General features: G+C 40.9%; 2 protein-coding genes and 1 long non-coding RNA gene across 21 annotated transcripts in view; all 3 read left to right on the top strand.

Annotated features, from left to right (window-relative positions):
* ARHGAP24 (Rho GTPase activating protein 24) overlaps window positions 1-147803 on the top strand; it is a 199959-nt gene extending 52156 nt beyond the window's left edge. For 4 of the 13 annotated variants that reach the window (XM_090138997.1, XM_090139000.1, XM_031596669.2 and 1 more), the window contains exons 2-10: window positions 22721-22920; window positions 48907-48994; window positions 118715-118837; window positions 130261-130468; window positions 140991-141123; window positions 142065-142138; window positions 142889-143010; window positions 145490-146558; window positions 147300-147803. In XM_090138997.1, coding sequence (XP_089995123.1) covers window positions 22741-22920; window positions 48907-48994; window positions 118715-118837; window positions 130261-130468; window positions 140991-141123; window positions 142065-142138; window positions 142889-143010; window positions 145490-146558; window positions 147300-147543 — 2241 coding nt within the window. In that variant the 5' untranslated portion in view covers window positions 22721-22740 and the 3' untranslated portion in view covers window positions 147544-147803. Of the gene's footprint in view, window positions 1298-2929; window positions 3962-21919; window positions 21943-22720; window positions 22921-48906; window positions 48995-84368; window positions 84676-84697; window positions 84989-85259; window positions 85392-111925; window positions 112426-118714; window positions 118838-121088; window positions 122302-130260; window positions 130469-140990; window positions 141124-142064; window positions 142139-142888; window positions 143011-145489; window positions 146559-147299 lie in introns of those variants that run through there. The other 9 variants (XM_090138998.1, XM_090138996.1, XM_090138999.1 and 6 more) reach the window with 9 other exon arrangements.
* A 16744-nt stretch (window positions 147804-164547) lies between these two features.
* Window positions 164548-275100, top strand: MAPK10 (mitogen-activated protein kinase 10). 6 transcript variants are annotated; one of them, XM_090138981.1, is made up of 16 exons: window positions 164548-164633; window positions 167692-167780; window positions 182201-182320; window positions 213431-213546; window positions 231969-232040; window positions 244019-244236; window positions 251020-251149; window positions 252412-252470; window positions 253621-253759; window positions 254744-254909; window positions 257589-257660; window positions 269241-269423; window positions 270585-270709; window positions 272018-272081; window positions 272785-272862; window positions 273767-275100. In XM_090138981.1, exons 3-16 carry the CDS (start codon window positions 182299-182301, stop codon window positions 273907-273909), a joined length of 1587 nt encoding a protein of 528 aa, XP_089995107.1. In that variant the 5' UTR covers window positions 164548-164633; window positions 167692-167780; window positions 182201-182298; the 3' UTR covers window positions 273910-275100. The 6 variants fall into 6 exon arrangements, with proteins under 6 accessions (XP_089995107.1, XP_089995109.1, XP_089995111.1 ...); XM_090138982.1 differs by having other exon boundaries at window positions 164605-164633; window positions 167670-167780; XM_090138983.1 differs by lacking the exon at window positions 213431-213546.
* A 3749-nt stretch (window positions 275101-278849) lies between these two features.
* LOC149918143 (uncharacterized) lies at window positions 278850-283703 on the top strand. 2 transcript variants are annotated; one of them, XR_016466408.1, is made up of 3 exons: window positions 278850-279562; window positions 281565-281724; window positions 283497-283703. It is a non-coding gene; the product is annotated as an uncharacterized LOC149918143 (long non-coding RNA). The 2 variants fall into 2 exon arrangements; XR_016466407.1 differs by lacking the exon at window positions 283497-283703 and adding an exon at window positions 282837-283052.
* The last annotated feature ends 4655 nt before the right edge of the window (window positions 283704-288358 follow it).

Raw genomic sequence — 288358 nt, 5'->3', positions numbered from 1 at the left:
AATAGTGTCTCATCTGCAGTCATGGTCTGCAATTTACCTGTTAACTGTTTGAACTCATTCTGTTTGTTCAGCCCAGCTCTGGTTTTGTTGGGCCTTTCTGATCAAAATGCCACTCTTTACCAGGCTGGGGGTATTGAAGGAGCATGGTGCTGTTAACTTTAATCAACTTGTTCTGATCACTGCAGTGCAGTTTTGTTTAGAGGGGCTTCTGTGTGTTGTGGCCCAACAAGACCAAATTTCAACAACTTGTGTTGAATTCCTTTGGCAGTGTTTATATAGCTTCTTGCGATGAAATACTTTTCTTTTTTCCTATGTTTAGTTCTGTGCAGTTAAATGTCACGTCACTTAAGAAAAGTACATCTTTAGGAGAGATGTCTTTTGTGTCTTTTGCTTCTAAGAATTAACTGGTTCATTCCTGTCCTTTTTCTACCTTTGCTGTCTCTTCTAGAGCAGTTGGAAGTATGACTGGATTGCTGATCTTTGTCTGCCAAATGGAGCAGGCATGAAGTTCTGCAGAAGCTAAAAAGCTTGATTGGCATTGGGAGGGTGATCAGGCAATTTTATAGAATAGCAATCATAAAATCATCAGGGTTGAAAATGTTCATCCAGTCCAACCAATCCCCCAAATCCCCACCATGCCCAGTAACCATCCCCTTACTGCCACATCTCCACAGTTCCTGAACACCTCCAGGGATGGTGACTCTACCACCTCCCTAGGCAGCCTGTGCCACTGCCTCACCACTCCTTCTAAAAAGAAATGTTTCCTAATATCCAACCTGAATCTCTCCTGCTGCAGCTTAAGGCCATTCCCTCTGGCCCTATTGCTGCTTACCTGAGAGAAGAGGTAACATTTCTACTAGTACAGGAGCCCTAAGAGGGGTATATCTAAGAGCAGGAGTGGTGGGTTTGCAAGAAATGGAAGGAGGTAGGACTGTGTCCACGTAATATTTAAATGAGGTATAATTCAGATGCACAAATACTTGCTGGAAAAAGTTGTGGTTAGTAAGGGGAAAACCTAGAGTTAAGGCGGTAGCAAGTTGAGACTGACATCCTGTGCTTGTGTTAGTTCTGCTTGTTACTGAGACCTAAGCTTCAGCCCAAGGTAGCGTGCTGGGCTGCTGTTTGTTGTCACAATTCTGTTTTGTTTGGAAGTTCATTAACAGGGAGAAAAATAACCTGATATTTTTGCTGCTTGTTCGAAGAATCTGAACGATTGCAGCAGACAGCTTGGCATAGACCCTTGCTGTCCTGGAATGCTTGCTGTTCTTCAATGGGAACTGCGTGGGCATTAGGACAGGTAGGAGCTTTTATTGATTTGAAGCATGTTGAGAAAAAAGTTCATGTAAATCTTTGTACCATAAGGAACTTTGCTTTCTATGATAGTTTCAAGGTGTTTGTCCACGTAGTCACAACAAGCAGTATATCTGTTCCATAACCTTTATGTCTGGGAGTTTCCCCTAGGCCTCTGGATGCCCCGCTACTCTCTAAGCACACAGACCTGAGCGTGTTGTCTTCTGGTGGCTGTGCATGGAGCTTTTTTTCTCACAGCCACAACTGAGATTAAAACCCTGCGTCACGTGCATGCGAGTCACTGTGGTTATCCACTGCAAAGTGTATTGCACAACACAAAACATGAAATCTGGATGCTGGAGAGTAGCTCTGTCTCTGGCAGCTGCAATATTTGTGCAGCTGCTCCCACAGACTTTTCTTTTTTTCCCCTTCTCTAGTTTCTTTTAAGCATTAAGATAAATAAAGGTGTCAGAAGACCTATTTTGGGGCTTAGAGACAGTGATGCAACTGTTTTTTTTTTTTTTTAAGGACTGGGAGTTTTTAGGCTTGTGAGTAAAAAGCCTGCTTAGGTTTTGCATTTAGTGGAGCTGGAAGGAATTTCTTAGAATGTGAAATTTGCAGATGAGCTTGGTGTTGTGATGCTCCCTGTAGTACTGGGGACCTTAATCATCAGCACTGCTGGAGCGCATGGTGTTTTGAGTTGAGTAACTTTGATGTGATATATAATCTGTTGAGTATAGAAGTGAATGGGAGAAGTCCTGCTGAAGAAGCTTAATTCAATAATAGGTCTGAAGTTTGGCTGAAAATCAAGTTTTGGAAAGAAAATATAGTACAACACTGCCTTGCAAATTAATAACTGTTGTAAGGCTAGGAACTAATTTTCTTTGTTTATATGGGAAAATACCCTTTAGTATTTGCAGTAAGACAGGTTTACTTGCAGTGCCATTCATTCTATTATTCTAAAAATAGTAAAAGCACACAGTTTTGTTGTATGGCACTCCAAAGACTCGATAGCTGCATTTAAAATACAGTTTAGGTAAAAGTCAATGAATTAATCTGCAATTAAGCAATTATTAACGTGAAGAAGGACTTTCAACTGTTATGAAATGTGTCCTCATTACCACAGGGTTTGAGAAGCTTGAAGCCCAAATTTCTGAAATAATTTAATGCAAGAAATGTCAGCTTGCTTTAGTTTGTAGCGGTTATGGACTTAGATGCTCAACTCTGAATGTTAAAAAAGAAAAGGGGGGAAAAAGTAAATGGAGAGTGGTAATCAAAACCATGTGATTTCAAGTGAGTTTAATGGCTCACATGCATGTGCTCTGGGCAGTAGCATGGTTCAGGGGAGATAGCTGTAAAATATGAAGCAAACTAGTTTTACACTTGAATGTATTGTTCAGTTGTACTGTCATGGGGTGAAGAGTTTCAGGTACAGCACTCAAAATGGAGTCACTCCATCAATGTGTGAAAAATAGTATTTTAAATAGCACATATTTATACAATAGAGATCAAGGACTTATGCCAGCAGGCTTTCCTAGCTTGAGTTTTTCTGTCAAGGGATACCCGAATGAACAGCAAGAAGCTGTAAGAAGGCACTGCCACAAGTCAAGGCTTCAAATACTGAAAGCTGAAGGGAAAAAAAAACCACATTTATCTGTAAGCAAAAGGACTAGGTGCTTTTGGGTTGCTCCATTATCTGTTTAAGCTTGTCTGTATGAAGGAATCAGAACTGGCTTTATATAAGCTAGTGAAAGTGGGAAGGCACTGTTAGTTTAGACGGTAATGCAGGAGTAAATGGGTATAGGCTGTCCATGAGTGAACTGGGATGTGAAACAAAGGTTTCTTGCAGTCAGGAATTCCTGACTGGGGACTGTGGAGGGTGCAGTGTGGGGAAACATTACAGCAGCTTTTGACAGTGCTTTTTCATTCTGGAAGTAACCATGGGGCTGGCTTCAGAAGCTGTGTTTAATGATTTGGAAGGTCGTGCTCTGTGTGCATGAACTGTTGCGAAAGAGCAGAGTTGTCCCTTACTGCAGGAATGCTTCATATGTGTTACGTGGTGTGCCAGGATGAAAATACAGCCAGCAGCAAACCCCCATCTTGCTTGTAGCAAGATCTTTTTCATTATTTTCCTCCTGAGGGTTCTGTTTGTAGCAAATCAACCATGAGTTTGCATCTGGGGAACCTGACTAATTCTGAAGAATTTACGATATCACAACATTGATGTTGCAAGCAATTCTGCTTGCTTGCTGTGGCAATTCAACTCTGGTCTGGTCAGCTGTTACTTAGGATTTACTACATGCAGCATCAGCTGTGGTGCTGCCCTTTGCAGTGCAGGACTCACACGGGGAAGGGACTAAAGCAGCCAGTTGAGTGTGCGCCACATGGCACGTTCAGTGTCAAGACTATTTATCACATAACGAGATTAAGCTTTCACGCAGCAGAGCTGTACAATGCAGGCTCACAGCACCCGATACCTGCCCTTGGCAACTGGAGAACTGCAGAACAGGAGTTTAACATCAGGAGTTTAACATCATCTGCTCGCATCAGAAGGAAGAATTCTAAATGCCGAGGCTCCCGTCAGATGTCTGTACCTTATTTGATGTTGTCACTCCTGGGACACTGCTTCGGAGGTATTCATCGCCCGGTGTGAGCAGAAAGGCTTTGAGACGTGAGTTTTTCTTCTCTTCCTTTTCTTAGGGAGTAATAGAAAATGGTGTCATTTCTAGCCACAAGGACACGTTCATTATTGTTGCTCCATAAGTGTCCAGTAAGTAGTGATGAAATAGTGTACAATACCTAATGGAAATAACCAGTAAAGGAAATAATTGCTAGTCTTTGCCATTATACCAAGCACTGAATGAGTCCAGGGCAAGGAAACAATAATGAAAAGGTCATGCTGTTACAGTGGCAGGAGGAAAACTGGAAGAATAAGCTGCAAGCAGTGCTGCTGAGGGATGTCAGCAAGACTGAGTGGCATTTCAGTTGCTTTTCTGAGGATCTGAAAAATGGGCAGGTGTCAGAGAGGCATTGCCGTGCATAGGTAGGACAAGCAGGGAACCAGTCTGATTGTGCTCACAGGCTGATAGTGCTGCTGGACTTGGGCAGAGCAATTGGGTTGTGCTGATACGTGCAGAAGTTGAGGTCTGAGAAGCTCTTAGCTGAAATGTGTTCTGTGAGATCTGGTAGCTCTGCTTGCCTTTGTGGCAGTGCAGGATGTCATTAAGAAGCAGAATTCTCTTGGGTTTACAGCTTGGTTCCTGGTCAGGCTGATGGTACTCGGTATGGATGAAATGAAACTTTGCCTTCGCTCAGTCATACCTCTCCTTTATGAAGGTACTTGAAGCTTGGCAATACTTCTCTTAAACCAGAAATTATGCAACATATCTTTGTACAATGTGGCTCTTAGGGCAGAATAGAGGCCAAGTGTGATATTTATGATAACATCTTACTGTGGAGTGGTTTGATTTCATTTATTTGAATTTTTTGTACTTGCTGAAAAAGTCCAGTATGTTAAAAGCTTCATTTGTTATGAACCTTGGAGGTGCCACATGATAGACTGCTCTGTCTGACAGACCAGTGGGCTGTTCAGTTTCTTCTGCCATGTTGCCTTAAATAGCATTCTAATGTGAATATGAAGTTGCGTACCTTACTGATTCATGGCCTTGTTGCTCCTTTCATCCCTACTGGGGTCAGAGGTTCCTTGAGAGGTATGGTTTGTGTGCATCTCATAACGTAGCTTTGAAGTACTCAAAGTGCTGCGATAATTCCCATTAAATGTAAATCTTTGCATCCTGAAGAACTTCTATTTGCATGTTACCAAACTCTATGAAGTCCTATTCTGTAGCATGCCTGGCACACACCTCCTCTTCATCTCGAGAGATGATTTCTGTTTTCCACTGTTGGTTTTTTAAGTGATTAATTCTGCGGATGAAGAGGTAGATGAGATGGCGTAGAAAAAAAGCAATACAACAACTTTGCTTAAAGAATGGTCCCTTTTGGCCCATTCTAACTGTGGCATGGTCACAGAAAAAAACCAGGATATGTTAACTACATCTACTGATGAAGGAATTTCTAGGCTAGTCAGACAATTACCTGTATAAGTTTAGTTGGTTTGGGATTCCCAGCAAGAATTACTTTTTCGACTATCAGTGAAACCTCCTCGCCTGATACAGTGGAACTTCAGGATGCTGTAGGTAAACTTGTCCTGTCTGTTGTTCCTCTCCTGTCTATGTAGAAATTATGCTGTTCAGAAATTATGACACGCAGCTAGAGTTGAAAGGCCTGCATTTACCCACCCAATGCTCTTGAGGGTAGATCAGTAGGTAAGAGAGTAGGTATTGGTTTATGTCAGTACATAAGGTTGTTCTCACTTGTGATCCACCTTCTTATGATTGCAGGGAATGAAGTGTTGCACACACTTGCGAGTAACTGATGGTATTGTGGAATTGCTTAGAAGGATGGAAGCCAAATAGCAAGCATGTCTAAAACCCTTCTTTGAGGAAATTGCTGACAGCTACAGCCAGCACTTCTTGAATGCTGGCTGGGGTGCAACAGTGCAAGTAAAAGGATTTGTGCAGACTAAGGGATGTGAGCTCAGAAACGGAGTTGTCACAAGGTCCTTTTAGGTCAGTGTTAAGTTCATGGGTAGGCTTAAACATAGGATGTAGAGGGGCTCAGAAACAAGCTGAGAGTGCTTCTGGGCACCTGGAAAATATAGTTTGCTGTGGGTTTAGAAGCAGGCAGGAGCACAGTTTCTTTGGCATCTAGTGTAGAGGACTAACAATGACTGGGTAGAGGTCTTATAAAAAAAATTGAGAAGATGACTTATTGGGAAAAAAAGAAATCAGTGCTAAATAGGCTTGTTAAACAAGCTTTCTGGATGTATTTAAAAGCCAGAAGACATGAATGGCTCTCCTAGCTGTGCAGCCTGGATGCCTAGACACATCACTTGGAAACTGATAGGAGCAAACTGCCTGCTCTGGAACTCGCTGACAGCAGAACAAAAAGATGATATTTTTTGGCTAGTTGGTCATTTGTATGATCTTTCAAGGCTCTTAAGGTAGGAAAAAGTAAAATACTGTGGAAATCATGACATGATCCTGCAATTTCTTCCCCTTTTAACCAGCCTATTAAAATTTTACAGAGCTCTTTGAGAGTATCTTTAAACTGCAACTTGTGATATTTTTGGTGGTGCTGAAAGATCTCTCAAGAAAGAGACCGTGTTTTTGCTGGAAGTTGATATGAGAAGGGACTGGTTCTACCCAGGTTTCTGTCAGAAGGGTATTGGTTTCCAGCAGAATGGAAGGTAATTATTCCCTGTCCTGGGACAGCAGCACACGTGAAGGGGCTTGGCAATCCATTGTAATGTTAGGATGACTGGTTGGTTTAGCTGTGAGTTTTGTGAAGCAGGAAATGGAGGTGGAGGAGTTGGAAAAGTTTCATGAAATAGCCTGCTGAATAGTCTTGTGGCCTCTGAAGTTGCAATGGACAGTAGGAAGTGTGTGTGTGGGGGGGTTGAAGCCTCAGTCTTACCACAGAGGTTAGCATTGAATTCACTTGTTAAATAGGTTTTTCTCAGCCAAGGAGCCCACCGAAAGGAAACAGTGATTTTTTTTTTTGTGCACTGTTTGTTTGTTTGTGGAGAAGTCAGAGCTACTTTGGCTTGGAGATCCTGAAGCTGTTGCCCAGGACCTGTTGCTATTCAGTTTCTGCTGGTAGCATCTAGGCTTAACTTTTGCCATGTGAATTTCATACTACTTTATTAACATTTTCACAGCTAACAAATGGAATCTTCAGATGTTGGGTTGATGTATGATGTTGTGTTGCTGTGTGTTTAGCAACAGGTACTTCTTGATAGAGAACATTACTAGAAACTATAGCTTTAGCATTTTTGTGCCCAGGTATCTTCTGTCACCTTCTGGTCTGTCCCATGTTGCTGAGAAAACCCCATGGATTTGCTCTGGTTGGAAGGGGATCATAGAATCATATAATGGTCTGGGTTGAAAAGGACCACAATGATCATCTAGTTTCAACCCCCTGCTATATGCAGGGTCGCCAGCCACTAGACCAGGCTGCCCAGAGCCACATTCACCCTGGCCTTGAGCAGAAATAATTGTGCAAGATGTACAGAGTAGGGATCTACCAACATGGTCATTGCCAATTGGCTGTGGGATGTGAGAGGTGTTACAGGAAGAGCAGGGTGTTGAATCAGTGCCTCTTGGAGCAGTGCTGCTGAACTGTGTTTAGACGTACCTTATTCTGTGTCTGTACAGATGAGATGTATGAATAGGATGATGTCATTGGTAGGGCTGGGGGAAAAATAAGTCTCTGTGGAAGAAAAATGAGTAATTGCCATGGTTCTCCAGGCTTTCATACCCCTTCAGTTTACCCAAGCTGCATGTCTTCAGTGTGTTTGCTTGCTGCTAACAGCCATGCTTTGTTGTTGGGCAGCACAAATGCCCGTATCTGTGCAGCTGTTCAACTTTGTAAGGCATTTGTGGGAATGAGGTGATAAATGTGAACAGTCTGCAAGTGAACGATTGCAGGAAAATTAATTCTATCAGTCAGGGAACAGACACAGGATCACGTTATTGATCACAAACATCAAGCAAGAGATTTTATCTGACTGCTGAATTCAAGAAAACTTTGAATGGTTTAGGGTGGCACTTCACAAAAATGCTGTGTTGGGTGGGGGAACAAAGAAGTGAAATGAATTAAGTGATTACAGATGCTCTCCACTGCAGTGCTTTGTGAATTGTCTTCAGTGTAACGGCAAGCTGCTGAACTTGAAGCTGCCAGCTCTTCTGAGCTGTGCCTAAAATGAAACCCTCTTTTCAGTGGGTAGTCCTTAATTTCCTGTTCTCATTTCGTGTATGTTGCAACATTTTAAGAGCCATGCAAATAGGCTTAAGCATAGCAAGTTGTGAAATATGTTGTGAATGTCTCAGTCCTTATTCGGTAGTAATTAAATCAGAGCTAAGGTCTACAGGATAACTTCATGCTTTTTTTGCATAGTTATGCTAGTGCTGCTGTTTTCTATAGCTAATGCAGAGAAGCTGTTCTTCAGAAATGTTTTATTGTTGTTGAGACAATAGACTTTTGCAAACTTTTGTGATGGCTAAATACGAATGCTATTATAAGAGTTAATTTCTCATTCTTCTGGAGGGCCAGATTTTCATTGGCCCTTCTGTGGCTGTGCAGGGTTGGCAAATTTTGAGTAAATAAGTAAAAAGTTATCTTGTGATATCAGAAGGTAATGAAGGTTTCAAGTGTACGTGTCTTCATAGGCTACCTACAAGCTAGTGCTCACTGCAGCCCGTGCCAGAATAAATTGTGTGTATGTATTTGGTGAGCACACCTGTGCATCAAGAGGTTTGGGATGAGCTCCATGATCAACAGCACTTTGCTGCAACTGTTGAATATCCCTTTCCCTCACAGCAGCTCTTAGCAAGGGGCTTGGAGTGTTTGCCCCAGGTGCAGCTGGTGATGTCTTGGCAGCTTGCTTGCAACAGGGATTGGGTTCAGTGCTCAAAGATGTTTTAGCCTGTGCAGATTTGCTGTTGTCTTTGTACAAAACATTGTAAAAATAAGAAAAAACACAAGTCAAAATAGAAATAATTAGCAGTGAGGAGTACTAAGATGCTTTGACCTAAACTGCTGTGCTTTTGTAACACTGGAACCACACTTAAAACTGTGATCTTGATGAGAAACCATGCAGATCTCAAACCTCTGGGAAACTTAAAAAAAAAAAAAAAAAAAAAAAAAAAAAAATTGGCTGTAGAAATACTGGGAAATTGTTTGGTAAACAGTAAAGGAATCCTATTTTCAGAATATAGATGTGTTAATGTATGGAATCATCACAAAAGCTTTCGGTTTATGGTATTGTAGTTGTCAGGATCATGAAGTTGTCTGAATATGATCCAGAGCATTTTTTTTCTTAGTCTGTATATGGATGAAGGTGAAGCATGGAAAAAGTAACCACGCTTGTGCCCACAGTGCCTGTGTTTCTTGCTCTGAAGCAGTGGAGAGATGCAGGAGGGCTTTTGCTGAGACATGGAGCATGGTTTTTATTCCTGCTACCTAAATGAGGCAGCGTTTGCTTGCTTGCACATGCTGTGGGAAGATGACTACACTGATTTATAGAGCTGCCAATGGACATAGCTGATGTACTTCACGAGCCACTGCCTTTCCTGCCTCAGTGCATAGATGTTTGTCATCTTTCCCTTTAAGTTGTTTTCTTCTTGCTATTTGCACCCTCTAAACATCTGTGGAATGTTTTGTATTCTTTTCTTGGCTGTCATGGCGTCAGTACAACCAAATGCTCATCTTCATTCCTCTGCCCTGAGTGCCTTCCAAGCTGTCTCTGTCTCCAGTGAGAAAAATCAAACACCCAAAATAAGCTGCTAATATGTTGGTATGATTTATTATTTTTCAGATTGAATTGGAGAGCAAGTTTGGAAATAATTTGTTACATATTACTGCTGTTAGGAAACAGCAATGGAGAGAGATCTATGTCTACTTTATATTCCTTTCAGACTATTTTAATTAGAGAAGACAAAATGTGTTTTCAAAATGTGGATTTCATGCAAGAAATAGGCTGAAATAAATGTGTCCTTTGTTCTTTCACTATCAAAAGTGATTCCTCTGCTTCTCTTGAGGATCAAATAATCTTTTACATCTTGAAGTTGCACTTCTATCCAAGAGCAACCATTTCCTTAGGATCGAAAGGAAAACTCTGGAGTAGCTTGGACTAAATCTGAGTTGTGTAAAATGTTTCATTGCTTCCAAATGACCATATTCTTTAGGGATGCCAAAACAGCTTATGAAGGCTTTGCTTTGCAGACTGAAGCTTTAAATGTTTGTATGGAATAACCTTTACTGCAGGGCTGCTTGAGTAAAAATCAGGTTCCTGGGGTGCATTCTGGATGGATGCTCCTCCAAAACCCAGATGAGATCTCTGCTGGGGTACCCCAGGCTCTGCAGCAGTGTCTCAGGAGGTGTTATACTGCTGCAAGAGCTGCTTGTGCCCTTTCTTCTTCTGCAAAAGTATAACTGTACACTGAACTGCATAGATGATACTAGACAGCTTTGTTTTGGAATAATGTATTGAAATCTATTCCTTTTAAAACATTTTTTTATCTTGTGCTATGCTGTTTGTCATGGGCCTTTTGTTTTCACCAGCAAAGGTTGTGTGTTCTTCTGGGGTATTTTGTATTTCTGAACTGTAATTCAAAAAACCCGGGGTTAGGTTTTAGCACATACAATACACGTTTGCCAGATAGAAGAATAGAAAGTCATGTTGAAAATACGTTGCTTTCATAACATCCAGCTGTGTCTAGATTGCCTTTGGTCTGTCCACTATGGTCACATCTCCTCAGTTTCCTTCTATTTCTCTTTTGCTTTGTGTGGTTCTCAATTGAGTAATAAAAGGGATAAACCGTGACTTAGTCCTTCATATTAAGCATGACACGGGTACAGGGTCAGATTTCTGCCTGCATGTTCCAAGTGTAAGGGTAGTGCTCTGTCTGCATAGACGATGCGTTACTGATACTGTTTGCCACCATTTAATGCTGTTGGTTTCCTATTTCTAGGAGCTGTGCAATATTCCTTTGGGTGTTATATGCAACAGGGCTGGTCAACCACTTTCCTGAAGACCCACCAGAAAATGCTCATTTGCGTAATTGTGACCATTACTGGGATATATATATATATCCCAGTGTGTGTATATATGTGTGTATATATATACATACATACACATATATATGTATGTATATATATATATCTTTAGTTTTAAAATAAAATGAAGTTGCTTGTTTTTCAGTATGTAAGTAATAATACTCTGCATTGAATTTTCATGTAGTAGAATGTTTCTGAAATGACCGATTTTAATGGAAAGTAGGACTTGAAATCAAATTTGAAAACAGAAGATATTCAGAAAGGTATGGGGTTTGGAATGTGAAGCTGAAACTTTGGTATGGATTGGTTGGAGTTTGATCATAATTGTGCTCTAACAACTTTAAAATGATGCTATTCATCTTAGAAACTGTTGTGTGTAGTTGAGCTTATACATGAATTTGGCAGTAAATCACACATACAAAGATTTATTGCCAAGTATCAGCATCAAGTAATCAACATGATAAATATCTACTTTGCTTATATTGTTACTCATTTAAAATCATATGTAAAAATTGCCTCTATAATACTATGGAAGAGCTATCTGTTATTTTTCTTTTTCCTACTGCTGTCTCATTCTCTTCTAGGCTGAAAGAGCTGGCTGTGATGTTTTCTCTATGTTTTGAGTCACCTCTTGTGATTTGTGTGATGATGCACTGGTGGTAAACTCTGAATATGTAGGGTCAATTTTAGATTGGTTGTTATACTCATTTTGCTCTCCTGGCAAAAGTAGATTTCTTCAGAGAGGACTTGATCCTTGCTCTGCGATGGCTTTCGGGTTGAACAGACGATAGAGTTGATCAACTCTAAAATTGATGTGTTTTATTCCTTACTTCTTTTGTTGTATTTGTGGTTCCATCTTGCAGAATTTGTTATCTGTAGCAAATATCACAGGGAAAGATAATTGTTTCTCTTAACTTTTTTCACTTTTTTTGTTCACTTTTTTCAGATTCCTACTAAATGGTTCATAAGTGTTTCAGGGTTGGAAAAACAATTTAAAACGGGGAGGCTGTACACCTTTGTGTTCAGTTTTGTTCTGTTCATGATTTTTCAGTGACAGATCCGTGGGAAAAATTCTCTGAATTTGAACCCACTTATTACATCTGCTTCTTCAAAGATCTGTGCAACTGTGACAGTGGTAATAATGTCTATATTGCTATAGGGTTGCAAATCAAAACGCCTTCTGGGTATAGCAGACAAATCTTAGATTGTGAGACAGGTTCATTTTTAGCTCATTTAGTGTCTTCCTTGAGAAAAACAATCAATTTTAGTGTGGATGGGAGGACTCTATTACACTGTCCTTTGTGGTGCCAGTTCTGTCTGAACCTGATAGTTGAAAGGTAGCTGTTTGTCTGCAGGTGAAAATTCCACCTGTGGTAAGACTACTGAGAAGTGTACTTTGAAAACTGCTTGTAGAAACTCAATTTAAGCACTCTTCTCCGTCCAGCATAAAAAGGTTTAAACTTCCTGTGCAAAGGACCTTGCAGACAGGCCATCTGCTTACAGTGTGTGGTTTTTTTAATAGTATGTGCACCAGCAGTGCTAGAACAGGAAGACTTGCTAACACCCAACATCTTTGGGGTGTCTGTATATACATAAATCATGTCATTGTGTGAAGAGCTCTGCATCGCTAGCTCAGTAGCTCTCTGGTCCTAGTCCTACTTATCATACTCTGGTCAATAGTCCTAGTGAAATATTTAATACTATTTGAATGCTAGAGTTCTTGGTTGCATGGAAATCTTGTGGTTAACTGTTCATCTTTAAGCCCATTCACAAATCTTCTGTGACTCTCGAGCCAGAAATGAGTGCTCCTTTGAGAATGTTTCAGGCATTTCCTGTGAAACACCATCTTGTTGTGTTCATAGGAAATTTTGAAACAAGCAGAAAGTAGCAGAGAAAGATATCACATGCAGAATTTACATTCTACTTCAGAAGATCCCAAGTGTTGAAACTGCTGACTGCAGCAATCAGAAGTTATATTACAATGTATGTGCAGAATTCATGTTTCTATGTGATTATTCAAATAATTAAATGAGCAAAGATTATAAACTGGTGGCAGAGATGGAGGAGTGCAAGAGCTTGGGCCTTCAGTTGCTCTTGGTTAAGTATTTTGTAGTCTTTGGTATGTCTTGAGAGTGTTGGGAAATTGATGGATATGGCCCTTTGGTCTTGAGTTTCCCGGGGCTGCCAGCACTTAGGTGTACATTCTTTCCCTTTTTGCCTAACTTCCTCTCTTTGAAGTAGAGATCAGGCTTCCATTGAAAACAGAAGTTGCCCAGATACATGACACACAGACATCTGACTTTGAGGGCACTTGAAAGGCTTCTATTACTTTCTTTTAACATTTCAGTCTCATAATATCATCCTAAATCACAGTACAGAATGAAAGCACAGTAGTAGCCTTCTAGATCCCCTTTGTGCTGTAGAAAGCTTAGTGCTGTATGTACAGGATCTCTCAAGGTCTGGCTGAGACTTCAGCTGCATTGTCTTCCATATGTTTGGAAAAAAATCTCCATCATCTGTGTCTAATTTAGCAGAGAGCTGGAATGCCGGAAACATATTTTCGTTCCTGATGAAATATAGCTGCATGTTCACTGCAAATGAAAGCATTGCATTGGAGTTGTTCCTCTGTGTGCACAACAGAGGATTTCCACACTGTAGCTTTTTATCTATTTATAGGCTATGGTCCACATCTCTGCAGCATGGGCTGAGCCTCGGGGTGCAGTGGGCTGATATTAGAGCTAATAGTTGTGGTTCTAGTCAACCTATGTAGTATGGAGGAGCTATTGCCCTGCCCTTGCTCTCTCTGTATGCACCTGCATGATGACCTGATGTCCACGATCTCTCATGTCCAGTGAAAAAGCATTTGATAGAGTTTGATAACTTTATGTTGTGTGTTTGGACTCTTAGGCTGGCCTTGGAGTAGATTAGAATCATAAATCACAGAATCACAGAATGGCCTAGGTTGAAAAGGACCACAGTGATCATCTAGTTTCAACCCCCCTGCTATGTGCAGGGTCACCAGCCACTAGACCAGGCTGCCCAAAGCCACATCCAACCTGGCAACCTAGATGAGACAGCTGTGTTTGAATCCTAGTCACAAATAGCAATTCAGTTAATTTCATTGTCATTTCACTGAAGCATGTGACAAATTTCACCATTCTAAGAGGCAAACTTCTCCAATAAGAACTTTTAAGATTAAGATTTCAGAAGAGTTGGTGCTGTTAAGCACTGCTGTAATTTTGTATGCATTTTTCCAGATATCTTTACCAGCTTATTGCCAGGGAAGCTGAATGCTGTCAACAGAATAAATCTAACATCTGTCAACTATGCTCGACTCTTTCTCAGCTTGCTGAATCTGGGTATTTTATGTCTAAAGCTATTTTTGAAATTTTTGAAACTTTGGGAACTTTCTAGGTACTTGAATGTTTTGTTCAGAAATGCAGTGTCTAGGATGTGTTGATGCTTACTCTTAGTATTGAAATGGCACCAGTGATCTTAAGTCTTCAAAGCGACCAAGACTGTAAAATAACAAAAATAGAAATGTGAAGAAAAAGTAAAGGACACCTGTTCTGCAGCCTCACGAGTACCAGTGTCTGTTTTCCTGGAAAAATGCAATTGATGAAGTGCTTTTCACTGTTTTTTACCAGCTGTCTTAGCTTCAGAAAAAGTCAGTTTACATTTTTGCATTCATAAAAGGCTAAGTACAGTCTTGAACCACTGTGTCTATTGGGAGATGTACTGAAAAATCTTACTCAAGCTTGTATCTGTTCTGATCAAATTGGTTTTTAAATTTACGTAAGGGATAACTCAAGCTGGTATAATCAAGACAGTTTTCATAAGCAGAATTGTTACTGTTCATAAGCAGGCTTGCTACTAGGATATTTTGCTTTCTAACTTAGAGGAACAGCAGAATGAAAAAGTAATGAAGTATTCAGAGGATAAAAAATGGTAGCAAACAATCTATCAGTGAGACTGTATTGCTTTGTAATATGTAGTGTTTTTTCATTAGTGCAAGTTTTCACTGAAGTATAAGATGCATTCCAGACACTCAGTACTTGAAGCCATTGCTAATCTAGAGAGTTTAGGACCCCCTGAAATGACTGTGTGCCCACGTGTGCACAATCAGTGTGCCTTCCCTCTTTCCTTCTTTGGTGTTCTCTCTGAAATCATGAGCTTACCACAGTCCAGTGCCCGCAGAGTGCTGCTCAGGATGAAGGTATTTGAGTTAAAATCCCTTACGTTGGCATTTCTGCTTTCTGTTCTAAAGGTTGGTTATACAGTTTCATGGGAAAACTTGCACATAACGTACAGTTATAAAACAGAGGAAGTCGCACCTGAAACTTTTACCCAACTCCACTGCACTAGATTGATTGATGGAATGATCTGTGGTGCTGACAACGGCACTTAGAAGTCACCTTACAGAATTCATACTTTTCAAAATGCATTGTGTTTTACAAAAACAAATTATTTATGTGTTTAGGCAAGTAAGGGAGCTGCTTGAATTTGTTGGGTACTGATTTGAATGTCTGGTGGTATCCTGCACTGATAAACACATTGCTTTTGAAGTGCAGGATGGTATTAGTACATGTTACAGGTAGCATAAAGGTTACTGGTGTGGAAAAAATGTGATCTTCCAAAAAAATATTTTTGCAATGGCAGTTTTGATATTTGTAATAGATGAGAGACAGAAAACCTCATTTATTCTGTGAAAGGAATTTGACTTGGTTCTGTTTTTCTTCAACAGTGACCACCAAAGAGATGGAAAAGATGAGATAGCAGCTCTCACCAGTATGTACATGGCACTAAAAATCCTAGAGTGCAATGGCTCTGCAGCGAGAGCTAGGATGTAGGTTCTTGGTTGCTTTGACTACAGCACTGTAAAATAGCAAGGCCCTCTGAATATGCTTGGTAACGTCCTTCCCCTTGGGCATGCTGATACCCTGCTGTATGGATCAAGACATAAAGCACAGGTTCTCCCTGCTGTGAAGGGAGTTGGTAGGAGAAGGTAGATTATGCTACTAAGCTTTATGTTGTTTTATGCTGTTAATGAGCTGTCATTCACAGTAGGGGGGACCTCATGTTCTCCAGATAGCTCACCACTCTTAAAGGAGGTGCTGAACACATTAAACTACAAAAACATGGATGTTCTCAGTCCATTCCTGGAAATTCAGGACCTGCTGTGGTGTTCCTTTGTGTCTGTCTTGGGGGGCTAATGCAACCACTTTTCTTTTTGCAGCATACTTGACTTTGAGAGTCAAGGCTATGTGTCCTGAGGCTGGCTTAGGGCTTATGGAATCAGTCAGGTTGGAAGAGATCTCTAAGATCATTGTCCAAATGTTAATGAAGATGGGGATATTGTGAGCAGGGAGCTTTACTAGAAGGGGCAGTGCCACAGTGGTTTCATTAGCAGTAGCACTGCAGCATCTTTTTTTTAACTGAAACAGTTTAGAGGGTATGAGAGTTGGTACTACTTTCTGCAATATATAAAGGATTTTGGACTCTGTTTCTATTGCAAATTTGGTTTTAAAGAAGTGAAACGTTAACTTTGTAAGTACACATTAATACTTTCCCGGGCTGAAGGTGGAAATACCAACTAGAAAGTAATGGTGCTTATTTTGTGTTGGCTCTCTCCATGGAAAGACAGACATAGGCTTTTAAAAATGTTGACTGTATTATCTCAGTTCTGTAGTGTGGAAATTCATCAGTATGGTTAATGTTTTCAAGTGACAGAGGCAATTACCATTTACATAAAACATTTCTGAAAAGCATTAGAGCTGGAGTGATTCCTGCTCAAAAGTAAATCTATGTTAAGTTTAGGTCCTGCTGAGGCTGGCATGAAGGGAAAACATAAATATTCGTTCTGCTGGTGCAGTGAGTATGAATGGAAGGGGCTGCACACCTGAGAGTGCCAAACCTGAGCCTTTGAATCTGACTTGACAATCTGTGGTCCTGAGACTGTGCTGCAAAAGAGGGTGGGTGCTTGCTACCTGCATACAGTCCATGGAGGCTTCTCTGCTGTCAGCATGCTTGCTTGCAGGCATGCTGCACGCGATGTACCTGCAGACATGTGCCCTTAGAGCTGTTCTTGGGATGCTGCTGGTGCAGGTGCAAAGGGGACCTGGTGATTACAGGGGATTTTTCTCTACCTAGTTGTGGAGCATGCTTCGTGCAAAAGGGGAGTAATGTTTACTTGACCTCCAGGTTTTTGCTAAGGAGCAAGTGAGTTGAAAGCATTGAGGAAGCAGTCAATTGCAGCAGATCTGGGAGGAGGTTGCTGCTGCTGCTAACAAACTAAACCCTGTTTTTTTTCCCCCCTGCTTGCACACTTAGCAAATGTAATTGCAACATCTTAATTATTTTGGTCAGTTTTACAAGAAACAAAGGAAGCTCCAACTGCTGTGAGAGTAGAAGGACAGCATGGAAAGTTGTGTTGGATTTCCTACCAGGGCATGCAGCTGCGTTGCTGTCTGAGAGCTTGCTGACTTCCATACCCGGATGCTTTTGGCTGTCAGTCTTTGAGAACAAAGAGTAGTGCCAGAGATTTTTTTTTATACTTCAAGGATTATGTACTGAAATCATGTTTGGACCGATCTCTTAATCAATTCCCTTTTGTAAGACGATGCTGTAAATGCTGAAGTATTCACCAGTGGCATGTGTGAATTATGTTGTTTTTAAGTTGTCCTTGTGATCACTCTCTCTATGTAAAGTATGAAGCTGTAAACAGGATTTGGGGTTTTTCAGTGTCAGATGCTTGGAGGCAGTGTACTCATTAGTTGGGAGTGACATCTGGGAGCTGGAAGATCTTTTTGCTCTTCCAGATGCTGCCTTTGACTTGCTCTTTGACCTTTTAGCTGCTCAGCATTTCAGCCTGACTTGCCAACTGTTCTGCAGTTCTCTGCCCGTCTTACATCACTTGACCCTTCAGCTGCCAGTGGTTCTTCTTTATCTATTCTGTTTTGTCTGCTTTTTCAGATTGTAACAGATGATATCTTGCAGTGTGAATTTCTCTGTAGTATCACCACTTATACAGAACAAGCCTGAAGCGGAAGCCTGGGTAGAAACCTGGAAGATGTGTGACCACTCTGCTTCCTTCATACCTTCACTTCCTCTGTCACACTGGCAGCATCAGCCTTGTCTTGCAGCTCTATGATCCAAAGTGAGGAAAAGCCTGACAGTATGCATAATAAGTAACCTGCAGAAACATGACAGAGATGGTGTTATCCTTACAACTTCCTCTGTATGCTTTCAAAACTCTTCTTAGTGGTGTGCAATTGCTGCTAAATCAGACTATTTCAGGCCGTCTGCACTTGGGAAGAGATAGCTAGACCAACTATATTGCCAGTATGTGACAGTTTTCCAAGTCTTTTATAGATGGAGTCCATCTTAACTCGGAAATCCTCAGCCGGATGAGGAGGTGTGGTGGAAAGAACAGAGTTGCTTACAGTTGTCAGAGAAGTGTAACAGACAAAGGGCTCCTAGTTGTACAGCTTTGTTATACCTCCTGCTACTGCAAAAGTGATGGAAGGATAAATATTGTCTATCTGAAGATTGTATTAAAACAGTAGGAACAACCTTGGAACAACTGCCCAAAGTATGTTATGGAACTAAGCTGTAGTCACTGAGCTGCAGCAATTGCTTTGCTGTATGTAGCAGGAACTGACAGATTCTGAGGACACCTGGAAAGAAATAATCAAGTCACCTAAGTACACTCTCTAGCAAGGAAACCAATATGACTTTGCTCTGTGGAGAGAAAATATATTTTGGCAAGTAGAGAAATTATGCGTTTAGGAGTGATTCAGAGCTCCCTTCAATGCTGGCTGCAGAAAGGACATAAAATGAGTGGCAAGATGTTCTACAAATTTACCAGAATTTTGTATCAAAGGCCATGCTTAATACCCAGGCACTACCGTTATTTTGTTATTTCAGCAGTAACTGTAGAGCATCTGGCATACTAGAGCTTCCTTCCCACCAGTTTTGGATGTGTGCTGTCCCAAATATATTGTGGTGTGTGTTTCTTGATATTCTGATCATTACGTGATTCCTGTAACGTGAGTTTATTTGATGTCCCTCAGTGACTAGATTCATACAAGAATGGATACTGCTGGCACCATAAATGGTGATAGAGGCTTGCTGGTGTCCACATCTCATTTACGTGGCTTATACTGTGTGTATCTGAGCCAACACCCACCATAACCACAGAAGCTATATATGCATACACAGAAATTGATGTGTTCAGGTACTATTCCCCTAAGAATCCTAAGAGAATTTGGTAACTGATATTAATTGTAACTTGGTAAGATTCGAATGCGTTCAAATAGTCTTTTAAAATTCTCTTTTATTTGTGCTTTTTATAGTTATGCTTGGATCTGTGTAAGTAAACTGCATACTTAGAAAAGTTTGTATGCTGAATTCAACCTAGGTACTGAAGTGTTATATTTGACCATGAACTCAACATCTTGGCAAAAGTATTGGCTCCTTCTTTTTGGGACCAATCCCCAAATGCACTGAGAAATGTCTTTCCGTTGGCTTCACTGGACTATGGATCAGACCTTCTCTAATCTGACACAGCTTTTATGATTTTTGTCTTGCTGAAGAATTATGTAGGCTTTGGAAGTGAATTATTTCAAGCAAAATATCTTCAGCCTATTCCTGATAAGACAAACATAAGAATGGGGAATTCAGAGTGGCCAGATGTCTGTGATTAGGGCTGCTACTGCCAGTAGCACGAAAGGCTCTCAGATGTCTCAGGCAGCCTACTGGATGAAAGTATAACGTGCGTTCCAAAGGTGTTTGGAGAGCCACTGGCAAGTGCATGGCCACAGCTTTTGAATTAAGTATAAGGCAGGAATACTTCAAAATCTGTCCTTGCTGTAATAGAACTTGAGAGACTCTCCTTGCAGTGTAAAAATGGTTGCTAAGCAGTAGCAGAATGTCAACTCTTCTCTTTGAGTACTTTTTAACCTCTTTGGCATGTGTTTTCCTTTCGTATACACAACTGATGAATAGTGCCTGGCTTGAAGTGCCCTGATAGGGAGAAGTAGGACAATCTTTTGCTGCCTGCAGCAGCTGCTCACAAATGTGTCCCACGTTGCCTCAGAGATACAGGTGTCTTCAGATGTAGTGCAGGATAACTGCTGACAATGTCTTCACTCAACAGTATTAAAAAGTTTTTATTCAGGCAGACCAAACAAGGAAGAATCAAAAGGAAATTCTGTGCTTGGAGGCAGTGCTCTGTACCTGAAAGAAGCTGAGAACCTTAAACTTAGACACTTTGCTTACGCAGCTCAGGGAAAATAAGCAGAAAGGAACCCAAAATTAGACATTGCTTGGAAAATTAGCTGTATCTCATTAAAGTGTTGAAATATTGAAACCTAGTTGTATATAGCACCCTTGTGATGTAAAGACTTGTGATTTTGGCACACAAATGTGTGTATATTTAGATGGCAGATATTATTCATCGAAAAACTGAGACTGCTGCTGATGGAAAATCTGAGCCTTTTGCAGGTTATCTCTCAATGCCCCCGGTGCAGAGAAGTAACTTCTGTGCAGACTTGTGGTGTTTGCCAACAGGGGAGAAAGGAGAGCAGAATTGTTGGGCCAGAGGAGGTGGTTGGGGCCAGTGCTCTCAGGCTTCTCACCTTGATTCATTTGGGTCCAGATTGGCCTTGGCCTGCAAAGAAACAGTGTGTGGTTGGATGGCAAGAGTGGAGATGGGTTACTGGAAGGGAAAGCTGGTGCAACTTTGCGTGCTGTAAATGTGTTCTCTAGGCCATGAGAAATTTCAGAGAGAATAAGATCATACAGCAAACCAGGGTTTCCTGCCAAATGTATCTTGTTACAGTCCTGTGACTATTCAGTGTAACTGGATTTGTTGTGTTTTAATGACTTTTCCAACAATTTCCTGGCAAAGGGCTGAGATTTGGTGGGAGCTGCCCGGTTCCATGTTTCAAGTATCAAGTGAGCAGTAGCTGAGAAGAAATGCTTCCCTGCTCTTTGTGCACGGCACCAGCACAGCCCTTCTGCTTGGAGCATGGAGAATGTTGGTACTGATATTGATCTTTGAGCCAGTCCAGTGAGAAGGGCTGAGGAATGTTCCTTGTATTTTAATTTCTCTCTTAATGTTTAGGCAACCCTGAGAATGTTGCTCACAGCCAGCCACGAGTGAATGGATTGTGTAGGATTTCTTTGACTCTGGTCATTACTTAGGCTGGAGGCTGGCCAAGTCTATAGAGTTTACTCTGGCAGAAAGTGCAAGTTGCATTTCCTGCTCAGAAGATGAGCATGAGGAATATGCTCAATTCAGTGCTTGAAAATGTATGACTTTCTACCTCATCTCCTGAGAGTGAGAGGGCTTGGAGTACGTTGGTATAATTCCACACTTTGTCATATGTTATTTACATACTGTTTGCACCTTGTTCTCTGCGTTGGTGCCAGCACCCTGATATTACTGCAATTTATTTTTATGATCTTGCTGTTGAAGCAGCTGTAAAAACAACTAGTGAAAGTGAGCCAGCTGCTGGAATTTCTGATTCAGCCTGGTCAGTAGTAGGCAGATTCTGAAAGGAAAGGAGAGATGGAAAACAACAAATAAACTTAGTCTCATGTCTGACTATAATAATGTGTAACAAAAATGTGTTGGGTGGCTGGAACTAGATACTGCAGAGAATCATTTCACTGATAAAAGAAATAATATGGCCGTTTGTACGGGAAGTGTCGAAGTATAGAATATCACATTAGTTTAACGGAAATCTTACTCCCACATGTGAGAACTTAGTGCTCGTGGAAAGTTGTCTGTCCTGCACCTCGTTTGTTTTAGTACTACAGAAATACTTTGGTATATTTTATCAACAAGGAGATATAAGTCAATTAACACTTTGCTTGTCTAGTTAAATAGAAATACTTAGCTCAAGGACTGATGTCAGTACTAGTGCAGTGTGTTTGTGGAATGAAACAGAAATACCTTTCACCCAAGTAGTAAGTTGGTTGTAACTCTGGTGGTCAGATTCCTGTTTGTGGTCTGGGGGGACCTGGTTTCCTTAAGACTGCACTAAGACAAGTAATTACCTAAGATTTTCTTTTGGTTTTGCATGGAGGCTGGCCTAAGTGGCAGCAATAGATCAAGCTGGCTTGGGTTTTCTGCAGGGATGCAGCAAGGAGCAACATGTAGTCCAAGATAATCATTTTGGTAATGCTACGATAATGATTGCGCTTTGTGATCTTAGAGGTCTTTTCCATTCTAAATGATTCTATGATTCTAATCTGTGATAAATTCCAGTTAGGGGATCGGTTATGTGATGGGATATCTAATTATTTACTGTCCATCATACCGGGAGATTAACTTCATTACTTTATTAAAAAAAAAAAAGCTGGATTATCTGGTAGAGATATGTCAGATAATGCTGAATGAGGTGTGAGTAGTAGGAAGCATCCTGCCTTCTTCAGTATGAAGATGTACTGTCAATTCATTGCTGCTTACTGCCCATAATCCAGCAGTACTAACCTTGAGAAAAAAGCTGATGTCTTCCTCAGTGCCAATGACGATATCTTGCACTAGCTGAAAAAAATCTTTTGCCTCTTTTCTGTTTTTTGCGACAACTAATTTCATCACTATTGCAGTCTCTTGTAGCTGAGTAGTACTTGCTCAGCTGGTGGGTGCCAGTCAGGGCTTGATTGTTTTCTAGTTTTGTTGAAAATGAACAGGTTACAGCTTGGCTTGTGATCTGACTTTTTTCCCTTTTCCTCTTCTGGGCAGGAGAGTTGCTCAGACCCAGTATGGACGAACACAATGGCTCTGTGGAGATGCCCCCTGCAAGCCAAGGGCGGCATGGCACAATCAAGTGTGGATGGCTGCGAAAGCAAGGAGGCTTCGTCAAGACCTGGCACACACGCTGGTTTGTTCTCAAAGGGGACCAGCTTTATTATTTCAAAGATGAAGATGAAGTCAAGCCTCTGGTAAGCGACAGTCCTAAGTTAACATAAGTGGAGTTATCACATTTTAAGAAACCTCTCCCTCTCTGTCTTGGATTCTGTAAAACTTGAGGTTTTGTTTACTGTGAATGCAGAATCGAGTCAGGCCTTGGCAGTTGCATGGTTCCCCATACGATCTCTAAAGTTTCTTTTTCCCAGTCAGGTTTTCTCATTACAGTGTTTTTAAAGGGAAGTAGTCCAAACAAAGCTCAAGTGGCAAAAATCAGTGTGATATACTTACCTGAGGCGTATGGATAAGCTGTCTTTTAAAAGGTACTGGGTATTTTTTTTTTGCTATTTAAAATATTGGAGTATTTCTACTTTGTGTCTTTACAGATAGGAAATCCCCTAAGACTGTAGCCTAGATACCTTGCCATCTGTAGTGTAGATTAGACTTCTGTTTGCTGCCTGGTTCTGGTATGGTAATTTACTGCTCCTTAATGTTCATCTACTTTCTTACTTATTTAACTTTTTGACAGGCATGCTTTAGGGTGTCTATCTCTAGAGTGCCATGAGAACAGAGTAAATAACTTTTTTGCCTTTTAGCTCAGGGCAAGTCTGAGCCCCTCTGATAATAAGTTGAGAAATCTTGTGCTAGCACCTTCAGCAGTGTGGTAGTTGTTGATCATCCCCATCTGCGACTTTAGAAAATGCTCTGTGAATTGTCTGTGCAGATGTTTGAATACATATCACACTCATATCTTTGTCTATTACATTTCTGATGGTTTATGTTTATGTGGATTTTCTCAGTGACTTGAGAGATGTAGAACTTGTTAATCCAGCTTCCTATATAGTAAAGGCCACAGCTTACAGTGTGCAATTATGGTGCATGTGTTAAGAAAGTATTCAGTCTTGAGGTCCTGTTCCCAAAGAAAGTACTTGTTTATGCTGCTTTCAAAGCATCATTTTCACGTGACAGCCTTGGTAACTGTTTCCTCTTAAAACACTGTCAGACAGCATAGGTTAACTAAATAATCTATGGTGTTTTTACATTACTTGTTATACATCAGTGTGAGTGTTTTATGAAGTAATAATTTTGGGGAAGTAAATGTATCTCTAATAATTTTGATAATCAAGAGTTGGAAAAGCAGCCATCAAAACAAAAGTGTTTATGAGCCAGCCCAGATTTTGGGAAGTACAGCTTTTCTTCCTAGCACTTGACATCTGGCAGCATGTTTGCATAGGAGGATGTTGTTGCTTTTTGAGAGGTGACGCTACTGTATTGCATGGAGCATTTTACAGCACTATGGAGCACAATTTTTTAATTTCTTTGCCATTACTTCAGGAGATGTTATCACTTGCTGCATCCCTTTTGCGAGATAGAGGTGGATATTCTGATCTTCTAATTTCGATGATAAGCTTGGTAGTGGTTGATGTCATTAGGTAAGAGTTTGCTTGAGTTTACAATGTAAGTCTGAAATAGTTGATGAAGATGCCCGCAGATAAAAAGGTTTCTTTCTGTTAGGCTTGGAAAATGAATGGGCCAACTCAAATAGTGTTTAGTCAGTGTCTCAAATTGTACAAGTATTGGTTGCTGAAATACATCCCAAGCTTAATACCATGTATGGAAGTGCTTTTTCTATGTACATAGAAGGATCTGCTGCATTCAATTCAGTAAGAAAATTACTGTGACCTTCTAGGAGCCCTGGTGTGCTTTTAGTGGAGACGTAAAGAGAAAAAGTCAAGTGATAGGATCAATTTCCAGTGTACGAAGATATTGTCAGGAGGTAGAGAACAGCATTATGTCAATATTATACTAGCAGCGTACTATTGGATTTGTGTTCAGGACAAGTAATAGTTTCTTACTAGATATGATTCATTTAGACAATAATGTAATAGAAAATGGAAGAGAGTTAATGGGGTATATGGGTATTTTATTTTCCCTCAAACTGAATTGAAATTAGTATTTTGCTTTTTGGTTGGTTGTGCTTGGAAGCAGACACAGAGCTATGGTTCCTCATCTTGAGAAATACTCTGCATTTATAGAAGGGAGGAGAACTTGAGCAGGAGTAGATAGACAGTGAGCCAGTGAGTTTATCTTCCTAGCCCTAATGTGAATTTGGGAAATGCGGATTACAGCTTATGGTACTTGAGCATCTACTGAATTCACACCAGTCTGCTCTGTGTTTGGGATTTGGGTTTTGTCCAGTCTGGACTAAAAATTACACAGTGATGTTTGTATGTTTGGAAGTGTTGGAGATGTGAATGGAACTGAATTTGAGGAAAAATGAGATTTTAATCTAAGAGTGACTGTATGACAGGAGTCAACAGAAGAAATACAATCAGTAAATACCCTAGACTTTCTGTAACATGCTGTTCGTACTACAAACAGCTACAACTTTTACTGAAGTATGTGTGTACACTGACAAGCATTTTGGTATCAGTCTGTTACAGGCTTCAATTTAACTCTGTGTAAGTGTGAGGTAAGCTCTCTGCCGACCTGTATCAGCTGCCTACAGGCACACAGTGCTTGTACAAAAAAGCAGAGGGAAAAGAATATGCAGCTATCATAGTCAAAGTCAGTGACTTTTCACTCATTCCCTATTATCATCAAACATAATCTCACAGTTGAAGTATTTTAGTGATAAGAACAGCAATTGTCTTTTGCTCTGATATCCATGAAATATTTCGGAGGATCTGACTAAGATGGCAGAACTTTACAGAACATGCAGGTGTGAATAGTAATAGATATAGTTATAGGAAACAAAGAAGTGAGCAAGCCCATAACATATGAAGACGTCATATTTCTGATTATTCCATGTAATTTTTGCCTCCTGAAGAGGATACAGGATTTTACCTTGTTGATTTTTACCTGCTTCCTCTGGTAGTCACCTTATTCCTGACTGCCTGTTATGTTTTAGAAAGCCAATATTAAACTGGATCTAAAGGTCAGCTGTCCAGCTTGATGTGGGTGGCTGAAAAAAAATCAGCATTTAGTATCCTCCATAGTACAGCTGTTTACGTGCAGCTAGTGAAAACTTGTATCTTGCTTTCCCCTCTGCCCATGGTTAACTTCTGTGGTTTGTGAGTAGCAGTAGGGAGCTTCCAAGTGTTACCTTCTTGTTGTAGCTCTCAGTCTTACTTAAGGAAGTGAGTTTCTGGAAGCAAACCTGTCTGGATGGAGCATCACTGATATGTGTCTAAATGAATAAGAATAGGCAAGTTTTCCTGGGCTAGTCTGCGTTTGTGGCTTAGGCACCTGTTTAGTTGCCAGTATACAGCAGTGGCCTGCATGTTTATGGACTTGAATTTGAGGTGTGAAGAGATCTTAAAGATCTGCAAAATGACTTCCAGGAAGAACTTGGTGTATGCCTGATAATTGATGTTAATCTTACTCAGCTTATATACCATCTTGAACTTCTTGGCTTGTTGTTTTTGTCCACTAGTTAAAAAGAAATGGAGTCACTGTCCCTGGAGGTGTTCAAGAGCCATGGGGATGTGGCACTGAGGGACATGGTTACTGGGCATGGTGGGATGGGTTGGGGTTGGAATTGGTGATCTTAGCAGTCTTTTCCAACCTTCATGATTCTGTGATTTTTGTGAGTCAGTCTTTAATTGAAACTGAATAGCTGTCTGCTGGAATCTTAAGCACAGGTAACCACCATCTATAAGGGAAAGATTCTCTCTGATGTACAAACAGAATACTTTAAAGTACTGCTTTCCAGCGAAGTATGTGCTTTTCATCTAATCCAATTTGTGTGGAGGAAAGAAAAATTGGCAGCATATTTCATTTAATGGCATTAATAGGAAGCAGCCAACAAATTTCAGTTGCATTTTTTTAAAGCTTCCAGTGAATGTATTAAGTAGAAATTAATATGATAATTACAGGAATCTAAAATGAGTCTGCCCATAAGGGAAACCTGTGAGTACTGGATATGATGAAAGATTGAACATCATGCTTTTTTACAAGTAAAAAAGGAATGGATAACATTTCTAAGCACATGGGAAAACTTAACTGTACATGCATTTTAGAATTGCATTGCGAGAAATGACTGTGCTTGTTATCTAGAAGATTTCTAGTAAGGAAAGGGGAGTTTTATTTTTCATGATCATCCTTGTCAGTGAAAATCAGGAACCAGCTTTTGTGTGACTATGAAGAGCAGCACAACAGGCAGAACAATTCTCCATAGATACTGCTTGAAGCACAGCTGCAGCTTCTTTGGTTGTGACTGGGGAGGATGATGTGGAGCAACACCTGCATGCTTGGTTGGCTTTGTGTGCCTTGCTCAAAGACCTCCTGCCATCTCTTAAGGAGAAACTAAATGCATGGATGGAATGCAAGGAGATCCAGTTGAATCCTACATGAGGCTTTTAAAAAAGCCAGGTGACCTGGTGTTCTGCAAGAGTATGGTCAGCTGTCAACATGCCTGTAACATGCTTTGAAGCAGTCCTGACCGAAGACTGCCAGCTGGTTTTGCTGAGTTTTACCTAAAATACAAAGTAAAGAACAGGCAAGGGGCTCCACTTTCAGATGTCTGAGTAGGTCTTATTTTATCTGGCTCTGCCCCTACTCCAGTGTGCTCTGCCCATGAACAACTTGCTTCTGGGTATGTCTGCGCTGCAGGTTGCAGCAGAGCAGCTGTTAGTTTTGGGCTCTGTGCAGCCCCCACCTGGTGGTTCTTCCTCTGCCATCGCCATTCTGTTGGCTGGAACGTGAACTCTCTCATATTTCCTTTTCCTTCACTGCTTTCAACTTTGCAGAAAGGTGCTGCTCATTTTAGTTTTGTATGCGTCATGCAAACTTGAAACAGATTTTTGGGTTAGCCATGTGTTCCTGATGATTTTTCCTTTGAAACACTTAGCTGAAGGAAGAGAAGCCTCTATATAACACATCTTTCTATTTAGGGCAAGTGCATTTTTTTCCTTTCTCGTCATTCTTGGTCTCCATTCAGTGGTCATATGATCCCTCAAGTTTTAAATCAAGAAATTAACTTCTTAACACTATGACTGAATGAGTTTCAGATTAGATGAGGAGAGTTGCATTCTATGTGATCTGAGTGGCAGAATCTCCTGTATTCCTGTGCTTGTTTTCTGCTTAGGAAAACCAGGTCTTACCTGGCATGGTAGCTAGTAAAACTATCTGAACAGTTGTCCCTTTCATACTGCAAATGGACGTATTGGCTGTTTAATGTTGAAGTGAGAACTCCAAAACTGCTTGGGGTCTTTTTCTTTTAATGTGTTTTCTGGGAATGGCTTCACAGGTTTATTACTATAGCAGGCTCTTGGAACTTTGGCAGTGAAACTTTTGGAATGCAGAGGTGGCTATTGAAGGAGAAGTCTTAGCAGAGAGTATAGAGTTCTGCTATTTCTAATACCTGTCTGCCTTGAAGTTTATAGGTCTCTTATTGTTGCAGATTTCAGCAATTTATTTGGCCACATGCTTCTTTTTACCACAGTGACTTGAATCAGTGCAATTAAAGGTGTAATGTATTCTTGTCAGTAGATACTCATGGGAATTTTGTACAAAAGAGTTTAGTGTAGTAAGATTGTATTTTGAAACCAGGGCATTTCTGATGCCATGACTGTTATTTGGGAAAGGTTTTTCTCACATCTGCAAGATTGAATTTCTGTACTTGGCCTGAGACAAATATCCACAAACCCATTCATTGAGGTGCTCAGCTTGGAGGTGATCAGATTCCAGCTTTAATCCCTTCTTCTGCTTATTTCAGACCAAAAATGTGGAGCTAAACTTTCAGTAGTTGTTCTTTGTTCTATTTTATTACTTTGAAAATCTCCGGAGGCCTTGGGTTTGGCCCAGTAGGAGTCTTAAAAACTTTAACAGGGAGAAAAAGGTGTCTCATTCAGCAGTAAGCCCTGTGTTAATTAGAGGAGTGTCACTAATAAGTGTTGTACAGAGGTACATATTCTTTGCCAAATTCAGACAGTTCTTACTCAGTGCTTTGCCCTAGATGATGCTGATAGATATGTTTCCTTGAAGATGTTTTATTAGAGTTGAGTGTAACGCAAGGAGCATTCAGACCTGTACTTTGTACAAAGCTGTTGTTTACTCTGTTACCTAAAAGCTGGTGAATGCTTCTCCTTCATCAGCCTTCTCTGTGTATTTTAGCTTTTAGCATATTTTTGCTGTTCCAATAAAATTCTGAAAGTCAGGAGAATAATGAAAAGATGAGTCTGCCTGCTTGTGTGAGCACTGCAGCTTCAGTTCCTTTTCCACAGCCATTTGGGGAACCAACTACATGTTTCCAAACTGACATACCTTTACTCAGTCCAAGCTGGGAAATTAGTTTTTAGAAAATACTTTTAGGATAGAAAAAAACTAATGCTTTCATGGCAATAATTGGAGAATGATAGCACCATTGACCTACGTGTGCATTCAGAGCTAAAGCTCCCAAGTGTGCTACCATGTGTTGTACAAACTGTGCAGTTAGACTTAGCTGGCAGCTGTTGCTAGATTGGAAAAGAGAGGCACTTGAATAATATGTAAGCTAGCCGACTGCCTCATTTCAGTTCTTAGTGGCCAGTGTGTCTGTTTATCCCAATTTTTCACTGCGCTGCCCCCAACTATTCTTTCTTGCAAAAGGGTGCGAAATCCTATGAGTTCTGAATCAAAATTAAACCTTTGTGCTTCAGTACGGTTTCACAGGCAAGTTGGGGCAAAGCTGCTCTTCCCTACCGGGGTCAGGTTTGGGGGAGCTGGCCTGTCTGTAAATACTTCTCAAGTCTTGCATGTACCATCTTGGCCTCTCTGCTTTTTTAGCCTCTGCCAAGTGGCAGGGTCTGCAGCAGAAGGAGAAGGGAGTTTTTCTTTTCACTTCACTCTGTTTCCTGCTGGGCGACAAGTGCTCTTCTGGTGAATGCTAAGGAGTGTGTATTTAACAGGTTAATGGGTTGCATGGAGAGGAGTAAGGAGGGCTCATGACTTCTGCTGGTTAAAAGTGCACCTGAGCTTATGCTGTGGTCATTGTTGCTGATTATCTTAACACCAACTTCTCTTCTGAAAGACGGCTGGTCTAAATTGCTAATTGTGCCAGTGGTTATTGCAAGCTCCCATACAGTGCATGCCTTCTGTCGCTCATTAGGACACCAGTGATCTGCTCTAGAAGTTTCAGCTGCTAGGAGGAGAGAAGCAGAAGAAGCTATGTGATCTTGAGTAAGGAGGTCACTTAAGATAATGACTCATAATGTGCTTTGAAGTCTGCCTGATCAGATTCAGGGAATTTGGTCAGCTCCAAACCTGGAGCTGGTGTAGTTAGCTTCTAACTTAGTGAGCTCAAGATGTGCACAAGTTTAATTTGTGCTATTATCTAATGCAGATCATATTTCAAGGAATTCTAGGTGCTTGCTCATTTTCTCACAGCTGTTGCTGTATAGCCAAAGACTAATTCTAGACAACTTTTTAGTAGTATTTTTTCATATCCTCTGATCTCAGACTTGTGCAGCTGGGATGTGTAAATGCTCTTCTGTGTGTATGTGATGAAAAGTGAGCTGGATCATATGCAAACTCAGAGACATTAAAACAGTGGATCAAGGCACACTGTATAACATCCGTGCTGTGGGGGGAAAAAGTGCCTCCTGAATGTGTTGCTTCTTAGGACCTTTAGGTTGCCACATGCTACCCTTACTTGCTGAGACATTTCCAATCCCTTCACACAGAACAAATTCCTGAGAATGGCCATTGCAGGTGGTATTTGTGTTGGCAGCCTCAGAGCAGGGGCTGAGGGCTGAATGCTAACAGAAGCAGCTAAAATTAATGTCCAGTGCTGGAGGGACATCCTTTTTAGCAGACTAAGAGCACAAAAGTTGAACTAACAAAAGTGCTCTCTGTTACTGCTTGGGCTGCAGAATAAAACTCATTAAAATCCTTCATTGCCTCTGCAACTGCCCACAAAGGGCTCCTGCTCTGAGTAATTGCAGCGTCTCCAAGAAAAAGCAAATGTTTCTAACTTCTGAATAATGACCACAAGTGATTAAGTAGTACTGAGGACATCCATAGACACAGGCATGAATTTTGGAAGCCCACCAACGTGAACTGAGCATTACTGCAGTGTGTTTGTCAGGCAGGTGATGGAAAACAGACTTAAGTCTGTGATTTAAGTAACAGGCTGATGTTTCATTAGGCTGATGCGTGGGCATTTACTAGAGCAGGCTGTGGATCTCAGGAGACTCATCTATGACCACTCAGCTGTGTTGGCTTTCATCTGTAGGTTGTGATTCAGCCCTATGTCTTCTCAACTGCCCCTTCAGCAAGGTGCAGAAGAAGTGAGGGGAGAAGTGAGATTCCTCTAAAGCTCTCAATTTCCTTTAAATGGAGGTGTATGAATTTCTGTATGCTACCAAAACTCTTCTGTTCTCAACTCCGTTGCCAGCAATGGGTAGCTATGTGGGAGTGAGCCTTAGCAAGATGCATGTGATAGTGAACTGCTGAAGTGAACTCTCATACCAACAACCATACCAAGTTATTCTGGAGAAGTCGAGCATTAGATTTCATTCACAGTCTAAGCAATAAAACATTTGTCATTTAACTAGTTTCATATCAACAGATCTTTTTCCTTTTGCTTCCTGGGTTTGATTGTTATTCCAGGTGTGTCTTAATTTTCTTTCTGTATTTATACAATGTCATTTATATAACTGGTGCTATCTGAGAAAGAGGTACTACCATGACTGAAAAATAAAACATACAGAGCCTCTGTGTGTGTCAGCCTTTTTGATTTACTGAAGTTTTTGGGTTATTTTCTGGTCAGTTGCCTCACTTTTGCCTAAGTTATCCTGAACTGGAGTGAGGGCTACAAGGTACATTAAATCTTCAGCACTTTATAATGCGACACTAAGAAGAAATGTTTACAGTGTGTTATCTTCCTGCTGGCTTGTACCAGGGCAAGAGTAAGTCCCACCTTTTTGTAAGGTGAGGAATTGGGATGCTCTCAGCTGGATGCAGCTGGGATTCACATAACTTGTGCTGAGATGTGGACTTTTTCCCCCTCAGAGCAGTTCCAAAACTTATTATGCAACATTTCTTCCAATGAGGACAGTTAGGAGGTAGGGTTTTAGGATCGGTGCGTTGTGGTCCTTTGAGTTAGGTGATGTTTCTCATGGATGTGTTGGATTGCAAGGAATGGATTTTACCTGATTTTGAAAACATCTGTGCAGGGCAGCAATTGTTTTAACCTATTTAGCATAATGACTGAATAGTGACTATTTTGATGTCCCTTTGCTTCACTGGGAAGATGTAACCTGTTGACTGAGCGAAGAGAACATCTACTGCTCTGAGCTCCCCAATGGCTGGTTTTGTGTCTAAATCAGAATTCAGTATTGTGAGGTAATTAAGCTATTCAGATGGCATCAAGCAAACACACAGTAGGAAAACAAAGATACTCACTCTTGGCTTATGCTAACAACACTGCTGTATTCTTGTACTGTGTTGATATGATGATATACTAAGTAAATGATGATACTAAATAAAGTAGTATTTCCTGTGAAGTGTTAAATTGAGCAGAATGAAGGTCTTCTAGGTTAAATTGTTGCAGCTTTTCATGTTTTGACAGCATTGTGACTTTTCTCTGTTACTTCTGTCCTGTACTTCTGAGAATACTGATGAGATGTTCAAAGTATTTGTTTACTGCTGTTCTTTGGAGAAGGTACAAGCAGGGAGAATTTGGAGAAGGGTTATGTGTGCCTGCAGAGCTGTACTGTCTCATTCCAATGTGGAGCCTGAATGTTTTGCTGTGGGCGTTTGGAGGCAAGTGTAAGCACTGGGGCAATGGGAAGGAGGGTGAAGTGGTAGAGAGGCTGGAATTAGAAACATTAGTATTGTCGAGTTTAAAAAAAAAAAAAAAAGGTGGGGGGAGGAAGAGCACAAAACAAGTGGCTGGGGAGTAGGATAGGGATTTCACAGAGGTGGGAAGAAGCAGAGCTGAACTTGGAGGACCTAAGGAACTGTGAAGATGTTTGTTAATCTGTTAACTATCATGCATCACATCCTCTGTTTTCTTCAAAGGCAAATTATTTTCTTGTGTTATTCTGTCTTGCTCAGCTTGCGAGACATAACCTACATCTGCAAGCGGCATTAAATTTAGTGTTTGGCTTGCAGAACTTCTTTTCATAAAAGACTGTAGCTGCTATTGTTTTTTAAACCTTAGGCAGTTTGCAGTGGAGCTCAGGAAGATCTGCTTTGCGGATAGTACAAGGACAAATGGATTTTTTGCAGAGTGCTCTCCAAGCCTCTGTGTGTAGATGTTTTTAGATTGGTGTTGGACAATAGAACAAAAACATTAAACCAGGCAACAAAATGCCAAAGGATTTCTGAGATGTTAAAACAGTACATATGATTCTTATCCATCAGTGGTGCCAGCAACAGAACAAGAAGCTGCTGGAGAATGAAAATAGCTAAAGGCAAATAATAAATAAAAAAAAAAATCAACTATTCTTCTGTGAACTGTGTCCAGCAGATCCCCTGTGTGCCACAAACATTTAGGAAGAGCATAATGGCTTTTTGTATAGGGTGGATGCTATCTAAAGAAGAATTATTGCACATGAAGTTCCTCTGTGTGTGCAGTCAGTGAGAAGGTGGAGTAGCAGATGTGGCTGCTGACTGTCTGCACAGATGATTTGGGAGCTGTGTGCCCAGCAGCAGTGTGAGGCAATCCTGAACAAAAAGCTGTGGCCATCTGCTTTGCAAGAGTTGACTGCAAGAACGTGTACAGATGACCTCCTTGTCTCACCTGACCCAAAGGTGACATTGCATCGAGGAAGCGTTTAGTGACCTAAACATTTCAGGAGGAGATCTCCTAATGGGTGCAGTTATCTCTGAAATTTGGAAACCCTGCCCATGAGGACTGCTGATGCAGAGCTCTAGGGTTGTAGCTGTGTCACCTGGAGAAGGGAGAGGCATTATTGCCTGCCCTTCTCTTTGTGAGGTTTAGAAGAGAGGGGAAGGAGCTGTTGGGAAGAGATGCAGAGATGGCTTTGGTGTGCTTGGGATTGGGGCAGCAGTGAAGCTGACCTGGAGGTGGGACAAGAAAAGAAACTGTTTTTTGTCAGGCCTCTCAAAAAGAAGAACTAACACTTAAAAAAAAATTCTCTAAAAAGAAAATGTTGAAGGTGAAGATGATGTATTTTAATGCAACTAAGTTCAAGATGAGTCTTTTCACATCCTATGTGAAATGTAGAACTGCAGGATACTTTGAAGCCCCTAGTGGACACCTTGCTTTCCAGATGAATTCAGTGCATTTCTGTGGGCTCTTGCCAAGAAAACCAGAATTTCTAGGATAAGCCATTTGAGGTGCAGAACATGGAAGAGATCTGGAAATTTAGTGCAGTTTTGGGTAGCAGGAAGAGAATGGGGGTGAATGCCCCATACTGGGAGGCTTTCAAAGCCTGGGCAGCCTTGTCTGCTGAGTGGCAACTAGCCCACAGCAGGCAGTTGAGACTGAGTGGGATTTAAAGTCATTTTTAACCCAATCCATTCTGTGCTTTTATAATTCTGTGCTTTGGTCTTGCTGGTTTGCATAGAAAGCAAAGGAGATGCCTAAACTGTGAGGTTATTGGATGAGGACATGCACAGGCTTCTCACATGCGTGTCATGACTATTGGGATGAAAATGTGCTTGACAGTGTCTAGGGGATTGTAGACTAAGAAACTGGAGGTGCTGACAGCGCTGTGAATCTGAAGGCAAGCAGGGAAAGGCAACCTGAGGAAGTCTTAGGCCTACTGCTGCTGTGTGCAAATGAGAAACATAAGCACAGCATGGCCCAGAAGTGTTGTGAGAAATATACATAGTTCTTTGCTTTCCCTGAGAGATGACTGACCTTTCATCATTTCACTGACTCTAGGCACAGTTTTCTTAAATGTATTACACTCATTTTCCGAATGAATATAAATACCTTACTCTGTGTCTGCTAGAACAGCTAATGTTTTTAGTTTCTTTCTCTGAGTGGTGGTGAATTGTTTAAAAAAAAAAAAAAAAAAGCTGTAGTCACTTTCATTTTAGGCTACTTCGTTCACAACAGCGATTGTTACATCAGTGAAAAATACCTTAAATTCCCTTACAGGAGCAGACCCTGGGTTTTTAATTTTTTTTAAAAGAAAAAAGTTGGGCACAGGTGGGTAAGTACTTCTCCAGGCTCCTGGCAGCACAGCATGGCTTAGGACAGACCATGACCTTACCAAGTGGGGAACCAGCAGCTTGTCCTCAGGGCTTCCCAGGTGGGTGCATGGGGATGTCTTGCCTGGCACAAAAGCTGGGTAAGTTCTGAACAGCAACTTCAGTTGTTATGTTGGGCGACAGTGGCAAAAAAAAAAAAAAAAGGCTGTAATGACTGAAATCAGTCCCCCAGCAGCAGTGTGTGCCAGGCAGTGGCCGTGATCAAGTAGCAGAAATTTGGGGATTTCTAATACTTTTCCCTTTTTCAAGAAACTTGGGAGCGGAAAGGGCACAGCTTGGGTCGTATCAATGTGGAGATGGAATCTACATGGGGGATGTCAACCTAGCTGGCTCTGTGCCAGTGAAGGGACTGTGCTGAGAGCAGTGGGTGCAGAGCTGAGTGCAGGTGACAACAACTGTGTATGGGGAAGTACAGGTGCTTGTTATTTGCCTTCCCAGCTCATTTTCCTCAGCTGTGCAAGGTCCAGCTCCTTACCCTACCATGGATAAGCAGTGCAGCTACTGTGCAGTTTCCTTCCTGAGGTGTTCTCAAGGCAGAAGGATCTATTTTCCAAAAATATTAGATAATAGGCAGTTATGCACTCCTGAATATGCTTGGTGGTGGAGTAAGACCACAAGTGTGCACGGGATGGAAAAGCTTTGCAATCTTCTGTGGGCAGAGACTGAGTATCCCAAAATGAAAAGCTGATGTTGGCAATTTTGAGATATTTTTCCAATTATCCACAGTTAGTTTTGATGCATGGATAAACACTGAGAAACACAATGTGAATGTAAGGTGGTAGAGATATTGATTTGAATAGAATTTTAAAAAAGATTAAATTATTTTGAAAATACCAATCTGGAAGTTGTGGCAGCAACGGCTCAGGTTGGATCTTCTGTAGAAGTCTGTAGAATGAATTTTGCAATGAAAAAGGGGCATTAAGCTTCCTATGACAGCAGAGAATCAAGGGCAGTGTGTCATACTGGGAGAGACTGCACGCAAACTGCCATTATTCATTGTCGTCTGGCTTTTATCATCCATGCTCACAGCAGTAGAAGTGGCCTTTATAAAAAGCTACTTCCAAACGCAGATCTGAATACAGCTGGAGCCTGGCTGTGCTTTATGGTGTTGTAAAGAAGTATGGGCGTTGCCTTTTGCTGTGGTCAGTAGGTGTGTGAAGGCATGTCAGAAGTGGGAAATGGGGTGCGCTGTGGCTGTGCTTAGGGATAACACTGTTTGCCACAGCAGAGTATCTGGGAGCTGTGCTTTAGATGCTGGATGTGGTATGAGGAGAGCTGTAATCATCTTAAGGACAAGTAAAATGGCATCTATCTTATTCCTAAATTAAGAGTAAATGGAATAATAGGGAGCAGGTAGTATGGGTATGAAGTATTTGCATGTAGGTCATCGTTTAAAGTGTTTCTTAAGACTTGGCTGTGTCCATCCTCTCCTAGTACTAAGTAAGCTAAATAGTTAAGGAAAACTGGTGAAGTAGTGCCAGATCCTTGCCTTTGCCACAAAAGTATTCTTGCCTTCCAGTGTTTGCAGAACCCTTAGAGGTACGTGTGATTGGATGCTTGCAGTAATGAGTTTCTCACAGCCAGTGGGGAAGGCAGGCAGCTTCACAAAGACTTCCCTCTCAATGCAAGGTGAGGGTGACAAGCTGATAACTGGGCCTGGTCCTTGTAATCTCATGTAATCGCTTGATCTTGTCAGGAGGGAGTTCTTGTGCATTAACTAATCATGATATCAGGTCAGCAGTGGGTGGCTGAGGGAAGCAGCACTTGGAGCATAGGATAGAGAACATTTCCTTAAATGATGATAAGGTAATAATACCTAAACTGCTAGGGTTGCTAAGCAGTTAAGTGATAATTGCTTTTGTCTACAGCTTGACCCTTGCACACTGCTCTGTGTTGTGGTGGGCTTTTTAATGATGGCTTTCTTTTCCTGTTTGAAGGGAATTTCAACGCTATAGGTGGTCTGTGTCCGTTAAAAAGACTCATCGTGGTGACTTTTGTCTCCCTTCCCTTTATTTACTTGGATCTGGTACAAGTGCTGCATAGTTCCTCAAGTAACAAATTGAAAAACTCAGAGGAGAGCCTCGTTAGTATTTAAATAACAATAATTGAGTTCTTTTTAGCCTATTAGTGCTTAAGAATAGCCTCCTCTAAGTCCATTACCTCGGGGATGAAAGCAGTATTTGCAGCTGAGCGAGCAGTGTGTACAACACCCTTGCTGCTACGGAGAGGCTTTGCCAGTTCTCTGCCAGGCAGTGGCTTGTGTGGTGGATGCAGGCAGAATGACCTCAAGCTGCGTTCTTGAAATCCTCTTTGCTCCTCAGCTGTCAGTCGGAAAATGTTTCCATAATAGACTCTCCTGCTCAAGCAGTCGGGAATGTGACAGAAATGAGGAATGAAACCCACTGGGGCCCAATTGTTGGAACCAGATCTTTGAGGTCCCTTCCAACCCAAGCCATTCTATGACTTTAAGTCTGCCAGGGCGTGGAGCTATACTTGGCACACCTAGGAGAGATGGCTGTAGCACAGTCGTGTACAGCAAAACTGCATCCTGGAGGAGGGCAGGATTGGCTATTGGACTGGGGCTCTCCCACTTTCATAGCTGCAGCCAAGGGCAGCTGTCAGGCTTTGCTGTCCCAGTGAGCAGTTGGATGCCAGATAGCTCTGTAGTTAGCTACAGGAGCTGGATCTGGTTACCCAGGTCAACGCAGGTAGTAAAGCACATAAATTTGGCTGCACAGAGTTCAATTGACTTCCAAAGTGTTTTGATGTTGCCAGGCCTGGTCCAATCTAAACTTTGAACACTGCCCTATTGTCCTTCTTTGATATCCACTGCCTGCTTGTCATAAAATCACTAAGGTTGGAAAGATCGCTAATATCATCCAATCCAAGCCAATAACCCACCCCTACCTTGCCCACTGACCATGTCTCTCTGTGCATCATTTCCACAGTTCCGAAGTATTTCCAGGGATGGTGACTTCACCACCTCCTTGGGCTGTCTGTGCTGGTGCATCACCACTCTTTCTAAGAATAAATGTTTCATAATATCCAACCTGAACCTCCCCTGATACAATTTGAGGCCGCTAGTGCTCATCCTATCAAATGTCCCTTTGTAAATTCATTGCACTGGATGGTGGTGGCCTGGACAGGCTGAAACTTTACTGATGCTAGCATGGTACCAATAATAGTGGGCAACAAACCTAAAAATCTTGCCAGTGTCTGTATATAAGACTGCGTCCCACCCTTGAGGCAGATATTGTGGCTGTTTCCATTTAATAATAGAGACAAGAATCCCATGAGGTGGATGGTGGCTGTCACTTGTTTGATTGGCAAATTTAAAAGCCTCTTGGCCAGCTATGTCTTGAATATTTGTTACCAAGCAGCTGTGTCAGTTAAAATGCACTGAAACTCAGCCAGCAGGGCTGTGTACCGAGCATCACACAGGAGTGCTTGACACTTTGGTTTTCCTAGATGATAAATTATTTTGTTTGGAAGTCATTTCTTTATTCTTAGCTCTTAGTGCTTTTTAAATCTTTGCATAGATGGGAACACAAGCCTTTATCTTCCATTTGGGGGGGAGGTCATTGAATTGCAGTACAAATGTGCATTTGAAGATGAACATCTACTTGATCTCCTTGAGGAGAATAATATCTTAGCAGTTCATTTTCATCTCTTTCTTAGGGGGAAGAAAGAAAGCTTACAGCAAAGTGATTGTGGACAGAAACTCTTCTTAAGGCTCTCAGCATTGGAATAGTTTCATAATGTGTTCAGTGTGTGTTGAGTCTGGTTGCATTGAGTGAGCTGTCCTGCTGCTTTTCTGGGTTGGCGATGCTGATGTAGAAATTACAATTGTAATAGATAACTAATGAGGAGAGTCCTGAAGTTATAAATATGAGATGACAATTGTCAGAATAGATGCTAACATTTTTACAACATAATTTGATCAATGTAACAGTTATAGCAGCAGCCTTGAATGGGATGCTTTTGTGAACAAGATAATTTAACTCAGCAAATATGTTCACGTAAATGTTTTAAAATGAAAGACAAGATAAATCTGTCTAGAGCCTACATGCTGTAGAGCTGCCAAGCCTGCCACCTGTTTAAGATTTTAACGACCTGTTCTTTATTTAACAGAAAAAGTCAAATTAATGCTGTCATTAACCTTCGCTGAGGCTTCCCTTATCTCAGGAGCTCTGTGATAGCATTCAGCACGTGCCTCTCAGTGGAGCAGCTCTGTTGCTTTAATTAGAATTGCAGCAAGCTGGCAAAGAAGACCGTTAAATGTGAAATGTGTTTGCCTGCAGTTCAGTCATGGGATTCTGCTTTCTGTTTAAATAGGGATGTGGCATTTGTCAGGAGCCCAAGGAGGCCAAAACTCATGTTGTGCTGTGAGACCTATGGGGAATCAGTTCCTTGGTAGTTTCTAATTGGGAGGAGATGCTTTTCTGAGAGTAAACCAAACACCTACTAGGATGATGTATGTGCATGTGAAGAGCCCCTTTGTGTAGGCAGGGACCAGGTAAGCATGTTAAACCCTGTAGGACCCGGAACTTGGGGCTTTGCAGGAGATGGGTTCATTTATGCCTCTACTGTGCATCCGGTGCACAACAGCCAATGTAATAACATTTCTGGGTTTATTTAGCAGGATCCATATTTCCTTTTTAGCTTATCCATGAGGATTGCCTTGCTCAGTGCAAAGCTGTGGGAAGAGCTGACTTTGTCACCTTGTGCTTCCTTGTGTGTGACTCTAAAAATGCAGTGCTGCAGCTTGTGCAGGGAATGGGCATGGTCAATACCAGCTACTGCTGCAGTAGTAGTGCAGGGCTTGTAGGATTAAATACTTTAAAAATAATACTAAAACTTCACTAAGTATCTTCAATGCGTTATTCCATCTTCAGCAGATTTTGAAGCATCTTTTTCCAAAGACTCTAGTGTGAGATGGGAATTGAGCTTTCCCAATTTTCTTCAGTCTGGCCACCAGCCTCCACTAGAGAGATAAAACTGACAGTTTTCATGAGAAACCTCTCCATTTTGAGACATCCTCTGCCCTTTGCATGCTGCCTCCTGATCAGTTTCCCATGCTGATGCCTGTTTCCATTGCAATCAGCAGGCTCAGTAACTCTCAATTTGCCAAAAACCTGGGTGCTGCTGTTGGGGCTCCAGCATAATCATCTTCCCTTGAGAATTTGGTGAACTCTAGATTTGATGCTGTTCTCCTATGCTTTCACTTTGAGGAAAATGAATGTGCAATAAAGTGCATCTAAAAAAGCTTAACACGGGAGCTATCTCTCTTTGAAAAAGAGAGATTCCAGAGCATTGACACCAGATGACTGATTGAAACTGATTTGTTGTCTTTTTAATAACAGCTCCAAGCAGGGAATGCTCCACTGGTTGGAGTGCAATCAGTATGTTCCCCAAAAAGCTGGGGTTTTGTTTCTGCTTGCCCACTGTGGGGGCTTGCTCCCAGTTTCTTTTCTTGCATAAATTGTGGTTCATCTTCCCCTCTGGCAAGGAATACTGCAGTCTCTGCTGTAGACCGTGAAGACCTTCATGCATGTTTATATTTTGGTGGTTTATTAAAATAGCACTGAATCTAAACTATTTATATTAATACTTAATACAGTGTGGAAGGGAGCAGCTGCTGCAGTGCAGTTCATTACACTGGCCTCCAGTCACCCTGCACATATTTTTACCTAAGGCTGGCTGGCACTTGGTGAGATCTCCTGATAGTGCTGCAGAAACCCTGTCATGCATTTATGGGAAAGCAAATCACCGAGGATGTTTTGGCACTTGCATATGCAACTGCCTAAAAAGTTATAGTAAATTCCTGTACAATTGGTTATACTGTACCACCTCCAGTGTTACTCAATGAGAATCCAGATGGTGGAAGTCATTTTTGTTTTCACTCAAATCAATCCTATAATGAGACAGGATAATCTTGAAAAAGATTTCTATTTTCCCCCAAGACATGTTTAATTAAACAGGGTGAGCAGCCCTGCAGCCTTTGGGGAGGGCTGGGCTGAGTTCTTGGGGTGTTAGGGCTTTGAATGGGATCTCCTATTGTGATCTTGTGCCCTAACTGGTGAGATAAGGGCTAGACAAGCCTTTTCCCCAGTTTTCTTTAGTGGAAAATGTGTGTGCTCAAATATCTGAAGCAAACCAGAGCAGTGGGGATGTTCTGTTGGTTTGAAGGGCTCAGGACTGCTGCAGCCCATTGGTGTGCACTGCTTCACACAAACCAGCTTCTGCTCAACTTAGTGCTGGTTTTGAAACTACTGAGATTAGGAGGTATGTCTTGCTTCTTAGGTATCTGGTTGTATAAGCATTCTCTTTGAAAAACATGTGGAGCATTTGTATTAATGAGCTGACATAAATGTGATGGAAAATGTATTCTTAAGCTGAAATTTGCAAAGCCTTGGTCTGTAAAGCTCTTCCTTCCCTTCCTTTCTGAGTAAGAAAGCATTAAGTCAAATTCCACTCCAGCACTGTGCAGTAACTCCCTGATGATATTTACGTGTTTGTTTTACACTGTTTCTTTGTAAAAGCATGTTTCGATTCATAGACACTTCTGTAGTATCTGCTTTGCCTAAGAGTCCAGCCCTTAAGACATCTGTTGTCCTCTTGAAAACACATGCTTTCCAAGAAAAATTCAGAGTTTATATACCACCTCAGTGTTTCATGTAGTGCATTATACAGTATCAAACTGTTTGCTTCACTTTTAATCAGCCAAAATCTCTGCTCAGTATTTAAGTTGCACATTAAAAATGTTTAAGGATACTTTTGAATGCATAATAAAAAAGCTGGGAGGAAGAAACAACTACAGCTCATGCAGAAGCTATAGAAATGCGTGATTCAGATAACTTACAAAGATGAGAAACTTCCTGAGAAGCCCAGTTATAAATAGGAAATAGTGTTGCAGAATAGACAAAGTAGACTACTCCATTCTGAATTCAAAGTAACACCTGAAAAGTAAATAACTCACAAGATACAACTGAGACACGGGAGGTTTAGGTTAGATATTAGGAGGAAGTTTTTCCCCCAGAGGGTGGTGACACACTGGAACAGGTTGCCCAAGGAGGTTGTGGATGCCCCTTCCTTGGAGGCATTCAAGGCCAGGCTGGATGTGGCTCTGGGCAGCCTGGTTTAGTGGCTGGCAAGCCTGCACGTAGCAGGGGGGTTGAAACTGGATGATCATTGTGGTTCTTTTCAACCCAGGCCTTTCTATGATGATACACAGATTGTACTGCATGGGAAGCAAATGGTCGTAAGTGTATCAGGTTGTTTTGTTTGAATAATGTGGAAGACACTACTCCTGGCTCCCTGAGATAGATTTATTGTTAATTTTGTCCTCCCTCAGATAAGGGCCAACTGAGCACGATACACCAGATGCTAGGAACCCAGATAAGATGTGTGAATTGTCTGTGCAGTAGTTGCAGTATCTAGGCCATGCTTATAAAGCATTTATTATATAGACAAAATATAAACAACATACAGATGCTAAAACAACAAGCAATGTAGGCATTAAAATAGAACAACCAAGAAAACTTGAAAGAGAGGAGTACTCTTGCTGTTAAGTCCTAGTATTTTTTCCATGTGAAATTGTAGTTTGTTACTTAATGAAAAACTGAAAAATGATAACTCATATAAGGTAGATAAACTGCATTGGAATGGTCTTGGTAGTCAAAAGGAAACAGATATTTGCAGAGGAGAGAGGAGAAATGGGGTCAGTGGGATCATATTCTCATTTTCAAGTCTCTGCTGCCTTTCTTAACACTGTAAAATTTTAATGAGGTAACCTGTTGCAATTTCAACCCCTATTACTTCCTGACCTGGAAGCACTTCTTCCACAAGCTGGAGGCATGGCAGTACATAGCCTTTTTGGAAGTAAGCTGTGCATGTTGCAATTGTGAACAATTCCACTTCTTGAAGTCAGCATGGACATTCATAAAACAAACAAATCCCAAATGAACTAATTTGAATCATACATGCCTTGCTGTGCATCTAGAGGACCGTGGTGCTGAAGACCTGACAGTTCCCACATTGTGCTTTTGGCTGCTTCCTGTTTCTTGTCCTATTCATTCTGGATAACAGGAGTAGTTTCCATACAGTTAAACTATTTCTCTCATTTGATTTTTCAGTTAGGTATTGCATTCTTGTCTTTTGAGTAGGCTTTACAAGAACAGAGTAGTATGAGTTACCAGAAGGCTGTTAATGTGAGCTTAAGCCAAAAAGGAGCACTGAAGAGCAAAGATGGGAAAAGGATGCTACTGCTAGATGAGAGAATCTTGGAGGTGTTAAATTATTCCTGAGGGCCAGCAGCACTTTGACCTTGCTGCAGGGTGTGCTTAACCATGGTTTTAGTCACTATTTTGTTATAGCTTTCCTGGCAGTATTTGTTAGTGTAAGCGGCATTAAAAGGAGGTTTCTCTTGGTGCTGAACCAGTGTGACTGCATAGCTCCAATGTGTCCCCAAAGTGCTCTTTTGCCTCCCGAGTAGTGTTTTCCCTTGTTAGTGCTCTCCGATTCTCTTCTGGTACCTCTTGCATGAGACAGGTCTTGACGATCTGCTCTGAAAGCCATCTGTAATGATGTGGTGGTTTATTTTTTGTTTTGTTTTCTGATAAGGTATTGCAGTGTTTCTACAGATTCTTAGGTGGTTTTCTCTCTAAATTAATCTTCCCACAGTGTGGTAGTGTAACTCAGTATGAGTCCCACAAAGCACTTGATAATCAATAGCATTTTGGTAATTTTAAATGTTTTGCTTTCCATTGTGGACATGATCCTTTCAGTTAATTGTGGGCATTCAGCCAAGGAGAGAGAATAAATTATCTCCCTGTTACCCTTGCATGCAGTGATGACTGGTTCCCCACCCTTTCAAAATAAGATAAATCAAGATGGCATAGAAAATTCAATTTTAAAGTACCCCCTCCTTTTTTTCTGCCTCTGAGTCCTATCTTGAAAAATAGTTGGCTCAGTATTTAATGGCTGACTTGGTTTTAACCTCCTCAATCACATGTGGTGCATTATCTCTCAGTGCTGCTGTTTCTGTCAAGGCTGTCAATGGAGAGCTTCACGTGTACATGCGAGGCCACACTTGAAAATTTCTCCTGCCAGGTAAGAGCAAATTAGGCAATGAAATCATTTGTTTGGCCTACGTATTCTTAATACTAGAAATCAGTAACTTTTCTTTGCAAATGAGATCTGTATAACGAGCCTTGACCCTCAGTGTTCTGAAGCAAGAGAAGCACGGTGGCTTATTGGCTTTTTTTCTCTGGTGGTAAAACAAACAGTGAGAGAATGGCTCGCTCTAATAATCTAGATTTCTACTAGCAGGAAGGATCTACCAGAGGTAAGACTTTTGCTATAATTGCCTGTCCTCTACAATAGTTCCTTAATGTCCAGTTGCATTTTTGTCTATAGGACAAAATCTAATGTACGTAATGAAACTAAATTTGATTGAAACTCTCATGCATACATCTAATTATGTGCTGGAAAATGAGCTTAGAATGAATTCCTGAGTCCTTAAACTTGGTCCTAATTAACCCTCAGGTGGGAGTGGACCTATTACTTGTGACCTGGGTCACCCCCAGCTCCCTACCCATTGCCTCATACTCCTTGGTGATGAGCCTGGGTAAGAAAAACAAATCACTGCAGGAGGAACTGTGTTTCTCACAGAAGCTGGTGATGTACAATTGAATAAGCTCGTTCGTTAAAGAGAAGCTGGGACAGGGTGGGTAAAGTAGAGGTGCTAAAGCTTATTTAGATGCTGCAGAAAATCTGCTTTGGGTTGGAAAGCTGCTTCATACTAATCCATGATCTGTCTGAAACCACTTAATATAGCAGGTGGAATTTAGAGATGGGAAGACAGCATGTTAAAGTTTGTTTTCAGCAGTAAGGGAGCAGTCATTGCTGAGAAGTAAACGAAGAAAGAGGAGAAAGCTTATGATAATTTCAGATGTTTGTGATATAGTCAGGAAATGGCCACTCATCTCTCTTGCCCTTACAGTAGAAATAAACTCTAGAGGCACACAATGTGCATGAGGCTCTGTTTTTAGGCAAATGTAGTTTTCTGTGGTGTTACAACTCTATTTCATGAGAGCTTTCTTTCTCTTGGGGAACAAAAATGGAGATTTTCTAGTGGTTGCTCAAGGCAAGATTGTTTCATTCTTTAGGAAAAATGTCTCTGAGCACTGAACCATGAAGTGAAATATGTGGTAGGAGAGAAAGGTAGAAATATCTTTGAAAATACCATCACTGCATCCTGGTAGAATTGCTCTCTCCCTCTGTTATGTTAGAATAGGTATTTTGGTGCTCATTTCAAAGCCAACAGTACATGCTATATCACTGCCTTTGGAAGTCAATTTGTTTCTCAATTAGAAAATTAAGCAACAAGCTTAGATTTTTAACTTTGGGTGGAGGAAAGTTCTTTTCAATACTTTTCTTTAGGGCAGTTTCTGGGAACTAAATGGCGATTCTTATTCTTCAACAGAAACTGGAATAATGTATTAACATAGTGGGAGGAGAAAATGTCAAATGCAAGGGAATTTATGCCAGAAGAATGCATGTTGACCACTGACAGAATTTTATTCAACCAACTCTTTTGCACTTTGTCTCTGCCTGTGTTCATTCCTGTTGTGTTACATCCCCCATCTTTGGCATGCTTTTAGTACAACAGCACTTGTGTTTTTCTCTCAGAGCATGTGCAAAACTGCAAATGGCTGCAACAGCTGCAGATCAGTGGCTACATCACCTATGGTAATGGTGCTACTGCCAGATATTGGTTTTCTTACCTGCTGTAAAAACCTATCATGCTCAGAGAACAATCCAGTTCCTTCCTTCTCTTACAGTAACTGTAGCTTGTGACTGTAACTTGCCATTGGTGTCACGTTATGTGTGCAGGAAGTCTGACATTCTGTACCTTTTACAGTGACAGTTCAGAACATTCATATTCAGTAAAACTTTTTTTCATTATGTAGTGTGTGCTAAAGGGACTTGAAACCCATGATGCACATGGAGAATAAGATATCGCCCTAAAGAACTACTTCTCACTTAAATTGGAGAAGAGAACTATGGTAGATTCAGAGTTGTTGGCAGTGAGCAGTAAGGGCATTTGCTTGACTTGAGCTGTTAAATGCTTTGAAGCTTGGTTGCAGCTACTACCCTACTATAGAATTACTACCAAGTAATTGCAACAAATTAACCAATGGATGAGAGCTGTAGGACTGCAACAGGTAAAACAAACAAACAAACAAAAAAACCCCTCAAACTTTGGTGCCGAACCATCACCAGCACTTCTGTGATGTGGTTAACCCACCTCTAGCATCAGGCAACAAGAAATGAGCTTTGTGAAGATCCTCTGTGTTAACAGACAGTGGATAAGGTACCAAAAAATTCCTGGGAGGTTTTCCATGAAAGAAGAAAAACTAAGAAAAATGGGATTAATAAACTCAGCACTTAATTGCAAGATGAAATAGATTTTTATTAATCTTTGATAGAAATTGGGAAGGCAGAGGAACACCTGATATGAATGGCCACTGACAATGTGGTCCTAAAGAACTATAGAGTCTTTAAAGTTGGAAAAGACCTTTGAGATCACCAAGCCTGACACGCTTTCCCCCTCCTGCTCCCCCCAGTCCCACCATGCCACATTTCTGTGGTTCTTCAACATCTCCAGGCATGGTGTCTGCACCACCTCCCTGGGCATCTTGTGCCACTGCATCACCACTCTTTTTGAGATTTTTTTTTTTTTCTGATTATCCAACCTGACTGCTTGAGTAGCTTTTCACATTAGGTGGCAGGAAGCAAATGGAATGGTTAAGCCTTGTAGAACTGGTTTAGAATAAATACAAAAAAACATATTGGGTAGGAAAGCAGTTCTTCATCTACCTATTTGTTTCTTGAATAAAATCCCTTTGGTGGTATTAAAAATCAGTATATGTAGCTGCTATCTTGCATCTTAGCATGGGAGCTCCTTGTCCCATGAGCTTCCCTGAGAAAAATCTGGTGCCTCCTGTATGCTGATGAAGAGTAAATCTGCTATGGGAAATTGAGCTCAAACAGAGAAGTATGGCAATAATAAAATAGCGAAGCACCAGGTTGCTATGCTAGTCTGTGTCATGCAGCATGCAAAGCAGAAATATCACCTGTCCAGCTTGCACAATACACTTGTGGTGACCATTCTGTCCCTTCTTCTATACTTCCATGTGGTGCTCATCTGCTGAGCTGTGCTTGAGCGTTGCAGTCTGTACTGTGAGATGTTCAGCTGATTAGAATGAGAAGCTGAGCTTGATGTGAAGCAATGTGAAACTTAGTAATTTTGAAATGCTTACATGCACTAATACCCAAGTCACAACATTTTTTTTTCCTCTGGAAACCACCTTCATATTTTATGCACAAATGAGCATCTTGCACAATGTCTAAGGCTTTAGAACTGCTTTTCTCTGTATAGGAAGAAGACCTAAAGGAGAAAAAGCAAACTTTAGCTGGCTGAACCTTCACAACTCTGTGCCAGCCTACACTGCTCAGTTTATTGAAGCAGTAAGGTTGGAGCTGATGCTTCACACTGGGGAAGTGCTGCATGGGGAAGGCAGATAGATGGGTGTGAAAGCAGACAGAGAAGTGAAAGAGCACACTTTTCCCCACTGGTCTGTTGCATTCAGGTGCAGGTTGTTCACACAACTATTTTTAATTAAAAAAAAAAAGTACTTATGTGCATATGTGTGTATATATATACATATATTTCACATGGTTTGATTCCGGTAATAGATAGAAAAAGAGTAAAATATATTCAAATGACAATTTGCTTTATGCTTTATATGCTTTCTTTCTAAATCACAATAGTATTTTATATGGCATTGCTATATGGGATCCCTTCATATTAGTTCAGATGTCACGTGGGATTTAGGCTTTACCTTTTAGTAGATGGAATGCTAGAACTGTGAAATGAAGGAGATGAAGTTATAAATGTTATGACTGTTTTCTTCTTGTGTTCTCGAAAATCTGTTCTTGTGACAACTTGCTGTGAAGTAAATATTGAAAAGATTTTGCATCAAAGAATGGCAAAGCATCACATCCCATTGTAATGAGACCACAGCATGTGTGCTGCTAATGAGCGTACAGCAAAGTTAAGTGCAGTTTTCATTTACTGTCTCATAAATTGATTTGTGTTTACAGTGCTGCTGGCTAGGTGTTAATCTCATGTTTTTGTTTAATTGAATAACATAGTGTGTAATTATCCAAAGTGTGTTTTCTGTATTCGTGGACACAAGCTCCTGAGCTGCTGAAAGTTGCTCTTGAGTGAATGTTGGGTGCAGGAATGAGGGAAAATGTCTTTGAGGTGAGCTGCTGGGCCTGGGTGCCTACTGCTTTTAGGACACACAGTGAACAGTGAGTGGGTGCTGCCAACACAGCCTCAGTTTCCCCTGCTCTCAGTAAAAGCTGTTGGTTGTAGGGGGTGCTCTTTGGTGAAAAGAGTGCTATTCTCTCTCTTTATTTTTAATTCAGTCTTCTCATTTCAGCAACTGTAAATATTTTTGCTCTTAGGGAAGGTCATAGCAACGAATGCTAGATATCAGAATATGCCCGCCCTGCAGCATGAATGTAAATAGTAAAAAAATCTTCATAGTATCAAAAACTAAAGAGATGGGGAAACAACCTAACGTCAGTATTGAATGCCTTAGTTGATGAAGATGATCTATGACTGTTGGCTTTATCTCCCCTCAGACTAAGGAAATAAGCTGCCCAGGAGCAGCAGCACATGCACGCATCCCCCAGTCACAGGAAAGAGGAGCGTTTGTCTATCACAAGCAAGGTAGCAGTTCTGACCCTATATGTGATGTTGTTTTCTTCCTTAGGGTGCTATCTTTCTGCCTGGCAACAGAGTAATTGAGCACCCCTGCAATGAAGAGAGTCCAGGAAAGTTCCTTTTTGAAGTTGTTCCAGGTACGATATTCTACTCCTTGTAAAGACTTTGCGGTTGTGTTCTCAGTGACGAATGGCTGCATCTGTTCAGCCAGAACAGAAGCTGAAAGTGATTAATGATTCAATTAAAGGAAAAAAAATTGGTTAATTTGTTAATACTTTCATTCATTTTTTTTTTTCCCCTGCATACCTCTGGGCAATGCAGGAAAACAATGTGGTTTTTATTTGTCGATGTAAATTGTGATTGCTCTGCTGTGGTACTGAGCAGAATACCAGCAGTACAAGTGGGTTCTGTAATTATTTGAAGTAGAACTGGTTGGTATGGAATGGAGCCTCCAGTGGTAACAGAGGGATCAGTAACTTGGCACAAACAGCTTTTTACTACTGTGTATTTGCTGATGGTACTGGTGCCATCACCTGATATTGCTGCCTTGTGCCTATGGGTGGTTAAATTGATTGAACACCACCAAACATTGCTGCTTTGAAACCCTAAACTTGTTTTTAACATGTTGGGTTTTTTTGCATTGTTATGTGTTTTTCTGGGGGTGGATTTGTCTACAGAACATTGTTCTGCCAACTGAGTGGTAATCCTGAGTGTGTATATTATTGGAGCAATTTGTGAGGGGTCTCCACATCTGGTTAGATCACTGTGTTTATTCAATATATTCTCTTAATCCTCATATTATGTACTAGTGTACTTTCCAATTATGGCTATTTAATAGGATAAATTGAGGATAACGTTTATGGAAACAAATCTTTGTGGTCTTAAACTGGAGAATGTCAAGTTACAAGCTTGGCTGTCCTGACCAAAGCATGGCAATTCTTATATATTGTAGAAGCGCAAGTAACGCAAAATAGATTTCCAGAGTGGGGAGAGCATCCACTCAGAAGGTAAGGAGGAGCAGCGCTAAGCTAAGCGGAATCTGCAAACACAGCTCAACACAGAGTGTCTTTATTTTTCTTTTTTTTATATTCGGTGAGGAATTTGTTCATGAAAGCTATGTGCAATGAAGGGTAAGTGTGCCAAGAAAACAAGCATGATATCTGTTTGTGAGGTTTCCTTAGTGCTCGCTCCAGCTTGAGTTGATCATATTTTGAACTGGGTTATCTTTTTCATGTGCTGAATTAAACCTATTGATAAATTTGCAGGTCTGGTGTTGGCTAAAATCTTGTTTCCACTGAGAAGAGTTATTTTCAACAGAAGGAATGCTTTTTCATGTCATGTCTTCAGGTTAAATAATTTGGAACACAGGCTGTCATCAGTATTTGTCTGGTAGGGTTTTTTGGTTTTGTTAGCTTAGTCCTGAGTATGAGATTTTGAATTTGTTTAGGGTAGTACCAGTATATTTATTGTTTGCCCCTTGCTAATAACTGTGCAGCTATAGCAACTGGAGCAGTTCTCCTGATGTCATGAGAAAAAAAGTTTGGTATAGGGGAGTTGAAAATGAAATTGAGACCTGGGCTAACCAGGAAGGCTGATCAGTGCCTGTGAGAATATTGTCAGCAGATGTCAAATGAAGATGAAACGAGTTTTCCTCCCGTCGTTTTCACCATTGCTCCTTAAGGCCAGTAGTGTCAGCATTTTCCAACAGAGCTGTTTGTCACCAGGATGCTTGTACTGACTCCATAAAAGCCAGTTTTTGAGGCAGGCTGTGACAACTGGATGTAGTTTATTGGATGTAATCGAGAGAAATATATTGCAGACAAGGTTTTCCTTAACCTTTGTTCACTTATGTAGGAGAGAACAACTACGCAGCAGCAAGATGTTTGCAGGGTTTTTAATTGTCAGCCTAACTGCACCTTGTGTGTAATGTACAGCACTGAGGCTCACTCTCTTCTTGGAACTATGTTCTATAATCCCTTAGGCAGCAGTGACAAGTCCTCTTCTTGTCTGCTGCATCTGGGGGCGGCCTGAAAGCTTGTGTGTTTGTTTGTTGGCAATACATGCAAATTATTTTGGGAATGTATGTGGGAGTTGGTTTATACTGTGAAACTAGTTCTCTGTACATAGCTGTGTCTGAGGATGAATGAAAGAAACAAATGTGTGGAAACAAACATCTTGCAGTCTTGTTGGTGCTCTAATTACAATGCAGATGCTTTGATTTTGCATTTTCAAAACATTCTGTTCATTCCTTAAGTCATGGCATTGTTTAATGCTTAAAGTTGTTCTTTTTTCTGTACTGATTGTTTTACAGGGGTGAAACTGCCTCCTGTTCTGCCCCAGAGTCCATGTGACCACAAGATGACTAATGACTTATTAACAGCCTCTTGTGCTCAGTGCAGTGGTTCCTTTAGGTTTTGGAGATGACTTCTAAGTAGGAATTCAGTAGTGAGTGACTGCATGGGTTTGAGATGAGAAGTTCCTGTTTTTTCAGAAGGAGGCACTTGTATAACTCAAGTCCATCCTTCAGCAGTGTGTGGGGAGCTTAGCCTTCCCTGTGGGATTTTCACACAAGACTGTGTGTTTGGGGTTCTCTGGGTTTCCAGGTGTTATCAGAAGGCAGATTGGGTGAGAGCAGCACGGAGAGCCTTGTTGTGAGGGCCAGTGGCTTTCTAAGGCTGTGTGTAGGTACCTCTGGGATTTGAATCCTGGTCTCCTGGTGCACATGTGAAGCACCACAGTCTCAACATGATCTGGGACAGAGTAATTGCTTGGAAGTGATGATGTTTGTTGAATGGGGAACATGGTGAGTGTTATAATATTTTGTTAGAGTTGTTTAAACTAAAACATAAATCTCCAAATGTCGTTCTTTATGATCCTTATGGTTCTTTTGCTTTTAAACCTGGTATAATTGTACTGCGACTTTGACAACTGGCAAAGTATGGCAGTTCAATGTGTGGATGCATTTGTACTTTGATAGTACTGAGTTACAAAGTCACTTGACTGGGAACAAATGGGAAAATCAGTTGTCCGAGTAAGACTAACTTCAGAGAAAAATGCTTACATGCTGACATTACTATTACAAAGTGAGGAAGCTAAGTTAAAGCACACTGAAGTGGTGTGATGTTCTCCAGCAATTTTGGTGTGGATAAACTCTTAATGGTTCCTGCACATACAGATTTTCAGAAAGCAGTTTGAGTTTCTCCATAGGCGTGGGGAGCAAGGTGTTAGGTTTGCTTTGTGGTACTAATTGAAAAAAAGGCCTGGCAGATTGCTGCAATGACAACTTCTGCTTCTTTAAGTAGAAGGAAATATTGAATATAAATTGAAACAGGACATGAGTGTAAAATACTTCAGCTACTTTTTCAAATGCTTTAACTGGACAGATTGTTAAACAAAACCAGTTTCAGTAGACTGCTATGTGCAAATCTGCCTCAGTTTTGACAATGGTATTTTTCTTAGTGATACTGTTCAAATGTTTGGCTGCTTTTACATCTCAGCTTCCCCTCTAAGAATTACTTTCAGGTAATTTAGAAATCTGCAGTAGGTTTCACAAATTGGTGTTAGGGAAGTGCTCCCAGCTGCTGCTATGGAGAGTGCCCTGCTAAGTAGTTTGAGATTATCTTGGAAAACTTGAGCTGCTGCTGCTCACAGCATGTTTTTTGTCTCTCTTCTGGCATGAGATTCTCATGCTGCGCTTTCTCAGAGCAGTGAGTGCTATTTCATTGGGCTTCTAGGTGTACATTGTGGACTTGAAGTCTTTTGAATACAGAGCATTTCTCCAAAGCAACGGAGCTTTATGAGAGAATCTCTGCAAGGGAGTGAAATATTAATTCCAGAACTTTGAAATCATTAAAATGATTTTTTTATTAGTCAGAAAAAAGAAGTGTCTACAGGCCTTTTTTCTTCCTTTCTATCATCTTTTTTTAATTGCATACCATCTGGCAAATGAAGTTTTCTACAGACTGAGTGTTCTGGTAGGGAGCGTGAAGTGGTTACAAGTCTTTGATTTTTTTTCTTAGGCTTCCTTTATGTAAAAGATTGGATAATAGACTTTTTTGCTTCTATTGCTGCAGCATGCTTTCATTCCTCAAAGTTAATGGTTGCAGTTCTTCTTTTTTTTTCCAATTCCAAGTGGTTTCATTTATGTAGAATATCTGTTTTCTATTTGACTCATCTTGGACAGTTTAGGTTTGTGTGCTTGTGGCTGACAGTTGGCAAGAGGGAGCTCCATCCCTGAGCAAACTGTTGGTAAACAGGCCCCTTGGCCTCCACCAGTGCATTGGGAGGTACGAAAAGATATACATCTGCTGGTGTGCTGTAAAGTGGTTGAAAACTCTCTGGCTCCTTGTTGATAGTATTTGGCAGGTTAAGCCCTTTGAGGATTTCACCATGAGGTCTTAAGCAGCTGCAGTGGGAAGGCTGCAGAAGATGTTTCTTGCTATCTAGTGTTTTTTTTATCAAGAGTTCAAGGCCTGGAATGTATGGATTTCACAAGTTCACTTGTTTTTGTTTTTCCTAAGGGATGTACAAGAAAGACAAAACAGACGTTGTGTATGAATTTTTTTCTTGAACAAACAAGTGGTTTTCTTTGCAATGCTCTCATGTACCTTAGGTTGGATATTGATTTTGACTGTCTTTATCTGTTGATCTGCAATGTATATATTTTAATGCTTAGAAAGCACTATACAGTTTCCTTCTGTAATGTGTATGAGAAGGATGCAGTTCTTCAAAGGCCAAATGTTGTGTCCAGACCTGATGCTGATGTTTTAAAGACGTGCTGCTGCTAACAAGACACTTCAAAATTTGTTTTAGCTTACTGTATCACAAAAACACTTCCTGCAACCTTTATTTCAATACTATTCTCTACTGATGTAAATATTTGACAGTTCTAGTAAAACAGGATTTTTGTGGGATGACAAAGACTGGACTCTACGTGGAGGTATTAAAGAGGCAAAATTGTTTCAGATTTCATTTAGCCAGTCATGCTGCATCCTCATATCTCAGGGATGGAAGTACTTTAGAGGGTTATGAGTCCTGATGTTTGGAAAGAGAGTTGTTTCTCATAATCATAGAGTCATAAGTTTGGAGAAGACCACTAAGACTGTCAAGTCCAATGCTCAACCCATCCCCACCATGTCCACATGCCCTTCAGTGCCACATCTACATGGTTACTGAACTCCCCAATGGATGGTGACTCCACTACCTCCCTGTGCAGCTTATGTTAGCACCTCACCATTCTTTCTGAGGATTTTTTCCTAATATCCAACCTGAATCTCCCCAGATGCAAAGTAAAGCCATTCCCTCTCCTCCACCCACCTCCACCTCACTAAAGATATATAGCCTTTTGAGAAGTAAGAGGCTAGAATTCCCTATCTCATCTTCTTAGGATTAAATGCTGTGTCCAGTGTGAGGATACGTTCCTATGTACTAAGGGTAACTTTCCTGAAGGCACAGAGAATGTTAGGAACACAATGCACAGAGCAAATTCTCTCCATTTGGCTCCAGGAGAAAACTGTGTACGGAGAGGAACTCTCGCTGCAATTTGTTGCACAGATGATCTGTGTTCTTCACCACAAAAATGGCTAGTGCAGCACTGATTTCCTTCTCTGCAGGATACAAAACTCAGATTGAGTCTAAAAGTGGTCAGCTCTGACTTGTTTCTTGTGCTGGATTCCTGTCTCCTCCAGCTATGACCCTGGTGGATTTAATTGGTGCTGCCAACAAGATGGATGCCTCCCCCTGTGTGCACTGACAGTCAACAGTGCCTCTTCATTAGCTGTCAGGAGCACAGGACCTCAAGGACACTGCTGATGTTGCTGGCTGAACTAATTGTGCCTCTGATATCTTTTTAGAGGGAGCCGGTAGGTAGTTTAATCAAAGGGGTACTAGATATTCACTTCCTAATGAAGATCTGAATGCATTGCTGTCCTTATTAAGAAATTTCTTCAATATGTATTTGGTAGGGAGCCGCCTCTGTGTGTGCAGAAATGTTACCACGCTTTGTCTTGCTGATGACCTTTGAAGGAATCTGTACCACACTCAAGCTGCAGCTTTTTTATCTGACCCTTGGAAATGTGTGGAGTCAGTGAGCCAATGAAGTAAAGCCAGCAAAGGTTAATAGTGTTGGTTCTGGGGCAATATACTCTTAATATGAGCAGCAACTATCGTGATGCACAGACGTCTGACATGCTCACAGTTGAAAACTGAAACAAAAAAAAAACAACACCCAAACCATCCCTGATCCTACAGACCTGTGAAATGAGATGGTGGGTCATGCCATCAGGCTGTTGTGCTGGCATCATAAAATCTGCTAATGTCAAGCTCGGTTACCTGCAGGTCAGTGCATATAATATACCTTTTAGCTATGTTTTTTTCCTGCCTCTGTTGTCATGACTACTGAGCAGTGCTGAGAGAAGGCGCTGAGTTTGTCCCATCTGCTTTTAAAGCCAAAGGAATAAAATCTAGATGATAAGGCTGTTTAAAAGAGGTAAGGAGCCCTTCCTAAATGCCTTCTCTGAAGCACTCAGTGTGTGAAGAATAGGCAAGTTACTGCACTCTTATGGCTTGGGTGCTTAACTCTGAAGCTACTGAAACATAAGCTGTCACAAATCTATGTATATGGAGCCTGCTATCTCAATTCCATTTTATCTTTGCAAGTACAGATTATAAGTTAAAAGCATGTATATTTACAGTAGCAGTGGTTATTGCCTGCTTTCTGAATGCTATTGACTTGCTAAGATCTATTTTGGAAACTTGTGATAGATGAAGCACTTCTGAAGACTTCTGAACACTTGCAGATTTCATGGACTTTCCTGCAAAGTAATACCACTTAATTTTCAATCATCTGTTCTCAGTGGCATTAATTTCATACAGCAGAATACTGCACAATTGCTCTGAATGTGTGCAGATTCTTTACATTGCTATTCTGAACTGAAATGTGGATATATACAATAAAAGTTGGAAAAAAAAAAAAGATTTTGAATTGCTGTTTCTACTTCAGAAGTAGACTGCTTATGTCTGTTGCTGCTCAACACATGATGTGTGTGATCTGATGTGCTTGTTTCATAGATGAAGTTTGCATTAATGTGCATTTGGGCAAGCTCCTATGTGCAGCCCACAGATGTCACTGAAGAGTTTGGGGCATAATGGCATATTTAAAAGTTTGTGGCATAAGAGCAACCTTCAGTGTCAGGTTTGTGGTATATATCTTCACTATCAATACAGCTGTATGCCAGATTTGCATTTAGGGAAGATATAGCCTGTGTCACAAAAGTTACATCTGAGGACATGGCTTATTCCTACCCCATTTTGAAAGGTACAGCAGTGATGAGTTTCTCCACCTCAGCACTATTGCTAGCACACAAGCTTAACCAGGAAGAGCTCTTGATAAGGACTGTGTGGGGGTGAAGGTAAATTAAGCCCTGGGTGCATGGACTGAATGATCTGTGAAGCTGTGAGTAGAAGCTACACTAGATATTCAACAATGTCTACATTATGTGCATTAATGGAAACACATTTTCATTAGCCAAAAGAACCATGTGTTTTGGCAATTCTGTGTTAAGGCAAACATTGTCTCAAAAGAAACATAATTATCTCTGTAACTACAACAGTAGTCTGAACAACTAGTACCTTCATTTGTTTTAAGCTTCAATGTATGTCCCCCTAATACTGACAAACAGTCCACTGTGGTAATATGAGGTAATAGGTACATTACATACAACCCTGTGCAGGGCTTCAATTTTTTCCTTGTTTTGTGTCAGCAACATACTTGACATATTAGAAAGTTCAGCTTAGAACTCAAGTTTCCCAAAAGATGATGGAAGTTGAAGTGAAAAGGTAGTATGACGAAAAACAGTACTAAACTAGTGCTAATTTGGGCACTTTGAGAAAATGTTTTATTAGATCTCCGTGTTGCTGTTTCTCTTGGTGAATTGCAGTAATGATTATTTTGCTGTCTCTCTGCTAAAAGAATAGAGCATCAATCAGCTTAAGTCACCGTGCAAGGTTCTACTCTTGTAAGATAATGTTTTTATTATACTTGTCTGCATGCACCTTCTGTATTTGATTATTAAAAGATGATCTGTACTTAAGGAATGAAAATAGTATAGGAAGGAGTAAGACAGAACTGCTACTGAGGGATACTCTGATGAACAGTTGTGCAAGATGTGGTTATTTGTAGGCTATTGTGCAGATGTTTGAGCTTCTGCAGTGGTGATAATGATGAAATCCTAGTGTTTGCCAGTGTTTTTGGCTAGAACATCTGCAGGTGCAAAAGGTAAATGAAAATGTTGTATCTTCACTATCAAATAGCTGCAAGTACTCCACTTGAGATGTTAGGAAGGAGAGCAGGTCACTTGCCCAAAGATGTGTGGGAAGTTGTGGCTGAGCCTGTAAGCAGATCTTGCCTTTAGTTACTGCGTGGTGTGCTGAGAGTTGGTGCCGTGAATGTTGGAGGGGTAAGGATGCAGGTAGCAAATTCGCCAAAGCCTATTTGTCTCTAGAAGTAGTAAAGTTGAAATAGAGGGGCCTGCATCCTTGAAATATAGTATTATTTCGTACTTAGGCCATCTAAGTGAAAATCTTTCCTGAAGTTTTCGGACCTTCAAGCCATTTCACCTCTTGTTTTTTCATGTGCTTGAGTGTTGCTGCCTGAACTCATCCTCTGCACTATGGCTGTAGGAGGCTTGGAAGTTGTTTCGTCTTCATTCAGCCCCTCTGCAGGCTATTTCATCTTCCCTCTTTTCCACTGCTGGTGCTATGGGAACATTGATCCTTACTTAAAATATTTTTGTTCCTTTTCAGTTATGCATTAGAGAACACAATTTTTAAGCCCTTGGCTTGCTAGTTTTACTTTTTTGACTACAGCAGTCAAATGTAAGGCTAAAAAAGAATTTCTTGGTATCTGTCAATTTCATAGTTACCAAGTAGTGGTAATTGGCGTTGATTTGTTATTCAGCATGGTGAAAGACAGACTACCTGACTTATTCCCTCCAACAGAAAAATGTACCTTTCTTTAGGATGTAAATGTCCCTGCACAGGATGACGCTGCTTCATTTCTCCTTGTGGGGTTACAGCTTGAACTGTTCCCTCTGGGGGTCACTGCTGATTAAAGCGTATCTTCTATAAAGCTAGCAGGTGGGACAGTTGGGAGATCTTGATCTTCTGTGCTGCATTTCAAATCTCTACAATATTCATAGGTTGAGAGAGCGGTTAGTTTTTTCTGTTTTCTGGCAGAAATACCAAGAAGCAGCATGCGATTGATGGACATTTGTGAGGAACACTTCAAACCACAAGCACCAGGCTGTTAGGTCTTAATGAGGCTGGTTTGCGATTTACATGATGATTCATGAAGGAATAATGTCAGGGGGCAGTACTGGATGGCAGTGTGCTGACCAAGCAGGCTTTCTTGGTGTGGGAGGAGATGAGGGCTGTAGCAGGCTGTACCCTGCGGATGATGTTCCTGGTGTACTGTGTAGGCCGTGAGCCCCTGCGCAGCTGAGGCGGCAGAGGGATTTGCTTTGCAAAGGGCTCCTTTCAGGGGCAACGATGGAAAATGTGACAGTGGGGAGGAGGGAGAAGGCGAGCACCCAGGGAAGGCTGATCTTTGCAGCTTGCCAATGTGGGGCCCCAGGGGAAGACTCCATCTGCTGCCATTTGGCATAGCTCAGCCGTCAGAGCACAGAGCGTGCTATTGTCCTCAACCATGGCAGGAGGTGCTGGCACTGAGCCTGCTGGGCTGCTGGCCTTGGGAAGGGAGTGGGAAGGATGGGGTGATGCTGCAGGAGAGGGTTACAAGCTTCTGACACAGTGAGCCAGGAGCAATTGTATCCTACTTGCCCTTGGGAGCTCCCCATGTGTGGTAGGATAAGGTGCACATCAAGGATGGTATGCCATTAGTGCTCTTGGTAATGTTAAAGACTAATAATAGGAAGTTGGTACAGTCTGATGAGAGATAAGTTGGCTCAGTGCAGACCTTGCTGAACTTGAGGAAAGGTCCTCAAATGAGGCTGGCTCCACAGGGACCTGCTGTTCTTCAGGACAGAATACTGAAGTCCAGTTCACATCACTGCTGTCTCTGAGAATGGACTTTGCTTTCTAAGAACAGAGAAGAGGAGTGTGGGCTCAAGGAGAAAACTCGAGTTTAGTGCTTAAGCTGTCAGCTAAATCTTTGCTCAGAAAGCAGAGTGTCAGTGTCTTAGCTATGTGAACAAAATGATGTTCAAGGGGGGAAAGAATATGCAGCAGGCAAGCCAAACCCTAAAATCAAGGCCTGAGAGAGTAATGGCTGGAACTGAGAAGAATGAATAATGGAAATGAACACTGAGCTACTAAAAAGACAAGTAAAATGAGTGTTTACGCTGTAGAAAATGCAATAATTTGGGCCATGTCCTTTTCATTTCCTTATCAATGTGAAGTCAAGTTAAGCCAGACCAGAAGGCAAAAGGATCGTCATAGAATGAAACTCATTTACTAAAGGTACACGTACATCTGTGCGCTGTCTTTTTCGCAGTATTGCAGAGGAGCATTTGAGAAATGGTGAAAGAGAACCAGGCAGGAAGAGCAGCCTACAGTTTATTATAAGCTCGTGATGGATAAAAGCATGTTTAGCTTCCATCTGTTCTGCTTCGGATGATGGCTACAGAAGGGTCATAGCTTTGGCAGTAATGAATATTTGAAATGAAGGCCATTTTTAGCTGTTCCAGTTCTTTTTCCCGTTCTATTTATTGGACATCCATTTCTCTGAATGATATGTACTGCCAGATACGCTGCAGGTGTTTGTGAGCTACAAGCGTTAGATAACATGAGGCACTCCCTGTCTTGCCCTCTTCTACTGCTGAACTTGCTACAGGAAGGACAGAGTGGGAACAGTGGGTTGTTTTGGCACTCTTCAGGTAGTTAATTTTGCTTTCCTGGGAGTATATGCATAATTTTCCTACATTTTATATCTGTGCAGTATTATACAGAAAGTGTAGCTCGAATAATAAAGCAGCTAGCTGTTCAACTACAGTCACATGAAAAATCAATTACTTGCCCAACAGTATGTTTTTTATGATTGCTTAACTGTAAACATCTAATTTTTTGTACATTTCTGCTACTACTTGATCAAAAGTAGACATCCAAGTATTTCCTCTATGGTTCTGTTATAATTAAAAAAGAAAATGGGAAGTATGTAAGACTGTGCCCCATGCATGGCAGCAGTACTCATTAATCCCTGCTGGGCAGCGGGAAGAGGTGAGCAGTGCAGATGGGTAGGGAGAGCCCACGGAGCTACTTTGGGAAGTGGTTCCTGAGGCAGGAGCTGTGGGCAAGTGTGGCTTCCCTCCAATTCTGTGCTCTTTCTGTGCACCTAGAGGCAGCTGTTGTGGATTCAAGAGCAGAATTTTTCCACAAATGCTTGCAAATCCATTTATAGTGGTTCTGTGGATTATGATGGATTTTTTTCTGATTACTGACTCAAACTTTGTTTAAAATGCCGTAATTGCTCTGTTCACTCCAAATGCAGATTTGGGATTGTCTTTTAGAAGCCTTGTCAAAGGCAAGTTAGAATTGCATACAAGGAAATGCATTTAAAGAATCCCCAAAGGCATTTTACTTGTCAGTCCCTGTAAAGCCACGTAGATTTACTGAGGAGTGGGCTCTCATACAGGAGGTGCTGTAATATGTGTACGTGTGTATGTTGAGCTGTTGTGTTCTGGGTACAGCTTTGTCTGCACATGCAGATGGTGGGAGAGGAGAAACGTGCAAGTCATTATCCACCTGACAGTGTTTTTGATCTCGTGGGACTCCTACGTATCTCCATGATAAAACCATGCTTCAAATGGGCTTGGCAGGGAGTGTCAACACTGGAGCTGGGAGAACACAGATTTAATGTCCTCAGAGTACCATTAAGTTCTGTTAGCTTGCAGCTTTTTTTTAATTCATCAGCTCTTTTAATTCCTTTTCTGTTTTGACAGCATCAATTACATATCAACATGTTATTTAAAATAAATCGACAGGGAATACTCCCTTTCAAATACCCTGGAGATTCAGTTGTTTGTAAGATGCACTGCTCTGACGAAGGCCGTCAGATTTAATAAGGCTTTTATCCCACAGTAATTAAATAATGCCTGACCGATGACATCGTAACTCAACAGATTAAATTGCAGTGTGAAAACACATAATCTGTCATGCAGAGATGCACTTTGGCAATTAGCTTAGTTGGATGGCACGTGTGATGCCCTCAGACAGTGGCAGCCCTTGCCTGAGTCACTTGGCTTTGCAATGTCCCCGCATTTGACACAGAGACAGCAAGGTGTGATATGCTTTCTGGGGTGCTACTGAGTTCTGTGAATTTGAACACAAGACCATCATTTTAATTGGCTGCTGTTCTTGTTCCTTAACTTTTTTTATTCTTATATTAAGTTTATTTTCTAGAGCAGGTGCCACACAAATCTTTAAAGAAAACATTTAGACAATTTCTGCCCTGATGCAGGCAAAGATCATCTCTGGAGGTCTCTTGTGCTTAACCTGTTTCTGAAGAGGAAAGGTAAAGATTAATTAGCTCTTCATCTTGCCCTTTCCTCCCTCTGTGGCACAGCCTACTGCAAAGAAAAATATCAAAGTTCTGCACAGCCCTCCTGCTCAGCAGAATTCACGTTCCCTTTACCAATGTGAAAACTGCTTTTTGTGGAGTGGTGGGTAAGGTCTGTGATGGGTGGACTGTGTTGCAGTTCATTTAGTGGCCACTTCTTTAATTTATATATGAAGTTACCCATCTTGACCAGCTCTTAAAATGAGGTTAAAGCCTCGGCTGGACTTCTGTGCATTAGAAAACAATGCCTGATCTCTCAGTGCTCCATAGAAACTTTGTTCTGTGGAGTGACAAAGAGCCCACTTCCTTATTCCGTTGCTAGACCAGCTTATCTAATAGTCTGTCTATACTTGAAAGGCATCTAAGGGTATGAAGAGCTCAGCTTCTCCCAATCCATTTATTTCTTCTCAGATGTAGAGAGCTGGAAAGCAGGCTGCCCTCCTCCTGGATGCAGTGCCAGGCAATGAGCTGAGAGCACCACTTGTTTGCAGCAGCTTCCACCTCCCCATAGATTCTGTATCCTGTGGCAGCAGCTCTGTAACCAGGCCTCTGGCTCTTCCTGTATGCAATGGCTTTTTCCAGCGTTCCTTTGTTCTTTCCATCTGCGATGAGCTTTTGCTTCCCCTCTACATGCCGCCCTGCCCTGCAGCTTAGCTGCGTGTCCGCCCTGGCCACGGTCCCGAGCTTTCCAGTCCACTGGGCTGGGAATGGTGCCGGCACGCGGTCAGACACCGCGCGAGCATCCGTTCTTTTTCAGGGAGGCCTTAAAACCGAGAGTTTCCTCATCCGTGCGACAGTGAGGTTAATGGAGTGAATGCTTCATTTTCATTGCTGTGGCCTGCGCTGGGCAACGCGAGCCAAGAGCAGGGCAGTGCTGCCCTCTGCAGCTTCCCTTTGTGGTGGCCATGGGCGTCACATCAGCAACTTCAAGGGCTTCCTGTCCTCTCCCTTCTAATGGGCTTTTCCACCACAGGCCCTGGTATGCCCTGTCAGCTGTTCCTTTGGTTGAGCTGGCATTGTTGCGGGATGTGCCAAGCTGTAGCTTGCATACTGATGCTTTTGGTGTTGGTGAGTGACCCAACATGCAAGGCAGGCAGGTAACATTGCACACAGCAGCAGAAGGTTTTGTGGGGTGCGGGTCTTCATCTGGAGTAATGTCAACTTGGGAAAACGTACTGAACATCTGCAGCCTGCTTTGCTGCTTTCTCTGGGCTGTTCCTTGGGGTGATATGTTGAAGAAAAGTTCAGATTGCCTTGTATCTTTTGCAGCAGTGACATTACATAGGCTAAAAGCAACTGTTAGATCCTGTGAGATTACTTTAACAAACAAACAAAGCCCTTCCTGCTCTAGTTTTGTTCCCAGATGGGGCTGTCAAGTCTATTTAATCCATTCAGTGTTTCACATGCACAAAGAATGTGATGTTCTGCCATAAAGTATCCTTAGTTTCTCCACCTGTGTTTTCTGGTATTTGTAGCTGTGTGTATTTACGCGGTTTGGTGTGCATCACTCAGATAAAAATGCTTTTCAGAGTCAGAAGTTTTGTTTCAGACTTTTTGCAAAGTTTAGGCAAATTAAAGCCATCCATGTTTTATTCATGGCAAGCAAGGAGGGGTTTGGCCTCAGAGTAATTCAACTTAAACTCATTCCAGCAGGTTACTTCACTTCCTAACAAATTCTGCCAAGTCCTGTGCATGTGTGTATGGTGATTTGTAGGAATGGAGTCGTGCCTCAGCTTTTAAGCTGGGGAATTCTGTTTTAACCCTTCCAGTGGCTCCTTGCATTGTGTTTTCCTGTAGAGCCCTGTTGCCAGCTTTGTCATTTTTTCCTTTGTTACTATTTTATTTGTAGAAGTTAAACACGAGCAGTGATATTCTGTTCAGGAAGCCAGGAGGAAATCTACAGATGTATGTCTGATTTCCTAGTTTTAACTGATCTTCATGAAGCTTGAAGAGCCAGTGTGGGGTGCTGGGTTTGATTTTGCTGCTAGCTTTATTCTATATTCAGAGTGGTGAGCAATGCCTGGCTGACACAGGCAGAGAAATGACGCTTAAGGTAACAGCTCATTCTCTAAATTGTTAGCCAAGATAAAGCCACGCTGCTGCATGTGGAAAGGAAAGGAGGAACCGAATGTTTGATAACAGTGGATTTGCAGCAGGACCTGTCTCCTGGCTGCAATCAATTTCTGTAGTTACCTTTTGCTATTTTTTAGCAGTGATGCTATATACAAAAGCATCTATGGTTCCCTCAGCCCAACCTGGGAGAAGGAAAGATGTCAATCTGTTCCATTTGAACACTAAGGCATAGAGAACCTCTGGAGATTTCATCTAAACTGACAATTAATTTCCGTGACTGGTGTACTGTGAGACTAGAATTGATTCCTTTTAATATTAGTTCTGTAAAATGCAGCATCTCTGCTCCTTCAGCAGGTTGCCTACATAGGTGAATCATCCCCTCTGAGGGGCTGCATGGAGCAGCCTGGAGGGTGATTTGTGAACATCCTTATGTATTGTATCAGGTTCTGGAAGCAAAGCTTGCACGTGCAAGCAGAAGCAAGGTGCTGCACACAGTGGTCCCAGCATTCTGTGACTGTGTACCATGAGCATACAGGTGTGTTACCCAGGGCATGTTTTGACTCATGCAACTATTTTAGAAAAGCCTTCCTTGAATACCGATGCATTGTTTTTATTTAAAGAAAAAAAAAAAAAGTCCCACCTTATTTCTTTATATTAACATATTGCAAAACTAGCTTGTGTCGAAGATGGATGATTCACTCTTCCTAAGCACAGAAGCACCCACACACAGTTACGTGAGGTCTCTGAATGCTGAGCGCTGCTTGTGGCGGTTGACCTTCATCTCTGTGTAACTATGGGAATTCTTGGAACTCTGGCCCCAGATGGCCTCCATCCATTTAGGAAGCAATTGGGATTTTTATTATTTTCCTGTTACAGCATTAAAGGTTTAAACATTCAGTGGTTAGGCTAAAATACTGCAGATGTCAGGACAGCTGGAATCTCACCTGCATGATGCAAGAAAGACAACTACAGTTCTTAACCCGAGGCTATTTAGATTACGCTTTGCAAAAGATTTCCAAAGAGAACATGGAATTATTTTTAGACTTGACTTAATGTTCTGGTTAATAATATTCCACAGAATGGTTTGGGTTGGAAGGGACCTCTAGGATCATCTAGTCCCAACGCCTTTGTTTTGGGCAGGGACACCTTCTAATAGATCAGGCTGCCTAAAGCCCCATCCAGTCTGGCCTTGAGTGTTTCTAGGTAGGGACATTCACAGCTCCTCTGAACAACCTCTTTCAAGGCCTCGCCACCCTCACAGTGAAGAATTTCTTCTTGAAAAACTAGATAATGTTGCAGTCCAGCCTGGGTCTCACCAGCACACTTGCACAGGGGAGTTCAATGCACAACAGAGAATCCAAAATAAGAACACTTCCAGAGGGAACACTTCCCTTTGGGCATTCAGCTTTGGAGTGGGGTAGAGAATACAACTGATGTGTCCCAATGCTTCCCCTGTAATTCTGCAGTGCACTAATGGATTTATGGGGGTTCCTTTGTGGCAGTCAGGATTGGTGCTCTGGGCATCTGCAGCTGTGTTGGTCTGTGCTGCTGTGAAACCTTTTCAAATACTTCCGAATGTTTGGCAAAAGCAACTTCTTTGTGGAAGTGGGTCCAAATCTGTATCACTGCACTGAAGTTTCTACATTGTATTATGGACATTTAAAAAGGAATAAAATGTGTAAGTTTTCTGTTTAAAAAAAAAAAAACAACATGTTTTCTGCTTTTGCACTTTCGGGGAAGGTATATGACATACTCTCTTTTTTTTAGCTGTCAGTGTTTTCTTACTTGCCTGAGAGATGATGACACATAACTAAAACATAATTTCACTAAAGTAAAGGGGAAATAGTCTAGTTAATGTAATTCCTATTTGTTGATCATACTTGTGCCTGATTCACTGATTCCAGTAGTCATTTATAAGAAGCAAGTTCCCAAAGACTTAAAATATTCTGATATATTTTTCTTTTTTTGGATCTATTGGAAACGTTTGACCTCAATCTGGCAAATCACCACTTAGCCAGAAGTTTTCAGCAGTGCATCTGATTCCCAATTCTTGTGGCAAAATTCCCAGCAGTGTCAAGAAACAAACAAAAAAAAGAGATTGAAGCCTAATGATAAGATAGTACAGAAAGTACTGTAATGCATTGAAATTGGAAAGAGGCATTTGAGATTGAAAATTCCTAAGTCTCAGATTGGAATTTAGCTGGAATAGCCATGTTTAAACATCCTCTCTCCCCTGTGTGAATGTTCTCGAGGAGGAGAAAAGTCATCACGAGTACTTGAATAACTGCATGTGGTCAGGAAGTCTGTTCCAAGCTTCATACAAATGCCCTGTATGTAATGAGATATGCTGCAGCTCCGGGAGTATGTTCTCAAGTGGAAAAATCAAACAATAACATTGGCAGTTAGTCTTTTGTTCTTCACAGACCTCACTGTGTTACAGAACTGCATGAAAAGACTAAGAAACCCATGATCGTGTGCTCTCTTAGCATGCTCAAAATAAAACATGAAAAAAGAAAGGACAGTGTGGTTGTATTACCTCTGAAATGTGTTGACCTTTAAGAACAATACCTGCAATTTCACCTTTGCAGATATTCTCTGGATAGTCTCTTAAAGGGACTTATAATGCTTTGTGAAGATCAGATCCTATTTCGATGCTAAGAAACAATGTTTAATATTGAAAATATCTACAGAGCATGTAGATATTTGTAGATTGTAGATTGTGCATCCCTCTGTGGAGAGATGTGTGTATGTTAATGCAAGTATGTTTGTATACTTGGTATTACATATTTTCTTAGACATGGATGAGTTTAAGAAACTTTGCTCTTTGTGAGTCCAAAATTTATGCTTTGTACCAAAGAAAACCATTTACAGAATGATAGTTTTTGGCAACTTCAGACAAACTGTGTACTCTACTACACAAAGATCCTCCTGAGGAAGTCCTTTTGCCTGTCGCGTCCACCTGCTTGACAGTGTATTGCTTTGTATGTGGTGTATTGTACGTGTATTTTTATTCCCTACAAAGGAATGTTTTTTTTCCTTGAAAACACAGATTTTTGAAATAGCTATTAGATAGAAATAACTGTATTTCAAAATAAGCAAGCCAGTGTAGATTAACCCTATGGAAATGCCACCTAAAAGTTTGTGTAGCTGGCTCTTGTTCACTTATGCCTAAATATCTGACATGCTTGGGAAGTACCGGTTACGCTTCTAGAGACTGCAGGTTTTCACTGTAGAGCGTGAGCTGGAATTGCTTGGGGAGGGGGGGTTAATACACAAATGCAGCTGCTCGGTGCTCTGTCTGTATGCTCTGTGCTGTGAAGTCTCATCCTGATCCGCACTGCCAGGGGAAGAAAGATTACTCCAGGTATGGGAGAAAGAAAGCAAGGACATCTTTACCAGAGCACACACCTCTGCCCTTAGCACATGTGAATGTTGGGATGCTCAGCTTTTTTCCCTCTGTGTGAGATCACTATGGAAGGCTCAGTGAAGGCAACTTCCAGTCCAAAGGCTGGCCTTCTTGCCTTGTGTGCCATGGTTGCCCTATGGACTGGAGGCAGCAGGACAGTGGACAGAAACCCAGCAGGTTCTGAGTTATTTTGCTACACGTTATGTAGCGCAGTTTGTTTCTGAAGCAAAATGCAAACAAAGCTCTAGATAATATTGTCTTTGTGACCACAAGCACTGAATTCAAGTCTGCAACAGCCATGGAGAAGCCATTTCAAAGAGTGGCACGTTAGCTGGGTATGGATTCACTCGCTGCACTGTAGAATATACCTTGATGTTCTAGATAACTACTACCACGGACAGACCTGCAAAAATGAGTGACAGCAGCTGAAAGGCTTCCAACTCCAATATATTCATCATGTAGTTGTGGGTGTGGTTGTTATCTGATTGTCAGATGCATTCAACTGCATCTGCTAGTTGTTTTTCCTTAGGAGGCAGGTATGAAAGCATATTTTGCTTCTGGGATAGGAAAATAGGGTAAAGATCTGGTGGGGAGAACATGATTGTCTCAATGCCATGCCTGTGTTAACTCAATCCCTCCTGAGATCAGCGTTTCTTGTCAAATGGAAGCAACAATGCTCTGGTACAGGAAATATTGCTTAGGAAGTTTGGCGTTAAGAGAAAATATCGTGATCTCTGGGAGAAGAATTCCCCATCTGCAAGCTGTGGTAGCAGATGGCTCAGTATTTCCTCAAAGCTGACATTCTTGGAGGCTGTTTGAAAGTTTTTCATTAACTTGGAAAGCAAATAGAAGTGGAATTCAGCTTGTGTCACTAGCTGGAAAATGAATTCCTTCGGAGTTTAAATGTGTGATGACTGTGAGCCCTGTTGCATTTGTGGGATATTTGCACACACCACCGATACATTGGCAGATAGGATTTCACAATGCAATCAGGAACTGTTGTTTGTGACTGGTACTGCAGGCACAAGGGCTCCTTCTTTCAATAGCAATTTCATATCTTTCATGCCCTCAGCTGAATTGTAGATGTGAAGAGCATTATGCTGTTGGGGAGCTTCAGCCCAGCTAAGAGCTGGACTAGAAGGGGAGGAAGGAGAGATCTCCATTCTCTAGTTTGGAAATAGAAACAAATATCTTAAAACAAAACCAGCCTCACACCCCTCTGCTTTAACCCCACTATGCTGCTTCAAAGTTCTGTATTTAACAAGTGAAGAGCTGAAGAAGTGTTGCTTACCTCTGTAATGTTAGTCATGGAAGATCTGATGAGCACATCTCCTTCTCTTTAATGTCAGTTTGGCTGTTATAGCAGCTTAGGTGCTGCTCAAAGACATGCTCCTTGGAGTGCGTTGGAGTAAGCATCTCTATGCTGACACTCTACTGGATTATGTGGATATGTCAATATGTTGAGTGTATGTCTCTGCTGTATGAGAAATATGCTTGCTCTTAGGTCAAGCTGCCTGCTGCTCTCTCCTGCAGAAGCCCTAAGTACATGGGCCTGAGCTCCACGCACCAGGAGAAGACTTAAAATGAATCATAGAATGGTTTGTGTTGGAAGGGATCTCAGAGTTCATCGAATTCCATTAAGCGACAACTATGGTAGAGTTAGTGAGTCTTAAGTCCAATGGAAAAATCTGTGTGAGGAAGGTAAGCACAGAATAGGCACTGCTTCCCAGAAAAAGCTAGGAAATGGGGAAAGCTAGAAAAAGCCCATTGTTGTAATTGTAACACTGGGACCTAAAACCTGGGAGGTAATGTAATTTGTAGCTTGCTGCTGAACTCAAAGTCAATAGAGAGCAAGCCAAGATGGGAGATTGAATTATCTATAACACTGCTTGTGCAAAATGATTTCCTTTCTCCTTTCAAAAATGTAATAAACATATGTTAAAAATACAATTTTTCTTTTATTCTTGAATCATCAGCAACTGAAACAAATCACTTAAAAATCTGTAGTAATGTGCAAACTATTGCTGTGGGTCTGCTGCTTCAATTAGCAGAACTTGTTCTGCTCAAGGAAAACACAAAAGTCAGGAAACTTGGCAAGAAGCATAGTGCCAGAATCTTCTTGGAACCTGCTCAGAGAAGCCATTGCACTTTAAGCTCAGAGAAAAGACCCAGAGCATCAGCTGTGCATTTACCCTCTGAACAGATTGGCAATTAGGATCTTGCAAGCTTGAACTTTGAAGAAGAATGAGATAAAATCCATCTCTGTTGATAGGGTTATTTCTTCAGATTGATGTGTTCACAGTTTATGTTTACTGTAATATACGAGGACTGGAGTTCACATGCACTTGAACAGACATCCAAACATGCACTAGAATGTGGAAGATGATAAAATGTTAGACTTGGCTTCTAACTTTAACTAATTAGTTCAGTCCTCTCTGTATTGTTGAAGCCATCATTGAGATTTATAGGTAGCTTCTAAGAAGATTGGTGGTGAAAATGTTGAGTTTCAAGTAAAAATTAAATATTTAAGTAAATGAACATGTTTTAAAGTCATGATCAGGAACAAGTGTGATGTGCTGCATTTCTTGGAAAGACTGACAGAATGTTTTGTTTTTTAAAATATTTTCATAACGTCTGATATTTTTGTTCTGCTAGCATTCTCAGCGGGGAAGGACAGGAATTTCAAACTGTTCTTCTTTCTCTCCTCTGTTATTTGAGACCCACCAAAACCCGAGAGGTACAGTTGGTCTGAACGTCCTGGATGAAAGACTACAAAAAGTAGTGTCCATCTGTTGTTTGTGAAATGTTTGGATGAGAAAACGCTAGTTTACGCATAGACAATGGATAAAGTTTGTTTTGCAAGGGATTCTAAGGAACAATGTGCCCTTGGGTCTGCAGCTGCCTAGGGAAGGTTTGCATTCAGCTAGTGCTTGCTAAGAGTGTGTCTGTTTTCCTGTCCTGTGGCACGCCCAGATCTGGTGGAGCTGGGCAGGTGTGGGGACTGCACACTCCAAGACAGAAAATCCTTGTCATAAACCTTAGAAGCTGGGCATTACTTCTGTCTTAAATGGTTCCTATTTTTCTCCCCTAATTGAAGTCTCCTTGTAGCCTGCTTGTATTTCTGGAGCGGCAGTGGCAAGCCTGCCCTTACTGAAGGTGGCTGCTCTTCTGTTCCAGTGCTTTCCCCCTGTGCAGTCAACACAGCGTGGTTGTCACAGCTGCTGTTTCAATTCATGACACGCTAAGTTCTGCAGCATGCTGTTAGTGAGCCTCAGACCCATTGCCATGGGATGTTCCAGCCTTATGCCAGAAAGTGGAGGGAGGAAACTCATTTCTGATGCTTGTGCAGAGATGCACTCAAGGTTAAATGGAAGGAAGTTTCCATTTTCAAATTAGGGATGACTTCTGGTTTTTTTTTTTGTTTGTTTCTTTTTGGTGTGGTTTGTGTTTGTTGTTGGTGGTTTTTTTTTTTTTTTTTTTTTTTTTTTGTTTTGTTTCGTCATTAATTTGTCTGTATTTTGACCTCTCCTTTGCTGATTAGGGTGGCCAGGCAGCAGGAGCTCAGCATGCAACCCCATGGCATTCCCCTGTGAGTGATACAGAGAAAGTGTGGAAGTGCCTACAGTCCATCTTGTTGGCACTTTCTCTGAAAGCTGTTAACATTTTTTCTGGGTACACAGCATGGTTATTATGCCCGCCTCGTGCCAGGCAGCAGGAAGAGATATGCAATTCAATGAGTCCCTTCTCTGAAAAGGTCACACAGTCAGCACTAGCCTTTGCTGCATGCTAAGGAAGCAGGAAAACTTGGTGTACCTCTGCTACGTGGTGGTCTCAATGCTGTTCTGAGCTGCTCCCTGTGGGCACTTCTACACAACGTATGGCAATGCCCAAGGTCACTTTTTCTCAAGGACCCCAAGTAGGATGTTTGCTGTTTTTCTGAGCAACTAGAAATCAGTGATCCTGCTTAAGCCTTCTTTGAGAGCAGTAGCGTGCATCTCTTTTCTTTTTTTGAATGAGGATTTAATTTATGTTTAAAAGAGAATATGCCTTGGACTTTCAACTTCAAGTATTTCAAATGCGCTATGGTGTCCTCTGTCTTTATGCTTAGTTGAAGGTGAGAAGCTGAAGTACTATTATAAATATTGAAGGTATATATCGTTTTTGGTAATGAGGAAACAGCAAGACAATGCTGCAAGAGGCAGGAGTAGTGTGGGTTGTGCAGCATGCCACAGCATGGTTCACAACAGCCAGCTCCTTGGGGTTCTCTCATGTTAGTTCCTCACTGAGCAGTGCATTACTTCTTGGGAGTGGATTACTGTCAAATAAACCACTGCTTATTCTACCTGCAGTCAGGAGGAAAGTAGCGTGGCCTTGGTGTTTTCACACACCATAGCTGATTTCCAGAGTTTCTATTGCTGTGGGCTGTTGCAAAGCAAACAGAGCAGTCTGGGAGTTGAGGAACACTGTCTGAAGTGTGGGCATTGTGCTTTGAGTCATGTGGGGAGCTGTGTAGTGCTGGATAGGGAGTGTGTCCAAGAGTGGTGCTCCTCAAGCTCCAGTACTGAGCCTGGAGAATCAGGAAAGCAGTTTTCCAGTAATGAGTGAGTAAATGCAAATATTCCTTGTTTGGGTGTTTCTGTTTTGTACTCAATGGGAAGAAAATAACTCTCACAGGGGATAGTGGCTTTTTGGGAGCACACTGAGCAGTCAGCAAGAGTTATCGTATGCTGTACTGGGACAACCACAGCATAATGCCTCCTTCCTCCTCTTGCTGCCTTCCTTCTGCTCATCTTCCCTCCCTATACCTGGTCTTTCCTGGAGCCTCTTGCTTAACTCCCCTTTGCATCCTGCATTTCCTCGTGAAAAGTATGCAAAAAAAAGTCAGTGTTGGACACCATTAAATAGTTTTTCTAACATGCATAACGCGTCGTTCCAAACGGTGATGTTGATGGTAAGCATATGTTTTTCCCACCCACAAATGGCTCTGTGATCCTCTTATAGAGTGAACTCCACCTATTTTGAGGCTGCCCTTGCCCAGGGAAGTAACTTACTATGTACAGTGTTTAGGAACTTCTTGGCCAGTTCTGTTAAGACTGCATTAGTGCCTGTCAGACAATACCACCTGTCCAACCAACTCCCTGTGGTTCAACACAGAAATTAGATGAATGCTTTTTCCATGAGCTTCTGGAGAACATCTATCAAGTTATTCTTATGCTGTCTGGTTAACTCTTGTGAAGCATTAACAGGAATGGTGGGTTTGGCTTTCTTTTGTGGGTTTTTTGTTAGTTTGTTTTTTGAGGAAACCATTTCTTATTATAATTAGGTAGGAATATATGTTTGTGTAAGAACTTGCTCCCATGGATGCATCCTTGGAGCAAATGTCAGTGTTGATGCTAGTGTCAGTGGCACTGTAAATCACTCATATCTGTCTCTGAGTGCTGGGAGGTGCAGGTGAACCTGCCTTACTACCTAAAATACAGTAAAGGACTGTGTATTTTTGGAAAATGATTGTTGAGTTTGAGCTGCGTTATCATACTGTGGTTGGGGTATAGTTTGAGTCCCACAGATGTCCAGAGACCTGCTGAAGCATCTTTATAGACATCACTCTTGTGCCTGCATCTTCCTCTAGAAATGTGCACATTAACGAAGGCTGCAGGCTTGCGTAGTTGATATGCCTGTGTTGAGATGTGAGAGTCAGATCTGAGAGAGGAACCATTTCTGGGTAGTAGAATGAATGTCTGGTAGTTGATGAATGTCTGGAAATGACAGTGCTCTGCCTTCTTTCGTCTGGGAAATTCTAGGGTTGCCAGTGTGATTGTGGATTTTGAGAGGTAGAATGTGCAGTTTTGAATGGCTGCTGCTTTGGGGAAAATAAGGGGATATTTTGGTCCCTTGGGTATTTTAACTGGATGGTGTGTTATTACAGCTTGGTTGTAACAGTATTAGCACCAAGCATAGGATGGGACTTTCCAAGTACAACAAAAGATCGTGGCTGGGTGGCATGAGTTTTGAAGACAAGGAATCCTAAGGGACAGAGAGCATTCAGTTCTCTATCTGTTCAGAAGCATGTCCCTTGTGACCTGTAGTGCTTTGGGTCGTGGTATTTTGGAAGCCTTGTTTGAGGTCATGATGGTTCCCAAGCACTGTCTTCTCATGATGGTTGGTCTATTCCAGAGTACTGCAGCCATGGCTGTGTGGGATTGCTCTTGTGCCCTTTGTCCAGAAGTATATACGCATCTACGAATCTTATTTTATTTAGTATGTGAGTGTCAAAGCTCGAGTACATCTTGCATGTGCCTGAAACAAGCCATGTAGTTTTCTGGTGCTGATGGCTGTGGGGAGCAGCCCAAAAGGCAGTGGTGTGCTGGCTGATGTGGCACGGCTGTTCCCAGTGCTGCTTCCGCTCTTGACGTGCTGTAGACGCAGCCATGGCTGCCCGTGCTAAACCGACCCAAAAAAGGGGAAGTCATCTACCTCGGGACACAGTTTTCCCATAAGCCCTTGACCTTTAATCCTAATAACTGTAAACAACCCCTGACCTGGAAAAATCTTTTCATTTTCTGTTATTCCCTTCAAGTGTGGGAAGAGAAGACTCATTCCTTAACCTTTGCACAACTGCACATTAATCTAATTTTCTACCCATCGTGACCTACTGTTTCAGAAATTACAACTATACTTAATTTGACTTTTCTTCCTGTGTTTCTAAGTTAGGTTTTTTGCCGTTACCTCATGTGTATTTTTGGTTCAGTGCTGATTCATTAAATTGGAGTCACAGATACCAGCTGGAGGGCATGTAACTCATTGCCATTTTGGCTGATGGGCAGCTGGCTCATGTATGTTGGAAAAAACCCCACAAACCTGAAGTCCAGAGTTTCACCTTCTCCAAAGAGGGAAAAAGCCCAACTTCTTATGTATCTTCTATTTTTTAAGGGCTCTGTCAAAAACATTTGTTTTGAGCATAATCTGAGCAAGACTTGGATTAACACAATACCTCGAACTCCCGAGGTTCCTGAACTGTTGCTGCAGAGTATAACATCTTTTCCCATGCCGACATTTAATTGCTGCAAATCCGGCAGTTCCCATGGCTTGTTATGAATTCTTTCCAGTAAAATTACTGAACCTTGGAATTAAAGCCATCAAAAACTGCATCTGTGAAAGTAATGAATCTTGTCTCATAACAAATCCTACGTGATTTGAGGTTGCTTCCTTAGCTGTTTTCCATTCTCTACCTTGTTTTGTATACTTTTTAAAAATATTTTTGATCTTTTCTGTAGTAGTCTGCAATTCCATCTGCGAAGAATAGTTTTTTTATGGAAACTTATTGTTTACTTTGTAAGGACAGTGTCAGGACAAAACAGAGTCTTGTGTTTGCCCTACAAGTGCGCCCTTCTCTTCAGAAAGCTAGCATGACTCAAGGTATTTCTACAGCTCCTGTCAAAATCCTAGTAGAGAAATTTAAAATCGTGAACGTTTCGTGACAATTGAGTGAGATGCTGGTTTGCCGACACCGTGGTAAAAGCTTTGTTGGCTAAATTTGATGATGGAAATTTTAAATTGTTAACTGGATATTAAAATATATTTTTAATCGCATACGACATAAGGAAAATTTTCCAAAGCATTGGTCTTAATAACATGTTAGGTGTTAATTTTGATGATAACTTATTCAGATGCATTGTTTCAAATAGAATTCTGTACAGAAAACTCTATAACATTGAACTGGCTGCATAAACAGAACACTGCACCACTGAGCAATCTCTAAAACACAGTGTTCTGTACGTGTCTTGCATACATATGAAAGAAAGGAGAAATGTAGGGAACCTGGCTTGAACACCTTCAGAGGAAAACATGGTGTGAAGATATGTTTGTTCTTCCTCTGAAATGCAACACGGCATCCCTCAGAGGTCACTCTGTCACCTCCTGACTTTTTTTCCTTAAAGTAAATAAGATAACTTGCGTTTCCTTCAACTGCTATTGGAAATCTTTTTCCCAGCAGATGCAGAGGTGAAAAAAGGGATTGAATGAGTTTCCCTGGGCTTTAGAGCTCCGGGGGTACGTTGGAGCACTTTCACAAGGTATTGGCTTATCCTAAACAAGATCAAAACAGTACAGTGATGATCTGAGTTCATTTCCAGCTGTTTCAGAATAGCACTGTAACACGTGCTTGTCTCCATTCACATTATCCTTGGTTACTGCCAATTATGTCCTGCATGCATTATCCAAGGAAATTACTGCTTGGCTGTTTCCCAGACAAGGTAATTCCTCTCTTAACAAGAACAGATTCAATTAGATGGTCACCTCGACATAAACCAGCATGTATCAAAGCTGGGACAACTGGACATATCTCCGTAGGAGAATTATGTTTAACTCAGTAATTACGTTAGCAAACAACCAGTGCCTTTAGAACACTGTTGAAAGAACTAACCATACAGGTACCAATACTGGGTATAGTGCTGCTTAGTGCAGATGGATGCCGTTCCAAGTGATCCATCTGTCCTTAATGCAAATACAAATCCCATTAAAATGGAGGTGGATTATGTTTGTAGCTGCTCAACTTTTTTCTGCTCCTTGGAGAACACTTAAGGGTCCTGAGCCATGTTCCTTCATGCTAGGAAGCAAGAAGAAAATAAGTGATTGTGCAGAGCCTTAGTTTTCAGAGTCAATAGGCTTTTTTAAAAGTGTAGAAATAATTTATCAGCTGTCTTAGAGAGATGTAGGTGTCTCAGCACTGCCTCTTATTTTTCTGCAACAGGTCATCTTCCCTAAGAGCCAAGTACAGTTGGATTTTATCATAAAGTAGTTAGGAAAAAGTGCTTAATAAGGAAGGAATAACTGCTAGTGACATTCTGCTTAGAGAATAACTAGTCCCAAATTCATCAAGGAACCTATTCTGTGTTCATTTTCTTTTTATTGGCCCTTAGCATGATATCTTTGAGCAGGAAACGTGACAGTGCATTTAGGGTGCAATTAAGGCATCCAGGATGGTTTCAGTTAGCTTTTTCTCTTCTTTTTGCTCCTTTTCCATTACTGTATGGCGTGACTTTACAGTAAGTGAATCAATTTAGTATCGATCCAGTTTATTTTTCCTTTTCTGCTCTTCTAATCGTCATATAAAATCAAGACGGCCACTTGCTACCTAATTGCTTTCATTTACATACTGGTAAACTAAAGTGATCACTTTGAAAAGCAGCCTAAGCAGTTGAAATGGATGACAGCTAATACCTGTGTCAATGCTACTTTCATAGTATATGGTCATTGTCTTGGAGCATCTCAGATGGAGAGCTTTCCCACAGAGTTGCAAAGATGAGAAGATTTGCTTATTGACTCTGGATGTGTGGTAACAGGGCTGCACTTCTATATGCACTTCTGTCTGCCACTCGCTGGCCCCAGCTGGTTTTTATGAGCCCTGTGCTCTTTCTTGCTGGGGCTAACCCCATAGTACTCCACTTGCCTCTGGAAGCGGTCACGTGAACCAAGATACCCCCCCGGCTTCATTTTCCTCTCTGAAATCATGACTGTAGTTTTTCAGGGGAATCCTGAGCAGATAAGATGAAAGATGACGTAGACAAAGACCTCTTTGAAATGAAGGCACGCTTTTCATCACTGAAGGTTTTTCTCCTGAAATTGTAGAAAAGGCTGTCTGTAATCATGTGGTGTTTTCTGAGTGCGAACAGCTTTCACCAAGAAACTTGGCTTGGGCTGTCCTGTAGAGCAGCCAAAGGAGAGGTAATATTTACCAGATTTGACATGGGAGGTCAGTGGGAATGTAAATAGAGTAGTCCTTCAAACGACACCGAAGTCAGAGCAATCATCCTGCTTGCAGCTTTGACAAATTCACTAACATCTGTTCTGGTGCCATTTCTGCTGCACAGACCTGCCATTAACTGTGAAGAGTAGAGGGTTTTAATTAACCAAGCAGATTGACATGTGAAACTTTGATAAGACGGTACCATCTGGGTGGGTTTTGTTTGCAATTCTCGGCACAGCTTCTTGGGTTGAGGCATGCTTCAGTGATGCCTGGTGAGTCTCAGAAAGATGAACTGACACCAAAGCACTGGGGCACTGAGCCAAATACCTGTGGGTATTTGAAACGAGATGTATTGTAGCATCTTGCTCCTAAACTGCATCTCTTTTCTTTTATGACTGATTTTTCTTTAGGTGTCGCTTTATGACTGCATCACTACTCAGTGTGAGCCACAAGTGCTGGTCGAACTTTTAAGTGTTAGATGAAAATGAAATATGCTAACTAAAGACCAGAAAATGGATCTGTCAGTAGGGCTGCAAAACCCACGCTGTTGACATATTAATTCCCCGCTAGCAGCATGCCACTGGGTTCGTACAAATCCAGCAGCTCAGGAGAAGATCGCTGTTAATTCAGATGGAAATTGATAAATAAAATTTTGCAGTGTTTTAAATGCATAATGTGTGGAACGTATTCAGCTTGTGCCTTGGTATTTGTCGTCTCATCAACTTGAAATAGATTAGAGCACAGTGTTTAATATGGTAAGATGCGGCTATAAATAATAGGCTTTTACAGGTTCAGAGAAAATCTTTATCCACTTTAATTGTGTAGATGGGTTCAATTCCCAGAAAGGCCAAGAGGGAAATGAATTGATAATTTGAATCCAAAATCCATTTTATGTAAGTTTTTGAAATGCTAGGCCAACTATTTCACGTGACGGTCTGTTTGTGCTGAAGGGGCATGAGTGTGGTGGTTGCTATGCTGCTGGGGCAGTGATGAAGCATCTGGTGAAGAGATGGAGCCTTCGTGGCGGCTGGTGGTGCTGTGCTGCCATTTGCTTACAGCAGAGCTGTGAAGCTGTCAGTGATGGCAAGTGAGCTCTGTGTGATCAGCCCAACCCCAGGACCTGTGTGGCTGTATTTGAAGCTCCTTGCCTGCTGGGATAGGACTAGGGCTTAGCATGGCTCGTGTGGCACCAATTTCCCAATTTTGGAAGGAAAGCTCTTCCCTGATAATGGTGATGAGTAAACCCATTGACTTTGCCTTTGCTTTTTGTCTTTCCCATTGCTTCAGAATATAAGAGCAAGGTATGAGTTTGCCTCTTCTTTCTGGATTGGTAGCTGCCTCATCTCAGGTTTCTTGCACCATTCTTTTCTCAATGACTGAGTAATTACTGCAACCACAGGAATTCGGGGAGCTCCTTCTGTTTGTGTAAGGGAGGATGTCAACTAATGCTGGTGTTTGTAAGTCCTAAGACTTACAAACTTAGGTACCTTGATGGTACCTAAGAGCTGCCCATCTAGTGTGCAGAAGGGCATTGCGGTTTAGCAAGTGCTGTTAGTCTGGTGGGAATACCATGTCTGGGTGGGCATGAAGAAGTCACGTGTTACCAAATGTCCCTATAAATCTATGGAGAGTGATAGAGAAGGATACACAGAGTAAGGGAGTCATGCTTCTAAATGTAAGCACACATCTGCACTTTGGAAAATGTTACATTTGTAGTATTAATGAGGAAACCATCTGTGCTTTTAAAATTTTCATGTTCCAGTTGCAAAATTACTTATGTAATTTCAGGGCTTGTGTGTTTAAGTTTGTGTGTGTCCTACACGGAGAATCATTTTTGCATCATTGGCAGAGTTAGCTCAGGCTTTACTTCGTTCTTCTGAATTCCTGTTGTGTTTGGAACAGCTGTAGATTTATATAGGATATTACAGCCTTCAAGGTGCCTCTGCTTCTTGGCTCTTGGTAAGGATTGCTTGTTTCAGAGTGAAAGGGAGAAGAAATTGCTCTTTATCTTCTTGGAAAAGCACATGATTGAGGATCGTATAGGAAAAACATTATCCAAAGAGGTTAAAACTATGCAGAACTTGGAAGTATATCTTATTGGCTTGTGTGAGATAACAGTATAAAAAGTGAAGGTCTGTTTTCTCAGAGGAAGGAGTAAAGTGGTGCTTTGTGTTCCTCTCCATGTGCGAGAGGGCTCTGCTCTTTCGAAGTTGCTCGCCATTTTTCCTACTGGCAGGTCTGACCAAGAATTGGGGGTTATTGAGTAGCTGCTAACAGTCATGCATTGCCTTGAGCCTTTTAATGATGGAGCAGCACTGGGAGTGAGGAGAGACCAGGGAATCCATGTATTAAACTTCTTTTCCTGGAGCAGCCCCTCTCAGGTCTGTGTTAGGTAATCTTGTTGTTGCTCATTACATTTGTTTTGCTCTCTGTGGAAAGGGGAGAAAAATATTTATCTACTTCCTGCAGCCTGGAGGAATAATCTGTTTGTTTATATAACTCTTTTCTCAAAAATATGTTGTTGGCATTAAGTATGGGAATGTATGTTCTCTTGTCTTGGTCCCCTGAAGGAATAAGTCAATACCCAGTTGACCCTCATTATTTTAGGATTTGCCTACAAGGGATATGGAAAATGAGCAACTATTCACTGCTACTTTTCTGTCTCTGCTTATAGACTAAACAAAAGCACTTTTGTGTATGAAGGTGAGATTTCTGCCTTCCTTTCCCATTGTCCTTTCTCAAAGTTAGACCAGTATGAAGGACAGAAATTTGCCTTCTGGCCTGCTGTTGAGCCTGTGCTTTCAGAATACCCTGCTGATGTGAGCTGGCAGGCTGCAGTTGGTGTGAGCTGGGAAATTGTGCTGCAGAGCTAATTCTTGTTTTGTCACTGTTGTGCTTCCCTGGAAGATCTGGAGTACAGAGAAGCTTGCCTTACTCCATTGGCCAGTCTGCCCAGGGAAGTGGTGGAGTCACTGTCCCGGGAGATGTTCAAGAACCATGGAGATGTGGCACTGAGGGACGTGGTCAGTGAGTATGGTGGGGATGGGCTGAGGTTGGACTAGGTCATCTTAGTGGTCTTTTCCAGCCTTAAGGATTCTGTGATTCTATGTCCTACTGGGAATGTAATGGTTATTGGCCTCCTGACAAAGACCCACTTATACAGTGTAGGACAGGTTCCATCTGGTATCAAGTACACTAATGCATCAAAACTGTGCTTAAATATTAGATGAAGAAACAATGTGCTGTTTAAAATACAAAAATAACTTGTGAGATTCAAGGTGATTTCAGTGTTTGGAACTCTTTGTTCATAACGGTGATTCTGCTGCTGGGTCTCATTGACAAACCTTGTAGACAAACTGTACCATCCTGGTGACATGTCCCTGGTCTGCTGGGGGAAAACTGGCTAGGAAACAAGCCTTGTAAATTGAAGGATGTGCTGTCACTGTTCTCTAAAAGCAGGAAAATTGATATGTTATGTTTTCTGTTTGAGAGAGTAACATGCTTTTTCTGGCTCACCTAGAGGGTTATTTTTCATGATCAAATCTCACAGCCATGTCCTTCTTCAGAACTTCTGCTCATTTTCTCCTCTCCTCTTTGGATTTGAAACCTTGATGCTGCTTCCACCGGCATTTCACTGTGGAGCCCAGGAAGACACATGCAGAATGAGCATCTTGGCACTTATGGGCACTCAAAGGTCTTTAGGTTGCCTAATCACCCAACATACCGAAATCCATACCCTGCCAAAAAAGGCACACCTACAGAAAGTGTCTAGCTGCTGCTTTTGAGAATATAATTTTGAGTCCCTCAGCTCTGCTATACTTTCCTTGACTCCAAGTGGATGTGATTGTGTAATAAGTTTTGAATCCACATCTAAGCTTTCTGAATTCCCTATTTAATTAATAATTTTGTGTTTACTCTCAGTTTTTTAAACCAAGCAAATAACAGCTGGCTTTTGCTTATGTCAGGAAGACAAATGCGTCACACAAACACCATACTTCACCAGTATCAAAACTGAAAATGAGTTGCTGTCTGAAGGGCCGTTTGCATACAAATATGTGTTTATAAACCTGTGCATTTCAAAGTTACAGATAAAAGAGGACAAAAGAGAGAGATCTTGTCCTGACAGATTACAGCAGTGAAAAACTTTCTTCCAGACCTGCTATAGCATTTCTCATGTTTCCTGTTTCCCTTAGGAATAAGCTCTTTGAGAAGTAGCATGTTTTGGCAGCTCCTCCTTGTGACCTAGCTCCTGGAGAGGGTTTGTCTAAGCTGCAAGGCAGGAGTCCAGCCAAAAATGTGAATGGCAAGTTAAACGGTTGTGCAGCTGAGAGACCTTCATGTGGTGCAGCTGAGTGAAGCTTCCACAAGAGATGCTGCTATGTCATACTGAGAGGTATTTGGGCATCCCTGCGGGCTGTGAACACAAAATCCCCAAATGCACCCAGGTGCAGAGGCAGATTTATTTCTTACATATCAGCTGGACTAGATTTGGTGTGCGGTGAAGCTGGAAGGAAATGGAGAAAAGAGCTTGGGAAGATTTATTTCTCCGTTAGAATATGCAAAACCAGATGCCGTGTCTGTGTCTCATAGGAAACCATATTTGTGCCTGATTCCCATTTTGTGGAATTGCGATTTCGTCTCCTTCTTGGCATGTCCATTCATTTTCTGTTCTAGTCCTGCATGTGACTGACTTTTCACCCACCCGTGGAATACACATACCATGATTTTATCCAGCACAAGATGAGAAAAACATCTTGGCTTTTTGAGGGAACATCTTTTAGTGTCTGTAATCATCATACCTATGTTTTTCAGTAGTTTTGAGAGCCAAATTGCTAGCCTTACTTTCAAAAGAAATTACTAACAAACGAGAGACTTCCTCGTGATGCAGTGGTCATATCCAAATCTGGCCATGCCCACACTGTCTAGGAGCATTTAACAAAGAACCCAAAGTGTTCTTGTCATGTTAAATTCACATAGCACTTGGGGAGTGCTGGCTGTTTTTAAGATTGCTCCTCAGCATTCGTTTATGAATACCTACACAACTCAGCTGTCTACCTTCGTCCCTCCCTCTTTGATGTGTCTGCACTCATATTATTAAACATATGTTGTAAAGTACAAGGCATCCACTGGACAGCTAAATTTACATTAGTGCATGATCCTTGTGATTCATGTTTCTGGGTGTTGCTGCCTCACACGTGGGTGTAGCCCTGCTGGCACCCCTGAAGATTTGCCTGCCTTAAACTGCTGAAACTGAAGGGGGAAGAGATTTGCATTTCAGCACAGACAATGGAAAAAGAACAGCTTTCTGAGCTTACGTGAAGCATTGCAAATAATCCCAGAGTGCTCATTACTGTCTCTCTGTAATAACGAAGAATCTTTTCATTAGAACGCTGGGGAGTTGAAGCAGAGGCGTTGAGCGGCAGCCCCTGGGCCTGTGAGGCAGAACAGAAATGACCAGTGTAATTTGTGCTGCAGAGATTGAGTGCTTGATTTTCATTGTAGGGCACCTTGTGAGGCTATTGGCATGTGAGGCTGAGTGTAATTCACCATTTGCACACTGAAATGGTGTTTATGCTGTCTGTACTTGAGCTGCCGGGCTGGATCAGGGGCTGTAACACTTTTGCTTCAAAAACTGTTTAAAAAAAAAAGAAAAAGAACAGCAACAACAACAAAAAAATGCCCATTCAGACTGTGCATTGCTCATTGCTGCTTTGAGATGGTGTAAGGATGTTGACGTTGAATAGATTTTGAGCATTAGTTTGGCCAGTTGTTTTTTCTGAATTACCAGAGGTGGCCTTCAGAATGTGGAACTACATTCTGTGTCACATACTGTGTTTCACCAATCATCAGTCTTCATGTTTTGATGTTGTTGCCTTCTGTGAGCTATACTCCTATAGTATCTGCCCTGTTCCCTATCTGTTAAGAGATCCAGGGAGGAGGAGAAGCAGCACTGCTGAGCCACAGCAAACTGCCAATTGCCTACCGAGGGAATATGACTGCAGCACTAGCGCCTCCTTTGGTGCTTTTGAGATCTCTATGGGTGGGTAAACTGAGGCATCATAGCAAATGGGGAGAAGCAGCAGCAATAGGATGTCACGGCTCCTGAGTCTTCTGGGGAGTGGAGATGTATCTGGTAGCGACTGTTTGCAGTGAATCTCCACCAGTGAGCCCTGGGAGAGCCAAACTGTGCAGACTAAGGGACCACTTCCTGACCTCCCTGATGTCCCACCAACAGGGAAGGAGGTGGATGTTCAAAAGGAATTTGCTTAGGGAGCAGGCAAGCAGCTTCAGGGGGTGATGTTTGGAAGGCAACGTTCCCCTCCACTGGTGACAGTACTGTGTGCAGCTGGTCCTCCAGAGTGCTTTCAAGTATTTTCTCATTAGGATCAACTTCTGGGAAGTAGCAGATGGCAAAGTGAGGCTAAATTAGTGAGAGATTTGTGCTCAGTTAATGCTCTTTCCCTGTCTAAACAATAGCTGCAGAGTGGAGCTGGGATGAACTGTTGTTTGTGGCCACCTATGCTGCTGTGTGGATGCAGAAGTCTACAGCATGTTTCCTCAGCAGTAACAAAGAGCAGGAAGAAAATATTGCAGTTCTCTCTTTACAACACAAATAAATTTGAACCTGTGTTCAGAAGCACACGAGGAATACAAATGCGGACACAACTGTACATTTACAGCCAAACTGACCAGATAGCCTCTTATGTTTCATCTTCTTCATATGAAAACCAGTTGAATAACATTAAAAACAGCATCTCTTCTCTGGTACTCCCATAAACTCTCTGACTTTATGGTGTTCTCATCCATCTGAAACTCTTTAACTTTCTCTCTTTCGTATGTGTTCATACATATGTAAATATATATGTGCATGTATGTACAGTATTAATCTGGCAAATTACTTCTGCAAAGTTTCTCTGGCAGTGGGAGTTTCTTTTGGAGGTGAAAAAATAATTTTTCTTACAAATTTATTGTGACTTTTGAAGTTACTGAGTTTAGGACAGAGCGCAGATGCAGAAGCTGACTTTTCACTGCTGTAAATGATGGAATCCAGGATCCTGGATGCTGTCACAGATCATTGTCCATGGTCACTTTTCCACTGATTTGCTATGTCTCTGTGTGTAAATGTGTGTGAGTCTGGTGTATACTGATGGGGAGATTTGCTTCTAAACACCTTTCTGGGCTCCCAGCCTGGACATTGGCAGCAGTGCTGGTGTTGTTGTCTTAAGTGCCATTTTTGCACCCTTTGCTTTCCATGATTCGTAAGAAGTCATAGCAGTGAGAGTCTTTGCAAAGAATTCCCTATGATTTATTTTTTTTCCTGCACATGGCAACTAGTGCCATAAACCTCCATGTGCAGTGTCCTTAAGGTTCCTGTAGGGCAGATGCTTCTGTTAATCCTCCTCCTGATGCTGGTATAAAATCCTGCTCTGGTTCCCTTGCTGATGTTAGCTCTGAGGTGGAAGCAGGTGGTCAGGCTATTGACAAACAAGCGCACAACTGCCGAGCCCAACAATATGAAATGTTGTTTTTCAGCAGGGCACACAGATCCCTGAAGAACTCAGCAAGTACTGACTAAAGAGATATACTTCCTCCAGGGATCTTTTATCATAAAAGCAGCTGAAGTGACTCACTCTTTCCCTGAGGACATTCTTAAAACAACTCTGCTTTTTTAGTCTTAGAGTGGTCAGAAGTGGGATTTATTTTGTGCTGTCCTTCAAAAGAAAAAAACCAAAGTCTGTTTAAAGCCGTCTGTGGCCACGTTTTCAGGCAGATCCGGTCTGTATTTAATGCTAGAGGTCTGCACACAGCCTGCTAACGCATAGGCTGGCTGGCACTATGCTCACTCAAGCAAGTGCTCCAGTGAAAAATTCAGCACTATTTTTAGTCCTCTTACAACCAACCGCTCGATTGTAAGGCCTGGGAGCTGCGGCGCAGTGGCTGCGAGGGGTCTGCGGGACGTGGTGGGGCCAGGCTGGTCGCCGAGGAGCCCACGTTGATGCGGAGGAGCACCCACCAAGAGCAGGTATTGCCCTGTTGTAACCCTCAGCGTGCCCCTGGAGCAGGTCTGCGGGTCAGAGACAGGGCAGGAAAGCGTTAGCTGTCTGCCTCCGTCTGCTCTGGCCCTTAAAGCTCTCGTTCCATGAATTCCTGCCCTGACCGTCAGCTTTCAAATCCTTCCTTCTTCTTTCCGAGCCTTTTCGGGGATTTTGCAGGATCTTGAGCAAGTTAGCAAATGAGAGTAGCGGAAAAGTACATTTCCCAAAGCGAAGGAATTTTGCTTTAAAAAAAAAACAACAACAACAACGCCAAAACAGCAGAGCCCTTTCAGTGCTGGGGTGAGTAGCCTGTAGCCATGTACTGGGATCCCTTCCTCTCTGCTAACTTTATTAACTTGTAAGAGACAATTCTCCGCCTCTCCCTGGCAGTCCGGCTGACGGGGGGTTCTGGCAGACAGACCGTGTCTGCCTCTATGTCCATGCGGTGCCAGCCGCGGGTGTGCTCTGCTCCGGCGCCGTGTTCCCCACCTCTGCCTGTCCCCACGGCGGCTGGCACAGCCCAGCCCCACGCGCCCAAGGCACGGCCCAGGGGATGAGGGGGTGCCATTCCTGGGCGATGGAGTCACAGGAGGGAGCGCCGCCAGCGAGCCGATAGTGGGAGAGGGACTGGCAGCCACCCCAGTGTCGCGCCGGAGGTGCCCGCGCCGTTGCCAGATCTGCTGCAAGTGGGTGTTGGTGCCAGGTGAGAGCTCAGAGCTTTTTTTTCGGGAGGGTTGCTGGGACGTTCCCCATCCTGCTGTGATGCTGCTGAGGGGACAAGCTGTCAGATGTCAACAGCATCCTTCCCACCTCCTCACAGGCTCGCTGGAGGCGATGCTCTTTCAGGTGTACTTTGGAGAGGAGATTCCAGCTCGCTGGTCACTGGGCTTAGGCAAGGACACTTCGGCACATGTGTTATATTGTGGGTTGCTGGCTTGTGTTCTGCTGCTTTGTGTTCTCAGCCTTTTGTCTTAACACAGTTGTGCGATGTTTGCCAACTCCTTGTTCAGTCAGGCTCAGATTCAGGGTGAGCCTTGAAGTTTGTCTGAATTTTAAAACTGCCTGTATTCTATCTTCTGTGATAATATTGTCTTAAAATATCATAGTGTGCCTCTTGTTTGATGCACTTTGTAGAACACTGAGGAATGGGGCATGGCTGAATTCCCATGAACTCTGCATTTAGCAATCTCATCTTGCTATCAGCAGGCTGAGCTGCTGCAGCTCTGTTCACTAAAAACATGCTGCTGCAATGTGCTGGCCAGGACCTCACACTGCTCCTAGGGCTGCCATGGATGCATATGAAGAGAGATGTTGGGGCAGTTTGTCAGCCTGGCTTTGTGTATCCCTTTTAGATGTGTGCATCTGTGTGTATATGGCACAGATGACACCAGCAATAGGATGTATTTGCCTCAAGCTTGTATGAACTGGATCAAGACAAATGGCAAAGATCAGTTGTGTTCCTGTAGGATTCTGCTTTTAATGGTGTTTCAGGGTGCGTTTAGAAAATATTTTCAAATAATAGAAATCCACTGATTTGCTCTTGTTGATGCTGGCAAATCTAGATTTACCTCTTCCAGAAATGGTCTTGAGCACTGACTGCTGAATTGTCAGTCACAACACTGACTTCCCAAATGAAGGCAGAGGGGACGAAGAGTCAAATATTCCATGATCTGAATTTAAAAAGCTGAGTTCCCACAGTCTAGAATTTGTTAGACACTCTGAATAATGAAGATGATAATCCGTTTGGTTAATTCTGGAAAAAGTAGATGAGATTTTACTGCAGTTTCAATGATGAATGTTTCAGTGCTGCTGCAAATAGCACGTCTCTGGGAGGCAGCGTCTGTGTTAAGAAAAGCTGCATGTTTTCTTATAAAGACCTAATGCTTTGAAGGTTAACAACTGTAGGAAAGGTTGACTGGAAATGGCTTAATCAATGCTGTGTGCTGGGCTGCCTCATGCTGTGATCCCGAATTCAAACAACCCAAACTGAGAGGCATCAAGGTTGTTAGCCTCCAGAAATTACCCTCGTGTGTTCCTGGTTGAATCTTCCTATTTCGTCTGATAGATCCTTGCACCCTTTGGGTCTTCTCCCAGCACAATGCAATATGTGGTCGGTTTTGCTATTGTTGCCCAGTCCAAGAGACTGGCTATAGGTGACAGCAGAGGATCAGATTGTTCAATTTCCCATATTAACAGTCTGGATAATGATATCGCATGATAAATGTTTGCGGCTCTGTGGAAAGTGGAAACCATGCTGAAGGAAGTAACACCATCTCTGGTTTGTTGTTACGAAGTCAACATGTGCTTGTACAGCATTTGGATTTTAAATCCCTTCCTCCTCTCACCCCAGAGTCCTAAGCCTCTTACCTGGGGCAGTGGGGGAGACACTGTGCTGCTGGTCATTCACTGAGCACCACTGGAGACAGCAGTACCCTGGGCTGTGTGGGAGCACCCAGATCTGGAGCTGCTTCTGGATGCTGCTCTGCGGCTGGGCTGCTTCCATCTCCTGCCTCTCTTTCCAAAATGGGATTGCGCTCATGCCATATTGTCCGTGCATGCTCAGACTGGGCAGAAATCTTAGTTGATGCAACTTCTTCCTGGCTTTATTGTGCCACTGGGAATGAAAAAGGAGTGGAGTGCACATCAGCTCTGCACTTCTATCTACTACAGGCTATAAATGCAAGTGATACAGTTCAACAGCAAATTGTGAAGCCTGGACTGCGCTTAAATATTTAAACATCAGTTCAAAGAAACATTGGTTCCTGGGCTATTAGTGAAGATGAGCAGTTATCACATGCACTCTTTCCACATGTTTTAATTGCAGAGCTGTAAATCACAGTTGTGTACTTAAAACTGCTTTTTGATTTTTGTCTCTGTACTTCATTAGCTAATTATACCTTGAAGTAGTCCATTAATTAAACTCTATTTTCTAATGAATCCAGCTCATCCTTCTTAAGCCAAGTCTGATACAAAACCAAAGTCATTCTAATCCTTAAATCATTAAATTGAGTTGTTAACTTTTTTCTGTACATGTCAGATGGTAGCAGATTACTGCAGTGCTTAGCTTGACCATTATCCTCAGACACATCCAAGACATATTTTATTGAGTTGTGAACTGCTGTAACAATGTGCATGTAATGAGCTGCAAGTTCTCACCATTCATTCCTGCTGCCAGAAGAAGAGTTGCAGTCCTCTGATGCTTATTTTTCAAGATTCCACCTGCTCTTTGGAAAAGACCTTCTGAAAAATGTATTGTTGATCTGAGCATGACAGTGTCAGGCTTGCAACACCACCAGGAACGGGGTCCATTCAGCTTGTGACAGCAGTTGCTTAGAGTACGATGCTTCTGATAATCTGTACCTTTTCTTAGTTTGCTCTCCTTTATTCTCCTGGTGGGAGACCATCATAGCTACACTTTTAATGAAAAAGAAATAACTTGCCACTACAAAGTGGCCGAAAGCTAAAAATCTTCCCACTCACAAGGACAAGCCACAGTGCCTGTTTGTGAATTTGAACATCCACTTCTTGGGGAGCTGATTGCTGGTGTTGTTACCAATGGAAAGAGATGGCGTGTTGGGGTAACTTTTGCTTGTGTCATAGAATCATTAAAGTTGCAAAAAGACCTAAGATCACCAAGCACAACCCCAACCCACCCCCACCATCTCTCTTAGCCATGTCTCTCAGTGCCACACCTCCAAGGCTCCTGATCACCCTCAGGAATGGGGACTCCTCCACCTCCCTGGGCAGACTGTCCAATGCCTCACCATTCTTTCTGAGAAGAAATTTTTCCTGACATCCAACCTAATATCCAAGCAAGGGAAGGCTGTTCCCTCTCATGCTATCATTGTTACCTGGGAGAAGGGGCCAAACCCCACCTCACCACAGCCTTCTTTCAGGCAGTTGTAGAGAGTCATAAGGTCTCCCCTAAGCCTTCTCTTCTCACTCTGAACAATTGCAGTTCCTTCAGGCTTTCCTCATAAGACTTGTGTTCCAGATCCTTCACAACTTCATTGCCCTTCTCTGGTCCTCCCATCACCTTTCATTGGAATCTTTGCGTTAGTTTAAAAGAAAATGTTGGGTTAGTGACTTGGTTGCTTTGCACTCCTCCTATGAGAACTCATGAAAAGATGAATGAAGGTGTGAAACTAAGACCAGAATGACTTAAAATTTGAGAGATTGCCTTGCAGTCAGAGACTGCAGGAAACGGTGAAAAACAAGAGAGAAAAATCTGTCCTTATTAGAAGCAGCTTGTGCACTGTGTTTATTTGGGCACTTATGAGAGCTGTGGCTGCTTGGAGAATGAAAGGTGTTCTCAGGAAAATAGGTGTGTTGTTTTAAGGAGGCTTGAAAGTAAAATTCATTCTTGTGAGATTGAACTGTGCCTTGACTTTTGTATTTGCCTCTTCCACGTTGCCTTTTCCTCCTCAGGCCTGGAGTTAGGCTTTTCACCCTGGTTGCTGTTAGCAGAAAACTGTAAATCAGATTTCTGGACACTTGTTAGCGCATCAGAAATGCTGTTTGGCAGGTGGAAGTGATCTGTGAGGCAATATCCTCTAAGAAGCCATTCTCTGCAGGCTTTCAGGTGTTATATTGAAAGCAGCTGATTGTTTTCTTTAACCTCAAAAGATTCAAGAGGCTTTTGCTTGAGACAGTGAATTGTGGTAGAAAGGCACTGTTATTGGTGCTTGATGCCTTTTTACAGCTTGCAGCAGTCAGCATACTGATGTATATAGGCAGAAGCTTGAGTCAGGTACCTTTGATTGCAAACTGCCTTTATATACCTTCCTTCCAGTTCCCCAACTAGCATGTGAGCTCACACTGTAATATCTCAGTTAAGGTACAGTGGGAAAGCATGTTGTGCTGGTTTAAATGAAAACTTTTTGTTTAAATCTCAGCAAGATCTCTATTTGACACACTTTACTTTGGAGATGACCTCTTCCTTTCCGCTGGTTCATTTTTTGGTGTATTACACACTTTGCATCCCTATAAAGCCCTTCACTGGGTAATATTAAAGTCTTTAATTAACTGAAGCGATGTGTCTTCTCTGTGAGGTCAATGAATATTCTTAATTGCTTTTTGCAGAAAGAGAAAAATGTGGCAGAGAAATTTTTAAAGAATTCATGAGTGCAGTGCAAAAAAAGCTCTTGAAGAGTCACAGGCAGAAGCCCTAATTGCTGAACCTCCTTTCATGTGCAACACTTTGCTTTATTCCATAAGCAGGCAGAAGAATGATACAATGCTTCTGAGTAGGGCAAGATACAGGTCATGTCTCCTTTGTCAAGGAGCTTTCTGCTTTTTGAGCACTAAGTTGCTAAAAGTGTATGGATGAGGGAATCTTTTCAAAACTGGTTAGGAAAGAAACAAGCAAACCCAGAAAGCCTTATTCTCCTCATAAGTGCTTGTTTTAGGAAGCTAAAGCAAAGAGAAATGCCCTGAGGGTTTGAACATGATTTCCCTATGTTGGGCTCTTGAGGTCTGAGCATCCTTCTGAGGTCATGGTGCTCTGTGAATGGTGACAGCTGGGCCAGGCTGAGCAGACTCCTCTCAAGGCACAGCATCACTGTGCCTTGGGTGAAATGAGAATCAATGAGGAACAAACTCCAGTTTATTACAGCTTTGGTGTTTGCAGCTCACACACAATTGGCTGACAGGTAGTCTGTGATAGATCATCATGGGATGGGCTGAGACAGTACAAACAAGAGCAGGTGATAGCAACATTCATTTTAAACCAGGAAAAAATGGCATGAGAGTGAGGAGAATCAGACCTGCAATTTGGTATGTGAATACCAATTTAAATAAGTAGACAAGTGGAGTAATCTGAACTGAAGGGAAGCTTGAGTGGAGTATGCTCCCTAGCTGTTGGGAAGGTGCTGCAGCTTCAGCCTCTCTATTGCAGACAACAAAAGAGGACATGTGTTTGGTATTGTTCTGTATACCAAGCTGCAGTTCTGACACAGCACTGGGGCTCTTTGGCTTATCTCATGTGGTTGTTGCAGCTAAATTTGGAATGTGAGTGATGCAGTCATTGCCATGAAATTTAAACTTCTGACAGCTTGCCTTCTTTAGAAAGGAAATGAAACTCAAACCCACAAACCCTTCTGTTTCTTCTGTCTTTTTCCTGTTGTCTGCCTGTGTTGTGTCTGCTGTGTTGCAGATGAAATCCATGGTTCTGCATCTCACTATGAACTGGGTAAAGCTCATTTCTCTAAACTGTCAGGAAAGGCTCCAGGAGAACAGAAGGGACCCAACCTTTAATTTTGACAGCCCGAGTTCAGAGTTTGTGGTGGCGTTCCCTATGGTGGAATTCTTCTGCAGGGAAGACTGTAAGGCTTTTCTTCCCGTGCTTTTGTCTGACCAACATGACCAAAGTCCTTTAGGAACACAGTTGAGCCCAGAAAGTGCTTCTTGGCCATAAGTAAGCAAAATGCAACTCTGCAGAGCTGATCAGCTGCTAGATCTGGGAGGTAAAACACTGAGGCATCACCTTTGAGAACTGCCTTTGGTGCACTGTGTGCTTTGGGTTGGGGAGAACCAAACTGACAGTATCCCATAACAGGGTGGATTTAAGCAGGCCCCTCTCTTGCTCTCTCCCTCTCCCTTGGTGGGTTACTTTTAATTCTGGTGAATTAAATCTGAGTTTTCTAAAGGGAAAGCCCCATGCAGCAGCCCTGAGCAAAGCTTCTCCTGCGATGGGTGCAGCCTGCTGTTGTTGGAGCAGCCCTCTGCCTTTCCCCTGCTGCCCACAGCTCACAGGGCTGCATGGAGCAGCCTCACACTGCTGCAGGATGAGGGGTATTCACGGGGAATGGCTCTTCCATGTAGAAAGTGCTGTGGCAGCGTAACCTTTGTCTGGGACTGTGTAGGCAGGAGACAGAGCAGCCCTGATGGAAATACAGCGTACATCGGTGGGGAGCAACACTCATATGACCTGTTATAGTTAGATCGTGTGTCCTGCTGTCCTGCCAGACTACAGGGAGGCCTCAGAAGAACAGCAGCAGTGGGAGCAAAGGTACTGAGGTGTGTTTCCCTTTTTCCCAGGCAAGTGAAAGGAGGCACAGTTGTTGGAGGGATGTTGTGGTGGAGACAGGGCAGACAGGTCTCTTTTTCAGAATGTGCTGAAAGCTACGTGTTTTCCCACTGTAAAGAACTGCACGTTGTCCTGGGGTGAACAGCAGATGAAGCTTTTTGCATTTTGGACTGTGTGTGTTTGCCAACACTGCAATCTGTTGTCGTATAAAGACACGAACGTGGCAGCATATACTGGGATTTGTTGATAAACAGTGGAATCTGTTTGCAAAAACCTGCATCCACTGAAACTTTCCGTTTCAAATTTCCATTTGAAGCTGATCAGAGTGAGCATGGGAGCTGTGGCTGCAGCACACCTCCAGCTGGAGGGCAGAGAAATCCTTCCTGATGAGAAATTTCCATTGTGTCAGTGAGAAAGCCCGTATATGTGCATGTCAGTGTGTGCTGTGAGCAACTCCCAGTGCTCTGACGGAAGAGAGTTCTTGTTTCTAGGGAATGGAAATATGATTGATTTTTCTTTCCTGGACAGAATGGCTTTAGTAAATCCTACACCCAGAAGGCAGGGTTATTTCTGGGTGTGAGGAGTTTTTGCCATTGAAATGACTGGAAACTAAGGGAAAAACCGTATTTCTCAAATAAGATCAGAATTAAATACATATGAAGAGTATGTTAAATTTGTGCTGCAGTCATAACAGTTGTGTAATGCTTGTTCAAACGAATGAAATGAAGTCTCTCTCACTGTGGGCAAATTATAACAGTAAGCTCTAATCTCTAATACTAACATTCCAAATCAGATTAGGATTGAGGTGAAGGCAAAAGAAAAATTGCAAAATATCCGTCCTCATGTAAAAGACACATCATAAAAGTTACTGCTTTTGTTTTATGATGCAAGCTTGCTATGAGCAAGCTTTTTAATACAGCAGAAAGAGAGATGCTTAGATTCAAAATGAATGAGATGATGAATTACAGGGTGAAGTGCTATTCCAGTAAATATGGAGGGAAAATGGCATACTTAAATATGGAAGTTCTCAAGTTCTGAAATACAGGTCTTAGGAAAAAGTTAGCATTGTAACTCAAGAAATAAATTCAGATTTATTGTCATTGTCCCTCAGAATATGACCTATGAAGTACTGGATTTTTGATTTGTGACATCTCTCTCACTGTGCTGTCATTCTTCTCTGAGTAGAGCACTCCAAGAGATTGGAACTGCTGGAGGAAAAGCCTAAGAGAATGGCTGTGTCTGTATCACTGGAGTGTTACACAAAACAAGTGTCCGTGCATTGCGTTTGTTCATGGCTTAAAATTGTTAATGTCTCATTTGTGTTAGCTCAATAGCACAAATCAGAGCTGATAAGGGATGCCTGGGGCACAGAGGAGGTCCCCTATACACCTTCCTACCATACCTTCCTGCCTCTTTCCCTGCACCCTGCAATATATATTCTGTAGTTCATGTCTGTGTGACTTAGGGCAGAGGGTCACAGTATGGATCTTGCTATTCAGTGAGGTTTTGGAGCAGAAATGTCAATTTGACAGGCACCTGTGACCTTTCTGTCTTTGGTCATAAAACCTGCGCACTGCATGTGTCCACATGTATTTAGCATTTGCATCCCTGAAATGTATCAAAGATTTATCTTTTGCAAAAGCAAATTCCAGAAATGAAACTTGCCAGCCAGTGTAGACTGCCCATTGCCAGCCTTCTCCTTCCTGCAGTATGTTTGTCCCTGGTCTGGGACTCTGTGTTGATATTTGGTGGTTAGTTTTTGCAAATAAAAACATCTGCCTTTCACCAATGAAAGGAGTGCTTTAATGAGGTTGTTGGAGACCTTCTGCACTTTCCCTTGAAATCTAAATTTACCCGGGGATGGAGATTATTTTAGAAGAGCAGGAGCAGGAAAATGATGCCTTTGTTCAGCAGACTGAGAGAGCAGTCTGGTGGCTGTGTTTACGTGCCTGTGCCTCTAATTAATACTGACTGACACCACTTTGAGCAGAATGGCTGCATTATGTGCTGTGGCCAAGGGGCTGTTGAAAACCAGGCACTAGTCATCAGGTAGATTTCAGATCCAGCTGTCATCACTGTTGTGTTTCATATGGCTTCTAAATCCTTTCTCTATTTGTTTAAAAAAAAAAAAAAAGCACTTCATAAAATAGCTTTCCTTTAGGAAGCTTGCCTTATAGTCATAAAATCTGGCTATCTGTTCTCAACTGAAGAACTTTGGGAAAATACAAGAGAAGGAAGGCTGCAATAGAAGCCAAGAGTAAATCTGTTGGAAATAAACATTTTGCATTGGGTTAAATACCACCAGTGGACTGGGGACAGCCTCCTTTGTGGACAGTGGCAGATGCAGTCCTGACACAATCAAGGCAAAGGAACCTTGTGGGAACAATGGTTGGAAAACCAGGGGAAGATACGAAGCCAGGAGGACCTGTTATTGCCCAAAAGGACTTCTGGAAGGCAAGTGTGGTCTCAATTGTAATACTTAGTTGGGAATAGATGATCTTTGAGGTTCCTTCCAACCCTAACCATTCTGTGATTCTGTGACTTCCAAATGAATATTTTTGGAGATTCAGAAATAGTTTGCAGTTTTTCATTTTCCACTCTAGAAATAAAGTATTTTTTTTTAAGTATGACTATTCAGTGTAGACTGAGGTGGAAGCTCTGTGGGCAGAAACATTTTTTGCATTACAAGCAAAAATATTTTAAATCATTGCTTGGAAATGTGCAGAATTCAGCTTAGCTTCCATGCTGATGGTTAAACTACTGGCCTGGGTCGAGGAATTGCATGCCAATCTACGGGCTTGAGCCTTGGCAGGATATGTTGGCCAGTGAAGCTACTGTGACCGTTTCCTGCTATAGGGTTTCTTTGGTTAAAACCCAACATCACAGAAATGCCAGTCTGGATCCCTACAGTAGAAAACCAAAGAAACTACTGATGCTCCTTGTGCCTTACGTTTAATTGCCTTTATTACATATTTAATTGCCCATCGTAATGATAAAATTACAAAACACCAGCTTAGCAAATGAGCAAACCAGTGCAGCTGGCAGCTACATCCCAGGTAATGTGTTGCCATGGTGTCGAGCAGAAGTGACAGCAATCAGTGCGATTCTGAGTGTTTAAGTCCTGTGCTTGCAGTGGTTTAACTTAGATCCGTGAGAGTAACTGACCTAGAGGAGAGCATAGAGAGGGACAGATGTTACTGGGGCCATGTGGAGCCATGCCCTTGGTATTCTTAATTCGCTGAAGCTATACCTGCAGTTCACATGAATTCAACAAATTTAGATTGAAGTTTAAAAAAAAAAACAAAAAAAACCCCCACACAACTCAGTCTTTTTTCTTTCTTCCTTTTGAAAGAACCTTATCATTCTTTTAAAATCATCAACGTTGCTATTTGCAATATGGCATAATAACAGGAGTATAATTTCATATTGGATTGCCAGTTCTACTGCTCTGAAAAAAATTCTTCTGTTGTATTCAGGAAGCCAAAAATCTCATCATCTTGAGTCAGTGAGATTACTTCCTTTTTTTCGTTGGCCAGCACTCTACAAACTCACTTATGTTGCTATAAATAAGGATACCTTAATGTTTTCATATCTCCATGCTTTGATTTATAGCAGCAGCTAAAGAAAACAACTGCTTTCCCAGAGCATGGCAAAATGCCGAAAAATATGCTCACGTATGCATCTTGCTTTTCTTAATTGACTTGCACGCATGACAGAAAAATCCTGATGGTATGAAAATGTATATTGTCTTTGGGCCACAGCCCACAGTGGATATTCAAAAAAAGATTTATGTAGGGATCAAAAGCGTTCATTGAGAAAGGTTTTTGTAACAACAATAACAAAGTCAGTGGTGCCTCAGAATCCCCCATGACATGATGCAGATGGAGTCTGGAGCTGTGGAGGGAGCTGAGGAAATACTGATGTTCTCATCCTCATGCTCTTCCCAGCTAAAAGTGAGTTCTGTTTGGAGCAGCACTAGTTGCTACAGCTGTTATGCTGTCTGCTGTTGGTTTCCCTATTTGACTCATCACTTCTCCCATTGTTGCTTGTGCATGAGGGACACAGCTCCTGAGATGGGAGTACACAGCCACTCCTAAAGCCCTCCTGCATTGCTTTGGTAGCCAGTGTGTTGCAGGGGAGTTTGCTAGGGTAGGGTTTGTTGGTTTTCTTTTCTGGAAAGCAGAAGTTTGTTTCTTGACTCTGCTTGAAGCAGCAGGTGAATTGACATGATGAAAATGAGGTGGTGGCATTTCAAGGACAACATGGGTATGATGAGTTCCTTTAATCTCTGTATTCTTACAAGGACGAACAGCTTCCCCAGTAGATGTGTGGCTGCCTAGGCAGGATTGTGTGGGTCACAGGCTTCTGCCACCCAGAAATGGCTGTTGCTGCTCCATCCCCTCCTATTGCTCTAGGGGCTCCGGTGGCATTTTGGCAAGCCCTGGCTCTGGTTTTGTCTTTGTGGCACTAGCAACTTGGCCAGCAGCTGCTGGCCTCCCCTTCTGGTAACTGGCTTTTTTTATCCCTGCAGTTGTAATGGCTTCTGATGAAGGAGAGCTCCATGTGTGTATTGCAAAATGTTGTAGCTGTGAGCTGAGGCTGCAGCAAGGTAGGAATTGTCGCTGTGAGAGCTGAGGATTAGGCCTCACGTCCCATGACACTTCTAACACAAGTCCTTACACTGAGCGCTGCATGAAACACAGCGTGGGCTCCGGGCACAAAGTCAGAGCACAGCTCCACCAGAGCGTCTCCAGGAGAAAGGGCTCAGATACTGTGTTCTGGTCCAGGGCAATTGCTAATGAAAAGCTTCACTTGGGTAGCTGCTGCCTTTCTGTCTCTGCAATTTCGTCCGCCTCAATGCTCTGTTGTCCTTCTTGTTGCGACTGTGCTGGCATGACACCATCTCCCCTGCAGGAAATCATGAAAAGAAGTGGATGCCTTTCTGCTCTGTTATTAAAACATACCAGGGGTGCTCAGCAGCCTGGAAGGCCTGTGTATTTTAATGAATCTACGTCTGTAGTAGCCGGTTGTTTAGGTCTTCTCTGTGTCTTTTCGCTATGGTAATTGTGGTGATTATTAATGCACTCAGTGGGTACTGAGGCCAGAGTAGAGCTGCTGTCAGTCTGCAGAACATCAGCAGGAGTCCCCAAGGTAGCCCTGGCTATTTACCTTGCTTTTGGGGTTCATGTTTAGGAGGCACATCTCCAGTGAAAGCCAATCAAGCCTGCAGAAAGCACTGCTGCTGATGGAAGTGGTGAGCTGCCCACTGGACTTCTTGTGGCTGGGGTATTTCCTTGGGGTTTTGCTGAGAATGCATTGTTAGAGTGCTGATGGCATGGAGGGAGGAGAGAAGCTGCTCCCTACAAAAGCTGTTGCCATAGCAGCTCTGTGCTTTAAGAACAGCTTCAAATACAATTTAGGTATTTAATTTGTGCAGTACAAAACATTTGATTCAAGAGCTGACATACCTGGGTCTAGCACTTGGCCATGAGCTACTAGGTTCAAGCCTATGAGGCCGGGTTTCCTTGTCCAAGCATCTCCATGACATCAGCTGCAAGATGGCATGTCATATTTGGAATTGCTTGTTGTAAGCTGATTTATCTACCTGTGTTAAGAAGAAAAAAACTTCAATGCTACTATTGACTTGCTACAGTCTGGGAGAGTATACAAGTTTGCACTTGTTGTCTATGACTGGGAAGGTTTTGGCCAAAAGTTTGGGAGTTTTAATGATGCAGCTGGACCAAGTTGAAGAATGAGCCACTTGAGTCTTGGAAATTATGGTACTGGAAAGGGGCCTGAGGAAGCCAGTGCAGAGACTGGTTTGCACATTTTTCTCTACACATATGCAAAAGTACGTATGCACAAAGAAAGGTTCAAGCTGCAGATGTCAGGTTGTGGCATGGTTAACTTCCCAAAAGATTTTTCTTCCAATTGTTTCATCTGATAACTAATTTCCATCCATTGAAGGAATTCCAGTTTGAGTTGTTTTCATTCTCTTCTTATCACATTAGAATGGAAAATGGTAAAGTGTCATTTGCTTGAATAAATATTTTACATTCTCATTCTCTGTTCATATTGTCTAAACAAATCAAAAATTCTTAGTAATGTAATAGTCTTTCGTGAATCTGTTATGAGAGGTTAAATGAGCAGGGATGAGGGGAAAAGAGAGTTTTTGCAGAAACTTGCAGCACTTTGCATAAATGGCAAGCTGCAAGCTCAGAGCTTCTATGATGGAGTGACAGCATTGGTGGAAAAAGGAAGGGCAATTGATGTTGTCTACTGGGACCTGTCCAAGGCATTTGACATGGTCCCACACCACGTTCTTATCTCTAAACTGGGAAGATATGGATTTGAAGGCTGGAGTATTTGGGGATAAAGAGTTGGATGGTTACAGCCAGAGGGTTGTTGTCAACAGCTCTATGTTCAGGTAGATGCTGCTGCTCTTCAACATCTTTATCAATGACTTAGATGGTGGGATTGAGTGCACCTTCAGCAAGTTTTCTGTTGACACCAAACTGAGTGGTTCAGTTGACCCACTAGAGAAAAGGGATGCCACCCAGAGGGACCTGGACAGGCTTGAAAAGCAGCCATACGAGAAACAAATGAGGTTCAACAGGGTCAAGTGCAAGGTGTTGCACTTAGGTCAAGGTAATCCCAGATATGAGTACAGGCTGGGAGGTGAGTTTGAGAGCAGCCCTGCAGAGAAGGACCTGGGGGACAAAAAGCTCGATATGAGCCAGCAGTGTGTGCTTGCAGCCCAGAAAGCCAATGGTGTCCTGGGCTGCATGAACAGAGGGGTGACCAGCAGGGTGAGGGAGATAATTGTCCCTCTCTGTTCTGCCCTTGTGAGACTCTATCATACTGTGTCCAGGTCTGGGGTTCTCAGCACAAAAAGAATGCAGAGCTGTTGGAGAAGGTCCAGAAGAGACCACAGAGATGTTCAGGGAGCTGGAGCACAACTTTTATGAAGAAAGGAGCTAGGCTTGTTTAGTTTGGAGAAGAGAAGGCTCAGGTGAGACTTCATTGTTACCTTCCAGTACTTGAGGAATGCTTAGGAGACCAACTTTTTACATGGTCTGATAGAGATAGAACAAGGGGGGGATGGCTTTAAACTAAAAGAGTGAAGGTTTAGGTTAGATGTTAGGAAGAAATTCTTTACTCAGAGAGTGGTGATGCCCTTGCACGTGTTTCCTAGAGAAGCTGTGGATGCCCTATCCCTGGAGGTGCTCAAGGCCAGATTGGATAGGGCCCTGGGCAGCCTTAGCTGGTGGGGGATAATCAGACCACAGCAGGGGCTGAAACTGGGTAGGTTTTTGTGGTGTCTTCCAACTGAAACCATTCTGTGATAAATCCTGTAGTTGCTGGCAGCACATTGAGTCAGACTGGGTGCACTGCTAGGATACGTTACTGGGAAAATCCTTGTCAAGACACACATCATCTGTAGCTGACTACTGGGGCAGAGTGCTCATTGGTGTATCTGGTCTGTTTGGGGCTGAGACTGCATGCACTGTCTCCTGCTAGTTTTAATTGCCAAGAAAATGTGAATTCAGTTCAACTGTGGCTATTGGAGCAGCACAGAGCAGGTGACAAGCCAAGTGTTGCTTTTAGCTCTTGTCCACTGCTTACACAAACCCACGTGGACTTCTGCTTTTTAGACCCACTGCAGCTTTCTACTGCAGTACTTCTGGCTGTGCAGACCACTTGCAGGTTGGAACCACAAGCTGAGGAAGGGTGTACATTGCTTCCTTTCCAGTCTCTACTTCTTTGATCTCACAATTTACCAATCACATTAGCTATGTTTTTTATCAAATATGTCAAAGGAAATTAAATTTGTAATTCCATTTCATTTCTCCTCAGTAATTACACCATTGCATGCTCAAGGTTATGTGTTACTGAGTTCCCCTTCTGAATTACAGGCACAGATGTCAATTTGGAAGGATCAACCTTGATAGGCGTTGTAGTCACTGTGCAATAATGTTAATAAACCTGTCATATTGGTATCTAGTGAAGTCTTTTCATCTGTGTTCTCCCCTCAAGAATTTAGTGTGGCAATTACATTAATTAAAACTATTGGTAAAGGGTCTATTAAAGGTAAAGCCTTGAAAGACAACTACATCCTAACTGCTAATGTCATTTTGTTATGTTTTAACCTGTGCTTTAGGTGGGCTGGAGGCTGAACCTGCATCCAAAAGAATGAGTTCTGAAGGACTGTGAGAAGCCAGTTTCTCTTTAATAAATGATAGCCTACATTCTGCTCCCTTACATTATGAGCTGAGGATGTCAGTGCTGTCTTCATAGCTGGATCCCTGCTGCCCTCTAGGAATTTTCATAATGAAATATCATCAGCAGTACTGCAATACTCGTATCACAAGATGTGCATTCCTTTATTAATGTTCTGTCATAATGTTATTGAAAATCCTTCAGATTTCTGCAGGGACTGCTGAATTACCATATCCTATTTTTATAAAGACCTCTAGGATCTTTGCAAAATCTCTCTATTACTGCAGGGTTCTTTAAGGCATTGACAGGGAAAGCAGAAAGTTTCATGAAAATAAACTAAGAATTAAATGAGCTTTTCATTTGGCTTATCAATGCCTGTCGGAAAAGCAGAGATGGTAACAATGAACGGTGCTCCATTTCAGATTTGCAGTACTGAGATGGTACACAGTAAGTCTAATAAAAACGTAATTTCTATAATTACCAAGGTTTTCTACTCTACATGGCCTTTAACAGCGTATTTAACAGGGGGTCAGCTTTCCTGCTCCATATGATACAGTGAGAGGTAGATACAAAGCAATTCCCAAATCATTCCCAAATGAGAAAGACCACCACAACATTTGCCATGAATTTTGAAGTGAAAGGTTTTTGGAGTGATATTTTTAACTGCAGAATGTTCAGTTGTACATTCTTTTACGAGATGATTAGCACTGATAGCAACAGATGTTTGAGGCTGGAACAGAAGAGGGATTTACATTTTAATCATTAGTTAAAAGATGAGCTGTGAAAGCTGTCTGCCTTTGGGATGGGTTTAACCTTATTGTTTCTTCAAGGAAATATTCTAGACTTGCACCTTGTGTTGGGGTTAATACTGGCAGGTTGAATTTTGGGTAGTGTCATATCACATCTGTCATTGTATGCATTGAACTAGAAGCACGTGTCTGTGTTTATACTTTCTAATCAATGAAACAGTGAAAATGGAGCTTAAGATCACTGTTGTGGGAAGATGAGGGATTCAATTTGCTACAAACTGATTTACGCAAGGGAAAAGATTAGCACCTACCCGGAGTGCTGGTAAAACATGATAAACTTGTGCTGCTGAGGTCCCTGAAAGCTGTTAATTGTGCATTACCCCTGTTGGCTGATTCAGTCTGCATGGGAGATTGTGACAGTGCAAAGCAGCAAAGCTCAGGTACAGCCTGCTGGAGTCCTCCGAGTGTCCTCTGGAAACAGCCAGAGCTTAGTACCAGCGCAGAAGGAGCAGATGCTTATCTCTTTGGTTGGGGCCATACCTGAGGCTTTTGTCCTCAGAGATGATGTGAGTGCTGCTCCTGGTAAGCAGCGTTCCTGCTGTATGGCTGCTCCGGGAGGAGAAAAGAAGCAGGAGCAACACAGTAGCTTGGCTGCTGCTGGCTCAGTAGCAGTCATTCTTCCTGCTGAAACTGGATTCTGGAGCTCTACACAAGACAAAGGTTCCCAGTGGGTAACTGAGCTGAAAATGCCTCCATTGTTAATAATGTTCAGCAGGCTTAGGGAGACATGAAGAACTGCTGAGTCTGTTCCTCGAGTGATTTGCAGTCTTTTTTATGCCTACGACTGCATTTGTTCCTCTACTGGAGGAGAGAAGCTACTCTGTGTGTTTACCTGGGGTGATGGTTGTTGGTTGGCATTTCTTTCCCATTTTAATGAATGTAACATTCAATTTTCAATGCTTAATTTCAAGAGATTATTTGTTCATCATGACAAATGTGGATGGATTCCCAGAGATCTTTTACTTAAATGCTTCTGATTTTATTCTTGACTTCACAGCTATTGAGGTTGTATACAGGAGCAGATAGAAGTCTGCTCCTGTACTGTTGTTGTTAGCCTGTACTGCAAATCCATATAGGACCCTCCTTGCTTTTTCAGTACATTGAACTTCTGGTGATGCCGTGGAGGGTAAACTATTCCAGAGCCATGCAGCAACTTGCTCAGCATGCCAGGTGCAGAAAGGAGAGGATGTCTCTTTGGCAAACGTTCCCGGATGTCATCATCTCATTCACAGGATGGTGATATACTTGCTGTTCATTAGTTACTGTTTCCAAATGCTTTATAATATGAAATGTTATTAATCTGATTTTCTGTGCTTTGATAAGTGTCTCTTAAATTTCTCATGCAACATACCTTCCAGGCCCTGACCTTTACTAGTTAAAAAATAAATTGCTAGTTCCCAGCACCTGGCTCAGACATAGCAATTTCTGCTGTATTTCAGCCAAAAGTGTATATTAGTTTTCTCTGTGGAGTCAGTGGCCAGGATCAGCAACTCCTTTATTCTTAAATTATTAGTTCAAGAACTAATACAGAGGAAGTGGGTGGGGGAATAGAAAATGTGTTTGGCTAATTTTTATTTATTCATTTAATTTTATTTATTTTTAAAATAAAAGCTCTGTGCACTTGCCCAGGTTAGAAAATGTCAGGTTGTCTATTAGGACCTGAGCCAGAATCTGTTCTTTCTCCTTTCCCAACGTGCAGCCTGGGGACAATTTCAACATGGTTTGTTCTCAAATAGCATTTGGCTTTTCCGAATGCTTCACTGCTGTGCAAATCTCATGATTTCTGGTTCCTTTTCACAGTGATGTTTTTGGGTTTAGAGGAGTAAGAAGAGCTGATACTGCATGCACTGAGATAACCAAAATGGATAGGATTTCCTTCCTTTAAACAAAACATAGTGCACAAAATACCTAGCAATGATGTTTTAGATTAAAGCTGCCTTTTTGTTTTCAGACCAGTTTCTTACCTCCAGAATAAATGAAGTTCTTGTTGCTCTCACCTCCCCTTCTTACCACAAAAAAAAAAAACAAAAAAAAAACCTCACTCTGATTGGATTTGCTTTGGATAGCTTGTGGTACAAATGGCACAAACCTTATCATTTCTTTTCTAAGCCTGTATATTGGATTGAATTTGCATTTTTATCCAACCGAACAGCAGATCTTCAGATCTTCCTTAGCAAACTTGTGTGTTGCTAGCCTAGTGCTACAGTCAGTCTTCCCTCTCTACAATCCAGTATACTTCCTGCACTTCTGTGCATCCAACAGAAGTTTCCATTTGGCACTGAGGAATGTTGTCAGCCATTTCATCTTTCCTCAGTCTTCTCTAGGGAATGGTTATGTTTTGCAGGTTAAAAGTACCTTTAAAATAATTTAAATACAAGGACTTTGGTAAGTCTGGAATGACAGCTGACCTAATCCCCAGTGATAGGATGGCATCCAAGCTGTTGAGTCTGAGGACCCTTTCACCTCCTTTCATGAAGTAACTCTTTGGGATTTACTTCTGTGAATTTACTCTTGGGATTGTTTGTTGTGTGCAGGCAAGGTTTTCCTGTGTGTAGTCAGAGTGCTGCTTTCTTGACATGTCAAGTGTCCTTCCAGCTAATCAGATGCCCGTGCTGGGAATGAGATAAGACTTAATTTTGCTTTGACTGCTTCCAAGGTCAGAGCTGTTGTTTGCAGGGCTTTGGGCAGATTTGGTTGGCTCCTGATATCTTTGTCTGTCTTTTGATCCCACGTCTCCCTTGCCCCTTTCAGGGAGAGGCAGACTGAGAAGATAGATGTGTTTTACAAGAAACCACAGGTGGATATCAGAGCAAAAAGTTGTAGAGCTGGCTGGAAGGTTGCTTATAGCTTGAGCTATGATTCTGAGCTGCATTTCCCTGTTCCCACTTGTAGAATAGTCACATTCTCTTTGGGAGCCACACAGCTAGATTTTGTAAAAGCAAGCATCAAGGTGAGCCAGTCTGCAGAGAAGCTACAAGGCTTCTGATGGTGTTCTGCAGTTTTGGTGATGGTGGTGGGAAGTGGTAGGAGCTGTCTGATCGGGACAATCAGGTCAAACATCGAGAGACTCTAGTGGTTTTGCTGTCATCCTCCCACGGACATTTAGTTTTGTGAACAAACTCTTGTTCATGTTTTATTGAGGCAGCCCGAAGCCTTCTTTCTAAGCTTAGTGAAAGAAAATAAAGGGATATGTCATCCAAGAGGTTGGTGTCTTGGCTGTTGCACATGAACAGACAGTGAAATGGAAGATTTTGTGCAGTGTGCATGCAGTGGCCTTTGGATGACTGTGTCTGTGATCCACGCAAAATGGATTCAGAGGTAGTGGGGAAATGAAGCAGTGGGGCCCCTGGATGAAGGACTGACATCATTTGTCCAAAGTGTGGAGAAAGAGCAGCTGGAGTAGGGTGTCTTAGATTATTGTTATATTTCCACCTTTGCTTTCCATCTGCACTTCATTAGAACATAACCTATTTCTATTGTACAATTTGCCAAATTCATCTAACACCTCTTTAGTTTAGGAGTGAATTACTGTAATGAGCTCTGCATGGCGCTGCATCTTAAGACTACTCGTAAACAGAAACTGGTGCATGAGGCCATGACTTGCTTACTAAGTGGAGCTGGATGAAGCTAACTTGAGTGTGATACTTCGGGATGTGCAGCAGCAGCATGCTGGTATTTTACGTGCTAGCATTACACCTTTCCTGGCTAGCCGCAGCAGTTACCTGTTGAGCATATCTCCTCCTGTGCTGACCTGTTTTCTGGAACTGTAAGGAGGGGATTGTTGAGAGAAGATGTTCTTCTCCAGCTGTAATGTGGTGCTTTCTCCTGATGTAGTGTTATGTGAGATCTTAGTCCTTGTGCAAGATGTGTTCTTTGTTGTGTGTTGAGAGGATGAGTGAAGCTCTTCCACATGTGCTGGAGCTGATATCTGAGTTTCAACATGCTTCTTTCAGCCAGGAAAAAGGAATGCAATAGCAAAGTTAAATTAAGTGAACTCATTGTGAAATACTGCTATTGAAGTGCCACAGGGTGGCTGTCTGTCTGCTGTTCTGTATTGCTAAAGCTATTTTTAATTTTTATTTTTACACTTTGTCATCAAAGCCTGCAGTTTCTTCCTGAGCTCTTGGACAGCACAGGGCAGGATTGGGAGCAGAACAACCCCATTTTCTTTCAGCCAACCTCTAGCAGAGAATATCTACATCCTTTTCTGATATTTCCTTCTAAGAGCTGAAACTATCATTATCCTGCCCCTAACGGTCATTCCTGAGATTCTACCTAAGTACAAACAGCCTTCTGTTGGCTTTCTCCAGAGGTGATAGCCTTCCACTTTACAGGTTACTTCTTCAAACCAGTGAGGTCAGGAGCATTAAACACACTTAAGAAAGGTAAAAGAAAAAAAAAAAAATTGGCTGTACGTTGTGGGGGGTTACTAAGTACACGGTTGTGTTTACTTACAGATAAAGCACAAGAGATCAGGAGTCTAACAGCAGGATTCCTACAAGCATTGTTTTTTTGTTTGCTTTGTCTTTCACATGCATACTGCCCATCAGAGCTTTTGCAAAAACAAACAACAAAAAAAAGCCACCAAAGAGAGTGAGCTGTCTCTGTTACTGTCTGAGGCCCTGCAGATGCCACTTTCCCTCTTGACTGGTTTTGTTCCTCTGCATCTGACAGCTCCTCAGACCTTCCTTTGCCACTTGCCCTTGTCTTGTTGCTGTAGTTCTCCCTTCCTCTTCATTTATTCCACATTCCCAAGAAGGAAACACTTCTTTCTTGCTCAAGCAAACATGACATCCGAGGAAAATCCCAAAGCAGCAGCAGCAGCTGAATGTAATGACTCATGATGGATGTAATGGCTCATGATCATTTCTGATCTGGCATGGATGAATCCCAGTCATGTCAGTCTCCAGTGGGTACACAAATGGAGGCATGGAGGCATTTGATGAGAAAAAAGTTTTCATAGTGATTCATGTTCCCAGACTGATTTTGTGAAGTACTCCAGATTGGATAATGGGAAAAATGTCTTCTCAGAAAGACTGGTGAGGAACAGGCTGCTCAGGGAGGTGACGGAGTCCCTGAAGGCGTTCATGAAGATGTGGTGCTGAGGGACATGGTTAGTGGGCATGGTGGGGATTGGCTGGGGTTGGACTGGATAATCTGAGAGGTCTTTTCCAGCCTTAATGATTCTAGGAACAGATTTCACACATCATTATGGGAGAATACATGGTGTGGATCTACACTTGAGAGTTAAAACTAGGTAGGATGATAGTTAAAATGAATGAAAGATCAGCATTACATGCCTTGGGAGACTGAAGTATGCGGAGAAAGTAGGGGGAAAATAGACTTACGTGGTAGGTGAAATGAGAATTGAGTTGCATTTATCTACTGCTGGATTAACATTTGTTGGTAAACCCTAGCTGTTTTCTTAGCTCCTTAGTAAAGCAAGAGTTAATTGTTGAGCCTACTAGAGACTTCAGTTTGCAAATGCAACTGTAGCAAGTTAGTTCTTGACTATGCTCTTTTAGTGTATCATTGTGGGTCTAAGTGCAGAAATACAACAACTTTGAGTACTTCTGCTTTATTTTCTCATCATCTGGCATTCCCCAGCAAAATCTTAGGATTTCCTTCATGCTGTAAACCCAACAGGTTTCTCAGTTGCAAAGAAATAGCTGGATTTATTTTGTAACTGAAAACCTTCTGTGAACATGACAGTGTTGTCCCATCTTAGTGTCATGAATTTGATTCTTTTTCATGAGGACTTGTGCGTCAAGAGCAGCATGCAGTAGGAGAATTTCCCTTATTTCTTGGCATGTTCTTTCCTTTGGAAACCTGAAGTGTGCTGCTAGATTGCTCTGTTAGGATTTCACTCCAGAAACAGGACTTCGTTCCAAAGCCACCCATTTATACACACCTCTTGCTGAACACCACTAGAGCTGCTGGACCTTCCAACTGAGTCTGACTGAGACATGGTAACTAAAAGAACTGACCTGTCCTTCACCCAGCCTCTGGTGGCAAACTTGTCTCCCATCTGCACTGTGGTGTGTTGTAGTACAGTTGTGGAAGTTGCACTTACATGTTGAGAGATCTTTGAGTGTAGTTACGTGACTAAGCATAATCTGTTTTCAGGGAGAAAAGCTATTAAGCTGCAGAAATCTTATTAGCAGTCTTGAATGGTAGACCTTGGTATTAGATTTTAAATTGCAATCTTGGTGTTGTTTCAGTTCATCAGAGTTATTCAAGGCATTCGTGTGAGAATTATGCCTACACGTTAAGAATGCATGGTGACATTTAGTTTAATATACTAATTAATTACATCTGGATGTGTTTACCATTCTGACTGTACCATCACATTTCCACCACCGTTCTGAATTAACCTAGTCCTCCCCTCAGATCCTGCTGCCTTTTTCATTTTCTTTTCCCTGGGATGTTGTCTCCTTGTAATTACTTTATCAGCATTTAAACAGAGTGTTTCCTCTCAGAACAATGAGCACAGGAAGGCATTGGGCAGTTTGTCCCCGTTTTGCTAACAGAGCATCTGAAGCTGCTTTGGGCTGCTTCCTCCCACTGCCAGGTCGACTCTTTCTCCATCCCAGGGTACCACTCCCAACGGATAAGCTGCAGAGTTACGTGGCTTCTTTTTAGCAGGATGTCCTTTGGTCATTGCATTCCTTTTGAATAAGGATTTTCTCCTCGAAATAAGAATAATAACTATAAAATAAATGCAATAACTTGGTGGCTGAGCATTATCGAGCATTGTGGTGCTGTGTAGTCCCAGAGTAATTTGTACTGCTGTACATCAACTGGTAGTCTGTTTAAGATACAAGGAGTGAAGTGATCTTTGTTTCAGTAGCCATAAGCAACTTGGTTGGGGTTTTTTTCCTCTTTGTGAGGTTTTAATTTTGGATAAAGAGTTACTGGATAATTCTTCTAGGAATACTTGTACTCGCTGCTTCAAAAAATCTCAGAAAGCACGTGGTGGTGATGGGTTTGTAGGCTGGTGGTTGCACTAGTTGATCTTAGTCATCTTTTCCAACCTTAATGATTCTTTGATTCAATGAAAATGTAGCGCAATGAATATGTATCAGTGAATGTATTTGCAGTAATGTATTCACAGGGATGCAGAGAACAGTTTTTCCTTTAAAAAAGCTCAACGTTCAAAGTGACTTTGTATCCAGTTACATATTTTCTTAATAGTTGGGAAAGTGGCAGGGGAGGAAGACTCCTGCAAAGGAACCGCAGCCCAAGAGATTAGATCATGCTGCTTTTTCCAAAGCTGTGCAACAGATTTTTCTGTGTAAGGCTTTCAATAAATTATTTGCTTTTTTAGATGCTTTTATTGTTGTATTCATGATTTAAAAGAGTACAGTTCTGCTGGTGCATTGTTTGTCACCTAAAACACCCCACCTCCCGATGGTGCCTCTCTCTCTGCTTGCTGAGTGCTTTGGCATGCTTCAGTGGGGCTCAGCAGTTTGGTTTGGATAAGCATCAGAGAGCTTGTGTCCTCCTCAGGATTTCTAGAAATGATATGGGAAACCTTGTGGGAGGAAGTGCTCTCACGTGCTTTCTGGTATTTGGCAGTTTGAGCTGTGTCACTGATTCTTGGAGAGTGTTCCTGAGATACCAGAGACACCTTTCCAAAATATCCCCTGGAGTTTGGCAACATCTATACACAGCACATTGTGAGATCTTGCAGTTTTCACTTTATTTGGAATGGGAGGTGTTGGTGATACATTTGATCGTCTCACTGGCAAATAGTTTTCTCTCACTGACTTCCCCCTTACAGTATAATTTCTGTTTTTCTTCTTATATAGATTACTTTGATTCTCATACATTCTCATGCCTAATGGTTGTTTGTCATGTATTGTCATGACTTAATTATCATAGACTCGTGGAATTATTAAGGTTGGAAAAAACTGCTATTATAAAAGCTTTCTTTTCTAACAGGAAAAATCAGTTGTTTGAAATAACTTTTTCGTGATTAAGAATTATTTACTTTTTATGGTTAGTGATATTTCTGAAGGAATGAATAGTTTGTAGATACTTCAGGGATATGTTTGCAACCATTAGACATTGAAATCTCTAAATATGTGATATGAAATCACTAATAATGACCTGTGGATGTCTCAGTGTTTTTTATGCAGCCCAGAACAGCCCAAAGAACAAGGAGCCAACATTTGTCTGTACAAGCGGACCCATAAAGCACACATGCAGGCACACTGCCATGTCAGTAACCTTGCACATAAAGCCAACATGAGTATGCCTATGTGGACAGCTTGGGCAGGAATTCTATCTCCACAGTGATTCATCTCATCTCTGAAGACTCTTTTAGGATAGCCTGGATAAATTACTGTGGAAGTTCTTCCTCTTTGCCAGATAAAGAGCTTGTGTTGACTAGTTCAAACCTAAAGGACCAACTGCTTTTTTAAAACTGTTTCATGAGAGCACATTTGCTTGCAAATAGAATGAGGATCTGGCAGGCAAAACCAGTGCTATGAGAAGCTGAAGCTCTGCTGGTCACAATAGCACTGAAATCACTTAAGCCATCACCAGCCAGGCCCAAAATCTTTGCTAGGTGCTTTCTGACTAACTGTGTACTTCTGAGGGGAAGAGGCAGGAAGCAGTAAAAAAGTCTTCTTTAAGCAAAGAAGCCAGCGTTGGAGTTGTGTGAGTTTGAGATGTTGAGCACTGTTTGTGCCCTGCAGATAACTGATGCTTGGTGCCCCTTCTTTGAGGAAAGCTGCACTTGATGTAGAAATCTCAGAAACATTTAAAGGACTGAAGAGTTGAGCTGATAATTCATAAAGTGATGCTGCTTCTGTCTGAGGTCATGCCGAGCCGATAGCCCAAAATGGTGCTAAGAGGCACAGTGTTCCTGGAAAGGTTTGATTACAGAGAACTTATGAAACAAATGTCCTGAACTGATGACTAAAACCTTCTGTTGCTTTAGATAAGCTAGATGGTCATATGCGGAGGCATAATTCTCTATTAACCTTCTTCAGAATAACTTATTCTTGCTTTATTTTCTGAGCAGCTAAAACATGGCTTTGCATTCTCAAACAAGTATAATGAAATGACATGTATACACAATATGTATTTGCTCCGTTAGCATATCGGTATCCTTTGGGTTATGTATCTATGCCCCAAGGAGCTATTATTTTCATCTGTGATCTAATTAGAAGTCAAATATTGGCTGAATTAACAAGTTGCTCTGTGCAGAAATGAAGTATGTTGAGCATAATTCAGTGCAAACTGGAAAGTGCCACGCCAGGAATGTGAGGGAGCTGAGAAGTGAAACTGCTTAGGCACTGATCTCTGCTCTCTGGTGATAGCAGTAGAACCCAAAGGAATGGCATGGAGCTGCAACAAAGACCAGCACATGCACGTGTTCTTTTTTTCTCCTCTGTCTTTAGAAGCAGAAATGGATATTTGTTTTTAGAGTTTTTCTCTGCATTTGGTTTATCTCAATATCTATTTTCAAGTTACATAATGGTCATTTTAGCTGTCCAATTTGAGAACTTCAAAGAAGATAATTATTGTCAAATGATAGGAATGCAGTTAGTTATCTTTAAGATGTGTCACGTAAGTCAGAAAAAGTTGTGAGTTAGCTATCATCTATATTCTCTCAGGATAAATCAGTCATAGCAGATTGCAGCAGAGGGACCTATTAAATCTTGCCTGACCACTGATGCTTGATATTATGACCCCTCAAGACCTCTTCCCAATTACTTGAGTATATTGATGCCATCTCGGCAAGTCCTACTCAAAGCCCTCTTTCTCCACAAATTTTAACAGCTGTAGGAAGTACCAAGTAAAACAGTAATTTTAGGGCAAATCAGAAAAGTTAAATCTGGGAAATTGTCTGTGGACTCTGTAGCAATATTGCAATAATCAGATGGCAACTAATGTGCAGACGAAGCAGTGGAATGTGGAACTGCTTCTGTAGTTTTGTCTGTTGGCTGAATGTGCCCAGGAGCTCAGACCTGGCTGCAGAAAGCCACTCCTCTCTTGGTTATTGGAAATCAGATCTACAAATGACATTGCCCAAGACAAAGGCAGCAGAATTAAATCAGTAAAACATTTCAGCTGCACACATCATTGAAAAACCATGTTCCTCTTCTGATTCTTCTGGGAAGTCACAAATGAGTTCTGCTGTCTGCGAGCATCCAAGGAACAGTCAGAAGGGAAACATCTGTTGTCTGCATCCCCAGAAAACAGTAGACCAAAATCAGAAGGATTTGTGAAAACACTCACAAAGATGGACATACTCTTTCTTTTTTTGTTGTTTAAAAATAAGGCATTGACAATCTGATTTTATATCCTCTGTTTTTCCAAGTTTTCAAAAGTTTTCTAAAAAGCCCCATGTTTTTAATTGTTTATGGAATTTGGCAAGACTCTGCTTTAATCTTTACATTCATGACCTCATGATTTCACAGGAGGGCTCTTCATAGTGTAAATGTGCACATGTGAGTGGGTCCTGCAATTTTTTTTTTTTTACAACAAGATCAATGCTGTGTATTTCTCAAATACTAGTGGTATGGAAGAATGCAGAGGAATGGATTACTTGTGGCTTTTTTTAATATTTTCCACATCTTGATGCAAAAAATACCCACGTCTGGTTCCACTGCAAGAGACAAGGAGTGAGAAGCCTTTTTGAAAAGTGATATTGAGTGCAACTTTTGTACTTTCATCAAACAGTTTCACTCCTTAGCTCCACTAAGTGCTAACAGTTTGCCAAGCCCAGGTAACATTGTAATACACATTTTTTTTAGAAAATTTCTCATTAGTGCCTGGTTCTATATTTGCGTCATCTGCACTGAAAAAGGTTATGCCCTTTGAAAATTTTATTTGTAGCCTGGGCAGCCTGATTTAGTGGTTGGCAACCCTGCCCACAGCAGAGGGTTGGAACTCACTGATCTTCAAAGTCCCCTCTAAGCCAAGCCACTCTATGATTCAATGAAATCTGTCTTTTTTTTTTCCCCCCATCTATCTGCTTCTGTGAGCTCATCTCCAATATATCTCCAATATAGGCAGAAGAGTCTGATTCCATCTCAGTTAACATGGTTGGAAAAGATGTAGAAAAATATTTTTTGTTGCAGCAGTTTCTCAACAATTCAATGTAAATAAGTAGATTCACTAACAGTTGCAGAAAATTCCACCAACAATTCTGAAAACGGCTGAAAGCCACAACAATAGAACTGCAAAGATGACAGTTCAGACTGCATTTTACATGGCAGAGATGCTGACAACACTGGAAAATTCTTTTTGGAAAGCTGGAAACTATTCTCAGCAGGGGAAAACAGGCATGCCTCTTACTTTCACATGGCACTGATTAGCTGGGGAGGCAGTGATGTGTGGTGCTGCTCTGGGCTGGTGGAGCGTAGGGCTGTGAAGAGGCTGACATGATGAGATGGGCTTTTAATGCAGCCTGTAAACAAAATGTTCCGGCTGCTGTGCTCTGAGCAGGAAGAGAGATGACATGTTCAAGTGGGAATGGCATGAGGGCAGGGGGAGAAGTTAGCTGCGCTGGCACCAGCATCTTGGTTAAAAGGAAGGGGGGGAGGAACAGACACAGCAAAGTAGGTACCATGTGGGGCCCATGTCCAAAGATAAGGGAGTGAACTGAGAGACCGACTTGAAGCAGAGGAGAATTTCAAACTGGGAAGAATGGAAGCACAACAAAAGTAAGGGAGAGAGGAATGGTGAGACCCACGTCTGAAAAGAGAAAGTGCTTTGAAAAAAATACATGCATGAGAGATGCTTTGAATTTTCACCTTTTTTTTTCCCTCTGACATTTTTCTAACAAAGCTATGACTGGGGATGTGCAAGAATCACAGCTTGTTACTTAGGTACTTATGCAATAATTACGTTAGGACAAAGGCTTTTAGCAGCTGTGCAATACACAAAATACTCATGTATGTCATGTTTTCATGCTCTTATTGTGTGTGACGTCTTCTGTAAAACCCTTTACAGACACGTACTGCAGTTGTAGCCCTGCAGCAGTGCTGAAATCTCCTGTACAGGCTATTCATCGTTCTACAGATGGTGAATAAATTTCCTGAACTTAATTTCAGGTATCCAACTGCAGCTGATTCATAGCTTCATGCAAACAGTTCCTTCTCTTGAAAACCTCCTGCTGTCTTTCAGGCTTACGCTGTAAGTAGGGAAATTGTGATGGAGCACAATGCCCACCAGGGAATGTACTTCTGTTAGCAGTCTTCTGCCATTTAGCTGCTTAAATTAGCCAGCAGCCTTTACTCTTAAAAGCTAGTATGCACAAAAAAGCCAATACATCTTTACTGCAAAGAACTGCTATTCAAGGTGATTAATGCAAAGATCAGGTTGGATGCTATCAGCAAAAAGTGTGGGTTTTTTTGTACTGAGGTATTTAAAAAGCAGTATCTTCATTATTGACTTGTTTGCAGATTCTTAATTCCTCTCTTAAGCAAAATGGATTAGTTCTTTGTGAAAAGAAAAATTAAATAGTGCCCCTGATATGGCTTGGAAGTAAAACAACAACGAGTTTGATAACTGTGTATTTCAAAGCCAAGGTTCTCAGTGGTGGTAATATTAGTCATTTAAAAGGTATAGGAACAATAGAAGCAAGCCTACAAATCATCTCAATTTCCTTTCAGGCTACTGAACAGAGGATATAACCCAGGGAGGATGTGGGTGCCCCATTCCTGGAGTGCTCAAGATCAGGTTGGATGGGGCCTTGGGCAGCCTGATCTGGTGGATGGCAAGGGCCTAAAGCAGGGGGCTGGAACTGGGTGGGCTTTAAGGTCCCTTCCAACCTAAGCCATTCTATGATATATAATAAGATAGTCCTGAGTAAAACTGTAATGTGTATATCTTTTTCAACCTAGCTTATTTCTAATCATCAAGGCTGTAGAGCAACAGCATGAAGGCATTCACAGTATTGCATTGGGTCTGGTATTTGCTCTGGTTTTAACAGAACAAACAATTGAGTCTATAAAACACGAGCTTTATGGACAACCTTTTGAGAAATGCTTAGAAATTAATGGTGACCACTACTGTGTCATAAAACCCAGCCACAGATAGATTTATCTGTCTAAAGATCAGTGGAATTCCCAATCAATATATGTTGTGGACACTTATAAAGTGTACGGTGTGGTTTTTTTTTTCCTACTGTCTCTTTCATCTTTGCAGTCTGGTTGATCAAATATTATGAAAAATGGCTTTATGTTCCTTATTTCCATTATTGGTATGACACAGTAGATTCAGTGGAAGCAGTATTGAATACATGCAGAATAAGCAAAGTTTAGAGAATTAAAAATAAAAAAATCTGGTTATTGTCTGCAAGTCTAGTGTTATATCTGCATCACCATAAAGATGTCCCCAGCTAATCTGCAGAAATTCCTTGTCTCTTCTTCCTCCCTACTGTAAGAACATACACATGGCTGCTTAGCCAGCATTGTGTGCAGACCAGTAATGCTGCAAGATTCAAGTAGATGTGTCTCTTTCTGCTATTTTTTAAAATCACTCATCTGAGATACAGCCGTTGCTAAGCCTGATGCACTGTAATAGAAGCCTTGAACTTATTTGCACTTGCCTTGAGGAAAGATTTCTCAGCGAATCCCAGAGTCAGTAAGATATTAAAATCCTGTTAAAACACAATTACATCCAGGTGCTTTGCCCCTTCATTTTCCTTTGTAAATTTCAATCCATGTTATAACCAAACTTTTAGCAGTTAGATTTTTCTAATGGACCAGTTGGAATGAGCTCATGGTTCCAGTCAGACTGGGGAAGAACAGGGTATGTGATTATAAGATGTAACAGCTGTGACAGAGTTTCTTGACTTGCTTACAGCTTCAGGATAGATGGATCCTGTAGTTGCTGGTGTCAGTGAATGGAAGATAGATATATGTATGGCTTTGAGCTGTCTTTTAGGAGCTCATTGGGATGTCAAGTCAGACAGCTCTGCTTAAAGCAACAGTGATTAGTTTTGATAACAATGCTGGGTAATCATCATTTCTGTTTTGTTCTCAAACAAGGAATTTCATTAGGGAAAAAAAAAGTCTCAGGCTGTTTTGGTCTGTGCTACTCTGGTATCCTCTACCATTTGAAAAGATGATTACTACTTTGGTTTAAAAAACCTGAATGCAAATTATGTAAAATGAAAGTCAGTGAAGTAAATGCATGGAAGCACCGTAACGTGTCACTTACCACAGTTTGCTCGTCACATGGGGAAGACTTAAGACAACAAAGGTAGGAGAGTGTCATGAATTCTTTGGTAATTATTCCTGTGTTGCTTGTGTGACTACTGTAGTCCTGAGCAGGAAGTACAAGTTAATATCATACATTTGAGTGCAGAAGAGCATCTCTGCATCACTGTACTCCTTTCTATGTGTGGCCAGGCTCAGAAGATTTATGCAGAACACAGACAATGTACATGTTCTGGTTTGCAAACAGTATAGAATGTCAGTTGTGCCAGACTGGGACTTCTACCTTAAAGACTGTTGCAGTTCAGAGGCTTCAGCTGAGACAAGGCGTGGGGGAGAAAAGGAGGGCATTCCTTAGTGCACCACCACAGAAGTAGTGATAGACAGCAGTAGCTGGAAGAGAATTCCAGACCACACAGTGGCCAGAACTATCCAGAAGACAGACAATCTATGAAAAAAAAAAAAAAAAAAAAAATAGGATTCAATGTGGGAAAAAAAAAAAATCACAAAAGGACCTTCAGGCAGGATTTTCAGAAATTTGTCTGAATATCAGCTCCTAAGTCTTTTTGTATGTATATAAGCAGCTTGACTTGTTTTATCTTGCTTTTTGTCAGTTGAAGAGTGGTTAGGATTTTCTATTTGAATATCATAGACAGGTATACTCAGTACATTCATTGAAAACTTTCTAGCAGATCAAAATTTTACAATTCGGCATTTTCCTGAGAAATGAAAAATGTAGACAACGAATGTGAAACATCCAAGCAGAAGGCTGTGTCTGAAGCAAAATCAGCAAATTCTGCTGCAGTGCCAGTCTGCTTTCCACCATCTTTCATTTCTCGTTCTCAGCTTGAGGGTTTCTGAATCTGTGGCTGCAATAAATGCATAAGCAAACAGGGAGCTTGAAAATTGGTCTCCCAGTTTCTTTTTATTGGAATGTGAATATTCGCTTGAGGTTGGCCATGACATTCTCAGCTCAGAAAAATCAGATTAATCCTACTTTTTGATGTTACTCTTGGGAAAAAAACTCTCTTTTAAACAGATGGTATGAATTTAATCCCTTTGCATTCCATTCTCAAGGATGCTGAAACTACTGCTTGTGAGAAATGCAAGATGCTTTCAAAATGACAAGCAAATATTTGATTTTAAGTTGAGCCTCAGTTTATTCAGTTAGGAAAAAAGTGATGGGTTAGAAAGGAAAAGACTCCAAAATACCTTGCTTGACTTTTTTTTTTTTTTTAAGCTGAATGAATTCACATTTGATAAGAAGCAGGTGAGCTGTTGAGCCCAACACCTCAGGAAACAATCACCCTTAAATTTGGTCACCACATCCTTATGCTCTTCCAATTGTGTTCTGGAACTGCATGAGCAAATGCAGGCTGTTCCTGTTCGTTTCCCCTGTGGAGTGGATCCCTGCAGGAGCTGACCTCTTCCTCTTCTAATTGTTTTTTTTCCGGTTGGTAGCAGGAGTTCTTAAAATACCTCCTCTCTTCTATCAGAGCAGTGCTGGCTTTGCACAGAGCTGCACTCAGCATGGGGCTGATCCTGCTCAGGAAGGCAGCAGCAGTCTGTACTTACCGGTTACTGAGCTGCTGGTGGAGGCAGGAGGTGGCATTTGAGAACCTGTACATCACTGCTGGTGCAGAAGGACGGGTAGAGGGAGAAATCCAACCTTTCCTAATTGGAAGCTTCACCATGGCATTGTGTGCTTTCACAGTTTCCACTCTGAATGGATATCCTGGGTGGATTTATTCAGTAAGTGTACTTCATTTCTGATGCTGCCAAGAAAACAGATTAGGGATTGGTAAGGTCTGTAGGAACAAAAACGTGTTATTACATTGTAGTTTTGAGAAGCAGATGGGTTCCATGTATTTTTGGCAACTGCCAGAGGCTGGAAGAAACAGGATGTACACATCAATTGTGTAAACAGCAGCTTTTCATCTTGAATATGTCAGAGTCAACTTCTTTGATCAGGTACACTGGGTTCTGCTCCTTCCAGGCCTGTAACACCTGCAACACAGTGAGTGAAAAAGATGAAAGAAAGCTGAGTTTGTATTCCAGCCCCTTGAATTGGCCGTGAGCAGCCCACAACCCACAGCATTCTGTGTTTCTTGTGCTTGGTCTGACAATGCAGGAAGGGGAACCTGAAAAACAATCTAGAGCTATACAACAACGCAGGTAAAATATATTACAATTTGCATGTCCACAGGAAAGGATGAAGGCTATATACGTACCTCTAATGGGCTTCAACAATAGTGCCTTTTTCAAGCACTTAATGGCAGTATCTACGGTATGAATGGGTGTCTCATTTTTTGAGGTGTTTCTTGCTCATTCTCCATTATAGCAGTAACAGTAATGTTATGTGGAGGAAAAAAAACAAAAGCACAATCACAGAATTGTAGTGGTTGGAAGGGACTGCTGGAGATCCCCCAGCCCAAACCCCTCTAAAGCAGTTCCCTGGAGCAGATAGCACAGGAAAGTGTCCAGGCAGGTCTGGAATATCTCCAGAGAAGCAAACCACAACTTCTCTGGGCAGCCTGTTCCACTGCTCTGTCACCCTCACAGGAAAGGAGTTCTTCCTTGTGTTTGTATAAGTACAAGTTTTATGAACAAAACAAAGAAAAAAACCGACATGGCTGTGATGCAGGCTTTTTTTCTGTACTTTGTTTACTACTATTATATTTAATAGACATGACAATATATTGAGATCTTTTGTTTGTGTATCTATTTTTGGGTCTTTCCAGGATAAAAACTCATCAAATAAGCTGAGTTCAGTAGACTGTGTCACATCTACTCATTGCGTTTGAGTGTGAGATCTGTCCTGGCTTTAGTCAGGTTGCCTATGTAAAAGAGATGGGATGTATATTTCCAGCGCTGTCTGTGACGTATTGCTGCTTGAGATGTTGATGCTTCCTCTTCCTCATATCCTCATCCTCCAGAGCATGGTTGGAGCAGAGCAATCAACCCATGCTTTGCACCAGTTCCTATATTAGTAACTGAATATATTTAAAAAAACAAAACACGTATGCTGTTTTTTCTATAGCATTGGCACTTAAAATAGGTTCATTGCTACCTTTAACAATGACTGAGGAAGAAAAGCAGTGTTTTTCAGACTTTCAGACAGTGGTATTTCTCAAAATATATTGTATTTCAGGTTATTGCATTACTCCTTTGGATGCTGTTTGGGGAAATGCATGCTGTATGAATAGCTGCAATTTGTAGAAAATGAGTGTTTCTCTTTGCCTCCAAGTCCAAGTTTAATCTTCATTAGGCCCATCGAAAGCAGTGGGTTGTGCTGTGCTCACTGCTAGTAACAGCTGCTTTCTTTGGAAAGTCACAGCAACACTTCGGTGTATCAAATGTCATTGCTATGAATGCGACATGCTGCATCCCTGAGAATAAAAACAGAGTCCTTGCTGCTTGCTCAAAGCACACTTAGCTCTCTCTGCATTTATTCTCTCTGTCATAGTATAGTGGCTGCTGCAGCACTTCCAGTATATATATCAAGTTACAGATTAGTGCAGGCCCCATGGCTCTTGGAACAGCGTGGGTTGTTTACCGATGACATTTATCCTCTCATTTCCTTTTGGAAGTACAACAGTTTCTCGCTTTCTGATGGGGAATGTACTTACAGAACCTTCTCTACATGCCATGGCTGACAATAAACGCTCCATTGTACACTGTCTGCTTGCCATGGAGCTGCTGTTACTCCTTCCAGCACTCAGATTGGCAGGAGCTGGCTTGACAGGAAAGCAGAAGGGTTATTCTAAAGTGCTGCAATCTTCTCTTGCAGGAGGAGACCGAGAGCGGATGACAGCTAATCATGAGACGTATCTTCTTATGGCGAGCACGCAGAATGACATGGAGGATTGGGTCAAGTCCATCCGCAGGGTTATATGGGCACCGTTTGGAGGAGGTGAGTCAGTGAGTGAACATGCAAGGCTCTCGGCTGCACAAAGCAATGTAGGAGGCATTTTGTTCTCTCTCAGTCACAGGCAAAGTTGGAAGAAAAGAATGGTATCTTAAAAAAAAAAAAAAAAAAAAAAAAAAGTGGAACAAGCCCATTGGTTTAACTTACAGTGCATCTATCAGGCATTCTCCTGTGCAGAGGGCTCTGCTGAAATGCCAGAGCTGCTGCTACTCTTGGTAGGGATGGCATGTTACCAGTATGAGAGGGATGTTGTCACAGAAAATGGGCCTATGAAATCAGATCTTCTCTGGGAGAACTAGGGCAGTTCTTTTAGTCACCAGGTAGAAGACCACCCATGTTTTTCACAAATGCTTGTTATGAGAATTTGTCAGTGATTCTGTTGCCAGAGACAGCTAAGGCCAATGACAATTGTCCAGGCTTGTGGCCCCCAGCAGTAGAAAGGGTGAAACTGTTGGATTGGGCCCAGAGAAGAGTCATGAGGATGCTCAGAGGGTTGGAACACCTTTCCTGTGGAGAAAAGTTGAATCAGATGGGCTTGTTCAACCTGGAGAAGAGAGTGCTATGAGGAGACCTCATTGCAGCCTTCCAGTACTTGATGGGAGCTTATAAGCAGGAGGAGGACTGACTTTTTACAGTCTGATAGTGATAAGATAAAGGGAGACATCTTTAAACTAAAAGCAGGTAAATTTAGGCTAGTTGTCTAGGGGAATTTTTTACTCAAAAGGTCCTGGCACTGCTGTCTAGAGAAGCTGTAGATGCCCCATCCCTGGAGACACTCAAGACCAGGTTGGATGGGGTCCTGGGCAACCTGAGCTGGTGTGAGCAACCAGCCCACAGCAGGGGGTTGCGGTCAGGTGAGCTTCAGGATCCCTTTTAACCCAACCATTCTATGGTTCTACAGTAGCCAAACAGCAGCATACACTACTGCTATGATATAAACTTGTCGGTACCTAACAGAAGTGCATTTTTCATAGAGGGAAGCTAACTACACGTTGTATGCGGCTTCCACTTGCATAAAACTGCTCTGTGACACACAGTGGGCCAAGGCAGCCCTGCAGCACTGAGTGGAGAGGTGGGGAGCTGAAATCTGGTGAATCTGCACATAGAGGCTGTGACAAAGCTACAAATAGAAACCAAATCTCCCGAGTCCTGACTCCATGCTTTCTTCATCAGCCCCTCATTTGCTTTTATAGGGCAAGAGCTATTTCTGGTTTGCAGCTGGGAATCTTTCCAGCCACCATGGAAACTCATAGGACACCCTCATTGTCATAGGCGCGTGTAATGCCAATTACCCAGTGAAGTACCTGACTGAGATATTTGCACACTGATCTTCATAAAGAAAGGGAAGACTGCAATCCTTAAATTACTATTTAAGGTCATTTGTAGTTAACATGCTTTCCAAAATGTTCTTTGTTTTTCCCTACGGAACATGTTGAGCATATCTGTGATTTCAGAACTAAGTGGACTGGGAAGTAAACAGTTAACTCCTGGAAAACGTGAGAATAGATGGAAAATGATTTTGGGTTTAATGCTTGTGGAGAATGTCTGGCTGTCATTTCATGGAAAAAGCAGTGTCATGGGAGCTGTCACCGCTAGATCTGTGCAGTAGGATGTCTCCCATTTCATTAATCATTGCTTATTTGATATTGTAAGATATCTTAAGTCATAACAAGCCCTATTAATTGTTATGTGTGAGTGGACATGCTGATATTTTGATTATTCCTACCTACATGGTCATGCCTGTAACAGTCTGACCTTGTTATGGAAGGGTTCCTCTGGCTTCAGGTGTTTGGGAGCCGGTCCACCAACAAATACATAAAATTATTTCAGACAGTAAATTAATCAAAATAGTTCTGTAGCTGTTGCCTAAATTTCAGCAATTGTGGCAAAGCATGGTAGTCTGCTGTCATACAAGTCAAGTGCCACTTTCACCTGCAATGTACTTGAATTTCCTGGTTCTTTTAAGTGCTGAAAGCAAATTGTGTATGTGTTCCATGTGTATTTGTGAGCTGTGCTGAGTCCTCAGTACTTAAAGCAGTGGGAAAGGACTCCTAGTATCGGAGCAAGGATTGCTGTAGATGATTAACTGTATCATTACAATGTTATTTGTTAACCTGTGCTAGAAGGGAGGAACGAGCGGAGGGAGGTAGGAGTCTACTAAGGTGTTCAGAAACAGCCTGTTGGTTTTTTTATTTTATTTATTTACTTGTTTATTTTTTATTGAAGAGCACTGGGGGACTATGGAAAAAATTCTGACGGGGAAAAGCAATGTAAATGAGGCAGGGCATGCAATGCCTGTTTGCACTTGAAATTCCTCTCCTGATTAGACGTAGAAAGGCAATTTTTGCAGAAGGGAAAGGCCTGAGCTTGAGCTGCAGAGCCTGCAGCCACGGGGGAGGGAGGAGGCAAGGAGCGCAGCGCTCGGGTCTGGCAGCTCCTGCGGAGCCAGGGCGCAGACTGCTGCTGCCTCGAGTCAGCCCAAAGTCATCTGGCAGAGCAGGGAGCTGCGCTGCAGCACAGCCCTCCTCCCTGCACCTGCTGCACGCAGCGGCACTGGCTGCCATCGCCCGGCGTGGGAGCAGGAGGCAGAGTGGAGCATCCCCGCGTGTTAGCACGTCTTCCTCACAGCAGCACGGGGTCTTGCTGGCAAGGATGTACTCATGCTGCATCTGACGTCCTTCTCCCACGAGAGCTCCTGGTGGTTCGAAGGCGAGCGAGTGAGGAGCCCACGCCGACGTCAGGGATATAAAAGGTGCTTGGAGAGGAATCCGTGATGGACAGAGAGCCTTTAAGGCGAAGGGGCCACTATTTCTGCTCCTCAGCTGCAGGGCTTATAGGAGCCAGCAAGGAGCATCACATCCCAGAGGACCCTTCAGTGGCCTTTCGGGTATTATTCTCCCCTTTCTCCTTCCACACTGCAGAGCACTGACCTTGTCCTGTGAATCTGGAGTCTCTGCCTCCCGTTCTGGCTAGGTGGAAGGAGACTTTCTGCATCTCTCTGCCGGCACTTCAGTCTGAATGGAAGATATATCTTTCTGCTGAAACTCTTTTGTTGTGACATTGTATAAGAGACAGTTGTCTCACCGCAGGAAATAAACGAAAGGAAACAGAGAGACGGAAGGAAATTGTTCCCCCAAGCAAAATTAAAGCGGGGAAGAGAACATTAAAATTACTTCAAGCTCTCTCTGGTAGTGAGAAGACTGTTCATCTCTTGCTCCAGAGGAAAATATACTGCTTCAAAACTCCTCAGCAGTCAGTGAGGATGAGCAGTCGCGCTGTTTCTGGATGCAGCTGCTAAAGGAGATCTCTGCAGGGCCGTGGGGCTCCGGCCTGTATGATGCCTGAAGACAGAAATGCCGGAGTCCGCAGTCCTGGTGCCTTAGCAGCACCTCCTTTCCTCCCTAAAACTACTTACAGGAAAATTAAGCGATGCTTTAGTTTCCGTAAAGGTAGGTCTGCTCTGTCCCTGTGTTCTTATTGCAGGCAATGCCAAAAGTCGGGGGCTGTGTGTGCAGGCAGATGAGAACACTCAAACAAAAGGCATGAAACAGTGCAGATGCTGACATTTCATGAATGATTTATTTTCCTCTTTGTTCGTTTGTTTGTAGTTGGCCAGCTAATGCTGTCTGCTCTACAGAATAACCCATGGATGGGCCGCCTCAGCGAGGTGGCTGGAGACAAGGTTATTGCAGAGCCTGTGAGCAAAAAGCAGGGAGAGGAGCTGAGGCTTTGGAGCTGAGTGTTGCTGAGTGCTACCTCTCTGGCTTGCAAAATTCCAAGAAAAAGAGTATAGGTTTGTATTTTTGTCTGTGTGGGAGGAGTGGTGAAGAAAGGGAGTAAAGGAGCAGGATAAATATGCACATATGTGCAGAACACCAAGTCCTTGGATTTGGAGATTTCTGATGGACAAAAGTGGATCCCTCCAGTGCACTGTCCTGCTGCAGCTGCTGCACTGCCAATTTGCTGTGCTCTCCTGCAGTCTGCACTTGCCTTCCCACCTGCTGCAGAGAGGTTTATAAGGCCATTTTCTGCATTGCACATACACTTGTAGAAGCAGAGCATGGAGGAAGGCAAAGAGGAGGCTGTCTTTCAAAATATGTCAGCTGGAAGGGAAACACACTTTTAGAGAGAGAAAGACACAAGTGATGATAAGGTGCTATGGTGCTGAGGCTGGAGGGGAGGGAACAGAAATTATGCATGGCACTGAAAGCTGTCTGCCCCTATAACCTCCCTCTCTGAGGCCAGAGCTTCCCGTGATTGCTGGAGTTCAGCCCCTCTGGAGGCTGTCCAAGAGGACATGGATATGTCTGTACAAAGTGTGCAGGTGTGTTTCAAGGTGTCAGTGTCAATTAGAGCTGTCTGTGTGCCATTTGTATGCTTGACTATTTGAGAAATGTTTGGAAGTTTAATAAAGGATGGACAGATGATTTTGCAGACAGCTGCTTTTTCACCTGGGGTGCAGTCTTAGCCACTCCAAGCAGAGCTTCAACTGTTTATTATTTCACCATCTGCTTTGACACACAAACTCTTCTTGTCTGAAATCCCAAGTGAAGCTGCAGTGTTTTGGGCAGAGGATTGGATGAGGGGGGTCACGCTGCTAATTTGCTTTCCTCTAAACATCATTTATTTCAATTGCTTTCCTATGTACATGCTCTGTCAAGAGCATTGTCACGTGGCTCCAAGATCAGAGAGTTGCAGAATGCTGGTGTGCATGTTTAACAAGGTCTGTGTCCCACTGGAGACAACAGAAAGATGAATGTTAACTGGACTTTACAGCGTTTTAACAGGCAAATTAGACAAATGACACCACTCTTAGAATTGGCTTCAGGAATTCTTCTAACTTCATTTGCAGACTCTACACCTCAGTGAAAATGCAGGCAGAACCAGCCTTCTGCAAACCAGTATAAAACAGATTGATTGGTTCTAAGCTGTGCAATACAGCGCAGAAAATAAAATGAACAGGAAGAGCCATTGGCTGGTCACTGGGAGAACTGCATGATATTGTGCACTGAGGCAGAGATGCACCACCAAGGTGATGCAAGGTATGGAATCTCAGCTGGAAATTCAGATGAAAGCTGCGTTGTGTTAGTCCCTGAAAAATGAAATGTCAGAGATGTTTGGAGGTCACCTCAGTTATGAGAAATAGCCTCTCACTGGGTGGCATCTGAACAGAGACACAGCCAGGTGTCTCTGAAACCTGTTTCAGGGAAAGTGCTCTTTGTTTAAGTAGCACCATGGGAACCTCCTGTGGGCACATGCAGGATGAGTGCAGAAAGGAATACTAAGGGTGACTTTGCTGTCACATGCAGGGGTGAGAACACTCAGGATGCACCAGAGTGAGCCAAACGCGCGTTGGCCACGACAAGAGAAGGGGGTAGGGGTCCTGATCTGACTGTGATGAGTTCCTGGTGACACTTTACAAATTGCCTTCCTTCCTTTCCAGCACGTAGCTATTTCTGCTCTTTCAGAGTTGTATTTTTTGTAAGCAGTAACATCAGACATGCAACTGTGCTAAGCTCCAGGAGTGGGACCTCATCTACTCCCAGTGTTACATTGACTGTGGGGTGGGAAAAGGCTTGTTGGTAAGAAAAAGAGTCAGGCAGGAACTAAATTCTGCCATCACTGTGTCTTGGTGTTTGTGTTTCCATTGAAAAGCTCTGTAGAGAAGAAGGAAATACTGTTTGCCTTTGATCCATTCAGAGCAGCACTTGATGCTGGAGAACAGCAGAATAGACATCTGGTAAGAAACAGCAATTTAGAACTCTGTACAAAGAGTTACTGTATTCCCTACCTTGCTGTTGAAGTCCCTCCATCTCATCTTTTCTATATTTTCAGTGTCATTTAATTACTAATTTGAAGTTGAGGGATACCTAAAGTACTCTTTCAAATTCCAAGCTGAGATGAGCTCCTTAGACCTTTACTGACCTTTTCTAGTCGCTATGGCCCTTAAACTATGAGCTTGTTTTGGAAAGGAGATTGGTTCTGGTGCACAATGTGTAGAGATAGTGTATGCTGTGATGGAGCTGGAGAGGCAGGTAGGTTTTTTCAAGCAGTTGGCATGGAGTGAGGTGCCAGAACTGCCACTTTTATCTCTTTCTTTTCTTCTTATGGATCAGCAGACTTGAGATGTGGCCTCTTACTTTGTTCAGTAGAAACAAAAATCATTGACTAACAGCTTTCTTGTTTTTAAAAACATGCTCTGAGTAAGTACCGTTGAAAATATCCCCAGTGCTTACACAACTCTTGAGCAGACATAAACAGAATTTGGGTATAGCATTGTAATGTCTTTCATAAGCTTTATGGAAGCTTAGAAATCCAGTTTCTCAGAGGGTTTACAAAACTTCTGCCACGGGAATGTTCTAGTTAATGAATAACCACTCTGTGTGCCCTTTGCTATCATGTGATTTTCCTCTTTGATGTTATGCATGATGTTGGCTTAATTGGATGTAGCTTTAAGACCTACCAGGGCCTCCCTGGAAAAGCAGTTCTGTTGATTAAATCTAAAGACTGGTCAGAACTGGAAACATGTACATTTAACTGCCATATTCCAGCTGTGGGGCAGACAAGCAAGCTGCTGCCATTCCGAATGTCAGGTTTTCTTGACACCCTATCCTTAGGATAGACCGAAACCATGGATCAGCACTTGTGTATCTTTGTGTTTCTGGATTTTGGAGACTCTGAGATTTAGAAACACTTGGATATGGATTGCAACATTGAGGGCTCCTTCATTTTCTTCATGGAAGTTTTGTTCTTTACAGTAGTAGAAACGTTTCAAAAAAAAAAAACATCATGTGAAATTATTTCTGTGGCTTTGGTCATGATGTACTCTCAATAATTTGGACCATCTTTTCACTGCTTCTCTATACAGGAGTTGCCAGTATTACAATGCATAGCTAATAGTGTTCAGCTTTCCTCTGCTAAGCACTATTAACAGTGTGTTGGTAACTACACTTCAGAGCATTGTCTTTGCTTTGTCATCTTAGTCTTCGTGAACTGCCAATCTGCAGTATCTCTGTAGTAGTTACTTCTGATGTAAGAACCTGAGAAAGATGGTGCAAGAAAAGGAACCTTTACAGGGCAATGATCTTGGCTTTTACAGTAAACAGTAAAAAAGCCCAACGTGAAACTGAAAGATAATGAACAAGATAAAAGTTAGGACAAAACCTGTGGGAGCAGCGTTGTCATGTTTCTGCCACTTCTGCCTCTGGCAGCGGAGTGCTTTTTCCATAAGGCATCAGCAAGTCTGCAACTTCGAGTCAATATTTATGCAGGCTTATCACAACCAACTCCTTTCGTGGCTAAGTGCTGCCTGGTGCAGTGTTCTGCATTCAGTAGGTGAGGAAAATATTTCCTTTGGAGAACTTCAGTCTGCACTTAGGAATCAAGCGAAGCCTGCCTGAGAGAAATGCCAGAGCCAAACAAATTGGAGAACACTGAGTAGAGTAAATGGTGATTTTAGGAGTGCTTAAATGCGTAACAGGGTGATTTCCCATTGGTTTTCCATGAGACTGAGATCTTAACTTCAGGTTACTGCATGGTTGTCAAAATCACCAACTAGCTATGGGATTCCCAAAGCAGAGAGTGGAGAACCTCATGCCTCCGAGAAAGTACAGTATTATCTCCATTCATACAGTAAGAGAGCTGAGTTTCTGAGTGTTAATCTGGGATGTGAGGAGTGGGGCGTATGGACCCCTGCGACCCTAATTATGGACATGACCAGATGGGATGCAACTGTGTTCTGAGGGTCATGTAGGATCTGCACCCAATCTGTCAAATCTAGACAACTGCTGTAGTTATTCTGCCTCTACCCCAGGGCATTCTCAGCTATGAGTATTTTAAGTGTCTGAATGAAAAAGTCCCAAAATCTGTAAAGCACATTCCTGCAGGCAGTAGTAGAAACAGTTGTGTTTACACTTTAGGTAGTAAAAGTGGGATTTCAATGACATCACTCATCACTTCTCCATCACACTAAATTGTGTAGATTTTGTTTGTTTTATTTTAAAGTTTTTTTTTCTTCAGTATCCCTGAATTGCTGCTACAATACAGATCCAAGGTAGTCATATTCATTTAAAGTATATCACCTTTAGTATGTGAATCTGTTATTACTTTCTGTGTGTGTTCAAAAATACTGGTTACCTCAACTTACTGGGTGTTTTAATGCTTTGTGGTTGCCAGCTCTTTTAAATATACTGCAGCTTGTGTTGGGGTGCATCAGCAACTTATAACATTGTAGGCTTTTTTTTTATTATTATTCCACAGCACAAAATCCTTTATTCTAATTTTACTCACTGTGCATTAGACATGTTTTGAAAGCCAACACTAGAAAGAAAGAAAAAGAGACAGAATGAAAATGTGTTAATATAAAGTTATGATATTTTGACTCTGGTGTCATTACTGATAGGAGTTTCAAAGCAGTCTGGTAGGTTTGAGAACTTATTCTTTCTCCTACAAATTCTAATCTGGTCTGCAAAATGTATATTATTGAAAGGAATGTTAGCACAAAGAGAAGAAAGTATGGCTAATGAGACAGAGCTTATTCATACTGATTTTACTGTCAGTGGATATGCAATGTAATTGCATTTCATATGTACAATTATGTGTACATCATATAATTGGAATATTTGCATTTTCTGTTGATCAATTTTGTTTGAAAAGAATGGGAAATTCTTGTTTAAAAACAAACAAACAAACAAAAACAAAATAAGAACTCTGAAGGGTTCTTGAAGGGAAGCTCTGACTGTATTTTCATAGGCCAAACTCAGAGGAGGAGGGCCAAGTTCTGCACCGAGGTGTGGGGGAGCTGGAGCACATGCTGTTTTGATACAGGCAAAGGAAATGGCATGTGTTTTGCCGGGGAAAGGGATAGTCTTGCAGGTAGAACAAAATCTCTTTCTCAGGTTGTAAGAGAATATTGTTAGAATAGAGCTAGACTTCTCGTGGTAGTGCAGGGGGGGAAGGATTAGAGACCCTGGGCATGCATTGAAACAGGAATGTTTTTCACAGTGACAGTCAGTTATAGGAACAGGTTGCCCAGAGAGACTGGGAACCATTTTTGAAGCTGTCATGTGCCACTTCTTTCATCTGCCCATTGAACTGTGCCACAGAAGGCTCAAGCAATAAAGAACTGGTGTTCACTGGAGTTTTTCACATCATCCCATTACTGAAAAATGATGTAGGCTTATTTCAGTGGATGTAAATGGTTGCTTATTTTTGGAAGGATGTGTTTCTTTTAACAATATCTCAGAATGTCTAGACTTTAAAATTCAACTTCAGATTTCTCAGGGGTGATTTCTGATCTGATTTCCCTAAAGATGCTACGTCTTTGGATGAAGATCTTGGATGCCATCCCAAATGCAGAAGAGGCTTTGAAATCACCAAGTTCCTGTATTCACACTGATTCCTTAATTAACTTTCAGTGGATCTTATCCTAAATTGTACTTCATTTAGAAAGAGAGTTTAGGAAGTGGAGGGATTGAGGGTTTCCTCTGTGCTGACCAGCAGAAACCCTTAAGTCAGACAGGTACAGGAAGCCCAAATTTATGTAACCCTCCTGCCATGCCCATAGGGAATTTGCAAGAGATTTGGGAGGAATGAAAGAAGTGGGAAAACATGATATCATCTGACAGTGTGAAGAAGCTGAGCTTTAATGGACACTGAATATTTATATCATTCAGCATTCTTCTAAGCTTTTCAATCTGAAATTCAATCTGAAATTTTAAAAATTCATTCTTTAATTGAAAATATCGGGCTTTTGATTTTTGTACAACATGGGGAAAAAAAAGGGAGGCTAATGAAGTGTGACTGTAATATTTTGTTCCCCCTCCACTGCTATTTTTGGCAGCCACACATAGGAGCTGCATGAATATCACAAAATGTGATGCTCTGCATCTCAGCCTAATTTCTGAGCTCTTTTTAGCTGGACATATATATTCTCTCCAGTCATTCTCTGTTATCTTAAAAGTAATTGCACTTAAATACAAATCCCAGACCCTCAGGATGGGTGTCTGACAGTTTGCTGTAACATCTTGGATCACATGCACGATAACTTTCACTTCAAGGGCAGGTGTGAGATATCATTTCTTTTGTTGCAGGAAAATCGTGTGCACTGAAGGTAACTCTGGAGAATGCTTCAGTCTGCATCCTGCCTTAGCTTGTGGTTACTTACTCATGTCTGCTAATTTGGGAGTGAATTAAGTTCTTTGGATGAGAGGCAAATTCTGTGAATGAAATTCTTGGGGTGAAAGCTCAATTCTGTGCTTCCTTTAGAAAAAAAAACAAAACAACTCCATTCCTCATCTTGAATATTTTTAAATTGGTACAAACTGTGTGCTCAGTGAAGGGCAGAATTTGTCTTATCGCTTTTCTTCCTCTCCTCCCCCATTTTATGACATAAGTAATTGCAAAAGGAGTCTTTCAAGTGTAGGTAGTTATTTGGTATTTAGTTTCTTATCATGGCTGCCTTAGAACTGCTCATTGTGCTGCTATATATAGAAAATGAATTGCCATGCTCCAGCCCCAATTCTTGTCAACAAATGGTCTCGAGGGAGAGCTTCCATCACAGATGATATGCCTGAACATTGCTGTGATAATACCAGTGATGGCTGACTCTGCAGCTTGAAATGGAGGGAAAATAATTACCAAACACTAACTGTCTTTCCAGTGCCCACAATAATATTGTCAGATCAGGGTTGAAGTTAATTCTTTCAGTAAAGTTCTGTGTTCTGCTCATGTTAAAGCCAAATGCTAGCTTCCTGTGGTTTGTCTGACGTATTTCACCTTTCATTTCATGATTTATTTTTTTTTCATACGCCATTTATAGTTGCGGAAGTGATAATGCAGCTGGTAAATTATAGGAATGATCTTTGCTTAAGTGGTGAATTGTAATTGATGGTTTGGTTCAGAACAAATGAAATCCCAAGTTATATTTATAAATCTTTTCCCTTCTGCGTGTAAAGATAATGTTTATATGTCATTGAAACTCACATGGAAACTACTTAATTTTATATACGTAATTAGACATGAACCAAAGTAAACGGAGGTATGCATCACTTTTGAATCAGCAGTTTTGTGACAGAGAATCCTATTTATAGTATTTCTATGAATTTTGTCCCTTTGGTGTAAAAAAAAAAATAAAAAAAAAAATAAAAAAATAAAAAAAAAAGTAAATCATTTTCAGGTTATTTTTAATTTTTCTTTTAAAATAATGTTTGATAGCATTGTCGCAAAATGTTTCCATCATATTTCTGTGAGGGGATCAAATGTGCAATGGAACCATTTATCCTTAAGAGAGGGGTGGATTATTGTCCGTGCATTGAAGTGAGCCATAGATCTCATGGGTTGCAGGAGAAGACAAAGGCTCCTCATATCATTTGGTGAATCACAGCTGAGTCCTACCTCTCTTCACACAGGTATTTTTGGCCAGAAGCTAGAAGACACTGTGCGATATGAGAAGCGCTATGGGAACCGCCTGGCTCCCATGCTGGTGGAGCAGTGCGTGGATTTCATCCGACAGCGGGGGCTGAAGGAAGAAGGCCTCTTCCGACTGCCTGGGCAGGCTAATCTTGTCAAGGAGCTGCAGGATGCATTTGACTGTGGAGAGAAGCCTTCTTTTGACAGGTAAATCCTTCTGGCTGTCTCCCATTCCCTGAAGCCTGGACAGAACACAGAGATCTGCTGCTGGATGACCCATGTTACTGGAAAACATGTGGCATGGCAGAGAGAATGAGTGCTTTTACATTTTTCTTCATGTTTCCTATTATAAATGTAAAATTTTCATTTCTTTCTGACTTTGAAGTTTAATTTCAAAGCATTTCTGGAGAAGTTTCATTTAGAAATCGTATCATTAATGTCTTGGATTAATCAAAAAGCTTTTATATTAGTTTCATTTGAAATGCAGAGGTTTAGTCAGTTCAACAAAGGAAGAAGTTGTCTTATCTCCAATTGTGATATGTTCTGTTACTTATAAAACCGAAGATCGCAGTGACCATGCTAGTCAACCTCATTAGTTTTGGGTCCAGGTCCAGCTTGTGTTCTAGTATTCATATAATTTTGCAAAGCTGATAAGAGTTTTATGAGCCAAGAGCCCAATACACTCCTGTAGATGGCTTCAACATGCAAGGTCAACATTTTGTGTAAATTCAGCTCTCCTGCCATGAGCACTGATAGCAATAGTTTGTATATGCAGAGGGTGCAGTCAGAGAAACAGAACCTGGGGATTATGAATGCCCCAATCCCTTTATTAAACTCTGTATTTAGAGTTTATACGATGTTAATAAGATTTCAGTATAAAGGACTGATAAACAACTGTTGTCCTTGATGTGTGCTTTAAGTAACACACAAATATACTTCCTAAATGGAACTGGGATCCTTCATCCCCACTGAAGGCCTGATCTGCATTAGGAGGAAGAAGCAGAACACATTTACTTTATGGGACCTTTGACTGATAGCAGTACAAGTAACAGGAAGAAAAGCACAGCTTGATATTCTAGTGCAAAAATATGCCGTGGTATGAACCTGATGGAAAACATTTACCTCCCTACCTTCCCTGCTGCTCTGAAGTGAGCAAATTTGATATGTATGGAGATATGTGTTTTTCACAGATGCACAGAAGGCAGACATCTGTAGCTCTGTTTTATCTTGAACAGCTTCCTCAGTTTTGACCCTCACTGTGATAAATGGCAAGAACTTATAATGCTGTGGAAAGGAAAAGTGATTGTTTTCATTCAAGATTTATTAATTCCACATCAGTGAATTATCACATCAGAGATCACATCAGATTATCACATCAGAGATCAGGTGAGAGTTAAGATGACTGACTAGCAAACAGTTTTATGCAGGAGGACTCTAGGAAGTCTGAGTACCATGATCAAGCTGTGGATGTCCCCGTTCATTGCAGGTGAGTTGGACCAGATGACCCATAAAGGTCCCTTCCAAGTCAAATGATTCTATGATTCTGAGATGACTTAGCTGGTAACCATTTGGAGTATATTTACTGGCTGTTCAAATACTAACAGTAGAAAATTACAGTAACCAGGCACTATTTGGAGATCTTTTCCTTTCTTTGACGTTAAGCTAAATACTGCTGGTCACATCCTTATATCTCTACTGCAGATGCAAGTGGGCAAATGCCAAGGGATAAAGAAAACCAATAGTTTGGTTTTTTTCAAGCATTTGTAAGCTGTAAGATTGTGGCAGAAATGTTAAGAATAAACTGCTCTCAGACTCCAGGAAGATGATGCACTGAACACCCCACTGAGGGGTTCGAGCTGAGATATAGCTTGAAAGAAATACAGAGGGTCTGTCTGTTCCAAACAAATGAGACCAGGGATCTTGCATAATTATTATTTTTTGCCAACTTATTTAACAGTATCTGTAGCACACACTAATGAGACCTAGGAATAGGCATACCAGTTGAATTTAAGCAGATGAAATGGAGACAAGATTATACGTGTCACTGCTGTGAAGTAGGCACATAATGTCTACTCTGGTAACGAGGAACATGAGCAGGAGTTACTTTTAGATGTCTGGTACTGCGGTTCTTCTGAAGCTGAGGATTTATAGAACACTAGCTTTGTATGCCTGAATGTCCTGGTTTTGAAGAGTTATTTTTCTGATTGTGTTTTCACATTTGAACTTGGAGATGATCTGTGACTGTAGCTAGTGTATCAGAAGTCAGATTTAAATTCTGCTCTCACCTCTGCCATTGGGCACCTTCTTTTATTGTACAATCTTTTGTTACAGTTGTATGCTTTGGAAATGGAGCTGGTTTCACAGTAGAGCGTTGTTTGGATTTGGGTAGCCTTTCTTTTTGTTCTGCTGAACAGCAGCATGATCTTCAGGTTCGGTGGAATTGGTATGGAAAGCTGAGCTCTTGTAGAGTAGCCACAAGCTGAAAAGTTGCTGTACAGAAAAGAAGAATGTATGTTAAGGGGAGTCACTGCTTAGTTCCTCTTATGGAGTTTGAGATCTACTGTGTTTATTTTGTAATTATCTGTAGTTACAAGTGTAGTAGTGCAAGATATACCTGGGTTTTGTTTCTTAATCTCCCTTCTGTTATTCTTATGCATTGATGGTAGTAAAGAGTTAGCATTTAGAGCTTGGATGACAGTTTTGTTTGATGGGACAAAGAACAATGGAATCCAGGTCACGCTTCCATAGCAGTGCTGGGTCACTAGCTCCGACTGGGACAGAGACTAGCTGCTACTGGTACTGGAAGTCATACAAAGAGCTGATGTTTGAGCAATTTGCCATTTTTCATGGTGACATTTTTACTGCATTTAGGTGCACGTAAGTGAAACAAAGGCTTTCTAACAAAGGAAGTCACTGTGAAATGTGTATGTACACGTGTATCAGTTTCTTCATGAAATAAAAATATTAATAACTAATCCTTCTTTTCTTTCTGCTGTGTTAGCTTATTCACTAAAGATAGAAAGCTTTTTTAGAAGCAGGAAGAAAAATGAAGGTAAGGTTTTATGGCTAGAATTAGTGCTTTTTCAAAATTTTGCCTCTCTTTTAAGATACAGCTCTTAAAACACCTTATGGGCACAGGGAGATGAAGTTCAGATGCACAGATATCTTTTTCTGTCCAGTGACCTTGAGGTAACTGCTGTCTGCAGTTCTATGGACATCCTGCCCTTCTTCCCTCCTATGCTCTTGTCTGTGCCCATTTGACTAAGACAAATGAAGCAGAAGGAGTATGGCATGTTTTAAAGAAGTAAAAGTGAAATTTCTAAAACTTGCAGAATGGCAAAATCCAACATCCATCTGAAACATCCAGTGTCCTAGCTCTCTGCAGTGAAAACTAGCACATCAGCATTTCTTGTAGTCCTTGAAAGGGAAGGTATAGTTGCTAAAACAGAAAAATGCTTATGCCTTTTGTATGAGGAAAATAAATAATAGTGAGAAGTGTATATGTTGGTTAAAAAAAATCAATAAATGTGTCACTCTGTATGTATGTGAGTCTATACACATACTGTCTGCTTTCTAGAACTAGTGCTGCAGTGAGGCAATCATTTGTACTCACTGCTGTTTGAAATATTTGCATCTCTATGTAGAATTGTCTCCTTCAGGGAATCCACTTTGCTCATCAGTGGGTTGGAGATTTCCCTCTTTTTGTGTGGCTTATGTTTTAAATTTCAAGTACTTCTCCTGCATTACAAATCAGACATTTGTAAAGATACAAAGTGGATTATAAGTATTTGGTTGGTAAAATTAGCATAGCATCTGCATAAAGAAAATAACAATAAAGGTTTGTTTTGCAGTTTTTACATAGAAAGGAACAAAAATTGGTTTCCTTTTTTATATCATCTCATTTCATCTCCTGTCCAGTTATTACCAGAAGACATGACAGTAATCATTTCTCAGGGAGAAAAAAATATTTGAAATGTCCCCGAAATGGATATTAAGCATGATTAAGATATTGAGGGTATTAATCCATGTTTGTGGCTTGGATTTTCACAACTATCATAATCTATGTACATAGCCCTGTGATTCAGTGGAGTTCAGAATTATTGAGCTTATGTGTCTGCATCTGTGAGCATGCACAGGAGAAAAGGCAAGTACATGCTTGCACATTTAACAAAGCAAAAACCCTGTTACATCCTCTCGTGTATCAGTTCCTTTTGAGAAGAATGCAGTGTATGATAGGATAAAATACTCACTGTTACTCTAGTCGCCATTGCCATTGTCTTGAGAAAGGGATAAGGTGGCAGTATGCAGTGGCTGACAAATATTAGCTGTTGCTCACTGGAATCACATAATCCAGAACATGGAACTGAATGTATCCCTGTGCATTTAATTACTGGGACTGTCAAACAAAAGTAGGTGATTGATAAGGATTGTACGAAGAAGGTCATTCGAACAACATGCACAACTCTATATATAGAGAACTGCACTGCCTACTAATCATTATTTCATCCCCTCACAGTGAGGGCATAGTGAAAGGATACTACTAACTAATTTCAATTCCAAACTTGACCTGACTGAGTGATTTTAGGATAGACTCCTGTAAACTCCATGTGTCTGCATGCATCCTGAAGCTGGTGAACACTGCATGTGTTTTAAGGAAGACAGGGAAGATGCAGTGCATCTGGGAATAGTGGCTAAAGGATAAACTTGGCAAGGACACTAAATTTTATTTTCAACCTGTTGAGCAGATGAGACCAGGGAGAATGAATAAAGTAGAGCTATAAAGAAATACTCTGGTCCCTGCTGGAATAATTATGCTGTGTTTTGTGTATCTTTTCTGAATTAAGGTAAAACAACTGAATATTAGAAAAATCTAGCAAGGCAAATGTTTTGTACCATGGAAGTAACTGTGCTTCCAAAAAAACTCGGCATTTTTTAGCCCTGAGGCAGTCATCTATCAATATCCTTCAAGCTTTTAGGGCTTAGCAGTTCCCCGTAAAGCTGAGTTCTGGGAGGTGAATGTGTGTGACATCTGAAAGCATAATGCTGAAGTATTTTGATCTTTTTGTTCTTTGCAATGTACTACTAGCATTGTTGTAGTACGTGGAAAAATGTTAGGGGAGAAAAGAAAGACACACCTTTGTTTGTGATTCCTTTAATTGCCATTAAGGCTGATTGGTGTTTTTTGAGGAGATATCACCCTCCTCAGAATGGTTCTTCTGGGCACTGCGCAGGCCTTGGTGCTTTGGTAATTTAGCAAGCAGCATAGTTGCCTTTGCAGTCTCATCCTCCAGATACAAAATATGTTTTAAAATTTAGGTGAATGCAAGAAAGTTCTTAATGGGATGCATCTGCACTGGCACTATATGGGCTACAGGTAAATGATGACTTGGAAATCACTAGTTAAATAAAGTTTTCTATTTTCCAAACACAATCCAGTATATAAGAGCTTGTTTAGAAACAGTTTCCTCCAAGGAGAGGCTTTATTCCTTCCCTAGAGGAAAAGCACAGTAATCCCTACACAAAGCACTTACGTAAAATGAAGTCTTTACTAGAAAGCAGGTTCCTGCCAACACAAATGACCTTAAGCTTGTGTAAATTGCCGTCTATTTCTGCCTGTGGCGATCCAGGCTTCCTTTCCTGATCCTCACAAATGACACTCTGCTCATCAGTTATGCGTCTGGAGCTACTTCAATTCTCATCCTGGCCCTCTTTCTATCCAGCTAGCAGAAATAGCCTCTGCATATGACAAGAGTTAAGAGACTTAATCTAGCAATTAAATACACATTAAGAGATGCATTTCTTGTGTGATGCAAAGGGTCATTAAATCAGCTTAATTGGTGTCCTGCTGTAGGAGTGTGTGCTTTTAGTTATTGGCAGAGAACGAGCATTGGGCGTTGCTTTGTGTGAATTTCAGTTTCAGAAATGGAGTTGAAAAGACACTTGCTTCGTGCTTGTTGCTGTGTGGCTGTGATTTAACAAGGAAAAAAGTGTTCTACACTTGCCAGCAAGTCAATTCCTTTACTACACACACAGTCTTTTTAAGAAAGGATGGCATTTGCAAAGTAAGTGGGGTGTTTTTAAACACTCTCAAATGAGGCTTGGGGATAAGGTCTGTCAATTTTAAGTATTTCTTGTGCTCACTCCCCTGAATGGGTCCCTGAAAGGTAGCATGGATCTCAAGATCATGAACACAAGGACAAAGGAGAAGAATAAGTGGGCTGTTTTTTTCCCTCTTAATAGATCAGTAGACTTGATGATCTTTGCAAGTCCCTTCCAATCGAACAATTCTAAATAATCTGTTAAACTGAAACACGAGAGCTTCTGATGATATATCAGGATCATTTCCCTTTTATTTTTCAGTAAGGGTGTGACCAAATAGTGTAAGAGGAACTCAGAGAGGTTTTTACAATCTCCATCCTTGGAGATAATCAAAAATAATTAGATGAGGCACTAAATAACCTGCTCTAAATGGGCTGGTTTTGGGCAGGGTTCTGACTAGGTGACCTCTGGAGGTCCTTTCCTGTCTAAATCATTTGGGTGATTCTATGAAGTTTATTCAAAGTAGAGCCAAGTTTTTGTGGCATCAAGGTAAGGAAAACAAGCAGCTCAGGGCCTGAGATGGTAAAGACTTTGATGCATGTTTCACAAGTTGTGGGCAAGACTTCAGCTGGTACTTAGCTTTTGCACTGTGCTGCTTGTACTGTATGTATGTTATGTAGGAGGATGATTCCTTGAAGGTACCTACACAAGGGGACAGGCATCACATAGGCCATTCCACCAATTATGTTATGCATGTGAGCTGACCTTTGCATTTTTGGACCGAAGCCTGACTCCATAACTCATATACACCTGGTTCACTGTAACACTACCAAACACAGGCTTTGCCCTGCCATCCTTTGAGTACTGGTTTCTCAGCAGTAACTATGCTATCATTCTCTCTATAAAGAGCTATGCATGCCTGTTATATTCCTTGGTGTTGCTCAGTTGTGATGTTTCAGCAGTGGTTGATGGTAGGCTCTGGCATCTCATCCTGCCTGCTGACGAGGAGCAATGTGTACACTAGGCAGCCAGTTGGAAACTCTTCCTCCCAAGTCAGAAGAACATCTGTAGTGGTCTTAGCTTCTCCACAAACTTGAACGCAGCAACACAACTGCCAAGTCATGTGGTGGTTCAGGATGTGCTGGTGATGGAAAGTTTCTGTTTGCAGGATTGTGACGGAGATGCAGTTCCAGTAATTCAGGGATGTACTGACACACCAACTGTTCATACTGTTCTCCTTCATTTTATTACCAGAATTCTTGAATTTAATTATAGCTTCCCAGCTTGTTGTTCCCTGCTGTTTGTTCTTTATGCAAACTGTATATGTCATCATGGTCTAAGCTATTTTTGGCACAGCATTAATCCTTCTGTACAGTGACCCTGCCCTGTTCTGTTTCCTCTCTGAAAGCTGATGAGGAGCTTGTTGGCTTTGTGCTCTGAAGCGCTGACTCCAGCTCTCTGAACACACATGAGTGTGAGGGTTACACGGGGATTTCTGGCGACCTGCTGGGCCTCAGTTATTTTGTTTATGGTGGAGAGGCTGAAAATCTCCAGGCAGTGTAATTGGTCTGACAGCCACTTCCACAGTGTCTGCGTATCACAAAGAAAAGTGCTGTCAAGCAGCACTGCCACGAGGCATATTAATGACAAAGTTTGGATGAATGGGGCTTTGGATATGTGTAGTCTGATGACTAAGGAGAGGCTGTGGTGCATATGCATTTGTAATGCCTTTGCATGGACTGTGGTGGAGTGCTCTATCAGCAGTGAAGCAATATCCGTGTTGTAGTGAGGTAAGCAACAATTCTCCATCTAGCACGAGATGCTGAAATAGATTGGTTCTCAGCTTGCTGCTGCTTGTTGTGTTGCATCCAATTTTCTGCTTTGTGCTTTCTCATTTCACGTTTGTAATTGTTCATTCTGCACCTGGAAAAATCTTGCCTCCATTAATGAGGGTTGTTCCAATGTAGATAACAGGATGTTCTGCTGGAATTTACATTCTCTACTTTCATAGTTCTTAATGAATTCTTTTAATCATGTTAATGACAAATGTCTAATCGTTAAACACTTGGATATTGCAATGTCAGATAGCAAAAGAAGTGTCAAGATAGGTACAATTATTAAGTTGCTGTAGCTGTACTGGCTCTAGGACATATGGAAAGTGTCATTTCTTAAACTGATCGTTTTAGCTGGAAAAAGTCCAAGAGGTAAAAAGCACTCTTCAGGCCTTGAAAAAATCCGTGGATTGATTACAGATCACGCAGATGGCCATCAAGGAAGGCATGCAGATGCTAATGGCTGACCTGGACTATGGATACAACAAAGCAGATAGGAAATGAAAACAAATGCTCTCCATCTCAAGAGAGCTTAGGTTTGATAACTCCTTTGAAACTCACAGCTCTCCTCTGCAGACATTGATTAAACAAAGTCCCCAGCAGTGTTTCAGTACAGTTTAACGGAATTTGTAAGAGAACAATTGAGATCATCTTATTTTGCAATCCCACCATCTTGTGGCAGTCTGTGGCATTGCCTTAGCATTTGGTCAATACTAAGGAGCACATTAATTTAAAAGATAGCAAGCGTGTCCCTGTCTACTAGTAAACGGGTACCTCAGCTCAGAAAACACCTTTCTGTAGACTCAGATACATGTTTCAGGAACTTAGTTTGAGTATGCGAGTCTTCCTACATTTTCCTTGCTCCTTGGCATCCTACCTTTCGTTTCTCTCTCTGTTCCTCTTCAGCAGAACCAAAGCTTTTAACACACAATGAACCTGACCCTTCAGGATGTTACTCTATGCGTGCTTAATATTGAAAGAAGAAAAATCATAAATTGCCTCAGAGTTGGGGGGTTTTTGGATTTATTTTTCCTTCTTCAACCTTCTTCCCATCTGCTGTGACCTCCAGGAGCAAGTATTTTACTTCACACAAAGAGATCAGTGTATGTGTATGGATAAACTGTACATAGTTTTACGCAAGTAGTCCCCTGAAAAGATGTGGGTCAGCAAGGTCTGAGGAGTTTCCTTTTTTAGTAAAAATAATAATGCAAATCTTGAGACTATAAATGTAGAGCAATCGGAGTTTAATTCTCTGCTTATTCAGTGCGTGCTCTCTCTCATGCTGCAGTGTAGGGCTGTATTAGAGCTGCCAGCATGGAGTGAGTACCTGAGAGATCAGGATCTGTGCAGTGAGACCTCAGGTGGTTGTGCAATTGGTAAGAGGTTCTGTTGGCCAACATGTCAAGAAGGGCTTTAATTCACATCTGGATAGAGGATAGGTAGAAAGCAAAGGATAAAGGCCGAACCTGAGCTAGCATTCAAAATCTCATAATATGGTGCAACTATCTCTAGTTTCATGTATAGTACTTTTTCACATGTATCCAAGAGGGGTAAAAACACAGGACTCTTATTTTCAGTCCACACATGGCTAGGCTTGCAGTCTGGGGTTGCAACCCAGGGATTGGAATTTGCACTTTCTTCAAAAATGCAGTTTTGAGTTAATGCTTTATTTATAAAGTTTCTCTAGAAAGTCCTTTCATACATGTTTTGGAATTTTTGTTGGCATTTTTTTCATGGTTAAAATAACAGTGTTTTCTGGGAATTTGTTTCAGGGAGGGTGGTGGTGGTTAACATTTAAATATATACCGTGCTTATCGCCGCTCTTCTTCTGTTTTGACTTAGATTGCACATACCTGACCATGTTAATCTAAGGTTATTCCCATCATTCTTGTTAAGATTTAACTTAGTTAAAACTATTCTTGTTTTAACAGAGATCATTCACTAATAATGATTAACATACTTCTAGCAAAGCTTAAGTACATCAAATACCAGTGGTTACCTCCAAGAGACTGCGAATTCAAAACAATTTTAAGCGTTAAATGTTAGAAAAAGAGAAAACATGATAATGTACATTGCAGAAATGTCTTTGCATTACTATGTTACTTTTTTCTTCTGAAGTTAGCATAATCTAGAGTCTGTTTTTCAAACTTCTCAGAAGTCAAAGGGAAGGATATCAGCTTGCAATACGACTCTTTATATGAATCAGGGAAAGCATGCAGAACATTCCAGTAAGGAAGGATTTGAAGAAGTCTTGAGTAGCTAAATCCAGAGGATTCAGAAGTAATACAAGCTTTCTTTATGCATTATTCTGTTTTTTATCTACTATTTTCAGAAAAACACTCTTAAGTTTCCGTAATGTAACTTTACACATTATGGAAAGACTTAAGAAAGTTTTATTGCATGTATAACTTGTGATATTATTCTTTGTCCCCATTTTTTGCTTTTAATATGCCTGATGATCAACCTGGGATGCCACTGCAGATTCAGCAAAGAAAATACCTAAGTTTCTATAAATGGAACTACAAGAAAGCATTTGTTATAGTTTGACCCTTTGCCCTAAAATACTGCCTGGCTGCTCTAAGTATTAAAACATTTCCTAAGTTTGAGTGACTTACATTGTTTTGCCTCATCCAGTATAAGATGGAGCTGAAATTCATTTCCCTGGGATAGACAGTTGTGTTTAATCAAGTTTTCTGTTTAAAGGTATAGCTGAAAGGCAGAGCAGAAATAGAACCATAGAATCACAGAATATCCCAACTTGGAAAGAGCCCATGAGGATCAAGTCCAACTCCTAGCCTGTTAACTGTATAGTATCTTCCTGGTTTGCAGTAATGCCCTATTGTATTCCAACCCAACAGCAATACAGATGTGCACACGGTGGCATCACTGCTGAAGCTGTACCTAAGGGAACTCCCAGAGCCAGTCATACCGTATGCAAAATATGAAGATTTTCTTTCCTGTGCCAAAATGCTCAGCAAGGAAGAAGAAATGGTGAGTCTGCATGTTGCGTATGATGAATAAAAAGATTGGTATGTTATAACCTGTTCCAGTTTTGAGGAATGGAGATGCAAGTAATTACATATCCTAATTTAAACTTGTTTGTGTTAACTGCGACTCTCTTTAAAGGAAAATTGTTGCTACCCATGTTAGGCTCAGCATGCCCTTTGCTATATTTATTGCATATCATCAAATTCAGTCCAAATGAACATCACTGTGGCCAGTAACTTCCATGTTGCCTGGGAAACATTTTATCTTTTCACAGATCATCCTCCTCAGCTGTAATTGGGATGATTTTAGTAGTTTCTGTTCAACTTGTGCTGTTAAATCAGAGGTGATTTTCTTCTAAGTGTTCTAGGATGCCACATTTCACTGACTTTAGACTAAAAACCACAGGGCTCTATTCATTGCCTATCACTGAATCAGAAGCATCAGAAAGATGTCTGGAAGTGGGCAACCATCCAAAACTTTTTAAAATTTGCATAACATAGATGAACTCACTATGGGTTCTGAAGTACAATAAGTGCCCTGCAGTGGCACAGGACTGTACCCTTGTATTAGTCTGAAGAAGTAATAAATGAGGCTTGGTTTTTACACTGCTACATGTGCTTATGGGTTATCAAGTCAACACAATGTTTTCCAAGTAAAAATAAAGAAGCTCATTTTTTTGATTGCAGTCTATTCTTCTAAATTTCTAAGGTTATTATAACTGTTTAATTCCATTTTGACTTTTCAAATCCTGCTAGAACTGGAACTCTCCTTTTCCTTAACGCTCCAGTTAACAGAGAGGAGAATGAATCCCCCCCATTCCAACCATCTCCAATTGCAGTTTCTTTGATGTGTTTATTGTCTTGTAACCGAAACTGTCAGCATTTTTCAGTGGCAAAATACTAAGAAACTCTGCCTCCCCACTTTGTTTTTAACCACATATATAGGGCCTGATAGAATTAGTGAAGCAAGTGAAGAGCCTGCCGGCTGTCAATTACAATCTGCTGAAATACATCTGTAGGTAAGTGCTCTTGCAAGAACATCAGAGTGATATTTATAGCTGTTAGCTGACAGAGAAATTTGTTTGCATATGGACCCTGAAGGAAAAGTATTACAGATCTGGAGGAGTGGTTAACTTCAGTGATTGCACTAAAAACTTGCTTACTGCACTCATTTCTAATTTACTTTATCAAGATGCAGAGATATGAGGTGCCTTAATAAGCAAGCTGCCAAAAGTACAGAAGTGGAAATATAGGTCCTCTTCCTAGGACACAGTTTTCCCATTTATAATTGCAGTTATTGGCCTTAGCTGTGCACTCCTGAGGCATGGTAGCACTGAAAACTGCATGCATCTGGTAGAATAGTTTTGTAGAAACATGCAAGATCTTAAAAACGTGTCTTAAAAGGTAGCAAAGTGTGTACTTAAAGGATGTTCTCAGCATAGGAAACATTTGAAAATGAATTTAAACTTCTCCTAGTTGAGAATTTGCATTTTGAGGATATTTTATGAGCCAAATAACTGATTGCGTATGTTAGAGAAAGTCACTGTCTTCACAGAGTTATATTAAAATTAGACAGAGAGATATTTTTTTATCAGTGTGTCATTTTTAAGAAAATTTTAAGACACTGAGTATAACCTTGAGCTTCCAAAACATTCCTTCACAATTTAGAATGGAATACTCTACATTAAGAAACCATTGTATGTTTTGAGTATTTTTTTTTCTTTCCTTCCTTTTAAAATGTTCATTAAAGGCATATTTCTTCCTCACAGATTCCTGGATGAAGTCCAGTCTTATTCAGGCATAAACAAAATGAGCGTGCAAAATCTGGCTACTGTTTTTGGCCCCAATATCCTCCGCCCTAAAGTGGAAGATCCTTTGACTATCATGGAGGGTGAGTTGACTGTAAATAACTTGAAGGAGAAAGAAAGAATATCTTTAGGTTTATTAACAGTATGTACTAATCCATGTGGTATATACACTACATTCTATATCTGTTTTAAAGATGCAGAACTCTTCAGTGTGGATAGACAGCTGGGATAAATCTTCCAAGATACTGTAAAAATGACTACAGTTTATAGCATTGCAAACAGACCTTGCATGAAATTGTGCTGCCTTGGCAGCTTAATTAAAAACCCCTCTACATTTGCTCCAAATATGGCGTGTTCTTTCCCAGCACGTGTGGGATAAGTGCAGTTAACTGCATCACCTGCAGTTTTTCACGGTCAGATACGTTTTTATAGATTCGTATTGCAGTGGCCCATCATTCTCCATAAACTCTCATGATGTCTTTTCTCTCTCCAAACACTTGTTTCTTGATATGTTAGATTTAGTTAACCTACCCAGAAATAAGAGCTGCAAACAGTCCTTGAACTGTACATTGTATCAAAAACTTGTAGCTTGTTTATTTGGGATTGTGTGAATTTGTTTTCCTTTGAATATGATGTTTTTTCTTTTTTCCAGATAATTTTAATTCCACATGGACTTTGTTCATTTACTGTTTTATTCCCTTCTTCTGAAACTTTATGTTTCATCCTCATTCTATTGTAAATGGACAGAAATGTAGTGTTTCCAAGTCGCATAATGAAAGAGTACAAAAATATTTCTAATTGTTCATTGGATTGAAAATACAGGGAAGTATCATAAAGATGACTTTCATACTGGAGTCAGTGAGAATCTCGCTGAGGCTGAGACCCTCAACCTGTCATACCTCCCAGGATGGCATTTACTGCTGGGATACCGTGTATCTTCAGCCCACCTGGAAAAAAGGAGCCAAATCAAGATTTGGGACGGGATGAGAGTAGTTAGCTAGTCAAAAAGGAAAAAAAGAAGTTATCCTCTGAGTCTGTATTTTTTCAGAACTGGCTACTGCCAGTATTTTATGTGAAAGCTTAAACAAGAAAGATGTTTTAAGTGGGTGGAAATGGAAAATACTGATTTTTTTTTTTTAAGTCTGAAAACATCTCCAGACCGCTTCTCAACAGCCCACAAGCTTAGTGGCTGCTTTAGGAGGTGGCATGCATACTATGCTCATTGAAGGGAAATAGTATATATTTTTTTCACTCGAGGAAACAGTTTTAATTAAACAGATTTATGACTTCTCTTACTTCTCTCATAGAAGTAAGCCTTTTAGATTTGACATGAGCTGTGCTGATGTGCAACTGGGCTGCACACAGTTAAATATGTGGAATCTTTGTTAACAAAGACTACACATTGAATAGTGTCTCTGTCCAGCCTTCCTCACTGCTCTTTGATTTTTGGAAGAGAAAGCTTGACAATGAAAAGTGCTCTTCTTGCACAGTCTTTCAAAGCCAAGCATGAAGCTATGTGCAGCTGTATCTGTATAATGTGGATGAAAAGTTGTTTTGTCTAGTTCAAGTGAGATTTTCCTGATTTCCAATTACAGACTAATTTGAATAATCTCTTAGTAGTTGTATTTAAAAAGGCTAGGTTATAAAGATCCAGAATATTTCAAAAGAGTTGATATGGCACAATGGGAAATTCTTGATTAAAAGGGCACAGCCTGCCTTTGAAAGCACTCTAGGAGTTTAAAGATAGGATGGTTGTTATAAATACTCTGACCTTGCTCCTGAGAGTACTTAGTGAGATTCAGTTTAAAGAAATGTTGTATGTCTTCATTACCTTAAGTCCAGTTAGAAATGGTAGCGTGTAAATTGTGCAGTCGAGCAGTGTGCACACCAAGGTGTTATTAGAGAGGCAGCCATTTATTAGAGATACTCTGAAGTTGTGGTGCTGCGTTAGTTCCATACTGTGCCATAACATGACACAGTTGCCTGTTTGCATATAGTTTAACTACAGACAGGTTAAAAGCATTCACATGAAATAAATTCTGTCACATTATTACCCTAAAATGTTGTCAATCCAGCAGTGCAAATCCCTTGCCTGCCACTTTTCTTTTAAACTACTGCATGAAAGTGCTTTGCCAGAAGGGGACTTTAGTTTTAAAAGTGATTGCCACAATGAGTTGAAGCACATTGCTTATAATGATATTATCGTTTGCTGCTCATAAACACCTTCTATAGTATTCTGGGGATGTAAAAACTGTCATGGCAATAGCTTCTTTGCAAAAAAATTGCTGTTATTATGGGGGTCTGTGAGGCATGCTGGTTTGTTCTGATGGAAAGAAGAGGTGGTGCTGATCTGACCTGGTACCCAGATGCATTTTGGACATCTTAAACATCCAGGGTGTTAAACTGGTGGTCATTTTGGGTAAAAAAAACTGTGGTCATTTTGGGTAAACGTTTCTATAAATAGGATTTTTGCTAAGTATTTGTGGAATCTGAGCCATTAAGTTTATTTATGCCCCAAACAGATCATTAATTACCATGTGCTTGCTTGGTACCTTCTTTCAGGTACGGTAGTAGTCCAGCAGTTAATGTCAGTGATGATAAGCAAACACGAAGAGCTGTTTCCCAAGGATGCAGACCCTGATGTGGGACCCGAGGTGTGCAACAATAACAATGAAATGCCAAAGAAAGCAATCGTTGGACAGCTACAAAACAAAGAGAACAACAACACAAAGGAGACAGCAGTGAGGCGCTGCTCTTGGGATAAACCTGAGTCTCCCCAAAGGGGAAGCATGGACAATGAGTCTCCAACTGCGCTGCCAGGCAGCAAGACCAATAGCCCTAGAAACAGTATCCAGAAATTAGATGTCACCAGAAGCCCACCACTCATGGTAAAAAAAAATCCTGCTTTTAATAAAGGCAGTGGCATAGTCACCAATGGGTCGTTCAGCAGCTCTGTGGAGAGCCATGAGAAGAGCCAGACCTTACCAAACTGTACCCTGCAAGCCAGGAGAACATCCTCCCTGAAAGGACCGGTGACTAAGATGGGCACACAAAGCATGCAGAATGGAGGCGTGAGGATGGGAGTTTCTAGCACCGATGGGCTCACCAACACCCTCAACAACCGGAGCCCAGGCTGGGCACCCAATGGCTGTGTCACTCTGAGGGACAACAAGCAGAAGGAATCAGTGAGTGAGTCGGGTCAGCACAACAGGCTCTCCACCTATGACAATGTCCACCAGCAGTTCTCCACAGTGAACTCTGATGACAAACAGAGTGTGGACAGTGCTACCTGGTCAACGTCCTCCTGTGAAATATCCCTCCCTGAGCACTCCAACTCCTGTCGTTCGTCCACCACCACCTGCCCTGAGCAGGACTTCTTTGCGGGTAACTTTGAAGACTCTGTGCTGGATGGACCACCACAGGAAGACCTCTCTAACACTGGTGACTATGAGAACAGAAGTGACCGAAGGAGTGTAGGGGGCCACAGCAGCAGAGCCACCAGCAGCAGTGATAACAGTGAAACGTTCGTTGCCAACAGTACTAATAATCATAGCGCTCTGCACAGCCTGGTGTCCAGCTTGAAGCAAGAGATGGCCAAACAAAAAGTCGAGTATGAGACAAGGATAAAAAGGTAAGATGGTGCGATGTTACCATCTCATTGTCTTTCAGAGCTGACATGTGAAATTGCTCTTCTAGTATCATGATTCAACTAGGTTTGTTGCAAAGCGATCATTTGCCACAGTTGTGACATACAGACCTAATGGCACCAGAAATAAATCCAGAACCTTACAAGTTTCTTTGGAATCTAACTAATGAAATCAGTAGCTTCTATAGTGATTTTATTAGTTGATGCCTGCTCTCTAGAGGCTGAGACTTTCAATGAAATCAGTGTCTTAGATCACTCTAAGTAGTTTTTGAGTTTTTGAGACTGTCAGACTATTCTTGTAAATAGATTTAAATCAGCTGATAAAAATTAATGGTTAACTTAACAGTTATTAAATAAAGGGATTCAGAGCATTATTTTGACTTTTTAAATGACACAACTGCAACTACAGTGGGAGCTGGGAATCAGTACTTGCAGGAGTAAAAGACTTCCCTAGGTTGCTTGCTAGAGAATTGAGTGGAGCTGGTTGTCACTGTGCACAATAACCAGTGGCTGGTATCGTGCATTTTCTAAATGAGCTACAGAGTAGAGAAGGCCATTTGGGGATGGATCGCTGATGAAACTGTGGTTTGTAGGTAAACTTCTAAGAAATTCAATCTAAGCTTTGTAAATGAAAATGCAATTGCATGAAATTGTGATGCATTTCTACACAACTGAATGGGAGGGGTGCTGTTCAGAAGCTGTCTGCTTTTATTTTGGTTTCTGCAGCTTGGAACAGAGAAATCTCACCCTGGAGACAGAGATGATAGCCCTGCATGAAGAGCTGGATCAAGAGCGGAAGAAGTTCACAATGGTGGAAATCAAAATGCGTAATGCAGAACGGGCCAAAGAGGATGCAGAGAAGAGGAACGACATGCTGCAGAAGGAAATGGAGCAGTTTTTCTCTACTTTTGGAGAACTGACAGTGGAGCCTCGCCGACCAGAAAGGGGCAACACCATCTGGATCCAGTGAGCATTGGAGGCTTTGACTGTGGGACGCTGGGAAAGGGCTTAGGGGTATTATACTGCGTCAGGTGGCTGGTCACCTGTCTGTCTGAGGCTAGCACTCAACATAACGTTATAGACTCTTGAAGGAAGAAATCATACATGTTAACCACTCATATCTACAGTGTGTACTTATCAAGTCATACTCTTTGGATGCTTCATGAGACTACTGTCAAGTGTTACAACTGGATATGTGTATATAAATTTAAAAAAAAAAAAACACAAACATCTTAGAGAGTGAGAGATGTATCTCAAGAAATATTTTAATTCAAGTCTTGTATTTAAACTGGTAAATTGAAATGTTGTTGCAATCAAGCTTTATATCAAGGCTTTTCTCCCTTGCACTTAACATAAGCTATTTTTGACATTGTGTTACCATCAGCTTATTTTGTATATCAAATGTTTTTTTTGTTTTGTTTTGTTCCTCCCTCTTGCTGGGGAGTGAAGATAAACAGATACATAAAGGTACATGTGCCAATGGTTAGCACTAGTCTGCGTCGCTTTTGAAAAAGAGAGCTGGATGAGAAGGAGCAGCATGCTGGGGATGGCAAATGGGGCACTAATTTAAAAGAACTAATGACCTGACTAGAAATTACCAGAGTTCTCGTATCAAATACCCTACAAGGATATCACCAACATTGAGCAGTTAGTATTCAAAGGACAGAGAGGTGCCTGTTTGAGAGGAAATGTAATGGTAAAGAGTAAGAAGTGGGAGAAGGGGCAACTCAAAGAGAAGTTGATCAATAGAGCCAGAGCTTTTTGGGGTACTCTAGCACATCCTTGTGGTTACTGCAGCTCAGAACAGGGTTATAAACCGTGCTCTGACCACTGTTATGAATGAATTACCTCAGTACCACAGGAGAATGGAGTCCTTTCTGTAAGTCTGGCAAAGGGACACAGAGGAACACACTGTACATCTTGACTGCCTTAGCAGTGTGATGGGTGCTAAGCAAAACAAAACAAAACACAGACCTGCAGAACTGATGAGCAGAGAAGAAATTAGCAAGGCAACTGTATTACAAGCTGCAAATAAGGAAGAACACATTAACCACCCATATTTACAGTGCATATTGACCAGCTAAGCTTTCTGAGTTGAGAGTTCTGTGAAGTGGAAACTCTCAGGATCATAACATCATCAAGGGAACAGCCAGAGGAACTGCCTGCAGGGTGCCAACAAAAAGCAGCCAAGCTGCGCAGTGAAAGGCCAGCCTGTTGGGAAATGTATGCATAGTAGGTGTAACTGATGTTTCCTATACCATCCCCAAGATCTTTTTTGTTTTTATCTTTGTGTTTAAGACTGTGAGTTGTATCTTCAAGGGTGTTAAGACATCTTGGCTTCCCTCTACTGTCACTCAAATGTATTGCAATTATTGCTGACCCCCAATTGAGATGTAAGAATGTAGCCTCAAAGAGGTGCTCTCTGCAGCATGTACATTAGATAAATACTAATTAGATGTGGTAAATATACAGGGAAACAAATATGAGGTTTACATTTCAGGAAAATAACAACTTAGAGTGGAGCATTACACATGGTGTTCGTGGAACAATTATTTGTGTTATCTTGGGTTCAGAGACCCAAGTTAGGACGGTAATTACTGTAAACATGTCTAGTGTACATCCAGTCTGGATGCAAATGAGAAAAAGTAAGACAGAAATCAAGGTAATAGGAAGTGGAATGTTTTGTGTTGGCTAGCCACAATCACAAATGTTGGTGCAAATGGTGAGAGAAGGAAATTGTTTACTGTGTTAATTCTGATTTTTAAATTGAGTGAGAAAGACCGTGGTATCTGATGTGGGCCTCACAGTCAGCTCAGGCTCCTGTTTAGCCCTGCTCATTTTGATGCTGGTTCCTGGATAAATTTGAAACCTTTCTTACTGCTGCTGTGATCTACTCCTGTACTCTATTTCTTAGTATTCCTATCACTCAGTTCATGCCATGCTTATCTGTTTCTTGGAGCTGAACCTGCACGGAGCTTTTTTTTTTTGGGCTAAGCTGTCTTGTGGTTGAGGACCCTGTATTGGTTCAATAAAATATCAGACAAGTTCACTGCAGCTATGCCATTTAAAATCAACTCAATCTGTGCTGAACCATATTCTTCCAAGTATCTTTGAATGACTTTTGGAAACTTGTGTTAGGCAGAATCTGTTTTTGTCCAGGTTTGAAGCTTGTCTTCACCTTTGGAAAGATATTCCAGTAACTGTTGTTCCTCAAGAAATTTTCTGTTTCCAGCTATGTGGCTAAGTGCTGGTGTCTTTCATTTCTTGCAATGTAGTCCAGGACATCAAAGCTTCACTTCATTCTCTGTGCAGAAATTATCTAGGCAGACTAGGAAAATTAAGCAGGCACAGTGAACATGGAAAATATTACCAATAACATTTGTGTAATTGATCCACAATGCCATCAATTCACGATCAATTCATAGCATCACACCTTTCACCTTTGTGTGAAGCTTCATTAGCATTTTGGCTGTTGTGAGGAAGTTGATTTGTATCTTTAACATTCATCATGATGCTCCTATTATCGTCCTGCTGCTTCAGATTAAAAGCACACATTTCAGAACTGTTTCTTACATTGAGAAGCAAGGAACACAGTACTTTTCTTCCAACATTTGACATGAGTTGACATGGTTGGCAGAAGCAGTGCTGGGAGAGCGTGATAATGGATGTAGGTGGCCAAAGGACATGCAGTGGAGTGGAAGCAAGGCATTCAGAGGACTGAGGTCAAAGGTTTTAGAGCACAAAGGCTCTAAAAACAACCACAGTAATTTCATACAGAGTACTTGTTGACTGGTGGTTATCATACAGAAGCAATTCTTCCAGGAAAATTGGTATCAAGGTACTGAGTGAAACTGAGGCTTCAGCCAAGATAATCCATTTTGTCATCTGCCTGTAACAGAATGAGTCATGTTCTAAGGCCAAGCTGACAGTGTTACCTGACATGAGAGTGCACTCAGATTTTCAGCTATCAGTTATGAGATGGTATAATGGTCATTTGCTCTCACCTCTGTCTTGCTGTATTTCTGTGCACTTCCCATATTAATAATCTGTTTATGGGAGTTCAGTATTCAGCTCCAAGCTGGGAGTGCAGCAAGCAGTTCAGCCTGTCTAGCCCAGTGCCACTCTTTGTCTCTCCTTCACTGTGCAATAGGCAATGCTTTTACAGTTCATCAGCACAGACTGCAGAAAAAATTCCTCCTATGAGCTAATGACCTTCTGCTCCAATCATCGGGGATGACTGCATTACATTACATTCGTTAGTGTAAGTTCAGAGCAGTACAGACATAAAAGCAGGCTACCAGAATGCTTCAATCAATGGGCATAGTAAGAGACAGAACCAGGTTGGTGCTGTAATCTCATCTCCAGCCCCCACCAGAAAACAGCAGCGGGTGATGTTGCCCTACACAAGTTTGCTGAATGAACCAGATTGGTAGCAGATGCTCACAGTACCTTATAAATGCTGGATTCTCTTGTGCTCAGAATGGCTTCTGCCTTCCTTTCTGTTTGTAAGAATCCCTTTTTGGAGTGTGCTCTGGCATAGCAGGATAATTAAGCTTAATTTTCTTCTTGGCTAAACGTTTTTTTCAATGTCTCAGAGAGAGTTTTTTGCAAATATTAAAATTAATGCATAAAAGATTTTCTGTTAAATGATATGCAAAGCAGGTATTTTAGGTTTTCATAAGAATGTAGAGGAGAGGAACTTCATGAGATTATTGCTGAAAGGTCTGTGAACAGTATTTTATCCAGTAGCGAAGTCTACAGTAGTTGAGAAATATCCAACTTGCTAGAAAGAATGAATATTTTCTGGGCTGTGTATATGTGGGGGGGAAGGTGGGAGAAAAGATAAGAGCACAGGCACTTCTGATGTGGACGTGTAAAAATGTAGTAAACAGGAGAGAGGAGAACAAGGGAGCAAATAGACATGAAATTGCTGTGTGTAGGCAATAGACATGTGCCCTCGGTTAATAGCATTTCTTCTGAAAGCTCATCTCTACAGAAAGGTTACCAAAGTTAACGTTGCACTGTTTTTTTCTGAGATTTTTTTGGCTCTAAATTACTTTCTGTGCAGACACCACTAGCCAGACTGTTTCACAGACCGCCCTCCTGACTGCTGGCAGCCCCCCATGCTAACGCTGAGGGTTGATGAGGAGAACTATGTAGCAGAGCAGGTGCCTGCAAAGCAGGGAGCCTCAGGAGGTCAGGGCAGCACAGCTCTGGGGGCTGCTAATGGCTCCCAGACCATCCTTCAGCATCTCCAGACCAGCAATTCTCAGCAAATAAAATTATATGCAGCAGATGCCTTGTTGATGCCAACTGCCATGATTCTACAGAGGCTTGGGAAGTGATGACAGCAGCAAAGGTCATGTTCCTACTTGGCTTTTAGGTGCTGTTATAATGCATGTATTCGCTGCTAGTGATGGTAGTCTATCTAGTTCTGCCAAAATGCTTGTCAGCACCAAACAAGTAGCATGTCAATAATAGTAGAGTGCAGAAAATTTGAAGCCAGAAAAATGAGTGTGATGCAAATCTGTTTCCCTTTTTTTTTTTTTTCCTCCAAGGAATGCAGGATAATGAATTTTGCCTGCAATACAACTTCATTTATGAATCTCCTGAATGTGAGAATGGAAAATCCTCTCTGCTTCTGTATTCTTCTCTTCATGCTAAAGAGGTTTAAAATGATTTATATTCAGCAGGACTTTACTGGATTTGAATCTGTGATGTTAGAATACTATTATGAGCATGGCTATAATTCCTAACTGTAAGGCAAGCAGGAAGGGACTTGGCTTGAGACCAAATGGGTATCTCTGAGCAGCAGTATTTCCTGTTGTTCAGATACAGATGGCACTCTTTGTTTTCTGGTCATAGCCGTTAACTGTAACAATTAGATAAATTTATGGCTTTATTTTTCGTTCCCCTCTTTTTTTAGGGTCAGATTGCTGAATCGTAATCTATAGTTCAGTTCAGTAGAAATAATGGCTACTGTTGTTCAAAGCAGTGTTTGCAAATGAGTTTTGCATACTTCATAGCAAAAAGTGCTCTCTCAGTGCTCTGTCTCAGCACTGCTATGATTGATTCTGTTATTATATCAGACATGTCAGTGGATGGTAGTTTTAACAGCACCTTCTTTATACTGGGCTGAACTACAGCACCTTGGTTTTGGCAAAATGGGAGGATTGTTGGAGTGAGATTTAAAGATCCTTATGGTTCCCTTCCAACTCATTATGTGATTGTATGATGTGGTGCTACCTCTTCCTGTAGCCACTTTTAACCCAGACTCAGCACTGTGGTGAGGTTTTACTTAATTCATTCTTGCAAATGTGCATTTTGTGTTATACCCAGAGCTCACTTGGGAAGGTGTGTGAAACAGCTTCAGATTCATACCTGTCTGGTTCCCATGTGTAGACATGCCCTAATAGTACATGTGGGTAATGAAGGAGGTATTTGTATAATTTAGTATTAATAGTGAATATATCGCAGTTGACTTAATTGGTATTTGTCTGTCTGGCTGAAGGGACTTACATCAAGGGAAGATATAATGGAAAGTGAGCAGGGTATGAACCATGACAAAAATGAAGCATCTCTGGAGGCAATTCCACAGGCCATAAGGAGAACAGTTCATAAACTACTCATTCCTCTGTTCCTGTGCTGCCAGCCAATACTCGAGATCAAAAGCACACTCAGTAGCATAAACCTTGCCTGATGAGGAACGAGGTGGAGCACTGCTATGGGACTGAGGCAGGGGGACGTACTGAGCAAAGATGGACAGCTGTCTATGCAGGGAGCCAGCAGGAGTCTGCTGCAGCAGGGCCTACTGTTTTGGTGCAGACTGCCAATTCCTGCTATTCCAGCTATTCCTTCTAGTTCCACTCAGACAAGATGAAGGTAGTGGTTAAGGTGGGACTGCCCTTCTCACGGAGCTGAGGGGACAGCTGTGGGAGCCAGAATCTGAGGCTAGCTGGTCAGGTTGGGAGGTCTAAACATTGTTCAGGGAACGTGTAGTGGTCATAACACTGCTCCCTGCACAGCACAACCATGCGTATCATTCTTCTGGAAACTCAGCAGACAAACCAAGAGCTGTGGTTGCTCAAGCTGGCTGCACTCCTCCTGTTCTCTGTGCCAACACACACATAACTGCAATCAGCTGTGGGGATGCCTCGGTCCTGGAGCTGTGCCCTGCTCCTGAGCCAGGACGGTTTACTACCTGGAGGATCACTTTCAGGTTTGGTTTAAGGTGCTGCTGAGTTTAAACCAGCGTTCTGCAGGTAAAAAGCAAAAAGGGTTGGTCTGGCTGTTCTTCCATGGACACAAAACTTTAGCATGTGGGGCTTAAACATTCTGATGGTTGGGTCAAAGCAATTTTCACCATTACACTGGGGAAGTGGACTGAGAGAGGTCAAAAGAATTTATATGGGAACTTTGAAATCAGAATCATGTTTCTGTCTGCCAGAAATGTTTCTATGATAGCTGTGGGGAGCTGAGGAGATATCCTCAGTTCTCGGAAGTGAATTATCTGATAGAACAAGGTTTATACACGTTCAGTCTAGGGAAACTTTCATCTTGACTACATGCACATTAGAGGTAAGTGGTGACAGCAGGTGCTGTGGATTCCCAGTGTGACAGCTTTTTGTTTCCTGACAAATAGGCTATGCACAATTTTTAAGAGAATTTAAATTATTTGTGTTTTACTTCTGTGTTGAGTTCTACTGTTAGGCAAAAGGCGGAAAAGAAAAAAAAAAAAAAGAAAACTCAGCTGTGGTATCTTTGCATGGGCCTAGATACGCCCTCTGTTTTGTGCAAACTTGTAATTCCAGTGCGCTGTAATAGAACCATAATGACATGTTGAAACATGCCTTGGGCAAGTCATGCTTCTCAGTACGCTGGTCCTGGCTTTCAATACTTTAATTAATCTAGATGTTACTGTGAGGAGCCAAATACACTGCAACTCACAAATGCAATAAAAAGTCACAGGTTGGAAGGAGATTAACGCCCGTGTTGATGAATGGACATAAAAATAATAGTTGCAAATACTGATTTCCTCCTTAGGAATAAAAAAAAAAAAAAAAAGGAAAATAAGAAAATAATGGGTTGTGACCATTAGGTATGAATTCTGCATTGATTTTGAAATAAACTCTTCAGAAGAGGGATACAGAGTAAGTAGGTGTGCATTGAGCACTGAAGAACACATCAGCAGAATGACTTTGATTTGGGCTGGGAAGATGGAGTCAAACCAAGAGCAAGGTTTTGGTTCAGCAGGAAAATTCTGCTAGTAAAATACAGTGGGGTTTGAAAATGAAGAGATAAGAGGTTGAATGGAAGCACAGGTTTTCCTAATTTACACAGGGCCTGACTCAATTCTCTAAGGATTTATTTAGGGTCCAGGGTGGACTACAACCAACATTCCCTCACAGGGAGAAGATTTCAGTCCGGCACCAGCATGCAGCATGAAAAACTGCAAGAGAACAGAATTTCTGTCTTGTTACCTGCAAACTGAATTTAATTCATTCAGCACACAACTCATGCAGTCAACAGATGCACACTGACAATGTGCATGTAAAAACATCCAACAAACTCAAAAGAAATAAGATATTAGAGAATGGTTTACAATAAACTTAGGTTGGAGGGCAGGAGTGAGAGCCCAGCACTGCTGTATTGCAGAAGGCAGTGACACAACACATGCAGAGCACTCCTCTATCATTTCCTATGCAGCAGCTATGTGCTTCTGGGAGGAATGACTACTCATTTCTATTCAACAGATGAATGACAGTTTAAGTTCATAAATTGCTGATCCTAAATCTTTTGCTGGCTCCTCTCTTTTAAACTTTCTACCTTTTAGGCAAGACCCAGGACCAATCCTGCCACAGTTCTTTCTGCTTGTTGTTTCATCTCTAGATAAGGTAGTAGATCATGGGGAAATCAAGAACAGAGCTGAACATTGTGCTCTTGGGTGTCATGCTGGCTTTGCTAAAGACATTATTACAATTACTTTCCTGAAGATGTTTTAATTCATCTACCTAGAACTTGTGTAGACATACGTGTATTGTAAAAAAAAAAAAAAAAAAAAGAGCCAAACAAAAACATCACAGACCTTTTTTCAAAGCATAGCTCTTGATCCATTTCGCAGAAAACACAGTGAAAAGATTGAGATGCCACCCTTGTAAACATGCCATGCTTCAAACTGCAATAGCATGATGTGTCCATCTTGCCCCTATATAATGAAAAACCTTGAAGGATTTAGCATATGTTACAGTGAATTTCATTTGTGTCTCAAATATAGAATATGCACAGAGATGAGCAGACTTATTTTTTTTCCAGGTCTACCTCACTGTGTACCTACCTGCTGAACCTGCAGGCTCCCATGCAGCAATCTTCATGGTTTGCATTGCTAGAAAGTCTACTTCAGTCTGAATGATTTACTATGTAATCAGACTGACTATTTAATTGTTTAAAGTGTCTCTAGTAATCTCAGTTCACAAGGGCAGTAGCTATGCAGAAAATACAGGACAATTCCTCTTATCTGCCTTCAGTATATGTTCTACAATCAATTGCAGTCAAAGTCAGGTGATACGGAAACACAAACGCTAAGCCTTCTAGGCTGTAAAACCAACTCTCCCTTCTGTCTCCTCTGGAAAACAAGCCAGGCGTATCTGTGTGTCACACTGCACAATCTGGTAAAACAGCCCTTTTAAACTCAGCTTGTAAGATATAGCTCTTAAATCAGGTGCATACAGGGCTGTCAAGCCAAACTAAAAGCCTGCTAACTGGTAGTGCCCATAAATGCAGAACAGAAAAGAATCTGTTTCACTTCTATCAGGGGCTGGGTAGAGACACCAAGCAACTAAATGTCAAGGAAGCTTGCTTCCTACCTTGGGAAAGTGGCAGTTCCTCACAAGGCAAACCCTTTTTCCTCTTGATGAAGGTAAGGATAAATTCTGTCCTCAAGGCAAATTCCAAATGTGCTCTTCCTTTTTGGCTCTATAAGAGGAAGGACATCTTGGAGGTCATCACTGGAGATTGACTTCACACTTGGCAATAGCCTTTTTATCCTTGTAAAATTTCCTCTTGGACAATTCTAATTCCTCCTGGATTACTGATACTCACTGCTAGAATCTTCCCAGACTTCTTTTTACTTACAAATTCCAATGCTCTGTTAGATTTTCTGCAGAGTATGAGTCGCTCAGACCAAGCAAGGATGAAAACAAATTGCAGAGAATGATTTAATGCTAAAAATAAAAGTAGCTGCAGAATAAAAATATAAACAATAAAATAATAAAAATAAGCAAATATAAACAAATCCAGGAAATAGATGTTTGAATAAAGCCTGAATTTCTGAGCTCTTGGCAAGAATTGACATGCTCTACTGAAATTATGTGAGTACATCTTCAGGCTACCAATAGCTTCCTTAAAACAAACAAATGTAATAATAATAATTAAAATGAAAAAAAAAAAAAAGGCAGCTCTGTCTTTAGATTCTTTACCACCTCCAATTCCAGTGTTAGCTTCTAGTACTGAATGCCATTACCTGGCACATAAAATAAGCTCAGTGTGGGAATTGCTAGTTTTCTAAAGCAATAAAGCAAAAGATAAGGTTGCTTTTACCATCTTAAATCTCAGTAAAAAATTCTACTTTCACGATTAACATACAGAACAGAAAGGGATTCAAGCTTTAAGATATTATTTTGAGATGGAGGAGTTAAAACTTAAAGAAAAATTTGTGTAAGCATCTGATGCCTCCTTGCTACATTGCAAACTCCAAACAATTTTCAGTGCAATCTGTGAGGCTTGTGGATTCTCCAGAACAAAACCCCAACTTCTTTGAGAAAGAGTGAGGTTGAAGAGAAGGAAGGAGGAGTGGGGCTTACCACAGTCTGTGAGCCTCTCATCCAGAGTCTTGAATCACTGCCTACACACTGAGTACATTGTTGGCCTTTTAAACTGGTGTTATGTAAATACATCATGTTATATTTATCTTAAGCTGCTGCAGTCTATAAATATTCCAGTGTCTGCTCCATTTTTATGAATGTAAGGAAGAACCATGTTGCATTAGTGGTGGTTACATTTTCAATCACAGATGAGGAAGAACCTCAAGGGACACTTAAAAGCATGGAGGATATTAAACATCAAATAAGCAAAAAATCCTGAGGCTTAAAGAAGGAAAATAACCAGTTTTAAAGGGAAGACTGCAGGTAACCAACTCTGCAAATTCATTTTGCACTACAAACACAGTAAGCTTGAACCTTCTCCAAAAAAGCATAAATATTCCATTCTGTAATATATAACCTTGTTTTGTGAGACATGGCAATTTAGCTCTGCCACCATGTGTGCATTTCTTTTGGCTACCTATCAAGAGTGTTCCATTAGATGTTTGTAATGCAGTACTTTGCTGAATAGCATGATTTCCTCTTACTCCTTGCCTGAAGACTTCTCAAATTCTTTTAATGTCCCCTAGTTTTGTAACCGTTCAAATTAATTAGGTCATTATCAGAGGAGAAAGAAATTTCTCTTTTCTGTAGATGCAAAATAATTGTTCTGATACAGTATTTCTGCCACAGAAACTCTGAGAGTAACAGGCTGGGATGGTGACCCTGGCAGAAGACCCCGCAGATGCAGCTCTCTCATCTGAACATCCTTCTTACTTTACAGTAGAAACAATGAGGAGAATTATTTACTTTCATGAAAATCCTATTGAGCGTGAACAAGCAAAACAGAGAGAACTCTCCTTGGCCAGGATCTCTGTGGTGTGCTGTGCCTCAGCTCAGGTTGCTGTGCTGACCTAGAGGTTTAGGAAGGATATAATTATTTGAAAAAATTCCGGTATGCGTTGGACAGCATTTGCTATCAGCAGAGTGCTCAGAGATCACTATTCCTATGCTTTGAAGGTAAATATTAATCTGTTGGGTTTTGTGGTGGTGGTTTTTTTCTTTTAACTTTTATTTTTTAGTGAGAGAAAGAGTTGAAAAAAAAATCAGTTTTTGTTTAAATGCATGTGGAGAAAAAAAAGTCTTAGGTCACTTTACGTGGTTTCTTTCTTTCTTATAAAAAAGTGAAAAATAACTCCTGATGATATTCATATCCATAGATATGAGTGTCACTTGGTGCATTTCAAAGTGCACTATTGAACAATTGTGATTATTTCCAAACTCATTATGAATCACCACTCACCTGTTGGCATCTGACATGCCAAAGTCATGTCAAATTGCAAACTGTCAGGTGTCTACTCTGTATGGAGCCAAGCCACAAATAAAGCTTGAAATTTCAGATGCCAACACTCACAGTGGCATGCAATTCTCTTCATTGATAGCATCTTTTTATTGCCCTCTTAAATTTGTAGTGCTCCATCCAGAGAAGATACCAACCATTTTAGAATATCACACCATTTCCAAGGGAGAAGCAAAAAGTGGTCATAAATGATGGTGTCGGAAGGTGAGAACAGATTCATAGAGCTATAGAAGTGAAGTTCCAAAGAAGGATGGATTAGAAGAGTGGTTTTGGAGCTATATTGGGTTTGACTGTTTTCATCAGACTGTTTGGGGTTTGATTGGACCCCAAACTTTCAACTGCCTAATTCTAATTGAACCATAAATCCTCAAAACCTTACTACTGTATCATTTAAAGAGACATGGCTTACCATGCCACATTATTTCTTATTTAAATTATATTTTGCAGGACACAGTCACTGAATTGACATGATATACATACTCCTTACTGGTTTTGGACACTTGACAATCTGGTACGATTTCTCTGTGCAAAAAAATTCCTGGATTGGAATCTCATCACTGTAAGGTGTTCCCCAAAGGAGAGTTCAAAGCTAATTGATTGACATGCAAAGGAAATTACTGTAACAGACAACAAAACAGATATATAAACTTTAGACCAACATCTTGCGCTTAGGAAAAAGTGTCAGTAGCCGTTTTAGCAAAGCTTTAGTTTCATTAGAATGCTAGATTGGCAGCTCAGATATATGTAAATTGTACATTTCAAAGCAGGTGTTAATGTAGCTCCTTTAGTACAGCCTCCTGGAAGTTATTTACAGACAATCTTATGTTCTCATGTTTCCCATGCAGAAAAACTGCATGCACTGTCTGCCTAGCAATCAGTGTTTCCAACTGTCCAACCTCAACATCCTTTTCTATACCACGTTGCTGTGCTCTTCACCAAGCATCAACTTGATGGGAAGAAAAAGGAAAAAAGCTGGGGAGGAAGTATTCTTAGGGCAGGGTTAAAGTTGTGTTACTGTTCTCAGGAGGGAATAATACAATAGACTCATTCCTGACTTGTATACACAGATTATTGGTAACACAACCAGCGAGAGCAAAATTAATTTTCTGTCTTACAGTGAAAAATGCTGTGTCAGAAGAAATTTGTACTGCTTGGTACTAATGTATAAAGTTATATAAACAACAAACAAACAACAAGAACTGAAATTGAATCAGTTCACCATGTACAGGGTAAAATCCTTAAGTTCTCATTCTAAAAGTCCATTGACTTCTCCAGAAATACGCATTACTGACTGAAGGAATGGGTGCTATGGGATTGCCCCTCACTCTCCACCCATAGTCCAAATCAACTGACAAATAGGTGAAGGGAGTGAAGCATTCATGAGAAGTTGTTCCTGAGATGGTGCACAGCACATTTAGCATTTGGGATTTGTGGCTTAATACGGCAGCAGTACCACATAATGCGTATGAAGTATGAAGTATGAATATATGCTCAAGTTCACTGCTTCTCTGATGGAAATAAAAGTTCTTCAGCTGAGCCCCAGCTCATGAACTGCATTACAATACAACTGACACACAGAAAAGTCACAGCCTTCTCTTGAAGCTGCTACTGGAAAGGAATGAGAAAGTATTTACAAAACATCCTGGGTACGTGCACTACATTCTCTCGAGAGCATGTACAAGCCATTTATTGAGGCAGTGAACAGCATCCCCAAGTGCCACACGATGGCAGCCTCTCAGAAGACTGAAAGCTTAAAAGGCCATTCCTGGTGCTGCAGCCTAAATATTAAGCCTGAAGATAGAATTTACAAAATGAGGGTAATGAAATTTGACTGTGGAGCACTCGTTCTGGATTTCTGCTTTCCACCACATCACATGTAGAAGAGGCTACAGGGTGACCCTTTTTACCTTGTGCACATTTGAGGGTTTTTTGCTTGCTTTACTTAGGCTACTTGCAATGAAACATCTAAGTAAAAATTACAACTTAAAAAAAAAGAACTTTGAAAAGCAGTGATTACTGCTGGTTGTTGAAAACGGTGTCCATACATGTACCATGGGACACTGGGAAAGCTTCTATGTGAAGGAGTTGTGTTTGGGTGGAGCTGACTACCTGCATAGGACATGCAGAAGGAGCGTGTGACCTCAGTTCTAATATAAAAGAATAATAAAATATATTTGTCTGCTGTAGTGCTTGAAGGTGTGTGACAAAGTGAGCTTGGTTCTGCACAAGCACAAAACAGAGCTGCATGCTAAGCTCGGGCTGTAGAGCCATTAAGGCCAATTGATTTGCAGATTTCTCTGCAGTTGGGTATCAGCACTGGAACTGTCTTAAATGAAGGCAAACTTGAAAAAGATTGGCAATGTATTACTAGTCCATGACAGGTGTAGAATATCACCATTCTCTATGGTGAATGGAAGTATTGATTTTTCTTTTTCTTTTCCCTTGGCAGTAAGTCTACAGAAAAAAAAAAAATACAATCTTTGCTGGACTTATTATCTGAAATCAAGTAATGCACCACGTGCCTAACAGCCCAGTAAAACCCAAGTATGAATGTCCATACAGCCTCAAAAGTATCATTTCTGCTCCTATATGTAAGTCAGTAACTTGGCTGAAAGGGAGCAGAAGGGGAGCAAGAGCCTGGAATGTTATTAGAATAACGGAAAGTAGGCTTTTGTTTCTGTGTTTTTTTCCATGTAAGCCAAGGACAGAATTAGTCCTTCAGGAGCTGTTTAAACTGCTTGGAAGGACCCAGTTCACTAGTGTTAAGAATGATGCTATTCCTGTCATGCAATCAGTGCTTGAAGGGGGTGCAATATCTGGGTTTTTGGGGCAGTCCTTGGGGGACAGGTAGGTATGGAGACCAGAAATACTCGTCTCTCACAGGGGGAGTATTCCTCATCCAAGAGACCCAGAACTCCCTTTTCTTAGGAAGTCAAGAAGCCAGGAGGACTTCCTGGGAAATCCTGTCCCTACATCTACTGCATGGGCATGCTCAGAAAGGAGGCAGTGCACGTTTGGCACTCATCCCAGCACATGCAGAAACTGGGGCACTTAGGAGAGATGGGCACAACCATGCACATAGTTGTCGCTAGAGCTGTGCTGAATGATTGACTTTATTCTATTCTGATTAAGTGCTAAGAGTTCTCATCAGATGGGAAAGTGTTCTAGATGGAGGACCTTCTGTCCAGCTTTGGGGATGCTAATCCCCAGTTTAAAACCAGCAAGTGCTGGTGTGGCACATCACTGCATGCCGCCCCATCTCACATACTGCCTATAAATGTTTTACTGCATTCTTGCTCTGAATTGCATATCTCTTGAAAAGCAGTACAACATAATTAATGCAAATAGCAGTCATAACAATCAGGAATTACGTCTAAAATTAGCATAACCAAGTTGGCAGAGAATAAAAGCAGTTATCTCACTTGGAAAAAATTTCTGCACCCAAAATGTAAATCATGGGAGAAATTGTAAGACTATTTAATCTTTGATGTCCTTATTTTAATAAAACTGCTGTGAACCTAGAAATTTATTTCTGTAAGTCTACACTTACAGAACGCACTTGTAAGCATAATTTGCACTTTGGTTCATGGAAACAAACAGAAATTTCAGCTCTTATATTGTTTTGTTCAACCTTATTCAACATGTGCTCCCAGGGCTAAGTGGGTCCTTTCCCCAGGTGCTCAATCAGTGGTTCAGGCCGTGACTCAATAATTCCCATACACATACATATGTTGAAGTGCTCAAGCTGTGCTCCTGAGGAAAGCCAGACAAAACAAGGTGATGCCCCTCTGGAATAAATGTGAGCAGCCAGCATTATTCTCCATGGGCTGTAATCAGGGAAGAGTATCTGAGTTCATTTCTTAAAACCACCTCCAGTATTTATTAAGTAGAACTGTAGAGTCATTAAGATTAGAAAGACCTCTAAGTTCATCTAGTGCAACCACCAACCCATCCCCACTGTGCTCACTACACATGTCCCTCAGTGACACATCTCCATGGTTCTTCAACACCCCCAGGGATGGTGATGCCACCATCCTGCTGGACAGCCTGTTCTAATGGCTCAGCACTCTTCCTCAGAAGACTTTTTTCCCTAATATCCAACCTGAATCTCCTCATGCACAACATAAGGTCTTGTTTTTTTTCTTTTTTTTCTCTTTTGCTGCTGCTTTAGTCAAGCTCCTGCAGCTATGCAGTGTTGTACCTATCAAGCATCCTAACCGTCATGATGTTTTGGATTTTTCACATGGAGGAAATTATAAGGTAAGGATTGTCATTATTGCTTTTTTAATTAGTCACGCCAGTCAATTTTTGTGGTGTGTGGGTCAAAGCCCCCATGGAAGCTACTTATTTAGTGAACAGACAGCCTGGATTAATGTAAGGATTTCTGGAAGCATCTGATTGACATTCAGGGATTTAATGCTCAGATTAATCCAGTAATTCTAATTTTATAATATGATGTGTGTCCTTGCATAATTTCCTCTTTGGAAGCAAAGAACAGCATATATCCCTCTTGCAATTGCTGCAGCTGTAACAACTCCTTCATACTTTAATGGCACTGAATGTGCTTAACAGCTGTCTTGTAAAATACACAGGAGGAGTGCTCGAAAACCAGGGATCATACTCTGGCTGGAAACAACCTAGAAAACCTTTATTAACCACTTCTGTAACCAACGTATTCCTTAGGAAGATGAGATATTTAATGTTTGATATACTCTGGCATGGGAAATCCAGTAAGTAGTTGGACTTCTACACCAGAACCCCATAAATATGAATCTGGCTTTTTAAATGAAGTTGTATTTGGTGGTTTTGTTTGCTTGTTTTGGTAGATGTGGTGCAACAGTTAGTATCAGCAGCACTAATAATCATGCTTTGCTATGCTCACATAATACTGTGAAGTTGACATACTATAGCATTACTGTTAACATGAGGTGTATTGACTTTAATTCTCTTGCTGTTATCCTTGTATTTTCAGATTTCTAACCTGCTTACCAGTTTCTCTAGAATGTGTTTGGGAGTCTGTGGGATTTGAAAGAGGGGTGCTGTCTCATAATCTGCTTGTTTGTCCTGTTTAGTAGGAATTCAAATGCTTAAGGAAGAAATGTTTAAAACAAAGCACCGCAGGTACGGTGCGGTACATAATGCAGACAGAAATAAGCTATTGATATGGACAAGCTGTGGGATGAATGGAATAATCTGAAGTCTTATGCCTTCATATTTGTTATAGAAATTTGACAAGGTGTGTATATTCTTTGCCATTTACAAATGGAAACCCTTGGCATAAAGGATTATGCTTTGAAACTATGTTTTGAGTACTGAGAGTGTCTCTTCTGTCCTTTGTGGCTGTCATGGTCTGTGCAGTTCTGTGTTCTGCCATTACTTTTTAAGAAATGACCAAACAACAAAGACATGTGAGGGATACTTTGACTCTTACATCAACAGATACAGAATGAAAAAAATCCAGCATCCTACATATCTGCTGTAAATGCTGCTTTTTGCTGTTGTATTTTTTTTTTTTTTTTGATAAGTTGAATCAATGGTTCACCTAGAGGTGGTATGCACTTCCCTTTGTTCTGTATTAGTAAAAATGTGAATTTCTAGTATTATTTGAGTGCTTGCTTGTTTACAATTACATGGTGTATGGGAACTGTTAAGTCAGGGCCTGAACCAGTGATTGAGCACCTGGTGAAGGGGTGTAGCCAGCCCTGGGAGCACAGGTGGAAGCAATTCACCTGTGTGATTGGAAGTCCCTAATTTCATTTAAGGGCTGGCTGCCCCAGGGGAAGGAGCTCTATTTGGAGATTGCTTCCTTGGGAGTGTTTGAGTAGCCTTGATCCTTGGAAAAGGGTAAGTAATTCCTTCTTTATTTCCCGATTCTGACCTCTCTCTTGCATGGGTTATCCTAAACTTATTTAAAGCAGCTATATCTACTATCATCTTTCTCTACATATGGCATATTTCATGCTTTTTTTCTTGGGCAAAAATGCTACCTCTAGTGGTCTTCGTGCACAAATACTTGTCTTAAAATTGTCAAAGCCTTAAGGTTGGAAAAGACTACTAAGACCATCTAGTCTCAACCATTATGCCCTCTCAGTGCCCCATCTAGTCCTACCTGAACATTCTTATTTTGAGACTGACCTCTCCAAGACAGCATGGAAGTGATGTATTGCTGAGTACTGACCTTGGGTGATTTTTCTGCTTGGTGCACCATGAAGTCAGTTAGAACTTATAAAGACTGTAGGGTTCTGCAGATAGTTGGTAGGGCTGAGAGTAGTGACTTTGCTGGCATCTGGGGGTGTTGAGATAGGATGGCCCTGTGTCTTCACCTGTTGCAGACTCAGCCATTCATACATAGGTAGCTGTACAGGTCTTTGAAAAAGGGAGTTTTAAGCAGAGTTTACATACAGATGCCTTTTTGGATATGCTTCTACTATTAGCGTGCTTGATTAAATAATTAATGTTGAACATCAGGAGTAAATAAAGGAAAAAATATCATTGCTTTTCACCCATGAAACAATGAATCTTCATTTTGAAGTCCTCAGTAGATCTGGTTCTATTGGCTGTACTCCCTGTTCTCTGTGCAAGGCTTTTGCACTCAAAAATGGAAATGGCATTGTGCCATGTACTGCATATAAAAACTGCAGTGATATAAAAGCAAGAGGAAAAAGTACTTTGCAGTGCTTTCACTCATCATTCAGTGCCAGCTGGCCATGTGGGACTGGAAGGGCTATTGGTTATGTTTTTATATTAATTTTTTTATGTATTTGGGTTTGGTTCTTGAGTAATAAATCTTGGGTCTATCTTCCTTGGCACCTTTTTATACGAGGGTTTTGAGCAATTTCAACTTTATCTACGGATGAGAAGGGTTTCAATAAGTTGAAACTGTGGGTGTTGTGTTGTTTTTAATTGTGCTGGTGTGCATGCAGGTTTAATGCCAGCAAATGTTGCTTGCAGTCTGTACCACATTTCATTGGCTGTAATCAGAATGAACAAACAGCCTCACTCCATGTAGAAGTGCAGGCTCTACCATCTGAAAAGGTGTATTTTTTTTTTAATTGATCATTCATTTAAACAGATGCCAAGATGACTTCCTCACGTTCACAGACTTCGCATGTGTCACCTTTCTGCCTTTGTTCTTCACGTTCTTGCAGTTGTGGGCTGTTACAGTAACTGGTATTCTCTTGTGCTAACTTAATAAATATCAGTAAGTGTTGTTTCTTCTGTGGATGCTCACCTAAAAATCCAATTATGGTTTGGAAGATGGGTAATCTTGAACTATCCAACTTTCCGTTTATTTTTTTTAACAATCTGTCTTTAACTACTGATTTCTCCTTGTAATGTGTTTTTGCATAGTTACTGCCTGTCTTTAACTCTCCCACACCCTCAATTTTTTCCTCGTTTCTGTAGTCATTGTTTCTCTTGTGTTACTCCTTCTCTCAAGAGAAAATACTCTGCCGTGTTTCTTAAGATGCGGTGTCAGAGAAGAGCAATCTTATTTTATGAGGCATGAGTTTACCTAAGATGACAAATGGCTGCCTGAGGACTTGGAGCATTGCTACTGAGCTCACTGGAAGGCTTTTACGACTTGCAGTGGGGTATAAAGACATCCATGGGCTTTAAGATTTTATGTAATAAATACTAGGAGGTATAAGGAGCACAAAGCTGGTGACAGCAGCAGTTCATGAAATCCTTCTCTAACTTAGATGATTTCAGAAGGGCAATGAGGGTTAACGGCAGCAAGAGTTCATGCTTGTGGTCTGTATAGTTGCCATCAAAAGGTATGCATGTTTCTGATATTGTACTACTGTAGGTGCCATGCTCTGATTGTATAGGGATGGCCAAAGAGTTCAGAATGGTGACTTTCCTGAGCTGTGTGAGGAATGGGGTTTTTCTGGCACTTCAACATGGAAGAATGGGCTTGTTGGAGGGCAATATGGAGAAAACCATAGTAGGGGCTGCGTACATCTCATTGGCCATTGTGTATGAGCACAGACAAATGTAGAGTAAACCTTTACTGCATGAGGGTACTGGGCTGCCAGGCTTTGTGCTTACAGTGCGCTGTGGCTGTAACTAGACTACATATATTTTCTGGCTTTGCTCTGTGCCACTAAGGACTACTTAAATATTTTTTTCTACCTCAGTACTGTTGTACAGTCACAGCTATTCTGGAATGCTTGAGGGAAAAAAGGGAAGCTGACACTGTTTTCCTCTCCGTCTGTGACCAGAAGACAAATTATACAAGACTAAGCTTGAAAAAGGGGGTTGAAAAAAAAAAAAAGAGTAAACCCCACTTTCTGTGCTGTGTCTGAATCAGAAAAGTTCTAAAGCAAGTACATAAGTTATGTAGAATATAAGTATGGCTTGATAATGACAAGTCAATTCCTTTGTCTTCCTCAAAGAAGCCAATAATTTGGAACCTGATATTGGAACAGCTATATCTACAGTCTGTTTCACTTTATGCTTCCGACTTGAGCAGTGTTTTCCTGTGTTGAGACTTGAGCAATATGGGGAAAAATACTTGCTCTTAAAAGCCAGTTAAAATAGATTGCATAATCACAGAATTGTAGGGGTTGTTTCTGTACGTAGCTGTCTGATAGACTTAGATATGAAAGTAATTTGAGAATAGAGAAATAAATTCTAATTGTTTCCTCCATTCTATGGGAAATCATAATAAGAGTTATGATATTATTAAATAAAAGTAGATTTTTTTTACTTCCATATTTTTTTATAGAAAAACAGCTCCTTACTCTAAGCACATAGATGTGCATGCATATGATAAAATATATGCAATGTTTGCTGTATAAAGGAGTTCTAGAAAAGCAGCGTTGTTCCTCTATTTTCTGAGAAAGCGTGAATAAATGATTATTTCTTCTGTTCATTTAGATCTAATTGTCTTTTCACATAGAGACATAGCTGTATGAACTGAACCTGACTGTGTTGTTATACTTCTGTGAAGATGTGAAAATGGACCAGCTCTGACAGACCAGTCCTCTGGTAAGTAATTATTGGAGAAAAAAGTGGGGAAAGAAAACAAGCACTGTTGAATAGAAATAGCATTACTAGTTGGTGTAGGAAGTAACTTTCTTTTAGGCACTGAGATTTCAGTCTTGCTAGATATTGCTTCTGGGACCTAGGAAAAGCTGGAGGATTGCACAGGGTTCTTGTTTATCAGAAATCTCTCCAGTCACTGGGTTAACAAGTCTGAAATAGCACTTATTTAACTGGTCATGTCAAAGCAGAGCTTTTTGATGAACTTCTGAAATGCTCTCAAGGAATGCAGATCTGGCTGTTAATACTTTAAGTAAGCTAAATGCACAAGACTTAAAGGAGATACTGCAAGCAGTATTTGTCTCTTGTTGATAGTAAATTAGTTGCTGGAGTGAGAGCTTGCTACTTGTTTGTTGTGCTGTCCGAGGCTCTGATTGTTTTATGTCTGGAAAGTCTTGGGCCATCCTCTTGATTTCTCTAAGACAAATTGCTTGAGTACTGCTTAATGTAAGTGGGCTGAAGGAAGAGGTCCTATGGCAGAGCTGTTATGTTATTCACTAATAACAGTAAACCTTGTACTTAAGTCTTGAGAAAGTTTCCTTCATAATATTTGCAAAACCAACTTGTTTGCAGTAATACTTCTGAAAGAAGTAAACTTTCTCAATTAGAAAAAAAACCTGAAGTAATTAAATGAAGTGAGCAAAAAGCAGAAGAGAGGAAAAAGTGAGCTGTAACTGACTGCTGAGAGCTGAAAAGATTCACAACATATGTCTCCCTCTGAACACAAATATATCTGCCTTGTTTATAAAGGCAATCAAAGAGAGAAGGATGTGAAGATAAGTGCCTGCCACATCAGTAGCCCTGTGATTGGAACACTGCCCTGAGTTCTCTTGGCTGCCCACAAAGGCTTCAGCATGCTTGGGCAGCTTTAGGAACAAAATGCAGAATCTTGTTGTTTTCTTTTTAAGTAATTGCACAGGTGAATTACTTTTCTTGGCTTTGTTTCCAACTCTGGATTTTCCACTCACCCACAGTGCATCTCTATATCTGCCCCTGTCTGGAAATGTGATTGTGCTATAGTGCTGCCTCTTTCTAGCTGTGCTACAGAAATTAACAGTGATCCTTCTTTCACCATTTGAAATACAGCTGTGGACACCCAAGGTGATGAGAAGAGAGACATGGAGTCAATTTTCTAGGCAGAGTAAGGGATTCAGATGTGTTGTTACAATGACTATTTGCTTAACGGTAGATAGCTCATTACTATCCTCCCTGCCGGCTTATGCATAGGCTTTGCTGAACACCATTTTCTCTCCAAAATTGTACAGGAAGTATTGGTACACAGATTTGAGATTTGGGTCCCATTCAGGGGGCCACAGGCTCAAAAGGCAGATACATCTGTTCAGGAGGAAGTTTTTCACACAGGGTGGTAACACATTGGAACAGGTTGCCCGAGGAGGTTGTGGATGCCCCATCCCTGGAGGCATTCAAGGCCAGGCTGGATGTGGCTCTGGGCAGCCTGGTCTGGTGGCTGGTGACCCTGCATGTAGCAGGGGGGTTGAAACTCGATGATCACTGTGGTTCTTTTCAATCCAGGCCGTTCTATGATCCATGTACAGTTTCCAGATATTGAGATATTCCTTGATATTGAACCCAGAAGTATCTAAAGAGACATAATAAAGATTGCTCTCAGTGAAGTGATCTGGGCCAACTTCTAAGTGGCTATTTCAGGCAGTTTTTCCATAGGGAGCAGTAGTCCTCTGCAAAAGTTTCATCGCACAGCATTTTGTCCATCTGTTCTGTGATTTTTGTGATAGGAAGGAAGCTAAAATTAGTTTGGAATTTGTTCCTATTCCTGCTGCTGGTCTGAAACTGTCTAAGGAGGAAAGAGAACTCAAACTCTATGGTGTATTTAGGAATCCCACGGACTGATATGTTGTCTTTTTCTCAGTTAACTTAGGAAGAGTTGAGTGTTGTATTTTCTTTTTTTCTCTCATGTCATCTTTAACAATCATTTCAGTGTCAATTCAAAACAAAAGCTTTACTGTAAGTGTCTGCTGGGTAACAGCACAAATTGAAGGAGATGCTTGTATCTGGTAGCAGTTTCCATTTGTTGCTACTGGTAGTAAAGCCAGGTCTTCCAGCTTGCTTTTTCTTTATGACAAAACCATTAATCCTGTTTCAGAAGTATTCTGCTTTAATGAGAACGTGTCAACATAAAGCCACATGACTGCGGGTTAGGCAATGGTTTGAGGTCTCTTAGTTCAAATACATGGGCAAAAGATGTTTCTGTTCTCCAGGAAAAATACATAATAGGTTCTGAGCTGCACAAATGCAGAGCTACAGCATTACTGAACTTTTTATTGCAAAAATTCAAGTTATACCTATAAAAAGATTAAAAACAGAGCAGTGCTTTCTCCTGTGGTCTAGTTAGTAAGTATTCTTACAAATTCTTCAAATTGTTTTTTATTTGGGGGAATTTGTATTTTTTTTAAATCTAATTTTTTGTAAAAATGATTTATTAAATTGGTGTGTGCAGTCATCTCTGTCCAGTTTAGATAATTTTTATGCTGTCACTTTGCCTTCCACGACGCTTTTTGGTGAATTTCTCATGAATTCTATTCAGTAGTATTTGAAGTACTTTGTTTTATTGCAGGAAGGGGAAAAAAAGTGTTCTGTTCCTGTAAATCTTGCAATCAGGGAAAGAGAATGTTTCCTTCATGTGAAGGTGATAACTGTTCAAAAGTTTCAATATAAATCATATTACTGCTTAAGTTAATATTCTCAATACATACTGCTTTTCAACTTTACAAAATGTGTGGGCCAACCATAATTGGTTGGATACTTGAACACTACAGTGGCATCTTCATATGGTGTACTGCAAAAAAATGAAAGAACTCCAGAATATGTTCCTCTTGATATGTTATCTGTTGATGGTATTTCTGTTCTACTTCACTAGATCATAATTTAACTGTTCATCATTAAACTGTTTTGAGCTATATTGAATGTTAAGTGTTCTTATCTTACCTTGGGTAGAAGCGTTATTGTATTATACACAAAGGTCATAGTTTGTAAATGATATTAAGACTTGTTGTTTGTGAAGTGCAGTGGACCTTACTTTTGTCTTTAGGCTCCTCAGATGCAATGATAACAATATGACAGAATAGTATGGAACCATATTAAAGCATCAGTGTGATGTTTGAGTTTGAAACATTAGGATTAGGGCACTCAGAACTTTGTTTTGGGAGGTGAAGTACCAGGAGGAAGGAATCCATGCCAAGACATCACCTACAAATGTTGATGAAAAGAAATAGTGTTTTCTTCCATGTCGGAGCTCTGTGTTTTAACGTTGCTTCATCTGTATGATAGCAATGAGAAATAAATTAGAGCATATCGTACACTGCAACCTGGCTGGGAATGAATTGGCACCTGGTTGGTGTAGAGCTGATAACAGAGTTCAGTGAGGACTCAATTCACTTGAATAAACATAGGCATCAGTGCAGCGTGAAACACCAAGTGGCTTTTATAGAACATGTAGCATGATACTGCAGCCTCTTTCTAGCCAAATAGACTGGTTGTAAAAAGTAAAATCTGAAATTGGACTCTACAACTGTTTTCAGTCAACATTAGCAGTTCTCTCAGCTTTTATTTCTATTCAGGCAGGTTATGGTCTTGCTTTCCCCATCTGCAGAAATAGCACAAGGTAAAAGTGATGCCTGCCATGTACTTCTGGCAAAACTTGCAGAGCTCGTAGCTGTTCTTGTTTTCTGATCGAGATTCATATTTGTCGAGATTCATATTTGAAATGCTGGATGTAGATTTGTCCTAACTTCCTTGACTGAGAGTGTCTAGAGCAGATATATTGTTCCACTGTAAGTATTTAGACACTGATCGGTTTTTTCCCCACTGATATGAACAGATTGGGATCCTTGTTTCTCTGTCTTAGGCAGAATTTTCATTTCATGAGTGTCCCTTTTTTTATCTTACTGTTTCTATGGCATCCTTTGCAATATGGCAGAATGAAATGAAACACAAAGACAAGTATGTTGAGGCAATGGAGAGCAGGGTGAGTTTGAAGCACAAATAGCATCACAATTAGTAGAATCAGAAAGCCCAGAGAACACAGGCTCTATTGTATCTTAGCTATTATTTCAATTCTGAAATGAAAAGATGCTGGCTTGAAATTAGACTGATTTCACAGTCTGTGCCTTTGGGGAATTTATGGACCTGTCTGGCTTGACAAGTTTGCTCATCATCATCACTTAGCTGTTATTTCATTCCAGAGTTAATATTAAAATATGGTGCTTGAAAATGTTGGTCTGCCAGATGTATGTAATAGAAGCAGCTGAGAGTATGCTGTGGAATTAACAAAGCTGAGGATCTTGTCCTGAATTTGTTGCTTGTCTCAGCAAGCTCCATCAGAGAGTGGCATTAAATTACAGTTGTCTGTTTTGCCTTGCAATGCATCTGGATAGAGACCTTGAATTTTCTTTGGAGCTGTGCAAATAAGAGGAAAATATGATTTTCCAGTTGCTGCTTCTGTCTCTCCAATTCTGTGCTGGGCAGTATATGGTATGAAATGGGAGAGCCTAAGCTACTGCTGCTAGGACAAGGCAGCCAAAGGTCCCAGTGGTGGTGCCTGGGCAAGGAAGGCTCCATCCCAGCATCTCATGCAATGCATGCTCTCTGGCCCTCACCCAGCATTTCAGAGCACTGCAACCATTCCTTTGGCATTGTGCCCATAAAGTGGCTATGGTGAAGAGGATTGTCTCTACTTTGAGAGCATGCATCCCTTATATAGTGCACTGGGTGTCTGACATCTTGCTGTGGATGAATTTTCTTAGGCACAAATGAGAATTTGTATATTATTTCATTTTGAGTTGCTGACAATTCTAGGCTCCTTCTAGAATCTGGAAATGCTTGTTCACCATCCAATCTGCTCACGGATTGGAAGAACCACACTTTTCAAATTGTTTAAGTACACAAATGTTTAAGTAATTTCTCCCATTTGGGGAAATGAGAGAACTATGGTAGGGAAGTGCAAGGACCGATTGCACTAAATTAAACGAATTGTGCTGTCAGTTCTGACATGGTATCATCTCAGTTCTAATCAGAGCGCTTTGGCTTCCTCGTGGGAGCAGAGGCTTGCTTGTGTGCAAGACACATGAAACTGGGTATCTGTACATGCAAAACATCTGGGAAGCATGAGAAGCATCTGAGTTGCCTGAGCTGTCATCCAAGAAGCAATCTGAGTAAGAGAAACATCTCCTAGCCAAATAATTTAACAACAAATGTGCTTTTAAGAAAAGGCAGTGCATGAAAGGACTTAAGTTTTCAAGGAACAGACTTCGGTAGAAGAAAAGGCTGAACTGTCAGTAGGACACTGAGATCAATGAATGCAGCTTACCAAATCAGAATGTTTATTCTCTCATTCCTGTAGGTCTGAGAACTTTGAATAAAGCCCAGAGAATTTTTTGGCTCAATATTCATGAATCCTAACTTTTGGAACATGTTACACGGCTGGGGCTTTTACTGTCTATCAAAGTCAAGAAGAAAACTATGTTCTTTCAAAATGCATACATGGAGAACAACTTACTAAAATAATAAATATAACATAACAAATAGTATCTTCAGGCAGGCTTGATGCCATCTGTCAGTGTAGGATTTAATCTTAAGGTTAAGCCATGGTGAACTGCTATGTAGGAATGTTCACAGAAGTTATCAGTGAGTGTGGTGGTTTTCAGATGAAGTTGTGGAGTGTTAGATAGTGTATTCATTTTGTGTATGGGGCTGATGCCCAAAGGGAAAAAAAGGAGTGAATTTGTTTTTCTTCATGGAACAAGTTTAAATTGTTTAGTTCTTCATTGAATCATTTACAACTGAATCCTTGATATATGTCATATGTAGCTCTGCAGGGTAAACCAAGCATTAAACAATGGACTTCAGAAGAGCCATTGTATGCAGGAAATTGCAATTTTGAAAAATAAATGATATGTATGCATGCTTTTGTTTTCACCTTCATAGGGTAATTTAAAATTACCACTTTTTGTAGAAAGCATTCAGTTTAAGGCACCGTTAGCATCTCATCATAGAAACATTTGCATTGGCAAGAATCCTTAAAGGACACCTAGTCCAACACCCCTGCAGTGAACAATGACATCTGCAGCCAGATCAAGGTGATCAGAAACCTGTTCAGCCTGACTTTGAGCATCTGAATGGATGGGACTTCTACTGTCTCTCTAGGGACCCTGTGCCAATGCCTCGCCACCCTTAACATATAAAATGTCTGTCTTATATCCAATCTAAATCTCCTCTATTCTAGGATATAATGCACTGTGTCACTGGGATACTAAAAACATCCACAATAAGTTTAAAACTATTATTTCTTTTTGGTGTATGTTCACCTGCAAGAATTTTAGAGGTCATACATCTCTTGACAGTGGACTGAATAATGAAGATGGGTGATTGACTCAAGAACAGCAGTGCTATGGTACACTGAAGTACTTTTCTTGGTATTTGTGTAGATAAATCACTGCTAAAATAATTTTCACTAAAAACACAGCAATTGAATTTACAAATAGCATTGTCATGCCCTTTAAGAAGCTCCTGTTTCTCCAGTGCATGTATGCTCTAAGTTACTCATTGCTCCTTCCTTTTGTTTATGCAGTACTTAACAGTACAGTTTCTTTGTCTGTTTCACTGCCCAGTAATGTATGCCTGTACCCCTCTAGTGGTATTTGTTGGCTTCAGGTCAGGACTCTTTTTTCTAATTGCAGTGAGTGTGAACGCATTGGAATCCTTCTCATTTGTGTATGTTTGTGTATTTTTCCCATGTTAAGTACTGTCTTCTACTGCTTGATGTAAGACATAGTATAGATTTCTTATGCTGTATAAGATACTGATTTAGAAATACATAGGTAGTATCTCTTTTGACTTCAACGGTGTTTTCAGTTCTTTCCTTTATCACACAGAACCCTTTTTCAACTTGTGAAGTAATAATTTCCTTAAAGTGGACTTGTCTATCAGCCATGTTCCTGCCTGTTCCCAGTTATTCTCTTAACTGCTTGTGTAATGATCATGAGGAAAAGGCAATTGCTTTTAAGGTATTTTGATGATAAGCACAAAATCAAAGATGGTTCTTTTTTTTGGCTGAGATTAAGTCCAGACCAGTCTTCATCAGTAATTATTCTACAGAAAAAGATAAAATAAATGAAGGAATTTGAAAGTCTTGCGCTTTACTAAAACTGGCTGAGAAGTTCTGTGCAATGGAGTTGCACTGCAGACAGCTCACAGGTGCATATAAAAGTTGATATCTTGAGTCTAATAGCTTTGGAACACCACCCCATGTTTATAACCTTGTGCATGAAGCCATGGTGAATTTCCAGTGGTTTTCATGTGTAAGTGGACCAGAATCTCACCTTAGTGGAGTTATTTTATAAGTTGAGTTCTCTCCATTTTTTTTTTTTTCCTTAAACACTGGTCTGACTGGAAGCAATTGCTGCTCTTCCCACCTCTGTGCTCTCAGTCTTTCTAATGACAATGCACCACAGATGTACAGTATAGCGTCCATCTCTTGGGTTACACATTCAGTGTAGTTATTTATGAATCATTTGAAGTAAAACAAGGGGAAGTTCTGTATTACAAAAGGCTGAATCAGAAAAGGAGGTACAGGAACTTCAATGGAACTTATTTTATCAGCTCTGTATCTTTCTCCTTCTCTAAACAACCACTTCACTCAAGTTTGTATTACTGTTAACCCATACCTTCTTCTACTCTAACTTTTCCTGAGAATCACAGAATCATGAAGATTGGAAAAAACCACTAAGATCATCCAACCACCCAACACATTTCCACTATGCCCACTAACCTTGTCTCTCAGTGCACATCTCCATGGTTCTTAAATGCTTCCAGGGATGCCCTTCCCTGGGCAGTCTGTTCTAATGCCTCACTGCTTTTCATCGACTCAGCACAGTTGGTGACTTGACTTCATCCATTGTTATATTTAACATGTGGAAGTGTTCATTGATTACATTGTGTGTTACAGTATGTCTTGCTGAAGGTACTTTAACTGTTCTGAAGGCCATTCTTGCTTACCTGGCCTGAACTTAATAATGTCTGCTATGGTTCTGGGTCATGCAGGCTTGTTTGATTCTGGCTATGATAAAACCTGTGCAGTATACTTGAACTGCTGTCTGGAAGGGTGCGTTGGGTTTCTTGGGGCTGTACTTGTCCCATGTGATTGATACATTGAATAGAATTTTCTTTCTAAGAAGATCAGTATTCCAGCAGGATAGAATTTCCCCATTTCTCCCAAGAGTATCTAATGGAGGTCTATGAAGGTGATGAAAGGTCTAGAATGTAAGACATGTTACTGAGGTCCCTGGGTTTGCTCAGCCCGGAGCAGAGGAGCTGAGGGGAGGCTTTGTGGCAGCCTACAGCTCCTCACAGAGTGTGGAGGGGCAGCGCTGAGCTCTGATCTCCAGTGTCAGCAACAGGGCTGGAAGGAACAGCATGGGGCTGTGTTGGGAAGAGTCAGGTTGAGGGTTAGGAACAGGTATTTTGCTAGAGGGTTGTGGACATGGAACAGACACCACGGGGTAGTGGTCACAGCCCCAGATTGATGAAGTTCAAGGAGTTTTTGACAACGCTCTCAGACATAGGGTCTGATTTTTGGGTGGTACTGTGTGGAAGTAGGAGTTGAACTCAATGATCCTTATGGGTCCCTTCCAACTCGGGACGTTCTATAATATTTCTGACTTATCCCATTCTAAATTTTGTGGAAGCCTGGTCCAGTGCAGTAAGTGTTACCAGTGTACTTTGTTTGCTGTTAAATGTCAAAAGAGATCTCCTGCAGTTTGCGCACAGAAGAAATGTGCTCTGTCTAGCTGTCAACCTGAGCAGGTCAGTAGTCATCACCAATCCAGCTGATAGCTCAAAGCATGATGTTACTACAAGTCATCAGGCCCAAAAGAAGTGGCATGTTGTAGGTCTGAAGATGTGAGGCATGCCAGTAGGAAGGGACAGATCTCTGGCTGTTCCTTGGGTTTCCAAGGGATTCTGTTTTTAGAAGCTTCATTGCTACGTGCATCTGGCACTAGCAGCATGGATGGCTGTATTGATGGCTGTGAATATTTGTTGTGATTTCTTTCCCTTGTAGAGCACAAAACAGAAATTAATTTCAGATATTGTGGGTTTTTTTTGGAATGTGATGGACATCTATCCTTGTGTGTACAGCAGCTGATGCAAACAGCAGAGCATATCTGCTCTGAGCAATACTGCTATTATCACTTCTTTCTGCACTGACCGGTGCTGCAGCCTCCCCCTGCAGTCCACTCTGTCCCGGTTCCCCGGGAGGTACTGGAGCTGTGTCTGCAGATCCTATTTCTCCCTGCTCCCCCTCTGCCCCCCCTGCAGACCTTTGCGCTTTGACGTCATGTGCGCTCCTGCTCGTTGCCATGGCAGCCCCATTCCCCATCGCTCCGCCTGTCTCCTCCGGTCCTTCCACAATGGTACAGCCAGCATCAGCTGCACAATGGTTCCCAGGCAGTGACAGAGCGTGATTCAGCAACCAACCTCTTCTCTTATTCCATTATCATCAAGCGTTTTGCCTCCCCTTTTTCTTTTCTCCTCTATTTTCTTTTACATAATTCTTTAAGGAGAACGTTGGATCCAGCTGCACACCTTTATTTTATTTTTCTTTATATTTTTTATAAGAAGCTCATCTCTTCCTTGGCACCGTTTGGAATGTGGCTTAACAATACCACCTGACGTGCAGCTGGGGGAAGGTGGCTGGGTGAGGAGGACAGAGGCAGCACGGAATGGTAGGCATCTGACACTGGTGGTCAAAGACTGACCTGCTCTTGTGGGGTGGGGTGATGGATGCTGAGTGTTGCTTTAAGAATGGGGGAGCAGAAGGCAGGTTAATGGAGCAAATGGTGAATTGGAGTGGGATGGCTGCATCCCTCCGTATTGTGGCTGAGAATCGTTGTGTTCCTGTGTTAGGGTCTGTAAAAGTGTGTGTTTGAGTGTTTCATTGGTTGTGAGAGCAGTGCACATCGTGGATGGGGTGACAGTGCTTCACCAGCTGGCTCATGTAAACAGTCGTGGTTTGCTCAGCCTCACTGCTGCCTAGGGGCTTTGGGAGGAAAAAGGGGTCTCGGTGCACAATTCAGCAGCAAAGAGTACATTATGGAAGTTGTATTGTCCATGCAGAGCTTATAAAATGAGAATCAGTGGAAGCAGAAGATAAGGTGATGCTAAGCAAATGGAAAATTGGAGGACGTGGGTTAGTGGGGATAGGTCAGAGATTGGACATGATGATCTGAGAGGTCTTTTTCAACCTTTATAATTCTATGATTTTTATGACATAAGTCTTGGCCTTCAGCAAAGCGGCTGAAAGGAGAGAGAAAAGGAAAAAGGTGCTGGTGGGCAGAAGGATCTGAAAAGCTGTTCTGAGTGTGGAGGTGTCCTGTAAGTAAGTAGCTGGCCAAGAAAACCATTGGTCTTCTGTGTGACTGCCCCAGTATAAGTGAATGGAAAAGCTGACTGCATCTGATGGCACCATGGGAGCTTTGGGAGAGGTGTTTACAGCACGCTGCAGGGCAGCTGCTCTGCAAAAGAGCTCAACACTTGCTGAATACTGCAGTGAAATTGGTGCTGCTTTGCAGGGAGATATTTTGGCAGAAAAGCTCTTGTTACAAGAAGAAACGTCAGTAGTTTTTCTTCTACAGAGGGACGTAAAAATAAATAAAACAAATGCTATTTGCCTAATGAAGTGTTAGCATTGTTGTGCTCCCACTGACCTAAACTGGGCATGTTCCATGGCGTTTGTCTTCAATGGCTTTCAGTTCTTTACGTGGGCTCCTTTTGCTGCATAGCTACATGGTATATTCACTGCAGCCTTTCCCTCCTGCGATGTACTCTGTGTGAGTTTTGCCAGAGATCTGTTTAAAGACAAACCAATGGTCCTTGAAAATACAGATTTCTGGGGGGAGAGGGAAGAGAATAATGGCACAGAGTGGAGTTGTTTTTTTTTTTAAGGAGAGAAATGTAAATGCCTGGGAGAAGCCTGCAATCAGGTTGTTGGAGGAGAGAGAATGTAAGGCCAGCTTCAGAAAAAGGGAAAGGTTGAAATAGGATGAGATGGCCTTGCTTCTGCACAGGGCTGTTATCTTTGCCCACATGTCAGCTTGCTTTGGTTTTTGAGCCTTGGGGAGGTTCTCCAGAACTCCGATCTTTAACCCTATTTCGGAATGCTGCTCTGTAGCCACCAGCCAGGAAGGCTCCAGAGCAGTTTTCTTCCACATACTCCTGCTGTGTGCTCACTGTCTTGATGCTAGGAAAGGTGGCAAGAAAATACCTTTCAACTGGCTGAACTAATGGCTTTCTCCTGGGGGGAGGAGATGTGAATGACAAAGGTGATTTGACCTCAGCCATTAAACCATATTCCTTCTCCTGACCCTCAGTGAGCTGTGTGCTCACATGGTGCTCCATCCTGCTGCTCCAGAGCGTGCAGAATTAATCAGAGTCCTGGTGTAATTGTTACTGTATTGAGCAGTATTACGATCACAAACATGTTTCGAAATGGGGTAAGGGTGAAAATCACTTGACGTGGAAAAACTGGTTGATTTCAGTTGCCTGTCTGCCTGCTTGGTGCTAGCAAATGTTCTTCTGTTGTTAGAAATGTCTGCACTGAGGGAGCTTTTTGTGAGCAGATTTTGGGGATGTGTGGGTTTTTGTTGTTTTTAATTATGATTGTTTGTTTATAATTATTATGATTATTTTGTTGTTGTCAGTCATTGGCATGTTTATAGCTATTTAGGGAATTAATAGTAATTAATCAGTTGTTATAAGGCAAAAAGTCTTCCAGTAGTGTTACAGTATTAAATTTCTCTTTAGAAAACAAAGAGCCATCAAAATGTCCCTACTGTTGTATTTGGAAATGTCACAAAACTCTTCCACAATTTGCAGTCAGTTGCACAGCTTATGCAGGAAGGGGGAGATGAAGCAGGCTGAAAGGAATGGGATATTGGCATCGCACTTTTGGATATTATATTTGTATTAAGTTTTGAAAAATAGAAAAACTGCACTTGCAACCCCAGCTTTAAAATTTGATCTCTCTTAAACTCTTATGCACTATAAACTGGGTCAGTTCTTGGGATAATTTTTAAGTAACAAAGAATATTATCAGTGTGCTGATAAGCCTTCAGATCAAAGTTAAGACTGTTGTGTGTTATTGATTTTTTTCCTTTCCTGTTTTTGTCTATGGTGAGCAATCTTATGTCTATAGACCCTCGCATTCCTTTTTGAGTTTATAACACCACTACTAGAAATTAGAACCTGAAGGCCTAGTGATTGCAGTGCTACCATAGCTGCTGCTCTGTTTTGTCATCAGACTTCTCTGGACCCCAACACTGAACAGCTTTACTACCAACATTTCTGTTCTGCTGCCTTGTCACTGATTCTATGAAACAGTTGTTTGAATGGGGCCACCTGCAAGAAAAATTAACCCTAATGAACGGCAGCAGCTAGGAGGAGAAATGTTGCTTTTGCTGTGAGCTTCTTTCTTGCAGCACCATCTGCGTAGATGGACGTAGGAACATGTCTTTCAGAGAAACAAAAAAGCTTTTGTACTCAAGTAATGGTGTTGGTCTAAAACTGAAAGCAGCTATGTTGGTAACTTTGGTGTGAAATGTGAGGTAGTAGAAATTTGTTTTCTCTTTCTCAGTGATAATGAGATGCAAGGATAGATCCAAAGCAAGACTGATGGTGGTACAGGATTCCATGACCCACAGTCTGCAGAAATCGAACAGTTGTCCTTAAGCTGAGTTGTTGTATTTCCCTTTTAGACTGATGCACCTGCTTTTGTTAGCCAGTATGAAGGGCACTTTTGGCATGTGCTTAATATAGAAGGACAGGAAGCTCAGCTCCTAATATTTCTTAGTCTGTTTTGTTTGTTCACTAAACAGTGATTGATTTACTTATTTTTAATTTTGCATGTGAGTGTACTGGTGGCAGTAGAATGTTCTCACCTTCATGTCGAGGGAAGGGAAGGTCATTAACTTTCATTTATCTTTTGGATTAAGTCTGGAGAATACGACAATCAGAGCCTCTCTTAGAAAAAGAGCAGTTGTACTCCTACACTAAGGTTCTTTTCTGGTCCAGGGTTAAGAACACCATCCTAACTTCACGGCTATGGCTCTTGCTTGCATCACAGTGAGATATGGAAAATTTAGGGTACTTCCAGCTCCTAGCACAGGTGCCAATTTTTTGTGTTGTAATAAACACTGAAAGTAGAAGGCTCTGAAGAGCAAAATTCTGATTTCCATCAATAGCTGTTTCAACAGGATTTCGCAGCAATGGATCAGGTAACCTGGAACTGTGAATTACAGTTCAAGGAGTAGGGGAGTTTGTGATTTGGATGTAAAGTGTTGTGGTCTTTCTCTGATAAAGCAATTGTTTTAACATACAGATTTTTGTTTATATTCATGACTTCCAAGATACAGTTCACTTTTCTTGGGAGGTATTTGAAGACCTTGCAAAACAATGCTAAGAAAATGTTGCCCAGAGTTTAGTGATGATCAGTGATGAATGCGGTTGCATTCTGCTTAACACTCATCGCTATTTGTATGCTTGGGGTTTTGTTCAGTAGTTTCACACCAGAGTGGTATGCAATTGTTTCTCTTCTTAGTTACTGTTTACTCTCACAGCTTCTTACATTTGCTGCTTACCCTGTTCCTTAAGCTTGTGTGTAAGTACAAATGCTCCATCATTTGAAGATGTTTTGCTGTGGTGGTGCTTTTTAAGAGCATCGTGATTTCATAGACAGCAGCAGTCCAAGGCCTTTCCTTATGCCTCAGTGTATCAACGTTTCATAAAGCATTTCTGTTGCCAACTTGTGATCACAAGTCAAATTTCAGTGTAATCCCCAGGTATTATTAATAGATGCCTGTGTATAAATCTCACCGTTTCAGTGAAGGTTGCTGATGTTTCTTTCTCCAAGGAAAAATCAGAAAAATCTGAAAAGATGAAATAGAAACAAAAGCAAAAGCAAACAACTTAAGGACAGTTCCATGATTTGTAGTGCAGTGTTGTAACTTGGGATAGCATGAGCTCCTGAACAGTTGGATTTGCCATCCTTTGTTTTTCCATTTTTATTTTTTGGTGAAATATAAACATGACACCTCTTTTCCATTTAAACAGCACTTAATTTTGTGTTGTTTTGGGGCTTTAACGTTTCTTTTTTCCAGGTAAGATAGCAAGCTAAGGTCTTGTGTAGATACTTCTCTGAATGGGAATATCAGAACAATCTTAGATTTCTTCGTTTTGTGACATGCAAATATTGATGCTCTGGTTTAACTTAGTTTGTCTGTGTTTAACTTACCTAAAACACCCAAATGTTTTTCTTTTTCTTTTTTTTTTATGTCTAGGGCTAGTATTAGAAAGCTGTACCAGCAGCCAGCCAGTCTCCAGTATCAGCTATGGCAACCCATGTGTGAAGCTGATGCCTTCAAACCATTTCCTATAGATGAGGCATAGCGCATGTTGTGGTGAGTTGACAATATATCATTTTATTAAATCGTGTTCCTTGACAGAATAACAGTGCCAGAGTGAATGCTGACTATTTTAAGTGTGAGGATAAAATTTCAGCTTCCAATAATTTTTCATGCACTTGAGCTTAATGCTTTCTTGTTATAAGTGCCTTTTTTCAAGTATATCAATGCTGTGTTGTAATGTTGCTATCAGATGTATTGGCAAATATGGTTTTGGTGAAGAGTGAAAACAAAAATAATAAAATTAAGATGTAAATTTTTTTTATTGTTATTGTTTTATATTTCCTTTATTTGGAGCAAGGGAGAGGAAAGGTGATTTGGTTTCTGTCTGTGAGATGACTGAGGAGGCATAGGAGGATTTCTGACATTTTCCTATCTGGGGTAAAGAAACTTACAGCAGAAAATAAATTCTGAGAATAGAGATAAAAATCTTTTTTTTTTTTTTGTACTATGTCTTTAAGCATATGCAAATCTACAAGAGTAATTTTAGGACCAAAATTACTTAAGATGTTTTCATTGATGTTTTCTCTAAGATGATTGTGGCTTATCTTTAGAATATGCAGAGCTGGTTTTAGGTGTCTCATCTAATTAAAGAGTAGACGTTGTGAGATCCTGCAAGTCTTTAGGGTAAACAAATTTCCATTCAAAAGATGCCTATATACATTTTTCCCCTCCTCTTAATAACAGCTAGATATTGACTAGCTCCTGTCACCACAATCAGCATGAACAGAATGTGAACAGTTTTAAATAAAAGAAACAGGTACAAGTTGCTCTGTAGATTTCATGAAAGTCTTCTGTGATTTGGCTGTTATCAATGGTCAGGGTCATATCCCATTTCTGAGGCTATTACAAAAATAGTGTATAAATCCAAGTCACCAAAATTTTCCTACTTTCCAGCAAAAGATAGAATTTCTATGATTCTGTTTTTCTTTGTAGATTAGGCAAAGATGAACACCTGCAGTACATATAGACCGGTGGGCAATAGTGGTATGTGGCTAATAGTATAATGAAGTAAGTGGTCTGATAATGTGCCATTGTCATCCTTAGCAGAACTGCTGGAAAGAAGAAATGAAAAGATTAGGTGGTTTTATCTACTTGATTCTGTTCTGGAGTAAAATGTGTGAGAATGTAGTGAAAAGAGATGCATATGAGACTACTGAAAGATGTTGAGCACTGTTGGAATTTAACATGCCTCCAAGGCAGGAAACTATGTATTTGACATGAGTAATATTTCATGGAAGAATCCCAGTTGGGATGTCTTCTCCCCTGACTTGTGGACAGTCAGTGTAAGGTGCTCATTTAGAACTTGAAAACTTCCCTGTATTACCACTGTGATGCATTTGAGTTCTTAGAGATTTTAAGGTTATGGAATCTGTGCAAAAGCAGTTCTTGTTAGCAAAGCAGACTTTATCTTGATGTACTATGTTGATTCTTACATCTGTGAAACTTAACTCTTCTTATATGATTGGGTTTGGCTGAGCTTTGAATTAAGTGCAAAACCACACCACTGTTTTTTTCAATTTTAATTTCTGTGTTTAGCAGCACATAGGTCATTTGCTAGTTGTAAATAATAAGTTTCTATAAACTTGTAACAGCAAAATATGACTTATGGCAAGTATGTGTTGTGCAATTTCATTCTAATATAACAAATACAGGACTTTGTTAACATATCTGATTTAATTGCGGAGAAGTTGCTTGGAACTTTTGTGACATTATGGGCTAATCATGTTAGCACACACAGGTGTGACAGTTCGTATCCTCTCACCATTAATATTCTAAAAATTGGTGAATATGTTGAAAATCCCTTTTGAAGAAGCTGAGTGTAATCCCCACTTCTATAGCATTTAGTGGGGTGCAAAGCTCAGTGTTCATTTTATCTTCATGGAACACAGTGATACTTCTGTCTACAAGCTGTGAGACTTGATCACTTGTCCCTCAGGTCACCAAGATGCTTTTGTCTGAGTTTTGTAGCTATGGATACTGTTGCACAGTACTTAAATCATGCATGTTGTGTTTGGTTGACTTTCTCTACGAGTTCAGTGCTCTCTTCTGAGTAATTTACTCTAGCTTCGTTCTTCCCATCTCTATTTTTTAAGTTATTTTCAGTTCGGGTTGGATACTGAGAGAGTTTGCTTTTCAGAATGAATGGTGAGGCATTGGAACAGGCTGCACAGGTGGTAGCATTACCATCCCTGGAGGTGTTCAAGAACTGTAGAGATGTGGCTCTGAGGATGTGGTCAGTGGGCATGGTGGGGGTGGATTGGGGGTTGGACTTAGTGATCTTAGTGGTCTTTTCCAACCTCAGTGATTCTATGAAGATGGGTGATCAACACAAACAGCAGGTTTTCAGAAACTGTGATCAGGAGTTTGATGGTATCTTTTTCCTTAGATGCTGGAAGTGGAGATTTACTTGAGAAAACTTCCTTCCAGATGACATCTTATTGAGAGTCAGAACTATTGAGCATATTTAAGAGAGAAATTGAGGAATGCGTGGTCTTGCTCTGAATATACAGCTCCACAGGAAAGAAAGTCTGAGTCTCTTTAGGAATATAATGCCCGTTATTATGAGTTGTGATCAGATGTAGATACAGTCCTGTAAAACTTACATGAAGTCAGGACAACTTGTAATCTTCAGCTTTGATATAATAATATTTATACTTTCTGTTCAGGATCTCTTCAGTTAATGTTGTTCATATACACATGTAAATTCGTTCATTCTTCATCCAAACATTCCTTCATTACAAACATGTTTATGAAAACAAAGATTTTATAACAGTGGAAGTTGTATGTGAAGTCAGAAACTTTGCTTTTAACTTCCAAAGGAAAAAAACAGAATCTTATCCTATACTGTTCAGTGAACTGTGCCCATATGGAAGACAAAAAAGAAACATTTTTAAAATGGTCAGGAAGAGTAGCATTTGGAGTACAAAACTATTTATTAATATTCATTAAATAAAGTAGTGAAAAAACTGTGGGGTATTTTGCATAATATGAAAATAAGTGCTAGGGCTGGTGGGAGATGAGTTCATTTTGCTGGAAATTGTGTGAAAGGGAGGCCAGACTTGATAAATCCATGCAGATGAGCAAAGTACCTGAGATATAGTAATTTTGGTTTTTTAAGTTCTTAAATAATTAAGTACCTTTTAATCTTTAGAAAGTCTTGCCCTAGCATCATGTAACCAACGCTACGTTTTGTGTACAAAATCTCATTTCTCCCTTATTCTTCAGTTCAAATGTGGAACACAAAGTCCATTTCTGAACTTCATCTAGCCAGTGTAAACAGTAAGTGACTTTGGTAGTTACAGCAGACTTTTGTCAGAGGAGCTCAGAGCACAATTTCTGGAGAAGCTGGTGGTTTACTTCCCTGTCTTCCTTTGCAGGAAAAGCTTGTGTATATAAAAACTGCTGTATATGACGACAAATGAGACAAACTTTATCTGGATGTTGTTGTGCAGGATGTTTTAATTCCCTTTTGAAGCCAGAATTCTTTTTTTTGCTGTTACTTCTCACTCTGGTGCATATCCCTTCTCCCTCCATCCTTGGTTCGTCATTTGATATTCTTTGCAGTTGGTAAAATTCATATTTTAATCAAGTGATACTGAAATTCAGTTTTCTGAACTCTTGCAGTATTTGGGCTTTTTAACGCCCTAGGCTCAGTAACACATACATATGAGAAACTGTGAGCTTCCTTTTAATAAAAAGTAGGCTTTTTATCCTTATTCCTTTTTTAAAAAATAAATAAATAAAAATAGAAAATTGAGTATCTTACAGTTTGAGGCTTCAAATCATTCCAACAGTTCCTTGAAGGGTATTCCTTTGTGGTATCACAAGATTTTTGGGAGCGTATGACAAATTTTGACTTTTGGGTTTGATGTTGTTTAATAATAAAGATGATATCTGACCAAAGTGCACATCCATCATTTTTCTCAATGCTTGTTGAGACATGGATGTTAAAACACAGATGTCTTGTCTTTAGGGGTTCTCCAGGTTTTTAGTTTCACTCTGCAATACTGATGACCAAATGCTTTTATCTTGCCATATGTCAGTCTGTGCTAAGTGTAAAGGAGTAAACTTAATGACCCTTATACTTCCCTGTGCCAGGTGTGACCTGTGCATGTCTCAGGTGAAGTGTTGGTATCTCTGCTGTATCTGTTGAGTTGCTGATGGAAACATTACCTCTGTGCCACCTGGAAGGTGAATTCAATGTTTGGCAGGCTCTCCTCTGAACCTTATGGAAAACATCCAGCAGTATTGCTGCAGAATATGGGAACAGTGTCAAACAAATGTCCTCTGAATCTTGGAATAGTTTTTCAGTGTCATCTGTACATGTTGTATAAAGATAATTTAAATAGCATGCAGAGGAATAAATGAAAATGCTGAATCAGAGCACAGAGAACAGTGCCAGCAAAGAGGTAGGAAGGAGACCAAGGCATCAGTGAACTCAGCTGTGTGTATGGTCATGGCATATTAACCTGTAATATATGAAGTGGTAGGAAGTATTCTGTAGCCATGTAAGGAAATGCTTTCCCTATTTCCTCTTCCACACTTGTTAATGTGTTTTGTGGATTCTGCACCTGTTTGTGTGCTGTTGTTACAAAAATGACCTTCTCATGTCTCAGTCTGCTAACAGGAGCAAGTGAAAGGTCTGGCAGGTATGCCCAATGGAGGACTCGCCAGAGAGCTGAGTTTTTTGGGATTTTTCCCAACTCCCTGTAGATCCACAGGTTGATCCTCAGGCTCTGCAGTATTCTTGTGTTGGATGCAGACCTCTGTATGGTGGCAGGCTGGTGAGAAGAGAACCATTGCAGGGATGGTACCACAACTTTTATATTCGTATTATGCTCTGAGGTGCTAGTGAAATTTATTAGAACAACTAATCTGCCATGAGAAATAATTATTAAATGGATGTGCTTGAGCTACTGGGTAGCTTTGGTTGTTGTTTTTTTTTTTTTTTAAGAATTGGAATCGTTCAGCCTGTCTGTAACTTGAAAAGCCCAGGTTACTGCCTTCAGTGGCCATTAACTAAATATTTGGTGATGAAAAGCAAGAACAAGATGAGTAATCATTAGAGCGTTCCTTGTTGAGCTCTCTGATATTCTAGGAATCTGATTGTGTCTTGGTATTTTTTTGGCTTCTTTAGATAGATATTTGGTCATCTTTTACGTATTATCTATTGCCATCTTCAACACTTCCTCCTTCCTGCTCTATGATCTCTTTTCTAGATATTTAATATGAATAAAAAGTTCTACTTGCAGAACTAATGATGACTTGTAGTTGACATTAGGTGCAGCTACTGCTCCTATCCCAGGAATAAAAATATTTTGTGTGTGCAAACCCATTGTAAGACTGCAGGGGCTTTGAAAGCACTGTGGGGCTGTGAAGCACCTCGAGGAGAGGAGTTCTGGTTCTGAGTGGTTAAGAAGTCATCGCTAAAGCCTCTGTTTGTACAGCAGCCTATGGAGTAATTTACCCTGTATACAGTTTTGTGTTTACATGGCTGCTATCCCAGGTTAGTTTGTATAAATCAATGCAGTGTATGATACAGAGACTTCCTAATCCACTTCCTTTCTGTTTGTTTCTGGAAGAAAATGCAGCTCGAGTTGGGCTGTACTTACCAGGGTTACTTCTTCAGATTTGTGTGTGGGATGGAGTGGGCTGAGCAGTACCATAGATACTTCTTGCTCCGACCCGCCAGCACTGCAGTAATAGGCATGGGAGGAGGAGGGATGGCAGGATTTTCTTCCATTGTAAGCTGCTAGCATTGAAGTAAAGAGAGCATGACAGAGATCAGGGAGGAATTTATTTCCATGTGTTTCATAGCATGGGCATGAAGATTTTTGTTGGTTGCACATCAGAACCAGATGACATATTGAGCTAGATGTTATATGAATAAGTGCTCTTGTCCCTGTTCTTTTAGAAGTCCTTTTCTGATCACGATTCCTTCTGTTGAAGATGTCTGCCATTTAACTTCCTTACCCTATGCCTAGCTCAAACACCCTGCAGACAGCCCACCACAGAAAACAGTGTTTGAAGAATGGCTCACATCTTTAAATAAGAGCTCAAATATAAAACAAGTGAAACTTTTAATGCTATTCCTCCTGAAACAAAGAAAAAATTCACAAGAAAGAAAAAAATTTGGAGCTGTTCCTGAAATAGATCTGCATGGGGTAATTATGTATCATAATCCTACTTATGCATCTGCATAAATTTTGTTAGATTTCAGTCATCTGTGTGTTGATGGACACTTTTATGGCATCATGAAAGCTTAATTTGCTGCTGCGCTTAAAATTAATTTTATTATCAAGCTGCATAAGGGAATATGGCAGATGTCTTTCATAAGAGAAGAGTTTGGCAAGAATACCTGTCTGTACAAATTGCAGTAATCTATAAATAATAAACCCCATGTTTTCAAGATGTTGTGTGCTCCTTAATCTAAGAAACTTACAGTGCAATTCTTTTTTATATTCTGAAAAAATACAGGCATAGATGCCACCTTGGTTCTGGAATTTTTTACACGGCCACTATTAGCTGAGACAAGGTATAGGCTCCAATCGTCAGTATAATTCTATTGATTTCATTGAGACTATGTTGTTTTACAGTAGCTGTCATTTGCATTCTATTTAGTTTAATACTCCTGGCAATGTGTGAACAGACATATTGGGGAAAAAAAATCACCCGAATCTTAGTATGGATGTGACTGGTGAATTTGAGAGTTCATTGGCCTGACAACAGTGATCTGTACACCAGGTAGTTAAACCAGTTAACTGGCAGTGGAACCTTGGTGGGACCATGAAAATGGTACGAGCACAGACAGCCTGGATGTGTCCTTTGTGCTGATGGTAAATGAGTGGTGAGGTCCTTTCTTGTAGCTCCTAAGCTGCCAGACCACTCTTATTGCTACTTTATGTCAATGAATGAAAGAAAAAATTGAAGTGCTACTCAAATTTTAAATGCTATTATAAACGTGTGTGATTTTTGACACAAATAGATTCTGGTGTTTTTAATAAAATGCAAGTAAAGCCATGGATTCCTCTTTGCTCCTTCCTTTCCTCCAAATACTTTTTTCAGTAGTAAGGAACATCTTCCATTCTGTCCTGTGGTTTTGTCACTGGTAGTGTTGCCTTAGCTGGTGAGTGCTACAGCTTTTGGGATTTTTAAATAATAGAATCATAGAATGGCTTGGGTTGGAAGGGGTCTCAAGGAGCATCAAGCTCCAACCCCCCCTGCCAAGGCAGTGCTGCCAGCCTTTAATACTAGACTAGGCGCCAGGCTGCCCAAGGCCTCATCAAACCTGGCCTTGAACACTTCCAGGGATGGAACAGGATTGGGCTCTCTACTTCATAGATTAGAAGTTGGAATAACTAGAGGAAATCACAAAGAAAATCATAATTAAGTTAGGCTTGAGTAACCTTGAAAATCCTAGCTGAGCCATGATATCCAAGATTGGGGGTAGAGGTATACCAAATGCACTTGAATTGCGAGTCCTTGAGCAACTGCTATATGTTTTTCCCTCACAGTAAGAGTGCTTTTTGACTGGCTCCTTAATTTATGTGAATTCTCTATTATGCAACTTGTAAGAGATCAGAACACCTCAGAGCAGACTTTGAGCTGTTCTGGACTAGATCTGTTGGGTGTGTCCAAAGAAGCAATGTTGACTTAGGGCAGGAGAGAGTGTGGTACACCGGTGACCCCAGCTCCTGCATTAACAAAGTGAAGGCAATAGTAGCAGTTAATAAAATGACAACATTGTAGTTAAAATTATTTGCTAGAGACTCAGCACTCTCTAAATCAAACAATTGACAGTTGGACTAGATTATCTTAGTGGTCTTTTCCAACTTTCATTCTATGATGTGACCCCAATATTTATTTATTTTATAGTGAAGAAGTGTAGGGGGGAAGTAATAAACTCACAATCTTATGTCAGAATTTGACTGCCACCAACAAAGCTCTACTTGAATTGTAAGTGCTGATCATTCAAATCACAGCTTAAGCTCCAACCTCATACCTGACTACGCTGCAGAGAAACTTCTTGGTGCTCAGAAAACTCATTTTTGTCATCTTTAAGCATAAATCAGTTTACTTAGCAGGTGCTTATATATGAAAAAGAGCTAAGGAAATTAACTGTGTACCAAACAAGGCTCAACTCCTAAAGCATGATAAATACTACTTCGTGATGGCTGTCCTTGTAGAGCAACTTAACCTACAGTTGCATGTGTATTCCCCCTCACCAGGAGGCTGTTAGGCCTTTTGTGACTAATGCTGCAGGGTTACACAGTACACTTCTGTCTTCTGCTGATCTTATCACATGAGCTCCTTCTGACCAACCACCATCATTACTTGCTGCTCCAGATTAATAGCTTTGCAGACTTTCTGCAATTTCACAATTTGAAAACACTTGTATTAAAACAGATGTCATTTCAAAAGAACTGTGTTAGTAGTGAAATATAGGGAGGTTCTGAGTATATTGTTCTAAATCATCATTTAGAAGGATTTTTACTGTCAGATCCTTTATCTGTTGTACTGAGCAGCCTCTTTTGCATGGTGATGGTAAGAGTTATTGCCTTAGATCTTGGTGAATCTAAAATGCTGGAAGTGGTTACCTTGTGCTTCTGTACATGATGGCAGCTATGAATGTTTCTCCCCTTATGTATCTTGCATCACATGAAGAGTGCGTGGGGGGAAGAAGTCTGGCCTCTGCTGCTTTCCTTTCCTTTGTTCCTCTCCCGCTTTCTGCAGGTGTCAGCAGAACTGTTTTGGCTTCATTCCAGAACTCATTGTAAGAGTGAAGAAGAGGAAGCTTTTTTTAGTATCAGTCACCAGGATTAGCAATATTGTGCTTTCTTACCTAAAAAGCTCCTTTATTTAATCAGTTAAGTCTTCGGTTCATTGCAAAGCGTCATCATAATGATGCTCAAAATACTTCTGCCACTGCCTAGTCCAGGAATCAGCACTTGTTCTACTTTGTTCACTGGATGCCATATCTTTTTCTAGTAATTGAAAACAGCCAATGAAAAACCAACCTACTTTTCATTATTGCAAAATTTCTTTGGCTGTTTTTTTCTTCCATATGGACACTTGCTCCAAACACTTGAAATTTATTTTCTTTCAATCCTTATGTTCTAATGAACAGTTTCATCTTGGGGTTAAGATCTGCCTCAGAGAGAAAGTGCAATAAATGCCTACTATTTGCCCATTGAAGTGAATGCATCTGTCTTTTCGGACCTTTGTGCTGTAGCACTGAACTACATTTTGGAAAGACTCTGAATCACTGCTCCAAAGGATGAGCATATGGGAAGATTACTAACTGACATGGCATAAATGTAGCAAAATGAAGGCAGAATTAATAACCGTAGTTAATGGCACCATTATGTTAGATTTATCTTTCTGATAGAACATTTCACTCATGGCATATGAATGCTTTGTAATGTTGATAATGTCTCAGCACATGGAGAGGTTTTTCATGTTGGTTATAAGTCAACCTCATATTGTTCATAGTAACTTCAGTGAATTTATAACTGTTAAAATAAATAAAATGCATTTATACTTATGTAAGTAGCACTGGTGTAACTCCCAATAGATTTCCTGAATGTGCATTAGTGAAACTTTGGTCTTTATTACCACGTATGAGCATTAAAAAATGGTATCAAGAGAGTTATAAGCCATTATGCTGTATTCAATAGTGATAATACCACAGTAAAACAATGTGCTGTTTCTGTCTAGAATCTTTATTCCTATAGTAAAAAGAGGTATATAGGATCTAAGCTGTTAGTTTAGGAAGCAATCAGGACGATCAAGATTTTCATTGCAGCTCTGCTATTGGTATTATATGAGTTGCTGTTGAATGTTGCTCCATAGTATGTGATGCAAGCATTTTCTTTCAGTTAAGGTGAGCTCCCAAATGCTTATAAAAAATAGCCAATACTACCATTAAATTTCAAGTGCTTGCTGTCAGATAATGGCGTGTCTTTAGTATTATGCTCCTTATGTGGCACTGAGTCCTTTATTTTTTTTCATGTTAAACTTCAGCTTTCTACTAATGACATCTCTGTACTGTATACAGTACAGAATTACTCATTTAAAGAAAAAAAAAAAAAACAAGCTATGTTGGTGTTTTCTGCAACTTTGTCTTGTGAGATGTGAAGCACAACAAATCAGCAGAATTCAGGGCCTCCTCACTTAGGATGCAGATCTGGGCCTTTTATGAGCATGTGTGCTATTCTGTGCTATTCTATATGCTGTAGAATTGTATAGTTTAATTCCTTAGCTGCATGCATATTCACCACTACCTCTATGCTTTGGTTTGTTAGGCTTGTTATCCAAGCAGAATGTAATGCAATCAGTTGACTTTCTATACTTCTGATTCCAGGTGTTTTTGTCTGTTTTCTTGTTTTGTTTTTTTGTTTGTTTTTTTGGGGGGAAAAGGGGAAGGTGTTAGGAGTCCTATAATTAAGACATTTAATGATTTGTCTTTGTGTGCAATAAATCCATGTGCATTTGTTTGTTTGCCAAGTGCTGTGTTTGGTAGTGAAATCTGCTGTAGCACATTGTACTGAAAACAGGATGAGAGAACGGGAAGATGCTAGAGAACAAAGACAAATGTTTTGAATGTTTGTTCATTTGACTTGATTTCTTAAAACCACCACTACTTTCCCAAATTCTGGGAGGGAAGTTGTACAAGTGCAGGAGAGCTTTTGTGAAGATGCATTGTTTTAGCCTGAAATATTTATCCTCTTAGAGGATTTAAACAGATTTTATGGTGATTTAACTTTTCTGAGGAAACTCTGTAATACAAATAGACTGGAGGGTGCAGTGAGGTGGGTTGGCTGATTTTTCCTTTTATTTGCTATTTGAAGATGAGCCCGGAGTTCTGTCTTTATTTGCATACATTGCGTAAGTGATGGGATGTGAGCTCATAGAACATATTTACAGAAGATTTAGGGACTAGGAACTGAATCAATACCTGCTTTGATAATTTGCTACATCAAACATAATCAGGTTATTTTGCTTAATTCCTTTGTTACAGAGTCTGTACCATTATATGCTTTTTAGTCCTAAGTTTTCATCCAAGCAGTGCGCTTAGGAAAGGATTTTATATCATTACCAGATTAAGGGAAGAGCGCACTGTATAGGATTCTTGTACAAAATTGCAAGAGAGACTTGCTACAAATGTCAGCTTGGTGATTTGGTGCACTGCTCTATTTTCCAGGCTGGAAGCTGTGACAGTCAGATGTCTAGCATATAGCTAATAGAACAGTTCTGCATGGAGGCTAATTTTTCAATCAGCATTTCAGTGATGGCACACTGCCTCTTCTTAGCTTTAGTGCAGGGAAACAAGCACTGGATTTAGAAAAGTGGGGATTAGCGATAGCAAGATGCATGTGAAATTATCTTGCAAGAAAGAGACTTAAATTGCTGCCTCGCCATTCATTTTTTTAATATGCTTATGTTAACAGTTTTATAATTAATCTTCATTTAAAATTATAATTATTTCCTTTTTTGCTCAAGCATAACAAAGCACTTAAACCAGCTTTACTAAGCTTCGTATCAATCCTGAAAAATCAGTATTATTGCTGCCATTTTATGTCTGGGTGCACAGAACTGAGGGTCAGTACATTGCTCTGGGGTGACAGCAACTGCCTGGGGTGCTCCTGGACACTTCTCCACCATGGACTGTAGTTTTTGACAGGGCATTATGTTATGATTTATACTACCCTGTAGTGGGCGATCGTGAATGCAGTCCAGGATCCTTTGCTGGCAAAATCCTCAGGATAATATTTGACTTTTTCAGCTCACCTGCAGGACAGGACAAGACATTCTGAATCCTGGCTGAGATCTGACACTTGGAACCAGCTTCTGATAAGCTGCCCAGCCTGAGTTTGAAGTATTTCAGGTCATTGCAGCTTGACTCTTTTTAATGAGTATTTAACCTTTGTGACTGTTGGAATTTTCACTGCTTACCATATCTGAGCAGTATTTGACCCTATCTGGAGGTGATCAAGGAATGTTCAGACGTTGTGCTGAGGGACATGGTTTAGTGAGAACTATTGGTGATAGGTGGATGGTTGGACTGGATGATCTTGTAGGTCTTTTCCAACCTTGGTGATTCTATGATTCTATAATGGAATTTGTGTTCAAGCTTCCTAGTATCTGACAGTGGTGGTAGTGTTGGTATCTGACTGCAGTGGAAGGAGAAAAACTTTGAGAGGCTATAAGAAAGAAGAGGACAGACTCTCTAGCAGGGTCTTTTGTAATAGGACAGGGGGAAATGGTTTTAGACTAAGGAAGGGAAGATTTACACTGGACATTATGAAGAAGTTTTTTCACAATACAAACAGTAAAGCAATGGCAGAAGTCACCCAGAGAGGTAATGGAAGGCCCATCCCTGGAGACACTCAAGGTCAAGCTGGATGGGACTCTGAGCACCTGATGTAGCTGTAGGTGTCTCTGTTCATTGTATGGGTATTGGACTAGGTGGCCTTTAAGGGTCCCTTCCAAGTCAAGCGATTCTATGGTTCTATGATTCTGTGATTAAAATAGCGCTCTCACATCATTGTTTTGGGAGTGAACAGAATGATAAGGAAGAGTTTTCTTAATTGGGATGGATATAACCACGTTGCTACCCTGTCTGTGCTATTAGCAGAACAGAGAGATCTCTAGTGAGTCTCTAACAGGACCAATATGTGAACCTGAAAGCAAGGGAAGCAAGTTAATCCCCCAGTGGGAATTGGAACTGAAGAAATTCTAAATTAGGGATATTCACCAACATTGTTAGTCCTTAATTTTTCAGTTTTGATTTGAGAAATAGTAGCATCTGCCAACTATTTAAGTCATTTACAGTGTTCTATTCTGTTTGCTTCCCTGTTACCATCAGTAGTGTTTCTGAACCCAGTGCTACCTCCAGGGCTGAAGGGACAGCTCAGCTTAACAAGATGAGTGTGTGTGTACCTAATTTTAAATGACTGAACCATCCTTAAAATCTAAACTTTAAGCAGTTGAACAGTGCCCTAGTCATAGTATCCCGGTGCTTAACATGAAGTACAGCATTATGCATGTTACTGCATGATGCTCGAATACATAAAAATCAAATTGCAGGGCAGAAAAAGATGTTTCCACAGACAGAAAACAATTTTCTCTCCATTGGCCGCCGGCATGTGCATGTGTATTTGCATCAGTTTACTTCAATTACAGAAATACTGGTGTGTTTGTGGCTGAAATCGACAGGCTTGTGGTATCCCTGCTTCCCCACATCAGAGACAGAGTGATAAAAAGGGCTGAAGTCTGAACTAGATCCATCATTATTGGATACCAGACAGTGATCATCCCATCTGTGCAGGTTTACTGTTGGGATCTGGGTCATGTGAAACCCTCCTCCCTCTACCCAGAAACCCTCTAATGATTTGAGCATCAGAACAGCCACTAGAGAGGCTGTAGAGTCTCTTTCTCTGGAGATATTCAGGGTCTGCCTGGACACACTCATGTGTGCGACCTGCTGCAGGGAACTCTTTAGCAGAGGGTTGAGCTGGGGGATCTCCAGAGGTCCCTTCCAACCCCTGTGGTTCTGAGAATTTTTTTCATGATAAAGAGAGTACTGCACTTTATTGCTGGGTGAATGCATTTTCATTCCTGCAACCTTTCCCACTCAGAGCATTCCAAACAGCCATGGCAGTAGCAGTGCTGGCAGCTCCTGGTTAATCCATCTGCGTGTAGCAGGTATTGTCTCACCCATTTCCATGTACTTGTTATCTTATGGACATTTTTTACATAAGGTGCATCTTAAAGGATGGCTACGGCAGTTTTTAATAGCTGGCCCAAATGCTGATTGTTGCCTTTATGATCCTTTAAATACATTCCCTGTGCATGTCACATAGCACAGCGTTCAGTGCATCATCACCATATTGCCCAGATTGCTGCTGTCTGTGGTTGTGACTGTGATACTATGCACAAGCAGCTGTTGTGTACAGGCACTGTGCTGTTGGCAGGAGGGGACCAGGCTCTTCTGCCCAGAGTGCTGCTTCTGCTGAATGCCACACTGCTGTTGGAATATGCCACAGTGGTCAGAAAAGCTTCCATCTGGTACATTCTGCATCTGGAGCTCCCACTGTGCTTTACCGTTTTATAGTGGCTTTACCTTTCTTGGCTGTGTTCTGGCAGAGAAGAGCGACTGTCCTATCATCTTCTGTCACAAACTGGATTTTATCTGCAGTGACCTTAATGTTTTCTGCTTGGACTGTGGCCATCTCCAGCTTCAGTCTCTCCCTGAAGTTACCGTGACGTGAACTACAATGTGAATGCAGAAAATGCTTTCATGATTTTCTTTGCTCCTATGTAACAATGCTTTGTCAAATTATTTGATTGCCAAAAATAAGTAGATGGAAAAACATTCTGTTTTTGGTGTTTTCTTTGGTTTTTCTTCACCAAAGAACTGGGTTCAGACAGTTGACTATCTGCTTTGGTAGTGTCTGCACAGATTATTAAATATGTTTTAAGCAAAATGTCTGGCATGGGAAGGGAGGACTGATCTCTTGGGATAGCCTTGCTAAGGTCTCTGCAATCTAGATAGGTTTCAATCCTGCTAAGTGCATCTCCAGTTTTTCCAGGCTGTCATCCCATGGCGTGGGTTTGTTTGCTTCAGCTGCAGGTCCCTCCTTTCCCTAGCTCTGTACATACATCTTCCTCCATCTGTCATCACTAAGGTGACATATTTCTTCATCCACGTATGACAGTGGTGACTCAGTGGTTGATGTATTTCTTGGGCTTACTCAATAATTCTTCTTCTTCCCTGAGATTTGTGGGCATTGTGTAATCAGCTGTACTTTGATCCTGTGCATCTTCAACTACAGTAAGCTTATAACGTGTAAGAGAGGACTGGGAAGTGCCTTTATCTTAGTGGTCATTTCTGATGGAGAATTTTACCAGGAGCTCTTCTATGATCTCCATATGTTACAAATACAATGATCAGGTTGGTTTTAAATACTTTTTCAGCTGTAGGATAGTAAAAGAATTTTAGCTGCAGTATTTGAAAGGCATAGGTATCTTGCCTTCATGTTAAAGAGAAGTGCTGTTGAATTCCGATCTTTGATCCCACTTACAGGTTTCCTAACTCTGTTGTTCAGTTCAGAAATGAAGCTTGGTACTCAGAAGTGTACCCAAGAAGTCTGGCTCATTGCTTGCATTGCCTTAGAGAGCATGTCAGTGATTCGGGTATTTTCATGTAGAGAGTACCTCTGTTAGAGGGAGTAAAGGCAACTTATGGATACCTCATTGTCTGTTTGCTCTCTTAAATGCCGATTTAAAAACCATTTTACTGTGTGATTATTCTTAATCTGTGTTACTTTACATGCTAGAATAGCTTGATTGCATCTGAGTACAGCCAGCAGTGAGTAGATCTGCCTGTGTTAGTAGCTCTCATGTGGGAGAACAGTCCTATGATTTTCAGTATTTTTGTTGCCTTTTTGTATAATGAACAGGTTCTGGGTGGTTCTGTCCAATTACCATGTCTCTTTTCAATTCATTCCAGGGACCTATTGTTCTATGTGTACTTCAACTGAGATACTTTCTGCTTCCCTCACCTTGAGCCTGCTCTGTGCAACTGGCTGGTCAGTGTGAGGCCTTTGGTCTTTTTAATGTACAGCAGGCTTTGCAACTACATGTTATGTTTTGCACCATAAATTCAGCACTCCTGATACTCTTTTTTTTTTCTTTTTTCTTTTTTCCCTCTTCATAGCTATAATTATTTTTAATTCTCAACCTGAAATTATTCTTTTTATGTCAGAATTGTCACATATTTGTCTGTTCTTTTCTTAGGCACGATGTAATGAAAACTAGTTCAAAACCAGCATTAAGTACCTTTATTGCCTGGGGAAAAGGAATCTGTCTCTAGTGCAATTTCTTCAAGTGCCAAGTTTCCTCTTAACAACTTTATGGATAACAGCAAAGGCAAACATGGGCAAAGAAAGGAACAATCTAGTAAATGTAAATATTTTGGTGTTGTATATGTCTGATAATAGTAGTTGTCTCAGTTCAAGCAGCAACACACTGTAATTGCTCTAGCTGTTTCTGGACAAGGATGCGAAGTAAATGTGCTGTTTGCATTCTGTTCTTCTTTATTTCTATGTTTACTGAACTTTGTTTGAAGCAACCTCAGTCTCTGCTATCCATCTAGTCTTAAGCTCTGCTGGCTTCATTTGTTGTTTTCTACTGCTAGTGGTAAAGAACCTCGCTTTGTGACCTTGCTGTTTCAAGGAGTAACCAAAAGGAATGGGATGAGATGAAACTTAGGCTTAGGGCATCCCTTGAGCTACACAGAAGAAAACAGCATTCATGTAAGTGTGTTATGTCTGTAGTTTCTTTAGTCCAGCTGAGGCATTTGGAATGAAAGGGTGTGTGGAGTGGTACTTGACTGACCAGCAGGCAGATGTCAGGATAAAATGAGTAGGAAACGCATGTTTTTTTGTGAATGTTTTCTTTTTCTTTTTTTATTGATACATTTTAGGCACAAAAGCCTATATGAAGAAATGAATATCTTAATGCAGCTGTGTATTTGTAAGTCAGTAATGGCAGCTGCTAGACCAGGCAGTCACTCCACTTTTGTCTCTCCTTTTACTGTGAGAGGATGAGAGGAAGAACATTGGAATTGTATTATATTTCCTGTTTCTGTTTATTTCACATCTGGAAAGAACTGTTGCTTTGCTCTGGTAATTGGGTTATGTATTCTGAGAGGCCGATTTATTTGTGTGATTAATAGTCTGTTGTGACAAACTCTGTATCTGTAAGAAGTGCATGAAACGTGCTGCGTTTTCATGTTGGAATAACTACCATTTGGTTTGCTCATCTATAAATACAGTCTCATGTAGAATATGCAGATGTCACATTTCAAGCACAAGATAATCATCAGCAGTTGGTAAAAAATAGATATTTCCATGGTAACAGTTGCTAAATTAAACAGTGAATCAGTACCTCCTCCCCTATTCCTGTCCAGAAACCTCCCTTGCTTTAGATCACACATACTGGTGATGAACAAAATAATCATACCTGTTACAAATGAGTAAATTCACCGTTGTGCGTGTAAAAAGCATTTTGAGCAAGAATTAACAGTAATTAATTACTGCTGACAGTACTGGGCATCAGCTTTTTACATCTGCACTTCTGCAGCTCTCTGTAGTCCCTGTTCAATAGTCAGGCCCTTTCTGTGCCTGTTGTGGAGATGCTGTAATTGTATTTCAGATGATTTGGAAAAACCTTCTGGTCTAGACTTAATTCTGACTGGCTGACTGGTCTTCCTGGCCTCTGCTTGGGGGGAGGGGAGAGGGGGAGAGTGTTGAAAGATGTCTTCATGATGGACTTTCCCATGACTCTGTTCTGGGCTGGTCCGGGGGCTGCTCATGTGTTACCATACTCAGTCAGCCTGCCTACTTAATGGCCCATACCTCCAAACTGCAAGAAGGGATAAATATTTTCCTGTAGTTTTCCCTTTGCTGTCTCTGTGTCACCCTGTCCACCTGTCACAGCAGTCATTACACGTAGAAGTTAAATCACTTGTATGATGTCTCACTTGTCTTTTCACTGTCACCAGAGAAAACCTGCTGCTTTTCTTTGGATCATACATCAATATAATTGCAAAAAGAATGAGAGCTCCACGAAGCATAATAGCCTACAGTTTTGTTTATTGTGGCTTCTCCTTTTGTTTGAGGTTCTGATGGTTTGGATGAGACAACTGCTTTGCAAACACACATTGTAAGATGCATCTAAGGACTCACAGAGCAAAACAGAATTTGCTTGAGGGTGTTACCTGTGTTTTTGTCATTGATGCCTTATTGAATGTGTCTGCTGTACCACACGTATAGGTAGGTTTTAAAATTCATGGAGGAAAATGAGTTAAGGTGATGCCTTTGAGAGGAGGTGGGAAACCTTAGAGGTTGGCAGTGGGAAATAGAATTTGTGGGTTCTTGTGTTTACAGTATTTTGGGATAGATGATGAATACTTCCTCTTGCCAGGTATTCCTTACTTCTTGAGTAATCCCCTTAGTGTTGAGGAAGTTACAAATAAAATACCTTTCTGGTGAAAGGAGATCAGCTTCCAATCTCTGTGCTTAGAGTTCTTAGAGAGGAGACGTACCAAATACTTCTATAACTTATGGTAGGATGCTGTGAAAGACAAAAGATACTTTGGTGTTTGATGGATTAATGTGTGTTATATTTGCAATAACTCTGTTTTTATGGTATTCAGGAGTGGGAAAGTGAAAATGACAGAGGACAGAAATCCTTAGACTACTATGGTCAAGCTTTCTGAAAAATTTCCACCTCAGTAGGGTATTGGACAGTGTGAGAGGAATCACTGGTAATTTTTAAATGGAAGATAGTGAGGAATGATTATGAGTCAAGTTTCCTAACCAGACTGTTTATCAGGATGATATTCCCTCTTTCTTTTGCCCTGCCACCTGAGAAGTTCTTTTCAGGCTTTGCCACTCAGCTTCTCTGCATTTTTTTCTGGTTTTGAGAAGAGTTGCCATCTTACTTTCCCTCTGAATACTCTCAAAGCAGTTCTTGTTTCAGTGTCTACATCATATCACAAACTACCAGGCATCGTGTCCTCTAGAGGAAAGTAGTCTGTGTAAGGCAGCAAGAGACCTTCACTATTGTGTTAGCTGGAGGGAGAACAGGCATGCTGATTGCCTTCTTCAACCACACATGTTGCATTACCAGTAGATTTTGTATTTTGTAAGCTTCCTTTGTAAGGAATCTTTGATAATTTTGCATAAAGCTTTAAAATAAGTGGGAGATTTAGGGTATTCTTCATACAAATAATGAAAATGGGAGATAAACTCAGCAGTTCTTTATGGCAGCAGTGTTCTTTGTACTGTATGCAGGTGGCACTTGATGCTTCTCTTGTACATTTTTGTATTTGTATTATTTTTTCTTTTAACTGGGTATCAGTGGTAATTGCTTTCAGCAGGTTAAATAAGAACCTTGGTGTTTGTTTCCATACACAGTCAATAGCATTTTTTCTGCTGTTCATCACTAAGATATTGCTGCTCTGCAGGATACATTCCTATCAGTATAAATGAACTGCTTTTGCCTCGTTCTGAAAAAAATGAGGCAGTTTCCAACAGCAGCAAATACATTGCTTTTGCTCTACTATCTTTTCACTAAGGTGAACTACTTCAGTTTTTGAACCAAATACTTTCAAAGATGAGATGGGTGGGGTTAATAAACAGATGCTTTTAGTTCAATTTGCTCTATCAGCTAGACCATTATTAGCTGTCTACAAGCTGTGGGTACGTTTTGACTATCTCTGCACTGAAATGGAGAAATGATGACTCTTATTATCTAAAACACTTCCTATCTACAACGGCCTTCAAAACTCTCAAGCCTCTCAATATCTGTTTGTTTGTAATGCCATAGCATCATACAATATTCCATCAGCATCTTGCTGTATTTCCTGTTAGTTATAGGTTTTCATATGACCTACTACATCCTAAACTGGGAACTTGTGATCTGGGATGGGGATGACAGATGTGAACTGCACTTGTTCCTGCAGCATTTGGAGACAGGCAAGAACCCAGAGCTATGTTTGTGCATTTTTTCCTTGTCAACTGTTGTGAAGATGAAAGTGGAGGAGATGGATATGGAGGTATTCAGAAATCTCTACTTCAGGGGCAGTCGGAATGTGGAATCAATATCCTTTTGAGCAAAGGCAGGAATAGTTCAACCAGCACAGAACTCTGTTGAAAGGAAATTGTCTGCGATTTGGTTTCTAAAGCTCTCGTGTTCTTGACCACAATGGGACAGTTTGCCATGCTCTTTGCTACCTGATGCTGATGAAGCCAGCAGAATGTCAGCAGGCCTTATTTATTTTATTGTTGCTATTTTTTCAGCTCATAAAGAAAAAAAAACCCCAAACCCTAATTTTACTCACTGTTGCTCCTTATGAAGAATACAGAAGGAGAAGCCTCAGCTTTTTTTTTTTTTTAACTGCCCACTGCATCTCAAAAGAGCTAGTTTTTCAAGTACATCTCTAACCCTGTGTGTCACCAGTTTCATCCAATTATTGTATGTGAAGGAGTCTAATGAAGTTTAGCCTGGCAGGAAGGAAGTCTGTTAATTTGGATGTTCTGAGTTCAGGGGGTTGTGCATTTTTGTCCTCACACAATTACTTAAAAAACTGAGAGAAAATGACTGCTTTGGAGGGAGCACGTGGTCCTTCTGTATTCAGAGCCTGGCCATGTTTTCTGGCAGCTGGCTGCTACACTGGATTAAATTCTGATGGTCTGTTTTTCATTGTTAAGCTTGAAGAATCAGGGACGCAGATGACAGCTTAATCAGCATCATAATGAAATTAATGGTAATAGACTGGTCTTGGTGTTCTTGATAATATTCATCTGGAAATGTTTAGGGTTTAGATGCATGAATTGAGTTTGGGATAACTTGATGCTGTAGGGTTGTTTTTTTGTTTGTTTTTTACTAATATATAGTAGGTGATTTTTTGATGGTGTTTTCCTGCTGAGGTCTTACTGAACTCATGTACAGTGTTCCCTGATGTGTCCAGTGGCATTAGGGCTGTCAGGTGGTATTCTCAAGTAACTTAGAACTCAAATTCTCTATCGACTGGCTGATTAAGCAGTGGGGCACCTCACTGGAAAGTCAGTCACTTGCTTCCTACTGTTTCTATTCACATACTGGAAAATGGGTCTTTAATTGCCAAACAGACATGCTGCCGCCTATCTCCATGTTGTGTATCCAGCAGTTGTGTGAAGTTAATGATGCAATGTCATTTTCCATGCAAAAAGAAGAGAAGGAGATAAAAGGCAAGAAGTGTCCTTTAGGGGGAAGAGATGAGATTGTGGAAGAATCTTCGAGCTGCAGAAGAATTGGTAGTTGCCATGATCTGAGTATTGTGGGCCCAGTATTTTCCTTCCTCTACCTTGGAAGAATTAAACTGCTGCTGGGTGTAGCAGTGGCTGCTGCTGACTGGTTCTGTCATTCTCTCTCACTTTTGGAGAAATGCCATTTTAAGGTAACAGTCTGCAGGAGTGGCAGACATTTGTCTTTGGCTTTTGTGAAGGAAAAGGTGCCAAAAACACGCAGTCTGAAATCTTGCTTTTGTCTCTCTCTTCTTTGCTGCATCCCCCCTTTCAGTTTTTTTCTAAGGACATGTTTTTTCAAGGTGGTAACTGACAGCACTGGTGACAGAAATGTGTTTTACTGTCCCTCTGAATGTGTGTGCTTGTTGCATGGATCTCATTCGTATTCTTGTCACTGGTGTAACATTCAAATGTTTTGGAATGCCTCAGAGAGAGGCCTGACCTCTTTGCCTGATGCTGTATTCTGAGTGGTGCTTGTCTCTGCAGAGCTTAGCAATGAGCAGAGGAATAGCTGTACCTATGGTATGCGTGGTTAATGCCTGCTGTGTGCTCTGTTCATTTCTTGGCTCCAGAGACAGGGAATTGATGAAACTAAATTTTTCTGAAGTCATCCGAAAAATATTACAGTATATGGCATATTTCTTCTTGAGAATGTTGTTGCAGGGCCAACAAATTGATTGATTTAGTGCTTGTCCAGCACGTGTAAGATTGCCAGTGGAGTATTAGTTCACTTTTATGCCTAACTGATCATTTTCTTTGTATGAAGCTCATGTTCTGGATGGAGTCAGAGGTTTGAAGGGGTCTATCTGCATTTTGATGAGTGTAGAAAGGTGTGGGCCAGAATAGCCTGCTTCATCTTGGGTCTGGGAATGGCATTGGAGCATAGTCCTTGGTGTCAACATAGTACTTAAGCATTTGGAAACTTGGCCTCTCTGTTCATCATTTGAATAATCAGCAATCCTTCTGTGTTTCAGTAGTAGAGATGTTCAGTGCCTACATTTTGCTTAACTGCCTTGTTATAAGAACAAAAAAAAAAGTCCATACGTAAAATGCTTGATAAAGGGTGGTGTCTGAAAGGGCTGAGGTCCTCAGAACTGAGGGCATACTGGGCTGTGTTTGTGTCAATTGAGACAAAAAAAAAAAAAAACCAAACATTTGGGTTCAGCCAGAGGATTTTTGTTTGGGTGGGTGGGTTAAAAGGAGTTTAGGTATCTCAGCATCTAAATTGGTGCAGATTATCTGTGTTACATTGAGGCTCAGTGGTTATGGACAGGGAAGGACTTGCCAGTACTGCAGAAATGACAGGCAAGTGTTGTGCTCCCAGCAGTGGAAAATATTGTCAGCTAACTGAAATCTCAGAACCTTCCTCCGAACACCTGCTGCTTATAATCAAAACATTGATGAAACATTGACTTGGGTGCCTTCTTCCAAAAGCACTCAAAGCCAGCAGCTGTTCCTCCTTAAATCAAGATTGTTTAACATCAGCTTAAAAAGGGTAATTTGAGGGATAATACTGGATTACATGCAGAGTCTCCGGGGTTTGCTCTGACAAAGTACAATCATAGCCTGCTAATAATATGTTGTTTGGTAGAAGTGTATTTTTCTGAAATCTATTTGGTAAGAAACCAAACCGCTGGACATTTCACAGTAGGGTTGTGTAGTGTTGCTGTATTGTGGGCATTAAATGTGTGTGTTGAGATACATGCTGTAGTATGCATATAGCTGGTAGGTGTGCTAGATATTGTGGTATAATGTAGGCTTTGGAAAGAAGTGCCTTTGATGTAATGAATGTAAATGGCATATTTTTATGACCCATGCTCTGAGCTGTTGGGTGAGATTTGGGCACCGAATCAAAAACTTGCTTATTGGAGAGGTTAAGTGTGGTTTCCTATACAAAGACTTGAGATGGTGTTTGTTTAGTTTCTAGTATTTCAAAATTTTAGTCATTTTTCCTGAATTTTCATTTTATAAAAAGGAGCAAGTGTGTAAGACTGCAATTTTATGAAGTATTTGGTGATGCTGTCATAATTCATATTGATGTTAATAATCTTTCTGTGTCTGTAATCTTTAAAACTATCCTGTTAGCAATGACTCTTCTATTGCACAATTGTGATAGTCGAGGGAGAAAGGCAAACAGTTTGCATGCTAGTTCTCTTATTCTTTTCTGTAACTGGTCTTAATTACTGTGTTGAAAGCTACAACAGCATGGAGTTACTGAGGAACTGTGATAAGTAGTAGCCTAGATTTTTTTTTTCTTTTGTAACAGTTTGTTGCATTTAAAGTTTAAGTTTTGTTTTCCATCAGTTCCAGTTGATTGGGGTAATATGGATTTAGGTGGGGAAAGAAGGGGTGGGGATGCTCTTCTATATTTTTAAAACCAATTTTTAAAAAAATTATATTTTGTAAAAGATGGTAGTTGCATGCAGATATTTAGGTAGCCTTGCAGCATTTTAATGAGGTGAATACTAAATGATGTTTATTTAAAAACAGCAGGGCTGAGATGAAAGCAATGTTCTGAAAGGTTCCCACTAATTCACTGTTCTTTACCATTTTGACTTGCAATTGCATTTTATTCTGTATATTTTATCAAACTATTCTCATAGAACAGACATAGATTTGTCTGTTAGGTATGATAATCCTATCTCAATTTTTGCAGGCAGAATAGCCTTGTTGAGACACTGATGTAAAACAGTAATTTACCACCCTTATCCTTGCTCTCTTACGTACTGAGAATTTTTTGCATTCTGTGTGCTGGTCCAAGCAACCTTGCCTGGGTTATTGGACTGTTTCCTCTCTGAACACAGTGACTCCAGTACTGAAAGATACAAACAAGCTTCGAGCAGCTTGTCCTCCTGCATGCTTTTTCCTCACACTGGAAGTGTCATATTTCTTGAAGTCCTAGCTGTGTTTTCCTTACTATGTGATATGGGATGCTGCATCACACGATGTGTATACCTCATGACTTTTGCTTGTTAGTATGGTATTGGGTGGTGAACATCTGCTAACTTAATCTTTTAATGTTTGGCTGCAGCTTGTTTGTATCTCAGCTGGTGTTTTGGTAGTGCCCACTGTCACAAGAAATTGAGAGTATAAATTTCTGAGGGTCTGTTTTAATTTGGATTTCTTTCACTGTTCTTCTCAGATGGTCTTTAATATGGCTGAATTTGAGGGGCAACTTTCTGTGATGAAGTGCTACTAGTTTCCTGTAGGTTTCAATATGCCCGTTCACGTAAGAGCTGTCCTTTTGTGTAGAGATTTTCTGACACATGCAGTAACTTCATCTTTGTTTATTGAGATTAAAGCTGTACCCTGCTCACGTTATTCATCCTGGCAGTAGGAGGGTACCACGTGCATACATGGGAAATAAACAGATTCTCTCCCTGCTTTAAGCATCAATAGCTTTAGTCCATAATAATTTGCTATAGTACATAAATATTTAAATACCTCTTGAAAAGGACTCACATGTAGTAACGTGTATTCTATGGACAGTGGTTTTGCATTCAGCATTAAGAACAGGTACTTTCCTGTGGTCAACAGAAGGCAGAGGAAAGACCATGGATATTCCAATAGAAATTCTTTGGCAGTTGGCTGGTTAAATATTTTTGTAGGGGTTGATTTAACCTGGATAACTTTCAGATCTGTGATGTTAGATATGAATCTTCCTCATATGCATTTGTTCATTGGCACAACTGATGGTGTTGTACAGACAGCAGAGCTGGGGTTGCCTACAGCCCTTCCCAGTGCAGCTTTCCGTGTTGTACCAACATTGCAATGCTGTCTGTTGTACAGAAACAGACGAATAATGACACGGGCAGTCTGGGATGCTTGCTTTCCATTTGCTTTTGCAAATGGTCATGTTTGGTTTTAGGACCAGAAGGAGCAGCCTGAGGCTAAAAGAGAAATTAAGCTTCAATTGGAAGTTCAGAGATCTTTCCCAAAAGGAAAGCTGCTTGGTAAAATGGAGCAGCATGTAAACCCATGAAAGAATTTACAAGGTGCTGCATACATGGCACAGGTCAAGACAGTTCCAGCTAGTGTATGCTATGCATGCAATTTTAGCACCCAAATCCTTTGCTTTTACTGGAACTGCTGTAGGGGATCACGTGCATAATAGCCCAACTTCATGCTGCTGCACACCTGAAATCAGCCTGCCGTCTGTCACATTCAGTTACTCTTTCAGATTATCCAGCAATTCTCCTCTCTCCTAAAATGCTTTCTCTTGCTGCACTTCAACAAACGAATCATAGGCATAAATCTCCATACCATCTGAGTTCCTCCAGCTCCATGTATGTGGTACTTGCACTGAATGGCAATAGGGACATAATTTTATTTTTTGTTTAGGATAACGATCAAGATATCCTTGTGTGAAGAGCTTCATTTTTTTCTAAGAGTAGAAATTGACATCTTTTGACAACCATTGAAATAATGAATGGGCTGTTTTGTAAAGGCACTTCTGAAAACAGTTCCTTTGCATTCCTTCATTAGCTGGGGGGGGGGGGGGGAGGGGAGGTTAATTTTTTTCCTTTAACAAAGAGGCAATTTACCTCTTGGTACACTGAAACCATACTTGTCTTTAACCCCCGTGGAGAAAAAGCTTTTCCAATAGTATTATGACTCCCTGTTGTGTGAATGTGAAAGCTTGTGTTTTTGAATTCAGTTAAAGACAAATCAGCAAGCCTTGTAAGTTCATAGGTAGATAGATGTGTTAAGGACGTGCTCAGATATCATAATGTAGGTCTAGGAGACATGTTGACAAGCTCTCAATTTCTCTATATAAGAAGAAACAGCGTCAATAAAGTGTCTCTATCCAAATCTGTGATGGGCTTGAGAGAACCTAGGGTAGATGTCAAGGGGGAGGAGAGTTAGCTATTACATGTGCTCATTAATGAAGTCAAACTTATTAATTCCTCAGAACGAATACTGAGGCCCGTGAGTTAGGTGACTGTAAGACAGGCAGCAGTCTAAGAAAAGAAAAATGTATTGCCATTTTGTTTTTAATGCTCAGCCCCAAATGATACATAAGCAGGTGGAACAATGACAAGGAAAGTTTTTTTGAAGGCAGACCCTTGTTTTTGTGCATTTTTCATTTATTCTACATCATTTATTCTACCTTTGACAGGCTTCTTTACTTATGAATTTATTCATGTCAGGACGATCATATGCATTTTCAATTGCAGTACATTTGAAAATCATGGCCTTCCCCTTCCAGCACTGCAATCTCTTTGTTTTGGCTTTTCACAACAGATCAGACCAGTCTACAGCTATGTAGTATTTTTCTCACCTGTTGGTCCTCTAACTGTGTTGCAGTACTACATCTGAATCAGGAGTTAAACAAGACCTCTTTCTCAATTGTTGGTGTGGGACGCTGATAATCTTCTAGTGGGCTTCTGTAGACCAATGATATATGAAAACAGGAACGTGCTGTTGTATCAAAAATCAGAACACTGATGCAACAAGTACATCTAGTTCTCAGTGCATTCCCCATGCTACACTTCAATTAAATGGTTTGGCTGATAGATAATATTCCTCTCAAAGAAGGAGGAACTCCAAGCCTCCATATTCAAGCCTATATCCTGAGGTTTGAAGATGTTATTTGTCCTTCCTCAGATGGACCTCAGCACTAAGGAGTTACTGAATGGTGGCTGTTTCACTTGGTTTAGTGTGCATTTAGACTGCTTCAGCTGTTGGTTTTGAAGGTTACATTTGATATGGGGCCTTCAGGCCTCTTCCAGTATTAACTAACATATTGTGACACCCAGCAGAGTTCATTTGGAAAAATACATCATGCAAAAAATTGTCCAGCCCTTTTATGCAATGTTATGTATGTGGCAAATTGTAATTTGGAAACTGCAACAAGCAATTTAATCACTTTGTTTTCATTTCAGTAAGCCCACAGGAGGTTTTCTGTGTGTATAGTGCCAAAAAAAGTTCCAAGCACATCCATGTTCTGGAAAAAGTTTTGAGTTCATGTCATTTCTGTGATCTTCTCCTTGGTGCTGATGTTCTGTCCTGCTGCAGTGCTGTGTTTGCAGAACATCAGTGACATTATCTGCATCACACAAGACACAAATATAAAGGAAATTTCTGCTCCAGTGAGCCTGCATTACAGGGAGCAGACACAAAGAAGGTCTTGCCTTGCTCTAGAGAGAAGAGTTGTTGCTGATAGTTCTGCATCATTAAATAATTTATGGTAGGCTTTCCTTTGTACTTCCAGTTTTTAATTATTTTGGTTGAGGAGCAGTTCACAAAATGCTTGTGGGTTTTTTGAAGTGATTCCAATAATGTCAGGCAGAGTGGAGAAGAGTTCATTTCCTGGCATAAGTGACAATTCCTTACTTTAAATGGTCCAACTGAAATAAGTGGCAATTTCCTCACCTCATAACTTTATATCTGCCCTTCAGAGACTCTTCTCAGACTGTGAAGGCATAGTCTCTTCTGACATATTTAATGTTGAGGACCTCTGTCAACTTACTGTGGTTTCTCAGTAGGTTGAAGGACAAATTTTGGAAAGAAGTCAGCTTTTCCCTCCTTGTATAAAACTGTGAGTTTGTTGTTTTTGATAAAAACGTCCTGTAGTGACAGTGGCAGGCTTATTACTGCACTTTGCTTTCTGTGCAGTTTATGGTAGGAACAATGAGAGATACATAGAGGTCTGAATGACAAAGATGTCAAATGCCAAGCCTGAATGCACTTTGCTATCTTGATAGACAACTGGTAAAAAATAATGCAGCATCATAAAATGTACCCTTGAAAAAATAGGGTATACGGAAATTATTGGAAAGGGATGGACAGAAAGAATCTGTGCTAATGTTTTTTTGTTTTTCTTTCAGATTGTAATTGTTTGTGAGATTAATAAATGGATTTAAGCTAAAATTGGTGTGATAAAGCAGGCAATCTTTAAATGTGTTAGTAAATAAAGTCTTATTTATGTTCATGCAGGATGGTAGATTACTTGATCTCAGTGGAGTTCACCAGTGAGCAGAAAACCATGCAAGCAAATCTGTGCTTGTTGGATGTGATTGCTGGAATTTTCTAATGGATATTCCTCACCCTTCTGTACTGCAGCAACCTGAAATAATCAGAAATTAGATGCTCTGAAGAGTGCAAAAAGCTCAGAAAAGCTGCAGCCTGCAAGGAAACAAAACAAGATCTTTAAGCATCGTAAAGGAGAGAAAAACCTTTTTCAGAGGGAAGGTAATTGATTCAGGTGTGCAGATGTAAACCACTTGCTGTAGTTAGCAAAGGGACAGTGCTTTCTCTTTCAAAGACTACGGAAGCATTTTCCCGAGATTTTTATCCTGTGTAAATTTGTTGTTGCACCAGTGTGGTCCAAGAAGCCATTTTGAATGCTTTCACACTATATGGTATTAAAAGTTCCTGTGTCTTTCGTAAGCACACATATAAAAGAGTGGGGAAAATGCTTAAAATACAGCCTCTGATAGCATAATGGAGGCAAAATATCATGTATGTAGTTAGCTTTAATGGAGGCACAAAAGAGAGCATGATAACAAAAATAGCAAGAAAAACAAGGAATTTGGGGAGGATGCTGTAGGTAATGCACAACTGTGCTGTTCAAGCAAGAAAGGTGGTATTTATAGAACATTTCTAATGCATGCACTTTTCTATGCGGCTATCAACGGGAGATGTGGAAAGGAGTGTTTGTAGGCAGCATGAGTTAGAGTGAGGAAAAGCAAGTGGGGTATGGAGAAGGATGTGTGCAGTTCAGGGAGGGGAGGGAGGAAGCAATGGGAACCACAGATGATCTTGAGTTGTCCAGCACCACATCCACTACTTGTAGCAAGAAAATAAAGCAGTAGTGGTATGTTCAGCAAACTTAGGTGGAGTAGAGGCAACATTTGCTCAGAGTTTGATCAGTGGGGCTGGGAGGTGGGGGAGAGGATACAGGGCCTAAGAATGCTTGATTCATTTCATTTTGGGTGAGAGATTTTCTTTGTAGGTGATAGATATTCAAGAGACATTCTTTTGAAGAAACTCTTAACCTCTTTTGCTGTTCTGTGGAAGAAATGCTTGTTGTTTTGTTGTTGTTTTTGTTTGTTTGTTATCTTGTTTTTAATTTTCTCTGCCATTTCACTGCAAACTTGTCACTGATCAGTATAAAAACACCAACAATTTGCTCACCAAATCTCCCATAGTATTTCTTGAATGACAAGCTGAACATATTCTAGATGATAGAGCAGAATGTGGTAATCAGTTCTGAAAATTGTATTGTCACCAATATAGGACAGGAATGTGTTCTGTAATAGCTTATTTCTGGCTGCCTCCTTAAAACTGGCTCATACACTGCAGAGCTGTGGAACTCCCTGCTTTAGAGCTGAGGCACTCCCAACTGATGCTTCAAACCCGGGTGGTTGCCCACTTGTACCTATTGTTGGGGGATGAATGGCTGTGACTGTTACTTCTCCTACTGTCTTCGATGTTGCAGAAGAGTGGATGTGTTCACTCAGCCAGGGTTCTGTTCTGAGCAATCAGTGCTGCAGTGGTCTGCTCCTTATAATCCAGACTGGCAACTGTGCCAAACGTCTTGGCAGTACTTCAGAACGAGAGCATTTGTGTTTAAGAAAGGTGATGCATAGTGAAAGCTGTCATGTTGTGTTGTACTGATGGAGGAGCTGACTGGAGTTGCTGAGACAGAACTCTCTTCAATCACTGTAACCTGTGATTTCTGAACTGAAAGGTGTTCTTAAAACCAGTTAAAAAGGCATCTTTAGATACTTTGAGGCAAAACATGCTACAAATACTACAAATGCTACATCAGTTATTGCACACAGAGGGATCTTTGTCAACTCAACGAACTCTGAATGAATTTTCGTGCAGGAAGATAACCCTAGTGGAAAAAAGATACAGCAAGCAGCTGTCTGTCACTTCACTAATGCACAGGGGATGTAGGTCATCCTGTGAAGTTACCAACTAGTTCTCCTCTTTCCTGGGCAGTGTTAAAACTAAGTTATTTGTTTAGCTGATTCTAAACTTGGTGTTTAAATGCTTTTCATTACCCAATTTCTCAGTAATAGTTCTTATTTGGGAATCATGACTGTCCTGGTGTACTGCCTGTGCGGGACATAACTAGCTTATGAAATGTCACAGAATGGGATGCAGAAGAGAAAAATGTGGGTGTGACCAAGGACTATGCCATACCTGACTTGCTAAACGTTAGAGCTGGTCTGGTTGCTCAAGTAAGTTCAGAACTTCAATACTTCAACTTGTCTTTTGGGCTGTTCCTTCCTTCATTCCAGTGTGAATGACACTGGTTTGAATCTGGTGGCACAGTTTGAAGTGGTGGGGTCAACCTTTGGTAATGTTCAAAGTGAGGTTAATAACTGCCATCGATGTCATGTCTTGTCTGGCCTCAGGTCCTGTTTGAGTGAGAATTAGATGAAGAGATGGGGTAAGGGTAGTGAAATGGACTCAAAAGAGAGCACAGTTATGGTCCAGCAGTGTGAATGGTGAGCAAGTGATTTCACTTGGATACCTTGGCTTTTAAATATTCTGTTGTTTTTCCTGAAATCTGTCTTCCTTACATGACCAGAAAATTAAGGTCTTTAAAAACAAAGCAAACAGCCCTGAATAATTGCTAAGTAACAAACAGTTCACATAAAATTGTGATTATTGACTGCCTGCTTTGGGCAGCTTAGACTAAACCACATTCAGTAGGTCCAGGATATTAGCGAATATTTAAGTGGTGTTAATTTTTTTTTAATTACATTTTTTACATATGTGACTCTGTTAGGAAGGGTAATGAGAACTGGTAAAATAAGCATGATGTAGCTAAAAATTGGGCTTATGAGTTAAGCCCAAATTGCCTGTTTGAATTTTAGATTTGTTTTGCCAAATTTTCATGCACATTCATCAGTGACATGGAATGCCTCAGAGCAGCTCTTATTCCATTGAATCTGGATGGTAAAACCTAACTGTCAGGTAATTATTTGGCACTGTAAATGCAAGGTCTGTCTAGCAAACCAGAACACTAGTTAAAGAAATTATGCAATGGACAGCAATATCATTAGAAAGATATCTGAGTTTACTATCTCAATATCAGACAAAATGTGACCTGCTCTCCTTTACTGAGGTAGTGTCTGTGTTGTGTAATCAGAAGGGAAGTTATTGAAATGACACAGAACAGTTATTCCTAAGGTTGAAATCTCTTGACCAGTCTAGAGAAAGCTCCTCTGTTAGATGATTTCTTAATGTATATTTTATCTAAATATAAGATGTCACTAATTTTCAGGTTATGAGAGTCAACGGTTGCTGTCCATATCTGACTTGAGGGGAAAGTTTGTCTTTGCCCACTGCAGACTTCTCTTGCTGAGCAGGAATTCCTTGCAGGAGATGAGTACAGTACAGGTAGTATTCTCTAGGTAGACTCTCTGGACAATATTTTCCCATCTTTTTAATTTACTACCTTGTAGTTCTTTTTGTTTTCAGTTTTGTATTCAGAAAAATCTCATTTCACACTGATGTCTCATACTTCCTCTCCTAAGAATGTTAAGCTGTATTCTTATTAAAACCTAAAGTAATTCCTGGAGTCCTATCTTGAGCTAGGCTGTGAACAGATTCCTAGTTCTGTTGCTTTTCTTTGTGCATGTTTTGTCTCAGGCTCTTCCATTAGACTCATTTTTCTTGGTAGCTTTCTATATTGTATATTTTGATTTCATAGAAAAACAGTAGTAAGATCTTCAAGATCCATGCAGGTTCCAACATATGCTTTGATCACAGTATGAGTAAGTAAAATATTAAAATGCTGGTTTGTCTTTTTTCTCAATTCTGTGTCCAGTCATTGCAGACACTTCAGATTTCCACACTGGTAGGTACCTTCTTATTTGTGATCTTCCTTTGCCTGTTTTAGAAAGTTTTTTATTTATTTTCACAAGTTACTATCTTATTGATTATAGTTATCAGTTATGCAGAGTATTTATCCATACATGAGGTTCAGGCAAAAGTAAATATTTTAAGGTAGCTGTACACCTTTATCAGTTGGCAGGATGTACATAACAGGTACCATGAGTTATGCCTTCCATCACTGGCTTAAAACAGGACTTTGTTTTTGCCTGACACTTGAAGGCATTTGTATTTATGTCTGGGTCCAGTACAGATCAGAGGAAAGATTCAAGCTGCCAAACCCTTCCCTTTTCAAAGGGAGTTTGCTTTGATGTCCTTATTCATCTGTCCCTAAACTTTGCAGAGTTGTTATACCATTGTAGGAACAGCAGTGTGCAGCCAGCATTTTAATGAATGGATCCTTTTTATTTTGTTGAGAATTTTTGATGAGCTCAAATACATCAATGGATGAGCATGTCCAACAGTACAAAGATGTAAGAGACAAAGATCCCTGACTGCTCTGCCAGAGAGCTTTTAAAATATAGTGTCATTTGATGTAATTCATTCCACTGTAGCAGTGGAGAAGCTATAGATTCATTTCTAGCGTGGGTAACATAGCAGGATGCAGAGAGAGGAACCACACTACATCCCTAAAAGATATCAAAATAGTCATCCCTTTGAACGTGAGGAAAAAAAATCAACTGATTTCTACTTGTGTACCTCCTTGTGTTTGGTTTTCACAGCATGCAAATAAGTGAATTTCTGATAGACACATTTTTCTACTTACAGTCTTTATGTTGCCATGGTCCTTTGGAAGGTAGTGGTGTCTCTTCAGTTTGTCCAGTTGAGTTGTGTATACTTGTGGCCTCAAGAGACAATGACTGAAATGTTTCTGGTCTATAACGCTGTTTCTTGGAAAGACACTGGTACTTCTTGGCATTCATTCTGCCAGCTACTTCAGAATAGGTTGCTTGAAAACCAGCACTGAACAGCCCATCACAGAAGGTTGATAAAACAAAACTTTTGATTGTACACAGCTACCACAACTCCATAAAGGTCTGTAAAGTATACAGAGATATGATAGGACTTCATGTTTATCTATTCACAAACTCCTGCTGATCTGAGCTAATCTTTAAATGATTTAAAATCAGACAGTGGTACATGGTGCATAGAGTAAGATAAGTAAGATTTTATTCTTAATGAAGAAACGAGTTTATTGATTGTTCTATTTTTAACTACTTTATTATATATTCTATGGTAAATTCACCAGTACTTCCCAGAATCCATTACCATTTTCTGTTTTATTTCTAGAATTGCCTTCTGGTTTTGTTGAACACTTCTGTTTCCCTTCAGGTTGCTTTTGGATGGTTATTTCAGACAATGCATTTGTGAATATTTTTTATTTAATTCTCTATTTCTTTGAAGAGCAGATCTTGTATATGTTCTGTTGGCCTGGGGAGTAAACCTACAGCAAGCAGCTTTACTGTATCTCTGTGGGCTTGAGGAACTAGAAGTAACCAACCTGTGGCCCCTTGTGAACTGAAAGCTTTTCAGGTGAAAGACACAGAGGACTCTGGGCACTCTCAGTAGTAACATCTTTTTATCTGTTCTGCAGTGAAACCGCATAGGCAGTTGAATGGTGTTTCTGAAAGCATTCCAATGACAGTAAGTTTCCTGTGACAGTAAGTTTCATTTAAATGCTCTTGAATAGGATAGGAACTTGAATAGACGGAGCTTGCCATTTAAGCGTTAGGCAGTGTGAATTAGCGATCCATCTGTGGTTTCCACGTGGTAAGCAGGAACATAAAGTAAATGTGCTGATGCGAGAATCTGAATTTTGTTCCATCATAATATGAGGCTAATAGCTTCATCCTCTCTGCTGAGAAGCTGAGCCAGTGAAATCTGTCACAGCAGCTTGATATTTAGCCAGAACTGACAAGAAGAGAGAAGGCGGCAGGGTACTAGTGTGGAGTTTGCATGATGTACAGAGAAATTTTCACATTTATGCTTAAATATTGCTCTGCGTCAGGTGGCTCTCTTCCAATTCAGTCATCACCTTTCTCAAAGAGGAAAGGCTTTCTGGGGTGTTTTTCCAACATGAGCCTGAACAGGGGAGTTATTTCTCTATTCACCGTTCACTAAGTGTTAGAAGAAATGTTGCTATCTTGGTAAAAATAAAATTGACAGTTTCTTCCACAATCAGACCAGCTTCAGATTCTCATCACAGATATGGCTATGCATCTTGATGGAGGAGCAGTTCAAGGTTCAGCTCAGACTCATTCTTTCTGTTCCTTTCATACCATAAGATGGGTTCCTTGGCTGTGCTGCTTTTGCAGAAGCACCACTATGGTGCTTCCTGAGCACTGTTACTGATATCAGGGCTGTCATTTCTTCAGACTATGGGCATTGTTGGTGTTTTTTTTACAAAGCAAAACTTAAACAGTATTATTTGGCTAAACATATACTATGATGAATTTCTACATTTTTAAACAAGTAACTATTGTTACTTCAAGATAATCAGTGTTCACAGGTGGTTCTGGAGACCACAAAGTTGCTTGCAGGTAGCCATCTGGAACAAACTTCTCCATCACCTTTCTAGGGATGGACATTAGACTGACTGGCATATTGTTTTCCAGGTCCTGCTTTCTGAAGACTGGGGTGACTTTGGCTATCCTCCAGTCTTCAAGGACCTCTCTTGTTTTCTTTCAAAGACAACAGAGAACAATTTAACAATCACTTCTGCCAACTCCCTTAGCACTTGTGGATGTACCTCATCAGGGCCCATGGGTTTATGTCCATTGAAATTGCCTAAATGATCTCTGACAAGATTCTCATTCACCAAGGACAAATCTTCCTTTCTGCAGACCCTTATCTCCTGGGTCTGGGATTCCTGGGGGACAGTCTTAGAAGTAGAGACTGAAGCAAAGAACGTGTCCAGCTTGTGTCTTCTGAACATCTGTTACCAGGTAACTCACCTTTTGCAGTAATTTTACAGGATTTAATGTCTCTGACAAAGGATTCTGGGTTCTGCTGTAAAAGGGCTGTCTTCTTAGTTGTAGCAGTACCTGAGTACTTTTGCTGGTGTGTCTCAGAAGAAGCTGGTTTGTTTAATTTAATAGAAATAAAACAGTAAGTGGAGAATTTCTACCTCTCTAGAAAGCCACAAGCTGCTTAAACCTTTCTAATCTTCATTTTAAATCACTATCATGGTGTTTGCGCAGCAAGAGCTCACTTGCAGTAATGGGGATTCATTAGCAATAACTTTGTGCAGAAGGCTTGTTATTGCACAAGTGAGAGAGAACACATTTAAATATGGCAGCATGGATTCATACCTGTAACGTAATAACGAAAATGATTCATAATTAAGCCATAAAACTGTAAAACAGCAATTTCTCTCAATGGTATTGAAATTGTACGTACATTCATAGTTAAAATCTGCATGGTTTGCTCCTCTGGTTTGTTTTTCTACCCATGTGCTTTGTCTGATGAGAAATAAGTTGATTATCAAGGGATCCTCTTGCCTCTTAGCATTTCTATTTAGAAATACAGTTTCTTTTCCTGTGGACACTGGAAATTTGCATTAGGGGAGAGATTGGATTCCTGAAAGAGCTGATAAAATCTCATCTTCCTTGAAGCTCCTGTGGAGTTTCCATAGTTGGAGACAAAATAAACTCAACAAATCATGGCAAGCATCGCTGTGCAAAGAAGTCTGGGCTTTCATCTTCTGTGGTTGTTGAGTGTGCTCTCAGTTTTCCTCCTGTGACTGTGAAGGACAGAAATTTCTCAAAGCTGCAAACCTTTGTCTGAAGCTATGAGAAGAGCATCAGACACCATTGTACATGCAGTAGCATACCAGTTGTCAGCCCCAGCAGCGGTAGCCACAGGAAGAGGAAGCACAGCTGGTTCTACTGGGGAGCAGCCCAGCTCCTTAAGGGTAGCACACAGCAGTGCCTGCAAGGGCTACACTATACGTGGGTTTGTGCAAATGAGTAAAATATTTCTGTTGCTGATGATTATTTAGAGTCATGACAAAACGGATGGTGGTCATTTTTAAAATCTCTTTCCATTATGACCTTGAAATGTGTCAGGGGAAGGCTGCTGGTGAATGTGGTGAACTTAAAGTAGTCATTTTACTGCTTTTCTCCCTTCCCCTTCTAAGTTTACTTCTTGTAAATGTGGTATCCCTCCTTTCAGCAGCAACAGCTGCAGTGTGCTCTGTTGACTCTGTGTGTCTGTGAGAAGTTCTGCTCCAGAAACCCATCCCCAGCCATGGGAGTGCTCCTGCAGTGAGGCTGTGCTGGTGTACGTGACATTTTATTTTTATCCTTGTTGAAATGCAGCCAGGGTGCTAGGCAGGAATCCATGGAAATGTCTTGGAAATGGAAATGTCGTTCAGTGAGGTTTAATGCACTTTTCTGATTGGGAATTGGAGGTGTCGGTCTCACTTGAATGAGCATTTTATAGATTCTGCTCATTATTGCTGATGCGGTGAATTTCATTTGTGCAACTTTCACTCACGGCACAATACAGCACATCCTGCATAAGGTGGGGGTGGAGATTTCTCCAGTACCCTGCTGCTGAGAGTTCTTTGGGACTGATGGGTTGAGGAGCAGCGAGAGCTGGCTGCTCCACAAATGAATTGGGTGTCCTCCTCTGTGACTCTCTGGATCGATCCACAGCCATGTGGGAACAGCATCCACAGTCTGAATGGGATCAGCATCCACTATGTGAGCTCAGTTCTTTTTTCCAGTGCGTCTTTGAGGTAAGGGCTTCTGCTACAAATAAAGTGCTGATGTTCTCACTGAGCAACTGGGAGAGATTAACTGGTGTATACAGAGGGAAAGGAGCTGGAACTGTGATAGTAAATGATTTGAATGAGAATTTGAAGGAGATGGAGGCAAGCGATACAATGAGTTGTCATGTTTCTAAAGGCAATTTCTGGTTTAGAGAGAGTAATCTCTATTAAGGGAAATATTCCTCAAAGAAGGGAAAGGGAGAGATTGCTCTGAAATGTCTCTGAATTAATGTATGGTGTAGCCAACAAGTGAAATATACAGTAACACAGCTTTGATGAAAGCATTCTGCTTCTAGAGGAAAGAGGTGTTGCAAGCAGGTGCTGAATGCAGCATACTACATTGCTCCCTGCATGGGCACCCTGAATCATCAGAGATGTTTGCAGAACTAGCAACTCCTTCTTTGCACCTGCATCTCTTTTGTAAGAGTGGAGTTTCATTAAAATTATTACAGGAGTCAACAGTACAAGTGCAGAGCCAGAAAGATGGTCTGTGTTACAGAGGCTTGCTGGGCATGAACATCCCTTGCATTAACAGTGATATCAAAACAACACTACTTCGAGAGACTGGCCTGGAGTAGGGCATCATGTTATTCCATGAGCAAACAGTCTGCCCCACCTGGATACTGTTGTATAGTCTGAAGTAAGCCTCAAGTCTCTTCTCTCTGTATTCTGTGGTAGATCTGAAATAGCACTCTGAATTTTCACTCCTTGGTTGTTTCTCTCCTTTCATTCCATTTCTGACGTTCTTCCCTGGCCTACCCACACCAGAAAGATTGTTTTCTTAAGTTCCTGGTGAGGTTTACTACATTTGGGCAGCAACGGAGTTGCTTTCTGGCACTGGGCCTTGAGATGCTGTGGGGAATATTAGGGCCATTCTCACACAGAGGGCGTGTGCTGCAGTCAGGGACTCTGCTGTCAGCTTTGTCCTCCAGAGATGTCCTCTGAGCTCTCATAGAGGCACCCGTCTCACAGGGGACACGTCTTGAAAACTACTGTGCTTCACTGTGAAGTATCACTGATGACTTATTTAAACAAACAAACCAGTAAAAGTACTGATTAGTAGCCTGTGTCTTGCAGGCAATGAAAACTGAAGGGTAAATGATCTTGCAGAGGTATTTACTGTGTTGTTAAACCACATGCAAATATGGTATATAGAAAGGCTGTGGAGCCAGTAGGTCAGGTCCTTATAGCATTGATTTCTCGGCTTATTTCAAAGTGGATAAGAAAGCTTCTTGACCTAAATGACATACAGAGTTGTCCTGGTTTGGTTGATGAGTCCTGTGCTTCATCACACTGCAGTAATTTGAGTGCAGCAGCAGCTGTTTAAAATATTATTTGGTGTGTGTAAGGTAACTGGTGCTAGAGAATATGATACATACTGCTCTTCATTAACAAAGCTCTCCAACTACTTCATAGGTAACAACATTGACAGATTTGTTACAGAGGTGGGCATAACCCCAATTAACTTTTCTATCTGTGGTTAATTTGGCTGAGAGTAGGTTTATTTTCTATGAATTCTTTTCTGTCTTTGTAAGACCAGCATTCTGGGGAGTACAGCTTTTATTCATAGTAAACAGAATGGCTCTATTGAATGCAATATAAATTGTAAAGACATCTTCCAGTGTGAAGAACAATTATCCTGTTGTCAGGCTGTAATATAGACTTTTACTACTGTCTCAGCAATGTTTCCTATAGGAGAATAGCAGGAATATCAGAATTTAACTCCAAATAGAAGGAGAAGCATAATGCGATCTGTAAGGCACTAAAGGAAAGTTTTATTCATCTCATGTTGTTGGTGTTGTTGGTATGTGTTAATGCTGACTTTACTCTTTCAGGACTGTGCAGAACCTTTCCTCAGAAGGGTTCTTCATTTCTTCAAACAAGATTTTTTCTCTCTTTGTTATGTGTGTTAAATCCAGAATATAGAACTCCTTATTTTTGCATAATGGCACACTTAAGAAATAAGATACTGCATGTTTGTTTGCTCTTCAGACTGTTTTCTGTGCTTAAAGATCTGTCTGCAGAGATGTTCTCTACCTGCAGTTAATGAGACCATTGCACTTACTAACTGTTACAAACAATAGTGCTGATATCCTGCAAGTTTGTAACTCCATTGACAACTTTGTTTCAGGTTGAATATTAGGAAACATTTCTTCTCAGAAAGAGTGGTGATGCAGTGGCACAGGCTGCTCAGGAAGATGGTGCAGTCACTGTCCCTGGAGGTGTTCAAGAACCGTGGAGATGTGGCACTGAGGGGCTTGGTCAGTGGGCATGGTGGGAATGGCTGGTGGTTGGACTTGGGGATCTTAGAACCCTTTCCCAATCCTAGTGTTTCTGTGTTTCTATGAAATGTATGGATGTGGTACTTGGATACGTGACTTAGTGGGCATGACAGGGATGGGTTGGTGAATGGACTTGAGGATATTAGAGGTCTTTTCCAACCTTCATGATTCTTGCTGACTGCCATTGGGTCAGAGGTGGAACTTGGTCAAGCAGTGTTTGAGTAGTGATCCTCACATGGGCAGTCCTCCCCAGGAGGACTTCAGAACAGCTACTAGTCACCTCTGCAAAATATAAGACTTCACCATCAGCATGTCACGATGCTGGTAAAGCATCATGGGGCTGGGCAATTAGTGATGAAAACAAATTTTGTAGAAATGAAAATCCTCACTGAAGAGAGGAGCTACTACAGAGGTGAGACACTTGTGAAATATTCAGGTTGTAGTCAGTACACTCTAAAAATGCAAACATAGTAATCAGAGGAGAATCAGACAAGAGAAGAAACACTCATAGAAGTGTTTTGTAGTTAGTTTTCTTTGCAGCTGCAGTTTGTTTTGAGTAAATTGTGAGGGAGAACTGACTTTGTGCAAAACCTTCATTCATTTGCGGGGGGGGCGGGGGAAAAACAGGAAAGAAGAGATGTGAGCCTTATAAACAGTGCTACTGCTGGTCTGAGTAGTCCATGAACCCTTGAATAAATCCTGGTTTGTGAATTAATATGTCATTTTGCATGATAGCTGTGAGCTTGGACAGTGTTGGTTGTTTTCTGTAGACCTGATGTGCTTGGTTGCTTATCTTACAGTGAAGTTTCACCTCTAAATCTAATTCCAGTGTTGCTTCCCTTCTGTGGACACAGCTACAGGTCCCTTGCCAAGTCTCATGCACATTTTTACATCTGTGTCTGTTTTTCTTTTAGACCTGTATTTAAATATTCTCAGTCATGATCTCTGTGCACTTACAACATTCTTTTCTTCAAGATTGTGTAGTATTGTAATATAAATAGAATATAAGATGATTTAAAGGATAACATAAAAGATGATTTAGCAGTACTGATTACAATGTGACTCTTCTCAGTTCATCTTTAAGTACCCGTACATTAACATAAGAATGATTAATCATATTCACATGCCAACACACTAACCAAGACTAAAGATAGTTCTGGCTGACATTCTGTGTTAAACTCATCTGCTAAGCAATGTTGAGAACAGCTGCAGAAAATCAGAAACCATTTGTGTGTCTTATGTAGCCTACTTTTTTTTTTTCCCTCTTCCAACTTCGATAAAATTAAACGTAGCAAATTAAATTCATGTTATAATATGACCAGATAAGCTGAGCCTCCTAGGTCCTGCTGGAGCTATAATTGTAGGTTCCGCATAAACTTGAATGCCTGGATAGGAAACCAGTTGAGATGTTTCCATTCTGTGGTCCCCTACACATCATCTGAAGATGCTCTGGCGTGAAATAAATGGTTGAGTAATTCTGTGGAGAAGGTGGTGAAGCTGTTCCAAACGTTTTGCTGGGCATTGTTCCCAGGTCAGCCTGGGAAGACTGGTGCAGAGTTTGTATGGAGAACTGGATATTTTGGGAGCAGCCCTGTTGTCATCATGTTTAGGTCTGCTCCTATCCCTCCATGTGCAGTTACTGAAATGCTATATCAATAGCAAAGCAACTTTCAATCAATTTGCGTTGTAAAAGAGATGGTGCAGCCCACAGTGCAAGACAGATTCATTCTGTGCTTGTTGAGAGGCTTTTGCTTTGCCTCGATGAGTGCAAACAAAGCCTTTGTCAGCTTTTCATTTTGTGTCTCATGAAACCACTCAGCATCACAGTTCTGTGACAGTTCCAGCAGCAAACAATGAGCAGCAGGAGTCAGTGGAATGATGGATATTATGGCTGGTGGAGGGCAGGCTCTAGGTTGGCACTGGCAGGCTGTGTGCCTCTCCACACATACCTTTTTGTGTGAGGTTTTGGTGACAAGATGAACATGATACAAATCCAAAATATTCTACCTCTCTGAGACTGCAGTCTCAGTTAGGTAGGAATACAGAACTTAAATTTCCAAGGAAGTTGGTTTGCCTCATGCAAATATAAGAATGAGCTCAAAACCCTCCCCAAACACATCTCAGGATGTTTTTAAATGTGCTGAATGGGTTCCAATTCCTTATGCTTCACACAAGAGGATAAGTAGTTTGCTTCAGATTGGGAGCCTTACAAATTGGTTATGTTGGGTGCTGAAAACATGGCAAACACAAATGTGTGTATATTTTACGTATCTGCTCTGCCAAGCTTGTTCCATTTGTGTTTAATTTTTCCAGTGCTTCTGGAGGTGTAAAATCACTGGGGCAGAACATAACGCTGCTCACTGAATATTCTTTTGTTGGAAGATTGTAACTTCAGCTGTGAATTACAAAGGCATGCTGCCTGCAGATCAAATGTTGCTGTAAATTAGACAGCCCAAGACTGTGAGAGGGAACTGAAATGAGCCACAGTTTTGGAGTGGCATTGAGTCTACTGAATTTTAAGTCCCAATAATCCGTTGAAATGTTTCTCTCTTCTGTTTCAGGGAATAAATTAAATTTAAATTCTGCGGCATGGGGCACAAGCTATGTATGTGAGCAAAAGCAAAGACAGCTGACATGAAGTATTTGTTCTGATGCTTATTTACTGAAGAAAGAACCCTGTGAGTCAAGGCAACAGGAAGGAGTCACAAAAAGGAAATCAGGATATTTTTCTTGCTATTTTTCTGTTTAGTCATGGAATCATTAAGGCTGGAAAAGACCACTAAGATCACCAAGTCCAACCACCAACCCAGCCCCACCATGCCCTCTGACCATGTCTCTCAGTATCACATCTCCACAGTTCCTGAAAACCCTGAGGGACGGTGATTCCACCACCTCCCTGGACAGCGTGTGCCACTGTATCACCACTCCTTCTGAGAAGAAACGTTTCCTAACATCCAACCTGAATCTCCCCCGGCATAACTTGGGGCCATTCCCTCTTGTCCTTAAATGACTGACATTCATGCAGATTAAATTTCAGTTTAGGAAAATGGCAGAATCATTTCACTTCTGTTGTGTTACTGTATGTAACTCTATGTATTTATGGGAAATTGATAAAGGGATCTGAATGCTTCCCTTTGTCTGAACCTGCTGAATGCAAACAAGGGATGAAGTTCCTTTATGGTGTCGCATCTCGCCTGCTGCAGTGCATTTGTTGGACATGGTAGTCATCCAAGAGAACAAGACTCCCCAGAAGAGCATGGGATCTAGTATAATTTGTGCATCCATTTGATTGCATGACAACCCAACCTCTTTCTAGTCACGTTTTTTTATAAATGTAAATTATACCAAAGATAATCCATAATTCTTACTGTAGGAGGAGAAAGCAGACAATAGCCTGGGAGGTGGATGAACTGTGCACATCATCACAAAGGGTTTATTTAGTGTATGATATGGAAAATGTGCTCCAGTCTGCCGGAAGCTGGAAACCATGTGAAGTAAATTCATACTCTAAATTCAGATGATGTTCCTGCACAGTGAATTGTTTTTGTGTGCAGCCACTTTGTGACACGGTGTTTTGCTGTAGCTGCTGCTACTTTGGAATGGAGAAGTGGTCTAGTATCAGATCTGGAGGTTGGTGGCTCTGCCTGTGGTGGGGAGATTGGAGCTTGATCTTTGGGTCCCTTCCAACCCAAGCCATTCAGTGATTTAAGATGCAACAGTAAGCAGACTCTCAGCTGGGTAATTCCTCACATGCGATGCAAATCACAGAAACAGCTTTCTGGGGGGAAGAGGTGAGAGATGATAATATTTTTAGTTGTGTAGCTGCTTTATTAATATTTAAATGCAAACCAAGGAGGGCACTGAGCTTCCTGACTTTGCAGCCAACTGAAACAACATCTCATGCTTTCAGCAGAGAGGTTGACCAAGAGGTATACCAAGGTCCGTTCCAATGGAGAACGATTCTGTGCTGCTTCTCTGAGTAACTGTGAGGTGCAGATTGGGCAGATGGGTTCAATGGTCAGTTACACTATGCTTTTATGTTACGACTATAAGCACTGCTGCTGCAGTTCACCAAGTTATCTGTAATCCTAATCATACCAACTTTGCTATAGAAATTATGAACATGGATAGAGTCTAATAGAGTTTAACATCAAATAAGTAAGTGTTGCACAACACTGTTTTGTTTTCATAATTTTTTTCCTCTTAAATCAACAGTGCTATTAATTATTTTCTGTAAACGAAGCTTCCATGGAAATTGCAGTTCCCTGTACCACAGTGCCACCAAATGAAGGTGCTCTGAAACAGGACTAATGGCTGGATCAAAGTACCGTGGCCTTTCATGTCATTTCTCCCTGAGTTAGAGTTCCACTTTTGCCTGGGATATACACAGACTTCACTGATGGAGTAGTTGCTTGTGTAATAAAGCAACATGGTAAGATGGAGATACAGCTGCCTACAATTTGAAGTGTTAAAAATTTTTGCCAGCTATTAGAGCTTGGTGTGTGTAACTTAAAATATATTAGTTTTATTCATACTGCTTAAGATAGAGTACTGAAGTATTTTTCTTTGCCTATTCTATAGAATGTATGGCCTTGTTAAGTTGCACTGTGCCAAGGCCATCGCTGGAGGCAAATTTAACTGAATTTGAATTAGGTTTGGTCGTTGTGCTCTGACTTGGGAGTGTATTAAAAATAGCTTTGATGTGATTTGTTATGTACCTTCACACGTTTTACCACTGACATTTATCCAAGGAAGAACCTTTTATTGATTTTTTGGACCGAAATAGAGGAAAACAGGCTTCTGAGAGGGAAAATTATTTGTTCAGCTGTGGTGTAGTGGATACTTCTGTTCTTTTTCTGTAATTTTTCCAGTAAGAAAAAAACGGATCAAAGTGCCAGTGTTGGGGTGGGGGAGGAGAGAGTAGAATTTGCAGCTAGCAAACTTGCTTTTACCATTATGGCAAAGCTGGTTTGTTTATTTGTTTTTATTTCATGGTGGGCAAGTAATGAGCATTTCATTGTGCTCATCTCCTTCTGATTAGATTTTCTTCATTTTTTGTTGACAACAGAAGCTGTGCTCTTGCACACTGATTGCTGGAGGTTCATCTTGTGCTAGTTCAGAGCTGCTTCCAATACCAAAGTCCAATTTCATGCCTCTGAAAGTGGCTAGATTTTTTTTCTATTTGAATTTGCCTCAGAGAATGAAGACATTCATCTCTGAATGAAAAGGCAGTACAAGAGACTGTAAGATCATTTAACCTGCTGTAAGACCTCACAGCAGCAGGTTAAATGATAAAACTAAGTGCTAGGGTAGTTGTCCTGGCTTTGAAAGCTACAGCATGGGTATTTACACCAGCTATTGTCAAGTGTAGAAATTTAACTTGTAAACATTGGCAAGAGAGCGACCAAGGAACTGGCAGAGAGGGCAGACAAAGCTCAGCTGTTTCTGTCCACTGCCTGTTGGAAAGGAACCAGCTTATCAGTTCTCTATCTTTGCAGTTTGAATGCTCTTTTTATTTTTTTCTCTTTTTTCTCTTTTTTTTCTATAAACATCTTCTCCAGAAGTCCTCTCAGTGCTATTTTTAAATTCTGTACCCGTTTGCTTTCTCTTCCAGGCATTCAGTTGTAGAATTGCTTGCATGATTCTTGTGAACTTTCAGATGCTGCTTTAGCAAGCTGTTTCTGCTGGTATTTAACCTTAATAATTACTTTATTCACACCATTGTTTTCCCCTGTTACTTCAAGAATAATTAAAATGAGATCACAGACAACAGAAAAAACTAAACACTTTCTTAGTAGATGCAGGCTTGTTCTCTGTTATGGATCCACTTGGAAATTTCAGTTCTTTCTTGTTCTGTGTCAGGTCCTGAAACTTCTTGCCAATCAGTTGGTGTAATTCAAACTGATATTGAAAACTCTCTGTTGTTGTGCTTGAAAATACATATGAGCAAAAAGTTAAGTTCTGTAAAAGTTGCTGATGACCCTGAAGAATTTGTGTTGAAAACTAATTTGATAGGATATTTACGCAGATGCATCCCAGTCACAACTGGCAGCAATGATAGGAAATGTCTAAACAAAATGCAGCCTTTCCTCCTTGATACAGCACACCAGCACAACAGAAACATGTCCAAAACGTGATGGCAATGGGGATCAGAAATTGCTGCTCTCTCCTTATATAAATCATGATGCTGTAGGACTTTGGTCAAGTCTCCAGTATTTCAGGGCACCCAGATACGAAGTAGAAAGCTGTGATGTACTGACAACATTCTGTCACTTTTTCAGTGTTTTCTGTGTTATTTTTACAGAAATGAACTGCCAAATTTCAGAGAAGATAAAACCATAGTTATGGGAGTGGGATCCCAAGGGCATTTCTCACTGATCAACCAGTGATGAGACTGTCTATTTTCAAATGGAAGAGAGAGGGATTCCAGTCCTGGAAATGTATGAAATGAGTCAAACTCATTTTCAGAACAGGAAACATTAATTATTCATCAGTGTTCAGCTTTGAACATCACTACTTTTCAGCAAGGTTTTCTGTGGTGGCTGCAATGATACACTGCCCCATTTAGCTGATGTGGAACAAGGTACATATGGATATATTTAAATCACATTAAATGTTCATGAAATTTCATTAATTTTTAGCTTGTGCTCTTTCTCTTCATGAATGATATTCAGTGAATGATCACAGCAAATAAATCTAGTCTCCTGTAGTATGAGTATAAAGCCATGTCCCTGTGAAGGTAGGGAGCAGTCAATGTGCCCATGACACAAGTGGTCTATCCATTTGGTAATGCCAAATAATGAGAAAATGATGGGCTTGATTCTTGATATGAATATATCATTTCCATGTATTGCTAAGATTATCACACTGGATGGGGCTGGGAATGATTTCTAGCTTCCATTGGGAAGAAGGAAGTTGCCTCTTAATGAGGAGATAAGAAGTAGCCATGGAAAGAGGCTCCCTGAAGAGTACCTGTGATGCTTTTTTTCTACCCAAGATCTTGTGAAGGATGGGTGAGAAGAGAAGCTGATAGACAACACAGCATATGCTGAGATGCTCCTAGGGCCATATAGCAAAGGCAGCACCTCACAGACCTACAGCAAACAGAAGATCTTGTATGATCCAGAAGCCAGTTAATGTCAACTAAGTCCAGCGTGGGGATGAAAAAGTGCTGACAAGGCCAGAAGGCTAGGAGCCAGACTGCCCAAAACCATGCATCAACATCACATAGCTGTGAGAAGAGGAAGGTGCTCAGGGAGCAGCAGGAAGGTTCAGCTCAGTGAGGTCATATGGGAGAGCTGGAACTGCTGTTGTTCTTCTACTTTGCTTTATCTGCTGTCATCACCCTGCTTCCTTTCTGCTCTCAGCAATTATACTAATATTATTGATTTAATCCCATTGCTTTTACAAGAGGTTTTGGAATAATAATGAGTTATTCCTCATTAGAAACAAGCAATCCTTCTCCAGAAGAGATGAGTGTGGCAAAAAAATGAAAAGGGAAAGTTCCTGGATGAATGCTGGGCATATCACAGGCCCACTTGGTTTGGAAGAGGAGCTGTTGGCAGGAGAGCAGTCAGAGGACACGTATTACTAGCACGTGTGTATTCATTGTTAGGAAAGATGGAAAATGCTTGTCTTTGGTAAGGGGAAGATGCGTGGCTCAGAAAGCAAAGATGCTGCCTTTATTCTATGAGAACTTCTCTTTGGATTTTAGGAGAAAGCAGGTCTTTCAGCAAGCCTCTGCTGTTGCCATGCTATATGTTTTGTCTACGTATATCTAAAAGAAGTAAAATTAAGTAAAATAGAAGTTTGGCTTTTTTTGTTAGCAGGCAGTAGCCTCCAACCTATTTTTTATCCTCAGTCTGAATAAGCTAAAGCTGCATAGTGAAGTAAGATCAAAGTAAACTTCTGAGCTGGCAACTGCACTAAACCAACCTATCTCATGTTTCAAGTACAAGCAGTCACTTCCTTAGATGTGCCCTCTCTCCAACTTCCATCCTACCTTTGTAATGCCTCCTTTGGATTTTTTTGAAACTAGATCATGGTATTTTTGCTGCTGAGAACTGGATGCTCTTACAGGTTCTGATATAAAACTAATTTGATCCCAATGAAAATGTGAGATCTTACGGTGTTGTTGCTGATTCATAGACATTTTCTCTCTGTGCTGCTGCTGCTGTGGTCTCTAGCTACTCAGCTTCATTGCAGCTGTGGTTGTCTCAAGATGTCTTGTAGCATCAACATTGTTCAACCACCTTGGATAATTTTGCTCAAGGCAGAAAATATGAAGAGTCAAAAGTAAGGTTGAAGAAATACTAGAAACTCATGCTCTCACCAAACAACACTCAGATCCTAGCACGTGCAGCTGTTTATAAGTATCTTCTTGCTGATATTTGCTTTGTGCTGTGCTTATCCCAGCATCAGACCTTCTTCATTTTCTTTACTTTGCCTCGTATGATACATGGGCAAGGCATGATTGAGGATAGTTAAGTGTGAATTTGTGTTTAGAAACTAGAAGTTACATGTGATTACATACAGGACATCAAAGGAAATTTCCTTTAAGTTTTGTATACAAAGACATTCACTGTGGAAAACATGAACTCAAGTATCTTTTGCTGTGGGTATGCAGTCTTACAAAACTGCTACAGAAAGTTATTTTCATTCTTGGCCATCTGAGTCATTAGATCTACCTCATGTACAGATGAATATGATTATTGATCCATGCCAATGAAACATATCATATTTCTGTTATTTTTACAACAGTGGCTGCATGCAGGGACAACATAATAAATAGTTAAACGTCTTCTAGCTCATAAATGTTACCAGTTTATTATTCTGTTCTGGATTATTATTGTGAGCTATGGTCATTCTGGTGGGAAGCAGAGGGGCCATGTATGAGTCATAATGCATATGCAGGACAGAATTCATCCTCTCAGTGAAACTTTACAGTAGATTCAGTGAGGAACTGGATTTCCGTCCCTTATTTTCTTCACTTTCCATTGTTAGACTGTGGAATATGGTGTGTTTTGACTAATGACATATCAGTTATTGATTAGTGGAGCAGTATTGTATATCCAGCCAATAGGATTTCATAGAGCATATATCTACAGTGTGGGACTGTAATTATCTGCTGGCTTTCCACAAATCACTGAGCATATGACTCATGTTAAAAGCTTTTTTTTTTTTTAATTATTTTTTTCTTATTTAAAAAAAAATATATATATTTCTTCCTCTTGCTCTAACACAAACCCTCTGTGGGATGTGAGGCTCCAGCAATGACTCACTGGGCAGTGAGGCAGCAGTCTCAGACACTGTAATGTGAAGCAGAAAGGTCATGTGCTTGCTTTCATAACCGTGTTATTCATTCATTCATTAAAAATTAAACACACAGGATACATGATGCATTCAAGTTTGTAGGTATCAGCGAATACTTTCTTGTTGTTTCTTAACTTTCTGAGAGTTGAAGTTACTCCAGTCGTTTTGATCTTTGTTTTGTTTTATTTAGGAGTATCTACTGCTACAGTTAGCTATTATGCCTATGACAGAGCAGTGCATGTCAGAGGGGGCCCTACAGGTGGGGACTCAGTTTCAGAATCATGTCTTAATGGAGTCATGGATGCATTTTCAGCTACCGTAATGAGTTCATATTTGTAAGAAAAATGTGAGGTTCTATATTATTCATCTCTTTTTCACTAAGGTTGCTGGTTTCTAATTGTGATGTTAAGTGTTTTGCTTTTTAATTTTTTGGAGTGGAAAATCAATATGCTCCAATGGCTTGTGATGTAGCTCCCTGATAACATCTCTGTACATTATTTCCCATGTGAGAATGCAACATTGAAACCTTTGATTGGTCAGAGCTGAGTGCGACACTATGGAATTTAAAATGTTTGAAGAGCTATAATGTGTTACATAGTTTTGTCTAGGCCAGTATGTGGCCTCCTTGGCCACTATCAGGTGCTGTGATAGTGTACAACAGTTGGCTGAGCACATAGTGGCAGACAGTAATTTGGGATTGCCTTGTGTCTGAGGTGATAGTTTTCAGGTAAATAGATTCAGAAGGCGTATTATGTGAATTTGTTGCAGTGTGTAAAAACCAAAGTTGATTCAGACATCCACAGCAGTTTGAGGCAGGAAGCTTTACAGTCTCAAGAAACTGAAGGTGAAGAACTATCTCCTTATACTTATACTAAGCCTGGTATTTGACAACTTAATTTGATGCCAGACTGTGTCTACTTTAAAATGAAAAAAGAAATGTTCTGCTTCTCGCTGCTGCTGTGCCACTTGTTTGATGGATCTCCAGCATATCCTGTGTCAGTTCTCTTACTAAAAAAGATCTGTCCATGCCGTTGTTTTGTGTCTGCTTTGGAGCATTGTTCCTGCCCTTTTCTGCATCTTTCCAAGTTGTACGATGTTAAGATGAGGAGCAGAACTACGTGTACTGTTCATGAAGTGGTAGGCTGTGAACTTACACAGAGAAATAATTAGTTTCTCTTGTTTTCTCTGATTTTCCTAATAATTGACAACACAGAGATTGTTCCTTTCCTCCCCACAACGCTATTTCTCATTCCTGCACTGTATACAACACGCTGACTTGAATTTGGTGAGATTATAGGAGTATACAAGTGATGAGAAAATTTGAGCTAATGGTTTCAGTTACTCTAAAACTTTTGCTGACGTAAGCAAGCCCTGTTGGAGGCTGTTGCTTTGGTGAGCATTAAAATGACTTTAAAGCCATTCCCAGCAATGTTCTAAGCAATTTGTTCTTTTCAAGAGCTGGGTAGCAACTCAGGGTGGCTTCATGACCCAAATGCACATCAGTACTTCTGTGTTAGCAAGCATACTAATGTATATGTTTATTTTCTTTTTAATTGTAGGTATTTATGAGCCGCCATTTGTTGTACTATTGTGGTGAACCTACCCTGGATGTGAAGATTGCCTTTTGTCAGGTGTGTGTTCCTTACAGGTAAAACAAGGTACAGTACACACTTGTACTTTATTTTTACATTTATGCTAATAGAAAAAAATGTTAATTTCAGTAGCATATTGAGAGTAACTAGCTGTAAGAATTAGAGTAAACATAAAAACTAGAAAAATGCATCACAGAAGATTTCTTTTCTATTTAATTTGATTGTCATCGTTTGCTCTTAATGATTTTTGCTTTTTTCCTTGCCCAAATATCTGTTCATGTGATGAGAACAAAAAAATCTTGGCTGTTCTTCCCATAAACTTAATGATGAGACATTCTTCATCCAAAATAACTGCACCTACATAAATGCTTTCACAGAAATATGTGAATTAGATCTTTTTTTATCTTACCATCTCTTTATGTGAGACAGAGGCTTTTACATTGTAATCAATGAATACAATTTTCTGTCCATTAGTCTGTATTTGCTGGGAGTATGGAGGAAGTAATTGAATTGGTGTGAGATTTGTACTGTTCTCAGTTGAACAAAATATGCTGTGCAGGTTATGGGGTCATGAGACTGTGCTACAGCCAATTCTGCACTTGAAATCAGCCTTGAAATTGTTCAGTCACAATGCTTTGAAATCTACAAAGCTCAAACTAACTTTGTGAGCTGAAGAAAACTGTGTATTTGTATGTCCAATTTTTGGTTCTGATGGTTAGATTAAGTTAGTTAACATACATAGATGTCAAATCTCTGAATGTGTTTTTTCCAGTATGAATTCAAGGTGACTTTTTAGTTTACTTCTTACAAAATATTTTGTGTTTGAGTTCTTTCTTGTTTTTTTGTTTTTTGGTGGTGATGTTGTTTTTGTTGTTTTGAGATGGAACGCGTTGTTATTGAGGGAGATTAGGGAACAATCTTCATTTTTTGATAGATGAGAACAGTGTTGTGTTCCTGGAAATGGAACTGAGGTAAACGCCATACTCTCCTTTATGTTACTTATATTCTAGGATCAAAGACAGTGAAGAGCTCAAAGCTGTGATCTATATGTAAGCAGTTAACACAAAACAGTTACATGTATTGGAAATTTTGTGGGTTTTTTTTTTGTTTTGTTTTTTAAACTCAGTAGTGCCAATATTGGTTCTTCTGGGAAGGGCTACTTCTGAACTTTCTAAATATTCAGCTCTCAGTTTGATCTAGGCTATTTACTTTGGAAAACTGCTTTAACAGCCTTCTCTGTCCTTTATCTCCTATTCTTTGTGTGCGTGTGATTTTCTAACTTGTTTAATTCTTCCACTGTTTTTTGGCTCAATTTGGATGTTCTGTAGACTGCAAAAAAAGCCTGAAGTACCCTCCTCAATGAAAATTTTTATATATAACTTATAAATTACGTATCCTTCAAACCAGGGAGAAAGAATTTTGGAAGAAAGGATTTTTTTTTTTTTTTTCCCTCACAAAATAGTGCTTAGGTGATTTTTTTTATACAGAACTTACTTGAAGGGGAAAAAAAAGAAAAGAAAAACAAACAAAAAAAAAAGAGCCCCACAATGTTTTGCAAAAATTGCAAAAAAAAAAAAAAAAAAAAAGAGGGGATTCTACACTGCAAAGTTCTTTTCAGTGTACAGAATATAGTGTTTTGCAAAGCTAACTGTCCTCTCACTTTTACTTAAATTAAAGAAGAGCTGTACAGAAACATTTCTGTTTCACATGTGCAAGGCAAGATACTTCTATCATTTCCTCTTTACATTCAGTGCTACTTCAGCCTGGACATCAGTCAGTTCCCGACAATGTATAGTGAATTTCTGTCTATGAGTACCCAGTTCTTGATTTAGTCAGTAATCAAAACATGCTGATATAATTAATCTTTTCCTGATACTCCAGTTTAATAAGAAGAGTTCATAGAATCATAGAATAAAGTTGGAAAAGACAGCTAAGGTCATCTAGTCCAGCTGTCATAGCCACAAACAGTACTTAATCTCACAGGCAGGAGTGCACCTATGGATGCAGTAGGTACAGCTTTTGTGCCTTGTGTCCCCTATGTCTATCCCCTCCCCTGTTTTCCCATTGGCTGAGTACTCCAGATTCACAATCCTACCAAAGACTTACATTTATTAATTACATTCTAAAGCTTGTTGATTCATGTGCTATCTTGTGCTAGTCAGTCACTATCCTGCTGTTTCCAAGATGCCTCAGTACTTTCCTTATCACATTGATATGGTGGATCTCTCCAAGGCTTCTTCCATTCTGTCCCAAGGCCGCTTCCTTCGTTAAACAAAGAGCACCAAGGGGGGTGATGCCAGGCCTTCCCAATGCTGCTCAGGTGCCTCCTTGGTCATGTCATGACTTGTTTTCTGGTTTGATCAGTCTCGTGCAGGATATTCTTGCAGTGTGTGTGACAAAATATTACATATATATTCATGCTGACTAGACACAAGTTGTTGCTAGCTATACAAGTTTATTGCTAATTATTTATCTTCTCTTTCTTAAATTTTCCATTACTCGGGTCCTGCCTGCCCAGTGCCAAATATTAGTAAGGCTCAGAGGTATTTCAGAAGGCTGGACAGACAGGAGCTGCAGTCTTTGTGCCCATAACCTGCTACTTAATCTCTATGATTATAAATTACTTCATGTATATACTGAACATGCATTCCTGAGGGAGTTTCATCTAGAGGACAGGGGATGCAAACTATCAGAGATCCTCCCCCTCTAAGTAAAGTAGAACTATGGCAGTGGAGACCATGAAATAAAAATTCATATCTTATTCTAATGCAGAAACAACATTTGATTCCCACACTGGGTGAAGCGGATCCAAGTTAAATGCCCATGGCAGTACCCAAAAAGGAATCATTCAAGAGTGCGAGAGATACTACTCTGGCATTACAGGAAAAAGGATTTTGTCCTTCCAGCACTTGCTGCACAAACAGCTCTTCATGATCCTCATATCTTCAGATGTATACCCTGAGGATTAAAGCTGGTTTAGGCTGCTTCTTAATTTATTTTCTCCAAAAAGATAGGCCCTGATCCAAATAACACTCAAGCACATACTCAGCTTTAAGTACAAGAGCAGTCCCTCAGAATTACATGTTTTATTGCATTAAAATCTCAGCTCTTGTGGATGCTGTTCATCCTGCAGGGGGCAGGATGTGGGGTATAGGTGCAACCTGGTAATATTTGGTCAATCACTTGGTATAATTTTAGAGAGCATTCAACAGTCTTCACATAGTAATAATATTTATTTCATATTTATTCACAGTGCTAATGGAGAAGTCAAGTACTCTATAATTTACTGTGGTCTGAGTATAAAAAAGTTTCTTTGTACCTTTTGGAAAACTGTGTTGAATCAGGAAACCTTTGAGCTCACCAGCAGCAAGATGTGGGTATTGCCACTCAGTTCTTGTGGTGAATGGGTGCCAACCAACACCCAGATAAGAGACACCAAAAATGCTGGTTTTGGTGAACTTAATTCAACTTGTTTATTTTTTTTGTCTGGTTTAACAGATGCCAAAATTTCTTCTGTTGTGTAAATATCCAGCAGGTACTGGCACAAGTCGGTGTTATACACTTGGATCCTAACCTGCTGATCTGTTAAGATGAGAGCTTCTGGTGATCATATGCTGTAATATAACATTGTTTTTTCAGTGGAAAAATCTCTGACTATCACAGGTCTATGTCTAATATGTTGGCCACGTGGAATAGAATTGCTGATGTGGAAGATGCATGAGTAGTCCTGCTCCTGTTGGAATGTGTGCATCACTGTGGACTTCCCACCAAATATTGAACTGTTCTGAAGTGTTCTTTTAGAGGTGACATGTTGAAAAATACTCCAGTGATTGTTACCACTGGAAGCATGTACTTATTATAATAACTGTTGTGTGGGGACTTCTCTCTCATCTGCTAAAGAGCACAGATTTGTGCTCTGTGGCAGGAAAAGACGTCCACTTATAGGCTGCTTCTTTTAGCATAGAGCATATGGCATTGGGTCTGCTGGTTTTATATGACACAGTGCTAGCTCAGCATGGTGAGAATATGAAGAATTTCCAACTTAAAAGAGAAAAGCCTTTTTTGAAAAACAAAGCATGATTGGGGAAATATGACTTTTGCTCATTTGCAATATAAAAATTAAGTCTATCATTAACTGCAATTCGGTAAGCTGATGTTTTTCTGGAAGAGCTGAGAAAAGTAACATCTGCTTTTGAATAACAGGAAGATAGGACAAAGGCACTTGGACTTCTAGAACTCCATGTGTTGTTAGTAAGGCTGCTCTTGCCAACAGGCCACATCTTTAGGATTCTGGACATTCCTACTGACGCATAATGTGACATAAACCCCTAGATTTTGAGTAGAATAAGATGTTCAAGTGCTGAGTAATAACCATTGTAATAATTGTTAAATGGATGCTGCCAACCAACATGAAGAATTGCGCAGCCTGGCAGAATTTTCATATTTCCTAAATGTTAGTTGTATAGGATGCATTTATTTACACTTCATTTGCACACTCCCACATAAACTTTTTGCAGGACTCAAGAGCAGTTCCGCAGTCTGTGACTGTGCCTCTGGATGGCCTCTGCCAGGGTTTGGTAATTGCAGCATAATACAATTCCATGATTGTTGACTTGAAGTAGTAGTCATAAATTATCTTGCCTTTGAAAAACACCTTTTTATTATTCAGTTTTTTGCCTCACAGCACTTCCATAATGCTGCAATAATATATTTAATTTTCTTCCAAAAAGCAGGCAGTGGCATTTTGAGATAAGATATCTGGGACTCAGCCATGCATACTAAGAAAATGCTTAATATGAATCACCACTGCAACGTGGCATGCTAATCTTTTGGTGTGGCACCATCATTAGTCCTTATTGGACAGTTTAAACAATTTGATGACCCAGATGGAATATGTCAGTGTTTCTGCATAATGAAATTGGAATTGGTGCTTTACTGATGCCACTTAAAGAAACCTTCAGAGTGCTTTTTCACTTTGCATGTAGAGAGTATTTTGCAAACTTCTACTCAGATTGAGCTTTAAATAAGTCCCAAGTAAAAAGATACAAAAAAAAAAAACCACCCTTATTTTATCGTTAGATATTTTTTTCACCTGTCAACTTGCTTTATTTTCCACCTGTCTTGAACAAAACACTTCCTATGAGAACTACTTGCATCAATGAACACTTAAAAATCAGATTATTTTAAAAACTTTCGATTTTTTTACCAACAGAGAAGACCAGTATTATTGATTGCATTGCTCTCAGTTATTCATTCATCAGGTTTGTTTCTGAATTATTTCCTAAATTTGATAAGCCATTTTAGTTAAAATTAATGCCTTAATCACATTGGACTGCTTTAACCATTAAATAAGCTGTCTTGATCAAGAGAAGTCCTATAATTATGGCTTCTACCCAATGGGAGATTGATTGATGTTCATAAACCATTCTGTAGGCAATGTCCTTTACTGTAGATTTCTGGGACTGCAATGTTATTGTTTAAGATCAAAAAACTGTCTATCTCTAGCAAGAGATGCAATTGAATTATTCAGCTCCTTTCAGCCTCTTACTAAAAAAAGAAGAGTCTTTTCATTAGCCACTTTCAAGTGAATACTGTAATTATGCAATTGTACTCAGAAATTTAGGTTTTGAGATAGTTATACCTGTGCTGTTATGTGCTGCCTTTTCACCTTTCTTTTTAAATGATGCCATGATGTGCGCTGGGACGTAGCATCTCGCGACTTGTTCCTCACTGCCTAATATGCTCAGCAGAAGAAAGCTTCTCAGCCAACACCTGATATTTCATTGTGGTCTCAGTTTAGTGAGAAACTCAATCTGTTTGTAAAATATTGTACTATCAGTATGAGGACTTAATTCCATCTTATTTCTCCTGTGCTCAAAGCACGCTGGATGTCAGGGCTCCCTTACTGCTGTTGAAAAATCAGCGATCCTTTTCATTTCCCAGTGGTGCAATGCTTTGGCCAACTTTCAGTGGCCATTTCTCTCTCTTAATCTTAATTGTATCTTGCTTCCTCCCATATTGTCTCTTCTTTTTCAAACCAAGTGACTCAGAATGAGCTGATGAGTACAAACAGCAGTTTCCTCTCCTCCTTGCTCTTGCAATTTGGTTGCTGCTGTTGCTGTTGCTGCCCTCTGTTTCAGAGGCTCCAACCCATGCCTTTGCCAACATCCCATCCCAGTCACTAAATAAGTAAGAGGTTTCCAAACATTGTTGGGAATTTGAAACCTCCACGTCCACACGCTCTCTTACATGTCTGTTTCCTGTATTTTCCCTACATTATACTCAAGTCCCTGTCCATAAAGAAACCTCATTCCCAAGAATTGTTATTCTTGGCAATTTTGGATAAACCTTCTCCTTACCGACTTTGGTGTGATGGCTGGGGCAAAAGTTTACCTGTCTGTATCTGTGTTGGATTCTTCAGACAATGTGTGGATGAGGAATCATTCTGAACTTGTTCTGCTGAGGAGATGCTCACATATTGCTCATCTCTTACAAGTCTGCACCAGAATGAAGCAGATGTCTTTGGCCAGTGATAACTGCTAAGCAACATGTGAGACCATAGTTAGAAATGAGTTACAACCATGTTGAGCCTGTACAAAAGAAGCAATTGAAGGCAGTGAGATCTCAGTGAATGCCACATGGGAGACAAGTGAAGAATTGAGTTTTGCTTTGTAGAAATAAATAAACAAAAAAGGAGCCCTTCCTCAGTGCCTAGAACCATTCTGAAGTCATTGGAGTTTTGTAATCTCAGTTAGAAGAGGTTAAACAAAAAGAGTTTAATTAAAACAAACAAACAAACAAAAATCAGACCTCAAAAGGTAAGAATATTTTACTTACAATAATTTCTGTTTTAAAACAGAATGCACAAAGCAAATGTGGTCAAGGAACAGTCTGTGAGAACTGAGCTGTTTGCAGAACAAGTCACCTGGCTACTGAGATGCTGAGTTCTTAGGAGTGCAGCCTGTGTCTGGGATCTAGGAGAAAACTAGTAGAGAAGCACTAATAAAAGACAAAGAATTAACCCATGACAGCATAGAAAGCACTATAAGGAATACTGTGTGATATAGTCCTGTGTGATATAGTCCTTATAGATTAAGAATGAGATATGATAGTGGGGGAGATGTGGTGCAATGGGGCTGATAAAATAAGATTAAGATTTTACAATATTGTGTGTAAGTGCACACATTTGGTGTTCTGTGTGGGAGATTTAGTCTCTACCTGTGCTGTAGATCTTTCTATGCAAAGATACTGTCTATTTCTTAAATGTAGGCTTCCATGACTCTCCAAATGTACACAGCAAAGCCTGTGCCTATTAAATCCAAAGCAGAGGTTTGGTAAATGCCACAGCTGTGGCACTTGGATCTTCTGAGTGAATTGCAGCCATTCAGTCGGGAGGATAGGAGCTAAATGGATCTGCCAGCTGTACACACGCACGCGCACACACACACACACACACACACTTTCAGAGCTGACAAGAACATCCTCAGGATTTTACAATCTTTCAGAACTTGCATTTGTATAATCTCATCATCTGATCTTTTGGTCAAATGGCAGCTTGAAGATATTTGTATTTTGGACCCTGACGGAACACTGGCTTTCTGCTACCCACAGTATGCTCACCTCCTTTGCAGCCTCTTTGTCTGGGATGAATTGGAGACAGTGGACCCCTGGGGAGCCATTGTCACTGCTAGCACAGAACGATGGCTCTGTTGCATTTTGCACATCCTTGGGCACGATGCCAACTGCAAATGAGGAAACAGTTTTTGTCTTTCGTCTAATTCTCTTCCTCATTTGTTTCACGCATGCAGAGTCGTTTTGTTTTCTTTCAATAGCCTTGAATCATGGCACACTTAAATGTTCATCTTTTCCTGTGGGCATTTCTGTGCACGTGCAAAGATGGATGCTGATATTTAGGGAAAGCTCTTCCTCAGCTGATACTTGTTAACATGCTCTAAGACAGCTCTGATTGTCCTGGAGATGTAGATGAGAGCAATTGAGCTTAAACTGCCATTAGTGGATTTTATAGAAGCTAAAAGATGGATGTGAAGTGCTGAGCTGTAAGAAGTCCTTCTATTGTGAGTTCATCAACAACAGGGGGAATGGTGTTCAGAAACAGATGTCCACCAGTGAAAAGTAGTCAATATCCTCCTTTCATGGGGTAGAAGTAGATAGATAAACAGGGATAATATCAGGAAACAATTCACTTCAAACTACAGAAAATAGTGTTGTTATTCTGTTGCGCTTTCTTATCTCTCTTTATTGCTGTTTATGCTGTAAAACAGGAAAAAAAAAAAAAAAAGAAAGAAAGAAAAAGAATGTAGCTTGTGACTATGAGCAAGGCAATAAGTGGAGTTTCACCGAGTTTTTCAATAGCTGTTCTTGGAAAACAAATAACGTGTTCCTAAGGCATATAGAAATGTTAGGACTAGCATTTCCCTCCACCTCCATCCCCTGAGGCTTGGCAGTTGATTTCCTTTCCACCCAAGCCATTGGGATATTGGGCAAATAACTGTGCGGCTATGGCTGCCAACCCAGCTTGGATAGATGTACGTTTACTTCTGAAAGCTGAACAACTTCTTTTAATCTGAAGTTTCCCAGTACAGAAGAAGGAGAATGACATGTGGTATGCGTTGTAAGTTTTGAATGTGTTATGGCCAAAGAAAATTCCTGTACAAGGAGAATTAAGGTTAAGTTCTAGTTAGCATTGAAACTTTGATTCTGTTGTCCAAATATTTATAGAAGCCACGAAATAATGACACTCCAATGCATTGTTTGTGTTTCAGCAATTATCTTTCACTTAACACAAAGACCTGTGAAACTTTTCCAAAGAAAAAGGATGGAGAATTTTATGTCTAACTAAATATTTTTGTTCTTGCAATGTTTATTGCTATGTTGGGGTCCCAATAGCATAACTTGCCAGGTTCATTTGGTGCTCACTTGAAAATTTATGAACTGTAGTGAAATTCTAGAAGACCTTAGCAAGACCTACAGATCTTCAGTGTGACTTCCCAAGTCAATGTAAGTGTGAGCACCGTTCTTTTCTCCAGTTAATAGTGAATGAAGAGCTTCTAGTTTCTTCTTGATGAGGATTTCTCATCAAGAAGTTGAGAAATATGAAAGAAAGTTGTCTTCTGGGTGTGTGCATGCTCATTGAGAGCATGCATTTCCTTGCTTAGGGTAAAGCCTTTTTAGCTGAATTTTAAGAGACCGTTTCTTTGTCCTTGTTTCAGAAGTGACTGTTGAGTTGACTTGGAAATCATTTGTGATTTACTTATTTGTTACTTTGATATGGAGATCTGATTAAATGTGATTAATAACACTGTTAATTCATTGCTTTAGAGATTTGATTTAAATATTGATCAGGACGAGGAAAATTACATCATTTGTCCCATAGTTCTTATGGGAGTATTACTTTGGGTTTAAGCAGTAGGCCCATTGTGCTTTAATTTTGCTGATTTTCTGATGAAAATCAGCAGCTTATTTTTCTGCATTTTATTACCAGTGTAGTTTTAAAGAGAGGAGGCAGATTGGTAGCTGATCGGAAGCCTGGTTGGCCTGTCCCCAGCAGCCAAGTGCATGTCACTTCCAGGAGGCGTTTTGCTTAGAGTCAACTTCCAGCTACATCACTATGCCTTATATTTGAGAGTAATTCTGGGTGTCTTTTCTATCAAAGCAGCTCATTGCCCACATGTTAAATAGACTTTAAGAAAGTGTTACTTTTCATAAGCTTCCATAAATAATGAAGCTGTCTTTACATTTTCTGGTTGCACGTGAAGAACAGAGGGGTTGTTGTAGGAAAGTGAGCATTGTGCTGATGGGTTGATGGTTAATCTAGATAATCTTAGAGGTCTTTTCCAACCTCAATAGTTCTATGAATCTGTGAATTTAGGAAACATTTCTCCTCAGAGTGGTGATGCAGTGGCAAAGGCTGCCTAGGGAGGTGGTGGAATCACCATCCCTGGAGGTGTTCGAGAACTGTGGAGATGTGGAACTGTGGGACATGGGTTAGTGAACATGGGTTAGTAGTGGTGATGGGTTAATGCTCGTATTAGATGGTCTTAGAGGTCTTTTTCAACTTCAGTGATTCTTTGATTCTATCATTCTAAAAGTCTGTGTTACTCAGGGGAAAGCCACTTGTTGAGACCATTGTGTTCTGATCAGACCCTACAGCCTCCTGTTGGCTGATGTTTCTTCAGTTACTGTTGGAATGACTGAAGAACTACAAACAATAATTGTTCAATTAAGACTTTCTTGGATTACAAATACCTGCCTGCTGGAGCTGCAGCACTTCAGAAAACAATTTGTAGCATTGTGAGGTTCCTAAGTCCAGTCATTCACAGGCTCTGCCTGACTTGAAAAGAAGTGATGTTGATGTGTTTAGGATTCTGAACTCAAAGTGACAAAAATAACTGATCCCATTTACATCTGTACCACATACATTACGGAGGGAAAGGTCAGTACCAGTGATGCCAACAGGCAGTGGTTCCTCAGGCCTGAGCAAGGTACTTTCCCTGGCTCTTCCAAGGGAGCTGGCTGTGATTTGGGCTCTCTAAGCAGTGCAGTGATTATGCTGACACTTCCCTAACATTGGTTTTACAGTAACGGATGTTAATGCTGAATATAGTCTGCATTGTTCTGATAATGACATCAGGATAAAACATGATGCAAATGTGTTAGTGTAGCCAGAGGGAGCTGGAATTATTTCCTGTCTATCAGGAGCACATTATTCAAATAAAGCTGCTCAGTTCCAGGTCTGGTAGAAGTAGCTGAGCAAGCTGGATTTATTCATCTGTCTGCTCATAGCAGTAGGAGCTTTGAGACTAAGGCTGCACAGTGCAAATCAGATGCTAATTTTCTTTCTTTAGATGGGAAAAATCCATACCTCTTTCAGAGTTATTCCACACTTTAACCTTGGATTTAGCACTTGTGTCAGTATGGGCATGTTTCTTTCTTTCATCATTTGGGGAGAGGAGGGATCCCTTGCCCTGTGTCTGATTCATGAGTAAATGCAGTGTTTCTAATTGTTCTTCTGAAATGAGATTTTCTGTTTGAATGCATGGCTGCAGTTAGAACACTTCAAAGCCTCTGAATGAGGCAGCTGGGATTAACCACCCTGTCAGTGACCACATAACCGACAGAAAAAGGGCATTCATTCATCCCAGGGCAAACCAGAGAACCCCAGTTATTGGCAGGATCAGTTCTCTATTTTTAATGCCAGCTTTATGGAACACTGGAATTGTGTGTTTTTTAAATGAAAAAAATCATATTCTTCAAGGAAACTTTTTTGTTTTTCCTTTCCCCATCAAAATTCATCTTAATATTATTGTTCAGTCACATAGCATTGTTGATTATTCAGATTTATTGAAAAAGCAATTTATGTCAGAGAAACTAGGAAAATTCAAATGTTGCATTTGTGAGCACTGGAAACGAATACAGAGGAAGAGAGATGCAAGTGAGGCAGCAGATGTGCATTTGGGCTCTATTTCTCCTCTTCAGAGTGCATCTGGGGAACGTGGATTCTCTGGGTGAATCATACACTGCTCCAGGACAGCTCTGTGGCATGCTGAACTTCTGTGTCCCGTGCTCAGCGTGGCATAGGATAGAATTCTTGGTTATAGGCATGAAATCACAGTGTTTATCTCATAGTCAGTACGTATTTTACTCTGTATTCTTCAGTGAACAAAGGATACCAGCAGACCTCAAATGGCTGTAATGGAACTCTGTCTGGTAATGCCTACGTATATGGGCAAGGTTACAGGTCTGTGGTGCTATCTTCTATGCAAGCACAACAGGTTTGTAATAACTTGGGTGTTTTTTTTTTTTGTTTTTGTGAAAATAATTTGTTTTCTGGGGACTAACACTAGAATGCTAGAATCACAGGAATAGCACTTCTCGTTCCCAGAAATACAGAACTGGTAAACTCTTCTCAGCTATTGAATACTGTAGTCTAAAATGACAAGAATTCATATTTTAAAATGGAACTGACTGTGTTTCCTCAATATTCTGATGTTTTACAGCTTGGGTTTCTGTCTTCCTTCCCAACCCCCTTCCCTTCTGCACAACAGGGATTTGGGAAACAAGTGGATGTGTCATACATTGCCAAGCATTACAACATGAGCAAAAGCAAAGTTGACAACCAGTTCTACAGCGTGGAAGTGGGTGACTCGACCTTCACTGTTCTCAAGCGCTACCAGAACTTGAAACCAATTGGCTCTGGGGCTCAGGGAATAGTTTGGTGAGTATCAGCACTTTCTCTTTGCTTTTCAGTAGGATTTGCTTTTTGCATTTCTTCACAGTTTGCTAGTCACAGACATTGTTTGCAATTGCAAAAATGAGCATTGGGCAACAAACATCCTGAGGCAAAAGAAGCCTGATAAATTCTGCTGCTGGTGAGGATGTTAGCATGGGGTTTGTTTCTCCACATAGCAAAACGCAACTAGCAAGGGAGAAAGAGGAAGAACCTGACTGCACTTGACAACTGTGATGCTATTTCCAGAGGCAGTGCAAATTACATCCTGGGTAAACCCTGTAATTTCAGTATTCATGCAGTAAAAATCAGGGAGCACTGTGTAGGAACTGGTCATGTCCAGAGCATTCTGCAGCACCTGCACCGGAAACCTTTTGCAGCAAGGTAGCTGCTAATAGGTTCTCAAACAGGAAAGGGCTAAATATAGCTTAAAATGGGTCAACTAAAAGCAGCAAAAATAAAATAAAAATGAAGTCTTTTTCTTTTTTTTTTTTTAAAAAAGGCAGTTAAGCTAAGTAAGATCTGTAACATAACGTGAATTTGTCTTTTATACTAATAGTTGACAGGAGATGTTAGAAATTCCTTAGGACAGAAAGTCAAATGAGAAAACAAGAAAGCTGATGTGGAAAGTACTACAGATTTCCCTAAATGGCTGAGCAATACTTTGAGGCCACAAAAGGCTGTACAGTTTCATAGGACAGATGGAGAAGTGTTATGTGACTGATAGGGCAGATGATCATTTTTGTTTAGCATGTGTCATGTTGCAGTCTACCTGTTGTGAGCCATAATTTACCAGAAAGATACGAACAAGCTAAGAGCAGCACATTAAGAACCAATGGTAATTTGGTGGGAACTGCTAGCTTGCTGGGTGCAATGAGGACTTACCCAGCTGTTGGAGACTGCTTTAGTATATGTCAGGAGTTGTTATTTATCGAGTGAAAAAGGTAGATTATTACTGCTAAATGCCAACTCCACATTCAGGACAAAGCTGCTACCAGCAGTGGCAGCAGATGTCCAGCTTCTGGACTTGTCCAAATCTTCAAAGCTCATAAGAAGCTTTGCTTGCACTGGGAGAGTTGATTACTGAGAATGGTTTTCTGCCTTGCCTGGCACTTGATCACAGAATAACAGTGCCCACATCCTCAGAAACAGGAACCTTTTTTTGAAGTAGTTTGTCAATAATTTGGTATCAAACCCTTCAGTACCAATTAGGTACACAATACACATTTATCTTCTGTGTCAGGGACTGCCTCAGTACTCACTTCAGGACCAGATTCCATCTGCTAGCAGCAGCATTGCTTTCACTAACCTGGAGGTGCCTCCAGCTTGTCTTACATGATTCTATAGGTAGATTTCAGCAAGGGAATTTGCATGAACAGTAAAACCTCTCATGGAACAGAAGTGGGCATAGGAAGAGGGAATGTGGCTCTTAAAGAAGCAGGGACTTGGTCTTAATTCGTTATCCTGAAATTTACATTGAGGACAAAATCATTTTCCTGTTGTGGAAACATTACAGTAAAGGTATGGAGTTCTTCAGGAGCTGATAATTTACTAAAGATCTGTGAAAAAGAGCAAGCCGTGTGATGTGTTTGTTATAAATGTCACTGTGCCCATGTGGAATAACTAAAAACTTGGTGAGCAAGTGTGGCTTTGGACATACTGTGCTTGGTATCTTGCGAAACTGGTGTGGGAACTTTCACTGGGATTTGTGTTAGTCATGTTCACAAAATGGTTTTTGCCAGAAGGAGAAAAGAAAACAGCTTGGATTCTGAGCAGAAATATTCCTACTATTGATGACAGTACAGACTAGTGACTGTAAATCTCCCAGATGTCTGTGAGGAAGAGTGGTGTGCTTTTGTAAAATTGTTGTGGTATTGTACATGTGATGACAATGAGACTTGGATGAAGCAGAGTTTATTGGACTAAGCGTTGTCAAAGTACTTCGACTTTTGTCCATAAGTTTTAGGTCTGCAGTAGAAACGAAAAAACTTCAAAGATAAAATGAGTTGAGTATGTTTTTCTGGTTTTAATTATGTCCTATCTTAGTGACTGACTGAGAGAACAGGGAACTGATACCTCTCTGCAGTGCTGGAAGGAAGGAGAGGTGGCAAGTGCCTTATTTTAAGGGAGAGCAAGAGACAGATCACTTTGTGCCTGTGGATATGGACACTTAGACAAAGGAGAGGTATTCTCATGTTGCATAAAATCATCGGAAATATACTGATGTTGGAGTGAGTGTATTTTCATGTATATGTCATGTATTTTCATTTGAAGGAATGCTGTTTGTCTGGATGCAAGTTATATGTAGAATATCTGCAATGGCTTTCAGTTGACCATTTTGATACTATGATATTTTTCACACTGCCTCTGGTTTGTAGAAAAGTTATGCTGTACTAGAATATTTCAAAAAAAATTTGAATGAACTGCGAGGGTTCTTGAATTTATGGTGGAATCAAGGAGAAGCCTTGGTTTTCTAACAGATATTACTTACACACTTGAGGATGCAAGCAATTAAGAACATAGTGGTTGCTTGTGAAGAAACTTGGTCTGGTTAGGACCACATGGGCGCTTATAGCTGTTTCTATTATCACAAGTCAGTGTTGTCTGGGTAAGGTGAGCCAGATGATGTCTTTCAGTTGAGATCCGGGAAGTTTTATTTTTGCATTTTAGTGAAGAGTGAAAATAGGCTTTTGTGCTGCAGATTGTTGGAATACAGTGTAGTGCAGGGTCAGCTGGAACATGGTTTATTCTTCCTAGGTTGTGTGAGAAGTTTGTGTGTCTTGGAAAAATGCTTTTGAGGAAGGTGCATGGGAGCAGGAAGGATGCTTTGAGGATGGTTTTGAAGAGATCAGGTAGCTCTTCAGATCACAAGCAGCCTAATAATATCCTAGAAGCAGTAAACTGAATCACAGTATTATAGAATTGTTTGAGTTGGAGGGGACCCTTAGAGGCCATTTAGTCCAACTCCCCTGCAATAAACAGGAATGCCTATAGCTCAATCAGGTTGCTCAGAGCCCAGTTCACCCTGACCTTGAATGTCATCAGGTATGGGGCTTCCATCATCTCTCTGAACAACCTGTGTGAGTGCCTCACCACGCGTAATGTAAAAAACTTCTTCCTTACATCCAATGTAAATACTTCTCCCTTTTAGTGTGAAACCACTATCCCTTATCCTTTCACAACAGTCTCTGTTAAAGAGTCTGTCCCCTTTTTCTTATAGCCCCCATTTAGATATTGAAAGGCAACTATCAGGTCTACCCAGAGCTTTCTCCAGGCTGAACAGCCCCAGCTCTCTCAGCCTGTCCTCTTAGGAGAAGTGTTCCATCCCTTGGATCATTTTTGTCACCCTCCTCTGGATACTCTCTAACAGATCCATGTCTCTCCTGTACTGAAGACAACAGATATGGACACAGTACTCCGGATGAGGCCTCACTGCAACACAGATCTGTGATTTTCCTGGAAGAAAGAGTATATGTTATTCAGAGGAAAAATTAAGTGAGCAGTATATTCAGATATACCTAGAGTCAACCTGCCCTGAAGGGAGTGGTGGTGTAATATCGCCAGTTTGCAGTGTTTTGTGTCAGAATGTTGTTTTTATACTAGGAAAAGATTTTCAGAAAAGTTTCACAATTTGTGTCAGTGCATGCTGGTAGTTCTGTCTAACTGGCAGTTCATTCTGGGGGGGCTAATATAGGAGTTATAAATATAAGTGATTAAAAGTGTTACTACTGCAGGGGAAGAACAATTTTGAAGTATCTGTTCAAAAAGCCTCTTGGACATTAACCTAGAGTGTTCTTTTCTTTCTAATGTATGTATGTAGACAAGTGATTGCTTGCTCTTTCAAATGCCTGAACTCTCACACAAAATCACTGGTAAACAGTGATCCAAATTATGGTTATCTGTATAAATTCATGAGCCTGAAATGAGTTTGTTTTTTTTCTTTTTTTCTTTTTTTTTTTTTAATGGAGCCAACAAAGACTCATGAAGTAGCTGTAATTAGTGATGAGTCTTGATAAATTTATTTCCACATCTGGCTAAAATTTTTCTCTGCTAAATTGTTTTGTTTCACATTACTTAAAAGACAGTTTTAACACTCACTTTTACCTTAAAAAATTTGTCATAAACAATTGTTGGGGAAGAGTTTATTTATTGTGTTTTCCTTTTGCGCAGCTGCCAGAGATATGATGGTAATCTTGGAAAAAAATTTTGAGCTTATTATGAAAGAACGTTTTATAGCAGGACCCAGGGTTGAATTCTGGTCCTTGTTATCAAAATAAATCAGCTGTATAAATTCATAAATAATTTTGTAGGTGAGCAGAGTATTTTAATACAGTTCATAGTGAAAGGAGCCCAGACTTTGTGATGTGTGTCCTGCCCCTTATTGGAGATCTTGGCCTTGCCTTTCACAATCAGCTTTCTGAGAGTAGTTCTCAGGCACTCATTACTCTCTCTCTTACTCCTGCTCCCCTAAGTCACTTGTTCAGACAACCACACTTATGCCCATGATGGAAGATTTTCTTAGGAAGGCTGGTAGGTTATTGGTGCTAACCTTGGTGTTCCAAAGGAAGGACTTCCTCTACAAGCACCAGAGAGAAGGCCCACATGTGGGACCTGTGATTTCATTGTGCTAAGATGCAGCACTAGCTGTTGGTGAACAAAAGCTTCTCTCTGGTGAGTAGGAAAAGGCATCAGTGTTATTAATTGACTACGTGCAATTAATTCCCATTTTCACGTCTTGAGGTAGTTGGACACTTTCCATTTGATGGAAGGCATGGGGGGAACTGCAGTTGAGATCGCAGTATCTCAGAGTAAACGCCACTGTACAAAGGATTATTGGGGTTGTTTTCTCTTTCTCTGTAGTTGAGGAAGCAGCTGTTGCATTACATGGTGGACCGGGAATGGATTGTTTCCAAGGACTTGCAAAGATGTTGCAGATTTTAAATCGGTGCTTTTGTATCTCCTGCTTTGACTGAGAGAGAAAGATTCAGAAATAAGTGAACAAACACAACAGAAGCTGCAGATTGGATGCAAGGAAGATGTTTTTTACACAAAGGGTGGTAAAGCACTGGCACAGTTGACCAGAGAGGTGTTGGGTGCCTGTCCTTGGAGACACTCAAGGTCAGGCTGGATGGGGCTCTGAGCAACACGATCTACCTGCAGATGTTCTTGTTTACTGCAGAGGAGTTGAGTTAGATGATCCTTAAGGGTCCCTTCCAACTCAAGTGATTCTCTGGTTCTATGATTGTCTTTTTTAAAGATGCTGGGTGATTAAGTAGTGTGAATTAGCTCAGACATTTGTCTGCTGAGATGTATTTTCAATAAATGTCCTTAAATGATGGATGTAGAACAGTTAGCTATTGAAAGATATTGTTTTAAAACAACTCCTCTGACTTTTTGTTTCCATAAAGCATAATACTTTATGAATAGAATAAGGATATTTTTGTCTTTGCTTTTATGGTGTCCCACTGTGATCAACCCAAAAGAGAACGGAAGCTACAAATCCACCATCATGTCTCATATTTCTCACTATCTCTGTTAATCAATTGTTCCTTTTTGGGTATATATTTGGTATGCTTCTGACGTAGGAGTAGTGTTACTGGCAATAACAAAGTGGAGAAGGAGAAAATGTTTCAACTCTCATGCAACTTTTTCTGGTGTGCTTATAAATTTTTGTTGCTTTTGTAACTCAGCTTCTGATACTTGTATGCTTTCTGGTTTGTACATAGTCAGTGGGATAATGTGAGTGAATACCTACAAGGATTAATAGGAAAAAATATATGATTTTGAAGAGTTGCTCTGGTGCTTCAGGTTTCATTGCTGGAACAACAAGAAGTGATTTGAAGAAGTTACCTTGTGGGGAATGCACTGCTGCTTTTCTTGGTGCAGCAAAAACATTTAGTAAACCTTTCCACATTCTTGGGAAAAGGAATAATCAGGAATGGGATCTGAGGACTGTTTTAGTCAGAGAATATTTCTAATTTGCATTTATAAAATGCAGAAGCTGGAATTTGTGTCGTCATATTTGGGCAACCAAAATAAGTGGTTCTAACTCATTAGAGGTGAAAATTATCAAAATACGTGAAGGTTGTGCAAAATATTTTAAAACTTAGAAGGAGAATTTGAAAAGCCCATTTTTAAGAGACTATTTTGCAAACCCAAGTTGAATTTTGTCACATACTCAATTTTTTTTAACTAAGCATACACAACAATTTATTTTCTTTATGAAAAGGAAATGAGAGAGAAATTTTGAGAAATAGTCCTGTTTCCAGGCATGTAATTGGAACTGGACGATATGGTCTAAAGGAATGATTAAATAATTTGGTTCCATTAGAAAACATGATAAGGAAAAGACTAAATGAATTCTAAATAGAAGCGGAGAATTGCTCATTGAGACACTTGGTGAACATGTCCTTGATCATGATTGGAGCTGCAGAAGCCTCTCTGCTGTACCCAGTACACCGAGCTGCTTTGCTGTCTCTCCTCCAATTCTCACTGTACTTTTACTTAGAGTTAATTAATCTTTTATTTCTACCCCCTAAAAATAAAGGTTAGATTCCTAAGAAACTGGATGTCAGAAGTAGGGGTGCATGCTCTTCCCTGCTGATGTGTTTCATTGGCTTCTTTCCTCTCACTAAACAATCTCACCTTGTCCCAGCATTTTCCTCAAGTTAAGGAAAAATAGAAATAGCAGACTTGAGGCTCAGGGATTTGCCATAGGAAATGAAGGATCTCCTTTAAGATGTATAACCCCTGTGTTTGTCATGATTGCAGTGCTGCATACGATGCCATCCTTGATAGAAATGTGGCCATTAAGAAGCTCAGCAGACCATTCCAGAACCAAACCCACGCCAAGCGTGCTTATAGAGAGCTGGTCCTCATGAAGTGTGTGAATCACAAAAATGTAAGTTTTATGCAGGGAGTCAGATTGGTGTTTTGGTTTGTTCAGAAGAAAACTCTTCTTTTGGGGGTCTTTTTTAATTTAAAATTTAAAGAGAGAGAAATGAAAAGTAAACTGATCAAGGCTGCTTTTTCTCTGATGATGCATGGCCACATAGGTGAGTGGTTTTCTTTCATGTGCATCTGTGAAGACTCTGCCAAATGGGAGCCCTGATAGGAGCGTAGGGATGATGGAAGGAGAGAGAGCAGAGCATGTTTTTCTGTACTGTTTCTCTGGAAATAGGGAAGTGTTGGTTGGCATTCTGGCTCGAACCTCTTGTCATTGAGTAGGAGACTCAAAGAGGGGTCTCTTGAGTTGGGGTAACCAACTCCTTGATCAGGACTTCACTTGTCACTTTAGCACCCTCTCCACCATCTCTAGGCATTGACATATTCTTCTGCTTTCAGTGTGTCCGTGTGGGCTGTCCTGCCTCTTCCCTGGTGACATGGGTTGAAGCTGCCCTCAGTCAAACCAACCTAGAGGCCTTTGGAAGGACTGTGGTCCTTCCTGTAAGCAGGGTGATGTTGCATTCTCACTCTGTGATTTCAATATACTGGAGGAGAAAGAAGAGTTGCAGGGAAACAGTGTTCATTTGAAATGTATAATTGAAAAAAATGCTGCGTAAAGGTTGCTGACAACACAGCATTGGCTAGGTCGGAGTTCTAGCCCATCTGTTTTAACAAATGTGCATAAGGGGAAGATTGAAAAGACAGGGAAGGGACAAACCTGGAGAGTAGGGCAGCAGGAAGGGAGAGGTAAAATACAGTCTTCTTGGTGGCTGTGTTTCTGTTTTCTGCCTTTGTTGCCCACACAAAAGGAAAAACACAGGGAGTTTGGATTCCTCAGGTCACATTTTTTCAATTCCTCACATTTAAGAAATTACTGGCTGCAGCATGAGGAAAGTTATTGCGGATGGATCCTCGGTCAGTTTTTGAATTGAGCCCTCAACATTCAGAGGACTCCTTCACCCTGAGCATGTGGCTAGTCATCCATCATCACTAGTCCTTCTCTTAGAAACAATACAATTGCGCCTTGAAGACATTTTGGAGATCTGAGGCATTTTATTTTGAATATTACTGACTTTTACTGAGCCATAAAGTGAGAGGTGTTGATATTAATCGAGCAGTGAAAAATAGAATTTATCTTTCAATACATGCTTCAAAATGAGTTTGACTGCTTTACCTTTATCGCTTTTATTCCTCCTTTTGCTTTGCTCTGTCTTTCAGATTATCAGTTTATTAAATGTCTTCACGCCACAGAAATCTCTGGAGGAGTTCCAGGATGTGTAAGTAATACGGGAAGCAATTAAACCAAAGCTTTTGAGATGCAGTGTTTCAGTGTACCATGAATGCAATAACTCAGCAGAACACTAGGGCTATGAGCCTCTCTGAAAAATGTCCATGAGTAGTCTGCACTGTGATCAGACAACTATCTGCATTCCTGTGTTCAAAGCATCTATGAGGTGCTAATACTGGGTTTCTGAAGTTCTGTAAGAGTGCAGCAATTTACTCCAAAATAATTTCCTATAAGAGTGATTGATGGATATGGAACATCATTCATGTTTGCATTGTAATAACCTCTGACTGCCTTTAATTGCTTGCCTGGGTAACTCATACTCAGTGCAGAGGATAGCTGCATCTCTGCTGGGCGTTGTCCAATTGCAAAAGCACTTCTGTGCAGAGTATGAAGCTGCACCAAATGGAACTACAAACAGTGCTGTGTAGCTCTATTCCTTTTTTAGCTTTCAGTCTTCCCCGTATCTTGTATGTGTGGTGTGGAAATGTATTCCTATTCTGTACTTGGATATTCAGTGGTGATAAGGGACAAATAGTTGTTGGAGTTGGGCAAGGATGGTTTTAGTAGTACTATATGAATCTTCTGCATCATATTGTTCCTGCAGACGTATGCAGAGCACAGGAGGTAACCAATGCTGGGGAGAAGATGAGGCGTGTATTTCACATAGAAACAGAAAACTGATGTTCTCCCCAAAGTTTGCTGTCGTGTTACAATGAGGATGTAATTAAGTGGTGCACAGAAGTTGAGCAGTTTGTGATCACATAAGCTGTGCTTCTGAGATGTCTGCTAAGAAATGTGCTGATGTGTTCACTATTAACTTTATTCTGAAGGGCATTGGGTTCAGGTTCTGCTGAGGTTGTCAATGAAGTTTATCTACTAGAAGCTCAGGATCAATTACTAAGTTAAGCCATGCAGTCTTACGAGGAGTCTGGAGACATTTCAAATGCAGATGTGCTGCATGCTGGAGCTGCTCAGACTGCGCTCGGATTCCTGCATGTGCTGTGGGAGCCATTACTGAAGGCCAGGCGGCCATGGCATGGGACACTTGGGACTTTTCTAACATTGTTAGTTACTGGAGGTGATGCTGTGGTTCTTCTCAACACAGCTGATAACCTTCCTGGCTTTGCTGTTCCATTCAGTTACCTGGTGATGGAGCTGATGGATGCCAACCTGTGCCAGGTGATTCAGATGGAGCTAGACCATGAGCGAATGTCCTACCTGCTGTACCAAATGCTCTGCGGCATCAAGCACCTGCACTCTGCAGGAATTATTCACAGGGTAAGGAGACTTCAGTTTGGAATTCAGGGTAGCAAATGCCATCCTCGTGGAGACTTTGGAAACCAATTGAGTTTTTCGTGTGCTGTGGATCTAAGCCTACCTCCAGTAAAATCACTGTGCATTTACCAGTCGCAGCCCACTCCATTCACTGAGTTGCTTCATGTCTGTTTTGAAGTGTCCTTAGGTAATGTGCTTATTAAAAATAATAATAATAATCACGAATATGCACTGGAAATCACTAATGTGATTATGATCTCTGAAATGTCTACAGAAATGTTATTGCTCCTTAAACATGGCTGTGAGTGTGGGAGGTAGCACTGTGATCCTTACCAACAGAAGAAACTGTGTGATTGGGAGCATATGAGGCAGTGCTGAATGGATTTAAAACATCCCTATTCTTTATTACAGTGGTCTTGTACTAATTTTGTGTTTCCAGCTGAAAAAAAAATGTCCCTTTCCTTATGAATGGAAGAGCATAGGGCTACTGAAATGGTTCACAAGAAGAATGTTGCCTTACAGTAAGCAAAGGCTTTATTTCTTGCTATGCTGTATATACATAGGAAGATGTGGAAATGGTTTCGAGATAATTTCTGAGAAAGGATGAGTTGAATTCTTATTAAAACAAATGAAGCAGTAAACCATCTCCACATATGATAGATGGAATATCTCTGTGAGGCTGACAGCATTAAAAAAAAAACCCCACAAAATAATACTTCAATACTGATCTGAACTTCTCAAGCAGCCCAGTGAAGTTATTTCACACCAGAAAGCTCCCACTGAATGAGTACAGCCCCAGGGTATACCCAGTGGACAACACCTTTTGCAAGATATTGCAGAGAAACAGGTGCAAAGTTTTTGCCACGTGCTTGTGATTTCTGATCGAAGCCATCAATGAGTGCAAGAGTATTTTAAGGGTGGCCTGAAAAATCCCTGCCGTGGCTGTGGCTTTATGCATTCTTTTCACTCTTTCAAAATCTTTTGCAGGATTTAAAACCAAGTAACATTGTGGTAAAGTCTGACTGCACGCTGAAGATTTTGGATTTCGGGCTGGCCAGGACCGCGGGCACCAGCTTCATGATGACTCCGTACGTGGTGACACGGTACTACAGAGCACCGGAGGTCATCCTGGGAATGGGCTACAAGGAGAACGGTAGGGCTGCATGTCGGAGCACACAGGTGTGAGGTGGATCTGTGGCTGTAGGGGCACCAGGAGGAGAAACAGAAAATGTATCAGGAAAAGACATCATGAATATAAAAGGCAGGTGATGGGGAGGAGATTCTTGCTCTTGGGTGCTGCAGGAACCTACTGTTTTTGGGGTGTAATAGTGGATGGAGTTATCAGTGTGGGATTGCAGAATAATGGGAAACCGTTCTTAGTTATTGTTGAGCTAATCAAACACAAAGAACCCTTTCCAAGCACCAAGTGTTTTGCTTCTGTGTCTATGAAGGTGCTAACTGCTGGGACTAATGCACAAGGGATTTGGGGCTGGGTCTCCAGATTGTTTGAGGAAGGAAGAAGCTGAAGCAGAGAATCCTGGCCTTTCTCTGATTCCTCCAAACCTGGGAGTAGATCTGAATTTCAAAACCAATTTCTATCTTTATGATAGACTTAACTAAAGCTACAGGTTTTGCTGACTGAATGAATGTGGCTGAGATCTAGGTGTAAATTCTGTAGTTTGAGTCTCTTAATGGAAAGTAGAATTGGAGAGGACAGAGGGGGAAAAAAAAAGAAAAAAAAACCCTGAAAGTTAAAATAAAAATAAATCATCCATCTGTATTTGCATCCAGATGAAATTTCTATCCAAATGTGGATGGTGTTTTGCTCTGAAGAGCCCAAGAGGGAATTAAGGAACTCTTGGTCCCTGGAAACGTTGGGAAGAGCAGGGAGGGGGCACAAGCTGTGGAGGACCAAGCATGGACAAGGCTCATTTTGCCTTGGATTGAAGGGGAGACTTTAAACATTATTCTCATTTTCACCTAAACTCAGAGTGTCAGATAGAATGGGCAGGGAAGCAAGGGATAAAGCATGCAGTGGAGGAAAGTGCTTAGTCTCAGGTTCTGTCCTCAGAAGTTGCCAATCCTCTGTTTGACAAAGAGACTTGTCAAAGACAGAGGTCTTTGCATTAATTGTAATGATTGTGAGTTCACAGTGCAGATTTTCTTGTGAAAATCAAGAAAGTAGACAGTAACTGAGTAGATTCTAACAGTACAGAAAAATATTTATAAAGAGAGCAGTGTTTCTTGAAGGACTTTGATGAGCATTGCTATTGACTTGACCTGGGCTCGACGTGCTTTACAGCTCCTTGCACCAAATACCCACTTTTATTTACTACATATTTTGAAAGAAAAAACATCTTTGTTGTTGTAATCATCCCTGAGAGGGCAGAGAATGCACTCAGTTCTTAAAATGACAATAAGAAAATCTTAGGGGCGTTTTTGTGATGAAGTACTGAGCTGGGAAAGTTCCAAGAGTTGTTGCCATATTTCCCAGGGAAGGAACAGAAGGGCTGCTCTCTGCTCCCTGCTCCTGTGCTGCCACATTACTGAAGCTCCCCTCCTTTTTTCCCCTTTCTATGCCCATTGCCTGTATAAGGACTATTCACTGCTTTCATTTTCTTTCTGCACTGGGTTGGCTAAAGATGTAGCATTAACACTGGTTTGCTGCGCTTCCTGGGGAAGCTCCCAAAGCCATCACTGTGAAGAAAACTGCCGCAGCCTCAGGCATGCTCCTGCTGTCCTGTGCCCCATACCCTTTACCCTCCTTGACCCAAATGGAATGTTTCACCTCTATTTTGTTTGACCAAGAGATGAGTTGTTTGTTTCCTTGGTTCGTTTTGGACTACTTTTGAAGGTTAAAAAGTGAGAAGAAAAATAAGAGAAAGTGGTCATGGAGATTAAAAAATAAAAAATAAAAATAAAAAATGGCCAGAAAGTGAGAATGCAAAGCAGTTTTTAAGGCAGCTTTTCCCCCTAATGCTGAATCTGGATCTTTTCTTTCTGAGCACGCTGTGTCATTCTGTAGTTGACTTTTTTTTTTCTTACAAGACTTGAAGGGGAAAAAAAAAAAACAACACTCAATTCAAGCATATAATGTGACTGTGTTCATTACACCTAAACCCTGAATGTAGGATCAGGAGGATTAGAAACAGTCTTGTGGATGCTTGTCCTACAAAACAATGATTTATATTAGCATTTATTTTGAGTACCAATGGAGTAAAGCAAGGTTGCAGACCAGTCTTATGCTCTGGTTCTTTCCAGTTGGTATGTAGACACCGACAGGCACATGCTGAAATGCTGAAATGGATAGGATGTGGATTCAGATCCTCAAACAGCTGTTGTAGATACCCCTAAGTGTGGTACTTATCCACATGGCCTTTGCTTACAGGAGTAGTTCCATTGGGATCCTCCTGTGCACTACCACAGGATGGAGTCCACAGACTATGCAGCTGCACATGGGCTTTGCTCAGACAATCACTGCCTGGGCTGTTGGCTTTGCTTTTTCATTTCAAAACAAATTGAGGTTTTTTTCATTGTAAACTCAGCATACGGCATGATTTGGTGCAGTAGTTACTGGCTGATAGTGAGCCTTTTTCCAACAGTGTTGCTTTTGAATTTCTTGCACCATTGTTGCTTACTACCACTGAGCCAACTGACACAGCTTGTACTTACGTGTTTATTTGAGCTTCTATGAGATGTGGGGAAAGAAAAAACTAAAATGATTGGTACTGCTCTGCTCACCCTGCTCTTTGTCCCCTGCTTTAGGAGTGAAACGTCATAGTTAACTTTGCTTTTTTTCCTCCTTCTCCACCTCCTGTCTCTGCTGTCCTAGTGGATATATGGTCTGTGGGATGCATTATGGGAGAAATGGTTCGCCACAAAATCCTCTTTCCAGGAAGGGATTGTATCCTTGTGCTATGTGCTGCAGCTTCACCCATCATTTGTTCCTCTCCTCCACCTACCCCCTTTGCCACGTAACAAATGTACCAGGATTACAAAGATAGCAGCAAGAAATTGAATCCCAGCGGTATGAGTGAATAGAAATAGCGCACTGCTGATATGGACAGCATCAAAAATGGAAAATAAATGCATGGAATTATTTCAGCCAAATAAATTATTTTAATGGCTGTACACAATTCTTATGTGATACTTATAAGCAACATAGGAAACAAGCATTATGATTGCAAATTGGATAGCTTTTCTTGTTATTCTTCAAAGGAAAAATATGGAAAAAAAATCCTATTTTGCCCCTTCTGGTTCCTATAACTCTGTTTTTCTGCTTTAATGATTTGGAAACAGTGACGTTGTAGCATTTGTGGTGACATCATGACCTTTTGCTTGCTAATGCATCATGGATTTGGGTTCATATCAATGCTGTATGGGCTCCCCGTTGGGTCAATACAACATTTTTTTTCCTTAAAACAAGAAGAAAAATTTGAATCACACAGTTTAAAGTGTCTGTATCTCCAGTGTGGTTTCCAAATGGAAATGAAATAAGGTGCTCAGTGTGAAAATGAATTTTCCCTGACTTGCATGATGTCTGTCTTGTAGAATAAACTGCATTTCCTTCCCATCTTGTTCTTCTCATCTTGGGCGATATTATTTTTGCCACTTTCAGGGTGGTGAAAGCAATATTAGAAAAATGAACACAAAGATGAGGTGTGTACTGAGCCTTCAGCTTAGCACAAGTTCAGCCAGACAACCCACCTGTATGGCTGGAAGGGCAGGGAGTGCACAGCTGGCCCATCAGAATAACATCCACCAACATGACGTGTTTTTTACACATTCAAAACCAAAGCAATTCCTATCAGCAAACTGACAGAAAGACTTTGTAAAGATCTGTGCTCACAGAGACTAGCAGTTGGGATGGAGAAAATCCCGCTTTGTACACATACAGTCATGGAACTATTTATTTATTTATTTATTTATTGCTGGTTCTTCATTGATTTCTGTAGTGTTGGACAATTAGGTGCTGCTTGGCTCTGAAAAAATTCAGATCTCTAAACACCGTGCTCTTTTCCTCTATTTTTTTTTTTAACATTCAATGGAAAACTGCATGTTGTAATAGATGTGAGTTTCAGCTTTCAATGCTGAGGAGACTTCTGTTTGAGCTATTTGGAGATGTTTCGATCATTTTTTCAGTTTATTAAGTAAGCAACCAATTTACAGGGGAAAAAGAAAAGGTATTTCAATGTAAAACTGTAGCACCTTGGTTAGCGGATGTCTCTCCTTTACAACAAGAAAAGGTATTGGGTCCTGCCCATTTCTAGAGGCAAAATATAATAAGTCATATAATTTAAACGACGTAGTTTTGAAAAACATGTGAACACGGGAATTGTTATATTTCTTTCTGACTCTGAAAGAAATCTGTTATGACAATGCCTTATTTGGTTATAGTATCAGAATGTTGATGGAGCTTTTGAACAAATCCGGAAAGTGTTGTATGAATTTGGTGTCAGATCAACATTGTAAATCACTGAAATTCCATCCCTGGAAATGTTGTGTGTCTGGGCTAAGCCATAGCTGCTACTGTGTGTTATCAGTGGCTTTTTTTTCAGGTGATTTGGAATAAAAAGTAATGGGGGGATAAGAAATAAGAGGAATCTGAGGTCCTTTATCTACAGAACCTGGTAGGACACTTGAGCCAGAGCAGGGCAGAGGATTGGCCATTCCAATGCTGTCAGTTTGCAGTGAGCCAACTGCTGTTCAAAAAATCGGAATATCTTCCATCCACGTGGAGTGTAGCAGCAAGAAATCACACAGAAAATCCCTATATTTCTTTTTATATACATATATATTTTTTTTCTTTGCCCAAGGCAGGGAGGTTTCTTTGTCTGACACTGTCAAATATGCAGCAATTGGTGTCTAGATGGATTTACAGATCAAAGAATTGCTGGCAAATCCTAGTAAGCCTTTATAGTCAGCTGTTCGCTGGATGCTTCCTCCATTCTTGTCTCAGTTACTTGAGTATTAGTGGAAACAACTGAAAGCTGTCCAGGTCTGACTGCTGCAGAAGTACGAGAAGTTTTGAAAGCTCCAGGATTTGGCTGAAAGCTGTATACAGCTCTCATTGATAATAACTTCAAAATGTCAGAGAACTGCATGTTATGGATTGGAAATGTATATGTGTATTTTTTTTAAAGGTAAGACAGAACTCAAAACAGTCTGAATACTTTTGTGTGACATAAATGTATTAGGATCAAAGCTGCTGAAGCCACAGCAATGTTCCATTTCCCCATGTAACTCAGTGGGAAAGAAACCAGGATAATAGCATTTATTTTCAGTAGCAGAGAAGAAGCATGGAAAGGTTCATGCTCCAGTAAGTTTATATGAGAGTGCTTAATGAGATCAAATCTGAAATACTTCTTTGGCCATAGAAATACATTGCAATAGCAGTCCAGTGCCTTAAGTTTGGCTTGGTTTATGATCTGTTTGATGTGGGATCAGAACCAGGGAGTGGCCGAGAGGTTCCATATAGTGGAAATAATTCCACTTGGTTTGTGGTGTGTACTTCCTTCAGCTGGCTGTGTCAGGGAGGCATGTGGTGTCCTTGGAATACTTGCTCCTACTGTGAAGCATACATACACACTCAGGTGGACTGATTAAAAAGATTGTGTTTGGGCATTAATTTCAAGAAAGCTTTGTGCAGTGAGCTGACTCATTGAGATTTTTTAAAAAGATTATAATAATAATTAAAAATCTCCCACTCATGGTAATCCATATCACAGGTTTTCTGACGCAGAAGGGACCTCTCACCAAGGGCTGCCCAAATCTAAGTCATTTCACTTCAAAGACTTGGATAAGAAGTTGTAGATTTAACTCATTGCTACTCAAGTTTGGATGATCCTAAAGCATCAAGGTGAAGAACTGCTGAGACTGTGCCTAGAACTGTGCACATATCTATGTGACAGCAAACATCAGTGTGCATTTCTTTGTATTTTAAGGATATTCCACAGTTTTGGTGAACCATCACCAATCTTTGGGAATATCTTGCATTTGGAAAAAAAGTAATATTTTAAACCAAGGTAAATTCTCATAGAATTGTGTGAAAATGCTCTTGAGGTGTGTGTTTTTCTGATGTTTGCACTATTGAAATATCTTATGCTCCATCTGAGTTTGTGTTGGACTCAGTGGAACAGAGGACTGAGACTAGTGGAGCACGGTACAGTGCTCTCAAATCCTTCACAGGTTTCTGACCACTGCTGCTGGATATGGGCTGTAACGAGCCCCTGACCTTCAGCTCACTGCTTCTCTTGAACATGCAGTGATACTTCAGCTCCGATCTGATTTGTTGGCTCAGAAGAGCAGCGGGGGGGGAGAAGGCAAAAGGAAGAAGGCACTAATCATTCTCTTCAGTCATCAGATATATTCAGATGTTTATCTTTACTGCTTCTTATTTGGCAGTTTTAGAAAGTTTCCTTGCCAAAAGCTGAGGAGCAGAGTGGAAGAATAATCTCTGCCTCACAGCATTTTCAGTTCAGTAGGCGGCCAGTGGAACTTCTTGGCCGCAGCATAGAGCAGTGATGTCCCAAGGCAACCTCTGGCAATAGAAAGGGGGTTAACAACAGCTGAACAAACAACTGCTTGCTCGATCTTCCCCTAATACTTTGCATGCTATCCAGCTTGTGATGAAAGCAGCAACAATTTGCATCTCTGGGTTTGCTTATTGCTTCCCAACAAGTAGCTTTCTGTTCATTTCTCTTTTAACTATTTATTTGTTTTGGAGAGATTCAGCTTCTCATATGCTAAACAAAGCAGCAGATAATCTTTAGACCCGGCATGGAACGTTCTCCTCAGATTCGGACATTAGCATTCAGAACCCAATCCCTTTTTAACTGTTGCTTGGTGTAACATTGCAGGAATACATGTAACCCAGCAGCATGATGCTTTCCTTTTTCTCCCCCAGCTTCTGGTCCTGAGAGAGCAGGCTGTCTCTTTTCATGCTTCCATGCCCTATGGCTTAATCATAGAGCAAGGACAGCAGAGGTAATGTGGTTTTATGGCGTCAGTACTGGGAAAAGCACCACCTTAGTTCCATGCTGGATGTGAAGAGTGTTATTTCCATACCATGTTCCAGTTTAGATAGTGGCAAGCTGTGTTTAACCCAGCTGAACTGCTCTTCTTTGTAACAGGTGAACAGTTCCCTGATTTGCTCTGGAATTCAGTGCAGAAGGTACAGCTCAGTGCTGTTGTGTCTCCACTGCCCCATTGAGAAATGGGTGTTCCCTGTCACATAGAACAAAAATCAGGAGATTCCTGAACCTCCTGTGCACTGCTGGCCTCATGGAGTGCTGATGGGAGGGAGCCAGCAGGCTGCAAGGGAGCACTGCTGGAGTCCAGTGATCTCCACAACCTCTTTTCACACCCCTAAGTAAGAGGTGAATGTGTCTTCCTGGGATCCAGGCTGCTTTCGTGTCTTCTGTCTGTTCAGCTTCAGGAAACATGGACATATCTCTGTAGCCGAAATGAGAAAGGAAAAGAGGTTTGCATCTCCTCACTGAATGCAAAGAACAGCATTCACCTGCAGTGAAAAGCGGATTGAACCTGGATAACAAATGCAAATGTTAGAAGAGGAAAAAATATACCAATTGGTGAATTTGAATTATAAAGGGTTCCTACGACACAGTAAGCAGCTGTGGATCTCATTCAGGTTTTGGGGGTTTTTTTGTTGGTTTGGTTTGGTTTTTGTATTTAATATTATTGTATTTCCACCATATTGGGGCAAGGAAAGCTGTTTGAGTGGATCTCTCCTGGGCCTGCTGTGCTGCTACAGCCCATGAGTGCATGAGTGGAACATCTCCGCAGGGCAGCTCCTATGCCACATGCAGTTGGATACGTCTCATTGATTTGTTGTTGTGTTCCTGTTTGCTTGTTTACCTCCATTTCATTTCTGTTTTCAGTCGACATGTGGTCAGTAGGGTGCATCATGGGCGAAATGGTTAAAGGTGCAGTGTTGTTTCCTGGCACCGATCGTATCCTTCCTCGCAGCCACTTGGCTTAGTGGGCACCCAACGCTTCCCCTCCAGTCCCACATACAGGGCTGCTGCTGACACACACCATGCTGCATCCAAGCAGAGAGGCTCAGTCTCGCCCCCAAATCCTTGAAGGCCAAATGTCTGTAAGCCATCACCTTACAGTCTTACACACACAGCAAGCTTGTTTCTGGCTGTGCTGTGTTACTGTGCTGGACATCATGAGTTTTTCCTGCCCCGTAATTGAGAGTCTTTGAGTTCAGGCTGTGATGCAGTGGGCACAAGCTGCTGCTTATCCCAGGATGATGGGAGAAATGCTCTGCAGTCAGACAGCAGACAGGAATAACTCAGGCCTGTTTTCTGGTTGTTGTGCAAGTGGTGCTGGGGGTAGCAGAGAAGGAAATGACCACAGGTTAGGAATTTTCACTGACAGAGTGTATGCGCATAGTGTTACATACATACTAATTCAACGTAGCGCTCCATTTGTGGCCTCACTCATGCTTTATAAAGGGTACAGTATTTTCATTAAAATGTGAAAAAGGAATATCTGAAGAGCAGAAAATCAATGAGAATAGAAAATAGCAGTAATATTTTCATGACCTCGTCTAATAATGTTCTGCTTTGAGTTTTGCACCAATTGACATTGGACTGACAAGAATGCCAGAACTCCTGTGAGTTTCATGTGAGCAGAAGTGCATCTCATTCACAGGTGTGGCAGAGCACCTCTCACTTCCCAGTACTCCTGGAACTTGTTAGCACTATTACTGTTCCAGGAGGGTCTGGCCCAGATTGTGCCACTGTGTTTTCTGTGACTGGAGGGGTAATAATTGCAGTACGGGTTGAGTGCAGCTCAGTGCTGCAGTCTGAACTACTTTAGGACTTTGGACTGAAGTGTTGTAGGATTCCATCTGAGAAATCCACAAATAACCGCAACAGAAATTCATTGAATCATGGAATGGTTTGAGTTGGAAGGGGACCTTTAAAATAATCTCATTCGAACCCCCTGCTACAGGCAGTGACACATCCCTCCAGACCAGGTTGCTCACAGCCCCATCCAGGCTGGCCTTGAATGCTTCTAGGGAGTGGGCATCCACAACCACACTGGGCAAAGTGTTCCAGTGCCTCACCACCCTCACAGTAAAGAATTTCTCCCTAACATCTAGTCTAAATCCACCCTCTTCCATTTTAAAACCATTTCCCCTCATCCTGTCACTATCTGCCCTTATAAAAAGTCCCTCCTCAGCTTTTTTGTAGGCCTCCTTCAGGTAGTAGAAGGCTGCTTTAAGGTCTCCCCAGAGCCTTCTGTTCTCTAGGCTGAAGAGCCCCAGCTCTCTTAGCCTGTCCTCATAGGGGAGGTGCTCCAGCCCCCTGATCACCTTTGTAGCCCTCCTCTGGACCTGCTCCAACAGCTCCATGTCCTTCTTGTATTGGGGACCCCAGAACTAGGCACAGTGTACTCCAGGTAGGGTCTCATGAGAGCAGAGTAGAGGGGCAGAATCACCTCCCTTGATCTGCTGGTCACGTTTTGGGTCACTGCTATCAATGAGGATATGGTTGGCATTCTGGGCTGCAAGCATACACTGCTGGCTTGTGTTAAGTCTTTCATCAACAGACACTCCCAAATCCTTCTCTTCATGGCTGGTGACCTGTACCTGTGCTTGGGATTGCCCCAACCCAGGTATAGGACCTTGCACTTGTGGCCTCATTGAACTTCACGATATTGGCAAATTGAATGTGTCCTGCACAGTGCTTTAAAATTGCTTGCTTTCATGCAGCTGCAGAATTATTTAAAAGAAATCACAAAAAGCCTCCATAATGAAACCATAACAGAGTGTTTCTTATTGGAGCAACCCCTCTGAAATCAGCACAAGCAGCTGCTGATACATTTGGGGTTGTTTGTAAATGAGCTGATGTTCTTCATTTGTACTTAAAACACGCTGCTGAATTTGTGCTGTGCTTTATGCTTTGCTCTGCTTTTCTCTGTGTTCCACCAGCATCTGTTTAGCACCATAGGAAGAGGGCTGCTGCCACCACCAGTCAACTAGCAGGGTGCCAGGGCCATGGTGCAGCATGGCTGCATGGAACATCACTGGCATCTCTGCAGTAGTGTGGTTACAAATGCTGACAGCAGAATGAACGGTTTGCCTTCTCCCAGCAGTTAAGTTTTATAGAGCATTCTGTATCATTTCTGTTTCCTGATCAAAAAGGTCCATGCAGCTGAATGAAAACACATAAAGACATGCAGTGATCTCAGGTGGCCGTGGAAAATTCACAAGCAGAAAATGTTATGGTGTTAATGCGGAGTGGAGTGCTTGGTTCAGGTACGACTCTGCTCCACTCATGGAGTATCTTTGAATTCCCTGAAATCAATTTGGATGGTGGAGCTGAGAGCAGAACTCAGTTGCTGTTCTTCTTTAAAACTTTAGTTCTGAGGAAATGCTTTGCAATGCCAGAAGTCCCTTAGGCCTTTCCTGAACCCTGGAAATGTACAATTTCTCTACTACTTCTGTTGCATGGACATGATAGAGTTTAACATGACTTAAAACTCCTTTCTCACTTCTTTCGTGATATTTCAAGGTTGAGAGCAGTAGTTTAGCTTACAGACAAACTGTTCTCAGGAAGCTAGATCATGCTTTTGCTTCAAGCAAGGAGAGAAGGGCAGCGTGATTGATTGTGTTGCCTTGGGAGCAGCATGGGAAGCTGCTGGGCCAGAAAGCTGACACCTATTCCATACGTTGTGCTCAAAGCTCTGTGTTTTTCTTCCCTCAGCACTACATAAATTACCTGAAGAGGGAGTTAAGGACTTGTCTTGGGTCCTTTGTATCTGGTGAGCTGTGTATCTGGTGAGGCATAGTGAGGTGTGTGTGTGGTTTTTTTACCTGCTTAATGTACATGGGGCAGGTAAGGAAGAATGTGCTTTAAAGTGAATAGTTGGGGATGTTTACAGGGAGATACAAACTATTCAGTAAAGAGATGTAAAATTCATGTGATGTGATGAACAAATACCAGAGGTAGCCACACAAGATGTCACTTACAGAGTCTCATGCTACAACTGCAGTCTGTTTGTGCATATCATATTGATTTTTGCAGCGTTCATACTGCTCCTTCTCGGCGAGGGACACCATCACCATGCATCCATCACAAGAACAAAAGTGTGTCACATCCATGATAGGAGTTTGGGCACAGTCTGGATCAGTGCGATTAGATGCTGCAGTGATGAGAAGTCCACAAGGGAAGTGGTAAGATTTACCCAAGAGAAAGATTCAGATCTATGCTATAACATCTGGACTGTCCACTCAGCATTGTTTTGCTTTCTGCTGCATAAGCAAAAATGCTCTGCAACTGAATGAAGTCGCCAGCTAAAAAATAAAAGTACAGTAGAAAATTTTAATTAAGGCATCGCTGTACATCTCCATCTCCAGGGTTAGTGGCAGCTGCACAGCCATCACCACTGTCTTCTAGCAGATGATCAGTGGTCATTTTCTGAAATTGTTTTCTGTATGTGCTAAGTGTGGTTTTTATTTTCACACATTCTACAACATCACATATATTGTCACTGCTTCTGTAGCAAAATATTTTTACGGTTTAATTTTTCCAAATGCCCCCTTCTTCTCAAAGCAATCCCCTTGTCACAGAAAATATCCTGCATTTTTGTCTCGTCAAATGTTACCGTTTTGTATTTCTTCTGTGTTATCTAATTCTTCTGTAAACTATGCTGTAAAGTATGGTACCATGAGGGAAAAAACTTGTCTTGCACAGATGACTCCTGCAGCAATGTGGGTTGGGTGTTTTTCCGAGTGGGGGGGAGAGAAAGTGAGATCTAATGTCAAAGCTGGATGTGGGTTGAGCCAACCATGTAGCAGTTATTGGTACAGTTTGGTGCTGGGGTGAGGAATGCAGAGCTGCTCACAGTAATGATTCTAATTTGACAAGCTGGGTACATCAAAAATTGGGATTAAAAAATGCAATCAGTTTTCATTGGTGGAAAATACTCCCAGAAACTCTCAGAAGGGTGATCCTTTAAGGCCCTGAGATGATGATGAGGTAAATTCACCCTCTCTGTCTGTTATGAGGGAAGAACGCCAAGACCAAGCCATGTCCTTGGTGCTTACATTTAAATATAAAAGTGAGATTTGGCATTCTCTTGTTGTACCCAACTCCAGAAGATGTGTGTTAAGACAGAAGGTGCAGATCCTGCTCTGATGCAGTGAGACCAGTGCGGATGTGCGCTTGATAGGTGAAGATTCCAGTCAGTTGGTCAGGAAAACATGATGTTCTGCCATCACAGTGCCATCCAGCATGGCTTCAAAGGCCTGATAAATGCAGGCATTTTGGTGAAATAACAGAGTTCATACATACAGCCTACAGGTGCTATTTCAAGAGGATCTGGGGAAGAGACACTCTGATCAGAGTTAGGCTTTGAAGTAATGTGGAATAGCAGTGCTTGATTTCTGGGCATAGCTTGGCCATTGGATTTGCAGCAGGAGACTTTTATTCTTTCCTCTTCTCACCTTTTTCAGGAGAATAAACAAACGCTAAATAACTGCTGAAGGTTAAACAGCTGAGCACTCTCAGGGAAGAATGAGGGGCTAAATGTTATGTGTATTATAGAGCATCATCATCATCCTATTGCAAACAGTATCTCCTGCACAGTCTCACTGAACTTAAGAAAATATAATTACTGACTCAAAAACTGTGTCATTCATGTAGTCAAAATATTAGAAGAGAAAAAAAATATTTCTATTTTGATCCTAGCCAACTTAAGCACAAGGACAATAATTTCTACATTTCTTTCTTTAATCACAAGCTGTTTGTTGTTTTTTTTTTTTTTTTTGGTGCAACTGCAGAAGTACTTACTGTAGAATTTTTTCTTCTTCTTACGGTGAAGTACTGTAAATTTCCCCTCATAGCCAAGCTCTGTTTCTTATTGTTTGTGTAATTGCAGGAATATAATGGAACTCAAGGCTGCAGTGCAGCTGAAGGAACAAAATGTGGTTCTTTTAAATTGCAATTTACAATTGCATCAGTGGGAACAGAAGCAAAAGTGATGAACTTTCAGCCTGCACATCTCAATAGTTGTAATTCATTGTAAAAACAGAGTGTTGTGGGTTTTTTTTTAGTACAAATTCTTTATTGTGCATTCAGGATACTATTTTTTTCCGTTAGTAACTTTGTTGGTTGGTGTTGCCATCAGCCAATAAACCTGGGCCTGGACCACCTTCTCTCCTCAGTACAGTTGCTGTGTGTGTACATAGCTGGTGTGTTTTCCTCGGTCCTGTGTTCGGGTAGGGGACACCCGAGGTGACTGATGTATAGACCATGGTGAAGAGGCCCAATGGTCCCCATAGATTGCTCGGTTACACAGAACCAGTTCCTGTGACCAAAACTTGGTTTGTTCAGTCTGCCAAAGCTGAGTGTTCCTCAGAAAGGCCTCCATCCACAAACCGCGCTGTCACCCTTGATCATCTTTATTCACATTCTTTATGAAAAACTCAGGGTACTCCTTGAGCAGCTCCAGCCCCAAATCCTTCAGTTTTCTCTTTAGGATAAGGTGTTTAAAATATGTTTTTTTTTTCTTTTAAATACTTTTTATTAGGCTGTAATTTTTAAATGTGTTATTTTATTGATTTATCTATTTATTTATTTAGTATTCAAAGAAGACATTTCAGGAGAGGCCAATTAAGTCTCTGCTGAGTTTTCAAATTATGTGAGAATCCCTTGTTTCCATTTCCCTAAATTTCTCTGAAGATCTGAACAGCTGCTGCACCAGCAGTCTGCTTTTTGCCCACTGGTATGTGTTTTCTGTTACCCTCATTCTGTGGGCCCACTTTTTCTCCTGGACTGTGAGGAAGCGTGTTTTGTATTTGTCTGACTCCTCCACTGTTATGGCAACAGTAAAGTACACGAGCAATACAAACACCATTCCTGTGCTGAAAAGCTGTGGATGTTATCTCATAAAAGCTTATTCCCTGTGCGTGCTTCCAAAGCACCAGTCACCACATTTCATAGTGAAAATGTTCTCACATCTGCACGTGCTTCTCCCCCCACACTTTCTTTTTTATCTTGTCATCAAATTCTTAGCACTATGAATTAGTGTGATGTAGAAATAGTGCTTAACTTTTTTTTAGGCACAGTAAATTCTGTTCGGAGTGTGGCTGCAAGAACCACAGGTCGTCTATCTCGTGTGTAATGATTCGCTCAAGGAAAAAAAATCTGAAGGAGAAAACCAAAGAATTCAATATAAATTGCCTGTAATAAGATTTTTTTTAAGCATGAAAACCTGTTTCCTATCTGTCATTCCCACATCTCATGGATAATGTAGACATGTGAGAGATCAGTGTCCTTGGTGGGCAGGAGGACCCGGGGGCATAATAATGGAAAAGAGTACATCTGCAGAGGCTGCATGGAGGGAGTGGGAACCTCTGGGGTTTCACAGGTAATGGTCATATAGAAATATAGAAAGGTTGGGGTCTGGGGTTTGTGTTGGGTTTTCCTTAACTCCCAACGTCCAGATATTGACCAGTGGAATAAAGTCATAGAGCAGTTGGGAACGCCCTGCCCAGAGTTCATGAAGAAGCTGCAGCCAACAGTACGGAACTATGTGGAGAACCGGCCCAAGTATGCTGGCCTCACCTTTCCCAAACTGTTTCCTGATTCTCTCTTCCCAGCTGACTCAGAACACAACAAACTCAAAGGTATGTACCATAGTTTGCATGTCAGCAGCCACCATGCAAGGGAGGTTTCTTTCACTTTTTCTTCTCTGTTGTTGCATGCCTATTTAATATGTTCAGTCAAGGAACACGTGATGATGATGTTACTGGATATACTGCTCCATGGTGTATACAGTGACATGTTTTGCAATGACTTCAATCATGTATTGAAACCACAGTTTACCTCAGCAGGACTTAGATCTTCAATTAGAAAGAGTGATTAATATACTTTTTGTATCAAAAGAACTTCTCATTGCAAATCTGGAACAAACATGTGCCGAGCATCTGTCTTGCATCTCCTCAGTTCTGCTGGGTGCTTACAGGGGTTACCCTTAATGGCACTTGGTTGCTTGCAAGGTACATGCCAGCACATTACCCAGAATTATTACTCATCCAGTTAACAGCTGCTTCATAGCACGGCTACTGTGAGGACAAAGGAAAAGGTCAGAGCAAACACCTTGGGACACACAGAATTCTGTACTCCTCCTCCAATAAATTTGGATAATGAATTGGATTTGGAACTAATGAAAGAAATGACTGTCAAACCATGTTGTGATATTTTGGATGCAGGAAGTGCATTCATTTGAACCAGTCAGTGCCAGAACAAGAAACAGTGCCTTAAAAGAATTGTGCTTCTGCATCACTATATCAACCATGTCTTGCTTCAGTAATTCTCTGAATAATATTGGCAGTTCCCTTTGATACTGCTTTTACTATCAGATGAGAGACTGATATGTTACACTTTATACGATGTTCTTCTTTACGTTTGTTTTTTCTTTCATGTTTTCTGTAGTGTGCTACAGAGTAAATTATACTGAGTGTGGGATTCCTTGAAACATGGTGCTAGAACTAAGAATTGCTGGTGTTTTTCACATGGGCTTAGGCAGTCTTTATTAAAAACTCCAGAAAACAATAATGATTTAAAAAAAGAAGGAAAAAAAAAAAAAAAAGAAAAGATTATGGAAAGCTGAGTCTGTTCTGATAGGCACAGAGCTTTGTGTTACCTTCAGGTAAAATCCATCATGGCACATCGCAGAGCTCACCATCCATATAGGGCTGTGATTTTCCTATAACCTAGTTGTTCTTTCCCTGAGGGCAATAAGCGTGGTTGCCAATCACGGTGTTTCCATGCTGTCTGTAATGCAGCCAGCCAAGCTCGGGACCTGCTGTCCAAAATGCTGGTTATTGATCCGGCCAAGCGTATATCGGTGGATGAGGCCCTGCAGCACCCATACATCAACGTCTGGTACGACCCCGCCGAGGTGGAGGCGGTGAGTGGGGTGCAGCTCTGTGCTGCAGGCTGGAAAAAGATGGGGATGGTGCATGGGTTCCTTTATGGCTGCTCAATAACAACCATACTGTAAAGAAAACTGCTCGTGTCTGTGCTCCAGGATGTATGGAGGGAAGAGGAGAATCTATACAAAATGCTGAAGCCTAGAATCAACTTGTAGTGGAACGTTAATTCTAAAATGATGGATGGACTCATGTGTGTTCCTGGGCTATGGGATGTGGTGTAACATGCATGGGTATAAACTCAGAGGTGTTTGAAAGTGGTGTATGGTACCATCTGCAGTGATAGAAATCCAACTGACAGCAACAGGAATATAAGGCTCCAATCCCTGTAGAACAACAGCAACAACACAAATCAAATTTTGACTGCATGAGTTTTTTGCACAGTACGTGACTCAGAGGTGCTCTGCAGGGAATGGGTTTGCCATCTACAGAGCCTTTAATTGTGTACTTCTTTTCATAGAATCACACAGAATCACTCAGGTTGGAAAAGACCTTAAAGATCATCGAGTCCAACTACAACCTAATCATACTACCCTAACTCTAGCAACCCTGTTTTAAATCATGTCTCTGAGCACCACGTGTTTTTAAACACATCCAGCGATGGTGACTCATTTAAAAATTCTTTAAAAAATAAAAATAATAATAATGAATAAAAATTCATTCTTTAAAAAATATAAAGTTTCATCAGTCTGAAATGCAAACTAAGAACTGCAGCCACTTCCATACAACCATACAGATGTATTAGTTTCACAAAAGCAAGGTCAAATATCCCACTAGTTTCATGTTTTGTTTCTTATATACATTAACTATAGCCTGTGTTCTATTTGTGGCCCAAAACAATTCCTCTTCACTCAGTGCAGCCCAGGCAAACCAAAATATTGCTTATTTGTGAACTATGATATTTAACACACAGCCTTAAAAATGTCAGTACAAATTATTCCAGACTGCTGTCTGTTTGGTGCTCTGATTGTCCTTTGCCCATACAAAAGTTCTGTGTATGGGATTTCTGGGCTCAGCACAAGCAGAATGATGACAGCACTGACCGGATTCCATTGCAGCACAGCTGTGCCTCACGTTCCAAAGAGGATGAGGGAGAAGCACTGTCCACGTTAAGAACTGATTTCCAGAGATGATGATACTTTTAAAATTCACGTGTCCGGGTGTTTTGCACATGTGGGATGATGAATAAACTGGGAGAGGAGAATTTATCTTTACCTAAATAAGTAGTGCTAATTATTTATGGTATAGTGAAAAATGTACTGAGTAGTTTTGTTTCTCTTCTGCAGCCACCCCCCCAGATCTATGACAAACAGCTGGACGAGCGGGAGCACACCATTGAGGAGTGGAAAGGTGCGCACAGCTCAGAGTTAGGTGAACAGGTCCCACCCCACGTGCATCCGTGTAACTCCTCTGGAACTGCTGCTTAATAATGAAAATATTGCATAGGTTACCCTGAAATTTGCCTTTCCCTTGGAAATGACAACAGATACAAAGAGCACAGTAACACTACTTTCTAGAGCAAATTCTCAGCCAAAAGATGCTGTTTTTCAGCATAATCACCACCATTACTTACGCATTTTCAATAGCAATGAAGCCAGCCTGCATGCTGCTTTTGTGAAAATCTGCATGGCCTTACTTTTGGAGCAGCCCTCACAGATACAAATATCCTGGGTACTGTCATTATCAGTGCAGATTACATTGTTTCATTGAAATGTTAAGTTACCTCCTAGAAAATAGGGTGCTGATTTAACAGGAGGGCTCGCCGTCATTTTTCTTATAGCAGACAAAGTTGTACTGCTCCGTTTGTAGGTAAAGCAGCGTGAAACAATGAATGTGTTCTAGTGTAGCCCTGTTTGTCTCAGTTCAGCTCCAAGAAGAGCTGGCAGTAGAGGAGAGGGTGGAAGAGAGAGAGGTTTTACATGAGCAGAGCTGTCAAGACTTATGAGGACAACGTAGTGTTGGCCTATGGGGGGCACTGTTTCATCAGATAATTTTGTTGTTGCTGATCATAAGCCCAGTTCTTGTTTGTAACTGTTGCAATTCTCTGTTCCAGAACTCATCTACAAAGAAGTAATGAATTCTGAAGAAAAAACGAAAAATGGCGTAGTAAAAGGGCAGCCGTCTCCTTCAGGTACTCAGCCCCAGTGAATAGCATGGATGTGTTTTCTGTGCTGACAGAAAGAAAGTAGAAATAGCTGAAGCATTCGGGTGCACCAAAAGTTATAGAGACTAATTTCAGAGGTTTCAGGGCAACTCAGTGTTTTAGTGGGTTGAGCTTTATTAATGGAACTGCAGTGCCATGTTAATGCCTGAAATGAGGTCTGCTTGGAATTTTGGGACTGAGCTGCCCTGGTAATAATGGTAAATAATATTTATGGATGCGACTGATGTTTTGTAGTGCTACTGATAACTTCATAGAGGGACCTCATTTTGCAGAGTTGAAATGATTGTGAAGGTTAATGCTGTCATTTTACAGAGGACAGGTGAACTGTGATTCGCAAAAAAGCTGTTACAACCAAAATCCTGGGCTTGGGCACCCAGTCCTTAACTAAGAGAGAAAATGGCTTTGCCTCCCCACACCTGTGTCTGCCCTGCCACCAGATGATCTCATACAAGCCCATGTATTGGAGAGCTGTTGTGTTTGGTTGGTTGGGTTCTGTTGTTTGTTTGCACATTGAGTCCTCAGGCTGGTGCCCACATGATCGTAGCTGATTGTTGGGTGTTGGTAGTGCTGAGGAGACTGATAAGGAGTGATAATGATGGTATGCAAAGCAAAATAAGATGGCTTGATGAGAAACCAAGGGATATGATATGGCATGGCATGACATGGTACCTCTTCCAAAGAGACTGCTGAGGGGGGAGAGTTTCTGGTTCCTGATATTACCCAATGTCTGAAGCCTGTAGGGCCCATTTCCTGCTCACGTTGTTCAGAATGCTCTGAACATCACCACAGGGTTGCCTTCTCTGCTCTTCGACCTGTGAGAGGTTCCGGGGTTTCGGGTTGAATCACGGTGGTGTTCATTTTCGTAGCACAGGTGCAGCAGTGAACAGCAGCGAGAGCCTCCCCCCATCCTCATCGGCCAACGACATCTCCTCCATGTCCACGGATCAGACGCTGGCGTCCGACACGGACAGCAGCCTGGAAGCGTCGGCGGGGCCACTGGGGTGCTGCAGGTGACTAGCCGCCTGCCTGCGGAACCCCGCCTTCTTCAGGGGGTGACGGCGTCCAGAGGGAAAGCAACAGAGCTAAGGGACGGAGGGAAATAAAATGCACAGATTTAAACGAAACAAACAAATCTTTTCCGCCTGCTTCTCCTACAGAGCTATGTAATGCAGCTCAGCTCAAGTGTGTATGTAACTCATAGTTGCTCTGCTTCGGTCTTCTGACGATGCTTTCTGGGGTGGGGGAGGAAAAGGATTCTTCAGATCCTTTTTTTTTTCCACCCTTACAAGATGCAAAATTAATGGCTGCAAAACCAGCAACCCACAGCTGTCCTCTCACGCTGGCATGACAAGGTGCGCAGTGCCACTCACAACACACCAGTGCAGATCTGCCCTCACTCTGCTCTGTTGTCTCCTGCTCCCTGGGGCAGGTATGGATATACGGTTCGGGATGTGCAGATAGGGATACACACACATTTTTTCCCCAGGCATGTGTGCCTATAGGCACAGTCTGCACTCATACTCAGTGCACCACACAACTACATGGCCCATCTGAGGTGAGCAGCATACATACAGGGGTGCTGTTACCCATGTAGATGTCATGGATGAGGCTGCACAGCTTGTGCAATGATTTGTGGAAGTGAAAATAACCACACTGAGCTGTGGCTCCCTCAGACCCTTGAAGATGTAGCACCAATGCTTTTGCTGATAGCTGTATATATACTTAAAGTCAGTTTGTATTGGAGGACGGTGCTGCAGAGCTTCACACAAAGTCTGTGAATATTGGGAAGAGTTCTGATTTTTAGAACAGATATGCTCAGCTAAGAGCAAGATGGAAGGAAGCACATTATGTATTTTTGCAAGGCATGGGGAGCAAGAATGGAGATTCTTTGTGCATGTGTATGCCCAGAAATATTTATATCGTGAAGCAAACTTCTCCTGTCCATATTCAGTGAATTATCTTTATTTATAGAGGGACTCACTGCTGTGAGTTCCAGATATATTTGTGTGTTAGGGGACATTACAGGGTTGGGGAACAGACAGACCACAGTCAAAAGGACATTCAATGTTTATTTTTGTATATCTTCGTTTTTACTGAGTTCAGCATTGGGATACCTGCAGCCCTCTTCAGCATGTTTGCAACCAAGAGACGGTTTCTCCTTTATGTCATTCCCTTGCAGGGATCTCCATCACTGAGCAAAGACCACCCTTCCCTGGCTATCTTTGGCCATTCCTTTGCTTGTGACAAGCCATCCAGCTTCCCAGAAGTGTTACCAGCTGTGTTACATGGAAAAGATGCAAAGAGTGGGTCTACAGAAAGGGAATGTTTTTCCAAAAAGTCAACAAGAAAAACTGTTTAGAATATTTTATTGGGCACTTTAAATTCACCAGTTATGAAGTATTCCAAATTCTCTTCCATTCTCCTGGAATATAGCTGCTCTGTTGGGTGGCTCACACACCTGCTGTTCTGCTGTAGAATAGGAAAACAATTGGAGTAGCAGGTCAGATTTTCTTCAAAGGGAAGAAAACAAGAAATGAACCTTCTCTCCAGGGTGCTGAGGAGGAAAGATATGAATGCATATGAAGTCATTTCAGACCTGGTAGCAGATCTGTGCTATGTGTCTGTAGGTTGTTGCTGCCAACTGTAGGACATGATGTGGTTTTTTTCCTCCAGGGATATTTTGGTTGATTTTTGAGAAAAGAAAATACAATTAGGTCTATGATTTTCAAAAAACTCGTAACTAACTGTGAAAGCAATAATTTACCACTGCTAAAAGAGCTAGCAATATTCTTTCTTAAGCCATGAAGCATCAAGTCGTTGTTTGGTGATGTGACGCTCACTTCAATGCCAGTGATCATAAAAGTAATCAAAGCAAACAGCAATGCTTTGTAAGCGTGAAGGCAATAACACCACAGTGACTTCCTAGCAATAATGAAATGTCTCACCTCCAGATTTTAATCATCATACCTATAAATAGTATTTAGATAACCAGTACATTTTCCCCATTCCTTAGTTTGCACCATTCTAGTGTGTTATTTGACCCCTCACCCTAAAGAAAACTCTTAAGAGGCAGAGCTGCATGTAAGAGAAAGGGCAAAAATTGAACAGATGCAGAATGTCAGCATGAGGAATATGCTGTTCATCACCAGCCGTGCTATGGCTAGTGTTGTGTCAGATGCGGTAGCAGAAGGGCCACTTACAGTGGATGGGTGCTTGCAGATCTCCCATGTTTTACACTGAGTCCCATAGCATAATTTGGTCTGGTTTGTGTTCAGGAGTGCTGGGCATCAACCTGGGAAGCACAGGATATGTTCTGCAGATGGGCAATGAATGAGCCTATAGCACAGAATGTATACTGCTGTGTTCCCAGCAGCCAATTCTGCTAACAGCAGTGCTGCACAAATGTTTTGTGGCTACCATAGGGATGCGTATCAAGTTTCACAACTAGCATGTGCTTCTGTCTTGTGTTCAGCAGTGCTCAACACAAGCGCATGTTGAAGTGCCTTGCTGAAATGGGCCCATAACAATGGCTGCCTTTGGTTTTGGCAGTAAATGAGTTCATCTCCTCTTTAAGAAGCTCTGTTTGCAGGAGGAGACTTAGGGCTGTCCACATTGGACACCAGAAAAAAAGCCATTGATAACACAAAGCAATAGTCTCTTTTGGTCTTGGTCCTCATGTGACCCTGGCCACGCTGCGTGGTGGCTGCCACATAGGGTGTTTGTGTCTGTAGGTTATTGCTGCCAACTGTATCCTACAGGAGAGTGTGTACCCTCCAAGATGGATGACGCTGGTGACAATCTGTAGCTATTCTAAGGTGCAGACAGGATATTCCTTTCAGATCCTGGAATTTGGAGACCCTTCTCTTCAGGTCCTTTTCTTTACTATCCCAAAGCTCTGTGCAACGTGACCATAGCAGATGTATCTTTTTTCTTCCTTCACAGTAACCTTCCAAATCTACCTCTTCCATTACATGGTCAGTACATACGAGTTGAGAAACTATTTTCACCTCATTCTCAAGTTTGCAGCTGTAGGTGTAATTACAGAGATGTAAAAAATTGGTAACACAGAGGTGTAATGGCAGTTTTTTCAAAGCGTTGAGGCACTGAAATGGCCAGCAGCCTCTTGGCAGAAGTGCAGCAATGGCAGCACTTGTTTTTTAGTAAGAGTTGCTCCTGAAAGACATCCTTACTTCCCTTTTCTTTTTACTGATGAGTTTAACTGAGCATTGATTTGCTTTGAGTTGATGGAAGGTTGCGTGCATTTTCAGTCCAGCGGTAAATTTTGACATCACTCTTCAGATGCTCACTCATCAGCCAGAATAGTGTATGTATATTCCATCAGCATATAGTGCATCTTCAGTGATTTCAGGTGTTTATTTGGATTGGTCACAGACTGAAGTATTTGAATGATGCTGTTGCTGGGAACCCACCCAAACTTCAGATTTCCACGGCATAGATGCATACAGGCATTTGTAGCATATAAAGGAGAGCTCAAACTGGAGTGCAGTATGGTAACTTGTCAAAAAAAAAAAAAAAAAGAAAGAAAGAAAGAAAGAAAGAAAGAAAGAAAGAAAGAAAGAAAGAAAGAAAGAAAGAAAGAAAGAAAGAAAGAAAGAAAGAAAGAAAAAAGAAAGAAAGAAAAAAGAAAGAAACATAAAGCCTAGTGCTGCCCTACAGCTCTACTGTTTATCCTCTGGCAATGATCAGTTCCTGCCTGATGCTGGCTGACCTCAGGAAATCATGTGAGCCAAGTGGTAATGTCACTACACCATTTTTGTACTTTTATAACAGAATCTGATCATAGGTATTTACATTCATTTACATAGCTTTACTTTTAAGGTTTGGGCTAATAATCCTGAAGAGATGAAATCTGTCAGTGTGCCTTTAGGAATTTTTTCAAAACGTGGCCACGACACTGATTTGGACTGTGTTCTTCTTTCCCCTCAACTTATTGGCTCATGGAAATATGCCAGTAGTCAACGTTAGAACTGCCAAAGGGAGTCAGGCTGAGCACATTTCACCACTACAGAGTAGAAATATTTTAATTTGGAATAACTTTTAGAAGCCACTTGTATGACAAATGTTGCAGGATTTTACATGATCAGAATCAACAATTCTAATTTCAGATGTGTTTCTTTTTATGCTTAACGTTGTTTCAAATTTCTGTGTGAATTCAAGCATACAAAATAATGAAAATCTCTTTCCCCTAAAGTTTGTGAGATGAAAACAATGTATTTCCCAGCAAATTCTGTGAGCTTCCAGGGAGGGCACTATGAAAGGAAACCTGCAGGGGTGAATCAGCCTTTCCTTTTAGGAGTAAGTTGTGTATGTGTGTGAAAGAAAGAGAAGTGCATGCAGGTGTGATTTTTAGAACACCAGTGCTGTACTCATATTTGACCCAAATTCTCATTGTGGATAAAGAGTGTTGTTGTGAAATAGCAGCACATCTTCAAGGAGCTGAGGTCTGTGCTTACTGAACTTCCACCACCTCACAAGGGCATGAAGGTTCACTGACTGCGAGCTCAGAGTGACTTTGTTCATATACACATGCATGCAGAAAGAAAATCGTTGTGCACAAGGTCTGAATATTCCACAAGTCAGTAATGTCTTAATTAGATGTTTGGGGGTGCAGGGCAATTAGTGAGTGTGTCACCTTCACTGATGAGCTGGAAAATAGAGCTGTCCATGGAACTGAGTGCTGAACGTATTCGCAACTTTGCCGGCGCAGCCATTTTTTTTTTTCCTTCCTTGTAATTTTTTTTAATTATTATTTTTTAAATTAACTATTGATTGCAGAAAATGAATGGTTTAACTTCATTTTTGTTCAGGCTCTTTGACCCATAGCAAGTTTGAGTTCTAAAGAGGGTTTGATTCGACAAAAGAATGTTGAAAAACTCCACCTGAGGCTATTGGTGCCTTCTTACCTGAGAGTGAAAAGCTGAAAAGCACATACTGAAGGAGGACAGTCATTTTGAGAAATAAGTGTATCCCTCCCATGCTTGTCATTTTGGACAGGTACGCCTGTCTCTTTACTAATTTTCACTGAATGGGGCCATTCCTGTCTTCTGGAAAGCAAGGTATTTATGATGTATATAGTTGTATGGACTTTTTTTTCTTCTGTAACTAATATGTAATCAACACATGACTTCTGTTTGATCTTTTACAATAAGGCCACTGTATGCCTCAACACGGTTGACCTCTGAGCTTTTCCTGAGTCAGCCACATGCTGCAAAGGAGGGTGCTGGAGGGTTCATTGTACATATAGAAACATGTATAGTTAGTAAATGGAGTAAGTGGGACTTCTGGCCAGTATGCGTTAAAGCCACAACAGTAACAGAGCTCCAGATCTTAACGAGCAAACCAACTGTTCACCTTGCCATGTCCGTCCTGTAGCAAGACCTAAGCTGCACCTGCCTGTAGTTCTGCATGATCAGACTTCAGAGTATAACCAACACGGTCTGTAACGTATCAATGTTGATAAACCTAGTTTTAAAAAGAAAAAAGAAAAAAAGAAGAAGAAGAAGAAAAAAACTAACTAAAAAAACTCATCCAACAAAAGAAAATCAACAGTTGAGAACCCAGACTGGAAGTGGAGATGTGTCACATTGTGTTAAACAGTGATGGCTGAAAGCAGTGTCAGCACCAATGGACTGCAGTAGTGACGCCTGTAAGGATCCAACTTTATTTCTGTATTGTTCTGTTCTTATCCTGTTGCTTTTGACTGTCTGTTGTTCCCTGTGCAGAGTACAGGGGAGAACTTTGCCTCTGTCATCCCTGTTTTATGGGTCAATGTTGCATCTATTATTTCTGATTTCTATTCATTTGGCAATTACCAAACCACAATGGGAACTTCATTTTCCTCGTGTGTTGGAAGGAATCCTGTCAGAGCTACTCTTGAGGACACTTCTTACTGCTGCCCTGGCTCCTGTCGGCTGAATGACTTTGCAGCATTCCCAATAAACAGCACAATGCAGCAAACCATATTGATTGAGGGCTTCATTAAATGTGTTGTGCATCAGTACTCACTGGGGCTCAAAGTCACGCAGGGACAGGACTCGGTTAAACATGGTATGTACTCTATGCATGACGCCTATATTACACCTTTATGACCTTATAGGGGGAAAACTGCTGGTCTTTTAGATGTGGGTTCGGACTGTTTTTTTCTGGAGCAAAGGTGTATGAATCCCTATGCCAAACACTGCATGCTCCTGCCCAGAGCAGCTCGCAGGAGCTGAGGCAGTGCGTGGGCTGCCCAGGGGCCATGCACAGAGGTGTACCTCATGCTGTCTGAATGTTTCCTTGCCAAAAAGCCTGTATGTATGTCAAGCAGGGGAGACCGTGGCTGTTCTATAAGGAGTGTTTGTGTTGTTTACTTTACAACAAGCTTTGCTAATTAAAATAGTGTATTCTGGAGTCCTATGTGAATGGCATGAGGGGTGTCAATGACAAAGAGGCAAAGTACATTCACCTGCTGTCCTGTTGCTGTAGTTCTCACTAGGGGACTCAGCTGTAAACACGTGGGAACTGCCAAGTTTGCAAAATCCAGTTAGTTCTCTGGCTGATGCATTCCATGGGCTTAACTCTGCCAGCAACCATTCATTTTAGAAGGCATTTAGAAGGCTAAGAGTGTGTAAGGGCACCTCAGCACCCATCAGACTCTTTAGTTTTACATAGCTTAAGTTTATTCCTCTGGTTCACAGACTAAAAATACTGAAAAATTTGCAAGGTGATGGGACAGAAGGAAGGAAAGCTACCATCTAACAGCTATTCCTTCTCCCATCTCTATCCCCCTTTATACATTTATGTATAAAACTAAACCAAGCAAACGAAACAAAGAATGAAAAGAAACACACAATTTGCAGTCACTGTGGCTGAATTTTCACACAGGTGTAAGCATTTCACTCTGTTTCAAGTAAAAAAAAAAAAAAAAAAAAACAGAAAAATGAGGGAAGTGCTGCCTTTTAGAAAAAAATGGCTTTTCCTCCCTTCTTGCACAAGATCTCTGCTTCGTCCAACTGGGTCAAACCATCATACACAATGCACATTTTTATGTTTGGATTTATCATAAGATTTAAAAGACAACCACAACAAAGGGGTTTGGGAAGGGCTACAGAACAAAAATGGGTTTAAGTACCTTGTAAGCAATATCAAGGGGGAAATTCTTAAAAGTCCATAGTTAAGTGATCTTTTAAATTAACATACAGAAATGGTGCTCTTGCTCTAACTTGCTAAAATAGGAGAACTTTCAAGGTTTCTTGTTCTCCCACTTTGTGTATGCAGATTGCCTATACTAAAATGCAGTACAAACCTCTGACTTCATTTGGCAAGGGAAATTTGGATTTGTGATTTTTACTGCCAAATGGGAGGGGTGGAGAGCCACTTGTTATTTTTACTGGCCAACATCTGAGAATCTTGAAGATCTATCCTTTCTTGAGAAGTTTGCCCTTTTTAGGACTTTTAGAACTTCTATGGTTTCAGTGATTTACACATCATTGAATCCCTATCTGAAGCTGTGAGTGTGATTTCTCTTCAAATAAACCCCGAGCCCAAAATTCTACAAAATCTGAAGTTGTATTTGAATATGACAATCTGATAGAATACTCCTTGCTATTATACAGCAGTACCTATATAGAGGCAGATCAGCTTTGGAATTGTTCTCCTCTTGTCAGCTGGTGTGATGGCCCAAACACCCTCTGGTTGGTGAGGGTTAGGGTATGTTATGTGCTGGTGAGCTGCAGTGAATCAATGAATCAGAGCTGAAGGATGGAGATGGGACAATCTCTGCAAGCCTGCCACTCCCTCTGCATGGGACAGATGAACGGGACAAAGGTCAGTGAATGAACTTTACACTTAAACTGGTGAATATTCACTATGGTGTTGTGATGTCCATTTAAACGCATGGACCTATTCTCAGTTCCCTCACTTCTGGGAGCTGTGCACTGGAGTTACTTTCTAATTCAGTGGTAGAGCTGAAGTTTTACTTCTCCTGTGATACTCTTCACCGGGGGCAGCTTGGTGTTGGCTCTGTTTCTATCTATGTGCTAATGTTTAGCTAGTGGCATTATCACCGGTTCCACTCGCTGCCCTGTGACTGAGGCTCTCCCTGAGCACACACAGATGAAGCCCAAGCTTATCTCACTTTCCAGTATGTTCTCCCAAGTGCCCACAGTTGTGCCAGTGTGGAGCCTGAATTGTCAGTCTGCTGTGCCTCCAAGAAAACATCACCATACATATCACACAGCAAGGAAATTCAGCTGTTTAAATTAATACTGATGTAGGGAAGTATCTATATCCCAGTTTAAAATGAACTACTGGGTAGGAAGAAGTGTTGTTTGTCTCCTGATGGTTCTCTGTGATGTCCTTTCCACCTTTCCAGGAGCACTTGCATGGAATAATAATTAGGTGCTGCAGAAAACAGCTGGCTTTCTTAATATATCTGCTTAATGGACAGGCTGAGGCTTTTGTTAAGAAAGGCTCATTACAGGAAGTGTAATTTTGGCCTTTTTAATGTAGATTTTAGCCTTTCTAGTATCGTTAGCTCAGAGCTGATGATGGGGCCTTTGACATTTCTGGTGGCTAAGTTTGAAGTATAAATCCTTCCTGCCTCTACTTCCAATCTAACATTGGAGAAGAAGGGGAATTCTCTTCGATTCCTGCAAACTCATTTAATATATATTAATATTTAAAGTAATGATCTTAAATATTTCCACAACTAAAGTAACAGTCCAAATTCTCTTTCAGAAGCCTAATGCCACGTATCAGATGAAATATATGGTACAAAGCCATGCCTGCTGAGCATGAGTCCTCTATTATTTTTAATGTATGCATTTCTGCATTGTTAGTACACAGTGGCTTAAGGATTACTGTGGTTCTCTACAAAAAGAAAAATATTCATATTTGGCAATGTGAGATGTCTCATCAGCTTTTTCTTTTTTTGCCAGAAAGGAGGGAAGCAACATCTCTGAAACAGCCCTGCAGCATAGCACCACACTGCTGACTGTGGGTAGGCGAGTGGGAGCATGTTGGCCAGGCTTCAGCAGAGTTGGAATCATTCATTTTATTTTTCTGATCTCCTTTGCTCACAACATCAAGACACTATTAGTGGAAAGGGCGATAAAATTACAGTATGTACTGTCAAATAGTTCATTTGTCAACAGTCGTGGGCCATTTCTGAAGTATATGAAATAAGTTTCAGTCACTCTTATTGGACATAATTACTGGCATTGACACAATGATAGAATAGCTTTTCCATCAATATTAACACTGGGTTTTTGAGCAGTTAGGGCAAGGATTAATTTAAGCGCTTACTTTTACTGCAAAAATTCCCTGTCATCATTGTGTAACACTGAATTGGGAGGGACTGTATTTCCACTTCAGATTTGCACTCTGCTGCAATCAGTTCACTGGAACATCCTGCAGCTGGGGAAAAAAAAATAATGTAATAAAATTTGTATGTGTGCAATGCGAACAGGTTTTGCTAAGCTGACAAAGGATGGCAACCATAGTTATTCCACTATTCCACCTTTTGCATCATTGGAGGAGATTCTTTATGCCAACTTAATGCTGCACTTATTTTACTCCTCTGAATGTGGTATTTGCAGGGCTGTATGAACACAGCTGCTCCATTGATGGAGGAAGATGCTTGGTATGGGAAGAGAGTGCCACCTAAAGGCAAAAAATGTGCTGAAGGTTCCACCTAGAGCCAAAATCAGAGAACCCTACAGCACATGAACCATCTGCTTGTTGCAGTTCTTCTCCAGCCAGACTGACACTGGGGAGCTCATCGTGTTCTTGGTGGTCTGGAACATTTCTTGGGCAATTCGACATTTTCAGTAAGTTTTCATTACACTGTTTTGTTTTCCAGTAGAACTTGTGTATGAATACATTCATACCCCTCCCCATGGTGCAGGAGATGACAACAAAGCCCTCATATGAGCAAGTGGCCAATGGTTGTAGCATTGAGACAAGTGAGGGTGTGCACAGATTTTGCCATCATCGGTCAATTGGTAGTCCTGCAAATGAAAGGAAAAATAATAATAATAATAATAAAATTGGAAATCACTTTCTATTAATTTTCAACTCCCTGCTCTCTATTCAAACTAAAATTACAGATAAAAACTTCTTTCAGGACAACATGCAGAAATACATCTCCATAGACATGCTAAGCAAATAAGCACCTCTTCCCTTCAGTTAGCTCAGCCATCAGGCATTAGAGTTATCAGACAAACACCATCATGCAGAGAAATGGCTTTGGGTTAAGATACTTCCAATGCAAGTACCTGCTCCATTTTTTTGTTGGTTGTTGGCTTAGTGCTGTTGTTTGCTATTTTTTTCTTTTTCCAACCAGTTTAACAGAAAGGGATTCTCTGAGACTACCTTAAATACACCTTCCTCCAATTTCTTCTTTTATGGATAAATTATACTGTGTTTAGCACACTGCGATTCCCAAATGTTGCTAAATTCAGTTTGCTGTTCTTCGAGGACTCCTCTTTGGAGAGCTTTGCCCTAGTGGCATATGGACCATCTCCAGCCATTCTAGCTATACTTAAGAGGTAGCATCATTGCTTGATTTTTATTAAAAAAAAAAAAAAAGGTATGGTAGAGGAATCTGCCATCCATGTTCCTGGTGTTAGTGGTTTTGGAGACCAACTAGTATTAGTTCCAATGTGATGTGTCATATAGTAACATTCTTTTCATTATTCAGGAGCAGTGTATGCCAACTGCTCCCAGTGCCATCAAAGTATACAGAGGTCATTGCTATCATACTGTTCATCATTCCTTGTCTCCATAAAAATTTCTTCTAGCAGTGGAAACAGTCACAGTGGCAGACTGAAATTCAAACTCAGACTTATCTCCCATGAGTAATGCTGATTTCAGCTAAGATTTCCTTCAGATCTATATAATTGAATCTTGATCCCATACAAAGTGAACTTAACATTCCAGAAAACATTAATCTTGCCCAGTGATAGAGTTAGCATCTTCTGGTTTTAAGTTCTAGTGCATTTATTTATTAGGGACTAACTCTGTCAGATCAGGAAATGAACTCTCCTAAAGATAATGGCATTCAGCAATTAACACATCTCTCATTTCACTATGTCAGAGAAGCTGCTTAAAATTATGTTTACATCCAAATTCCAGTTACTCTGCCTGTGAGTGGTATATTACAAGCCAAGGAAAAAAAATGGTACTGCATTAGCATTGTGTGCTTGCTACAAGGAGGTAATGGCTTCATAACTCATGGTGAAGGGCATGTGGGAATCAGTATTTTAACTGATTTTATGGTGCAGAAGATATAGTGTTGATATGCAAACAACAGCTACAGTAAATGCACCTGAGCTTTTTTTCTTCCCCCACAAAATAAAAAAAAAGTGGAAGAGCAGTCAGAGGAGTATCAGTGTAATGAAGCAAAAAATTGCAATTAATTTGCAGTTGCAATTCATTTATCAAGTTAAATAGATTTCCTAACCTTTTTTTTTTTTTTTTTTTTTTTTTAAATAAAGCTGAATCTACTAATTCCCACCTCAGGGCAATGAATTTGTATCAGGAGTTTCTGTAAGTGTGAGTTACTGCTGTGTGTTACTTAGAAGCTCACATGGCAGCACCGAGTGGGTTCAAAGGCTGGGTGTAAAAAAGAAAATGATAAGGTATGTATGCTGTAGTTGCTTTAAATGAGTGCAGTGTTTTGGGGGAAATATCCCTGGCAACATTTTGGCAGGATGGCTGGCCTTTTTTCACAACACAGCACTGAAATATGGCCTCAGTGTTGCCCCGGGGTCACTGTGCTGCTGAGGATATTTTGCATTCTTTTCCTCTCATGCTTTTAGCTGCAGAGGAGCTCAATTTTCTCTTTGGAACTAATAAACTAACTAACAGTAGTGACTTCTTCCAATTACTTGAGTCTTTATGTGAAATAGTTTGTTGTTTGTTTGTTTGGCTTTTTTTTTCCTTTGGGGCTTTTCTGTTGAAAGAAAACAAAGCAAGTTGTTAAGGAATGCAGGACAACAGCTGTAGCCAAGCTGTGCAATTAATCGGGACTAATGAACTGATACACTACTGGATGCTGAGCAGTGGGCTGGAACAGCTCTGACACTGCATAACTCAGCTCTGGTGCTGCATTCAGTGTTCTGAGCTGCCGAATGAATGCCCAAGAGCCGTGTGGCTGCAGCCATCACCACTGTAGGAAATATCGCAACTGAGCAATGGAACAAACCAATACCTGCTAACTGGGAACAACAGTCTTATTGTAGCAAAGGGTGATAAATAATATCAAATCAAAGGCAAGATCCTGTATTACATGTGCTGTTCCAGTGTCAACCTTCTGTGACCTTGTGTAAGATTACCCCTAGAAAACACATGTGCTCATCAGGGAGCAGCAAGTGCAGAGTTAGGGATGGTCAGCACAGCACGCATTTGTCCCCAGTGTGAATTACAGGCATGCTGGTTCTGCAGTGCAGAAGAGTAGCTTTCTTTCTTCATGAGAGAAGAACTCAATTGCTGTGTGGTGCTCTGAGAGTGATTACTGTCTGGGGAGTAATGGCTTTTGATGTCAAATAATTTGACTTGCAGGTTTTGCTTCGGTTGGCACATTCTGTTTTCCCTAAGGTTCAGTAATATGAACTGGAATGTTTTTTGTCACGCAGGCTGAGAACCAGTCTGTGGTTTGCCTGCAGGACGCCACCTCGATCAGACTCCTGTGGCTTTGACCTACCCATACAGAGTGTTTCCAACTTAAAAGACTGAGGCGGGCAGCTCCTGAGGCTGGGAAAGAAAATTATTGTTCTTCAGCTAAGCAGGACTTAAAATAGCAATTAAAAGGACTAGCATGAGGGTGATAAAAGTACAAGGTGTGTATCTGTACCTTTTAAAGTAGCCTTTAAAGTTTAAGCCTTAGTCAGGATAAACCTCCTCTTTCACTATCTTGGAGGAGATTTGGCAGAACAAGGAGTTCAGAATCAAAGGTCAAACTTCATATACAGATGGAGGCAGAGAAATAAACGGTTCAGTTGGCTAAATGTAATTTTTTTTTCCTGCACATTAACTCAATAGCAAATGAAGCAGTTTGGGCCTGTTTTTCTTTAGTTCTGTACCTGATTCTGTTCTGAAGAGAGGAAGAGGTAATTGCAAGTGTGATACAGGGACATGAAAACCCTGTCCTCTGCTCTGCAGTCCTGAAACTTCCATTTCATTCACCACCAGAACTTCATGAAAAGTGCATTCATTTCAGGAAATGACTTATCTCTGTCTCGTATCCTAAACTAATTACATTTTTAGAAGGAAAAAAAAACAAAAAGACTCTGAGTAGACTTTGAAGCTTCTCTCTGAATAAATACTCTGTGTATATTATTGAAAGTCAAAGCAAGTCTTTCAAATTAGAACCATGGTGTTGACTGCATCCTAAAATTTCACCTCCTGAATGCTGCCTCTTCGAGACGATTATTATCATCAAATGCAGTGCAGTCATGTCTAGGGATTGCCCACAGGTTAATAGCATAGAGAATTTCTAAAAAGTTGCCTTGCAGATCAGAGATATTGGATGTAATGTAGTTTCTGTATTGTGCAAGTACTCCGGGTGGTGGTGGTAGTGGTAAACATTTGACATGATACAATGTTTATAGCTACTTCCTCTACAAGAGAATTAAAGATTGTATTATATACCAAATTAGAATGCAATTTACTGCCAGGATTAATTCTGCTGATTTTTTTTCTAATACTTTGGTATTTGAGAATGCCATGAAAATGTTAGTTATTCTTTAGTATTCAGATTATGACTGTGTCTCTAATAACCCAAATCCATTTACAACTACAGCCCTGAGGAAAAGCCTTGTTTTTTTCTCTAGGCATTGTTCACAAATAGTCTTTAAACAAAGATGTAACCTTTATGTTCTGAGAGATCAGATTAGAATGGAAATAGGAAGATATTCTGGTAAAAAGCAAAAAGTGCTTCTTGTGCTGTATCCTGACCACTTGTCCTTCTACAGTTTTGTTTAGGATACTAAATAGGAGTGAAATATTTCCAGCAGTGCCTGAAGTTTCAACACCATCAGGATATTCCTTCAACCAATAAAAATAAATCAGGTATTATGAAGTCCAAAATGAGATACTGGATACTAAAACCAGACTCTTCTGAAGTAAATCCTTACATTTCATTTAAGTATATATTTATGCTGTCAAGATGCCTATTTTGTTATCTGCAGCGTGTTCCTGTTTCCCCTACAGATATCTTCTGAGTGTTGTTATGAACAGAGGTTGCTACTGCTCTTTTCCTGTCTGCAGAGCCCTGTGATTCCCCACATCAAAGTGCTACAACTCGGGACTGGCTATCTGTAAGCATACTTAAACACCCTGCAAATGCAGTTCCCTGTGTTCAGAGCTAAACTTCCTTGGATGGCAATACCTCCATTCAACATCATGTGCAAAAAACCCAGCATTTCCTCTTCCCCACTTGTCTTTAGAAAGAATAAGA

The sequence above is a fragment of the Phasianus colchicus genome, chromosome 4 (assembly GCF_987193195.1).
Source record: "Phasianus colchicus chromosome 4, bPhaCol1.hap1.1, whole genome shotgun sequence".
Taxonomy (NCBI): Eukaryota; Metazoa; Chordata; class Aves; order Galliformes; family Phasianidae; genus Phasianus; species Phasianus colchicus.
Note: the sequence above shows the minus strand (reverse complement) of the source record. Positions and strands in the feature narration are given on the sequence as shown.

Coding starts and splice junctions, on each gene's coding strand:
- MAPK10 (XM_090138981.1), top strand. CDS start 182,299: ATGAGGCATAGCGCATGTTGTG. Junction 251,150..252,411: donor AGTGTGTGAATCACAAAAAT/GTAAGTTTTATG, acceptor TCTGTCTTTCAG/ATTATCAGTTTATTAAATGT. Junction 257,661..269,240: donor CCTCTTTCCAGGAAGGGATT/GTATCCTTGTGC, acceptor CCCAACGTCCAG/ATATTGACCAGTGGAATAAA.